The sequence below is a fragment of the Lacerta agilis genome, chromosome 2, assembly GCF_009819535.1.
Source record: "Lacerta agilis isolate rLacAgi1 chromosome 2, rLacAgi1.pri, whole genome shotgun sequence".
Taxonomy (NCBI): domain Eukaryota; kingdom Metazoa; phylum Chordata; class Lepidosauria; order Squamata; family Lacertidae; genus Lacerta; species Lacerta agilis.
Window position 1 is genome coordinate 46,896,374 of NC_046313.1, and position 288,358 is coordinate 47,184,731.

Here is a 288,358-nt window from a genome sequence, read left to right on the forward strand (position 1 = left end):
TGTATCCAAAAGACACTGAGCTGCTTAAATTTTATTTGTACAAAACATGGATGTCTCAAACGCAATACTATCTTCAGTTTGCAAACTTTAAAATGATGCAATTAAAATGTTTTGCTATATTTTGTCTTATTATGAACCATCAACATATGTAGGTGAATTAGAAACAATAACATTGCCTCCCCAGAAACAGAACCAGTTCTGCCATCCCATGGTACCCCAGATGGCAGCAGCGGCAACAACAACACATCCGACTCTGAAAAGACCCAGCTGATGGCTGCTCAGTTTGAAAAGGCCCTTTTCGGCTAGGAAGATTTTACTTACCATTTTATTGTGTGGAGGTGGAAGGAGAAGAGCACAAAATAAAAGGGCCAGTAGTTTAAACCAATTGGCTGTTTAGCCAGCCAATGCAGTTACACACGTGATAACAAAACCAACCTTGCCTAATAATTATAATGAGCTTGAGTAATGATACCCCTGGGAAGTGTTTCTCAGAAATCATGTGGGAGTTTAAAAACAATGCCAAAATACCTTAGGCAAGCTTGCCTACTAATGCCATGCCAGATACTTGACTCCAGCTTTCTTGTTCCCACATGCTGATCTTAATCATGCAATGTTATAACTGAATCTGCTTGGTTTGAGAAATATCCACAACTGCAGCATTAAGGTCATTGTGTGTTAAATCAAAATAGGAATGACGTCACCGATGCTGGCCAGATAATTACACCAGATCTACAGTACTAGAAGAACATAAGAAGAGCCTGCTGGATCAGGCCAATGGCCCATCTAGTCCAGCCTCCTGTTCTCACAGTGGCCAGCCAGATGCCTGTGAGAAACGCACAACCAGGACCTGGGCACGAGAGAATCTTCCCCTCCTGCAGTTTCTAGCAAGTGGTATTCAGGAGCATTACTCCCTCCAGTCGTGAAGGGAGAGCATCGCCATGATTGCCAGTAGCCATTGATGGGCTTATTCTCCATGAATTTGTCCAATCCTCTTAAAGCCATCCATGTTGGTGGCCACCTCTGCCTGCCATGGGAGTGAGTTTGCGTGAAGAAGCAATTGTCTTTTATCTCTCCCGAATCTTCAAAATAGCTGCCACATGCAGCTCCTATATTGAGTCTCTTCTGGTACGACCATCCATCAAGTATGTCACACATCAAAATGGTGGCAAATCAAGGATTTAGAATTAGTCCAAAGGAGACAAATATGAGAAGGAAGGTGGGGTGGGGAGTTAAGTCTCTTAGGGTACAACTTCAATGGGAAAAGGCATCCTGAAAGATTGGCAAGGGTGCATAATTTAGCAGGATGAGGGTTATAGTGAAGACAGTTGACACTCTCTGTGGAGGAACTGAGAAAGGCAAGACACACAGGTTTCAACAATTCTGCTTGCCACATTCAAGTATGTTGAGCAACCAACCTTCCTCCCATTTTGAAGGTGCCGAGGGAGAGATCGCTCAGGCAGTTGTGCAGCAACCCCTGCTTCGTTTCCTGCTCCATAGTTGGGAGGAGGGCTGGAGGTTCTTTGGCATCTGTGTGACCTAGGTGCCTGGAGAGCCTTGGCCCAGGGCTGTCTTAAGCTTATCTAGCATTGTGGTGCAAGGATTCCTCCGGCGCCCCCACCCCCACCCCCACATTTCCCTCTGGGTGGGCAGCACCTGGATGGCGGGACGGAGGCTCCAGGCACGGCACGGCGCTGCCGGCAAAGCTGGAGGATGGCTCCTCCGGCAGGGAAGAGGCTCCGGGAGCAGCATGGCATGGCGGAGGCGGATGAGGGCGGTGAGCTGATGCCGGGAGGTGCCGCATTCAGCCTTCGCCTCCTCCATGGCACCCTCCAGAACGTGGCGCCGTGGTTCCCCATGCCACTAGCTTCTATGGCTAAGACGCCCCTGCCTTAGCCATACTGGAAGCATTCTTCACTTGCCTTTCCTACTCCTGAATAGGAAAGGTAGGGATGAGAGAGTAGGACACCATTGTTTTAAGGCACTCGTTTCCAGTGGGTGGGGGTGGTAGCTGGTGACTGTAGCCTTTGGCTTGGCCAACAAGGCCAGCCAAAAATTGTAGACCCCTGAAAACACATTTCTCCATTCATATTGTGGCAGATTTACTCAGTTTTGTTCTATGCAGCATCCGTCAGAATAAGCTTTCTTCTTTTAAAAGCTTTGACAGATGAATGATCCTCCACACAAGAAGAACTGTATTTGTTATATGGAGTCACAGTCACCTGTCCAAATGATGATTGACTGAAACTGTGTGTTCAACATGATGCAACATGAACTGAATTTTTTTTCCATCTCTGAAAAAGAACTCAGAGCTCCCTTTCTGTAAACAGCTAATTTTGCAGAATCACTTGAGGCTACAGAGCCTTTGGTTATGACAGGTTTTGGTGCTGTAATTAATATGACAAAATGATTTGAAAACAAAATCCCTGCACTACATAAATGTAATTTGAGAATTGCATTAAAAATCATGTATTAAAAACAACCAAGTATTTCTAAATGCTCTGGGAGGAATACTGTTATTGCCAATTATAGAATTGGAAAAGCCATTAATTTAAAATCTCAGTCTCATAGTCTGGATGCAGAAATTTGGTTTAATTAAGAAAGATGCTTGTATCTTCAGCTCTCACACACTGGTGGTGCCCAGTTTGTAACTACAAATGCCAAAAGCATTTTAATTCATGTTACCACTGAATACTCATAAAGCAAGTTTGGCTCCCTAAAGTATGTATGAAATATTACTGAAATCTCTCTTTATAGTTGTCCAAATATATTTTAAGAGGCTGCTCCGGGAAACATTATTTAATGAACTTTTGTGTGCCAACTTAATCCCTAAATTCAATTTTAATTAAAACAGTCTAGGATTAAAGATAGCAGGCATTATCCCTTGACACTTGAATTAATCAGAATCAGAGGAACCATTCCTCAAAAGCTTGTATTCACTCCAAATTCATAGTGTTTTGCAGCTATCCAGCTATGTCTGTAGATTGGTGCAGTAAACTTTTCTCTGAGCTGTACCATTCCATCCAGTCAGTGTGGGTGCACAGGATTCAATCCTCCATACCAAAAATAAATAAATAAATAAATAAAAATCAAATAATATGTACACCTGCAAAACTAGATGTTAGGGGAAAGGGTTCTAGTCTACTCTTCTCCCTCACATGTAGTGTTTTTTTGTGTGACTATATATAAAGGAACATTCAGTCATGTGAGTCCCTGACTGCAGCTTGAAATGGTAGGGCCAACGGACAGGTTCACCTGTGTAAAGTGATGCATGTAGAGGCAAAATAATCTTAATTTCACATATACGTACATGGGATCTGAGCTGACAGGGACCGACCAGGAATGAGATATTGTGGTTGTGGTAGATAGTTTGATGAATACGCTGATTCATTGTGCAGCAGCTGTGAACAAGGCAAATTCCATGCTAGAGAACATTAGGATAGGAACTGAAAGCAAAGCTGCTGATATCATAATGCCATTATAACAAATCTATTGTGCAACGACCACAGTTGGAATACTGTGTACAGTTCTGGTTGTCTCGCTATGATAAGGATATTGTAGTGTAAAACATAAACAATAAAGAATGTTCTTTAAAAAAAGTTTAAAGAATGGCAGAGGGTGATATCTAAATATATCTGGCAGGGCAAACAACCAAGGGTAAAACATAAGCTGTTGGTTGACATAAAGGAAAGAGGGGGGTTTGGCCTGCCGGACCTGAAGTTATACTTTGAGTCGTCCTGTTTAATATGGGTGAAGGAGTGGATGACATTGGAAGACAAAGAAATATTGGATATTGAGGGATTCAATAACAGATTCGGGTGGCACTCGTATTTGTGGCATGATAAAGCAAAAGTCCATAAAGAATTCCTAACGCACGTGTTCCGGAAACCATTATACGAAGTGTGGCAGAGAAATAAAGCATTACTAGAAAGGAAAACGCCAAGATGGCTGTCGCCCACGGAAATATTAACGGTAAAAAAAATTAATATAGGAGGGAATTGGATAACGTACGATGATCTCTTAGTAGAGTCTGAGAAAGGCTGGAAAATTAGACCATACGAACAGATAGCCAACAAATTGACAGGTTGGATACAATATTACCAGGTTTACAATTTATTTAATGAAGACAAAAAGAAAAATAATTTCGATATAAAAAAATCTAAATTTCAAATTGATATATTGGAGGGAAAGAAAAAACTATTATCAAAGATGTATAATTTTTTATTGGAGTGGTTTACAAAAGATGAAGAAGTAAAGGAGGTTATGATTAAGTGGGCGATTGACTTGGGATATAATATACAATTAGAAAGGTGGGAAAGGTTATGGAATCACCACATAAAATTCATGGCCTGTATAAATCTGAAAGAAAATTTAATGAAAATGATGTACCGTTGGTACCTAACACCGGTCAAAATAGCTAAAATGTATAAGAAAGGTAGCAAAAAATGTTGGAAATGCGAGCAGAAAGATGGAGACTTCTACCATATGTGGTGGCTGTGTGACAAAGTTAAAGTGTTTTGGGAAGTAATATATAATGAGATAAAGAGAATTTTGCAGTATACATTCCCTAAAAAACCAGAGGCGTTCCTACTCGGCCTGGTTGGTGAAGAGATCAGAGGGAAAGATCAGAGATTTTTTCTGTACGCCACCACAGCGGCCAGAATCTTACTGGCTCAGAACTGGAAGTTGAAAAATATACCAACGGTAGAAGGTTGGAGAATTAAATTAATGGAATATTCGGAATTAGCGAGGTTGACTGCAAGAATTAGAGACCAAAGAGATCAACGGGTTCAGGACGATTGGAGCAAATTTTTGAAATATTTAGAAGATCATAATTATGTAAATCACTAACAGGGGTGATAGAACACTTGCAACCGAGGAAAAAAATATATAACCAAAGATGGAGGTATTATAATAGAGAAAATGGAATGTGAGATACAAGGGAAAGCGGATGAATGATGTAAATTAAGAAAACTAAAGTAGAGACGGAGGGAAGTCAAAACTCGGCGGAGTTTTTGCAATACTGTAAAAATTGTATGTGGCAAATGTGTGTTTAGTTTTGTTGATTTTTGAAAATAAAAATATATTTCAAAAAAAAAAAAAAGATAAGGATATTGTAGTGTAGGAGAAGTTTCAATAAAGGGCAGCCAAAGTGATCAAAATAATTTGTTGCTCCCTCTGACCTTTTTGTTGTTGTTTAAGGCTAAAGATCTCCAGAATAGGAGAAACAAAGCTCCAAAAACAAAGAAGTTATTCAGGAGTTGCCTGTGGTTCCTGTTTCTACTGCAGGTGGAAGCCAGAGGTGAACAGAAATATTAACTGACCTGCTTTTTCGTTTTCCTTTACTGTTTTTCATCTTGGTGTGGTTCTTAGGTCTCAGTGTCACAACTGCAGCAGCAGAAGCCCTGGGCAAGAATCCAGTATATGTCCTCAAAAGATGATAAGGAAAGTGCAAGCCAAGCAAGGAACTGATAGTGAGGTTTATGGCACAGGTAGTGCTTAGCTCAGGGTACAGGTCAGCTTAGATCTCTGGACCCTGTAAACCTCTTGGCATACATGTAGTTTGTGGAAATAGGAAATAGGAGCTTTCCAACTGGCTACATGCATAAGGGAACTCATGCATATGAAGGGATGAGATGAAATGCTTAAAATACTAGTTCTTCTTGAAGGATGTTTATTCACCGCAGAAACATAGGCTCCTTCCTCCACTTCACTGACCACGAGGTTCTGCTGATTTAAGTATTACATTTCTCCAGCAACATTTCCCCTCCCCCTTCCTCCCTTTAAGGATTTAAGACTTGTTAGGATTTGTTCACTGGGGCTTTTATTCACAGATTGTTCACCATGTACATACTTTCAGCAGTTGTTTTCATTGGGGCACTTTTGCAATCACAGTCTAACCAGCCCTCTAAATTGAAATGGCCATCTCATTAAATTTTAATGGAACTTAAAAAAAACCCAACCCTGACAGACAAGGACCATCAACCATATGCTTATTTGGGGTTCTTCAGAGGACACCAAACCGTTCTGTCTCCAAGAACCCTGAAACTCCCAGCACAGTAACTTGCTGTGGACACAGAAGTTCCTAAGATCTTCCAGAGTTTCCACTTCCAGAAGGTGCCCCCTTTTACCATACTTGCAGGAGAGTGGCAGATCTGCATATTCAGTGATTTGGGAGGGGTTCTGTTGATGGGAATGGGAAGCCAATGCAGAAAAAAACACATAAGAAGTCAACAGAGCATATTTTAAACTGCAGAGAGCTAAATGTGAATCCAGCAGACCAGCAATACACATCTTCTCCTCCTTCAAAGGACTTAATGCTATGCTAATCACCACCCAAGCTTTATTTCCATCACCAGAGATTGGCTTAATTATGCAGGAGTTATGTTTGCAAGGCAATGGATTCCATTTGATTTGCTCCAAGCGAACAATAAAAGCAAAAAGAATCACCCAGCACTTTCAGCTTTTCATGCTGTCAAACAAATTAACACAACTATACTCAATACAAACAATCGCTTACCAAGAGGGCTGCAAAACAGAATCTAAGGGCAGTTGTACAGCACATGATAACAGAGTTTGGAGCCCTTCAAAGAAAATGTTTTGACAGGATGGCACAAAGGATTTTGATTGGCTGCTTATATGTTTTGTTCAACGTTTTGTAGTTCCATTATTATTACACACATCAAAATACAGGGAATGGGAAACAAAAGTAGTCCAGGCATTTTCCAAGTCACTCACAAAAACTATCAAACAGATCCCCCCCCTTCAAACACTAAAGCCAGCAGGTAGAGAGTGCCCACTCTACCTAAATGAGCACCTATAGAGTGCTTTTTCTGAACTGAGACATCATCAAATCCCACTAGGTTTCTTTTGCAACTCAGACTCAGTTCCACCAGACAGCTCCAAAGCATTCCTCCTGTTATGTATCTTCCTGTTTCTATAGCCAGTGAACCTGGGTGGGATCTTTTTTCTTATTAGTTTCATCATTTCTGAACGTCTGCACCTTTAGAAGAGGAAGAAAGGCTGCTGTCATCATCATCGTAATCATCATCATTTCTAGCTGCTCATTATCAAACACTTAAAAAAAACACCAAGCCCAGAACTTTCCATATTTTCCCTTCTTTCTTCTAAGCCAAATCTTCAGCTCATAACGACAGGCATCAGTAACCTGCTACTACCAGGGTGGGCAGAAGGCAGTTGGTGGACCACTGGCTAATTTCTGATCAGAAGCAGATTGACTTTTATGGTAGTGAGAGAAAGAAAGTTTGGAGTCCTAACTTGGACAAACCTTTGAAAGGGCTTTGGATAGTGCTCTAAACAAGATTAACAACTGCACCAGATCTAGCTACACTCCAGCTGGAAGTAATTCACAAAGATCACTTTAGGAGACACAAAAGGAGACAAAGCTGTGATTCCAAGTATCTGTGGGCCAGACAGTACCAGCATAAGCCATAAGGTTGCAGCTTACGATTTTGAAAATGTTGTTCCTTGAGATTTTTAACACTAAAAAGTTGTCAAAACATTGAAATAGTGGGAACCTTGACAGACAATTCAGTGGTCAGTTGTTCATAGTTCATGGTTTATTCTGTTTTGCTTACCTGGATTTTCTCCAGATATATCCCTAGTCAGTGGTGGTGGCGGTGATGGGAAGACTTTGCAAATCACATCTGATTGAAACAAAATGAGCAGCTAGTTGAACGTGCTTATCATTAGCAGAGGACAATGAACGTCATAAACCCATCCATGTACAGCTATTCACACCTAGCCTGATCAAATACACTTCTCATTTAATTCAATGGGATGTACTGCCAAGTAAGTGTTACATTTATTCTATCACTATAAATGTTCCATAATATTAGAATATTAGGAGTGTATCTGCCTTGTTTGGTGTAACTCTAAAAGTAACTGTGCACGAAGTTTGGTATAAGAGCCACGAGCACATTTCAAAGCTGCAGTATGTCGTGGAATTTTTGGAAGATACAGAAAAAGCAGGCATATTTGCTTCAATATGAATAGCAGCAAATGCTTTTATAAAATTGTAGGTAGGTCTACAGTTTACTACTAGTTTTGAAACAATTGCATCCCCCCCCCCATTTAATAAGTTTCCTACCTGCTCTATCATCACACAGGATTCATGGTCTGAACTACATTTTAGAAGGTGTTGGCAGCATAATTTTGGAGGAGGTGAGGTGACATAGACTGGCATCTTGAAAATTAGTAGTGATGTTTCAAACACCTACCATCAAGAGAGAACTCAGCAGCTGGGATTGTCCTTGTGAGAAACGAGAATAATGGGTATCAATTGAAAGAAAAACATGGAAGAGCAGAAGATTAAAAGTCACACAAATATGGGAAAACTTCCTAGAAATCATAACATTACACCTGCAATCCTTTTTGCACTTACTGTACCTGAGAGTAAGTCCCATTGAATTAAATGAGATTTACTTCTGAGTAGAATGCATAGGTTTTCATTGCACTTTGATTATAGCTTTTTTACCATATTGTTGCATGTATCTTGTGAAAAGGGCATTCTGCTGAGTTAATTCAGATTTTGGAAAGGCTTCAAGAATTGCTTTAAAGGGACAACATAACCTGCACACATGCAAAATGCAATTTTCATACCCGTACAACACACATTAGTCACCTCTTTGCTAAGCAAAGTATTGCTCCAGTCTAGACATATGTCCCATTGAATTCAACAGGGCTGCTTCCCAAGTGAATGTAGGATTGTAATTTTTAATGACAGTAATATCAAGTCTATGAATGAGCAATCACAACTCAGGTGCTGCAGAGCAACTTTTCATATTGCAGCATTGACTTAAAACACAATGCCTTTCAACAGAGGTGGTTCGCACAAAGCCATTCTCATTCTTGGTTGTTGCACCCTCTGCCTGAGCCCAGTGTCCATGTGGACAGAATCACATACATGATAAAGAAGCCTGCGCATGTATGTAGGCATGATACACACTGTGTACACAGATCATGCAAATCACACCTAAGCAGCATTTCTTCACTCCTTGTTCCTGGTGTAGATCTTCACTCACCCCCTCTTCCCTGACAGGGAAGGGGGCACCATTTTGCAGTTTGTCTCAGGTGCAACAATATCTTGGACATAGTGTCTATTGAATGCTAAGCTTATTTCAACACTAAATAGAGCTACATGAATTGCAGGAATTTGTTCTTTTTAAATATGTGGATTGCACTGTGTTTTGTGACCCTTCTCCATATGTTTTATCAGGAAATAATCAACTAGGTTCTTATTTTGTGAAGAAAGGTATGGGGAACCCATAGCATTCATCTGATGTATTACTTCCTATGCTGTTCATTTCCTAAATTGAAGCACAAATGAATGGAAAACCCAATGCTGGGTGTGAGGCACAGTTTGAAAGACAAAAAGGGATTTACCTGCTCCACTGTGTTTGGTTAATGATTTTACCTATGAAGAGTAAGAAAACAGGACAAGACAGCTGATTCATACAAAACCACTCTTGTAATCAGGAACTGTTTCTGCAAGACCCATTTCCAGGACAGATTTGGCATGATGAGGTTTTGGAAGCAAGCCGCCTCAAGAGATCCCACAGGTGTGATTCAGCATGTCATTTGCGAAATTACATTCAGAACAAGGTAAGGAATCATAACACCAAGAGATGGTGCAAGATCAAGGCAGGTAAGACTTGGGTGCTCTCCTTGTTTTAAAGCAGTGGTATCCAACATGGTGCCCTTGAGATGTTCTTGGGTTACAATTTCCACCATCCCTGGTCACTGGCAGTGTGGGATGGGTAGATGGGAGCTGTACTGGCATCAAGTTGCCTACCCCTGCTTTAAGAAATCCAGCAGCACACACAGTTAAGGGATGGATCAGTCTGTTTCTGATCCATGATTTTGCATGTGTCCATTCACAAGTCTGTTCTGAGCCATTTCTAAATTAATATGTGAATATGTTTTTAAAACTCTGCTCCAAAATTTGAATTTAAGTGCATATTTAAACCCAGTACATAATTATTAAATACATAGTTAAATAATTTAAATACATAATTAAATAGTATTTTATCACAAAATGAGTATTTTATCTCAGTGAATGTATTTGTTTATGTATCTTATCCTGAAACAGGTGTCCTAAATGCATTTTGGTGCATGTTTGAGCCAAGAACAGTATTGCAAAATCCAAAGAAGTGTGAAATCTGAAGCAGGCATTTGAGTGAAGCTGTTTGCTTTTGGAGAGTGTGCCATAAGGTCCTGGAGAAAAAGTGAGGTTGACTCCTTTGAGAAGATAATTCTCTAGCACTCACCTATGTCTTAATATTTCCAGTTTGTGCAGTTAATAATAGCTAGGTTTAGTCCCATAAAGGTGGTGGCAGGAGTGTCTAATAGTCTGTCCCTTAGGAGTTAAATAGCTCCACACCAGCCCAGGACCTGACCAACATACCAGCAGAAAGAACCTTCACATGCAGTCAGCTATGAGGAGGAATGAATTGTCTAATAGGGATTTTGCATCACCAAACATGTGGAAGGGATAAAATATCCAAAAACAAACGAGGTAAAGAAAATCTGTCCCATGAGTCCCGTAGTTGTTATACTGCTGTGACCGATCATCAAAATCTTTTTAGATAAATTGCAAAGGGTATTTAACCTATGGTAGATTATATTTTGTATCTTTGAGTAAACAGATGAAATTAGACTATGCCCTATAATCAAGTCAATGAAAAATGTGCAGCATGGAAATAGGGTAATTCAAGTTGCTATATATAGCAGATGTGTATATAGCAGGAGAATGTGCATACTGCTTGTGCACATATCTTAAAGTGCATAATCTCTAGCTATTACTCACATATCAGCATATTCACTGTAACTTACATAGCTTACTTAGCACTGCTGGGGGAGGTGTTCTTTAGTACGTTCACTTACCATGTACTACTTGCATCAGGGCGTCTAGGTTGGAGATATACATGGTTGTGTGACTTCTGACATCCTGAATGTCTGACTGATCCAGATGCACTGTCAGCACTTCCACACTGTCATTGCTGAAATTCTGTTTCTTAATCCTAGCATGTACAAGAGTTCATTCAACCAACCACGCAACCAAACAACCTACCAAACATCCACCCTGATTGTAATGTCTGCCACTTCTAAGGGTAAATACTAAGTTAACCTATGGATAGTGTACGGATAGAAGAGGTTGTGTATGTTGTTGCTTTTGAGTGAAATTCCAATGGTGCCCTTGCACTCACAGAAAGGGATTTGTTTCGGCAGAGTTGTCCACTAATGGAAGAAGAGGGGAGAATATTTTTGCTGATTTCCCCTGTCAGGGGCCCTCTAGTGCCAACCAGGATGGGGCAGAGATGACAGGATGTAGAGACTGGGAATAGAGAAAGCTCAAGCACTGAGTTGGATAAGGCTTTCCCCATTCCATCTTCTGAGAGTGAGGTGTGGGATAACTGGACTCATATGCCCAACATGCTTAAGTCCAATTAATGCATGAAGGGGTTAATACCACAGAGTAAGCTGTTGTGCCAGGCTTAGCTACTTAGCTATGTCAGTTCCCTTACCTTTGGAGGAAATAGGGAATCAAGCTTATCCCCCCCCCCCCCGGTCTACATGAGAAGCTCAGCGTGTGGAGGCTTGAACTGGTTACTCCAGCTCAACCGCATGGCTCTCACTAGCCACTTTTGAGTTCCTATACCAATAATCTAGGAACTAGACTATCATTAGCACAATTATCCAAAATGGTCCCGTTATTGCTACTGAGGAGGCAAAAACACATTCCTGAAGATAGGAAAGCTAATATTTTCAGAAGATGTAGGAGGAAGAGAAAAGACTCCATCATGCCAAGCTTCTCATTACCTGGCAATGAGTCCATTCAGTGGACCACCATATGAAACCACATACATGTGGAGAGCGGTATAGTCTGTGTGACAGGCAAACGAAGGGGAATGTGTGGTGTGCAACTTACCTCTCTTGGGCCAGCTGAAAATCCTACATAAAGACAAAAAGGGGAAAAAAGAAATTGTTTTTATTGCACGCCGAGAAAGGGGGGCATCCAGCAAATGAGACTTCGCTAACTTGAAGGGGAGAAAAAGCTGCTCACCTTGAGGAAGATGCAAGCATCTGTTTTCTCTGTTAGTGCTTGTAGCTCCCGAAGGCCCTGGGCAGCCATGTCCCTCTTGTCTGCCACTTGCTTCTTCAGAGCAGCCATGTCAGCCAGCTGCTTTTTCTCATTGGACTGGATGTCACCTAGGATCTGCTTCTCCTTCTGATCTACCTGAGACTTGATCTCTTGGAAGATTCTGGAGAGCTGATCTGTCAACATTTTTTTATTGTTCTAAGGAAAGAAAGATGGAAACTTTTTTTTTTTTACAGTTGAATTGTTGGACTTAGGGCATAAACCCGGGGTGTCTTGAGCAATACTTCCCTATCTAGGCTAAAAAGGATCATTAGCTCCATTGTCACAGTCCCTCCCCTGTTCATAAAACTCCCTTAGGAAACAACCATTAATTTAAAAGGTGTGGAGATAACATTTTTATAGTGAAAAATGACATATCGTTTCCGCAAAACAGGCCACCAAGCTATCAAGTTTATAGCTCTAAGCAACCTCCCAAGTACTGTATATTCTGGCGTATAAGACTACTTTTTAATCCGGGAAAATCTTCTCAAAAGTCGGGGGTCGTCTTATACGCCAGGTGGAGAAACTGCAGTCGAGTATATCTCAAACTCTATATTTTAACTGGAAAAGTTGGGGGTCGTCTTATACGCCCAGTCGTCTTATATGCCAGAAAATACGGTATGTTGCCAGTTGCTCTGAAAAGCACTGTGGGCATCAACCCCTCAGAAGATCACACCAAAGTATTCTTGCCTCAGTTATCCTGTGGCTACCACCACTGAGTAATGTGCAGTGCAAACTTTTGCATATATACTCAAGAGTAAGTCCCATGTAAGTGTGCATAGGACTGCAGCTTTAATGTCAACAGAACTTTTTAATTCCCAGATCCTAATACAACCTCCCCCAACCTGGAGTCATCAGCCTCAGCTAAGCCTATCTCTGCTGTCTGCTGCTGCTGCTGGGAGTTGTGGTTCAGTTGTAATGCTTCACCCACTGACACCTTTCACTGGATCCTTGCGCCTTGGCTGGGATCTCTTGCCTGTTCCCTGGCTTGACTTTGGCTTCCTCACCATTGGGCGCTCTTTTTCTCATGTCCTGCTGGTTTCCCAGCAACTGAAGCACATGCACCAAAGTAGTACCAGAGGCTCACATCTCACCAGTCTTCTGTTGTGGCAGAAAAGGTTGCCTGATATGCAGGGCTGTGCAGAGGCAGGGGTAGCCCTTGTCCTGGGCCTTGGAGAGCTAAGCTGGCCAGCCCCCCCCCCGTCAGGGCCCAGCCACTGGCAGAGGAAAAGAAGTGCGGGGGGAGCGCACCGCCCCTGGCAGCGCGATCCTGGTGAGGTGCCGTTGTGGCTGCCCCCCGCCCATGCTGGGCGCCATGCCCCCAGGACACACGCCACACCCCTGTGGGCAACGCACAACACACCCAGGATGTGTGTCACGTCCCTGTGGGTGGTGCGCCACGCCCCCAGCATGCACGCCACGCCACACCCCACCTGCTCTCCGTCTCCCCACCTCCCGGGCTAGAGCATGAAGCTCTGCCACTGGGCCCAGCTGCTATTCTGTTTGAGTTTTTAACTTTATTCTAACAAGACTCCCACCCTGGGCCTCAGACAAGCTCTATGTGGGTCTGTGATATGAAGTGCTGCCTTGGAAGCCCCCTAATGTCTGTTAGTGGTCACACACTCTTAACCAGGGAGAGACCATGTTTTCTGTTATTGTCCCTGGTAAACTACTGACTTTATTTTGTCCCTAACTTGGCTGTTAGGTAGATTTTAGGGATGCCTTAAACAAAAACTGAAAGTGCACATACACATGCACTAGAGTTGCCATTTTTTAAAAAACCCCAGTCCTTCCTCTGAGGTTAAGTATCTGAAGAGGATGTAGAAACACATGCCTGTCCAGACAGTAAATAGAGCGTGCACTATCTAAATCTGTGTCCATGTGTGATAGCTAGCTAGCTAGCTAGATAGATACACACACACACACACACACACACACACAGAGAGAGAGAGAGAGAGAGAGATACTGTAGATGTTCAGCTAATAAACCTTCCGGTGAAAAAAGTCACTGGCCAAAAGTGCTGCATAGTTAAAATGAAAAGATTGGGGTGCTGGATGGAGAAGCATATTGGAGACACATTCATTATTTTCCACCTGGGACCTGAGAGTGATGCATGTCATCATGAAGTTACAGCACAAACCTTTATCTGATCCTCACTTTCCTGAAGCTGTAAGAGTGTCTTTTTTGTGGCAGTTTTGTATTCCTGCATTGATTTCATAATCCGCGAGAGAATTGCCTGATTAAGAGAAAAACAGAAGCGAAATCACAGAACTTATTTGGTAGATTAATCAACTATAGCAGAGGTTCCAATACTGATCCTTGGGGGACTCTACGTTCTACTTCTTTCCATTTGGAGAACTGTCCATTTATTCCTATTCTTTGCATCTTGCAACTTAACCAATTCCTGATCCACAAGAGGACTTCTCCTCTTATTTCTTGACTGCTAAGCTTACTCAGGAGTCTTTTGTGAGATACTCCGTCAAACATTTTTAGAAAATCCAGGTATGCTATGTTAACCAGATCACCTCTGTCTATATGCTTGCTGACACCCTCCTGGGTTTGTGAGACAGGATTTTCCCTTGCAGAAGCCATGCTGGCTCTGCTTCAGCAGGACTTCTTCTTTTATGTGCTTAGTTAGTTTATCTTTAACAATAGTTTTCACCAGCTTTCCAGAGACTGACGATAAGCTGACTGGCCTGTAATTTCCAGGACCCCACCCCCCATTCCTTTTTTTTTTTTAAAAAAATGGTGTTGCATTGGCTATTTCCCAGTCTTCTGGTATGGAGGCTGTTCCGAGGGACATATTTCTGTTCTGAAGACCAGCAATTTCACATGTGAGTTCCTCGAGAACCCTCAGGTGGATGCCATGCACCCTGGCAAGGATGCTTGTGGTTGCAGTTTGAGAATGGAATGCACATTGACTTGGAAAAAACCCCCCATTGAACTCCATTTGTATGTTTGGGCTTCCATGATGGTGAATTTCTGCTTTATTTGTCTTTTCAAATATGTTGGGTCTTCTTCCCAAGTAGCTAGACTCCTAATGATTTAAAGCACTATCAAGTATGCAATTAAGTACGCAGAAGTGTTCCAAGGCTCTTCTGTCCCCATATCCTGGTCAAAGTCCCACTAGCCTCAGCAGGACTTTTATTTTTTATGTAATTTTTTATGTAATTTATCTCCTGCCCTTCCTCCTGAAGGAGCCTAGGGCGGCAATCAACAAGCAAACAGCAAACTTGTTCTTCTAGAAGCAGGCTGCAGGTTGTTACAGAAGGCCATCAAATTAAAAGCAATGGCATTAGTTACCACTAACTTATTTGCAAAATTGTACTCTAATCTAGCAGCGGCTGTTGATAAGGTGTTCCCCAGGAAGGGCTGTTAACCTGCAGTGGAGTGTTTGTTAATCTTGGCTGGCATACTGCCATGCTCAGAGGGGGAGAAAAAGTCAATGATCAATGCCAGGAACTGTAACGCATTAACACATTGTCAAGCATGGAAATGAAGAGTGCTGAGGCTAAGCAAGGTCTATAGGCAGTCTCCACTGTTGGTTTGGTGTCACTTCTCAGTTCAATGGGATCTTCTGGGTGAAAAGCGCATGCTACAGTGAGCTACAGCCCTTCCCCTGACTACATATTTGTATAAATACATGCCTCACCATCAGAAAAAAACACCCCACAAGTATAATTTGCTACTCCTTAGTTATCAGGCTTTGAATGCTACTTAATGCTTGATATTTTTTGCTTCGTTTTCTCCCCCCAATACTAATTCTTTCAAAGTCTTGCAGGATCCCTTTCTTTACTTCCACATTCTGACACCCGTTTCTATTTAAAACACCTCTCTCTGTTACATTTAATTGGAGGACCTCTTTGGAACACTCCATGCCCGGTTGAAGCCCCTTACCATCTGCTTGTCGTACTCGTCCTTCAGGGCGACGACGCTGTGGCTGCTGTGGGAGCCAGTGGTGGAGCAGGCCTTGCAAACACACGCCAAGTCGTCTTGACAGAAGCATTCCAGCAGCATGGCATGTTCTGGGCATTTCTTCTCCTCCTGGGTCCCAGCGGTCCCAAGAGCCACCAAGGCATGGTCCTTCTGGGTGGCCTTTGAATTGTGTTTCCTCAGGTGGTCCCTGCACAGGGACGCCTCACAGGTCAGACACTTCTTCTCTGCTGAGTGAGGTATCCCTAGGCAGAAATCGCAGGGAATCATGATTCTCCTTTCTTTGAGCTTCCAAGGAGGCTTTTCAGTCTGAGGAGGCAGCGAGGAACTGGCAGCTCTCTATTGACAACCTGGCATGAACCTTGAACACAGGGTAGGAGGTGCTGGCCTTGGACTCCTGAACTGTGTTCAGTATGCCCTGTCCCCTCTTAGGAGTTCCTAAGAGAACTCCTGCAGCCCCAGCTCAGGGGCACAGGACGGTCATGTATGTTGTGTATCACCATGTTCCAGCAGGGGTTGTTTCAAATTCCATTGCTGTCTCTCTGCCATGGATCCAAAATCCATGCAGACTAGCTAAGCTCCAGTTCAATGAAAGGAAACCTGCAGGATTTTTATTTTTATGTGGGGTTTTTTTTTAAATATACACTATATGAGAGAGCAGAGGTTCCCAAACTGTGGTCTGTGGACCACCAATGGTCAGTGAGCTTCATTCAGGTAGTCCATAGTGTGTCTGTAAAAATACAATTAGAAATACATTTGAAAATCATACAGTGCTTGCAATAAGCTTCCTGAACTGGGGTGGGTGGGAAATAGAAAGGCAACCCATTCCCCGCCCCCTTTCTGATTCCTTCTCTTTAATAACTACTTGTTGGCACAGTAGATCCTTTCAGGCTTTACTTCCTCCCTGCTTCTCCCAATTCAACCTTGTTGAGAGTGTGAGCTAGCGGGTGCTAGTGTTCACTTCCTGGCTCCATCTTGTCCGCATGCAAAACCTACGCAGTACTTAGAATGGCTTTGTTTGCCACGGGTAGTAACCAGCAGCCTTAATGGGCTATTCCCTTCTGCACATCGCTGCAATACATTTGCCAGACTCCAAGCCCCTGAGGATTTGGAAGTGGAGCAGAGGTGTGCAGGGGCACCCTGCTGTGCAAGCAAGAGTCCTTATGCTGGCTTCTGCTAGCACACCAAAGTATTTTATTCTGGTCCTTAATGCCTAGAGAGCAGAGGGGTCTGAAATGAGGATTTTCGCACATGAACGGCATTTCTGAAAACATCTCTCACAATCTCAAATAAGGGCAGGGACCAGAACATAAAGAGAGTCCTGGTAAATAGAGACACTTGCAAGATACAATTATACCAATTGGCTCTTTCTTCCCATGCCCACACACCTCCAAAGTACTCTTTCGTCCTGTTAGCAGAATAATAAATGTTATGTATTGAAGTTCTCACCCTAGGCCACTAGGGGTGTGTGTATATAGTTCATTCTGCTGCAGTTTTCACTCAGGTCCGCATATGCAAAAGAGGGATTGTAAAGTGACGTTCAGGGATTGGTTAACTACAGAAAGTTGTTACTGTTGCTTTGTAGCTGAGTTCTATATAAGTAGGCTGCTGAGGCCTTCAGCTCACTTCTGTTCCAGCCTGAGAATAAACAAGAGCTGCTTGAAAATCACTGTGTCGTCTGCTGTGTCCTCCCACAACTTAACAATAAAAAACACCAAGTTCCAAGACTGAGTGGAGAAAGTGCTCCGAAGGTTGTGTGCATACAGTGACAATCCCATCCCCCTGGGGCTTTGTGGCATGACTGAAGCATAAGTGCAATGCTTGCACTATTGCAGTGGAATGAAACCTGACTCTGGGCTCACTTACCTTTGCTCTGCATTTCTGGACACAGTGTCAGAGCTTCTGCATGGGGCACTTAATCTGGATCTCTATTAGAAACCAAAGACTACAGCTGTTCCATAAGATGGCATCTTTCAGAAGACCCCTCTGTCTTCTATAGCTGTAAATAAGGCCTACGATAGGTGTGAGGGTCACCAGACTTCAGCCGATTCATAGAGAGGACACGGGTGCAATTTAGGAGCAGAAAGCCTCCCAAAAATGTACACACAATTCCACACAGAGTTGCAAGCAAGCAAGATGAGTTGGACTTCATAGTATATTTGTTATGATTTATTTATTTATAGGCAGATCACTTCACTATTTACAGTACATGAATGTAGAGATTCTACAGTCTTTGTGATGTAAACAAGTAACTCCACAGCAGGGGAGTTTCAAAAAGAAGCCAGTTCTGAAGTATTTACACAATTTAAAATAGAACTTTTATATACCTACCAGATAGATATAGAGAATACATTGAGCAATTTGGTTAAATCATCTACGAAACTATAGAATCTGACAATGTAAAAATACAAGAAAACGTTCTCTCATTTAGAAGGTAGACATTGAAATCACACTAGAAAGAAATATTTCTTTTAAAAAATGACAATAACAAAGGAAAGGCATAAGAATCTATGCCGATTAAGGTTAAAGTATATTACATAAATAAGGACACAACAGAACACAACTGGGGGGAAATTAAGTGAAATATAAAAATCTTCTACTTTTTTTTTTAAACAGCGAACTAAAAACTTGATTTTATTGATTACAAAAGGGGTCAATCCTGCTGCTTTTACTTACCAAGAAATAAGTTATCACTTAGTTAATACATGTAAAAGAGAAGCAGAATTGGCCCCTTCTAATTATTAGCAGTGTCCTCTTCAAAAAACAAAAAAAGTAAAATCTAGTTTTTATTATAAATAACATAGCAAATGTGCCCCTCTTTTAGGTGAAATTCTTACACCTTTCTTAAGAAATGCATCAATTTAGTCTCCTTCACTCTCTCTGGCTCACATACACTCATAAACACACGCTGCAAACAGTGGTATTAATTCACTCTTTTTCACTTTTCCACTAAATAATGCCACCTAAAGCACCAGTGGCTGCATTAAAACCAGACTCTCCAGGGGTTTGCCTTGCTATCCACATCAGACATAGTTTCCTCCATGAGGAAATGGGAAACGTTTTGACTTTTTTTGGGGGGGGGGAGGGAACTCCTTCAGTATAAATTGACCCTTCAAAAATTCAGTAGGCTAATCTAGTAGTACAGGTGCATTTTTATGCATATAAAGCTCTGTGAAAACTGGCTTACCCATTCTCTTCAATGTTGTGTAAAGCTTTGAATGACAGAATTCTGCCATAGTGAAGAATATGGAGCAACCTTATTTCTTTATCTTTTTTTGAGCTCCATTTGGATCACAGCCTAGGCAATGGATTGGGGAAACCTGTGGCCTTTTGGATGTTGTTGGGCTCCAACACCCATCAGCCCCAGCCAGCATGAACCACTGTCATGGATTATGGGAGCTGTACCCCAATAACATCTAACAACACAGGCTCCCCCATCAATGACATGTGCCGTGCATTCCAAGGACAGAGAACCTAAGTAAGGCTGATGCATTTCATTTAGTCTGCCTCACTGGCACAAAGTTTAGGGTGACAGCATGATACCATGATAAATTCACCCAAGCCAGATTGGATAGCTTGCTCCTTAACACCAGGGCATAGCCGAATTTTCACTGAGATTCTACACATAACCTTTCCCCACGACATGCACATTTTTCATGTGCAGGGAGTGTACGGAGATGCGTTCAATCATGTGAGCCCCCCTCCCTGCAGTCAGATGGCAAGCTCAGTTGCAGATTGTTAGTGACAACCTCAGTCATAGAGATCCCGTCCCTAAGCTGCATTACATGCAGCAATGCTTGTGTACTTGTTACGTTTTTGTAGCATCTATCCTACAAAAAATTAATTTGTCAGAGCATCATAGCTGCTCACCTCTAGTGCATTTCTGTTGTCCACTATTAATGGTAGACTTCCAGCTATAAAATGCAAAATGCATAAGCCCCCAGGTTACTTTGGGAGAGGGGGAGCACTGCCCCCTTAAGTGCAAGGAGGTACCTGCAATCATACGTACATGAAAATGTTATGGTTGGGCCAAAAGCCGTGCTAAAATGATGCATAGGAATCAGTGATGTGGGGGAAACGATGGAAGGGGAAATTGTCAAAAAGCACACAAATGAGAACGAGGCCTAAGCAAACCATTGTTTGCAGAACTTTGATGGGAAAGCAGAAGGCTTTGAATGCTCATATTGCTAAAGTGTGTCACAAATAGACTACCCTGCTGTAAGAACAAATTGAGGAAATGCTCAGCTACAGATTAAGGACTTGCTATTTTTCATCTGGCAAATGAAAATAAAAGTGTCCTCGCTCTCTGATTCCTCTAAGGCTTTTTGACATGGGCTGCTGAGAAAACTGGATGCTAATCATGGAATCACACGACCAAGCTGATGTGAAAGTTTCATGGAGGTAGCCAAGCTCAAGACAGTCACTCTGAGAGGGAAAGTGGGATGGACATTTCCATCGACTGACAATGAAAGTGACGTTTGGGAACCCAGTTCTTCCACATGCATCTTCTTTTTCTGATGCCTGCATTCGCTCCTTTGTCTGGTTGCTGAATTTAACAGCAACCATTTGCGTTTCACATAAAAGCATGGTTATTTAAAGGACCAAGGGCAAGGAAATGGCTTATGACTTATTCCTATCGTTAAGGTATTTTTCCTAATTAAGAAGCAGTTAGGAGGGACTCCTTTTTCACTCACACATACCCACACACATACCCCTACATATAATATAGAGATAGTTCTGTTTATTTAAAAAAATAAATGTCTCCCTCATGATTGCCTTTCTCAACACACCCTCTTATTCCGAAACACCCTGGAAAATTGAATTCTTTTAATTTATTTGGTTTCTCACCTGATCTTGCAAAGGCTTGGTTTGTTTCTGCTGCTAATCGTTGTTATGGCTAGGCCTACCCCTTGAGTACGGGGTCCTTGGCTGTATGCATATTATTAAGAGAAGGAATATGGGAGAAAGTTAGGCAGACTTTGCAGAAGTATACGGAAAGCACAGGAGCGCAAGCTCTTTCTAAACAGGGCAGAGGAAGTAACCATTAAGGTAATTAAGGTCCTTCTTTAGCTAATGGGGGCAGGGGACGCTCTGCTATTCTTCTTGGCCTCAACGTGCGGCCACCTTGGGAAGTCAAAATGAGCTGAACTGCACCAAGGATTAAATCTGCCCAGACATGTTGGCAGTGATGGCTATAGCAAGGTGTAAAGCTCATTTTAATTCTCCCAACTTAAATAAGGAATAAACTTCCTCTCCCCATTCTCAACTCCAACCTGTGCTCCAAACTCAGCAAGCGAGGGGCTTCAGGCTCAGCAAGTGAGCCTTGTGAGGGACTGCACCGTGGTTTCCGGACACTAATAGAACTAGCTCCTCACACACTAGTGGTGGGTGGTGGCGATACTCAACTGCTGGTGGCTTTGCTGGTTCCCTTGTGCACCACACTGACCCCCCACTACTGCCTCACCCCTCCCGGAAAGCAGCAAGCGACTCAGCTGGCGGGAGGTCAGGGGAGGACTGCCACCCTACCACTGTCCTCGCAGTATGAGCAAAACTGTATTCTATTCTGTGTTATAGGCCAGGACTGTGGAACCCACCAAGCCCATCACAGTATGCCAGCCATCTATGGAGGCCTGCAGGACACTTTGACCCCTGACCAAACCTCTGGCAGGCTGGTACTTTGGCAGGCCACAAGTTCTGTAGGTCTGTAAAAAAGGTATCCACCCAGCTGCTGTGATTCGTGGGGATGAAATAGGACCTCCACTATACCCAGGTGGTCCTTCCGATTCCTGTGCCATTCAGAACTGAGTTTTTGGGTTTGTTTGTTTTTACCACCAGCAGCTCAAACTACTTCTTGCAGTGCATGTGGAGCACAGCAGCTTGCTGCTCTACGAAATAGAGGACCCTCTTGGAATATACCCTGAATACAAGCTTGCTGCCTAAAATTCTCCCATCGCATATGGAGCAACTTTCCAAGCTTCTGATAGCCAAGGGTTTTTGCACTGTTTGCATCCCTGTGGCTGATACAAACATAGCTGTGCTTCCAATAGCTATTAAAATAAGCCACAGGTTACTAGTGTGCCACAACCAGCATTAGATGCCCGTGCTTTTCAAACCATGCCACTCAGGCTCTACATTCAACAGTGGTGGATTTACAGCTGCTGCTGCTGCTGTACCCAGCAGCAGTCAGAGGGGCTCGATGCCCCGCCACTACCTTTCCCCTATACATGTGTGCGTTTGTGCACATGTGTGCATATTGCATAAAGTCCTAGTGAAATTTCTCACAAAAAAATAAAATAAATATTTTTATAGGCTTCAGGCAACACAAAGACCACTTATTGCACCTCTCCCTATATCTAGGATTGAGAGGCCATGTGCGTTACAGGACCTTCTTCCCTCCTCAAAAGAGCATGCGTGTGCATGCTCTAACATCATTGGTAAGTCCAGCCTCTTAAAAGTAACTTGAGATAATAATAATAAAAAAACAGATTAAGTATAAACCCATGTTTGCAAGCGATCTGCACTGAAGGCAGCTCTTTCTGGAGAGCAGAAGGACTCTTCCTCCTCCTCTGCAGCTGCATTCAACACTTTCAGCATGCTCAGAAATTTGATGCATTTTCCATCTCTCTGACCAAAGCCAGCGGTGAACTTTGATCTACCCTTGTAACCAAGCCAGGAGATGGAAGAATTCCACTTAACGGTTGTAGGGGTGGTTACTTATTTTTCTTCTTCTTCTTCTGTTCGATTGTTCTCTGAAAACATCAGCACAGCACAGGACAGGACAGGACAGTCCTACCCACCCTAAATGTGTCGCTATGTACATTCTACAGTAAGCTCTATAGCAATCACATGTAAACATCATTGTGGTGAGGAAATACTAGGACAGAAAAAGGCAGAGCTACAATGAGGCACTTGTCAACAGCAGATGCTTTGTCTGGGACAGACTTTGCTCTGGCCTGATCATGGGAGGGTCTTGCGATCCATCAGTAAGTTCTCGAATGGAAGTGGTGCAAGCAACATTGAAGCAGCCAATATCGTGAGGATGATTTTTTTTTTTTTTTGGCCAACAACACGTGAAATCGTGACATCAGTTACTATATAAAATAAGTACTGTTGTTATTAAAGCTCCACATTAAAAGACGAAAACGATCACATAATTACTATGGGATAACACATGAGCTAATGCCTTGACCTCATTCATGGTGTTTCTGATGTGTGTGGTCTTTGGCAATTTGTTCCTTTTGATTCAGATTAAATACCTGCTGGCCGAATTAAGGTTGTTGCATTCTGTATACATGGGGTGGCAAAATGCCAGAGATCTTGATCCTTTGTGAAAAATAAACCAAAGACAGGGTGGCTGATGAAGGTATTAGCAAGGTTATTTGGTCCCCACTCGAAAATGCTATCTCTTGATGCATCTGCTGGTTTCTTGGTCTGCCTCTCATGTCCCTGGTATAGCACGAGAACAGCCATACTGCATGAGGCAATAGCACAGTATATTGTGGCGAGTCTGAGCTACGTTTGAGCGAAACAACTGCGTAATTTAGATAGCGACTCCTTCCCACTAGTTGGTCTTCTGAGCTAGAGGCTTCCACACTGCCTCTGTCCCAGCATCCCGGTTCGTATCAAAGAGCCCCTAAACTAGTTGCTTAACTCACTCTAAGACTTCCTTTGTAATGACTCCTCAAATTTCTGAATCTGAGAGAAGCCAGGGAAGAAATAAAGGAGGGCACAAGATCGCCGCCAAGAGGAAGTCAAAGGAAACATCAAATAGGCAGTGACATCCATGCCTTTCTTGACAGGGAGCGGGAGATAGAGAGAGGGGGGAAGTCGCTTCACAAGGCTTCATAGCAATGACTGAATGTTTTATGGCTTATTCCACTCATAAGGAGAGTAGTGTTCAAAATGGAGCAGGATAATCAGCTGATGAGCCATGTGCCAGCTGTAAGCACTGTGAACTCACCCGGCCCAAGGTGCGAGAATTCCTTTGAACTTTTTTTCCTTTGGGTGTTGCCCACCAGGCAGATTTTGCTTTGGTTAGATGACCAGATGGGTAAAAAACTATTCCTGAGGCTACTGGTGATGTCATGTATGGCCTTAAATGAATTGTTCCACGTTCCTCTACTTCAAACTCCCACATGGACCTTGCAAAACTGCAGCTGCTATCATTATATGGTAGATGTAATGCAAAGAAACCTCTGGGCATAATTGTTCTGGGACTGGCTCTCAAACTCTCTCAGTCTTGCTGTAGACTTGTGCTCCTGGGCTACTGGTCATGATGGCTATACGGAGCTTTCAAGTTTAAAGACAGAACGCCTCTTGAGTAATAGTTGCTAGAGAGCAAACAAAAGGACTACTGCCTTCATACATTGCTGGAGAGCATCAAAAGGAGAGGACTATAACCTTTGGGTCCTACTTCTTTTAGGAATCTAGTCGGCCATGGCACAAAACAGGATGCTTGACTAGATAGGCATTTGTTTTGATCCAGAGGAGCTTTTCTTTGTTCTGATCCAGGGGAGCTTTTCTTACATACCATTTCCCTGGCAGATGGGGCTTCACTACCTTGTGACCACTGCCAATCCATCACGGACAGAGGGAAAACATGCACTCTACCCTTGCACCCTTTTCCTCTTTCCCCTTCCTCAAAAATGCACCATCTGAGAACACCATTCCTATCCACCCAGAGCCAGCTCTGGACTGAGGAATCACAATGTGCCTTGTGCCATCAACAAACAGGGCAGTGGTGATCCCAGAATTCAGCCCAAACGAAACGGAACAAATGGCTTATATAGCAAGAGCACAAGCTCAGTCGGTCACCCCTTGGTTCACCATGGACAGGGCGGAAGCCAATTTCAACTGAGTGGCCAATTGGAGGGCACCCTTTGGGGAGGGCCACATCTGCTGACAGGCAAGTGCCTCATTACAGTGCATAGTTAAAAATCAAGGAAGCGGTACAATAAATCTGAATTACAGTACATCTGAGCCATAAATACATTATAAGTATATATTTCTTTCTTCTATTAAAAATTAGTTTACAATCCTGATTCTATTCACAATTAACAATTTCATCATCACACACTACAGACAAAAAAAAAAGTTATGGTGAACACAGCTGCAAATCCACGGCGGAAGTGGGGTAACGGGGGGGGGGGGCAGAGAAAGGGGCCAGACAAGAATGGGACAGGAGACTTTTGCAGGCTCGTCCTAACACAACCAGTCAGAAGCAAAGATACTAATGTGTGGCAGTGGAACATCAACACCATGGGGACTCACAGACAGAAGCAGCTTGTTCAATGTAAACATCGATTTAAAGGGACAGCAGTCTCTCTCTCTCTCTTGTTGTATACTTAATCATTTCTTTGAAAACGTAAACATATTGGAAGTGCCTTGACTGAGGTATTGAGGTATTCCTCAAAGGTTAAGGCTGTTACCGATGTAGGCTTTCCTGGGCCTCCTGCAGCAGGCTGTCGAAATCCATGGTCTCATATTTGCTTTTTATCAGAGCTGGGGAGGACTCTTCTGTGTTGGAATCTGGTGCCAGGAGAGAAGAAGTACACATGTTGGTCAAAGGAAAAAGCAAAACCGGTTAAGTACCCCCAAAAAGAGGCAGAGAAAAGCCATATTATGCATTCTCTCCCTCTTGTTTTTTTTTTTTAATATTAGCATTCCTCAGATATTTGGTGTGGAGGAATTACGTAATTACTACACAAGAGGAACTAGGGAGGAAGGAGAATTCCCATTGGCCCACATTTTTAAGTGGGTTAGTCAAATACACACCTCCTGGACTAATAATGTGGACTGTAGTTCAATTATCCTACAGGTTACAATTCTTGGCTCAGCAAAACACCAAAATACAAGTGAGGAATAGGAGATTAGATTCCTGATTTATTCCTGCTGATTGTGTTTTGCAATTCATTTTTGTGCTGCTGAAACTTTAGTTTTTGACATTGTTTATTTATTGTGTTCTTTTTTTTAAAAAAACACACAACATTATTATTATTTTAAAGTAAAATGCCATACAAGGTTCAGCTTCATAGCATATATTAAGATAAATAAGAAATACATTCACAAAATATATTTCAGTATATAATTGTGCTATTGTATTAACTACAGTCTTTCCTAATTCTAAAAATAACACATTGTATGATTGATTGCCTGATGAATGCACTCTACCATTCCATTAGTCAATGAATAAGATCCAGCTCTGTTAAGTTTCTGCCTACATTCTTTCATTCTTATATAGCTTGTAAGCTTACTTATTGCTGCAAATTCAATACATTTTTGCCTCCCATTCTGTTAGCTCAGTTGGAGCAGGAGCATAATTTCAGGGTCATGGGCAAAAGATTCCTGCATTACAGGGGGTTGGACTACATGACCCTCACAGTCCCTTCCCTTCTTTTACTAGGATTTGAATGTTTTTTCCAATATTTTGAGTAACATTTTACTGTGGCTATAATAATGCGAGACATCAGTTTTCCTAGCTGGTTTTTGTGTGTTTGTCAATACAAATAAGGTAGGTTCTAAATATTGCAGTACTTTTTATTTTCCCTATTATATTCTTAATCTGGGATCCGTTTGGGGTTGGTTTATTGGTTTGCCTTTTGATACAACCATAAAATACTTTTATTGTATTATATAGCTGCTGTATACTGCTTTGGAGGCCCTTCCAGTAAAATAAAAATGCCTATAAATTGGAATATAAACAACTACAACAAAATAGTGAGAAGCCAGAGAAAGTGAGCAAGCTGAAGCTCTACTGAATGTTTGTGTGTGGTTGATCCAATCAACTCTGTAATAACTCAAGGTACCCCCCCCCTAATAACTTAAACAAACCATCAATGGTAATAAATAGAAGTGAACCTGTTGGACCGTCAATGAACATTAAGTACAAATGGTAACAAACACAATGGGAGACAGCGCAGCAAAGAAATCATCACCACTGAAACAAGGGCTGGAGGGGGAAGTGGACCCCTTTGGAGTGACATGGGGGTGGCTTACCCAAGTCGGTGTATCTGGTCCAGAAGAAGTGCCCAAAGCCACCGTAGCTCAGCTGGAACAAGGGCTCATTTCTTTTCCTTAGTGAGGCACCGTTCTTCAAGGATAAGGCGGCATGTTCTGAACACCGATACGTGATGAAGCCATATTTATCTCCCCTGAGAAACAAAATGGAGAACTTAAGCATAGGCAACAATATATTGCCATTTATTTGTGTTACCTTTTTTAAAAAAAACCTCCAAAGGACACACAGTTTTCTCCTCAAAGAAGGTAGATGAAGCTGGAAGGTAGTGGTCATCCCAGTGAGCCTTCGTGGTTAGCCAGGGATTAGAAGCCAGGTGCTTTGCCCACTACACCACACCGGTCTCTCTGCCTACACTGGCCTCATTGAAATGCATGGACATGACTAAGTGAGGTCCATTAGTTTCAACAGATTTACTCCGAGTAAGACTTAGCTGAATGCCACCCTCTAGTTCTCCTTGCACGGCACACTTTGTAGGTCATTAGAACCTAACAACCCTCGAGTCCAAATATATTACACAAGCCTCCACATTTCTCTTTATTTAGGAGAAAGGGAGACTCATTATTTTATAATCAAGCAGATCCCTAGAACAAAAAGGATTTCAAAGGGCAACAGTCCCATGAAATAACACTGGAGAAAGCATTGTGTCTCTTTAAAATCCTGTAAAGCAGCATCTCTTCAGATCACCATTGTACCACAGCAGCAGACACTTCCCCAAAGAACAGACATCTCCAGAGTCCGCCCCCCCCCACAAAAAACACTCTCCAGCTTTCAAACCCCAAATAAGACCAAAGTCCTGCCTCTCATGTCATGCAGGATAGACAGGCTAGATTCCCAGTGCTCAGTGATCTCCAAAAGTTCCTGCTGGTTCTAGCAGCGAGGGAGGGGGAAGCATAGCTTTGACCCACCTTTTATTCCTGGTCAAAACGCAACACTCAACAATCTCTCCGAACACCTCAAAGCGCTTCTTCAGTTCAGTGGAGCTCATACTGCTGGCAAGGTTTCTGATGTACACTACACGGCCTTCTCCCTGTTCAGGGATGAGAATAATTGCTTAGGCCTGATACAACTCTTTCTTCTTCTTCCGACTGAACTCTTACTATCCCCCAACCTGCTTTAACAACAAGGCAGCATGATGTTGTGTAACAAATGCACAAATTCTATCTGCTGAAACGGCTCTTTGAGGAGTAGCTAACTGCTAGCGCTTCACGGCTAGCTTGCTTATCGTGCACCCTTTATCGTTTTATTTTATGTCTCCCTTTCAAAAGCTGCAGATTCCCCCCATTTCAGCTTCACTACAAAGTTGCCATGGAATCACAATTCCCACTGCTCTTTGTAAGTGCCTGTTGATGAATTTGGCACAAAGTTTCTCTTGGGTCAAGAACTGAATCTGTTGCCGGTTATGTTTACTTTATTTCTTTCTAATTCATCATCTTAAACTGGTGTTGGGCAAAGAGATACTGCAACATGTTCTGTGCCACTCCTACTTGGAGTGGCAGTCAAACCAAAATTGCTTTGTCCCTAAATTCAGATGAATTTTCAAAAGAGGGAGTCAACCGATCTGGTTGGAAACCGCACCATGCCCATTTGATTTATTACAGAAGCCCCCGCATAGCAAACAGGTCACTTACAATGGCTTTTTCTCTCCTCTTCTCCATCTGTCCCACAGTTCCATCTTGACACTGCTTGTCATTTTCGTATCTGTTTGGTAAACAAGAAGGCACATGAATTTAGTCCTGAATGGACTCTGGCTGGTCTGAGCACTAGAAATCACAAGGAAGTAGAGGCACACTAATTGCTTGCAGGGACAGGGTCATCCATTTTAAAAAGAAAACAAAGAATGCCGTGTCTACAGCAGCAGACTTTCAAAGACAAATGCCAGCATCCAGCATAAAAAGGAGAAACGGCAAGGCATCAAATACAGCAGGGAAAGGGTGGACAGGAATAAATTTGCAGAGCCTAATATGTTTCAAAATTCTTCTCCGTGCTTAGGTACAACCAATTCTGTTGCAAAAAGTCTTTAAATTTATTTCTGCCCACCTGGATGCTTCTCCCCTCTTTTCCCCCGTCCATCAAGATTGTTTCTCCTGCAAAGGGAAAGGCTTGAGACATTCACACAAGGGGCTGGCAATCTAGTGGAGCAAACTGCTAATGGAAGGGGGAAGGAGATTGCTCCCTTCAGACTCTTCTGCCACTGCCCAGGCTGTTCCCGAGGGTCCTCCAACTTTCCAAAACAGATATTCAGAGGAGAACTGGCAAAAATTGCTTCTGCTACTTCTGTAAGTGAGGGGTTCTGTGAGTGAAACTTCGCTCACAGGGATCTCTGGACCCACCCAACCCAGTCTCTTTCAGAGTAATCGTATTATCTATAAAGCAGCAAGGATGTGCATGGCACCTCCTGGAGAAACATAAGCAAAAAGACAGCACCTCTGCCAGAGGGCCACCTGTAAAGCAGTAGGTGCCTCTGTGAGGGAGCTGGTAAAGGCCAGCCAATGCAACCCACTACAATTTTGCTCACTACTGGTCTCCCTGAGCCCTTTCCCCAAAGACCCTGTGAACTCACGATTGTGCAGGGAAACCCACCTGCTTGCTGGAGACCTGGACCTGCAGCATGAAGACTCAGAATCAGACCTGCTTCGGGAACAATAGTGCAAACTGGCCCTGGAAAGAGGGTTCTTGTAGGGGCACATCTTGGATTCCAATGGACTTGTGCAGCACTCTTCCTCCTCCTCCTCTTCCTCCTCCTCTTCCTCCAGCGGGGAACCAATCTCACTGCAGCTGTCCTCAAAGACGGTGTCATATTCAGGCGTCTTGCAGAAGGCCGCCTCCCCGGCATCGAGGGCACTGTCCAAGAGGCCAAAGTGTTTTGTCAAGCTGGCCCTGATCTCCTGGTCCCTCAGCTGCTGGCTTTCCTCCTTCACTGGGGTCCCGTTGACGCCCTCCTGACTCGCGTGCTGGTAGTGCACGTCAGGGGCTCTCCGCTTGTGTTTGTTTTCCACGTGGCTCAGGGGCTCCCAGGATTTCAGCACCTTCCTCTGGAGCGAGGCCTCGGGCTTCAAGACCTGGCAATAGTCGTGGTCACCGAAAGAGCGTGAGAAAGGGCGCTTCAGCACCCCATGTGGCTCGGGGTGGGGCAGGTGGGGGGCGGACCGACTCAGGTGTGCATACAACTCTGTCCGCACTGGGTGCTTCTTCTGTTGCTTCCTGAAGGTTGCCCTGTCCCCTATCATTGGCTGTGGCTCAGAGTTGGTGACGATGGCAGTCTCCTTGGCTGGCCTCTGGTGAATGTCTGGCTTATACAGGTCCTCCTCTGAAGGCTTGTATGGTGGAGTAGTTGGTGGTGTGAGACCTTATCTCCCCCAAGGAAGCAAAGGGATAAAGCTCTTTCAGTACAGAAGTATGAAGTTAAAACAAACAAGAAAGCTGCCTTGACAAGGGGAGTTAGACCTGTTCCCTCATTCTACACCCCCACATCTGTCAATCCTTTAAACCAGAGTTTCCCAGTGTCTCCAGCTGTTGTTGGACCACAACTCCCATCAACCCTAGCTAGCAGTACCAGTGGTTCAGGATGATGGGAATTGTAGTCCAAAACCAGCTCGAGACCCATGTTTGGGAAACCCTGCTGCATAATTGATTCTGGGCCAGCTGCACTTCTGTTTACAGCTAGCCTCTTGTCTTGGGAAAATGGCAAGAGCAGTTCCCAAGGAGTTGGTGAGGAAACAGGCACTTATATTAGATAGCTGCCTTTTCAGATGAAATGGGTCCCTTTCCTTCAAGTCAATGGCTCTATGCAGCATTAACATCCTGAATTCACTAGCTGACCATGAGATCCTTGGCACTGGCCCACCTTCTCGTCACATCTTTTGCAGGATGTGGCAGACTCTTAAAGTGAATTCCACCCTTACCTGCGGTGCCACACAGCTCTACAGTCAGAACTTGCTCGAAATTGCGCTTTCCAAATGTTGGTTCTCTAAAGAGGAGGAGAAAAGTAGAGTGTAGAGGTCATGGAAGAGATAAGGGGCAGGTTAAAGATGGAGACATCACAATTCACATACTAAACCAGAAATAAGGAAGCTGTAAAGATAAAGTGACTCTGGCACAGGATGGCCAAACCTTCAAGCGTCAGTTGCCATGTCAACAGGTTTCTAAATGGCCATGCAACTGGTAAGGACCAGAGAGCAGGGAATAGTTCCAGGTAACTATGCAGTGAAAGTTTTGCAAACTAGAAGGAAACTGCTCTCCAAGACCAAGACCACCCTTTTAGGCTACTACAGTGCCACAAATGACCAGCATATGCTAGTAAAAAATGTATATAGGCTAATACCATTTGTGGACTTATTTGCACACAATTATGTTACATTTTTATGCATGCATTAGGGCAGCAAAGTTCTGAGACAGCCATGTGCCAGTCTCCTGACCCCTGAGGCTATCCTCCTCCACTAACAATATGTATTTTTGGTATTTCACTTACGTTGTTGCCAAGGGCAGCGACAAACACCTTGGTGCTTCTGAAAGAAAAACAAACAGGAAAAAGCAGAATGACTCAGTGAGCCACATCCGTGCCTTTGAACTGGACTAGGTTGCTCATGAGAAAGCAGATTAAGACTAAACAAAGCAAGATTGGATCTTCTAAATCTGACATCTTTTTTTTAACACTTAAAAGGCGGCAGGGAGAGAATTGGACCAGGGTTGCAGGGCTGGGAGAGCAGGGATTAGTCCTACCTGCCTGTACATTTTCTCTGATTTAAATCTGCCCTTCCCACAAGCTGTTATTGGGAAAAAGACACAGGCCTGTAATGCCTGCCTTTAACCCCTGCCCTCAATAATCAATAGCAGCTGTTGGGAGGAAGAAGAAGAAGAGTTTGGATTTGATATCCCGCTTTTCACTACCCGAAGGAGTCTCAAAGCGGCTAACATTCTCCTTTCCCTTCCTCCCCCACAACAAACACTCTGTGAGGTGAGTGGGGCTGAGAGATTTCAGAGAAGTGTGACTAGCCCAAGGTCACCCAGCAGCTGCATGCGGAGGAGTGGAGACATGAACCTGGTTCACCAGATTACGAGTCTACCGCTCTTAACCACTACACCACACTGGCTCCCAGTGGAGGAGGAAAGAGTTAAATTAGCGAATTGCCACAGGGAACACGACTAACCATCCCCCCCCCCCCCCGCGCCCAATACTGAAGCTCTGATCCAATTCAGGACTCTCTACTGTTTGTTTTAAGATGTGAAAGGAGAGACACTGAGAGTCTGATTCTGGGTTTCCCACACCATGCCTGACTTGCTCCTTAGTCACCTGGGTTGTAAGAAGCTGGAAGCTCAGAGTTCTAGTGTCCTCTGCAGCTCTGACAGTATGAGTCCCTCCACAGAGTGTGTGTAACTTCTAAAGATACTCCCACCAAACTTTGCCAGTACTGAATTCCTCCTTTGCCACAACACAGCCACAACACGCCCTCTCCTTGCTCAATGAGGTTTTACAGGATATGTTCCCTGTGTTTGACTCAAAGCACAGGCCTTCCCCTACAGGAAAGGACAGAGCTCAACCAAAGAGCATGTGCCTTGCTTCCAGAAGGAACCAACCCACATTATCTCCAAGTAGGCCTGGGAAAGACCCGGAGAGCCACTGCCAGACACTGTGGACAACCCTGAGCTGCATGGACCATTGGTCTGGCTCAGTATAAGGTAGCTTCCTATGTCCCTTCCCAAGTTCCCCATACGTTCAGACTCTTACTTAGGGTACCTGTCGGATGAAAAAGGGCGCAGCACTGGCTCTCGCTTATCTCACAGGCTTCGCTCTCCCCGGAGCTCTCTGGTGAGGGGGTTTGCAGCTCCATCGGGAGACTCCGATACCTGTCCTCCGCCTCTCCTGCACCGCTCACTTCGACCTCTGCTGCTGGTGCTTCCCTGTCAAAGTTCTGCAGAGCGGAGGAGCACAGGGACAGTTCTGGGGAGGCCGCTTTGTTTTGAGGGGGTGTGGCTGGATCAGGGGGAGAATCGTCAAGGAACGAAAGCCAGAGACTGAGCTCGGGGTTGAGTCTTTTGGAGCGCCGCACGGCATAAATAAAGCTCTCCTGCTTGCGGCCTGCCTTCCCAAAGGCCAGCTGGGCCCGCTTTGCACAGTCCTCCTCCTCCTCCGCAGGGCTGCTGGTCTCTTCCTTCACCTCAGGCTCCGCTTTGGGGCCCTGCCTGGGCTCTGTTTTCACTTCTGGTGGCATTCTGCCTGCGGACTTGCACGCCTCCGTGGATCCCCCAGCAGCCTCGGGCGGCGGAGCTCCCGGAGCCTTGGGTGGCTGCAACCTGGTCAAGGAGGCATATGCAGGCTTGGCCAACCGGTATGGCTTGCTCACATCACACGGGAGGTCCCTGGCAAGCAGCTCCTTCAGGATGGAGAAACTGGCTGCGGGAGCTCTGGGCTGCTTGCCGCCCGCTGAGAGGTGCCAAGAGCTGGGCGGGCAACTGTCCTTGCTGCAGAGCGGAGGCCGCTGCAGGGGGCAATCCGGCTTGGCCCTTTTGGAGGGGCTGTGGAAATGCTGGTGTCTCACATCGGCAAGATCTGTGGGGGGCAGCTTTCTGGGGGGAAGGCAGTAAGTGTGCATGTAGCGGATGAGCTCCACAGTAGCGTGCAGCTCCTTCTCTCCAGCGCCTTCCTCGGAGGAAGAAGGAGGAGTCACTGCCATGTTGCCACAGGGCAGCAACTCTTCACCGGAGTCGCTGTCCTCTCCATGGTGGGCGCAATATCTCTGGAGCTCCGTGCCGCCACTGTGGCACTCGTCCAGTGGCCAGTTGTCCTTTGTGTGCGGGCAGTGGGCAGTGATGGAGGTGAGGTGCTTATGAAGCTCAGTACAGCTCCGGCTCTGAGCCTGCAGAAAACTTGGCTTTCGGTCTCGGACACTGTCCACCTTCAAGAGCAGAGGGAAAAGGAAGTTAGGCTAACCAAGAATGAGTTTCTTACCAGCCACACCATATACAGAGTCCTCATCACTTTCCATGTTTGGTGGTTACAGTAATGTTTCTTTAGAAACATTTAGACCCCAGAAGATTTTATGGAAATCAATAATCTACTGTTTATGAAGAACTATTCAGCCTCTTCTGTGGTTACCCTGGTAATTTATCAGTTACATTTCATTGATGCCTATAGGATCTGTCTGATTTAATTATATAAAGCAACTACTTGTACCCTTTGTGTAACTTATTTGTTCTCATCTACTTTCAGAGAACTTGCAGAATCTGGCTTTTTCGTGTCAGATTCTAAGGTAGTAAATGAAGGGCCTTGCATTCAAGCCACTAGATTGTCTTCTTCTTCTTCTTCTTCTTCTTCTTCTTCTTCTTCTTCTTCTTCTTCTTCTTCTTCTTCTTCTTCTTCCTCAGCAGCCAGTTGGTTTTTTTTTTTTTTTTTGGTATCAAGCACCAATGCTACTTTCCAGTAAAGGTTCCTGCTTAATGCAAGCCTCACTCTGCCCTGTGTTTCAATTCCCGTTAAGCTGACTGAGCAAATACTGTGGGCATTTATCAGACGGTGCCTTTGACACCACTAATAATGAGGGGGGCATTCCTTACCACCATGGCGAAGGAGGCCCTTGCCCTGCCTGAATCAGAGAAGAAAATGGATGAAGAAAATTTATCTACCTATGCATGTATCTCTGCTATCTCTCAGCACAAAGCCTATGGCATATGTACACAAGCTAAGTAATGGGAGGACATGCCCGTTCTTTAAGAATCATACATAATAGTCATCTGTGCACAACTTGAAGAGAAACAGTAAAAGCTGGGTGGAAGTTTAAATTGATTCCATCGATATCTTCCTATGTTTGTGTATGTGTAAATATAACAGAAGAATATGAGGGATATAACCTGTTGAGATGCAGAGCCTTGTTCCTTAGTGAATGCCCTGAGTAGGAGAAATCAAATGAAGATTTGGGGAAGCTGCTGGAAGCTAATGCAGGGTTTAAAGAACTGGGCAGGAGAGATGAGAAAGGAGAGGGTGTATGTACACTTCCAACAGCTCCTTTCAAGAACTGCACAGAGCAGGAGAGATCAAAGGGATTCTTCACACCCCTTGAATCAAATTTCTTTCTAGCTGCTATATGTGGCAAATAGTATTGATTTGCCTCCCCTTCCTTCCAGTTGGCATGGAAGGGTCACTGTCTCTCTCTCTCTTCCCCCCCTCCCCACTTCGCCCTGCCTTTCCCATGCAATCTAAATCCACTTGCCTAATGCACAATTTCCATCACCCAAGTGGAAAATCTTTAATGGCATCTTGTGTGGATTTCGGGGATTAGTTTAAATGACTGGACTGGTTCTGCAACTTTACGTGTAGCTCTTTGCCCAGCTAAAGTCAATTCAATCAGCTGCTGGGAAGCTCCATTCTAATTTGGGGTCAAGGATGAGAGTGAGAGAGAGAAGAGGGGAAAGATCATCGCGGCAAAATCCGAAGACGAAGGGAATCTGGGGGAAATAAAGAGGCTCTTTGTACACAACACTCCAAAGGGCACACAGATGAAAGCCTTCTTGTTTTGAGAAGGCTCACTCTGATATCACTGCCAGTGTCCTGTTTTTCTTCTCTCATCTCTCCTTTAACCCAGGTATGGCCAGCTTCTGTATTCATGGCTCTTTATTCCTGCTATGCAACCCAAATTCCTCAAGGGTAGACAAACTTTACAGTACAGGTACAGGGGATTCTACGTGTCAGTACTGGTCTTACAGTTTACAGAGCGCATCTGCCTGGACACCGTGGCTAGGGCACTACTAGAGGGGCCCAATGCGAGAGAACAAGGCTCCTGCAACATGACAAGCTACACTGGCTGAGATTCCCTCTCCAACACCACCATTAAAGGCCACAGGAGCCCAGACTTCTTTTGCACCTGGCTGCCCTAGCTGCTTTATTCAAATCCCCACAGAGAGATATAAATAACAAAAAGTAAAAACACAATTAAAAAAATCCCTTGCCTCTTGATAAATTTAGAAAGAAAAATAAAATCTCTATGAGTGAGACTAGGGCAAGCTTTTTTTAAACCACCCCTTGATTAACATTTGGTATGTTCACAAGGGACTGCATAAAAATGCATGGTGGCCTGTCAATGGATGACCTTCAGCTAAATAATAAAGATTTGAAGATCCAGGGTGCCACTCCAATTCTAAAAGTCAAAAGTAAAAACCAGATTTAAGTCAACATGGCCAAGATGCATTGTTTTTACTTAAAGTAGTAAGCAAAAGTCTTGCTTAGCTAGGCCAGGGTCCCATCATGCACCGTAAGCAGGGCTACTCCAATGGCTCACTTGGATGCTCCTGAGTCACCTGCTGGCCCTCTGGTGCCACTGCCCCAACAGCTGCCATTACCGGTAGTTCAAACTGCTCTGGTGACACACATAGGGCACGGCCATCTCAGCCCAAGTTCCACATGCATTCAATGTGAAATTAATACCACCCTCACTTTGGGCAGCATGTCATGAACTTTCAAGCCCCAGCTTCTGAATGCATCTCAATTAAGTGATCGATGGAGGCTCTGCTGTGCTTGAAGCACTGTGGCCAAGCATGCACAAGAGGCCTGCTTGGCTGCACAAAAGGCCTGCTTGTCTACCTCACTGCTCACCTCCTGGCACACAACCAACCCCTGGGCTTATTCAGGAAAGGTTGTGAGCTGATTAAGGCTGCAGTCCTATACACACTCATCTGGAAGTAAATCCGACTTTCTGAGTAGACATCACCATTATTACACTGATAAGAGTGGACATGGGAACTATTTTTGCCTGCTACAACCTTTTTTGTTGGTGAAAACGTTGTCACCGCTTTCTGGTTTTATTGGTGAAGTTAAGCCGTTACTGCAAGCAACCTCAAGTGTTTTAAGGAGAGGCTAGACAGAAGTTATTTAACAAGTAAATAAAAATTTACAAAACACTTCTAACAATACTGATGGGAGTGTCCCAGTGCTTACTAGGCCCTCCTGACCGTACTTCTTCTGTTTAAAATGGGAGGTGAGCTGTAATGAAAAACTTGGATTTCATCTTGGGTAAATATAGTGCGGTGTGCTATCTTAGGGCAAAGGTTAGGGTTGCTAAGGCAAACAATACCTTTGTACAGGGTCGCTGGGGTCTGGATTTGGGAGTTCCTTGACGCCATGTGCTCCCCTCTCTCTGAACCTCATAGCTTGGAGGCACATTGGACGGAGAAAGGAGCAACTTCTTCAGCTGGAAAGGGAAGCAGTGAAAGAAAGAGTCGGAATTCCTACATAAATGAACAGCCACGTCTGCTTAAATTATCCCAGGTCAACCCTCCTGCTCTCCTCCAATTCACGGGCTAAGCAGTTGGAGTGGAGATCCAGCCTGAAAGCCACAATGCCAAGAAAGCAACTTTGATTTACATGAGCCAGAGATACAGGGCTGTCCTCTCCGCTCCCCCCCCCCCACAACATGAGTTTTGGCAGCCACATATATTCGAAGAGTCACATGAATCAGGGTCATGGGGAGGCTCCAACACACGCTGAGACTGAAAGCCAACAGGGGCTTGGCAAAGAACATTTCCGAATTTATTGCCTCCTGAGTTGGGTCTGGCTTGCAGTTCCAACTAGTATTGGATACTTACCAAGACCCAGTTCCATGGAGGCTCACTGCCTTGTTGTTAAAGCTCATCAAGGCGATGGCAAAAATTCATTCATAGCTATGTGCAGCGAAAAAGCCTGCATGCGTGATCATCACACAGGAGGATCTGCCTGCTGGTTTTGTGCCATTTTCTACATGGAGGTGCTGTTTGTGTAGGAATTATATAGCATATGAAGAATTCCTGAAAGAGCCGCACAAAAAACAAATCATTTTTGCAAAAAAAAACAACCCTCAAACTTTTATCTGGAGAGCTCTTTGGCTGCAGGTATCAAAAGTTACTGCGCAGGAGAGGGACAATGGCTTATCAACAATACACATCACATGTTATACAAAACATTTCACAAGTCTTCTCTGGGTACTCCTCCTTAACGTCTCTGGAGTATCTTCCAGGGAAACCAAGGTGTGTGCCACTTACTACCAGCAGTGGTTGGCAGTGTGGCACAGGCAATGCCTAATGTCACTGCTGCTTCCCACGAGGGAGGGAGGTGGAGGCACAGAGAGCTGAGTCTGGTGTGGGTGCAGTGGCGGGAGCAAATCTGATGTTCCAGCCACCATGCCTACACTATGCTGAGCAATCCCTGCTCTGCCCCACCCCTCTCCATCTTAGTAAGTGTCACTGAAGCTCAGTGTCAGGAAGTCAGTTGTGCGGTGCTGCTCTGCCAACTGGTGCTACCTCTGTCACGTCTTCTAAGGAGGACCAGACCTGTCTTGGCACTGAATAATCAAATCAAGTCTGATTGTGCAAAATGAATATTCTGTTGCCATAATTAAACAGTGGGACACCATGTGTGGAGTAAGTGTCCCTCGATGGCAGAAAACCCCTAGGTACAGAGGAAGACAGTGTGTGTGTGTGTCAAAATTATCCTACCAAACCTTAAAAATTGGCAGGTCTGGGATTCTGCAAGCATGCTGCCTTCATGGTGCTTTAAGAATACTGTATTGGCAGCAGAGATTCAGGCACCTGCACCCCAGGCTCCTTAAGGCGAAAAGTTGGAGGGGGAGGGAGATAGCTCTTTGCAGTTTGAAGAATCATGGGTGTCGTTGTTGAACTGGCTTCTGGAAAGTGAGGTTAATTCCCACCCACCCTTTAAACCCTAACTTGTGATACATTTTTACGGACATCCAATTTGTGTCAAGGAAGCAAGTGCATCAGCGCCTGAAAATCAATCAGTGGGATGTAACATTCCAACATGGCCTTTGATTGATTGATTGATTGATTGATTGATTCATCAGCTCTCCAAGTCTTTTGAAGATGCACGTTCTGTTCAAATGCCAAGTATTTACAAGGTTCTTTTTTAATAATAATAATAATAATAATAATAATAATAATAATAATAATAATAATAATAAAGAACTTTGGGACGGGTGCTATTTTAATCCCATCAAGGAAGTTGTTGGCAAAACAGCAGACTGAAAAATTATCTTGGGGTATCTGGTATCATGACCCAAATGTTCCTGATTACATGGTTAGAATATTTCAGGGTTTTTTTTTTTAAAAGGGAGGGAGGCGAGGTTTCACATTCCACACTCTCACACAGAAGGCAACATGGGATCTGTTAACATTAATGCCAGATTTGACTCTTGTGGGAATGTGGCAGCCAGGGGAAATCTTCAAAGGCAGTCTGGAATTTCCAAAAAAAAACCACACCTCTTTAACAATTAAGCGTACGATGGAGATTCAACCAGTCAGTTCCCACGGTCAAATGCCTGCTTTCTCCATCAGAATATTAAGTGAAAATTTCTGCTGTCTGTGTGATATAATATATATATCTAATATATAAAAATGAAAAGTTTATTTCCTTCTCCCCTGCAACGTATACATCCTATATATACACATATGGATTTGTGTGATATATATATATATCTATATCTATAAATATATAAATATTATACACCCACACACATGCACACTTTTGTGTGAAGTGAAAATGCCATACATTTCACCACTAGATGCCGCCAGATCACTTTTAGAAATCATGACATTCATTAATGACAGATAAGGGAGGGGGGAGGGGGAATAGGGAATGATAGGCAGGAGCCTGTGGGAACATACAGAGTCCTCTAAAACCAACACTCTTGCATGATGATTTAGAGCATGGCCAAGGAACAGAAGGGTTGGAGGATCGAAGGCTCTGTAGCCTCCAGCTCTGGGCATGTGCTAAGTGAAAACAGGTTCTGAAAATGTGACGTTCTCCGTGAAGACGCCATCCACAGTGCCCTCTTCCCCTTCCACCACTCCTTGCAAGTTTGCTAAGAAGGGATCTCTGGCAGAAGCCACAGAGAACTCAGAATAGCTAGCACTTCAAGCTTCGCCAAGCCCCCAAGTTCCAGGAGTCACAGAAAGGGTGTTGTGCATTCTTCACTTCTGCGTATGCTCAAGGGAGCAGAGATCAGCGCAGGGGCTGGAATATGGTTCTAGGCACAGAATTTGGCTTTCCAGAGAGCCTCAGTCTTCAGTGTAAAGGCAAGCTGTTCAGGTCCTTGAAAGCATGTGGGCAATACCAGATGAAATCTCAAAAGTGTATCTGTATTTGTATTGTTGTATTTGTATTTGTGTATTTTTGTTTCTTTTAAAATGAATAAAAATATTTTGAAAAAAGAAATCTCAAAAGTGTGGGAAGTAACTAAACTTCTGGTTGTTGGCTGGGGAGGGGTGGTAGTAGTCCTAGTTCCTAAAACTAGCCAAAGCAGAATAAAATTATGCCAAACGAGAGGAAAAATACGCAGTCTGCTTGGTCACAGACTCCAGATTTTCAGTTATTTATTTGGAAAACCTGGGCTAAGCTTTCAATTTGCTATACATGCGGAGATTTCTTTTCCATAAATTTATTCAGTATTGGTGCACAATACTGTTTCTTGTTTTTTAAAGCAAATAAATACTAATTTATTTTATCTGCTCATTTTCTCGTGTTCTTCCATTATGGAACACAGGGATGCCCAGCCATGGAGTGCTGCCTTTGTGTGTGTGTGTCTCCCCCAGGCACTGACCAAACTCAGGCCTGCCTAAGCTTCAGCAAGGTGGTGTAGATACATTCAGCCCTGACCATAAGGGGATAGAGCACATCAGCAACACTAGCCAACCTCATAGCAGGGAGGGAGCTTTTCTCACGCCTCTGATCATGCAAGGGGTCGGCACTTGGAGACTTGGCGGCACAGAGAGTGGAGGGTGGGAGTGGGCGAGGAGGAGCAGGGAGGGGGGGAATGTTGGGAAATGAGATATATCAAAAGAAAGAAAGAAACAGCAGACAATGAGGCACCGCTGGAGTGGGGCTTGTTTAAAGATGATTGCAGCTCTGGAATGCATCTGATGCCATTCACACGCCTGACTCGCACTCGATTCCCCCTCCCCGCAACGGTCACACTCTTTCCCCCATGAGGATGGCAATGGAGCAAACCGGAGTGAGAGCAATGGTGCAGCACATGTATACGTATACAATAACAGGTATATGCTTTTTTGTATTGTTATAATTGTAAGCCTATAATGAAAAAATTCAGACCTTTGCTTCCTATCATACCCATGCAGCCGGCTTATCAGAGGCGCATCCAAATCCACCTTAAACAGTAGGAAGTGGGTTCTTACTAGAGACAGCTCATCAACCTCTGGGGCCAGAGGAGGCCCCCTCGGGATAGGGGCGGCAGGTTTGGGAGAGGGGGTGAGTGACGTGCAGCCGCTGTTGGGCATGTCCCCCTCGTCCATAGGTCTGAAGGCGGCCAGGCCCATGTCGTCTCCCTGGATGTCATCCAGTGTCTCGGTGAGAGCCGCCAGCAGCGCTTCATTCTCGCTGTCAATAATCTGGTGGGAGGAGTCAGAAGAGAGAGAGAGAGAGAGAGAGAGAGAGAGAGAGAGAGAGAGAGAGGATGTTATCCAATCAAAATGCCTCCTACAGGAGAACAACTCAAATGACATCACATTAAAGGGATGTGCGCAGCACAGGAAACACCATGCAGATGAAACCACTGAGGCTGAATATATCGCTATACAGTGGTACCCTGGTTTAAGAACAGCCCTGTTTATGTAATAACACGATCCAACCACAGGCAGTTACTGTAAAATCCTGATTTCAATGAAAGAATTATATGCACGTGCTCAAAACTCTGCCCCTTCAACCAGTGGGGCTTTAAAATTGCTTAACTTCAGCTGGGTTGTCCCCACTGTCTTACTGGGTTTTACTGGTATGTTTACAATCAGCCTGAAGCACACAGGTTTATCACAGAAGCAGCTTCCCACATGATTTGCCTGCCCGGTGACAATCACGCTGCAAAGGTTGTACTAGAAACTGGCCTTACTTTGGCTCAGGCTCCATACCAATGAATGATGGAATTAGAGAATTTGAGTGTCCAATGAAGAAAGAAGAACTCAATAGAGGGTGGAGCATGAGCTGACAGAGCCTATGGGGAAAACTCTCATACATCCCGCATCTGTGAGAAGCTTGGGGTCACAGTCAACTAACTTGTTGCGCTAGTGGAAGCCAGTGCAGGGATTACCCCTAGTGCAATGGGACTTCCCCTCTTTCTTCCCCCTGTGCCCTCCCCAGATGTGCTCCACAGGGTCAGGGAAACAGCCAGAACAGAATGTGGGGAGAAGGAGAGGGGAGGCTGCTCTGTCGGAAAAGCAGAAATGCTTCCGCTGATGAAAGGCTCCCCTTAGCAATATGATGAATACAACCCTTGGTGTGATTACAATCTTAGAACTGGAAGTTAGCAGATGATAATGGAACCTAACCCTCTGTTTTAAAAGGTGTTTCTCCATGCACTTTGCCACACCCCACCACATTTTGAAAGTTAATCCTTGAGGTCTAGAATTGACTCTATGCTGCAATGAGGTAGAACCAGCAAAGTGCCTGTACAGTTGAAGGCACGGTTTAGCAAATCACCTCTGGCGACTCAAGCAGAGGTGCTGCAGTGGACATCACTGGTAACCGCTAGTAAAACCACTAGGAAAATCGGCTGAGGGTGCCTAATCATTTCAGGATGCTACCCATTTGGAACATGCCAGTACACAGGGCCATGTAATCTTGCACCCCACTTTTTATTAAAAATTCCTTCCAGTACTCAAATCAAGCAGTTCCCTAAACTGCACACTTGCAGATATCTGAGTATGATGAACACTGGAATCATTCCTGGAAATCCAAAGAGTAGATAAAAAAGAACGCTGTTGAGGTCAGATTACAGCTAAATGGTTCAGGGGAGGGTGAGCCAGTGGATTTTAACAACCAGATGTTTTGAATAACAAAGGTTTTGCTGCTATTCCTAATTTCCCAAGCTGAATTTGCCATGCAGCTATTTTACAGTTCTTTGATTCTGACCTGTCACAGCCAATATGTTTAAACTTTGCAAAAATCAGGTCTGAGGCTGCAGGACTCCAGATGTTAACTGAAAGACAGTCATGCAGCATTTTGCTCTTGACAATTTCAATGTTATGATTTACTTTAGCATTCCTTCCAGCATAATGGAGCATTGTATCACTTCTCTGTACCTGAGGTTATCAAGAGTTGCTGAAAAGAAAGAAAGAAGGGACTTGCTTCAAAAACAAAGTTCTTTCTTCCTTTCCTTCCTTTCTAGAACAACAGCTTGATAAAGACAATGCATGCTATGAGTCTGAAAGTGTCAGGACTTGGCAAGGTCCAAGTTCCAGTATACAGGATCCTGGGACCTGCAGGAGCTGCCTGTCACTCCAAAGCAGGTGCAGAGCCCAAATCAGAAAGGTGTCTATTTCCACAGCAGAAAACAGGAGAGGGAGAAGGGCAATCATAAGGGCCTGAAGGAAGAGAGAAATTTTGGAGGCTGGGGTGGGAGAAAGCTCCCTCCTTCCAACTCCCCCCCCCCAAAAAAAAATTTTTTTTTTAACAGCACTTAGAGAGTGTCCTCATGCTAGAAACGGGTTACTCAAAACATAGGTGCCAGCTCTAAAGCTAGGGCTTGGTGGACAGGGATTGACCCTTGGAGTCAGCTGGTGCTGCAGTTTAGAGGGTACCTTTGAAGCACAAAGTGCTCACTCTGCCAGGCTCGCAGTGAAAACTGTGCATTGGTGGCGCAGGAGGTAAGGTGCCAAAGCCTGGCTGTTGAATTTCATTAGACTTACTGACATCTTATTGAGAACCTTGCCCTGGTGCCTTATTGGCTAAGGGTGCAATGCAAACCCCCTTTGTCGCGAGCTGTGTACTTGTGTGCGGATTGGATGGAGGTGCTCCTTTGTCCAGCCCTGCCAGCTTTCACCTGTGGAGGGACACCAGAGAGCCGCCTGTTTTACCTGCCAAAGATGTGGGAGGGTGCAGGTGCTGCCAGCAGGATCCCTACACACTCCAGTGTCAACCAAGGCCCCCAAAGGAGGCATTCCAGAACAGGGGGGGTGCTGAGCCAGAGCCAGCTGCCATCACCTAGGAATGCCCGTCTACCTTGATTAGAAGCAGGCATGGGGAACCTCCATTGGAGGCAATTCAGGCTTTACTGGGGTAACATGGCGCAGTCTCCCACACTCCTTTGTTGCCTCTTGTGCTGGTATTGCTTCTTTCCTGACTCTCTTCCCCCCCCCCCACATCTCCATTCTCATGACAGAGTTCTGCATCAGGCTCTCGGACACAAAAAGATGTGCCTAACTTTGAAGAAACGAAGAATCCCCACTGACAGTGTGTATGTGCTTATTTGGATTTGACTACAGCCACCATTAACCCCAAATATCCATCTCAGCACCACGAGAAACTATGGCGGAAGCAGCAGCACTCAGAAGGAAGGGCAGCAAAGGGGGCTGTGTTCCCCCGACAAATTTATTTTCCTTCCAGCATTGGTGGGATACTTCTGCAGGCAGGAGGACATCAGCAGGGTACGTTTCATCAGGCTCCGCTCATTCCTAAACGACCTGCCTTTTACTTTTCAGCTCTGTTTATCTTTTCCTCAGGAAGTTCAGTGGAAAATATGCATCCCGCAATGACGGCCTGTCAGTCACTCTCGACCTTTTGCAAGAACAGCGTAAAGCTGGCATGTGAAGGTGTCACTGTGGGGAAGGAATTCTTTAAAAGTTCCATCATGAGTGGATAATTCCACTACAAAATGCGAGCTGGCAGGCAGTTGCAACCTGGAATCCAAAATCAACCTTATGGTAAATACAAAAGGAAAAGAAAAGAAAAGAAGAAAGAACACCTTCTCTTCATATACAGCAAACAATCTGTTCCCCCTGAAGCAGCAGGTATTTAAGGGAGGAGAGGCAACAGAAGAATGGGGTTTTTTCCCTGCCAAATTCCTGATACTACATCAGGCCAGGTATAAACTTATACCCCACACTGTTCTCTCCCCACTCCTCCTGCCTCCTTGATTTCCTTTCTCAATTACTCTGGCGAGGCACTTCAAAGAGCCTCTTCAGACATCCTCCATCCCTCCAACCCGGCCAAAGATCATCACGGAAACTGAGTGTATAAAATGATGAACTATTCTTTTATTACAGGAACTAAACGGCAATAATATTAGCTTTTTGCATAATCCTGGTTCCTGCTGAGTCAGTCAGTGGGGACTCTGTGGGGCCAGCCGACAGAGCCTGGAGCAGCCAGGCCAGTCTGCATGGCAGGATGTAGAAATGGAGCCAAGCTCCTTTGTTGCTTAGCCTTCGGAGGAAGCAAAGGATACCTGGAAGGCTATGCTGGGGTTAAGAAGGGAGCAGGGGTGGCGGGTGAAGGCACCAACATATGAACTAGCTCTGGCATTCGACATAAAAGGCAAGAGCAGGCATATCGTGTGCATGTGAACACAATGGGAAGGGCTCTAGCTCAGTGGTAGAGCATCTGTCTTGTAAGCAGAAAGTTGCAACTTCAATCCCTGACATCTCCAGGTAAGGCTGGGAAAGACTCCCTGTCCGAAATGTTGAAGAAGTGCTACCTACCAGTCAGTGTAGGCAATACTGAACTAGGTAGGGCAATGGTCTGATCCGCCACAAGGCAGCTTCCTGCCTTCCTAAATTAACAGGGGGAGAACTGAAGCTAAGAACGACTCACAACATATCCTGATCATGGAAACACCACCATGAATACCTTGTGCCCTGTTGGGAGACGGTGTGTATTTTGTGGAAAGCCAAGAGCAAGGAGGGGGAGGTGGCATGGGGTGCACCAAGGGAGCTGTGTCACCCGCAGGTAATCTGTGCGGCTTTAATCTTCCTCGCGGGCTCACGGCTCCATCCACCTGCACCGCGTCTCAGCTCGCTGATTGGTATAATGGGACCACGTATATTTAGAGAGCACGAGCAACACACTGAGAGGGAGCCTCAGCTAAAAATATCCATGTGCACAGAGAGATGCAGAGGTGACGCCGAAGCGGGAGAGTCAGATAAAAGGGAAGCTTTCTGTGCGCTGGAAAATTAACATTCCTGGGCCACGTCACTTTGTGTGCGGCTTCCTATGAGCTTCCCCCTCCCATCGCCGCCACCCCCCCCATCCTTGCTTGCTGCCTCCCTCCCACCCACTGCTGAACAATCCGTCAGGTTTGGAAATCAGGCTGGATGGCACAAGGCACCATCCTGTAATTTCCTTTTAATAATAGATCACAGGAAGATGGGCTCGGCAGCCTTCTCCTGCTCTTCTGCCTCCTCATTAGCTTTACTACACTTGCTCCATTTAGAAACCAAGCGCAAATTAATGGAGCACTAATCATCTGCAGAAGAGATATTAATAGTGTGGACCCCCCTCCCCACCCACAGCCACCTTTCCTCAGGCTGTTCCAGAAAAGGGGGGGAGACGAGCCTCCTCTGTGTGGAGGAATTAACAGGTGAGTGCTGGCAGGGTACGGAACATCCTGGGCCTGTTTTGCATCTGCCATAAGGGGCAAAGCACCAGGTAGGCAGGGGCAGGCAAAGGAGATTATTGGTGTGCGTGTGATTGTCTGCAAGCATTACTGATGTAGTGTAGCTTCTTCACTTTGAGATAGTTGCTATATTAGTTTTGTACTGTCTGTGGCAGACCACATGTTTCCTATGCAGAAGGACACAGTCCCACGTTCAATTTTCAGTATCTCTAGTTAGAGACTCTTAGTGCTGAGGCTGAAAAAGAGCATCGGCTGTTAGTCAGGGGAGATAATATTCAGCCATTGATAGGATGGAGGGCCAAACTTGATGAAGCCTTCAGTGTGTGGTTGCCATTTTACATATCTTTCATTTTAAGAATAAAAAAATGAAAAAGAAGGAAAAAGCTACAGGAGCCCCCAATCCCAATTAGAACTGAAAAGCACGAGGGTGTTAACTTTTGCAATTTTTCTCCATTCCTCCCCCCCCCCCAGCTATTATCAGCGCTGGATTTAGGGTGGCTCCCCCGCACAGGGCGCCGTGCCAAGGGGGTGCAAAATAACAATAACAACAAAAACCCTATTTATTATATAGGGAGGGGCCCCCAAATCACTCCTTGGGGCAAATCACAGTTTGGGATGAATTATTTTATCAGCAAAACTGTGCTGGGGTGGGAGAAGGATTAATTCCCCTCCACTGTACCAGAGTCCTGATCTAGGCTAAGGCTCCCACCACAGGTGCTATTTTTTATTTTTAAAAAGTTGAAAGATGTGCAATTGTGACCACACATTTACTTTGTGGTCCTACACATTTCTACTCTGTCTGAATTAAATTCTGTGTAATTCAATGGAGCTTACTCTCAGGTAAGTGGATATAAGAGTCCAGCCCTAACGTATTATCTAATTTGGCCTTCAGCATAAGGTGGCTTCATATGTTCCTGGCTGTACTTTGCGCAGGAAGCCAAAGGAAGAAAACCCTGAAGGCGCCGCAAATCCCAAATGTAGCCCAAAACAACTGCTCTTGCAGGAAGCAGGCCATGTAATAGTACTTTAGATCCGAACTGTTCAGACATGCATCCCCAGGTGTTGCTGGGCTACAACCCCCCATTATCCCCAGCTCGTTTATCCAATGGTCACAAATGATGGGAGATGTGGTCCAAGAATATTTGGGGACCTAAGGATGAAGAAGGCCACCTTAGAATAACAAGAGATCACCCTTTACCTTTCCTTGGACAAATGAAGGCCAGATTTCTATGTGTTCTTCCTTCACAGAATCATGAAGAAAACAAACTGATGTTGTGGCGGGGATTGGCTAGTGAGTCACTGCTACTTATTGGGAGGGGCACAGTGGTGGTGAGCTGCAAAAACACCAGTGGAGTTCAATCCGGAACTCCTCCCAGTGTATTTGCATGGTATCGTCCTTCCAGCTGCCTTGTCCCTCCCTCTCCAAGTAAGCAGTAGCGACTCACCTGCCAAGAGGTCAGGTAAGGGCCTCCATCCCACCACACTGTCTGCTGCTGACTAGAAATGTTTTGTCAGAAGACCTGCAAACAGAAAACTACATTCTTCCCTCCTACCTATGGATCATTCAAGTACAATCAACGTGTGCTACATTGATTCCTTCACTGTTCTCCTTCTCATGAAGAATAATGGCCATAGCATACACTTATTTCCTCTAGAAATGTGTTTTCTTCTCTGCAGTGGGCTCCCAGAACCAACATATTGCCAACGACAGTATTATAGGGTTTTTTTTTGGGTGGTGGTGGGGAGATACACGCAAAATTGTGAAGTTGTGACCCAGAGTAAATTTCCCACAGTGGCGCAGGGAATCCCGTGGCGAAGTGTACCTGAAAAAGCTCGGAGTCATCTGTACTGTACTGGCTGGACTCTGTTTCAGAGTGATCGCAACACCACTGCAGCTCATTGAAGCAACTGGCTGAGTCAAAGTCACCGGCATCCAACTGGGACAAATCAATCTCTGGGAAATCAGAGTAGAGGTGTTCCTCACCAGACACTTCATACTGTGGATGTAAAAGAGAAAAAGGATGGTGAGCTTTTTCTGGCTTGCCGATCCTCGGGGGAAAACAAATGAGGTCAAATATCATCACACATGCCTTCACAAGGTGTAGATCGGATCACTGGTGTCTTTAAGGGGTGTCCAAATGTTACACAATAAAAACCCACACTAATGTGGAGCTAAGAAACCAAAGTCCAAACCTTCCTAAAACAAAGAGGACTTAAAACCACTTGAAGGCAGGCTGCCACCTATAGAAAGCCTTCAAGCTCCAAAACGGCAACAGTTCCACATTTGTTTATTTACTGAGGTATTTTTAGCCTGTTCTTCAAAAGAATTCCTTTTACAACAAAACAAAATTTTATAAAATAACCACATTGAAACTTTAAAAAAGCAAATTAAAGATGGCAGATATAGTTCTAAATGACTCCCAGCGGCTCTTATTCTGACCTGACCTGGTATTACTGATGAAAGGGGATACAGAAACGTTTTAAATAAATACATAAAATGACTGGGAAAATACAACTGAGAGCAGTGTGTAGTAAGAGTTGTGCCTCTAAAGCAAGCATGTACTGAAGGACATGAATGCTGTAAAATGAGGCATTTCCTGCCCCTCCTCCAATGTATTAAAACTAAAAACCCCGAGATTATTTTTCTTTTCCACATTATTACCTGCTGGTGAATTATAATTATGTCTTACTGACTTGTCTGCAAGATTTTCAGAATTTAGTTCTATTCATCTCATTCCCCTTCTTAAATTAGAAGTGACAACTTGTACCTGATTGTGATTATTATTACTTTTGCTGACTTTGAATATGTGCATCAATGCCATTCAAAAGAAACTGAAGGATAAAGCAAAACAGAGCACTTTCTCCACACTCAACATCTAGTATTTCCATTTGGGAATGATGCTGCAACCTTGGCCAGCTTTCGCAAGAAATGCTTGGGTTTTGTATTTCTAGTATCAACATGATAATATCCCATTATGCAGACTCTAAGATTAACATTTCTGTGCTCTTGGAAATATCACTCCCACTACTTTCTAGTGTGCGAGAGGCCAAGCCCCCTGGAGGACAGCCCAGATGCTTTGTTTCCCCATGGCAAAAAAAGGAGGAGGAGGTTACTGGTGGGTGACTGACAATATGCATCTTTCAAGTCTGTCTCCGTTCAAAGGAACAGGAAAACACCCACCCACCTACCAGCAGATCACTCAGATTAAATGGCTGCATTTCGAGGGACAATCTTTCAAAATGAATAATGCCCGTAATTACAAAGATGTGCTTGTGGTGGGGTTGTGTTTTTTTTTTTTTTTTTGGTTTTGTTTTTCAAGTTCAGAGGAAACAGACATTTTCAACTTTTCTTGGGACAGTTCCCTTGCTCATGGATTATCACCATGATCCGTTGCTAGCCTTCCACGTCCATCTCAAGGTGGTGTACAAATTATAATAAAAACAGCTAAGGAGAGTTATAAAAATAGCAGAAGACCAGTTCAACCACTGGTGATCTCCTCAGGCAAGACAGACAGACAGTCAGACACAGACACACACAAATGCCCCTGTACACCACCAGAGCAGCTGCATGGATTCTTAAGGGACACATAAGCTACTCCAGCCTTTAGTGACGTAATGCGGACATCCAGGGCTTATACTAGTGCCCTGATAGCCAGCAATTAGGAAGGTAAGGAAGAGGCTTATAGGGTACACCAGACAGTCACGAGTCAGGTAAGGCTCTGCAACAGAGGCCTGTGTGCATCTGAAGGTGGCACTTTTGGCCTGCTGGGCATCCTGGGTCCTGACCACCCCTGACCTCCCCTTTCTTTCCCAGGCCTTCCAGCCCCAGCTCCATTCATCAGCTAAACTTAGCTCCGCCACACTCTTGGCAGTGGCAAGCAGGCCTTGGAGCTTCAATATTTCCTCATACCCGTGGCAATCTCTCCTTATAGAAACAAGTTTCTCCAGACACCAATTCAATAACGGCTCTAACAATCCATTGTATTCTTCCCCGGCTCCTCAAGCCCAGCCAAAACGAGAGTATAATAGAGCAGAATCAATGGCTGGCGCATGTAAGGCAATCTAAGCTCTAAGAACTGAGCTAAAAATACCCAGTCAATCACACAGAGCAGCTGAGACCCAGCCCCATTTCCACCACATTCTCAAGGCATACGCAATTGCATTAAACTCCCAACACGGTCGACGAAAGCGAGTGACCGAGAAGGACACAGTAATGCTGCATTGCACCATTACTGCTAAGCCTACCAAAGGTCACAGATATGCTGGGGGATGCGGCTTCCGAAGGTCCACGATGCACAAAGGCGGGGGAGGGGAAGGACTGTGATACAGAAGACAAGGCCTGTTCAGACTAGGGATAGATGAGGGAGAAAGTAGGCTCTGTCTGGGCAGAGAGGTGAATCTCCTTACTTTGCACTTCCCCAAAGCAGTACACAGACAGAAGCACAGTTATCCTCGAAAATCTGCACTCTCCGAATTTTCCAGTGCAGTTCTGCAGCCAAGTAACATGTACAAAAATGTATATGTTAGCAGAACTAACATGGGTGGTGATGGCAGGTGGGGGGGGGAATCCATTGTGTTAGGAAAATTCCTTTGCAAAAAAGCTGTCTCTTAGGCAAAGCCGCTTACAAAAATGTGTCTGCTAGGAGAAATTTGCACAGAAATGCTGGTGAATCTTCATGAAACCTTTTTAAAAATCACCATCATCACAAACTGATGTACAAATGTGGGGAACAAAACACAGGATTGGAAAAATGAGAAACCTGAAATTGACATATGAGCCCATCCCTAGCTCAAGCAAAGGTTTCTGCAAAATTGTGCCATCGGGCACTACTGACATCTATACCATGCTCAGTGCAGGGAAAAAACTCTATCTGATGTGTAAGAATTTTGCCAACGTTATGACTTCATGGTTACTTCCAATTTGTTTCAGTGTCATGTGACTTTATTGCCCGTACCTGAATGCTGCTCTTCCTCAAAGACATTCAGGACAGCATACATGGCACTATCATCTCTTGCAATCTTCAAGTCAACCTTGTGAGGAATGTTAAAACTGAGTAACACTCTCATGGCTGAGCGGAGATTTGAATCCAGAGTTCATCAGTTCACCAACTTGACTCCATTAGCTAAAGATACCCATTGGACAGACTTGAACACCAAGATTTCCCGCTTCTCCACATATGCTTTTTATCTAGCAAAGTACAGCACTGATTGGGAAATTTTTGATCCCAACTTTGCTGGAATCAGTACGATTGCAGTGTTCACTGAATTCAGCGAGTAGGGTCAGCACTCAGTCCTGCCTTTCTGAGACAACAAACCCATTCCAGGCAAGCCACCACGGAGCTGGTGGATGATAAAAGCCTTTGTCCTCGTAATGACCAAGACTAGCATTCAAAACAACCACCAGATAAATGAAAATTCATGAAGCCCTTTTATGTGAAGACCTGCTGATCTTTGGGAGCTTCCTAACAATGGGGAGAGCAAATATATTTGTTTTGCATTTAGCTCTCAACTCACAAGATCAACTGAGCATTTGAGAAGCCGTAATGAGAGAATAACATCCAAGGCACTGCTTTGAAGTTTTCCAAATAGTCTCTCTAGGACTTAACAATCAATTTTCACAAGAAGTTACAGAAACGAAAGAGACAGCATCTCTCCCTCTCCACCCCCTTCGTTCTGTCTTTATTAACTGGATAATCTCAGATTATAGGGCTTGTTTCCCGCAGGAATGGTACTTTATGTCTTCTCTGCGTTTTCCAATTTAATTTAGGACATAGTCTCCACTAACAGTAGATGGTGGGTTCTCCCGCACCTTCTGTATGAACACCAGGTGAAAGAAAGGGCAAATGGACCTCAGGTTACAAAGCAGAGGCTGTAGGAAAGGGTCAGTCTTGGGGCAAGGAAGAGGCCTGGAGACTGGCAGAAAGAGACAATCGCGTGATGCGCATTCTGGGGGCATGGCGTGTTGCTTGTGGGGGCGTGGCACCGGGCGCACGCGGCGCATGTCTGGGGGGGCTGCCACAATGGCACCCTAACGGAATAGTGGTGCCAGGGGCGGTCCGCTCCCTCTGCATTCCCATTCCTCCACCAGTGGGTGTGTGGGGAAGCCGGTGGAGCCAGAGACTTTTTCTAATCTGCTGCCTTTTCACACACTTCCCTTACTGCAATGTGCATGCAATGCACATTTTAGCACTATTATTGTCTGAAGGAAGTGCAGTTTAGAGTCTGTGCAGCCCTTTTAAATTATTGCCTTTAACCCATCTTGGATTGAGATGGAATTGTATCATATTGTTTCAATTTACAGTCTTAACACAATGTGCTCGGGATGAAACTCTCATATAAACCCCAGGGGATTTGCAGGGGATGCATGCTGATAGATCTGTATCTTGTAGCTTTATTCCGAACCTTTTGTTGCTCTCCCTTGCTCCATTTGTCCACAATCCCCTAGTACAAATTGGGTTACCCACCTATTTCCTATTGGGCACCTCTCACCCAAGAACAATACCATCACCGTGGCCGCATTTTGGCAATGAGAAACTGTTCAGTAATTTGTCTGGCTTAATGGTTAATCCAGCCCCCAGTTAGATTCTGATTTCCATCAATATATCTGATTGTACAGGCCCCCAGCAAATGTATGTTTTCATCAAATGCTGTGTTTTTCCTCAAATCTTTCTCAGGGAGTAGAGGTAGACATATTTATTTTTAGAAAAACTTTTAATATGCATTTGCAATTCATACACGAACTTCTGCAAAACACTCAGATTCCTCAGTTGTCTTTGATATGTCACTAGGGAAGAGATCCCAGCTCTGCAATCACAAGGTGCAGCTGACGCTAGCACTTGGGATGTCTTTTGATAATCTCTACAGACGTGACACCTCCCCACTGCCAACAGAATTGGGTATAAATAAACTCCTGCAATCCAATGCCTCTTTGGGCTGCCTACATGGCATGCTGAGTTCAGCAGCAAGATTCAGATGGTGCCCTGGCAGTACCATGTTGTTCAAGTCCAACTCAAGGGTCACCTGGGAGACAAGCAATAGGGCAGCATACTCCTCAGTGCATGTATGAATCCATCCCAAATCTTCCAAACAACCGTCTGACTGATTTACTCTGGATGACAGATTAATGTTTCGGTTATGAGTGGATAAGTGACATAAATCATCACAAGAAATAGCCACCTAAATCTGTTAATATCACAATAGGTCTCTTGAGAACCAGAACCCACTTTATTCATGTCCTGTGATACACAACCCACTTTCCTATATTGTTGTTGTTCCTACTGCTACTACTGTATACATCTGTTCGCCTCCTTCTGTTTTTCTCTTCTATTTGCCATTTTCTCTCAACTTCTCTGTCCTTCCCTCTTCCCTCTTAATATAATTTGAACATCGGGGGGGGGGAAATAAAATTAAATGGTGTTGGCACCACTGATGGGACCACTTGAGGTAAAGGCAAGGCCTACTTGAGAGTCCTCATCCCCAGTGGGCTGAACTACAACTCCCATCATCCTTGACCATTGACCATGCTAGTTGGGGATGATAACAGCTGAATGCTAGCAATGCCTTGAAGTCCTCAGTTTCTGCATCCCTGGCCTAGACCTTCAGAGTTAAATAAAGGGATTCTCTCCTAGCTAATAGTGAGTGCCATTCAGCTGGGGCAGCATAGCCAAGAACTGGACTGGTTAGTTCTGTCAATGAAGTATGTTTCAGTCACTGGAAGGATATCTAAATACCAGTTTCCTTCCTCCATTGCTTTGGAAACAAGAAGAAATACACATCTTTGGCTGCATGCCTTGGAAGAAGAAGAACTGAAGCACTTAACAGAAGGTGGAACATCTGATGATATTTCCGAGTCTTCTTTCCACCCCCAGTGGTGGGCAGGTGGATGGTACAGGGCTCTTCTTTGATAGGCCCAGCACTTACGAGTGGGTAATGGATCTTGGCTGTTGGAGTGTTCTCCCTTTTCTGCATTTCCTTTTTGTGCTTGTGAAAGAAGTGAACTTTGTTCTAATTTTACCCAGGAGATTGTAAGGGAAGCAGCCATTGGACCTTGGAAGGCAGCCAGCAAAATGGCTGGGAATTCTGAACCATCTTTCATTCCAGACACCTCATTCAAGTGCGGTGGAGCAGAGCAAAACATATAAACTAGCCCAGGAGCTCTGTGGAATAAGCCCATTCCCCACCCGCTTTTAATCTACCAGGGGAGCCTAACTGGTCCAACCGTGAGCCCTCACATTACTTTGATTTAGAAATAGGATTAATATTATTAATTGCTCACCCTTTACTCTAATGTCCCAATTAAAACAAAATGTTTAAAAACAATTCAAAACAACTTAGAATCACAAAAATAAGGTAGGCCCTAAGAAAATACATTTCAGGAAACCCAGAAAATGGGGAAGCACCATGAGTAAGTAGCAGAGTGATCACTTTCCCAGATTTGATTCCCCTTATCTCCATTTAAAAGGATCTCAAGTAGATGTGCTAGAAAAACCTCTGAATCTTTGGAGAGTTCCTGCCAGTAACAGTAAACAATTCTGGTCTAGATGGACCAATGATCTAACTTATGTCGGGAGCTTCATGTTTTCATCCTCACAGGGACAGCAAATGGAAAAGTGTCCCCCGCCAGGCTGCCCTGGAACTCTGCCAAGAAGATGGGCTCTGAGCTTCTAAGAGAGGAGTGGGATTTCATGTACTATTATGGGGCTACATGGCGCTCCCGAAAGATTTTGTTTTGAAAGCAGAAAGGTTGGATTTGCCCTTGTCAGATGCATGATGGAAGCATTTTGGGTCTCAAACTGTGATTTGTTAATTAGGTCACACAGACACCTAGATTTGCAGAACAGTCAGGCAATCCATCTTGGAGGCGCCTATTTCCACATCGCCCCCGAGTCTTCTTTTAAAAATGTGAATTTCCTGTAAATGTACAAACCGGCAAAGAGACATTGCAATCCTTGATTAAAACAAAACCAAAAGAGAGCAGCCAACAGATAGATTTGTGTGTGGTGTAAATCCACAACAGACAGACAGACAATGACTGGCTGGATGCAGCACTGAAACCACTATTTTATTCTATTATTATTTTTAAAGTATTGACACGAGTTCCCTGTCATGGGAAATCCATAATCTAAACAGAAAGTGCAGAATGAACCGTCAGGCTGTCGGGAAGGCCTCCTTCTTGGGAGCGTTTTCTTTTTTGATGTCTTCATTACAAACTGATGGGTGACACCTTATTAACAGATGTAGGATGGCAATTATGAGCCCTGGGATAAGATCTGAAAAACAGGAGCTTGCCCAACACGATGAGGCTTGCATGTGTGACATAAAGAGCTGTGATGATATTTGCTCTAAATTGGTCACTCACAACTCGCACAGAGTTACCTTCAAAGGATAACTAACACACTGTGCTAAGGCGCTGGCATCCAGGCCTCCACAATGATAGACGGACGGCTTGATAATTGCAGAAGCGGAATTTTAGCCTGTCCTCCTCTCTCATCAGCTTGGGAGAGAAGACCAAATTCTGAGCCAGCATGCAGCATTCAAGCACATGGGTGAAAGACATACAGTCATCTGGCACCAGCAATAGAACTGTCTCCTTGAACTCTACTCTGGTTTGGTTAAGAGTCTTAAGAACAGTTAGATGATTGCCATACATCCTAGACAACTGGTCTAAGAGACACAAGTCCGCGGGCTCAGATGATATTGAATGTCTTGATATTTAGGCAGCTGTTGAAGACATTATTTATTTATTTATTTATTTATTTATTTAAGAAGAAGACTTTCCCTGAAGGGTGACCCAGTCATTTTATGGAAGATGAAGTATACAAATTTGTAAATCGATTGGTTGCTTTTAATTTATCAAATTTATAAACCTTTGTATTTTGTCTTATTTTACACCGCTTCAGTATCTTTTGGTTGTGAAACAAGTTATATACCTGCAAATAAAATAAAACTATAATGCATCTGTTGCTGGGCTGTATTGTTAATGGGGTTCAAGTATTTGAATGCTTGCCATATACAGTATATATATATCCCATAGCATACAAAAACAGGATAGGAAGAGTCTATCCTACTTTTTGTTCTGCTCTCTTGCAGGCTTGCTTTGTTTCTGAAAGGAGGCCTTTCTTTGCTTGTAGGAAAGCAATGGATTGCCCTAAGGATATCATTCCATCTGCAACAGAATTTTTGCTTGCCAGATTGAACAGGTGGGCAGGAAGTACCACAGCGCTAGCGAGACTTTTTGCACTGGCTTCTACTAGAACAACAACTTTGTTGAATCCACTCTATTATCCTCTGGCCCTTTCTGAACATGCATCTCAGGAACGCATTCACTGGGGAAATGGAAACGAGAAGCTGGTAAGTGTTATTACCATTATTTATTTAATCTGATGTGCCGCACGAAGAGCATTTCTAGGTGGCCTACAGTTAAGTTTTAAAACATACAGAATGGTTAAAAGCAGACATCAACACGGAATGAATCAATACACAAAACATAAAACTCACTAAAAACTTATCAGCATTTGCTTTCTTTTCTGAACTAAGTTTGCGTTGGCGCATTTGACTGTATGGCCATTCCAGACCTTTTACTCAAGATCCAGCTCTACTACTCAAGATCCTATGACAGGAGTCGGCAAGGTTTACCTCGCCTGGGCCGGTTCACTCAAGTAGAGATCCCTCCGTGGGTCAGATCGCACGCGCAGCTGTGATTTTCGGCATCTGCACAGACATGATTTCCGGAGTCTGTGTCTGCACAGACACGATTTCTGGCACTGTAGAAGCGAATCCCCACGCCGCACTGGTTTAGTGCAACACGCAGGGACTCGCCAAGCAGGCAACTTGGTTCGGGGGCAGCTTGTGGGCTGGTGAAACGACCCCCATGGGCCGCTTGTGGCCCATGGGCCTTAGGTTGCCTACCCCTGTCCTAGGACAATCTACGTCCTTTCCTCCTTCTTTAAAGCGGACCTTATTCAGCCAGAAGGCTGGTGCTGCCAAAAGGTCCAGAGGCTGAATGGAGTCAGACTGAAGAAGCTAAATCATTGCAGCCTTCTCTGCAATGACACCCCTGAGCCACATGCTGAGATGACAGACCCCAAGTGGGATGTTTGCAGTTTCCTTCTCCATAAACTTCAACGTGAGGCACAGCCTGAGTTGGCAAGTCTGCTGAGGGGGGAAGCAGAAGGTAGCTAAAGTGCCATTTCACAAAACCTGCGAGCAGTGCCTGCCGAAATCTAAAGGAGCCAGAGGAGTAGTGCTTGCTGAATGGGTGTGTTTTTCTACCGTAGTAGTAACTAGCTTTCTCTTTTGATGGGCTTCTATAATGTGTTTTCCCTTCCTGGCTTGCGTTGGATGGGGCAGGGAGAGGAAGACTGAAGTGACATAAGCCCCACATCTCATTTCTCACAGATCTACTAGGGCAAAGTGTATCAGTAAAATGGTCCTGGTGAATATCCAAGGAGAAAACCAGGCACACTTCTATGAACGCCAATGAACTGACATCTAAGGTTAAAAGAAAGTTGAAACAGCAGGCTTTGGGAAATAACCCTGAAGGAGAAGCATTGCTAGACAGTGTTGACAGGGCTGGACTGGATGGGCCACTGGCCTGACCCCATATGCTGTGGTTTCTTATAGGAACTTCTTTCTCACTCTCACACTGCTGTGTTGGAGATGGAGGAGAGAATTTTTATCAGGATTGCAGCTGGGATGTGCAGCTGGGGTTAAATGTCCCCAGCGAGTGCAGCCCAGTATATGGGATCTGCCCTGCATGCAGAAGGCCCAGGTCCAACCTCTGGTGTCTTCAGGGGCAGGTGGACAAGATGAGCCAATGGTCAGACTCAGCATAAGGCAGTTTTCTATGTTCCTACCTGTGTGATAGGATCCCAATGAAAACCTGCACCCCCTCATGTGTGCCCAAACACAACCATGGCTATAGTGGTTCAGTCAGTGGAGCATGAGACTCTTAATCTCAGGGTCATGGGTTCAAGCCCCACGTTTGGTAAAAAAAATTCTTCATTGCAGGGGCTTGGACCAGTCGACCCTTGTGGTCCCTTCCAGTTCTACAATTCTGTGATTCTGTTATTCTAACTATGCTATTAAAGGAACATCCCTTTTGGTCCTGAAAAGCCAATGGGCTAGGAGCTCTGTTGGCTGAGGATGAAGCTTCACTGCCCTGTATTCGACATTGCCACAATTGATGACAAGCAAAACTTGGGTGGGAGAGGTGCGAATTGTCCAGAAAAGTTACAATTGCAGATTAACTTAGTAAAAATATGAGACATTATGAAATTATTTTGTTTGCACAATGTATCCAAGTCAGATAGTTTTTCTTCATGCAGTATTTGGGTTGTCTGAGCACGGAACTGGGTTGCTGTTGTTTTTAGCTCAGAGTCCTGAATACATTAAAATGGGTACAAATTACACTTGCAAAAATTTCTTATTTTTTATGTAAACACACACACACTTAAGTATGAAGGATGATTCCCATCGGTATAAGTTGGGTTTGCTTTTCAAACAATGCAGACAAACCACACTAAATGGTACTGAATGCATACCTGATGGTCCTTATCACAGGATAGGTGGATCGCCAGAAACACAAAATGCAAGCAGGTGACCTGTGTGGATCTGAAAAAGAAGGCTGTGCTGATGGAGGTGGGGTGGGGTGGGGAGGAGTAAGCTCAGTTTGCAGTTGTGCAAAAAATGGCCCTTAGTTATTAAAGCATCTTAAAAGGATGACTAACTTTCCCCCCTTCCCCCTCCCCCTTTTTTTAGCAGTGCAGCAGAAAATACAGCATAAGACATCACATGCTGGTTTGCGAAGCGGTAAGCTTCTACCTAACAGCTGCTGCAGCAACAGCTAAAAATGCCGCCGGATGGACAGGCTGCAGCGGCTTCTCAATAACCTAATCCCGTTTTAAGCCTGGAAGGCCAGATTTATGTTGTCATTTGCATAAACGCCGGCGGGACGCTTTGCAAGGGCCTTGTCATTCAAGCGCCTTCTTCCCTTGCTCTCTGTTTGCGAAGGTGGAGTCACGACAGTTCCACTTGGGAGTCTAATGGGGCCATGGCCCCAGAAGGAGCATCTGCAACAAAACGACCAGCTAGGCTCCTCACAAAAGAAGCTGTGGCTTCTGCCAGTGACTCATTCAGTTTGATTCAGAGCCTCCCACTCATGAGTAAGTCCCTACGCATGGCATTAAGAGATAAATATAACTTCAGCACCAGCATCCAAATTAGCGCGTAGCATTTAGGTAGATGGGTCGCAAAGCAGCACAAGGTGAGATAATTTACAAACAGGCTTCAGAGAGGAAGATAGCAGCATTTGTAATGCGGTGAAGAACTTCAGACATTGGTGACCGGAGGCAACCGGACAGGCAAATGAAAGTGTCCACAAATCTTTCGAAAGATAGGGGGAAATTGTTTGGTTCCCTGATTCTGCCTCTACTCCCACCCACCCTTTAAAAATGAAAGAAAATCCACATGCAAGGAGATTTTGTGAGAGCCGTCTGGACTTATCACGGAAATCCGTAATTACATACTGCAGGCAATGTGGATTATGGACAAGCTGGGAGGAGAGAGAGATTTTTTATTACCATGAACTGTTGACCTCTCAGACGGGACATTCTCTTTGGAGACTGCATCAGTGCAATTAGGGATATTTCAACCACTTGAGGGACACATTATTTACATCCAGTGGAGATAACCAGTGGGATTATAGGGTGCCCAGACGTGTAGCCAAGAGTTCCCTTTTGAACCAGAATGGCTTGTTAGAGCTAACGTTATTACAAAAGAGAATAAAAAAACTGGAACTCATTTAATGTTATTGCCCAGCTATACAAAAGTGGAAGGAAGCTGGTGGAAAGGAAGTTAACGAATGGACTGCACCTGAAATTGTGAATGCACCCTTTTATTGTGTCTGCCATATATTCAAAAGAGCACAGTCAATAAATGAAGCATAAGTCAACAATCCAAGTTAATATATTATATAATGTGGCAGAGTGGAGCAGCTCCTGTCCAAGGTAATAGCCACCTACCCTTTTAGGATACTCCATTACTCCATCCCAGGGGAAGCCAATGTGGAGCCATTGCAATGCTATTGGTCTACAACTCCCATCAGCCTGATCACTGACCATGCTGGCTATGGCTGGTGGAATCCAACATTATCTGGAGGGGACCACACTGGTTATCTCGGCTCCATTCTACACCCCTCCCTGTTTTCTATGCCCCACCCAACAAGCACATTATATTCTGTGCCAATGACCATGCTCAGTCCTCATTGGCTTATTTGGTTGGGGGGAGGTCGCCTTAAGGTGTGTCCCCCATTCTTTTTCTACTTCTTGGAACCTTGGGGTTTCCCCTAACATGCAGAAAGCTCTATCATTGTTCCCCTTTAATTTACAATTTTCTTGGCACTGAACCAGATTAAATGCAACTGGACAAGCCTGAGGGAAGGTAGAAGCAAGAAAGCCCAGGCCAGAGACCACATAACCAAGAAGTGGGTTATGTGGTGGCAAGAAGTAGGGGCAGCCCCACCTTTCCAGGGGCTACTTACTTCTTTAAAAAAAAAACACACCCAAACAACCCCCACTGGTGTCAGTGAAGTTAACTCTTAATTCAAAGAAACCAGCAGCTCTTCCTTGTAGGTTTTGCCCCTATGAGGCAGTTATGAGGACTGAAGGTCCCTGTCTTCCCACAACTGCCTAAGTCCCCTCCTCTCTAGGGTTTTTTCCCTAGCAGAGACTGTGTCTGCATGCAACCAATCTCTCTGCTGCTCTTTTCATTTCTCTGCATCTTCTGGGAGACGGGGGGTGGGGAGCTGGTTGCAGCAGGAGGGGGAGACTCCCTAGTTTCTTCAGCAGCCTGCCTCGCTGTCTTCTGGACCCCTTCCTCTCCAGCCTCTGACTCAGGACTGCTGTCATGCCCCCTCTTTTCCCTCCGATCACTCATCAACATCCTACCACTGCCAGCAGCTCCTGAAGCCAGCCCAAGAATATTTTGTACCTTTTTGTGTTAATATTGTAAACTATAAACCACCTTGGGTCCCGTGGCAAAAAGGCAGCATTTAAGAAAGAAAGAAAGAAAGAAAGAAAGAAAGAAAGAAAGAAAGAAAGAAAGTGTTCTGAGATCCATTTCCCATTAAGCAGTAAGAACATAAAAAGTAGTGTTGTGGTTTTTTTCTGGATTGGAGCAAAGTTCCATCTATTCCTGCATCATCTTCAACAGTAGCCAACCAAATACCTCTGGAACATCACAAACAGGGTATAATGGTTAGAACCATCCCATGTTGATTGGGTCCAAGTACTGGTAGTCAAGTATCCTTCCTTACAACATGGAATTTCCATTTAACTATCTGTACTATGAATTTGTCTTAAATATCCAACCAAATGAGTGGCAATTGCCACACTTTGCAATTTAATATACGGAACCATGTCCTTATTTGGGTATTGATCAAGCTAGCAGTTATATGGCCTGACCCTGATCTGGTACTGTGTGAGAAAACAAGATTTCCTTCTTCAAACCCTTCCCTCCAAAATTGTGTTCTTTTTAATTTTATATGTGCAGTATGCTGAACGTGAGTGTGCGTGTGTGTTGCGTTTTTGTGAGGTACTGAGGTGAGAGATCACCCCGCCTGCATTCTGAAGTGGCATGGTCCGTGGCAGGCTGTATCACATGCCTTTGGCTGAATAGGTAACATTTGTCGCAGTGGAGTAATTAACATGATCATTCCCGGTCAAACATTAACTCTCAATGCAGCACAGGGCTCAAGAGCCTCTACTTACAACACAGCAAAGAGGACTGAAGGAATCTGGCTTGCTCTGGTTTTGGTGCTTTAAGGCAGCCCAAGCTGAAGAGCTAATAGGCTTTTATGTATGTTTGCACCTATGTCCTAAGAGCCTTAACGAGGAAAGGAGCTGGTTGCTGGGAATGCAGCTGCTTGCTGGGAAGTAGCATCCCTGTGCTATCTATATGGGCATCGGCCTTCCTCCTTGATAAGATTTTCCACCTCTGAGAACAAACCTCTATGCATAAAAGCTACCTGATATCAAGAGAAAGGCTGCACTCTTAAGATGCAGTTCAGGGAGGTGGGGGTTCGAAGGGAGGGCAAATCCCTCCTTTTTTTTTTTTAAATGGTTTGTTTCCTGCATTCTTGGTAGCAGCCCTCCAGGATTGGTAATATCCTGCATTCCAGGCCATAGCTACTTTTCACTACCTTCAGGCCCAATACACAAAATCCAATGGAGTCTGCTGGGGTTCCAGGGAAAGATAGGGACTTCCTGCTTTCTGAGCACTGGTTTTATTTTACCTGGGTCATTCCCCCCCTCCAACAGAGGAAGCCTCAATGGCGCCCCTCTGTAGGCTTCACCTGAGGCAAAAAACCTGGCTAGTCCCCCTCGTACCTACGGCTCTGGTGTATGTTTCCCTTTCTTCTGCAGTTCTTCCCAGGTAACCATCCTTACTTGGCCTAGGTTGATGGAAATCAGAAAAACAAAAACAAAAAGTGGAAGCTTTCCTTTGGTACTGAGGCTGGATCGCACCAGCAAATGGGATGCAAGCCCCATGAAGGGATTGTATAAACAAACACAGTGAAAGAAAGAGAGAGAGAGAGAGAGAGAGAGAGAGAGAGAGAGAGAGAGAAAGAAAGAAAGAAAGAAAGAAAGAAAGAAAGGCATCTGGCAGTCAGCATGAAGGCCGGTGCTGCCAGGAGATATGCCAACCCCTGCGATGGCATTTGACAAAATGTCATTTTAAATGGGTAAGTGTAGTGCTGACTCGTGTCTTTTGTCAGGCTGCTCCTCTTGACAGTGTGATATTTATAGCTGAGGCCTCGGAAGAGATGACTGGTACTCCCAGGGAGTTACGAACGGGGAGGCGGACCAGCTTGCACTGGCAAACATAAATATTTGACATGGTGGAAGGAGAGAAGAGGAATGATGTCCCGCTGGGCTAAGGAAAGGAAAGGGTTCTCAGGGTGCCAAGCTGAGCCCCCCTGCATGGGACCTCCCCACTGTTTGTCCTTGCAGAATGCAGACATTCCACCTAGAGTCTGTGCCAAGAAGCCCTCCATAAAGGGTGGGGGGTAAGGAATTAAAAAAAACAACAACAGGTAGGTTGTTGCAGTCAGAGAGCTCTCATTAAGTCCTCCACTGAGCTTAGGCTTTTGGCCACAGAAATTATCAATAACGAAGCTAGTACTCAGGAAGTACACAGGGGGCCAAAAGTGATGTGACCTCTCCCCTGACCTTTCTACAGACAAGGCTTCTGTCTCCCTCCCCATATTGTAGCATACTACTACTGGTAGTAATCTTATACATAGTACATTTAATTTTCAAAGAGCTTACAATCTTTTATTCACTTGACCTCATAACAATCCTATGCAGTAGGTCACGATGTGTCCCATTTCACAGATAGGAAACTGATGCGACAGCTGACCCATGGCCATGCAGTGGTATAAAACCATGTCCCATCAGTGCAATGGGACTTTCCCCCCTCTCCTCCACTTGCACTCACCATACACCTTCCACAAATCTGCTCCAGAGGTTTGGGGAACCCATGGAAGAGATTCAGGAAGTGCATGGAGAGTAGGAGAATGTTCTGTTGCTCAGGCAGATGTTCCTGGGCTTACAGAATGTTCATGGAGTGCTGTGTTGCATGCAACCCTATACCTGCCTATACATCTATCACAAAGCCATTAGAATTGAGAGGCGATTAAGATAATTGCATAACTATTGAGTCACTGCTTATCATGATTCACTCTAGAAGCAGACCATCACTATGTTTGGCCTTTCATAAAATGGAACATAATAATAGTGTTTTGTGCTTTTAAAAATGCCTCTCTCTAAGAAGACCAACCAAGGTAGCCAGCAATTATATCCAGAGTGTGGGAATAAGCCTTGACTTAATGATGGGAAACTTAAGACACTGTGTCCCATGGCAGGGCCTTCCTGGGACTGCAACATGCAAGTGGGATTTGTGTGAATGGAAGCCAGACTAGACCGCTGGTTCAGCCCTGACAAATGTACATGGTGCTCTTGAATTCTCCTAGGTGAAAATCCTCACTCAGCCAAGAAGGTCGCTGGATGACTTTGAGCCAATCAACCATCTCTCAGCCTAACCTATCACACAAGGTTGAGGTGAGGATAAAATGGAGAGAAGGGAGAACAATGTAAGCAACTTTGAGCTCCTTGGAGGAAATGCAATGTATAAATGTAATAATAATATAAATTAGGTACAAGAAATAAGAAAAGCTAAAAGAATTAGCTGGGCACTTTAAGGACTTGCCAAGGCATGTTTAAGGCAGGAGGGGGTGGGGGGAGCTCCCGTATGTCATACATTTCCCATACATTAGGTAAAGGAACCCCTGACCATTAGGTCCAGTCGTAGACGACTCTGGGGTTGCGACGCTCATCTTGCTTTACTGGCCGAGGGAGCTGGTGTACAGCTTCCAGGTCATGTGGCCAGCATGACTAAGCCGCTTCTAGCGAACCAGAGCAGCACACAACGAAACGCCATTTACCTTCCTGCTGGAGCGGTACCTATTTATCTACTTGCACTTTGACGTGCTTTCGAACTGCTAGGTTGGCAGGAGCTGGGACCAAACAACGGGAGCTCACCCCGTCACAGGGATTCGAACCGCCGACCTTCTGATCTGCAAGCCCTAGGCTCAGTGGTTTAGACCACAGCTCCACCCACGTCCCATACATTCCATACATTACCTGGAAAGAAAAAGGAATGGCATTAGATATGGCTGCTGCTAGTGATGTGCAGAGTAAACAGAATTAAGCAAGAGTGTTTTAGACAGGCATGTGGAGGATTAGGAAGGAAGCATATTTGTCGAAGATTAATTATCTGCAGCCCCCGCACTGGCCAAGGCTTCTTAGCATTTTTCACAGCCATATTGTTCACATATCCAAACTATCTGTGGTTTAAGCCAATGCATGCAGAAACTACTCGCAATAAAATCCTTCTTTCTGACTTCTTTGCTATAAGGCCAGAGACATATGAAAAATGATGTATATGAATAAGTCAGCACTCTTCATCTTAAATGACTGAACATTCCTAACCCATTGAAGATAATTTTGCATAAAATGCAGCCTAAGGAGTGAAGCACACCATTCATCTAATAATAATCATATTCCAATATAGTTTTAGGGAAACTGCTAAAGAAACCTTTTCACAAGACAGCAGGAGAAACGTGAAGCAGAAGACAACCAATACCAGGCTAACACAGTTTTTGTCACTGTGGAAATATATATTTGGGTACAGGATCAAACAAGTATGCAGTAATAATTACAACACTATTTGAAGTTTTGCGGGAGTTCTTTTTACATGTGATTGTTGGTGCTTGCTGCTGAAACTCTGGACAGGGAAGAAGGCAAATGGAACAAACTAAGCAAAAACTTGGTTGACACCAGTCAAGTTCACAAAAAGTTACTAGCCTGAAAAATATTTACTAGCTTGCTGGGGGCTGGCAGAGGAGGAAAGGAAAGTGCTGTCTTTCTTGCAGCACCTTGTGGCATTTGTATCCCGGGTGCAGAAGATGGGGCTTCCCTTCTCTGGCAGCCCACTTGGGTTATTCAGCAGGCATAGGGGGAAGGTTTTGTCAATCACTGACCAGCCTGTTCACTTGCCTGTGCACAATTCCTTGACACCTATGGTTACCAAGTGAGTGCTTAAATGCAAGGATAACTGAGAACTTACACAGGCCAAACCTGCAACTATCTTGTCACCAGTTATTACCTGCAAACAATCCCGGGTCTTTTATGGAAACAACCCATGGGTAAAAGAAGGCAATAAAGCACATTGCCCTAGTGCAGGGTATCACAAATTTTGGTCTCTAGCTGCTTTTGGAATACAATTCCCATCATCCCACTGGTCCTGCTAGCTAGGGGTGATGGGAGTTGTAGTCCAAAAACAGCAAGAGACTCAAGTTTGGGAAACCCTGTTGTAGTGTATGCACAGTACATATTTTTTATAAGCATTTTACTGGGGGGCATAATTTTGATTGCAGCATTTGTGCTTTATTGGTGCAAAATTTGGAGTTCTGTGACACAGAAGCTGGATCGTGGTCCTGGCTTAAATGCAATCATGTTTCTGGCCATGAGAGTCATCCATCCAACAATGTGAACAACTACAGAGTCTAAGAAGGTGCTATAAGCATTATAATCAATGAGGTTTCACAAGAGTTTGGTCTGAATCAGGGGTGGAGAACCAGACACTGTTGAACTAGGACTCCCAGCATCCATGACCACTGGCCATGCTGGCTGGGGCTGTTGGGAGTTGGAGCCCAACAACACCTGGAAGTTCACAGACTCCCCACACTCATCTCAGTCAAGCAATGCTTTTTGTGTGTTCTACACATGGGAACTGACAAAATATGCTTGCCACACAACTCCACTGGTAGAACACATGAGCAAGTACACGCAAAAGTGTATCAAGCCGCTTTTCAGGCATGGTGCTACCACAGCGAGGATAAGATCCTTTCCCACACAAATGCATGGAATATTACTGTGATGACATGTTGTTATGCAATGTTGAACTACCCATATGACCTGCAGCTGGGCTTGTGCTCCTGCAGAAGGCAGCAACTAATAGCAAGCTCCATATCCTACCATTGCAGCTTCATTGTGCAGAGAGTCTATGGAGGGAAAACAAGCAAGCAAATGGAAAGCAAGAGGATGTTTTAAGATCACACAGCTGAGATCCCAGAGGCGCCTCTAAGCCCTAGCAATATTTTCTAATAAACTTGGTGTTATCTCCTGCCACACAGGAACAAAGACTAGGATAAATGAATAGCAATAAGACGAAGTATGTGTTGGGCATGGCACAAAAATGTGAGTGGGAAATAGGATCCAGGTGTAACGAACTCTCCCAGGCTGCCCCTCTTTGGAAATAGCAGCTGAGTGGGCAGACGGGGAAATCACTGGGTAATATCTAAGGCAGATTAAAAATAATAATAACGATCCAATTTTTAAAAGTTTCCTGCACTTTATAACCTGCCCTTCCCCAAATGAACCCTCTTTGAAACACAATCTGAGTTCACTACACAGTATGCAGTCAGAGGCCTAACTAAAAGTAACAATGGTTTACTAAAACAATTAGAAAAAAATAAACATAACTAACCCATGGGTCTCTAGAAAACATAGTAAGATAAAGGCCACGTTTCCACATCAATAAATAACCAAAGAGGAAATTGCTAGATTTTAGTCCTGTGCCAACACCACTAACACATTGCGACATAGCAAGAAGTGATCAGCCTAAAGATAAGCACACCTGTCACCTGAGAGGTGAAACCTACTGACATGTCAGTGTACTGGTCACCCACAGAAGAACAAAAGTCATGGGGAGAAAACGGGTGTCTGAAAATGGCTTAACTGCTCTAAGGCACAGAGAAGGCAGCTCTCACATTTCACAAGGACATTTCTCCTCTGGTTTCCCAGCCCCTCCCTCCTCTCCCCTCTTTCCCTCCCTCTTTTCCTTGCACCTGCATGAATGATGGATGGCTCTGTCCCCATTTGCAGGTCTAGCCAACACGCTGGGGAAGCTGCAGGGAGGGCTCCAACTGGAGCACTTGCAGCAGACTAGAAAGAAATAAAAGCAAGGAAGCTTGCGGAGAGATTTTAGATTAAGCAGGTGATGAATCAAATAAGCAAAAGAACTAAGCAACCTACGCCTGCTCTCCACACACACACACCCCTCTCCACAACCACAACTCCCAAGCTGTGAGAAAGGAACTGGCTCTCTCAGAAGCTGAGAATATGGGTGGGGAGGGATGGAGAAAAGATGCTTCCTCAATTGTCAGGATGACTTCTAGCTCATTTGTTGGTCACAAAACTCCTTGGGCTGGCAAATCTGCCATGTCAAATGGAACAAGTGTTTGGGCAAATATTTGTTTAAAATGTTATTCCACTGATTATTCTCATGGTGCATGGCAAGACAACAGATCTGAGCTTTCAGAGATACTATAAGGCATGCTTCAAGGATATATAGCTAACCTGCACAAGGGGAAGAAAGGGAACCTCTTTGCTTTTTTTGCCCACACTCCTTGTTGCATTACTTTCTTGGGGATTCTTGGGGAAACACTTTCCCCTATGCTATGACCTGGGGTGGCCTCTGGTCTTTCCTCTCTTCAGATCTAGGCATCTTTTTAAAAAGATAGCACACACTTCTGTTTTTCAGAAGCCTGTTGAGAGAATGCACACTTCCCTGCAAAACTGGCATGCCTGCTATTCTTACCCTGAACTGCATGCAAGCTTCTGCGTAATTTGTATGGCTGTGATTTGTTTTTCTTATGAAATAAATTAAAAGTTTTAAAAAATTACATGCAACTTGAGAAATGGCAGGAGCATTTATCAGAAAGCCAGTAAGGAAATGCACTAAAACAAAAAAAAGCATAGTTAGCACCGGGGGGAAAACACCAGTAGTCCAGTTCTGCTGATTTCATGCTGTCTCTGACACCACCTATTATATGGTACGTCTGCCCATAGCATAGGTTTCCCCAGCCTGGTGTTTTAGACACCAACTCCCATCAGCCCTAGGTAGGATGGCCAAGACAAGGATGATGGGAGTCCAAAACATCTGGAGTCCCCTGGGACTCCCTTCTGGAAACTGTAGCTTTGTGAAGAAAATAGGGGACTCCTAACAACTCTAAGAACCCTTAACAAACGACAGTTCCCAGGATTCTTCAGGGAAAGCTATGACTCTTAAAGTGGCATTCTTAAAGTGGGTGCAGTCAGGACAAGTATCTGTGGGAATGTTGCTATGGATCTAGCCAGATATCTTCAGCTTTTCAAGACCTATAAGCAGACTCACCTTTAGTACAAACATATGCTGGGGGACCCACTTCTACTTCTTTTTATTTTTTTACCATACACTTGTCTGGTAGTGCTGTTGCTGAAACCCATTTTAGGTCAGGCTGCAGGTACCTGGTAGTGAGTCCCAATCCACTAGCTGAAATCCAGTGATCATTCTAGGCCTTCTCAGGTGCATTTGCTTTTCAGATCTCAGCAAAACCATGTGAAATGTTTGTGATTTGTAGGAACATCTTGAACATATAGGGTGAAAAGTCAGGAAATAAAGCTAGCAGCAAGGTCAGGCTCCCAAGCATGCACTGAGCTCAAGGGCCTTTGCTCAACGTCCAGATTATTTTTATCCTGCCGTGTGATCTCTTCCCAGTCCCCTGAAATCCCATTCCAAAGAAAGGCTGGGAAAACTGTGTCTGAAAGCCCAACAATTGCATATCCTGTCTAGTTTTCTCACTCCAAGGAGGGGAAACACATTCTAAAAACAGCATGTATGATGCTTGGGCTTTCCATCTTTAGACTAGAGAGTTGGGAGACAGAATTGTATGTGGCTGTGATTTCACATGGAGTGTCTACATAGCCTTGGGAAATATGTGCTCAAGTATCATGGTGCATATCTATTTTAGCTTATTCCCAAATTCTGGGTTGAATTTAGAGGTGGGAGATTTATTCATAAAGATATTTCCATTGCTTTCAAATAAGCAGCAGGACTGTCTTCTGTGCCCTCCAGATCAAATGAAATCTAGCCTACTCCCATTTACAAAGTTTGCCAACCACTGGCTAATGCAAATTTTCACTATCCGTAATACTAAAAAACAAATCAGGAATAAAGGACGTAACAGGAGTCAGGATTGGCGAACACGGCAGGACAACCAAAAGATACAGAGGCCCAGCAGATCTCAAGAGGACCTTGTTGTTTGAGCAAAGCTTAGCTGCAGGAGGAAGCCCTCTTATAGTCCTTCCTACCCAAGGGGATTTCACAGCTTGTCTGTGTGGGCAGGGTCAGTTCAGAGCCAGAAGGTAGTAAACTGCTTATGCAGAGACTGCAACTTGCAATTCAGCAGCTCACTCCATGGACACCTGCAAACAAACCCAAAGGCTTTCATTTCTAACCCCAGCAGCTTTTGACAAATGCAATTATAGAATCAGACTTTGCACTGTGGTTCAGTTATTTGCCCAGCATTTGGTGAGGTAAACACGTAAAGCAAGAAAGATGTCTCCTGCAGATGCATGCCAGGGAGTCACAGAAAATGGTAGGTATTGGGTGAGTGTGAATGCAATGCAAGTTCCCAAGTGCTTAAGTGCGCAGGTATTCACTTAACAAACAGTAAGCATGGTTCAAACATAGGTGTACCTTTGGCAAAATGGAAGTGTGAAGAACCTCAGTACTAACTCAAGGTCTAGCAAGGTGACAGAAAAGTTCAAGCTCAGGTTAAGAAGGCACAAGAAAGCTATTAGTATCCTGTGTCCTCCTTGAGCATTAAGCATGACCTTGGCAAGGAATCAAAGCCCTGTTGCACCTGGTGCAATTAGTGTACTGTATCTGGGAGTGCCAGATGATCTTTGCAGTCAAGAGAAAAACTACTACTGAGACCAAGGCCCAGTGAATGGAGACAAAGGTCTTGACATATTTACAGAAGATCACAATCCTCTTGAAGGCCCCAAGATCAGGCCAGCAAGCATGGGCCTCAGATGATGGGAGTTGCAGTTCAGCAACATCTGAAGGGCCAAAGGTGTATCACACCTGACTTAAAGGAATCTCACAAATGGCAAGAAATCCAAACAGACTTAAAACCATCCTGCCAGCCTGAGAACAGACTTCGTCTCTGCCACTGCAGTTACCTCTCCCTCAACAAAAAAAGGGACCCATTCTATTACATGGATGGAAGGAGGTAGAAAATTAAAGGTGAAGAGGGTAACAGTGGCTGTTTTTTCTGTCTCAATTCTTCTAATGGGTCAAAAGCTGCTTTTGTATTATAAAAGTGGTCAACACCAGTTTCTTATCAGATCAACAGGCTACAGTTCACTGCTCTGCCAAGCCCAATGCAACCCTTCCATTGAGTTGCTGGTCTGTCCCTAACTTGTCATTAACCAGGATCCCCCAAGGGCCAATTCAAATGTTCAGCTATTAAGGATGTACAGCCCACTCACTTGAATGTACTACCTCAGCTTCTACATGGGGAGTCATAAAAATGACTACCCCGTGTCAAATTGGTCCAGAAGCATCCATTAATGGCAGGCAACTTGGAGATGAGCAGCACAGAAATACTTCAACTAGCAGACAAGAGTAAACACTGAAATTCCTCAAGTGATGAGCAGCATTAAGAATGAAACCAGGTTGTGGCAACTGCCCCCCCCTTAGAGCCTGCAGGAGTTGGCTATGGGGACTGGCAGGTACCCTCCTAATGTTCAGATCCGCTCTCACTTCTGAACCTGCTCAAGTCTCACCGTGCCTTCTGCAGTTCTGAGAAAAATACCACGAAAGAAAGAGCAGTCAGTTTCTCAGCACAAATATGTAAGCCTTAAAAGGCAGGTATTGTTTTAAGACAAGCAACAAGACATGGCCAGGTTCCCAACATCAGAATTGCCCCTGTGCTCAAGAATTGGAGGGACCTGAAATTTATGGTTCTGAAATGAAAGTTTGCACTTCGGGAGAAAGCCGTAACTAGATAGCCACAGAATACAGAGTCCTTCCAGGTTGGTGGGTTTGTTTTTTTCCCAGGTGCGTGCTGCAACATGTCATTGACGCAACAACAGTGTGTTAGTGTTGGCTTTTTACTGGACCTTCCACACACCATTCAGCTTTATTTCTCGTTCTGTGAGGCTTCCCCCATGTTACTGCATTACTGCTGTGTGGGAGGCCCCTCTTGCAACAAAAGGAGGACAAATAAAAAATGCCCCAGAATGTATGTGGTATAAAAAGTTACAGGATTTCTGCAGGAAGTTACAAGACATCCACCAATTGGTAATAAAGCAGGTGCAGAACTCGCTGAAAGTGGGATCGCATATAACCACCATGACACTATCGAAGCCACAATAGAAAAGATGTCTGGTGGGGTCCCATGCAGTATATTGTATTATCGTAATCTAAGCACTGTGTGTGAGAGGCAAAAGCTCTGGATATATTTTGTTGTCTCTTTGGCAACCCTACAGTTTTTTTCCACTCTGCCCTACTCTATGGGGCACACCTTCCACCAGCTGTATTATGTCTCTCCCCCCTTCTCCGCAGTTCACAGTTGTGTGAGGATCTCATGGTTCTGGGCCCCCAGTGCTGGCAGCAAACGGTGATGACAGCTGTCACATTCAAACCCCCTGTAGCCTCCTGCTTTTCAGTAAGCATTCTCAGCATCATACACTCAGCTCAGATAATTCATCCAGAATAAAAATAATTTCCCAATGATACGATTATAATCACTAACAAACCGTCCCTTAAATGTTAATAGGTTAATATAGTCAGCTATTTTTGTCCACACTGATTTTTCTCATCCTTTTAATACATGGAGGTTTTTTTGGGGGGGGGGGTCTTTTTCCTCTTCCAACCCCTTGTTACGCTTTTGATCAAGGGTGCGTTTTTTACAATCACAAATGAATTTTAGGTTGGCCCTTCCAACCTTTCAGCCTAACAGATGAATGGAAAAAGTCCACTCATAAAGAGCTCCAATAATTAGCTATGATAATTTAACAATGCTTTGAGCGAACTAATATTATCTCTAGAGCGCTCATTAAAAAAAAAAAAAACTAAAAAATAACCACCACTCTGCAACTGCAACTCTGCAAAACTGTCATATGGAAAGGAGCCATTCCAGGGGTTTTTTTTTTTGTTTATAAATATTTCATCCACTCCCGGGGCCATTGTGACACTTTCCTAACCCCTATTGTCCTGCAGTTTGTTTGCACCTTATGCGCTTTCTACATTGCCATCAAAGGAGGGCTCCCATGTTTCTTCTTTACAGTACTTCCATCTATTAACACATCATTGCAACATATCTTATTAGGGCCCACCCCTTCCCAGTGGAAAATTTCTGAAGATGTTGTGGCATGACCAGACACATCCCCCATCATGGCAACAATTATCCCTGCTCAAATACAATCCCTGTTATTATAAGATTTTTGGGAAAACATAGCCAAGGGCATGCATAGGGTAGAGACACTCTTTCCTGAAGGCCAACATTTTTGCAGTTTTTCTCTCAGCATTGCTGGAGAGTATAAAGTGGAGTCAGCACAAAATGAATGGCTGCAGCACACATATTTTCCATTCTGTCCTATATGGGTTCCTCTAATACTCTTCCCTCACTACAGTATCTGAGTTACCAACAAGGCACCAGTGTATTGACATCTGGCAGGCTCAAAGATATAGTCACCCTGAGCTTAAAAGCTAACAGCAGATGAGAAAAACTTCTATTATTCATGGCATCTGATTAACTCATTGGTATTAATGGCCCACACACAATGCAAAGTTATTACATTTGTTTAGGTCACAGGGATCCGGAGTACAAATTTGTTGTGAAGACACAGAGGAAATGGACTATCTAATTCTAGGGACTCCAGAAATACTGCCCTCAGTGTGTTAATGTCCAGAGGAGAATGAATGAATGAATGAATGAATGAATGAATGAATGAAGATGGGAAGGGAAGAGCAATAGAATCTGTCTGGATTTAAGCAAATATTCCACACACACCCTCCAAGATTCAGACATTTGTCTGCACTGCCCAAATATTACCCTTTTTCATCTGTTTGCCTATTTGACAATTCCTGTTCTTTTATTTGCCCTTTATTTCATGGTACTTCTATGAGAAGACACTTCAGACTGAAGGTTAATAATCCACAACACCGGAAAAAGTATGAACAGAGTGTGAATTAGGTGCAGGACTGCACGGCCATATATCATGTTCTCAAGGGTTGAAACCATGCGTATATCAGCCAGAGGTCTAGAATCTTCACGTCACCTATACGTGCAACTACACTGAAGAAATGAAAAGCTACAATAAGGGGAAGACATACTTTCCAGACTCTGAATTAAAGTTCTGTACTACAGATTTTCCTCTTCCTCAATCACCAACCACAGAAGCCTATTGGACTGGAGTACATATAGCTGTCCAGGATGGCCAATGGTAATAAATGACAGGTCGTGTGGTCCAGCAACAATATCTCAATGGCCACAGGTTCCTCTTGTTGGGGGGAAATTTTGGGCAGCAGATAAAGACAGTGGAAGAATGGGCTGAGAAGCAGGATGGCTCTCTCACCAAGATCCATTCAAACTCTCCCCTTTCAGTGGCAAGCATTATTCTCCCAACCATCAGCTAAAAATCTACCTATGCGACCAAGGAGGAAATCCATTCAAAGGTGAAGTGTTATTACTTGTGATGTCTCATTTGCATTCCATGGATGTATCAACACTTGGTACCCGCACTGGTGCTGCCAATGGTAAGGCCATCTGGCTGTGGCTTTTGATGTGAGGTTGCCCACATGTGTGAGAGCACCACAGCCAATCTCATTGCAAGCCTTGCTAAGAAGAGAGTGCCCCCCCCGTCTTTCTCAATGCAGAGCCATTAAATCCAGAATTGCAATTGATTTAAAGAGTTGTGTTATGCAAGTCTCTAGCCACTCTGAGAAAATATTTAATTGGAGCAAAGCTTTTGCAGGAATATGGGCCAAACTATCACGTCTTGATATAATTTACTTTCAAAATATCAGCAAATATGGAAATCACATTCTTTGAGTTATTTTTAATATCAAAAGATGAATCTTTAGAAAAAGAGTGCAGGGCACAACTAGCCTGCTAGATCAGGACGTACCCGACTCAGACCTGGGCTTAGCATACAAGTGTGAGTTGCGTGCTATTTTTTTTTTAAGCAATAATTTAGAAAGGGCAATTATTCATCCGATTATGAAAGGTAACAATTATCATATTACCAGAGATCATGTTATTCCCCCTTGAGTGCACTACAATAGTTCAGGATAACAAATGGCAAGAAGGTGCCTAGAACTGAGTAATAAATAATACTTTTGAATATTTTTCAGAAGGTTGACCAGGTATGTGTATGTACATATCAACACATGTACCCACTCACCCTGTAGCTCAAATCTGTCCTCAAGCACTACCATCCACTCAGGAGGAGATGACTATATCATATGTCCTATCACCAGCCTGGCCTAGCCAAGCCATACCTATTTTATTGCTAGAGTTGCCCAGGACCCCACATTCACCTCACTGTCTCCTTGCAAGCGACTTGCCTTGAGAAATTTCATTTCCAGAAACCTCATTTTCTGGGTCATGAGGAGGACGTGAGGGAGATATCATCTCCAGGACCCTGTGAGCCTGGAGCGTAGATTCAAAATGACAAGCAGCCAGTGCCTGACTACTGGGCACAATAGATCTATTAATTAGGAAGCATTTTGTATTGTGTTTGCCAAGGTACAAATGAAGGGAAACTGTTTGCAGAAAGCATAACCCCCAACCTACAAACCCTTTCTTCAGGGAAATCTAGAATTCTGCAGGAGTCAGATAGTGCTGTTCTCCAGGCCATCCAGAACCAAAATTTTCTTGGTACATAGATAGATAGGTGAAGGTATGACATTCCCCCATCATCTTGCCTTCTTATCCTTGTTACTAGAAAAAATAATACTTATATTAATTTAGGTTTGTTTGACCAGTCCCTCCACTCCCATTCAAATCTACAGATCTCCTGGCACCAGTGCCTGATATGCTGCTTGCCATAGAGGAAAAGTGATGTTGGAAACCCTGTACTTGGGGGAAGACTGGGGCGTGACCCTTTGCCTAGAAAGGGAAAAGCATATGATCACTTGTATCCAAAAGTTCTGAAAGAACTTAAATCTGAATTCACTCTCTCTCTCTCTCTCTCTCTCTCTCTCTCTCTTTTCTGGTCAAAAGAAGTCTGCAGCCAGAGGATGAAACCCAAGGTGCAGCTTCATCTCTGGAGGAGGCTATTTGCTAAAATGGGCTTACATGCCTGGTACAGCACACAATAGCGTTTCAAGGTAGCTGCGTAATATGCCCCCTTCATAAACTTTGAATGGCTCCAGCTCTCCGGCAGCAGGGAAAGCGGCTTGCAAACATCATGTGAGCGGCAGCTCTGGTTACCCAGGGCCCAACTGTGCCGCATCTCTACCTTGCTTTTATCTGACCCATCTCCCTGTTTGGGAGCAGACCATCATCCACTCCTTTGATACTGTTGCTTTCGGTGGCTAGGAGCTGCTGAACTCTGAATGCAGCTGGTGCCCTTAAGCGGACTCCAACGCCTCCAATGTCACCTTGGCAAGAAATGCTGCAGCTCAAACTCTGGAAGGGGGGCAGGAGCAGGAAGCAGGAAACAGATAAAGGCAGCACTGTGACTTTGCTTAAGGAAAGGAGAAAGAGTCACGGAGAATGGGAATCAGGGATCGCCATTGCAAAATACCTCTGCTCCATCTGCGCCCACTGGCCTGCCAAATAAGGCTATGCAAAATAAAAATAAGTCAGTACAGGAGCCTGGACAGACGGTGCCTGTTGCACCCCTACATTGCTACCCACCTGCAGACTTAATGCCCTACGCCCTTTGCAGCTAACACCATTGCAGACACCACCCCCCCACCAATGACAGAGAATGCAAAGCAAACTACATTTCTTTCAGCAAAGAGCAGATAAACTAACCTTGGCACCCTAGGCTGGCATCTGGTTCCATAGTTCTGCAATCCTGCTTTTCCAAATGACCCAGCAGATGCAGAACGTTACCTATAAATATATGCTAAATTGGCTCATGAATATATATAAGCAAACAGAGATGGTTGCAACTAGGTATATTAGTCTCTGCTACTCATGACAGGTACAGCCACTCCCGGCACACTGCCGCTACTTGGTACTGAATGGATCTCCTAGAGACGCCTTTTGATTGTCATTGTGCTAGTTTTTCCGGTTACCCCAAATCACCTCCGAGCCAGCACAGAACTCTGGGGCACAGAGGAGAGGTTCTTTGCTGTGGCAATTTCCTGTGGGCAGGAGCTGGATCATTGATACTTTCCTTTCCTTGGTAATACAAAGAGAACAAGGCACACAGGAGTGCCTGGTAACTGTCCCCGTCAGCAGCTTTCTCAGACCTTGAAGTGTCCTCAGAAGCTACCGTATTGATGATGCGAGGCAGGTGCCGCCAAGGGTGGTTGGAGGAAAAACCGGCTTCGTACACACAGACAGCTGATATCGACTCACTTTCCTTACACTGCTGCTAGCAACGCAAGCCAGGAGCGGCAAAGTCATGTGCAATGGAAACCGAGAGAACAGAAAGGTGGGAGGGAAGAACGCCTTTTAATACCAAAAGAAAAAGAACAGCACCTATGCCAGTATAAAACTAGCTACTTCCAAGTATCTCTTGCTTTCTGCAGAACCAAGGGAACTAGAGGAGTGGTAAAAATCGGCCAAAACAAATGTGATATGGGAAGATTTGTGATTAGATCTTCCGACTTTTTCAAGGCAGCTGAGAGGGGAGGGGTGTGTGCTAATTTGATTTGGGAAGTGGCGCCAGTGGATGGGATGTTTAACCCTTTCGAACTGGCACCATTTCCCTGTATTGAACCTTCCCCTCTGCCCTGAGTCACCATTAGCTGAACAGGGAGCAAAATGCAGTTACCTTTAAGGTGCTTGCATTTCTCTCTCTCCATGAGGTGGGTGTCTGGTTGACAATAAGAGTAGGGGGGTTGGAAGGGTTAAAACACATCCTCCAGCAGCAGCACTTCCCAGATTAAATTAGCAGACACCCCCCTCCCTCACTTGCCCTCACAGATGTTTTCAAGAAAAGGAGAAATATCAGGAGATCTGATGACAGATCTCAGACACCACGTCTGTTACTCTGCACTGCCTTCATCTCTAAGGAACCGAATTCTCATCTGGGCTGAATCCACAAGAGAAAATAATTGCCAGTGAGCAAATCAGAGAATTCGGCAAGGGGCTTCCAATCTGATTTACACATTGTGCTATGTATGGTCTGTGCTCATGCATGAGGACACAGAGCAGGTTCACAACTGCTGCCACCCCATCAACTCTATACCAGCTTTTCCCACAGCAATCATGATTGACATATCGACTGCAAAATGGGAATATTGATCTCCCCATCACACTTTACATCTTTACTATACCAGTGTAAGAAGGAACCAGTTCTTCCTAAGCAATGTGTGTGTGTGTGTGTGTGTGTGTGTGTGTTTGCTGAAGGGGGGTGTTTTTATTTTTGTTCAGGAGTGGTTGTGGCGATTGGCCTATCAATATATATCTTAGGATAAAAGAAGGCAGGGATGTGTCACATTCTCTAACCAAATGTGAACCACAGTCTTCTCTAGAGATCGTAAAAATCCAGCAAACGGCATTGATCTTCTCAACACAACATGATAAACAGAACAGGGCAGTAGAACATCTGTCCACACTCTTATTTAGGCTGGATTTAAGGCTGGCAAAATGATGCGATGGCGCGGAACAAACCAGCAGTAAGTCGCCACAGGAACTTTTGTAGCATGTTATATCATGGCTCTGAATCATAAGTCATCAGACCCTCTAATGGAATATATCACATACCACAAGGAATGAACAGGAACTTTGTGGAATGCAGGGTGTGTGCAGTGGACTTCCTACCCATGACTCGTTTTGCTCTCCTCTCCTCACCCTCCCAATACACAAACTACTTTATTAAGTGGATTGCACTATGATTGCTTTTCAGTTCTTACAGGCGCTGTTCTACCCTAGTCAAGTGCTGTTAGAGAAATCTGGCACTCTGTTACTAACCCTAGCTGACCATCCCTGCTGCATCAGGAAAAATGCTAATGGGCCACCATTTTTTGGCATTCTGAGTTAGGTACAAATGGAGAGTGGCTCTGAGCCATCTTGGCTGTGATGTTGTTTTGTGAAGTTACTGAAAGTCAGAAGCCCAGCTGAACTAGAACTTCCACTTTCAGTAAATCCAAGGAATGGGGATAATCCATGTTTAGCAATTTTTAAAAACAACAAAAAAAAGTTACAGAAATTCACTAGTTCAGAGATCTCAGCCCAGTTTGGGGTGTTTGATAAGCAAGTCAGATGTTTCACACTGTTCCTCTCAAGGATGGTGCAGTGAGGGTCATAGCTGGTCAGTGGGCAGACTCATGCAATAAAGCAGGATGCCCCCAATCCCCAGCAAAAGTAATGCAGAAAATGGAGATGTCCCAGGAATACATGTATTTACTACAAATGTTACTACAAATTTCCTTGCAACTACACAAAAGCTTTGCCAAACCAAATGAGCTGACAGCCAAACTCCTTGGATTTCTTGGAGCTGACTCTCCTCTGACCTTCCTTTGCTGAATGCCAAACTCCCAGTGTGTTTGTTGTGGCCTATGCTGGATCTTCTCTAAAAGCTTCCTCCAGCAGTGGCGCCAAGGAAGACAAGAAAAGGAAGCAGTGAAAATCATCAGTATTGTGTGGCAAAATCCACTGGTTGTGCTGCAACACTCCTTTGGTTTGTGCATCTAAATACAGCATCTGAACTTATTACCATGCCTGCTGCTGGGCTTGGTTCTAGATGAGCCAGGATGCTTCTGATAAGAATCCCCATGTTCCCAGCAATAATGCAGAAATGAATATGCAACGATAGATGCAAGCGGCTGGCAAGGACACCTCAGACAATAGCCACAAAAGGGGAAAGGAGAAGGAGTTTGCAACCCACAAAAAATCTTTCTTCCATCAAGCCTTTAAATATGCATGGGCTACGCTGTACACAAGCCAGGAGGAAAAATCTGAATGGGTCCCCCACTAGGTACCATCATATCCATCTGCAGGCAGGGAATAAGCTGCAGGAGGGGATAAAAGGTGATGTCCTCTCTCTTTTTAAAGTGGAATATAAATAGGATTTAAAAAACAACAACACCCTTTTATAGTGAGTCTTTCTAAAAATTGCTCAGTTTGCATTGTCTAAATTTAATACAAACAGGTTGTGGTCCAAAAAGAATGAATAGAAGAGTACTTTGCATGGTGAAAAACCTGTATCTGATCATATTTTAAATTTGCAATCCTAAACAAAGTTATTAGAGACCATTTTCCATTGAACTCCCCTCCCCACAATAAACATGCAGAGGATTTCACTGCACACATTAGAAAGGTTAAGTGTGGATGAGCCCATAGATGAGCTGTAGCACTATAATGGAAGTCATTGCTGCCATATCTATTAATAGCTCCTATTAATGTAGCCTGGTTCTCTAAATTGCAGCTTCTGGAAAGGACTTTTGCACAGTGGTGGCGCTTATGGCACCTGTATCCTAGAACCCAATAGCCCAGGTCTTGACTCCTTGCTGGGGTCTAACAAGAGCATTACAAATGCCCAACTGGAACTACAAGAAGTTGCCATGCAGTATCACCTGAAAATACTAGGGCCTATGCTAGGCTCCAAAGAAGGGTCACATGCTTGTGGGAGAGAGAACCACATACATGTTGTTTTGCTCATGGCATTTCCCACTGCTAAAGAGGCAAGACACTCTTCAGTTGAGAATGATCGCTCCCCACATCAAATGGGGGGGTGGCGTTTGCGTGGTCGCACGCATCCCCTTGAGCTCCTGGGTGACACCTGGTGGTTCGGACTGGCTACACCTTCCCCCAGAAGGAATACCTGGGGTCTCCACCTACCCCAGCTAAGTGCCTAATCCCACCTGGGGGAGGCGTTGCCTGGGGATTGGCCAGGTAAGGGGAGGGACTACCTAGCCCACACAATAGAAGGTAGCTTACCAGGAAGCAGCAATTGGGCTCCCGAGCTTCTCCCACCCTCCACTCCCTCAATTAATGCTTATTTTTGCAGGTTAATCTCTTCTCCACAGGTACACAGGCGCTGCTATGTCAAGGCCGCTGTTGAAGGGCCAGAAAGGAATTTCCCTGCATTGGCAGGTTTTGCCTTTCCCGTAGCAATTCGTCAAAACTTTGGTAGTTTCAGGCCTTGGGCGGAATCCTTTAGTCATCTTCCTAAATGGGGGGGGGTGACTCCATGCCCCCAGTGCGCCGGCGATACCAGGGTTCGTTGTTAAAGCGGTATTGGGGGGAGGCATTGACCATACGCCGAGAGGTTGTCATTGCTCTCCCCCACCAGTGGTGGCAAACGGGGGGGGGGGCTATCTGCTTGAACATATGTTCTCCAGAGCTAGCCCAAACCCTGTACATTCTGGATAACCCTGAAGTTTCCCAGATCCCCGGCCCAATGCCTGAGCCAAGGTCTCCCTACATCTGAATCTTAATAAAGTTGTGGCCAATTTTAATCCCATAGCACGTTGTCTTGTGTCATTATTCCGCTTGGGGGTCGCCTGGGGGTTGGGGGACTCCGCCTGTCCATGCAAACAGCTTGTCTGTAGTGGGAAATACTACAAGGAATCCAGCAAGGAAAATTCACATCTTTAGATCTTGGTGTGTACTTGCAAGATTGTGTTAGCAAGCTGTACAGATCCTAGCTTACTGAGTACACAACATATAAGTGTCTGAGCAAAACAAGCACCTTACAGCACAAAACCCAACACGGGGGCCATTTCAAAGGCTTGTTAGCTGGTCCTCAAGAAGATTTTCAAGCACAATGAGAAAAAATTAGTTTCCATCTCTCGTTGACAATAGCTTCAATCAACACATCCCAAGAAATGCAGAATTTAACTGGAGTGTTTGTGCTTTTAAACACAAACACACACACATAAAGCCAATGGGCAACAATGCTTGTCATAACAATTGCTAGCGAATCTGAACTGCAGCAGTAGCATGAGAAATCTTCTTATTCCCCAATTATATACATTTTCTTTTCTTTTCTTTTAAAAAAGTCAAACATTAGTCACAGCTGAAGAGAAAAAACACCACCAGATTGTTCTGCCTGCAACAACACCCTCAATACGCGCCTTGGCATCCTTTAAGTAATAGAGACATGAGACGAACAGGATGCCAAATTTCCATCGACTGCAGGAGCTCCTGGGCAACAAAGGATAGAGGTGCAGGCATGATTTTGTAAAGCCAGTGAGACAAAACCTTAGTAACTAGGTTTCAAGTATGCATGTTAAAAGACTTATCTGGAGGTAGGATCTTTACAACTTGCTTTGGGCATTCCCACCATGACTCCAATCAGCAGGGTAACCTGACACAGAATCTAGCTGCCAGAGTGTATTTAAGACAATGGTTGCAGACCACTTGAAAATTGATGGAGGTCTTGGACGACCACTTGATATTATTTCTGCCTGTTGTAGCAATTGTAGTGTGCAGTGCCAGGTGCTACGCGATTTTTAATTGTATTTTTATTGATTACTGATTCTTATATACCGTATTTTATTGTATTACACTTTGAGTCCCATATGATTTGAATTACAATTGTAATTCAACATGAATATTTAATATGTGATGGATGTGCCATCTCCCGTCTTCAACCACAAATCCATGGGTGCACCAAGGACCACCTGAATGAGGCTCGCAGACCACTGATGGCCCGTGAACCACAGTTCGGGAACCCCTGATCCAAGATACAATGGTGTTTAAAGAAGATGAGTGCTTATAAAAGCCACGCCTGTCGGATATCCACAAGAAATGAAGGTTGAGCAGAGCCTGGTTGTGGCCTGAGACAAGTAGGCTATGAACTAGACTAGCTTGACTTGCACCTTGAGCAGCTGTTGCTGACTTCACCACCTCCACCTGCCCTTGCCCACACTCCAGGGACACCAAACTTACCTGGGGCAAAGAAGAAGGAGCCAGTACAGAAGGCAGCAGGTGCTGCAGCTTCTCAGCTCTAGGAGCCTTTTTGGACTGAAGAATAGGATAATTTTAAAAAAAATAAAATAAGTAAGCAAATATTTCACTATTCAAAACTACAAGAAAGCAGTAATTACAGACAGTTCCACACCCCCAGCAAGAATAGAAACTTACATTAAGGAGTGATTAAGGAAGCTAATAGGGGAAGTTAATAGGCCATCCTTCATTAATCCCACTGCCCTGCTCAACAGAAAGCAATAAAAGGGTAGAACCAGTATGTAGGAAAGTTTTAATTAAAGGTGCAGGAGTTCTGAAAAGCCTCAATAGGACTTTGCCTGTTCACACTGGACAGGCCAGCACTGCAACTGTCTTTGTAAAAAAAAATTAATGCCACAGATCAGGTCTGAAAAAACAGGAGGAGGCGTAGTCCAACACAGAAAACATTGGAATACAACTGCTTTCCAAAGAAGTTGTCTTGATTCTCCATAAATGTGAATGAACAAATTTCAGACCAAAGGGAAATAGCCTGGCCTCATCTGAAATAAAACCATTCCACTTAATTTTTGCTCATAAGAAATGCAAGTTGCGTCCAATGGGACTTGCTCCCAGGTTAACTGCACACAGGATTGAAGTTTAAATGATCCTGGTGAAGTCCTGGCCCCAGTCTCTAATCTAGTTTCTCACTCTGCATCATTTTTTTTTATTGCTGTCTCTCCTTGAAGTCCATTACCAAGGCCTCCATGGTGGATGGCAAAAAGACAACCCACTAGCGATTGCTAACAAGATGACCCTCCATATACAACCCATTGTAAACATTACCTTAGAGTTGAGAGAGTAGTCATGTGAATTGGCTCTAAGAGAGAAAAGATAGGACTTTTGTACTCCTTTGGGGGGAAATACAGTTTGCCTTTCACACTGAGCTCAACAATTAGATCCTGATAGCATGACAGTGATACCAGACACAACATTCAGGAGCATTTATAAAATAATTACAGTATTCCCCTTCCTTAAACAAAAATAATATGAGAGTATACAGGGAAGGAGTTTGAGTATACAGGGAAGGAGTTTGACAGAGGATGAGATGGGATGAGAGTATACAGGGAAGGAGTTTGACAGAGGATGAGATGGTTGGACAGTGTTCTCGAAGCTACTAACATGAGTTTGGCCAAACAGCGGGAGGCAGTGGAGGATAGGCGTGCCTGCCGTGCTCTGGTCCATGGGGTCACGAAGAGTCGGACATGACTGAACGACTGAACAACAACAATACAGGGAAGGCAATTCTGTGTAACCTGAGCAACTTCCCCACCCACAGCTTTATCTGGATTTTTCACTTTCTTCTAGAGTTCTGCTACTTTGATAGGTTTCAGAAGCCACAAGCTCCAACAGTGAGTCAAGTCTGTATGGTAAACACTCCTCTATAGCAATGGTCTCTTGACTTCCTAGTTTCAGCAGCCTCTTTCCCACGTTAGCTTGTCTGCAGGCTTTCATGATTGCCTCCTGTTAAGAGTGAGAACACACCCAATTGTTTCCTGTAGCTGAGCATTACAAGGGAAGATTTGGAATTGTGGGCAGGCTGCTTGTGTAGACAAAGCTTGCCTGTCTTTCTGGAACGTTTCCCTGGAAGAACAGCGAAGGAGAGCCCTAGCTCAGTGGTACAGAACACCTGAAACCCTGGAGAGTCAGCATAGACAATACTGTACTGAGTTAGATGGACCAGTGGTTTGAATAGGTATCAGGAAGCTTCATTTGTTCCTTAGCCCTTCTGGGGGGAAAACCCTGACTTAGGGGTAGTGATTTCTGTGCCAACCACCCACATACATGCCCTCAGAACAGAAAAGGAGTTCTTGTCCATGCCCTTGTTTGCAAAGTTCTTTTGCAGGATATATTATTCTATGAATAGTGGCAATGGCCATCTGTAGACTAACGTAGACCCCAAGCTCTTTCACCGCAGCACCCGGACTCCCAGCTGGAGTTGTTCTTACATCCAAGGCTAACAGAGAAGGAATTCTCAGCCCTTGGTTAGATTATGCAACGTTGTTGAAGCAAATGACACCAATAGGGCTACTTAACCCACCAAGAGCGCATAAATGCTACAAGACACCATGTCAGATTGATGTAGCGTCTACAACACAGGAGATTTCATTCAGCTGAAGTTAGTTAGCTGTTTTAAATTTGAATATCCCAGCCCCACAGCCATATGCTCTCAGGGCAGCTAGCACTCAGATAAAAGCGATTAACATAGCAGAAGTTTTTTTATTAAAAAAAAATTTAATTAGCAGAAGCAGTTAAAAACAAACAAACCACACATGCAAATCTTGCAGCAGTATAACACCCAATTTAGCTAATGTTTCGAAAGAACCTGGATAATTAAAAAGGCAGCATTAAAAAGACACATAAAAGTACAGTAGGTGCCAGCTAAGTCCATGATGTGGTGCCACAGGCAGGAAGACCCTCTCCCTTAGTTGACACACACCTAACTTCAGAAGGCGAGGGCAATTAGAGAAAAGCCTCTGATGCTTATCTTCACAGGCAGGCATGTACATGTGGGAAAAGGCAGTCTTTTAGGTAACCGGCTCCCAAACCAGTGGAGCTCTAAAGGTAAGTACCAGCACCTTGAATTGTACAGAACTGTTCCAAAACTGGCAGGACACGTTCCCTTGGGCCAGTCCCAGTTAACAGCCTAGAGACGTTTCCTTTGTGTCCGTTCGAAATTTCAGAGCCATCTTGTTAGCAGGAAAAGATCAGAATAAAAGAGGGTGAGGCCCCCTTAGAGAAGCCTCATCTGTGGCCTGCGAATAATTTTCAGCATTATTTTGGCGAGGCAATATATATGATCAAAAAGCATTGAATGCAGATAATTGTGCTAATTGCATGCACAGAGCACTCGGCTCGCTCTGAGCTACTTGCTCGCAGCCGGTGTCACTGAAGCCACTTCAGCCAGCAATCTCTATGATGAATGAGAAGCGAGCATGATTTCATTGTCTGGTTGAGAGAGGGAGGGAGAAGCGTGCTGTGCTTCCTAGCACCAGAGGCTCTTCCTCAAGTGCACGAGGAACACCCCAGCACAGAGTGCCCTATGCTAGTGTTGGGGGGGGGGCGGTAAGAGGGAGGAAGGGAAGAGATGCTTAACATGGAAGTAGGAAACAGCACCAAGCAACAGCACACGCATGAGCTTGCATCAAGGTGGCCATCCACTACAGTGAATTAATTAGATTAAGCAAAAACAGGCTACAATATATTTATCCCACAGAGCCCAAAGCTCTTCAACATCTTTCCAGAAAGACCCTCAAAGGGCCTCCTCTGGTCAGCAGGGGTTAAGAGTGGATGTTGTTCATTAGGCTGCTGCATAGAAATATTCTCAAGTCAGCCCTAATTGTGTTCTCCCACCAACTGAGCATACTTTGGGCTCTCTCCTGCTTTAGCTTAGCAGGAGGCACATTCCACAATACACGCTGTACCAAACCCCTGAAAGGAGGGAGCCTATTGCAAAATGGTTTGTGTTTTTTTAAGGCTCATATTAGTTGCACAAACAGTCTAAAATGGTAGAGAATCTATCAATTAACCTAGAAGAAGGTTTCGCTGCTACTATCAGAGTTCTAGAAAAATGCAGTTGATAGAATCTAAGCCTGTGATCAAACCAATGTTCTTTCTAGTCCAGAGTTCTTCAGAACCCAGACTGCATCTCTTCCAAGGCATGAATCAAGCAGCCAACCAGTCTTTTCAGGCAGGCAGGCAGGCAGAGAGCACAGTCCCAAGAATAAAGCATGGTTAAGCTTAAATGGGTGAACATTTGTTTTGAAAAGGAAGGAGAAAAAAGCGCAGCAAACAAGAAAAGAATAAAAATTGAGCAGTCGGGGCTTATCTACAACTTACCTTTTTGCCCTGCACTTTCTAGGCATAGGTATGCACTATAAAGCTCCATGTCTCAGTGTTTTTTTTTGGGGGGGGGGCTTGTCCCACTTCTTTATCCAGGAAGACCTGCTATTTAACACTGAATAGGAACAAACTGAAATTTGGTTTTTCGATGGATTGCTGTTTGCTCCGATTCAGCAGTAAAGAGCAGGTTTTTGCAGGGAAAGTGTTGTGGCAAAAAAGAAACAAAGCACTTGAACCAAAGTGCTTTAAAGCACAGGCCTGTGTCTAAAAACACAGCACGAAAGGAAGTTTGGATCAGCCCTCAGTGCAATTCTCAAACTGAGCCTTCTCCTTTAATTCTAATCACATGTCTTTTGCACCTGGTTGTTTGGTAGATCTTGAGGTTCTAGTAAAACAAAAATGAGGCAGATCCCAAAAACCTGCCCCCCACCCCCAGTTAGAATACCAATACCAATAACAGCTCAAATTGCATCCTCTTGCACAAGAACAAATTATTAGGTGTGACTTTTGAAATGTTAATGAGCTAGCTCAGTCATTGTCAATGCTCCCAGCGAGTCTGGAAGTTGAACAATGGGAGACAGATCCATCCTTCCTGACCCCAGTAGGAAGCCTGCATTTACTGAGGTTTCCCTCAACCCCTTTAAACATAGAGAAACAACTAAAGAAATGCCCGAGAAAATATTAAATATAATGTGCAAGTTTTTTGCACACTTCAACATAAGCAGCAGGGCACAATTTTTATCAACAGTTTTCCCCTGGGAGATTCCTTCCACATACCGGGTGGCTCACCTAGAGATTTGCATTTGGAAAGCACAATACTATGCTGGAATTTTTAAGAAGCATGTGCATACATACCGTATGCTATATCATAAGATTCACCACCATCAGATATTTAAAACCTAACAGCTTGCAGAACTATAACAAATGTTGCTCAAAGGCATTATTTGGGTTCTAAGAAAATCCCTGGAAAAAAAATTCAGGGGGTGTATCTTTCACATGCTATGGGAAGGGCCAAATAAAGGGACAACTTCCTGTCTATGTGCACTTGTGCAACACCATCATTGCAGCAATGAATACTGCTAGGAACTAGCTCCCTGAAGCAACAAATGGGAAAGTCCCAAGCCAGAAACTGGCTTGCAGTTTGCTCCATGTCCTCACATGCAACAAACACGTTGGGCGAAAGGGTGTGGGAGATTGATGTATTAAGGCAGCAAAATGAGATGTTCTTTGAGCTTACAACATGCAAATAGTTGTAACTGGGAAATTGCTGGTCCTATTCTGGCTACCTGCACAGATCTGTTACTGTCCCTTGGTCCCAAAATCAGCCTTCTCACTAGGTGGAACCTATGGCTGTTAGGCTACACCTCCCATCCTCCCTGACTAGTGGCCGTGCTGTCTCGGGCTGATGGGAGTTGGGAGTCCAGCAACATCTAGAGGACCACAGGTTCCCCACTACCAGCTTAAGCTCTTGCCAATGCACTGCTACATTGATATCCATGGCTCCCGATTTATTTGTTCTCTCTAGTCCCTGGTCTGCCACTGCATCAACACTGCTATTGTAACCTAACCCACCACCACACTGCAAGCTACCACAGAACCAATTTCATCAGATGCATGAAGTGGTCAACAATGTGGGTAGGATACCTTAATTACACCTAGACAACAGATAAAAGAAGGGGGGAAATTGTGTAAGCTGTTCCAGAAGGGCAGCTATGAAAATGTCTTGCAACAAGACAACAGAATCCTGCAGCATCTTTAAAGGCCAATGAATTTATTCTGACATCAGCTTTTGTGCTTTAGAGCCCACTCCAAGTTTGGCAGAAGCTAGAATCCAACTAGCACCTGGCCTGCAGAGCAGAAAAGGTTCGCCATCCCTGGACTAGAGAAAATACTGTTATGTGGCATCACCCATTCAGGTGAGGACATCATGCATCTGATGAAGTGGGTGCTGACACACATACACAAGTTTAAGCCACAATAAAGTCCCTAGTTCTTGAGGTGCCACACGTGAATCTTTGTTGTGTTTGCAGAAACAAAACAAACCTCTGAGTTTCATCTATTCTACAGTCCCTCCTATAAACCAAAGCAATCTACTCGGCATGTAAGAAAAGGCTTTTCAGTGCTCTGAGAATTGCTCCAGCAATTGGGTGTGTAATAGTGGAGATAAAGAATGCTATTGTCCTCACCCACTGCATAGACCCGAGCATCAACACTTTCTTCTCAACTGAAGCTGGAAATACAGAGTAGTTACCTTAAACCTGCTATGTTCTGACCGTGATTTAATGGGAGCGGCCCTTTCACAGTAGATTTTGTAATCAGCAAATATCTTCCCCGTGGAGGCCAGGTCTTTGGAACCTGGGTTGTTAGCTCTGGTCTATGCCCACGAATCTCTCATGAAGCTGTGCCAGCTCTTGAGGCCCTTTGCCTCAAAGGTACGGATTAAGTAGTATAGTGAGTTTCACAACCACCACAGGGCTCTGCTGTTTTTGTAAGCTCAAGGGAAACTACCTAGTTTATAAATCAAGGAAGACTGCAAGAATGGACCACCAGTGTTGAACAATGCCAGCATTATGGAATACCAAGACAAATCTGCTTAACAACAATAGTCCTAAAATGGAGGTTATGGGCTGGGTAAGCTCTTAGTTCAGCAGGATGGAGTAGCAGGGGGTACGATAGTTCTCTGAAGGTTTTGTGTAATAGTAGGCTAAGGCCTGAGTCTTGAACCCTTCAAAACAGAGTTCTTCTCACTTAAGAATCAGAAGCTGAATTTAGAAGCCCTCAGAAAATCTAGACCCTCTGAGAGTGATGTAGTGCCCAACTAACTTGTTTGCCACTGCAAAGACTTATGCTCACACATTAAAACTTCCCCCCTTCTCCTTGCCCCGCACACATCTCGTGCCCTCCCCAAATCTGCTCCAGAGAGTTGGGGAAGTCCCCAGAACAGATTTAGGGGACATGCACAGGGGGAGCAGATTGGTGGGATTTCCACTGCACAAGTTGAAATCCTTGCACTGACGGAATGAGTTCGTTGCATACTGCCCCATGTTCTTAAGTGTTTTGCTTCAAAAACAATAGCTACGTAAATCACACAACAGTTCTGATGACAAAAAAGCTGGTAGAAGCCTCCAACTGTGGATTTCTTGGGATAGTTGGTCTGGAAATAGTTTTAATACTTGAGGCATGTATTCATGGTCAGCTAACATGCATTAGTGATCATTCTAATATCTTTCAGTTGGTATATGATACTTATAATCTTGGTGTGGAATTCAACATCATGCTCTTCCAATCATTCCACTTGCACAAACATTTCAGTTTCCCAGAAGAAACAACCCCCCCTCTCCTCACTCCATGTGCTGCTCTAGGGGTTCTCCCAACACCCTCCTGAGTCAATTTGGGGGGCCTGGATGGGGGTGGAAGACATGTTGCACAAGCGGAAATCCTTACAAAGGGTTTCTATTTATGGGACTTGGTTAGGTGAATTACATCCCATCCCTGGTTACTGAGGAGTTGTAAAAAATGGTGGATTTTCCACTGGGGGTTCTAATCTGCATGAGTGATTATGATCTTAAGTCCTGGGGTGCTAGTTTTTCTGATTAAATAGTAGGGGATATAAAAAGGTGATTTGGTATATGTTGTACTGGGAAAACTGAACCAGAACTCAAAATACAAAAGTGAAGGACCCTTCTCTCCCCAGCTACAGACTTTGGTCACTGGCACATGTTTAATTTGTCCAACTGGCCATTTGGAACCAGTAAAAGGTATTTGACAAGCTCCTGTGAACAGTAAGAAGCATAGACAGGAATGTCAACTCAGGACAAAAAAACTCCTCCTGTGTAATTCATTCCATCTCTGAAATAGTCTAACTTAGTGGCACCTCCAAGCGAGATGTGTAATGTTATGGCAGACTTGGGGGGGGGGGGTTGCGGGGAGAGAGAAGGGAAAGGTGTAAGAGATAATTGCTCATCTCTAAGAGATATGCACATCAACCCAGCCAAGGTGTTAAGCACACAACTTCAGATTTCCTTGCTGGATCAAGAACTTCACAAACAGAATGAACCCAGATACACATCTGCATTGCAATGCTTATAAAATGTAAGAAATCCATTATGGGTTTCCCGTCAGCCAAATTAATTATTTCCCAGGAATGGTACAAGAAAAAGGGATTTTCAGAGTGTTGTGAGAAGTTTCCTCTTATTATATATCAGGCAATAAACCAACCCTAGGCACACAGGGGTCTCCACTAAGTTTCTTGGGCTCCATTTGCCATCCACCACTGCCAAAGAGAGCAGAGTCTTTTGCACCAAATTCATATGTACAGCAGTTTGCATCTTCCTCCAAAGCAACTTCACAACCCTGATCAAAACTTGGCTGACCTCTTCTTTCCCCTCTGGAGTACTGGGTTAAAACAGGCTAAAACAGGGAACACTGCTGAGAATCAGCAGCTGCCTCTGCACATTTCAGCTGCAAAACTCTGGGTGGGAAGAGACTCTGCTGAATGTTTAGAGCAAACACCTCTTTGCTCTTGGCATGGAATCCCATTGAGACAGGGCCAAGGAGGATGGGAACTCCAGGCAAACTGCCTCATATTGCCAACACTTCCAGCACATTGGTTCAGTTTAGGACACCTGCTACACCACAGGCCAGAGGGAGCCTGCATTCTAATTGGCTGGTTGTGCATAGCGTTGCTATTATCCCATGGTGACATCTTTGCTCTGAATGCTCTCACCTCGTGACTTCTGACGCCAGTCAACTGGTGTGCCAGAGATACACATAGACAACTCCTCTTCCTCTGACCTCATGGAACAAATGAAAAGGAGAACTGAGAGCAGGGAAGAAGAAGCAAGAATGAAGTAAAGGACAACCTACTGGTGGGCATGCAAAGAAATACCTGAAAGCACAAAACTACCTGGCCATATTTTTCCCAGTGATCTGCTGAGAGAGACTTAAGAGCTTAACTCTCCCACTGAACTCAGTAGGACTTAAAAGCCACTTTATGGTGGCTGGATCACTCCCGTAATTGTGCAGTTCATTCAGCTTTTGATCACTATCAACAATTCTGGAAATCATCAAACAGGTCCAGGTTACTGTTTATTTTTTTTTAATGTATCAAATGAATGAGCAGTGAAACCATCAGCAAAATCTGCTTTCTTGGGCATATGGGTGGATTTCCTCATTACAATATGTGACAGAAAAGCACAGGTGTGTTTGTGTGTGTGTGTGTGTGTGTGTGAGAGAGAGAGAGAGAGAGAGAGAGAGAGTATTATACTTCTACTTTCTGCCACAAAGCTCACTGCACTTTACTGGGTAGAGATGCACAAGCTCCACAGATTCCCACAAGAGAGAAGCTGCAGCACCAATCATAGCTGTCAACTTTCCCTTTTTTTGCAGGAAATTCCTTTATTCCAGTGCTGTTTCCCACTGCAAAAAAGGGAAGGTTGACAGCTATGGCGCCAATCAGTCAGGTATCTGTCATACAGCATAATGTGTGAAAAAAAAGTTTAACATTCAACACGGATTAAAAAAGAAAGGAGAAAAGTTAAAGTAATCACAGTGCAAAACAGGAAACCTAGATTTCCTAGTGGAAAGGTGCTTATGGTAAAGAACTGCTTCAGAGATGACGCAAAGACAACACAGGCCCCTGGGGAGCTTGAGCTTCCTAATTATTTGTTTTGATTTTACATCACATATCTGCAAGAGATTATTTCTTCTACTAATTCATTGTAGTAATAATTACAGGCCTCGGTCTGCATGCATCAAAATAAATAAGTGAGTTGCTCATGGACTACATCCATCCACAGCTTCTAGCTATGTTTTTTTTGGGGGGGGGGAATCCTTTGCCTTTAACACCTGCATGACAAGTGCAAATTCAGCATGCAAAGCTGCACAGAAATACAGTAAGGGGGGGGGAGAATCTTCACCTGTTGATTGTCTGGCTTCTGCAAACACACTTCACTTACCAACTACATAGCCTTAAGAAGGGTGATGATGAAATTCAGTTTTTCCTCTATCAGCACCAATAAGTGAGGTGCCTGGGAACTTTAAAATAACATGTGACTACTACTATACTGCTGACCCATCCCTTCAGTAAATATGGCTCTATCAACAGTCCTCATCTCCAAAGGAATACCTGCTTTTATAACACTCCTGAATTCTTGAGGCATTTTACACCCAGGAAGCAGTAACAGAGCATAACCCTGAAAAGAAAGCTCACTTGCCCAATATGCATGTCACTGCAAACCACAGTTAATGGTTTACCATAGGGGTGGGGAACCTCAGCCTGGGGGCTAAATGAAGCTCTCCAGGCTTCTCTATCTAGCCCTTCCAACTCTCTCCAGCCCATCCCCACCCCCAGTGTTTCTTTCTGGCTGGAATGTGTCCTTGAACTATGGCAATGCCTCCTGCTTTTCTAGACAGAGAACAGGGGGGTGGGGGTGTAGAAATTAGTATACTGTAAAAGGTAAAATTTACACTCATTGCTCTGCCTGCTTTTGCTCTGGCCCCACTGACCACTGGCACACAGCCCCCAGAAGATTACCCAGAAGGATATGTGGCCCTTTGGCTAAAAGCATGAATGCAGAGATCACTCATTTCATTCCTCTCCTAGTGAGAGGAGCAAATCATGACCCTTGGCTTACTGCTACATCTGGACAGGAGATCAGGTAGATTTCACTCAAACTATAATGAGGAAGCCAAGAACAAACCAAGCTTATCTGGAGTGAAGCAAACAGCAATACCTAGGTTGGATGTAGTGTCAAGTCAGGAATCGTGGTTTGTAGCTCCTGCTCTTGCTGAAGGAGCAGTGAAGCTCTCTCACCTTCTTAATTTTCCGGGTCATTGCCATATGCCAAGAAGGGGAGAGGAAAGGTAGCGGGAGCTTGGCATGGAAGGCACAACATGGATGTGGCATCAAGTTGGCTCCACTGCAGTGCCACAACACACCGAGTTCCTACTGCCTCTCTGTCTCGGTAAGTGGTAGTGACCTGGCACGTTCAGAAGGTGGAAGAACAGCCAACTCCACCTGCACAGCCCCACTGGTTGCTAATGGCTCATGGTAAACCATTAACTCTGGTTTGTTGCGATGTGCAAATTCAGTCAGTGTGCCTGAATTCACCACAAGGCACCCCTGAACTCCGCACCGGCTTTCACTCTGGGGTTTTCATAGAAGCATAGAATCATGCTTCTAGGGAAGGAATCCTAAGGATCATGTAGTCCAGGGGTCCCCAAAGTAAGGCCCGGGGGCCAAACGCAGCCCAATCGCCTTCTAAATCCAGCCCGCGGACGTTCCAGGAATCAGCGTGTTTTTACATGAGTAGAATGTGTCCTTTTATTTAAAATGCATCTCTGGGTTATTTGTGGGGCTTGCCTGGTGTTTTTACATGAGTAGAATGTGTGCTTTTATTTAAAATGCATCTCTGGGTTATTTGTGGGGCATAGGAATTCATTCATATATTTTTTTCAAAATATAGTCTGGCGCCCCACAAGGTCTGAGGGACAGTGGACCGGCCCCCTGCTGAAAAAGTTTGCTGACCCCTGATGTAGTCCAACCCCCTGCAATGCAGGAATATGCAGCTTTCCCATACCGGGATAGAACCTGCAACCTTGGCAGTATCAGCACCCACACTCTTAACCAGCAGAGTTCGCTTGTTCCCTTTCTTTGCAATGCAATGAAGTGGGTGGTATTATTTAAAAGACTGATCTTCAGAATATTAATCACTTAGCACACTTTAATCAACCATTTGCTTTAGTGAAAGGAGTGGAAAGGCACAGAAACGAAAGAATTATTTCCACACTTCTATTACTATTTTTTAAATCTGCAGATGGGTGAATGCTAATCACCTTTGGTTATCATCAGTCATATTAGGTACCTTGGTATGCATGTGGCAAAATGGGTAATTCTGTACAGGAAATAAAGCCAAGGGAGTTAAGGAGAGGAAAACAGAGGAATACTAATCCAGAATAAAAGATACTCATGAAATCAGCACAAGACTGAATATAGAGGGTGGGGAGGGCATCCCTGTAGCTGGACACATGGCCAGCACTTGTTACAAACCCTGAGCACCAGAGGGGGAATACAGGGTTATACATTGGGATTGGGGAGGGGACCTTTTACCTCTCACAGTTGGTAGCAGACCACTGAGCTTTGAAAGCATCATATATGCCAGCCAACATTGGCAGAGAGACAATAAGCTAAAATAAGTGCTGGCAAGAGCAGTCCCTGGATCTTCAGCAACTCAGGATTCTGAAAGCACAGGGAAGGAGAGGAGGGCAGAGGAACAACCTTTTGGCTCTCATGAATGACAATGAAAATATGTGGTGCTGCCAGCACCACCTCAGCTGCCCAATCTCCATAGGGAAGGATTTCATTGTGATGTGTGCAGGATCTTGCTCCTGACTGCAACAAATACTCCAGAGGCCGTCCCTTTTCCAAGCAGTAGCGGCAGCAGCAGCAGCAGCAACACACAATATTCACCCGACTCTGAAGGCTGGTTTAGAAGAAGGCTCCCAAGTATAAATAATACTTTGCAGAGCTGGCAAATTCAGACTACAGTGGAAACCGGGCTGTAATCAGCAGAACAGCTGTGGATCCTTCACATCTCGTCTGGCACCTTCCCTCCTTCCTCACAGCAAAGAAACAGCCACGCATGCTCCAAAAACTCTCCCACGGTTGCAAATAAACATCCTGGGACACTCAGGGATCCAGATGTCTTGAGGGGGAAGGCGGCAGTGCAGGGCCTGGGGAGAGCAAGCGGAGCAGGTGGGAAGCGTGTGTTTGTTTACTTGTATGCAAAAGCACCACGCTCCCACTGAGATTCTGCAGTTATAGCCATCCTGTGACCTGATCCACACTAATGACTGACCTCTGCAGAGTCACTAATTTGATGCTAATTATTCTATGGGTAAACAGGCAGAGATTCCAAGTATGGCGCAGGGGGTTTGGGCACACGTTCTCCCGTCCTGAAAACGCCCAAGAACTCAACAAATGTGCATCCAAAACCATTTCTCCCACATATTTGTGTTCACACTGGAGGGTGCAGTATGGGGTGTGGTGGAATTTGGGCCTCACCAAGAGGGGTCTCAGTTCTGCCCGAAACGGAGCCTGACCTTCTTTTATTTCAGATGTTGACATTTCAAGGCTGAAATATGAAGACAAGCTATTTTCCTCCTCAGCTGAAATGAAACCCCCTTAGAGACCCCGTTATACAGAACTGCTTGAGCTCAAACTGACCCCTTTGCAGTGACTCAAGCAGCCTTTTACCCTGGAGTTCATGCTGGTTTCACACCACTAGTTTGTTTCAGGCATAGGTCAACTCAGGGGGAGGAGGTGCTTTGGAAAGGTTCTCTCTAGGCTACAGACTCCCTGCTGGGCAATACACTCCTGCACTGCTTGGGGCTCATAGCATGGCTCCATTAGGCAGCAACATGTCTACTTCCATGCCACTTGTAACCTGTTATCCAGGCTGGATAATCATCATCATCATTTATTTTTTAAATCTCTTTCTTTCTTTCTTTAGAAAAGCAACAAAATATTTTTTTATTGGAGGGGGGGGTTGTCCAACAACATGACATCATCTATTTTAAAACACAATGGCCTGAGTCTGAATGAGATACAGTCTTAACATGTTGAAGCCCACACTTGCAAGTTTCTCAAAAATTAAACATGACTATCAAACAGAATGAGTTAAAGGCCCAGATTACATCTCTCGTCTTCTGAGGCATTATGAAAGATACAATAATGTTGAAATCCTAAACACCCTGATGCAGGGAGTAAGTTCCGATGCAATTTGCTTCTGAATAGTAATGCAAAGAATTGCACAATAAGATTTGCATTGTGTTTATTGTTTGCGAGCTGGCCTCAGAGGTGCCAGGATCTGAATGCCATCCTATCACCAGGATCATGGGAACCAGTTTGGCACAATGGTTCAAATCCCCACCCAGCCATGGACTTATGCAGTAGGTGATCTTGGGTCAGTCTGCCTAACCTGCCTCACAGAGTTGTTGTGAGGATTATGCTGCCTTGGTCTCCTGAAGGGAAAGGTAGGATATAAATGCAACAGATAAAAAAGAAATCATTAAGCCTAGATCACTTTACCTTATATGCCTAGCTTAAGCCCTCCAATTACCTGAGTTATGCAATGTGCTCAAGTTCTCAAATGATGCATGAATATTTATGACTCTATTAACCAAACAGCACAGACATCTACTTTCCATCTTATGGAGAAACTTCTTTTCTTTTTTCTCGGCCAATCCCTGGCACCTCCAGTTAAAAGGACTGGGCAGCAGATGTGAAGGGTCATTGCCACTCAGAGCAGGCCAGGTTCAGGAACCATCCCTCCAAATGTCGTGGGCCTCCAGCTGCCATCAGCCCCAGCCAGTGTGTCAAATGGGATGATGGCAGCTGTAGTCCAGCAACATCTGCAAGGCCACATGCTCCCCACCCTTTCCTAGATGAGGAACTTGCCTGACTTGGTATAAGGCAGCTTCCTATGTTCCTAAGGGAAGAAGAAATATGTGTGTTGGGGAAACGTGACTGGAGTACATGGAGCAATCAAGCAGTCTCTGAAGCCGAACCCTTCTGCCTGAACATTTCCTCAAAGCTATGGTTGCATCTGCACTCTCTGCCCAAACACAGCAAGATGAGAAAAGGAAAAGTTTGGAGGCATGATATCTTATTATTGACATAGAAAACCCAGTACTGATTCTACTGTCCAGGCTGTGCTGATTCTAGGATGCCAGCAACACAACTGGTGATTGTGGATTGCAGTGCAGACCTTGAAGCTTGGAGGCACAATGGATGTGCAAGGGAATGGTAGCACAACATGAGCCACATAGGTTGGTCACGTATCTCTGTCCAGATGAGATTATATGGTGTTGTACTTTTGCTCTCTCATAACAATGGCCTTTCCAAACATAAGAAGCACCCCTGGCCCTCCTTATTCTCAGGAAAAGGGGGGCCATAACTCAGTGGTAGAAGCCATACATTCTTTTCTTGGCATCTCCAGGTACCTATGTCTGGGGTGCTGAAAAGTGACTGCCAGTCAGTCTAGAGTAAATAATAATGTGATTATTGTGAGCCGCTTTGAGCTCAACAATTGCTGGAAAAGTGGTACACAAAACTTCGTATCAAATCAAGTATCAAATAATACAGACTCAATATAAGGCAGCTTACTATATTCTTAGATTTCTTAACCAGCTGCTTGATTCTCCAGTAACTGCTGGATTGTGCATAAAATTCTAAATACAGATTTGCCAAAGAAGAATACCTCAGCCCCTATTCCTAGTCTATGTTGATATCACATGGACCGTTGGGTCATTTCCCCAGTTTGTGACCCTATAAAAAGACGATCTCCTGGCCCAGTCTCAGTTGTCCCAGTGCAAATTAGTTAATGGCTGTGAGCGGGGATTTGCTACTGTAAAAACACTTCCACTTTGTGAAGCTGAGACACCAGTGAAGCAGCCAGTTGGCATTCATCTTCAAGCGCTGGCAAAGGCAAGCTTATATCAATAAAAAAGGAATCCTCTCTCTTCCTTGCTGGTCTCCATCCATACCCCAAGAGACCTGAAGAACTACACTATTGATAAACATTTGTCAGGGGCCATTTCCTCTCCTACTTGATTTTATTTCTGTTTGAACTGGATGGGATAGCCTTAGATTCAGGCTCTGGAAAGAAGGAATGGGTGCCAGGGCACAGAGCAGTCAGGACAACCAAAGAAGGAAAGGAGCAGGACAGAGGAGATTATTGGGCTTCCTAAGGCAAGCAGCCCATACTGTAAAAGGAAAGGGAAACGGCTGAGCTCTGGCTGTGTTAAAATGGCTGTGAATCTGCAAGCAGGGAGTGAGAGACAGAAAGAGAGAGAGGAGGGCAAACATTTTGGACAGGACCTGGGACAAACAAAGGGGCCATTTGTAAGAATAAACAAATAGTTACTATGAACACCTCTCATCCCAACCACTCTTTAAAGAGAACCTGTCCATTCTAATTTACCTACAAAACAAGGAACGGTCCCAGACAACATTCAAAATCTCTGCATCATTCAACACTTGGAGCAGTCTCCAAGGAATCATCACTGCCCACCTGACAGATTCAGACTGGGAGCAGGGCCCAGAGCCATGCATGAAAAAGAGGAAACTGAGTATTTGTGCCACAGGATGCAAATGGGGTAGAACTGAGGATACTTGATCCACCCAGTGCTCCAAAAGGAGAGAGTTGGCAGGCTGAGGAAAGGGAGGCAAAAGCCAACTATTCTTGCAAAATCAGTGCATACACTCAAATCAGCGCCACACTGACTTGACTTCAGATGTATATGGGATAAACAAAAGCATAATCCAGGCTGCTTTTTCATTCACCGTTTGCAAATTCTCAGCAACTCTTATGAGTGCCAAGATGTCAGTCATGGGAGGAACAGGAACCAGTACAAGGAACATAGTCTCCTTGTATGCAAATCTTTCACCTTTGGTCTGCTTTTACCTGCCTTTCAAATTCTGCAATGGCTTTTGAGTTCCTGCTTGATTCTACAGAACTAAGAGCAGCAGGTTCGAGGTGAAAGTTCGGGAGTTTTGCATTGTTATGCACAGTGGTAATATTTTACTAGGTTGTAACACGGCAGCAACTGGCCTCACGTGATTAGCTTGTTCAGTGCCTGTCTGACCTTGTCCCTGCCCGCCCTCACTCATTCATATATACACACCCAAACTTCCAAATATTTCCAGTGAAAAGGAAATGGGAAAGGAGAGGAAACTGGTAGAACTACTTTTTACTAAGTCATAGCTCCAGAGAGACTTCATTTTGTTCACTACCTGCTCTGTCTGCCCTGCCACCATCAAGCAGAAGATAAATCTCCTACGGTTACGCTGGAAAAGATATCTACAATACAACAAATGAGTGAGTTGCAAAAGCTCAAATTAAAATCTCAGCAATTCCACCTGCTCCTTGTATATTAAAGATCTGTGATATACATGACAAGGTACTATTCAAATTGCCAGTTTTTCCATAGAATACTTCCTGTGCCTTTTAGCAGCTGTATGACAGGCAAGAGTTACACAGGTGAAGGTTTTCTCACTGTTGTGCAGAAACTACCAGCTGGATTTCTGCATGACATGCAACTGGTCAGGAAAAAACATAGCAATCTAGCACCAAACAAGAACAATCCCTCAGATCCATTCAACTTTTTTATTAGCCAGAGAAGGTGGCATCCCATCCAACATATAATTAGGTAGAGCCATGCTTCATTTAACATGAAGCCCATAATCTCTAGCTCATTCTAATATCCTGTCTTCCACTATGCTACAGCTGGCCAATGGTCAGGCAAATCAACATCAGAGATAACAAGGATTCTAGATTTGATGTCAAATCCAAGATCAGTTAGAGCTATGGGCTAAAATGGGGTGTGTGGAACAAACAATAAACACCATCTTAACCAACAGATGTAAAGGAAGCTATACAATAATTGTCTTCCACTGCTACCAATGGAAGGGTTGGGTATAAAGAGTTTAAATGCCACTGTGTAGACCTGGCTGAAAGGTGTGAAAATATTACCATCTTAACTAGTGGAAATGTTGCTGGAAAAATTATGAGATCTCAGGGCAAGTTTAAACGACAGAAAGAATGGAGGAGCATATGTCAGGAATGATTGATATCCAACAGGTCCTGTCACAATGCAATAGGGATGAGACATGTTGCCTGTACCTGTGCAAGCTGACTCAAAATTAAGTCCCACTAAGTTGAATGAGACTGCTTCCTGAGTAAGTACAGACAGGATTGCAGCATGACCATGCAGTCTTTACCCACCAATAACAACATAAGCTTTCCACAGATTTAAATAGGGTTATGATTACTGTGCTGGTGAGCTGATGGGCTATTTAGTTCTGTACATCCATCATTTCCAGCAGAAGCATATTTCAACCTGGTATGATGGCCAGATGCCATCAGGCAAAGCCTTGCTCCTGTGCCCACATCCAGAAATGTTTGGCTGCTGAAATTTCCAGCACCTCCTAGACCATGGATGTGTGACCCTCCAGTTTTGTTGAACTTCAGTGGCCATCATGCATGGAATTTGGCCAGGGTGGCTAGGGGTGATGGGAGTTGGGAGTCCAGCAACATCTGGAAGGCACCACTTTGGTCACCCCTGTTCTAAGGGGAATATCTTCCTTCAAACACAACTCCAAAACTGAACCACGCTCATCAAAAGGGAATAGCAACGGGTACTTAAGAAGGGCAAACTTGTCTTCAGACCATTAGCTCTGTTTTCATGCAGCATGTTCATCACTAAACCTCACACTAGGATTGTACGTAGGGGTTACACCAACAATCATGTTTTATTCCATAGACCTGTGAGAATCACCCACGCCCTTCCCTCCCTGTTGCATTGCTGAATAATAGGAGAATGAGAAAGAAAGCAGGTGGCACCAATTACAATGTCAGATTGAAGATGGAATTGGAACCGATTCCCAAAACTGTCCATTAAATCATGCTGCTCTTACTGGCAACGTCCAAGAACGTTACTACACACAGAAACGGAGAAATGTGCATACACGCTGCTGCATGCAAATCTGTGGGCACATGTCTTTCTACAGGAAAAATGTTCTTTAGCACACCCTTAAATTCAAACATATACACTTTTGCATAAATACAAATACTTCCACATACATATTTTGCAGGTAGCTTTGCTAAAATGATGCGTGGTATGCCTGATGTTTTAACAGTGTAAAGGTGGCATGCTTACATTCTCAGCTTGCAGGTATCATATTACAATGTTTCCGAGTGGCAGATCTCATGCTCACATATAACATGCACTTTCTTTCCTAAGGAAATTATTCATTTACACCTTTAGTTATACTTTTCCTCTCGTCCTTTTTCTATAAAGCATGGTGGCTTTTCTCATATTACTGTAACAAAGGCATTTGCAATGCTGTAAAGTATCACGTATTTGCCGGGATTCCCCGGTTTTTAAACGCGTTTCCCGCTGCAATCCCGGGTTAATCAAAAACCCGTATATTCCCGTATATTCCCTTCCTTCCCTGTCTCCCCCGTTCTTTGCCTGCTGTCACTAAGAGCCAGACTATCTGCAGACAGGCAGCAGAGGAGGGGAAAGGAGGAGGAGGAGGACTTGTAAGCGCCGAGGGGAGGGACTCGCAGCCTCGCTCCGTCCTGCTTCTTTCTTTGCGCGCAGGCTCCACACGCTCCATGGGACTCGGCTGAGGTGGGAGCGGTGCTGCCAGTGCCGGTATTTTCTTCTTCTTCCTCCTCCTCCTGGGGGTGCTGGGGGAGCAGTTCTCCTCAGCTGCCTCTCGCTTGCTCGCTCTCCTCAGGAGCTTCGCCTCAGCCTCCTGCGCTGGGCGGGAGGGGTGGGCGTCGGAGGAGAGAGAGAGAGAGAGGCAGGCGAGGGGACTGTCGCCGGCTCCGCCTCTTCCTCGGCGGCTTTCGGGCAGCCGGAACCGCATGCGGCTGCGGCAGCAGCTGCTGTTGCTGCGGCAGGAAGCGAGCCCGGAGTGGAGGGATGTGGGGCTTGGGACGAGGCAGGATCTTCGGCGTCTTCTCCGCTCCGGTCCTGGTGGCCATGGTCTGCTGCGCCCAGAGTGGAGCCTCGGCATATTTTCCCATTGGCTCCACCCACTTTTGCTTCTGCTCCGCCCACCACTGCCACGTGACTATCATAGGTGTGGCTGCTGATCCCTTATTTTGAAATCCGAAAGTTGACAGCTATGCATTTGTGTGCTTCAAAATTGGGAAATTCTTCCTCTGGAACATCTAGTGGCATCGTGACCAGACAGAACTCCTATACTTTCAGCATTGCAATCCTTACATGGGAAGAAATCTCACTGAAATTGGTAGAACTCACTTCTGGCTAAATGTGTTTAGGACTGTGCTGTGTGTGGAAAACACAGCTTTGTCAGATGCTGCTTGTCAGGTGCGAGGGGGGGGGAGCATTTTTCTCTCTGGTGCTGAATTCCATTGGGAGGTAATCCTTCAGGGCCACGTGTCAGAGATGGGCAGGATACCACCACCCCTCTCTTTCTCTCTGCTACCTATGTTTCCACCCATCTGCCCCACTTTGCCAGTCCCATGAAATTAGGCCAAGGGCTGCAGCCTGCCCACTCCTGTTGGGCACAGTGAGTCTCAGGATTAATCAACACTTGGTGGAGAAAAAGAGAAGCAGAAGGGCTGCACCTCAATAGCAGAGCATCTGCTTTGCCTGCAAGAAGTTTCTGGTTCAATCCTTAGCGCCTCCAGGTACAGCTGGGAGGGCCCCTTGTCTCAAATCCTGGAGATCTGCTGCAAGCCACTGTAGGTAGTGTTGAGCTAGATGCACCAATGGCCTGACTTGGAATAAGGCAGAGGCCAGTGGAGGTGAGTAGGATGAAAGTAGGAAGGTAAACAGAAGAAGATGAAAAAGGGATGCCCTTTGATACTTCCTGAAGCTGGGAAAGAGAAGGGAAAGGGGCCCTGTAGAATATACGTCTTCAGGCATCCCAGGAAAACTAGTCTTCTTATAAAGTGAGTTGAAGAAAGTACCCCAGTTAGTGGAATTACAAGTAGTTGAGAAGCTGTGAGTTGGCACGTTGTGTGCCTATTCCTCTTCCAAAAGCAGAGAGCAGTCACCACCAGAAGCTCAGGTTTTGTGTGCTTGAGCTGAGGACTGTAACACTGATGTAACCTTGCTATGAACATGTTGCAGTGCCATTCCACACTTTTAAAGTTTAGACGCTAAATCAAAGACTGTTATACATACAGACAACCAAACAAGCCTGCCAAGTGATTAAAGAGGAATTTACCAGGCTTCATTCAGGGGGTGGATGTGTACTAAAACTGTTGTCTAAACAGGCTCCTGGAGCTGCCTTGGCAATCCCCAAATGAGCACAAACCAGAATGTGGAAGAATTGTCTTCATATGTACCGCAAAGAGGTAAAAAGACACAGTGACGCACCAAGTATACTCAGTTTATTGCAAATCTTACCATTCCAAAGAATTCTTAGGAATGAGAAGTGTTTGCACTGCATGCTTGCAGAAAAAGAAGAGTTTTATAAACATGAGACTGCACTGTCTCTTTAATTACAGTTGAAAACAATAAAGAAAGTACACAATAATGCAGAAGGCACCAGAATCTACTGCTTTCCTTCTTTAAGAAAAAATTGTCACAGCAAGCTAAAAATTAACCAGGGTGGAGGGAGGTTAGATCATGATTTGGAGAAAAAAACCCACTTGAGATTCTCCACCTTGATCCCAGAATTGGGTTGCTCCTTCGACTGAACCTGTAGATGCCCTCAAGTCAAAAGGTCCACCGTTTTGCTTTCAGGTGTCCTGAAATAAAAGGACTTGCAGAGTGAGGGAAGTCCAAGTCTTGCAAAGACACTAACACAAAGCTCCAAAATTCATATCCTATCTCAGTTATGCAGATCCATCTTCCTACCAGTTCAGGGTAGGAACTCTTGGCACTGAGTTTTTAAAATGCCAACCTGTTTTCCTCAGAGATGTTCAGAGGAAAATAATAATAAAAGTCTCTGGTGCAGTCTGGTAAAGATGGCACCCCTAGGAGGGAAAGAAGGATAAAACAAAGTCACGTGATTAATTGCTTTCAGGAAAGCCACCATGGAAAACGCAATTTTGCTTCCACTTTGATAAAGAGGTCTTTAAAAGCATTTGCTTCCCACGCTTAATCAGAGAAGTTGGCAAGCCACTGAAGTGAACATTGTCTGGCAAAGTGTGTCCTCCATAAAAGAGGGCACGTGTTGCGGTGCAACCTGGCCACCTGACCCAGTGTTGGGGGGGGGGGGTAATCTGGAATCAGCCACAACCCCTGATAGGTTGGTCCCGTGTTGCTGGGGTGCAATCTGACCAATGGGGTGTCACGAAAGAGTAGCAAGGGACCTATTTAAGACCATGCAAGGCTACTTAGCTTCCTCTTTGGGCCTTTCTCATCGGAACACCTGCCCACCTCTCCCTATATTTAGGGCTTGCGCTTGACCTTGCTATGCCATCGTGTGTCGTCTGCTGTTGGGGCAGGGGCACGGCAGGAATTTTCCCCACTTGGCTGATTGGCTGGTGCCATTTGGGTTTCGCCTGCCGCATAGCAAATAGTCACAACTTGTAAGTTGCGGATAGGCTCTGGTTCAGGTGACAGGCGTGGCACGTGACGTGGCCATGCCTATGCAAATGCAAGATATTCCGGTAAAGGAATCTAGGGACTCATTGGTTTGGCGTTCCCCGAATGGGGTCCTGCCTGCGCCCGAGTCCAGAGGACATCAGGGCGGCTGACTGGTACTCCTCCCAGCAGCTGTCCCTGGTGTTCATCCTTGGCTGTCCTACAAACGTGGCTCTGGGACAGGTCTGCCTGCAACGGGGCAGGGAACTAGTGCAACCAGAACCACTCATTTGATTGTAATCAATAAAGTTGTGGCCTAAATTCTGCCAAAAACCAAACCAAATATCTGACTCTTGTGTCAATTTATTTGGGTAAAGGTAAAAGGTATAAACACGCAAGTAGGATGGAAGGCAAGAAAGATCTCACTTCTGCAAATTGCAGAGACTTTAGGGGAGTTGCTTGAGATTTACTCCCCGCCATAACTACAAAACTGGGCACTCTGAGGATAAAAATGAGGGGCAGTGTTTAAATAGCTACACTACCTGTCTGCATCTTATGAAAGGGTATTGAAATTCCCAGTACAAGAGCAGCAGACACTGTGGCAAAGAAAACAAGCATTATGCAGGCTGCCCTATGCGACAGAGGGCAACTTGATGCATCACCACATCTGAACTGCGTATTTCCTACATTTACTCCACGAAGCAGTAGAGTGTAGCAGCTTTCAATCTGATTCCTACTGTAATTGTCCCCAGAGGAATGGTATGCTTTCTTGGGCTTCCTTGTATAGGCGGCAATGTCTTCAGCGAAGAAGATGAAATGCTGCTAAACTGTCACTGAATTGTAGTGTATTTTCCCTGCCACTTTGTCACGAGGTAAAGTTGACACCTCAAAGCACTGACAAGGTTGGGAGCAAAAAGCCAACTATGAGCCCTAGCATTGGAGCCAACAGAACTTTCTTTTTCTTTCTTTCTTTCTTTTTGGTGTAAAGGCATTTCCCAACTTATAAACATCTACTCCTCCTGTCTCAAAACAAAACCCAGATCAGCTTCTCACAGAAATGAACAGGGGTCTTATTATTTTTAGATTACTAGCGCGTCTTGCATGGGAGCTGCACCACGAGACTGCAGCCATACTGGTTACCATGACAACATCATCACTTCTTCACAAGACGACGACAGAGGATTGTCAAGGAAAGTAAGCAAAAGGAGTAGGGATTGGGAAAGGAAGGTGACTGGGAGTCACCTGAGTCTACACTGAGTTATCTACATACCAATCTATTTCAGATCAAACTGCCTGCACTGGAAACAGTTCAGATTTTTTTTTTAAGTCCTCACAGAGGAGGAACTTGAAGCTCAGCTGGGCTGTGAGAGGCCCATCCCTGCTAGTTTTACTGTCAGGCCTCAGATTCTACCTGCAGATATGCCATCCTCAGTATTCAGCTGGGCTAAATTAAGAGCCAAGGGCCTGAGAGGACTGTTGGGGGAGCCTCTCCCCTACCTTCCCTGTGGCTACATAGGTCCTTTGTGCCCTGAGGGAAAGCAGAAACAGCACAGCACAGCGAACCATCAGTCAGTGTATAACAGGCAAAGTGTTTTAATGCAGCTACTGAGCTAAGTCTCAGCAGAGATCAGCTCCAGCTGGTATATACACAGTAAAAAGTGGTTCTTATAGCCCATAAAGGTAAAGGGACCCCTGACCATTAGGTCCAGTCGTGTCTGACTCTGGGGTTGCGGCGCTCATCTCGCTCTATAGGCCGAGGGAGCCGGCGTTTGTCCGCAGACAGCTTCCGGGTCATGTGGCCAGCATGACAAAGCCGCTTCTGGCAAACCAGAGCAGTGCACGGAAACGCCGTTTACCTTCCTGCCGAAGCGGTCCCTATTTATCTACTTGCACTTTGATGTGCTTTCGAACTGCTAGGTGGGCAGGAGCTAGGACCAGGCGGCATGGCCAATAGTCAGAGATGTGGAGAGACGTTGTCCAACAACATCTGGAGGACCATCGGTTCTTCACCCCTGCTCTAAAGATACAGAATCCTCAGGTATTACTTCAGGACAGCAAACGCTTTTCCTTTCCAAAAGAAATTAAACCACCTGCTGTGTTTCATACAGGACCGAGGGCTTTGTTTGTTTTGCTTGTATTTTTCATGCAGTCCTTTCCCCCACAAACCAGAGACCAGCTCTGCCCTCAGGAAAATGGCCACCACAGCTGCACCTTAATTCACCGCCATGAACATCATGGAACCAGCCGGATGAGTGATGCTGAGCCATTTGCTCTTCTACATGCTCTTTCCATTTGTGTTTTCTCTGGCAGATGAACAAGCACCTCGGGACAAGGAAGACCACGTATTTTTTTACAGCCTGTAAATCACCCAGATGGTTTTTTGGCACCATACAGATAATGATGATATGCCAGTCCTAATGTCCACCTGCCTATCTGGAGTCTTAGAGAGGATAACAGAATCCTCAACAGGAGGGTTTAAATCAGGAATTGTTGTGTGTTGTGTGTGTATTTTTACTGGCAGACAAAACAGGAAAATCAAACAACAGAATTAGCCCTGATGAAAGCCAACCTGGAGGCAACCAAGGAGAAGGGCCCATGAGACCGGATGGGAAGAGGGAAGGCCCCATCAATAGAATCACAAACCCATATCAAACAGACATTTACACACATACTTGCTGAAGGACAGGAACCAAGCTGCACTGCTTTCTCACAAGGCAGAACTTTAGAAAGTGGCACAGTCCCTCACCAACACATAATCTGATGCACCCAGCTAAGCCATGATTTCACTTGGGCTTTCTCTCCAAGCCCATGCTCTTTATAATCCTCTGAAGAGCACAACTGGAACAAAATGATTCAACGTATTTCTGTATGGTCATAAGAGGTACATGCCAGATCCCTGAACGATGAACTTCAATTGGTTCTTCTGCTGATTGGTTTCCTTCTCTAGTATGTGTGGTAACCTGCAGCCCTGCTTGTCCTGACCAGCTCTCAGTCTTGCAATTAGCCCCACTGACCTCTGAAATCCTCAGCCTCTCTAAGCAGCCATGCATTAAATCCCGGATCCAAGAGTGGAAATAGACTTCGTAAAAGGCTTATGGCCCTATTTATTGCATTGTACGCATGATGGGTTCTGATGGCATGGAATAATGCTGCAGAGGCTTACTTTCTCGGCCTCCATGACCAGACAGACCAGGTGGCTATAAGACAAAGGTGGTACATTCCGAGCATTTATCTGTCACAGTCAACACTAGGTGCTATAGGGAGAAAGAAAAAGATAGGAAAGCAGGATCTAAGACTTCATGATTCCCAGAGTTTAGTTTGTTTTTTCAAAACTCTGGGATCTTGATGCCAGGACTGAAGTCTGTCTAGACATACCACTCTCTTGCCTGGTAATCTTTCTAATTACTCATTGGGGAGGGGAATACACTCTGTACCTGCCCAGGTACTTCCATCTATTTACCCTTCATGTTGCAAGTTTGGTTCCTGGCATTAAAAACAAATGCCATGGCTGAGTCTGGGACAAATTAGAACCTGTAACTTCATGGTGTGTTTTTTTTTAAAAATGGAATACTTTAGATTGTTCACATGTGTTCACAAGAAAAAGGGGACAAAACCTCATTCATGGGTGGATAGTGTGCTTGTACCACAGCAATTTTATTTCAAGCTCTGGAATCATAACTTGTGGCAGTCTGTTCCTCAGTGCAGGACCACTGGGGGTAAGGAGAAGAGCCTGGGGAAAAGCTAATACAAGTGTCATTCACAAAAAAAGCAAGTATGCAAACAAGCAAAAGAAAGAAAGAAGTACAACCTGCCTTCCCATAGGTTAACTCTCCAGATAGTTCTGAGCATTCATTGGCTTGGAATATGTACATATTTACATGAAATCAGCTGCATACTTTTCAAACACATCAATGTAGTTCTATAGTACTGGTATGTGATTCTGCTGGGTATGAATACATAAAAGCAGAACTTCATACATCTGATGTAGCAATACTTTATGGGGGGGAGAAAGGAGGAGGTTGTGGTTGTGTGTGTGAGAGAGAGAGAGTGAGAGAGAGAGAGAGAATGCTCCACAAGGGGCCAACAGAACACGCAGAATCAAAACTCTGAGCATATTTTCCTTTATTAACAGACTGATGCCTTTAAAAGGCAACAACGGGAAAACCACAGAGCTAAACAGTCAAGTAACCAAGGGATCCTCTGCATCCCTGTGGAAAATATAGAGCAAACCTTATCCTGTGCACGTTCCAGTCAGCCAGAGACCAAATCACAAGACTGATCAGCTCGCACTTCAAGCAGCTTGGCTGAATAACAGAGTCTAAATCAGGAAAGCTTCAGCCAGAGTATCTGAACCACAAAGGAGGGTATCTCTCTCTCTAACACACATGCACACACACACACACACACAGAGAGAGAGAGAGAGAGAGAGAGAGAGAGATTCTCTCCAGAGAAAATTGCTAGTTAGAAGGTTCTGGACAAAAACTGAGAGCACACGGGGCAAGTCAGAGTGAGTTTCATAAGGCTGTCTTATCATAAAGATCTGGTGCCTACTTCAACTACTGCAGGAATAAATTGCACAGGAACACTCCTTAAGGCCAAATCTGCCACACAATAAAATAAAGTCATACAGCATGTCGTCATCATCATCATCACAACAGATTACAAAAATGAGAAAAACGCCACATGCATCATGAACGTTGAACAACAGGTATTTTGCAAATAATTTTTTTAAAAAATGCTGCCAGCTCCAAGGGAACAAAGGGAACAAACTTAATCACAGGAGGGGACACTTCTCCCTCCCTCCCTCCTCATCTGCTTTACTACCTTATATGTAGATCAGGAGGGAGGCAGGGGGGCAGAAGAGCAGAAGGGTAAAACACTGGGTACTGCACAGGTAGGTTCCTGTTTCCCTCCTGCAAACATATATTCCACTCAATGATCTGTATCACAATCAATGTGCTCACTAAGGAAGGAATGGGGGTGGGAACGACTACATTTTTCCAGCAACAAATATGGCACTTCTGAATACTGGGTAAATGCCATTTCGTCAAGCAGAAATGCTATCTGAGAGAAAGACTACAGCTGAAACCACACAAGTGTTTTAATGATTATCACTCAGGAATCTTTCCCCATTTCATGAGTTATGCACTTCCTACTTCAAGTGTCAGAATACCTGCTACAGCTACTGATGGATGGAGAACATACCTGCCTAATCTGGATGTGGGCTTATACTGCCCTGATGCAGACTTTTGAGTGTGTACATATTTGCATGAAACGAGCTGCATGCTTTGCAAACACATCAATGTAGTTCAATAGTACTGGTATGTGATGCTGCTGGGTACAAATAACACGAGAGTCAGTGTCACAACCAACCAGCAGAGGAACTCTCCGTTCATTCACAGGTATGCCTTCCCTGGCATTTCGAGGGCCTTTTTCGGTTGCTGCTACCACTAAACCATTCAGCCAAGCAGCTGAAGGACTTAACGGCCACAAGCAGCCTTGGGAAGCCATCCCTAACTAATGGAAATAGCACCCATTGGTTTGCCTTTCTATTGCAGGCTCTTAAAGGGCAAACTGCAGATTTCCCTCCCTCCCCTCTATTAAATGAGCTGAATGTATTCTTAATGTACTTGGTGTACCAAATATCAGGGCAGTGAAGGGCACTCGCCTTGCCTTGTTTTCCTCCCATCCCCAAATGTCACACCTGCTGTGTACCCTGGAATTCATCATTCTGAGGTGTCACCACCATTCTTCCCTTTGCAACCCTGGCTGAATACAGAACCTGCTCACAAGAAGGCAGGATGCTTTTAATCACACGGCAGAGCTGTGCAATGTGTATTATTTAACATGATTATTACATGCAGATTTTCTGGGAGGGTGGGGGCTGCGCAGAACTGCAGTTCACCTTTCTAACAGTTACACAATAATACACATGTTAAATAATGTGTATTATTTAACATGATTAATACATGCAGATTTTCTGGGAGGGTGGGGGCTGCGCAGAACTGCAGTTCACCTTTCTAACAGTTTATTTCATTGTCATATTCATTTTCAGTCCTATCTCTGAATGCTAATCAGTGTTGGGTAAAAAGAATAAAGAGAACAATTCCAGGTAAATCAAGGCCAGGCATTCTAAAAGTGAAGGTGGATCATAGTGCACTCTGGTAAACCAAAGTGCCTGAGACACTTGGATGACAAAAGGAGATATGCCAACAAAATCCTGCAAAGGTGTGTGTGTGTGTGTGTGTGTGTGTGTGTGTGTGTGTATATATATATATATATATATATATATATATATATATATATAATAATCTGGGCCTTTAAGGGCCAAAAAACAAAATGAGCACCGTTCAAATTAGGTGTGGTATAATATAAAAGCCAGATGGCAACTTTGCTTATAAGGGCTGATTGAAGAAGAGTTTTGGATTGAAAGCCAAAACAACTGAAAGATGTGTCCTAGAGAAATCCAGACCATAAAAAGAAAAGAAAAAAGATGGTTTGAAGGGACTATTGCAAAGACTATGAAGGGAGAAGGCTGGTTATACTTGATTCAGGGGTCACCTAACAGACTTCCAAGTGAGAGGATGCAAATATCACTGACATCAACCCATATACTGAGAACCTGTGCTGCAAATATAGGGTAACTACATGCTACCTAGATAAATTAATAATATTGCAGTCAGCTTGCCCTTTGGTGGCACACCAAGTTAATAATGGAGGTGGAAATCTAATCCAGTTCTCCTCCAAGTCTAATGGTCTTGAATCCAGTTCCTCAGTTTGGTGAGCAGTCTCTCTCTCTCCCCCCCTCTCTCTGTGTGGGTGGGTGGGTGGGTGGGTGTGGGTCCAACAAATAGCCAATATACTGCAATGTAACACTGATGGAGAAGATAAGCTGTGAGCTGCAACAGCTGAATCCAGGTACAAATGCCAAAATCAGATTGAGAGTTAGTGACTGTGTACCTGAAGCTGCAGCTAGCTTACTGGACAGCCTATGCCGTGTGCCCCTGCCTCTTGCTGTGTGAGTAAGCAGATCCTCTCAGGCACACACACCAATTTGTGGTAATGCAGAGCCCTCTGGCAACACTAAATTCAAACACGATATCACTAGTGAAATAAATATATCCATTGCAGCTATTGGGAAGAGAGACGCCAACATCTCTAAAACCTTGTCCCGGAAGCAGGAGCAATGAACAGATGAAAATGCTTTCAGTTCAAGTCTCCAAACATACCTGAACGAGGAATGGACTGAAGGGGAAGGGGAAGAGTAGTGAATAATTTATTGTAATACATACAGACAGAGGAGAAAGCTAAACCACAAGGAATCGGTCGGAATGTTTGATAAGTTTCCTTTTAGACCTTTCCAGGTGATACTCAAATTGCTTCAGGGCATTCCTATTCTTCTACAAGCATGGAAACAGTTTTCCTTATAAATGAAACAGTCTTACCCTCTGTTCTAATGCACTGATGGTGGTGGTGATAGTGGAGCTGTTCTTTCAACCACCCATAATAATTTAAACCATGGCTGCCACTAGGAAAGACTCCACTGCAAACAAACCATTCATAACGCATAAACAACAGAATCCACTTCTCCAATATTTGGTGATTGCCACCTACTTAAGATGGCTTTTTAAAGGGGGATTAGAAATTCATAGAGGGTGAGGTTGCTAATGGGGACTAGTCATGATGGAACGGAGGCACCATATCTCTGAATACCCAAATTATTGGGGAGCTACATGGAGAGAAGGCTTTGGCACTCATGCCTTGCTTGTGGGCTTTTCAAAGGTTGACCACTATGGGAAGCAGGATGCTGGACTAGATAGGCTTTTGGTCTTATCCAGCAGGGCTTTTTTTAACATCCTTATAGATGAGCAGTTGGCTAGCTTTCAATGTGCATACCTGCCCCACCACCATTCCATCATATGCCCCAACAATAAATGAAATATAAATGCAACACATAATGAAATCAATCTACAGCTAAGGTTTGCAAAAGGGGTGGGGTGCAGGTGAATCAACACTAATGTCTCCTGCATGTTATCACTAACTTAGATAAGTGGTGCCACTTCCTAGCATTTATACCACAAGAACTGCTAGCGTAGAAGAAATCCAATCAACCCACAGCAACCATCTTCTACCTTGGTGGTTGCTGATTTATTCAGATTCCAAACTGGGACAAAGTCCATCCAAGCTAGCTTGGATGTTAGCCAAACAACCCTCATTTACACTGTTGTTTCACAAGCTTCTTCTTTGCTAAACCCACTTCAGAAATGGATTCTCCAGCTAGCGATCATCCTATCTCTAAGCCACACTTTGGGAGGGGAAAGGGGAGTGAAGTTGAAAAATGAGTGGTTTTCTCGAAGTTCCAGACACACCTGTATGTTAGCTTTCTGAAACCTGACAGTCTTGCATTGATCTGGACATGGCATTAATGTTCTTGCAGCCCCGAGATAGAACTCTTCAGGCGTTGCTTTTTTGAGCACCAATATTGATACCTGTACCAGGCATTACATCATTCACCTGACTGGCCAGATTGTTTACTGCTGACTGCAAGTAAGAGACAGCTTAGAATAGGGGTAGGCTGACTTCATGACTGTTAGATCTATTTTGTTTTTCGTAGAACCAGAGTCACATGCAAAAGACATATAATTAGAAATAAAGAAGAGGGTCCTCTAAGAACATTCAAGAGTCCAGGAATCGGTTTTCAGTGCCAGAACTGACTAGGCACACAGCCCTTCCACATACATGTCCCCACCCTCACCCCACAGTTAGTTTTCATTTCAGTAAGGGAAAGTCATTTTGCAGTTGCTACTATGTTGAAAACTCTTGTCGTTCTACTGCAAGTCTTCCAGCGATCTAACTTCTGCCCACCTCTGACCTGCAAACACTCAGAAACTTACCGGTATCTATAAGAAAATACAAAGTTCACTTTCTGATTCTGACACCCAATCTCACCCTGCTTGTATAGATGGTACAGCAGTTGAATGTGTGTTGGCACCAACTCTGCTGAGGAGAAAAGGAATCTCCACCACTGGAGCTTTTTAAAACAAATAAGCTAAGGCACAACTGTCAATCAGCTTTGTGTTTCTTAAAATATCTAGTATGGCCCTATGGCTGGGGCAGTGGCAGCAGGGGGGGGAGACAGGACAGAAGTATGCATTCATTGATGAATTTCAGTCTCCATTAATCATTTACATTTACGGACTTGAGATGCTTCAGAGCTTATCACTGTGCCCAGGATATCATTTAGAGTCAAAAGCTAGGAGTGGCTTCACCAACCACTCCATCAGACAAGAAACCCTGCAGTCCATTCTTTGGGATTTGAATCTGTTGTCTGAAGCCATAGTTGGCAGAGTCTGTGGTGGCTCATTTTCTGTCAAGTGCAGGCAGTTGGGAACACCCTGCAACATTACCCCTGGGGTCTCTGTTACTTCACAGAGCAATTCCCATGTGCTGAGTTTGACAGGAAAGCTGCAAATGATTTCCACACAAAATAACCTACCGATCATCTCCACCTCCTTGCAATAACTGTGGTCAGTCAAGAATGACAGTGCTGTGGGAAAGCCTTTAAGGACCAGGATAGTTAATCGGGCACTTTGTTATGTGACTATTAATATTTTGATTTTTTTTTCCTTGTGTAAATGCTGCTGGTGGTGTACTGAGATTGGCAGCAGAGGATTAAGCTGTGCATAAAGGAAAGGCGACACATTCCAACCAGTTCATGGAAAGACTTTCCACAGTTCTCCTAGGGCATAATCCACCAGACAGTTCTCCTGCACAAGCCCCAGTGAAATGAATAGGAGCCATGAAAGGGCACTGTAAGTGACTTTTGCCTAGGGAGGTGACTTCAGGCTTCCTATAGAAGGGATCATTTGCCCTTGGCAAGTCAGCTAATCAAGACCACAATGATTAACCAAAAGGAATCTGCCCTCATGCCTAGAGTACATTCACCTAGTAAGTTTCCAGCATGGCTGGAGGTTCTATTTTCCTTTCCCTTTCACTGTGAAATGCTTGAATTCCAGGAGAATCAACAGCTGCCACCCAAAAAAGGTAAAATTTGAAATTTAGCCTAGTTGCAGCTGAAATCTCTCTTGATCAGCAGAAAGGGACCCAACTGAAAGCCTATTCATGGAACTATTTTATTCTCCCATGGAATTTCTGGCGTTAACTACATTTAACACCACATTTAAAAGGATAATCAAGAACATATGAAGCTGTCATATGTTGTTAGTCCCAGTGATCCATCCAGTCCAGTATTATCTACTGTTTGATGCAACCAGTTGGTCTCTGTCTGTCTCTCAGAAGGGAGTTTTATCCTCTGTGGTAGCTTGCAGCAGCTCTTTTCCTTATATCCTGCTATGTTACTACATGTCTAACTGTTGCTCCATTGTTTATGGCTTTCACGCCATTCTAGTTGGGCTGGATTAGAAGTTAAGGCAACCTCACCTGGATGCTTATATGATGCACATGGAGGCAATCCACTTGCTGAAATGAGGCACTGCTAGATACCATAGGACAAGGGAAGAATGACCCTTCACCTTCTCCACCCACACTGCTCTGATAAGATTTTGGTGCTAATTTTGAGACATGATGCATACCTATAATTTTTTTCCTATATATTTTAAAGTGTGTATCTACTTTTTAAATACAACTATAAGCCACTTACATTCAAAATGGTATTAGTTCTCAGGTATTAGTTCTAAGTCCTCTTGCTGGAGCAATAGTGGTATGTGGCAGAAGCAGGTTCCAAGGGTAGAATTGTGGAGGCGCAGGGGTGCTCTATCTTGTTGTTGTTGTTGTTGTTGTTGTTGTTGTTGTTATGTTGGGGGTCCAGGTATTTTTAAGCATTTACTTGAGTTATGTTCTCTATATTTAGCCTTCTACTTATGCCTGGTTAACAGGGGAAAATATTTAGAAAATTCACTTCCAGTTTATTTGGATTACACACACACACACACACACACAGCAGGTTACAAGAACATCTCAGGTTGTTTTTATGGGGTTTTTTTGGGGTCATGTGTTTGTTTGGCTTTCCTCTTGGCCTGGGCACTGAAAACTTGGCCTGGGCACTGAAAAGAAACAATTTGATGAAATGCATTGGATGCCTCATTTTATCTGTGGGGGCCCACTTGAATTAATTAGAATGTTTGCTTGTTGAGTGAGGGAAGGATAATGATGTGATGCAATTGTATCATCATATTTTATTGAACAGATAACTTCCTCTGCTTATGTATTTATTTATCCTATTAAAAAACCCAAATAAAAATATATTTTAAAAGGAGAAGACAAGAAATGAATTCTCACACACCATCGTTACTCCAGTGCAAAGGGATTCACTAGGCAGAAGGGGAGCTGTTATTCAAAAAGTTACAATCCTTTCTTAATCACACAGAGACAATAATGGCAACCAGGCATTTCCTGGAGGCTCCATACATATCAGCAAAATATTTGAAGGTGCCCTTCAGGGCTTTACAGCCCAATCCCTTCTGGCTTGTTTACTCAGAAGGAAGCACCATGAGTTTGGTAGTGCCCTCCCTGGCAAGTATTTTTTGATCAACAATAACACTCTCTCTCATATACTTGCATATAGCACCAAAGACTTCAAAAGGGTACCTGATAAGAAACTCCTTTGACTGTTGGCAAGTAAAAAGAGTGCCCTTGGTGGCAGAAACACAAGGCCACCTTGAGAGCCTGCCTAGCTTGAACTTGAGCATACAGTGGTGCCTTGGTTCTCAAACACCTTGGTTCCCAAACACCAAAAACCCGGAAGTATGTGTTCCGGTTTTTGAACATTTTTCGGAAGCTGAATGTCCGATGCGGCTGTCGGCTATAGTTTCCGGGGCCTCTGCACCAATCAGAAGCTGCACCTTGGTTTTCGAACATTTCGGAAGTCAGACAGACTTCTGGAACGGATAAAGTTTGGTGCTTTTGTTTCTGCTACGTATTTCTTTTGCGCTTTTGAGGCTTTTTCAGTTAATTTGTTTTTATGACTGTGTGGAACCCAGTTAAGCTACTGATTGATTGATTGATTGATTGTGTGGCTGCGGAAATGGATAAAAACCTCCCATCCAAACAATGACTATCATCAGTGCAAGTAAGAAAAAAAATTAATTTAAATTATCATCATCTACAATACTGTCTTATTTATTTTATAGTACAGTACATTGATTATTGCTTTTGTTTTATGGCTCAATGGCCTTGTTAGATAGTAAAATTCATGTTAAATTGCTATTTTAGGGGTTGTTTTTAAAAGTTTGGAAAGGGGTGAATCCGTTTTGCCTTACTTTCTATGGGGAAGCACGCCTTGGTTTTGGAACGGACTTCCGGAACGGATTAAGTTTGAGAACCAGGGTACCACTGTATTTACCTGAATTAAATACAATTTTACTCCATGCAACATAATCCACTCCAGTGTAATTCTTTCATTTTGCTATTAATGGCAGTTTCCCAATGGATCCTCAGTCCTACATAACTGCAATTCTGAACTCTTGTACTCTATTCCAACTGTGTTTACTCAGACATAGGTCCAACTGATTTCAATGGGATTTGCTTTTTAGTGTACAGGCATAGGAATGAAGCTTTACAACAAAGAAAGGTGAAGTGGCAGTAGCAGTATAACATTTCTCTCACACACACAATCTGAAAGAGGATCTGAGCTGTCTAACCTAGGGGGTTTACTTGCAAGAAAGTCTCCTTTCCCAGGCTGCTCATTGGCTGAACTGCAGGCAGCACATTCATAATTTTCAGAGGCAACATGGTGGGCTGGGGGAGGGTAGGGAGGAAATGGAAAAATATCTTAATTAAAAGAAAATGGCCCTCCACTCATGTTACTGCCAAGGCTGCAGGCTCATATTTTACGTTAAGCCATCTTTTATTGCTCCCCTGAGCCCAAAATAAAAACACATAGCACTGTCCAGTCTCAACAGGAATGTAGGAGAGCTATCATTTCAACCTTGTCGATGCTTTACCTCCTCCCAATATAATACACAGGAAGCTGACAAATCCTCCTACTACACACCACCTCTTACTTCATGCATCTCTTAACAATGGTTTGGTACAGCAGTTTTGAGAGCATGCTCAGCTCCTTCAGCTTCCCAACCCAGTACATGGAAAGCAGTAGACTTTCACTAAAATAGAGGAGAGGGTGAAGATCTGCAACTGGCTTTGGAGCTGGGGTACCTACTCTGTGACCTTCCAGATGTTGCAGAGCGACAACACCCATCATCACTGGTCATGATGGCTGGAGAGAGTTGACAGTCCAATAGCATCCAAAGGTCAAATAGATCTGCAGGCCCTACTTTAGAGAAATACAAGCATTCCTATCTTAAATTTACAGAGCATTCATAAAATGTAGTCTGGGATTCTGCCAAATATATCATGATTCTGGACCACGGTAACAAGGCCTTTGCACAACATAGCCTCCGACTCCTCTTGCTTCTTACATCCTCCATCATCTACAGCATGTGAAAGAAACTGGTCTATGTTTGGAAATACACTAAATCATGAAATAAAGGGACCTGTGAATGGGTAGACAGCTGTGCAACACATGAATAAACACACCCGGGCCCTATTCTCGTGGCAATATGAAGGTGAATTGAAAGAAACTTTAGACCTTGAGTAAGGCAATGCTCATGATCAATTTTATCCACTCCTGGGCCAAATATTCAAGGCCCCTTTCATCTCTGATGAGTGGGTACTCTGACATATGTAGTCCACATGTATGAGTTCATGAGATGACTGAAAATCAACTACCTGTACAAAAAATATTAAGATGGAATTGGCTCAATACAATCTTGGAAGTGGTGTGTTTTGACAATGGAAAATACTGTACTCAGAATCACCTGCTTATATAGCTGCAGAAAAACTAATGGATCCTCCTCAGTGTTAGCAGCACTAGACTATACCTCCAACAGTCCCTTTGACCAGGTGTCACATGTTCCGTAGAGAACCCAGTTTGCCAAGAATAAGGGAAAAGCCATTCACTGCCATGAATGTCTGCCACAAACAGCAGTGCCATGAGCCAACTCTGGAACTGGCTGGCTGGCTGGCTGACATTTTGAGTGGCTTAGAATGCTTCTCCACACACCCACAACTGCCAGAAAAACCACCCTATTCTGCCAGGCAAACACAAGGAATTTAAGTGTTATAGAAGAGTTGCCACTGTGTGGATTGAAGCCACAAAACCAAAAACATGCAGGTGGATTTTCCCCACTCCAGAGCTGTTGTCTGTGGCCAGCTACCTTATGTGAATGTGCCTTGTGCTTTGCTTTTCCCCTATGCAGTCCCATGTATTGGTTTCTAAGTCAATGTGTCTGTGACTCCCTAGAGAACAGTTGCCAGTTGATAGACACTAATGCAGGCAGTCAAGTACAACTGTGTGCATCACTGTCCAGATTTCAAGAAGTTACATACGATGTGCTTCTGGATCTATGAATCTATGAAACTGTCAGTCACTGTAGTTGCATACTCCAGACTATAAATATGTCATTTGTGTCAATCAGCTCTTAGCCAAAAGCTATCTGGACTGTGTGCCATATTTGGCGCTTTTCTCTTAGCAGAAAGGTCTAGGAGCAAAAACTCCATGAAAACTACCCAGTATTATTCCTCTGGGGGAATCATGGTTCAGAAAGGTCTGGAATGGCTGTGTCTATGGTGAAAAACTACTCCTGGCTGCTGCCTACACTGTGAATAAGCCGGGAGTCCGGTCTACACAGCTGTCTGGCACTAAATTCACACCTCTTAGAGTGGGATCTACACTGGAAAAGCAATTTAGATCAAGTATCACTTACAATATAATGCCACAAAAAAGACATTATTTCCAGAGCTTATGTATCCTAACCTCTTGCCTTCCCATATCAACATGATTTCTGCCATGCACTCAAAGCCCCCACACATACAATTGGAAACAAATCCCTTTGATTGCACAAGAATACACTTCTATGTAAATCTGTGTAGAATTGTTTCCTTAGGCCACTCAAAAAGCTCACGTGGTTCATTATACCATTCCAGAATGCAGGTGAGGGTGGAAAGTTCCCCACTTTGTCCAAAGTTAGTTTGTCAGGGAGAAGGCTATGAGAAAAAATTGACACACCAGCTGCTCTTTTTTTTTTGCAGGCAGAGCATTTTTGGAATGAGGGATATTCAAATATGCGACCCATTGCCTGCAATCTAAAGTGGTACAGTCTAGAAAGGACTCTAAATGCACAATTCTTCTGACTATATAATTCATCTCTCTGTTTCAATCCACTGCTGACACTTGCCAAAGCAAATAAAGCAGTGCTAATAAAAATGATTATCATTTCCATGTGAAATAAACATGCAAACAAAAACAAACAAACAAGGCTAGTATCATCACCCACAAATGACCAGGGTCATGTATGTTGGTCACAAATGTTGGTGTGAACAAGTCTGTGCAGCGTTTGAGCACCCCTAAGGTGGTGGTGTGATGGCTTCACCAAATGCCCATTCAAGACTGTAAAACCTGAATCAGGTAAGTGAGAACTATCCTGTCACTCCTCTTCTCTCCAGTATGCCACTGAGGGTCACAAGACAGTGGAAGTGCAGCAGGGCAAAATATAGAGTTCACCTCTTCAAACAAAGTGTGCTGACCAGGTACTCAAAGGACACTTGCATGTTGTTCTACCAAGAAACATCTCCCATGCACTGTCAAGGAAAACAATACCCATGCTTTTGCCCTATTTAACGGGTAGAGAAACGAGCATTCAAAGCAATAGCTCCTCTTGTCAGCCAAAAAGATCATTATGCAGATCTATGAAATAGATGGAAGTATGCATGTGTCTGAAAGAAGACAAACCATTTTGTTTTGGTCAATAACAGTTTACATCTCCAACCATTAATTAATTGAGCTGTTAACAAGATGCTGAGAATATCAAGAGGAAATATTGCCCCGGGAAGCTTGAAGCCAGCAGCCTGTGTTATCATGATGGTTATTTTTCCTTCAACAAATGAAAAACAGAAAAGTCGAACTGCTTTCTTGCTCTTCTACAGAGGTAGAAAAGTATATGCTAGTAATTCCTGATACCTTCCAACGCCTGGTGAATTAACAACAATGGCCACAAACTTGAAATGAGTAGCTCAGAATGCATCATGCTGCCTTGCACATAAATCATACATTTCATACTGCTGCACAATAACTCCATTTTGATGAAAAATCAGACTGCAGAAGAAAAGGCCTTTAATCTCTATCTGTTGCAATGCAGTCATTTTGTGAAACATCCTTTCCCTCAATACATAACAGCTATCAATGTGAATATAAAACCAAGGCAAATCAGGTTAACATTTCATTGCACCTTTTCCTCAAGATGCCTTTAGTTGTGCTTGGACCGGGCTCTGGTTCACCTGTACTATGAAATTCATAGCATCATGACACAAATTTCTGCAATGCTGCTGCAAAGAGAGGAAGGGGGAAGGGGGTTCTTCATAATATATGATGACAAGAGCTGAAATCCTTCAGGGTCTCTGAAAGAAATGGATAATATTCATTATCCCATAGCCTCCTGACATTTTAGCCTCTTAAGAATAATCTGATCCTGTGCTGGAACATAGGGGGCTTTGCAGAATCAGCTTTCAGATTTCATTGAGAACTCAGCAGCCCAGCTGTAAGAAGAGGCTAGTACTGTAGAGTAGTAATGGGGAGAGACGTCAGAGGCAAGCCTAGGAACCACCTCCCGCTTATAGTTACAAAAGAATCATGTGACAGAAGCGAAGGCTGGAGCCTTCACTGCTGTTTCATCAGAGGTTAAGGTAGAAGTACAAAGCACACTTACAACTTTCTCCTTTTCAAGGCAATCACATGCCACTCTGATTTACTCCAGACTTTAACCCTCGCACGCATGCAGAGGAGAAAGAGTAATCCAAAGATTAATGCACTTCCAACCAATACAGTGGGACCAACAGCAGCAAGCAAAGATCAGCCCATCACAAGTATTATGAATGTAATCAGTTTCTATATCATATATTAGCAACAATTCTGTATGGATAGCTGCTCACACAACAGAGTTGGCGAATGTATTTCTGGAAATTTTCACTCGTGTGTCTATTCATGCCCAATACACAAGAGCATGCCTCCCTCCAATTACATTTGCAAATATTTTTTATGAGGCGAGATGTCTCACTTCTCCTGACCCCCCAAAAGTAGGCAATACTTTAGGTTCTGCTTTTTCAATATGGAGAGATGTATGGAAAGGCAACCAGAGTATTTGATACACTCCCCATAACACTTTTATCCCAAAGGTTTCTTCCCCACTCCTCTCAAAAGCAAACAAGTGTTTTATTGATCCAGCAGAGTTTCCTAATCCGTCCCCCCCCCCCAACACCCCATAAATAATTTTTTGCACGGTGGTGGAGCAGACAGACCCTGCTTACAGAATATTCTGCCCTTAGTTCTTTAAACAAGCTGTCAGCATCTCCTGCTTTATTCTCTGAAAAGTTCCCCTTGCCAACATGTCCCATGACAAACCGGTAAGCTCTAGCACTGGCTCTGCAACGGAGGTGCTCGGACTACACGAGTCTGGGCTGGAGCAGGTCCAGCCTAGTTCTGTCTGGCACATAAACACACGACGCTAGGGACAAATCAGGATGATCGAGAGCAGGGCACCGCTGCTTGTTTGGAGCCCAAACACGGCAGACTTCGCTCTGTTCTTCTATAAGCAAGTAAATGAATAAACTCAAGGAAGCGAAGGGAGTGGGGGAGGAATGTGCCATGTCCCAAATCAAAGCCGTTTAGTAATCTCTGTTTATGAGGAGAGAGCAAAACAAAAAACGGGAAGGCAACGGGAGGTAGTGGAATCGTAACCATGGAAAACTCTTTGCGATTGCAACAGGCTCCTGGCTTGAGAGATGCATGATGGTCTCGCAGCATATCGGCTCCACAGTCCCTCACTCACTCCTCCCCATGGAAAAGAATGCAGCCGGCTGCCTTTCCAGCAGGCACCCGCTCGTGATCAGCCGACGGCTGCCAAGAAACCCTTAATCTGATTTTAACATGTAGCCCAGTCCAGAGACAGAGATCTGCAAAGTTGCTTATTTGTAGCAACTCAGACCTCCCCCCCCCACTCCACTCCAGCGCGCGCGCGCGAGCTTCTTTTCTCACCCCCTCTCCAAAACTGCAGGTATATAGCGAACAACCCGCATGACTCACGCGCACAACCAAGAAATTAGAGCTCCCACCAGCAAATCTCTAGGACGAGTGTGTGTGTGGGGGGGGGGGAATCCAGCACCCATTTATTCTAGCTGCCCCACAGTCAAGCTGAACTGCTGCCAGTCCTGCCTTCATACATTGTAGAAAAGGGAGGAAAGCAACAGCCGCGCTTCCAGAGAACATGCCCGGAGGAAGAGGGGTGTGTGAATTAAATACACACTGGAAAGAATAACGGCTCTCTTTACTGTCCCGTCCATTGCACCCCAACCTCTCTCATCCTAACAACATCCAGGAGGGGAAAAAATAACCCCGAAGAGAGAACTGTAGGCAGATTCTTTATTTTTATTTTGCGGAGAGGGGAGGGAGGCTCTGCAGCTCCAACCGGGAGACGCTGCAAAAGCAAGGCAGCTTGCTTGTTATCTGGGGCAGCGGCAGAGCAGCGTGACCCAATAGTCCACGTGCGAGTGGTGCTGAAGTGTTCGGGCTACTCGAGTTTCTTCTGTCCATTCCTCAGCAATAAGCGGGGCGGGTTGGGGGTGGGCTACCCGCAACTGAAGCTTCGCCGTAGGAACACACTACGTCTTCCTTCCGCCGGATCCCCTGTAAGTGCTGCATGGAGAGGAAGCAGCACACGCCGGCCTCCAGGGCAATCGGCTGCTTTTGCTACTCAGCCGGGGCTGTGCTCCGTCTGCACAAGCCTGCAAGCTCCCCCCCCCCCCCCGCTCCTCCATTCTGTCTGGTGTCTGGAGGAATCCTGGCTCATAGAGCCGCACAGATCCAGCCTCCGCGCGCTGGAATCTGTCAGAACAGCCGTGCATCTAGCTATCTTCCATTTTCCGCTGTCGGGGCATGAAGAGGAACAAGGAAGGGATCCGCTACAGAGAAATCAAAAGTCCTTACACACACGCACTTCCCGCTTTCTGAAATATGCAAGGTGCCTCGTAGATCTAAGTAGATTATAATACTGCTTCTCCAGCCCGCCTCCCCATTCCTGTGCACGGCTGTTCTGTGGGGTCTTATGCCCCAGGCTTCCAAGTTGGGTCCGAGCGAGCGAGCGAGCGCGCACACACACACCGGTTCCTTCCCGGAGCCCTAAATTCTATGCAGAGTGGATGCGGCGTCCTTGGGAGCCCCAAACCCAAGTGCATGTCAGAACGGAAATCCTTGCGTTCCGAGCTCCCCGGTACATGACGGGTCTGGGTCCCGCGCCACCCATATTTCGTGGTGCATGACAGATTCGGGATCCATACCCCCCACCCCCGCGGTTCCTTGACATGTAACAGATCTGAGTCCCATTTACACGGCATTCCCGGGGAGGGGGGGGGAGACATGCCGGTGCACGGTGGCTCTGGGGTCCCTGCACGCCGAGACCCCAGTCTCCCTCCGCTCCTGTCCTGACTCAGCGCCCCCCGGTCCCCCGTCCCAGCCGTGCACGGGAGCCCCCGCTGCTCCTGTTCGGAGATTGCTTGCGAGAACCAGACGTGCCGGCCGGCCGTGAGTGCGCCTGGAGAAGGCTGGGCTGCAGCGCCCGGAGCCCGTACCTGGCTGTCGGTGAGATAGTTGAAGACGAAGGAGGAGAGCTCTTCGTCCAGAAGCGCGCTGCAGTCCGGCCCCGGCTCCGCCATCTTCCAGCTCCTCCGGCAACGGCACGAAACAGCATGCGGCAATAGCCACCACGAGCAGCAGTCAGGAGCCAGCCGAGCCGGGCGGCGGGGCGGGGCCTGGAGCCCGCCGGTTGGGACTGGGAGGAGCCCCGGCAGCGGGAGGCTCGGCTGGGTTGGGCTTCGGCGGAGGCGCGGCGCAGGAAGAGGAGGGGAGCGGCCGCCGCCGCTGCTTTCGCGGGCTTCGTTCTAGGAGAGACGCCGAGGAGGAGGAAGGGTTCGCGCGGCCCGCGCTTTCCGGGCCCAGAGACGCGCGTGCAAGTGAAGCGCTGCGTTGAGCTCGCTTAAAAGGCTTGCTTCCCTCCGTCACCTGTATTGAGCATTAAGCAGTGAAGGCTCTTCTTTTTACATTTTGGTCGGTGGCGCGGGGAGGGGGGGACTTCATTTCTATATCATATCCTTCTTCCCTCAGCCCTCACTTCTAAAACGCGACGTGGGGGGGGGGGGGCTTAAGCCACGAATCATGCATGCTACCTGATCCGGAGCTTGTGGTGGTTACCTGTTGCTGAGAGCGGGGAGGGGGGATTCTGCGCATGCTCACCACCACCACCGCCGCCACCAAAGAAAACTCGCTCCCGCTTCTTACTGCTTCGTGTATTCCAGAGCACAGCTGTACTTGGCGGAGAGAAACTCGAGGAGGAGAACAACCCTCCCCCCACCCTTTTACCTCGTTCCCCCTTCAGGCTTATTCAGTGTGCGGCCTTTAAAGTGCTGCCCCCTTTCAAGGACTTCCTTTAGCATCCCACCTCCCCTTGGACTTGACACAGAAATAAGGGGGCAGAAATAATGCTATGCTGTATAACCATGTTAATGGCGTTTCGGCAATTTGAGGTTCTTTTTCCTCAACATTTCCTTCACTTCGGCTGAACAGGTCTGCTCAGCATGCACATTCAAATGTTTCCTTTTGCTTGGTTCTTGCAACCCCTTGCCAGCCCCCACCACCACCACCACCACCACCACAGATGAGGTAGTAATCCCCACCTACGCACCAGAGATGTGGGAGCTAAACCAGCCAATCTACTCTTCCAAGTGGGGTTTGCATCCCGCCGGCTCACTTGGCCAGGAACAAGCATCTGTTACTCTGGGTAACTCAAAAGCAATCAGGTGTGATATTAGCCGGCGGCTTGCTGTGCAGCATGAACAGAAGATCTCCATGTTCATGTGGAAATGGAACATTTGGGTAGACCTGCTGGGCACATTGTTCACGAAGTTGATGTGAAAGCTAAATCTGCAGGTAATGCTGCCTTGCAGACTCTCCCATTACCTCAGCACAATGCCTTCTGCCCACCCACCCCACTTCCTGGCCCGCTAACTCCTTTTGAAAGGCTTGCCGAGCTGACACATTGTGGTCCTTAGGTGTGGAATTTGCACAGCAGCTGTCATTCGCTCCTCTCAATCAATACATTAGACAAGAACATGAAAAGGGAACACAATGGTCAAAGAGAGAGAGAAATCATACATGCTGCTTTGGGCCAGCCAGCAGCCACTCCACTGAACGGTGCAAAACATGTAATTTGGATGCCCTGGACCAGGGATAGACAGGTTTCAAGCTTGTCTGATTTGTTTTGTTTTGTTCTAGAACTCCAGGATCTACCAGCCAGAGCCAGGTGCAAAAGACAGAGATTTAGAATTAAAAACAAACACCCGAGTGCCTCTAAATCTTACAAATTTGTTTACAGAACCAAAACTGAACCGAGGCAACATGATAGAAGTGGCATGGGGAAAGTAGATAGAGAAAAGAAATCTGTCTCATAACATTAGAACTCATGGGCATCCAATGAAATTGAAAGTTGGAAGATTCAGGACAGGCAAAAGCACATACAGGCAACAACCATTTTACACTTGTTCAGCAGGTATGCACCGCTGCAACCCAGGGATGAGGTGGGCTTACACCCGCTCCACCGATATGCGGGGGTTTCCTGTAGTTGAACTTTAGAATTCACTCCGACTAGAGGGCAGTGGTGGGTGGCCACCAAGTTGGGTGATTTTAAAAGAGGATTAGACAACTTCATGGAGGTTAGCAGTGGCTCCCAACCCTAATGGCCGTGTTCCATCTCTGCTGTTGGAAGCAGTATGCTTCTGAATACAGCTGCTGGAAACCGCAGGTGGCAAGAGTGCTCTTGAGCTTGGGGCCGCTTACGGGTTTTCCATGGGTGTCTGGTTGGCCACTGTGAGAACAGGATGCTGGACTAGGTGGGCCACTTGCCTGATCCATCTGACTCCTTTGCGCTCACAGTCCTTTCATCCAAGTCCATTCATATTTGTCGCCTAATTAAGGAGGAAAGGTTTTCTTCTTGCTCTTGGACAACTAAGAGTTGGAAACTCTTACTGATGTACAGCAAATCATTCAGAGATCTAACAGGAGACCTGCATCTACCTTCTCCCCGGCCTTGTTCTATATGGCATTTCAGTAGCCTCAGAACTTAGCTATACTACTCAATGCTATTTCATTATTTATTTCTTATATTTTTCCTTCCCTTCTCCCCATAGGAGCTGAGCGCAGCCAACAACAAAGTAGTAAAACAACACCATTAAAAACAAAATAATACTAAAAACAATTTAAAATATTTTTTAAAATAGTTGCATACCCTTGGAGCTAATACTTTTAAGATCACTAAGAACAGTGTCAGGCACAAAATGCTTGGGTGAACAGGAGTGTTTTAAAATTCTGCAGTAATGCTAACCATGAGGGAGGCAGGTGCATCTGACCAGGGACGGCATTCCACAAACGGGGAACCACCACTGAGAAGGCTCTGTCATGGGTCCTCATCACCATCCAGGCAGCTATGAGAACTAGCATAGGATAGCAGCTGATTCAGATCTCTCTTTGACCAAGACCTCTCTAGGACTGCAATGCTACACTCACTTAACTAAAAATGTGTGCATACTGAATTTATTTTATTCTTTAAAATAACGATTAACACATTTTTTTCTTTCTTTCTGCACCCATGGACATTCTTTCCCTCTTTTTGTGCTTTTCTATTTTTTCTGTCTGCGTATACTTCTAGTATTTGCTGGGCATACTAGCACCAAATAGTAACATATCCAACCTTGTCAGGGCAGAGCCACAATTTTGAACTTTTGCCTAACGTTGCTCTTCACCACTAAAGCCCTATGCTGCTTGTGTTTGCTGCTAAGGAGCGTGCTTCTTACTATGGTAGTTCTGGAAAACTTTCCAAGACATCTCTCTAATTCCAGTGACTCCGCTCATTGTACAGAGCAGTAAATAATGGGTAGGGCAATAAATGCTGACAGAGTTAGTCCTCATTTCTGAAAAGGCCAGATTTTACAGCACCTTGGGCTAAATTGGCAGTGAGCCAGAAGTCCAAAGCTTGCTCCTTGTTGACATATAAATGCACATAGTCATTAGACTTTATTTTACAGTATACTGGGTTGTGTTGACAACTGCAGGAGACATGGTTGCTGGATATTCTGTACACCTGAGCAGAATATGTACTGAGCTAAATTGAATAATGACAACAGGACTGTTCAAGATGCCCTGAATACAGAACCGGAGAAATCGAGAGATACATAGCTGCCCCGGCACCTTACCTCTCCTTTCTCCTGTCAAAAAACTCAAGAAGGGCGTTTACTCTTGCCAGAAGCGCGGCATTGCCCACGCCAGTGCTGGAGGGGCTCTATAAAAAAAATCCCATATGCCCAAAGACTCTGCGTATGCCCACTAGGGGAAATAGGAAGCCCTGAACACTTGTTCTTCAGATGCCCTCTATATGAAGAAGCTCGAAGGGAGATCATGGACCCCATACTGGTGAGGTTTGCAAGCCTCCCAGAAAAGCAGTTATACAACCTGCTCTTGTTAGGTAAAGACCCAATGATTACCAGGGCGGTTGCCAGATTTTGTGTCCAAATTTGCAGATATAGACCTTCTTCTCAGCCCATCTAAGTTTCTCCTCAATGGAATCTCGAGCGAGCCGGGCTCAGCTTGCTGCAGCCACTATTTTAAATCTTTAACATTGTAATGCAATTAATAATTTTCTTTTAAATCTTGTTCAAAGAGTTTTATACATGTAACATCCCTGGAAAATGTTTCGTCAAAGGGATCCGCTGTATTTATTTTTATTTTTACTTTACCTCCTTTTTAAGAGCTGGTCTTTGACCGTAATAAAGAATGAATTTGAATAATGCAAAAAAATAAATAAAAATCTTTCTCTTTACATGGAGCTTTGTTTTACTGACTGGTTGCTCTTTGTAGTGCAGGGTATACTTTCATGTTTTATTGCACATAGATTAAATGTTTCTTCTGAAAAAATTAACAATCAGACTGAAATCCTCTTTATGTCGTACCTGTTTGCTTATCCAAAGCAATTAAAAGGGAAAGGGCAGCTTTTGACAATGCAGGCAGCTGAATAATTTAATTAGTCAATATATAATTGCTCTGAGTAGAAGCACATGCAAGCTAGATCCCCCTACAAGCCCATCAAACTGTCTATATGATACTGACCTGCATAAAAGGATTATGCTGCTGAGAGATACGTAATTACTTGCATTGTGCTTAGGGTTTCTTCATGGGGTGTGTATTGAAGTTGCTTATTGTCTAAGTCTAGTAACAATAGAATTGTGTCGTTTATCTGCTCTGTCCTTGACCGCTTTAGGGCAGTCTCCAGTTGTTGTTTTTAGAATCTTTATAGACCACATTTTAAAAACTCAGTCAAGCAATAGTTTTAGGATCAACCAAAATGTCACAAAATAGTAAGCAAGTTTTAAAAATTCTCCAGAACTCGTCATCAGGTTGGAGATTAAAACAATCCAGCCTGATGAGGAGTTCTGCAGAACCTGAAAGCTTGCTCACTATTTTGTGGCTTACTTTGCTTGGCCCTAAAAAGAAACACTTAACAATGGGTTCTTGACTTCTTTTTCTAATAGAGTAACATGGCTTTCTTTACTTTTTGTGTTTTCTAAAATACTACGGCCATAACCTGTTCATTATATTTCATTTTAAAAAATGATCTACTGTTATGATCATAGGATTTTAAGGGAACTTCTTCTAGTCCAGTCCTCTGTTCTAAAGTAAACACATATATACCACATGTAAACATTCTGGTCTACAAATTAACCCAGGGTGTAATGCACTGCAGAGAGACCTATTATTTTTAATGGCTTAGTAAAACAATCCAGAGTGAGGCGTTCAACATGCTACAAGAGAAGACAATTAACCCACCTAGATGCCTGGATAATCTGATCCAAAGGAAAATTCCTATGGTGGTGAGAGGCAGCCGAAAGAAAAACCCATTCACTGCAGTCCTATACAGATGTGGAATTAAGCCCTGCTGACACCGAGACTTACTTCTGAGTAGACTGATACATTATTGTAAATTACCAAATAACTGACCATTTAATGAAAGATGGCCGTGCCAAATATCTGCATCTCTGATCATGCAAAGTGCAGGGGAGAATCCTTTTAAATAGACCCTAGCTGAAGAACCAAATTATATGCTTTTCAAGGCTCAGGTTAATTTTTCTGGATGTGATCTTTGTCCAAACTTTTGAAAAGCAAAGTGGGTATGCATAAACTTTCTGTCTCCATGGGGCATGGGGAGAAGGCTGATCTGGGTCACAGGAGAGAAATGACCAGAGTGGGTGGTGCACACGGTATTCACTCAAAAATTAAAATGCCCCCACGTGCACAAGAAGATCAACTTCTGCAATAAATGGTATTGGATCAGCATGATACCTTAAGGCATGGGTAGGCAAACTAAGGCCCCAGGGGCCAGATCCGGCCCAATCGCCTTCTAAATCCTGCCTGCAGACGGTCCGGGAATCAGCGTGTTTTTACATGAGTAGAATGTGTCCTTTTATTTAAAATGCATCTCTGGGTTATTTGTGGGGCATAGGAATTTGTTCATTTTTTTTGTCAAAATATAGTCTGGGCCCCCCACAAGGTCTGAGGGACAGTGGACCGGCCACCTGCTGAAAAAGGTTGCTGACCCCTGCTTAAGGCCTGCCTGCTCCCATAAGTACCTAACTGTATTGTAAGATTGTCCACAGAATCCATTTCTCACTACGGTGACCTGAGGTAAGGCCATTTTGGCAGTAACCCTAAGCTTGTAAACTCCTTTTCATAGGAGAGCTCCGCTACTTTCTCGCTGGTTTTTAAATTGTTAGTTAATGTCAAAACCCAAACAAACAGTTTCACTGAATCAAACAATTAGAGAGTTCAAGAGATAGTTTTAGGTTGTTCTAACGCTTCTTCCATAATGCAGTTTGCGATTGTTGCCGCAGGTGGTAGGTACACCTAGGGTTGTGGGAGAAAATTGATTCACTTTGCAATTCAATGTGAACCTACCTAATTCACACTTTCTGAAATGACACATAAACTGGAAACACAGCCATCCCAATACATTCACACTTATTTGAATTTTTCAGTGAAGTTATGCATCCAAGTAATGTGTACAAAAATGCATATGCTAGGGTAGAGTGTGCATATAAATGCATATATTAATTGAAATAATGCACAGAAACACATTATATTATGAAAACTGCTTTGCAAAAGTACGGTATGTCAATGAGGCAAAATTGCATACAAAAAGTGTATATTAGGAGAAATTGGCATTAGCAGGCTGGTTGATTTTTTGTGAGGACTTTTTAAAAATTGCCAACTGATGTAGAAGCGTGGAGAACTTAATTTGAGATTGAAAAAAAGAGAAATTGAGAAAGCAAACTAGAACATCCTCCACCCCCTACTTACACCCCTGATAGTCTGTTTTTCTTAGATCCAGAGGACGCTATCCTATTACTAGTGTTCAAGCAAGATTCAACTGCCAATCTTCATTTGTATATGGAACAGGGAAGGCTACTTTGTCCTTTGCCTAAGGCAACAAAATTTCTTGGGCCAGCCTTGTCTTCAGCAAATCATACTTCAGCTTTGGATGTGTTTTTTTGCTGTTCATATTTGTTGTACTAAACATCTTTTCATGATTGCTTTAATTTGTATTCTTAGAATTAAATTGTATAACCTTTAGGGCCAAAAGGAAAAGTTAAAATATTACAATAAATATTTTTTGGTCACCATACTGAACCACTATCCCACTATCGACAAAGCCCATACGCTGCCAAATTTCTCTAGACCTCAAATGCAGCAATATGACAAAACAAGCCCTTTCACTAATAATATGGAATGGTTTGATTTTTCTCTTTCTATTTTTGTTCTAGCCAAAAACAAGGAGGAAGGGAGAAGCCTTTATGAGCCACATTACTATTGTGGTAATACTGTCTGCTCTGTGGGCCAAACACAAAAGGCTCAGGAGTTGTAAATGGCTCATAAAACTGAAGTTCACTGTGGCCACATATATAAGCAGTGGGGGGGGGGGGAGCTGAGAAAAATGCTCCCAAAGGACTGTACCCAGCTACTGAGCTTCTCTCTGCTGTTATTTTTACCCTGAACTAAAAATGTGCAAGGTGCTTTAAAGGAAATGTAATCATTGGCCAAAAAAACAAAACAAAAAAACATAATGTTCTTCAACAGCAGAAGGACGGGATTGTTTTCCAAAACAGTTGTAATCTAGAAAAGAGCAATAGTATTTCACAGCCAGATAGTGCTCTGGAGGCCATACTCAACCATCACTATACTTCATTCAGGTACCACGAGTGTGAAATATATTGTACATTAAAGGAGGAAAAGCCAGTGCTTAGAGAAAAGGTTGTCAGGTTATACGCTGAAAAGCATCCATATATCTTTTAAATCTCATGATGCAGCAAGAGTCAAGGCTAGGTTTTCCCACATGCTTCCCCCATGAAGGGGGACGACGACATGTGTTTAATGCACATGTCCCCCCCCCTTCAGACATTGGAAGAGTGATCAGGGCTGGAAACTTGGGAAAGAGATTTTTCCTTTCCCCATGCACAGTGCTCCCATTGAAAACCTGCCCCCTGCCCCACCTAAGTTATTTTCCATTTTCTTTTTGAATCATCTTGTTACTATTGCTAACTGGCCTTTCTAGGGAAATTAATTTGAATTTATCCATCTTAAACTCCCTGAACTGGGTAAGTGAGGACAGAGATTTCAGTTAGGAGACAGGAGAATGATACAGTACGTAGTTATTTCATGTATAATTGCACAATTACCTTTTTAATTGGTTCCTTGCCACAACTCATTGAAATGTGAGCAGCAAGAAGCACCTGATTATTATCAACCCTTTGTTTCACAGCTTTATGTAACTTGCAAAAATGGTCAGACTGAAGATGCTTTGGGGTTTGTTTGTTTTTTAAAAAATCTTTTAAATTAAATTACATTTCAGGCTAAGGATTGTGCAAAACTCAGAGAATTAAGGTGGTGCGCTTGGTGTGTGGCTATGGGAGGAATTCAGTCTTGCACTATTACGATCATTCCATCAACACAATTTCATCTCCCTCTCCCACTGGGGTTTTTCCTGAACCTCCCAAGCATATTTGAGAAGGTGCAGAGGGAGGGAGGGCAGTTGCTCTCAGGACTTATTGGACTGGCTCATTGGATTCTCACAGGACTCATTGCACCCACCAGTGCAACTATGTAGTTGAATGCAACCCTATATGCATAAGGTACAGAAGTGCCAGTAAAATAAGGAAGGTATTCTAAGAGTTTTATCTTCTGTCTTGGTGAAAGGGCCAGCCTATGTCCTGGCAACCGAATGATATGAATACAGATCACTGATAATCACCCAGTGATCTTTGAGGTGTGTGGACACTATGCCGCAGTACTGAGAAGTCTGCAGGACATTCTGACTTAGGTGTCAACTGGTATTTGTGCTTTATCGAAAATGTTCAAAGCATCTTGCTTGGCCATAATTTTATATGGTTGTGAGTCATGGATTACAACCAGAGCAATTTCCAAGAGATTAAATGGCTTTACAGCCAGCTGCTGTGATGTGATCTAGGTCCAGGGAGACTGTGTATAAAGTTACCAATTTTAAGTGTAACAGGAAAAGTCTGCCAGTGTCCTTTCAAAATAGCACAGTTCAGAGACCAACTAGTGTCACTAGGCCACTGGTCAGGAGCATTCGCAAAGTTTATCTCTACCCTTCGCCTACCAACTGCTGAGTGTGTGACACAGAAAAGAGAGCCAATGGAAAGCAGCTGAGCAGGAGACACCCCAAATGCTGTGTAAACTCAACAGCTCTGGTTTCAGATTTCAGATGCCTCTGGTACTTGTAAAGTAGATGTTGTAACAACAGAGATGACATGTGGTGAAAGGCAGAAATGTTTAGGTGCCTATCCAAAATTACAACATCCTCTCTTGCCCTTATCCATACTTGTCCAAACTTTTATATATTATCATTATTGCTGAAATTACTAGTTACAAAATCCGTTCGCCCCCCAACACACTTTGTTGTCTGAATACCAGTTTCTCTAAAAAATTGCTTTCCCTTACCAACATAGTGTTTTCACGTATGCATATTTGCAGCTGAGTTTCTGATACTGGGGAGTGCCTACTATTGACCAGGGACATTTAAGTAGATGCCATTGTCTTGTTCTTTATTCTGTTCTGTGTATCGTTAAGTGTCAGGAGCCAGAGTCAGGAGTAGGCCAGCAATAACAACACCAGTGTCAGTGAAGTTAACTCTTTATTCAGAGAAACCAAAACAGTGCAGGCCTAATGATCCCAGCAACTCTTCCCAGTAGGTCTTGCCCCAGTGAGGCAGTTGCAAGGACAGAAGATCCCAGCCTTTCTACTGCTCTCTACTGCTCTCCCCAGTTCCTTCCTCAGCAGGTTAAGGCTCCATCGCCTTGTATCTCATTGCTCTGTCCTTTTCATTTCTCTGTGTGTTGGAAGACAGGGGGAAGGGGAGCTGTTCACAGCAGGAGAGGGAGACTTTCTGGATTCTGTCCCCTCCCCTCGCTCTTCTCCAGCCTCCTTGGCTACCTCTGAGCCTGGACTGCTCGCTGCCTCATCCTCTTCCTGCTCACTAACCCCTGTTGCCTCTTCAGCTTCTGACTCCTCCTGGCCTGCTCCCTCTTCTTCCTCTGACCATGCATCGTCCCACCACCAATCCCCTGGATCTGAACCTTTTCCCCTTGGAGGTTCCCCAGCTGGTACCTCCCGTCACTCCTTTGCATGCAGCTAGTCTGTGACATCAAGTGGCAAATCGCTGATTCATTAGATGTTAGGAATCTGTCAAAATTTGGGGCATATGTTCCACATATTCTGGCAGAATATCAGTTGATTTCAGAAGGGATTTCTCTAGCCCCCATTCTTCTCCAGCTACCCATGGGCAGAATGGTGAGTGGCATGGAGATGTGCATATTCAAATTAGTGGATGAGTGTTGCATATACTCTGGGTCTACTGGATTGCTCTATGTGGGGCAGATTTGCTCACTGGCAAAAATTGTCTCAACCTGTTTGCACTTTAGGCATCTATCTGCAGCGCCCATGTTTCCTGCATGTGGCACACTCATGAGACACTGCCTTATACAGGTCTGACTTTTTGTCTGCCTTCTTTGATTAGCACTACAAGCTCTTAGATAGATGTCTTCTATATCACCTGAGGGCCCCAGTCCTGCCACTCACCACCTGGCCCAGGGCAAGGCCTGATGGGCTCTATAAAGGGCTGTTGCCGCTGCTGCTGCTGGGCAGAGAGGGCTCCGTTTTGTTTTGTTTTTGTTTAAATTGCTGCTATTTTTTACCTATGTCATTTTAAACTGTGATATTAATGCTGTACTCTTAGTTTTAGATTTAGATTTTATGTGGAAATTGTTTTCCATTTGGTTGTGTATTTATTGATGTGGTTTATTTATTGTTTATGACTTTTGTAATTATGTAAATCTTGTCATGCTGTAAACCGCCTTGAGCATTGTTTTTTTAACTGTGGAAAGGCAGCATACAAATAAAAATGAAATGAAATTATTATTATTTGACTGATATGCCACAGACTGAACATCGGAGCTTCTGTTAAGAACATGAAAGCATGTTCTGTACTACTTAGTTATGGTGCTCTGTAGGTTCATCAGTGGTAGATAGAATGTTCTGCATCACAAGATGGGGCTGGACTAAAGGGCCCTTTTCTCCATTCTATATAAACTGCATTAGAATTGGAAACTTAAACTTTGCAGAATACTTTTATTTCAGGTAATGCCACAATGTGATTTACAGAGGGAAACTAACACAGGGAAGGAGGCCATAGCTCAGTGGTACTGATAAAGCATCTGTTTTACATGCAAAAAACCCCACGTTCAGTTCCCAGCATCTCCAGGCAGGGCTGGGAGACTTCTTGTCTGAAATCATGGAAAGCTGTTGCCAGTCGGTATAGATCTTTCCCTACCTTTTGGTTTTTGGACTTTGACTTTTCAGGCAATCATGAATTTTGAACATTCAGTGTCAACACATATAAGCAAGAGTTCGTTTTATTGCATTTAGATGTAGTTTTTTTCCTGATTGCTGATGAACTGTTTCCAGTAGCTGATAGGCAGCAGCTATAGCTGTGCTAGTAAATTGTATAAAATATACAATGGGTTCTTGAAGTATACATTCCCAGCCACAGGCCAGATCAATAATGCATATTTAATCTGGAGTTTTGGTATTTGTAGTAGATCCAAATGAAGGAAATGGTACAAGGGGCAAGTAATGACAACGCAGGGTGGCTAAGCTCACTGCTATCTCCTTTTAACTTGCAAGGCCTCAGTGCTGATATCAGGGGAATCAGACACTGTCTGGTTCTTTTCCATGATTTGTTTCGCTCTGTGCATTGTCCCAGGGCCAAAGAGGCCATAAAAGTATTTAGCTCCTTGCTATGTATTTCTTTAAATCTGAGATGAAATCAGGAGGCTTATGTTACCTCTAATTAGGGGGAGACTCGTGGCTTCATTGCGGGAGTTTGCTGTGTCCTTGTCTGACTCTGAGGCACTGACCCTTCTTTTTCATTCCTATTTCTATATCTCACCTAATCCCACTCTAAAGTGATTTGTTCCTTTGAAGGAGATCTAGGTAGATAGAGCTAGAAAGCTATTTACTTTTTAAGTGACCAGACATAGCTGCATCCCATAATACCTTACCACACATTTCATTCAGTCTCTCACCCTCCAAATGAACTCTGCTTACTCTGCTGCACTGTACCACTGCAGGCTATTACACTCAGCTTACGTTGTCTGTCATATTGTATTGATGTCACTGTGTTGTACTGCTAAATGTGCTGCCTTGCTGTATTTGATCCTGCTGCTTGTCCTCTTTCCTCCCGGCACTGGTCCTTGGCTTCTCATGCAATCAGTTTACTTCACCCACCATCTGAGCTTAGTGGCTAATATAATATAATGCACTTTTGGCATTGTCTGTGTGCATGCTATCTTTTACAGATTTCTTGCTCCTACGTACTTTGAATTTGTCTCCATCACAGAGTTGGCAGCTCCCATTCTCTTTTTCTTGAGAGTAGTGCCGGGTACAATATATGATTCAAGCGGGGACATTTTTTGGCGGAAACAGAAATGTGATTATCAATATGGTGCTCCCAGGGCTATCTACATGAACTGTAGTTTCCTAGGAGCCAAATCCAGCCAACCAGTAACTGGACCAAACAAATCATATGAACTTAGGAAGCTGCATTTATACTGAGTCAAGCTATTGGTTCTTTGGTAGAAGGCCATAGTTCAGTGGCAAAGCATCTGCTTTGCATGCAGAAGATCCCTGGTGTTCAATTCCCAGATAGGACTGGGAATGCTCCCTGCCTGAAACCCTATAGAGCCACTGCCAGTCCGTGTAGGCAATACAGAACTACCTGGACCAATAGTCTGACTTGGTATTCCTATCTAGTCCTGGTCTTGTCCCCTGCCTAAGAACAATTCTCCAAGGTGTTTCTCAGCTTTGCTATCTGAGACTTTATTTTGAGATGCCAGATATTGAGCTTGGAACCTTACATATGCAACACATTTTTTAAAAAAATTGCTGTACTGTGGCGTGCCCCGGGGAACCTATCTGCTACAATTCTCAGCCAGCTAGGACTTGAAAATGAAGTTTGCAGTATTTGTCCAAACCACATTCTGTGAATGGGACTAAACTAATCATTCCTGGGGCAAAATGCAGAGATTACTTGAACCAGATTGGAAATATGTCTTATAAGGGAATTTCCCCAAGAAAAAAAAATCCCCCCAAAAGTAACTCCATGGCCTCTATCACCAACAGACTGGTCAAATCAGAAGGTCACATAGCAATCTTTAGGCCAGGGATCCAGTATTGGCTGGGGTCCACATTCTCATTTCATTTTGCTTTGTAGTTTTCTGTAGCTCTTTTTCTCATCCATCTGTCTTTCTGATTCGTATCCTCTTCCGATATGCTTTTCTTGGGCTTTCTATAATTGGATGTGAAATGGTTGTGTGGCATTTAAGGGAGGATACTGAGGCAAACTGATGAGCTTGGGGGAGATTCAAAGGCAGCGATTTTTGGATTTTTTCCCCCTAATGTAACTAAACGTGATTTGAGTTTGAAGAGGGTATTACTGGGTTCCCTGTGAAGTAAAATCAATGTTGGTAGAGGGCAACTTCAACGGGTTGAGTGAATTCAAGACAGAATGTACAGTATTTAAAGGCCTGTTGTGACTGATGCAGGGCAAAGAGAAGTTGTACCTGAGACATCCACTGAGTTTTCAGTGCCCCATTTTCTGTGTTCATTGCATGCAAGGCTTAAGTTCCTCTTGAAAAAAGTGTGTAGTAAATGGAAGATTATGAGAGGAGTGCCTTGTCTTTAATGATATGCATTATTGGCATTATTTACAACCATGTAGTAGTGTGTGATTGTTTTTCAACAAAATCCATTTTAATTAACTCTGTACTCATGACCTGGACATATGCAGTGCTGCTGTTAAAATAAAATGGTGGCAGCAAAGTAAAGGGGCAGTGGCAGCTGTCCATGAGTGCCACTAGGGCAACAAGCTATTCTGCTACATTTGCACTTAAGAACATAAGAAGAGCCCGCTGGATCAAGCCCATCACCCATCTAGTCCAGCATCCCTTGCTCACAATGTCCAGCCATATGCCTGTGGGAAACCCATAAGCAGATTGAAGCACAAGAACACTATCTCTTCCTTATGGTTTCCAGCTCCAGAGATAAAAACTCAAATTGGAATTTACCACCTCACCTCTCTGTACATTGCTACTCATATTAGGGAGTTTTGCTATTATTTTCCTAATGTAAATATTGTCTACTCTTTTGAAATGATCACATGTAGCACTAAAACCATTCACAGAATGCCAAAGTCAACAGGACTCCGTATCGCTTAGTGCCATTATGTTCAAAACCTCCTTAGATCAGACTTCAAAACTTTATTATTCCATGCCGGGATGTTGGTTTCATGATTCATATATAAATTGTTCAGCACCAAGATCCCTGTTGAGCGCTCTGCAAACATTAACTAACAAGAGTAATGCAAATATAATTCCTCTCCTTTTCTGCATGCTTAGCTTTGCATTCTCAGTGCAGGTGTCCACAGCAGGGAATGGGTCATGCATATATCTATTTAGAGAATATACCAAGTATATATAAACAGTGTTCTATCATGCTCAAATAACAGCTCTCTGGGTCACGCTGAGAAATTCTGAGGTGTTTCTTCTCCCCCACCCCATTTCAACAGAGCAAGTGTGGTATTTGCTGATGTGGACTATCACTTGGGGATACAGGATGAAATCACGAAAGGATTAGAAATGAGCTTGTTTTTCGCATTTTTCTGAATGGGCTTTTGTCAGCCATGTTCCAACCATGTCTGTGTTGCAGTGCATTAAGTGGTGGAGATACTAGTGAAGATCCTGACAATGATTGTCTGAGCTGCCACAGGATGGGAGGACTGTTGTGATCCAGTGGAGGTGTGAGGCAGGCAGAAGGACCAATGAAAAGAAGGGTAAAAAGGAGAAGCCAAGGAAACTGGGACTTAAAAGTATGGGCTGGAGAAGACAAAAGGCTATGGGTGATGAGTGATGTGGAGTAGTCCAGAGAAATGACATGAACAGGGTAGAAGGCCTGAAGGAGGAGAGGAGAGTAGGAAAACTGGGAGAGACAGCAGAGAGAACGAGCATGCCCTGAAGCTGCAAAGCTGAAATAACCAAACAAATATTTGGCTGTTGGCCTCTAGTTATAAGAATAATCAGAGGGCTTCTTTGTAACCATGTTGTATTACAGCTATATCAGATTGCTTCCAATCCCATCTCTGTGTGCACTGACATCCGTGAGGGATGCCTTGATGCTCTCGTCTTTGATGTTATTTCTATCCACATGCATTAAGATTCCAAGGTGCACCCCATATGCAAACAGACTGCCCTGAGGCTATAACATTACTCTGTAAAGTCTGCTTTCTTCACAAGGGCCTTTTGTTTGTTTGTTTTGTAATCCTGAAGTGCATAGGAGTATTTTCCCTCTGAAGAATGATGGCTTTATTATATATGTTAGTGGAGCATGAGGAATAGGATGGCTTAGTATTTAAGGAGCTCACGTAGGTTCAGTAGTCCACATCCCTACCTCAAAGTAACATCTCCTGGATTAGGACTATGAATGACTATTGGTTCTTTTGTCATGAATCAGATGCTGTACTGAATACAAATAGCAGAGGATGGCTGGATCCATCACAGCTCAGCTTTTGGGGATCAGCCGGTGGGGCAAGTGTACAAGACTAGATGGAGCTTTGACCAGATCCAACAATATTTTAAAAATGTTTTTATCGAAATCTCTTCTGTCACATCCACCTAATTTCAGTACATCCAAAGATGCTGCAGAAGAATCACATTGACATGGTGTTTCAGCCTATGGTGGTCTTGTACAGAGGTGCCAACTTGAATAAAGTATTGGGGGGGGGCATTTGAATGGCAATGCCCATCAACTTTGGCTCAGCCCCCTCAAATATTTTGTAGGGGAAGCAAAGGGGCTTCAGCCCCTAGGAGTTGGCTCCTATGGTCTTCTTCTAAAAATGATCTTCCAAAATCCCAATTGTGTGCTGCATCACCAAACCAGGAACATGAAAAACAGGAATTAACTATCATGTGGACACAGTCTGAGCCATGAGTTCATTTTCTGCTGCAGAGAGACGGGAACAATAAATGATTTAACCATAATATAAATGCTTAAGCACTGTACTTGTGAATTAGATGATAAAGACCTTTTAGTTTGAAGTGGCTGCCCTCTTTTAGGCCAGATGATGCAACCATCCTGGAAACTTATCAAGAGTTTGTTATCTGCAGGTAAATTTGAATATTATACATGTCTAAATCTAATGTAATGAATAATGAATGAATCTAATGATTAATTCAGTATGCTTGTTTTGTGTGCTTTTTAGTACATTTATATCCCACCTTTCCTCCAAGGAACTCCAGGTGGCAGACACTGTTTTTCCCTATCCTGTTTTATCCTCACAACAGCCCTATAATGTAGGTTAGACTGAGAGCTCTTAACTCACCAAAGGTTACCCAGTGAGCTGTGTGGTTGAGTGGTCAAGCACAACCTGGTCTCCAACAACCTAGTCCCATGTTCTAACCACTTCAACCATATGTATAATGAGAATAAGTTGATCCTAATAAAAAGTATTACTAATTCTCCGACTTCTAGATATTCATATGCAATTAACATAATAGGCATAAAAACAGCATGGGTGTGTTTAGTCATATGACACATATTTTGAAATATAATTAGCAAATTTCGCCTTAAGGTGAATTTTCTCTTAAACACAAATTATTTCACTTTACTGGGATGATCAAGAAAGCCTTGTTGGTTACAAAGTCAGACACACAATTATGTGACAGTCAAATGCTGTTTTGTGGATGGGCTTAAATACCTGCTTAGTCATAACCTCTGTGGCTATATCTTACTGGGCAAGCAGCACTCCCTTCATCCATCAGCTTTCCACCTGTAAAGTGTGCATGTCAATAACCTGGATTGTTGCATGTAAATAACCTGGATTGTTGTGGTTACCGGTATTTCAATCCAGCTGGGGGGCCCATGTGGAAAAGGAGGTTTCTGTAGATGATGCAAATTCACACCTAGATGTGCATCTGTGTTGCCCCACTGAACTAACTAGATGCATCTGGGGTTTTGTGCATCCCTTTTGCTAGCGTTACTACTAGTTAGACAGAACTTGAACTAGATTTCTTTTAAAAGTGTTATAGAAATAATAGCAGTACCCATGATGTCAAGAACATAGTGAGGTAAAGAGCTGCTGGACCAGGCTCAAGGTGGTCCTATTAGCATATAAAAACCCTAACAGCTTGGGACCAGTTTACTTGCCCTATGTATGCCCACTCGAGCGCTTCAATCTGCAAAACTGGCACTATTACAAGTGCCACATAATGCTCATTCCACAATCGTAAGAAATCAGTATTTTAGTGTGGCAGTACCCACACTTTGGAACTGCTTGCCTAATGACACCAGGCAGATGCCTTCTCTGTATTCCTTTTGGCACCTGCTTAAAACATTTTTGTTGAGGCATGCCTATACAGATTATAGAAACGTGGTTTTTTCTTTTTTCTTTTCTTTTAGCTAGTGTTGATTTTTTATAAATATTTTAATACTTGTTTTCAACTTTTTGTAAATAATTTTAATGTCTTATTCTACAATGTTGTAAACTGCTTTGAGGTTGTTGTTTTTACAATCAGGCAATACCAGGTATATAAATTTTGTTGAATAAAATAAAAACACACAATGAGAAATTGATATTGTTTTGGTGTCAACCTCCCTCCTGCTGAGATCACTATTTTGCTTTTAGCCTCTCTGTTTATCTGTGTTTTTTATGGGATATGAATACATTAGAGCAGGCCCTTGATCCCTTCTCAGTATACTCAGCTTGTCAGATGAGCAAGAAAAATAAGCTGAGCAGCAGTGGATGGAGTTAAAATGCCAAACTAGAGTTTAATCAGAAAGCTTGAAGTTGCAATAGTTGACATTGCCACAGCTTGACACCCTCTCTTTTCCTCATTCAAATCAAGCCATGGATTGTAGACATCTTGTATAATGCCATTGTATTAAACTGCAGGAGCTTGATGTAAAATGAAGTCTATAGCTCTCCAGGTAGGGGAGAGGTAGTTTGGATTCTTACCATAGTGATATTACTAAGAGGTGTGCGCGCTGACAATCACATAAGCATTTCCTACCACCATCTATTGGGATTTACTGGCAAATAACCAGATTAACACTTTTACATTAATGCAAATAGCCAGTTCCACTTTGGCATGTGATTTCCCGTCCTCTGGGTGACCAGCAAAAGGTGGCCTATCCAGCAGCTCCATCTACGAGGCCTTCTGCAATCTGTCGTGTGCTCACAAGAATTCCATCCCATTTATTTAAATGAATACACCATGCTTGGATAATTGCTTTCCAGCTCAAAGTGCTTCTTAGCAACAGCAATCACTGCAGTTTCTAGGCACCAGCTGCAGGAATGTCATTTGAATACCATGTCTCGCCATAAGGAGCAATGACAAAGGCTAGTTTGGACACACAGGTTTATGACATTGGTCTTCCATCCTCCCCCTTCTGTCACATGAAGCATTGTACTTTATAACACAACTCTGGGTACAAGATTAGCCCCAAGTGATTCACTCTTGGAGCCCTTTATAAATGATTACATGATCTGAATGTTCAGTCATGGATGCACTTGTACACCCAACAGATCCCATGTGATCATGCTAGCATGCAGAGTTCCCTGCTGCCATTTTTTGGGGAGATTAATATAACCACTTGGTTGCTGTCTACATGAACACAGCTGTGGACAACAGTGATATCACAGTGCTGGCACTCACCACAAAATAGTTCCTAGCATCTCATGAAAGCTCAAAAAAATAATAATTCTAATAATTTTTGAGTACAGACTTGAATCCAAGGAACTCCTACCACCAGTAGAAGTTACTTCCATACATACAAAGGGGAGTATTTCTAATTCTTGCTGCTCCCCTACTTGCACCCCACCACCCCCACTGCATCCTCCTGTACAACACTGCCATTCCAAAGTACACAACACCCTTTTACCTAGAAGTGGCTTTTCTGGAGGTAGAACAAGTTGGCACAGTGGCAGCAGGAAAATCCACTTACGGAACTCTGTGTTCTCTGGACTCAGAATAAATATCCACAAATTTATACACATATTTATTAATAAATAATATTACTATAATAACTGAGTTGTGAGCAGTTGTTTAAGTGTTCAAACAATTTGTCATGCATTGCATCCAATCCAACAATGTGGTTGCGTGAGCAGATGTTCTGCTTGTGCCATGGAACTTCCCCTCAATCTTCTCCCACGTGTCCCCTAATCTGTCTGGAAGTTTGGTGGGAATCCCCAACACAGATTAGGAGGGGGTGAGGAGTATATGGGAGAATGGAGGGGAGTTCTCTTGTGAAAGCAGATGTTCTGCTCATGCGGTGACTTTATTGGGTACAAAATATTATCATTGCAACAACCCTGCTAGGTAAATAAGTATTACAGTATTATTCCCATATTGCAGAGATGGACTCTGTCTCCATCTCAGAGATAGTAGTTGAAATGAGATTTGAACTGAATACTTCCCTACACATACCATATACTCTTAGCTACTATGCTGCACCATCATCATAATTAGCATGTCCTGAGTTTTGTTTTGTTCCCCCCCCCCTGAGGGAGGGCACAGTTGTAAAGGACAAGTCACTTCAGGGATACAGTATTTGTACTGCCAGATTGTATCTTGTGAGATGATTTTCGGAAGACCATGTAACAATGGATGGTTGCAAACTTGTGTTCTCACCCGAGTTGGTTTCAAGCAGTTCTGAGCAGAAGTTTAAGCCTCATTCCATGCCATCTGTCCAATGCAAGCAGTATTAAGACTGTGCTGCAGGTTTTGAAAAATATGTGGTGTTTCAACACAAGTGTATGTTCCAGTGGTATATTGCCTTGTATGGACAGACCCTGCCCCCCCCCCCCAAAAAACCTCCTACAGCTAACTCATGCAGAGTGGAATTGATGTGACTTGGATACAAAAGATAGTAGAAGCTGCCTCCTAAATAAAGCCACTCCTCTCCTGGTAAATGGTTTTTCTGGATTGATTTTTCTTCCTTTTGATATGTGAACTCAGCAGACAACAGAGCCTAGAGTCATCAAGGCCTTCCTCTGCTGTGTGCTGCTCCCCACCTGCTGCACATTCTTCACTTAGCACAACCCAAGTATGGATTTTTGGGCCAAAAGGGGGGGGGGAATAATTCTGGACTCCTAACAAGTCTATGATGTATTATGTATCTTGCAATATACGGTAGTACTGACTGTTCCAGATCTTTCCCATTTTTTTTAATAATTCCCTTTTCTCCACCATGCTTCAAACACAAAACCTGTTGTGTGTGTGTGTGTGTGTTGCATATACACAAGCATGTGTATATCCACATGCACATACATTACCAATCATTCACTGGGCTTTCTACTCGCTCTACAAATAATCCTGGCCTAAACCACACCACCATGAGGTTCATTTCCACTGAACCTCCCTGGCATTCCAGTACCAGTACAGGAATGGCACATGGGGGCCAGCAGGGGGCACATTGCTGAATCTCATAACTCTCTGCCTCTCTGTGCCTTTTCCTTACAGGTGCTGCCTGCTCTCTCGCCCTCTCCAAGTGGGCAAACTGGCAAGAGCAAAGGTAAGGATCCTCCACTTGATTTATCCTCAGCCAGGCAGTCTGGCAGTCTGGCTCTGGTTCGTTAAATCAGATTGGGCAAGCAAATGGGAGTGGTGACAGTGGCAAGGAGGGGGTTCCATAGAGGACGCGCCCATGGCCTGCCCCTACACGCAAATCAAGCTAACACTGACACACAAAGCTACAGAAACTTTGAGTTGATTCCATGTTCTCAATCTAATAGAAAATGGCTGAAAATGTGAAACCTAGCAAGATTTCAAAATTCAAAGGCCATGCGTTTGCTTCATAATTCTCTTCCACCTCCAAAAACTAAAGTTGTAGTTGCAATTCAAATGCATAAGGTGGGGCGGGGCAGGGGCAGGTTGAATAGCCTCTTGACTGGATATTTGTTGTCACCAGTGTCTGTGAGTTTTCTGGTTGGTTAATTGTATATGTGTGAGGCTACAAAACCCATTGATCACATGTGATTGTCTGCAGTTCATTAACTGGCAAGCTGCCCCAGCGTTGTACAGAGAGAACAAATGAACCTTTCCATCTAACTTGTTTCCCTCTGTTAAGCCTCAGTAAGAGATAGGCTCTGAGCTAAGGAGCCTGTGGCCCTCCGGTTGTCCTTGGACTCCATGCCCATCAGCCCCAGCACAGTCATGGATGATGGGAGTTGTAGTCCAGCATTTCTTGGAGAGCCACAGATCCCCTATTCCTGTTGTGGGCTCCAGGAGCTGGCTGGCAGCCAAGTGGGCCAGAAGTAAGTATGTAGGAGCCAGCCAGGAGTTAAGTTAAAGAGCTACAAGCAAGGACTACATCAGCCAGTCAGGTGTGTAGTAGTTTAAACCAGACAACAGTTAAAAGCATCCTTACACCAGAGACAAGTGGATAGCTCAGTTGGTTAGAGCGTGGTGCTGGTAATGCCAAGGTTGCAGGTTCTGTCCCCATATAGGATAGCTACATATTCCTGCATTGCAAGGAGTTGGAGTAGATGATCCTCAAGCACCCTTCCAGCTCTACAATTCTATGGTGCAAAGTTGTAGAGACATAGAAGAGAAACTCTGGTGCCAAGGCTTTCTATAACGCCAAGTCAGTGGACTGAAGAATTGGCCATGGAGTCAGCTGACTGAATTCTTTGTCAGGTTGGCACTGCAGTCTAGATAGTGCCCTTGAACCTCAGAGCTCACTCTACTAGACTTTCAGTGGATACAGTGCTGTGGTGGTAAAAAATGAAAGGCACAGGAGCTTCACTAGTGGGGGCCAGGGGGGCCAACTTGAATAAAATATTGGGGGAGGGCAGGTAAGTCCCACCCCACATAATTGATCACATGATGTGGTGCACACATACTATTTGAATGGCAATGCCCATCAACTTTGAGGGATATTTTTAGGGGGGGGAGAAGGGACCCTGGCCCCTAGGAGTTGGCTCCATGGGGGTGTCTCATGGCTAGAATCTCTCAGGGCCGGTTTCTTCATTGCATTTAGTATATAAGGGCCCCTCACTCCTGTACATTGTGGGACATGGCAATGGCTGTGCTGGTGTTCTTTTTAAAAATCCTAATACTGTATATGTTCAAGGAATCAGAAACAGGAACCAGCTGTTTATTAGAGCTTGGAATTGTTTTAGCCTTTAGTCACATTTATACAATTATTAATATGGAATAAGTCAAATATAGAATATAAATAATCACCCTGAAGTTCCCATATCAGATAATTGTGGTTAAATGTTTTTTAAAAAGATATCAGATACCAAATCCAAAGTTACCGCTAAAATTTTTATATCATTATGAGTTCTGCTGCCTTGTTTACATTTGATTGCATTTGTTAGCTTCAAAGCAAATTAACTACAGAATAAAATACAAGCAGATAAAATCAATTAAAAGTAAATTTTAAAGCAGCATGCAATATAAAATTCTCATCCAGCAATACAATAAAAAGGATTAGTCCAACCACCACCCCACCAAAAGATGAGCACTAGAGTGGAGACTAGCTTAACTACCAAAGGCCTTGGTAAATAAAAATATATTAACCTGGCACTTAAGAACTGACACTGGTGATGCCAAGTGTGCTTCTCTGAAGAGAGCCTTCCATGGGCAAAGAAAAAGCCCATTATTGTGTAGATCCCCTTCATACCAGCCTCAACTGAGGCACATGGCCATAGGCTTCTGGTGAAGGTGCCATCACCACGTTTCTCTTTATCTAGGCCTTTTGCTGATTAACATTCTATGTCCTTTTAAATGTTTTTGTGAGGGACTGTGTGTTATTGGTTTGTTTTTATTTCTGTTTTTACTATGCATTTCCTGTTCTCATTTTGTACGTTTATGGTGTGAACTGCCCTGTGATCTTTGGATAAAGGGCGGTATGCAAATTTAATAAAGAAATAAAATAAGGACCACAGAGTCCAGGCTGCTGATCCTTGAGGTACTGGGGTCCTGAGTAACATAAGCCTTTATTGGTCAAACCCTGCACTTTGAACCTAGAAGCTAACGGAGAGTTTTAGCTGGAACTGACTGAAACTGAAGCATTATTGTGGGAACAAGCAGTTGCCCTGCAAATCTGAAGCAAGATTGGTATTCATGTTGCCTGGCTTTAGGAGTTTACTTAATTGCTTCCAATGGGTCATAAAGACTCCATAAGCCTCCAGTGCTCCCTCATCCATAGGAAAGGAAACTGGATCACAGCCCCTGTTTTCTTACCACTTGGGGAAAGTGGGGGCCACATTATGATGATACCTTGAATATTTTACAGATAACTAGCCTTTACAGCAGTGTATTATACCAATGATTTGGAGTGTCCTTTTCACACTGTAATGTCCAAGATTATTAATATTTCAGAGTTCTACACAAACACAGCTCCTATAGTGTTCACAGTTCAGCTTCCACCCCACTCTCTTCACCTCTCCGGTTCCTCTTTGTTGGTATCCCCAGATATCCTCCTTGTCTGATTTACTCCATCAAACTCCCCATTTCTTAGACATTTATAAATATTTTACTGTATAACACAACACTGTGTCAGAAGTTAGCTTCTAAGCAATCTCATTCTGCCATTCAACACAAAACAGCATGAGTGGGTGCTCACTGGCACTGTGGGTTAGGGTGGAATTGTTGTGGATGACTCATCCGAATGCAGTGTTTTGTTCCAGAAACAGCATCACTGCAGTATGTGGCCATGTCTATATAATAGCCCATGTTTTTCCTTGTTGATGCTGCACCAGGTTATCAAAATGTTAGATAATTCCACACCTAATTTGCATGGATAATTGCCAATGAATATGCACACAGACAAAAGTGTTTCTGTAAGCAGAAAGCCTGTAGTCTGTAAAAGTGGCTTGATACCGACACAGAAATGCTTAGAGATCACATAGAAATGGGGGGGGGGGCTTTTTTTCCACGCATGGAAGGATTCCATGCATTTGCTGTGTGGCCACAAATGTGAATCATGCAAAAATGTATGCTGTGTATACATGCAAGAAGCAAAAGCAAATTTTACAAACTGAGCTGTGACATTTAGAATCTACACAAGAATGACAAAACTTTTTATTTATCTTTATTTTGTGTTCAGCTTTGCAGAGGTGACAGTATAAAATGGATTAGGTACCTGATTAAGTGATTGGCATGGTATCTGATATCTGTTACAACCACTTCCTTAGGAAAATTCATGAATTCTTTGGTCATCCTTAAACGTAACATGAGCTAAGTTGTCTTTCTAATTTGCATGGTTTGTTGTTGTTTTTTAAATGAGGCTTAGTTCTTTTTCAGCTATTGTTTCTCTCCAAAGATTGGAAAATTGTAAGGCCCACTGTTCAGAGGTTTCAGAGGGCACATAGAATATATACATATGTCCAGGGCATAGTCCAACAACTTTTAAAGTGGTTTTAACAGAATATTTGAGCACTGACTTAAATCTCTTCCATGAGATCAATGGAACTTAAGCACGTTATACCGGTAACTTTGACTAGTTTGTGCACACAATGAATAATTTATTACTGAGCAGGTTTCATCTCACCACGTTGAAGACTGGCATGGCAATAAACTTTAAACTGGATATTTTACTTAGCAACAAAATGCATTTCTGGATACAAAGGAAGCAAACAAGAAAAGAGGGGAAGGAACTAAACAGACAGCTTAGGAAAGCCACCTAGCTTTCTTTTCCTAGGTACACTGACCCTTTAGTGGCTTTCCCCCCTCCAAATGCAGTGGTTGTTAATTAAAAGCTGTCGAAGTTCACTTTGACAGACCAAATGTTCCATCCACAAGGATTAAAACCTCAGACACACGAGATATACTCTATGGGGCAAGTTCAAGATATGGAATTGCTCTAACGAGAGAGCCTTGTTACTACTGTCACAACACTGGAAGACTTCATACAACAGTTAGTTTATTAGAAAGTTGTTGGGCACTTTGCAGATCCTTAGAGAAACAGTGTCTTTCTTCTAAGTAGACATGACTGCAATGTTAGGAGTGGCATGAGTGTGAAGCAACCCTAACCCCCCAAGAATCGCGTTTTGCATCACTTCCTGAAGGTCAGTAGAATGGGAAAAGATGGTTCCAGGCTGGCATAGAGTTTGAGATATATTAACCCTCCATAGAACACCCTGCATTTTTTTGCCCCATTAGCAAGAGTGTTCCATCCCAATTTAACTCCTGTAATACAGGATAAGGTTATTTTTTTAAAATTCAGCAGTTTCCAAGGGTAAAAGCATTTTAAAACAGCCTGGAAGCTAATGCTGAAATGTTGTTCCCTCTGAGTTGATGCCTTTCATGATCTGAGCTTCTGCAGTTGGTACCAGCTGTAGCTTCCAAATTGTCTACCTGGCTTTTAGAAGACATCTAAAAGCAACTCTGTATCAGGAAATTTTTTAATGTCTAATGTTTTACAATTTTTTTATGTGTTGTAAGCCACCCAAAGTGGCTGGGAAACCAGGCCAGGTACACGGGGTATAAATAAAATAATAATTATTATCATCATCATCATCCCCATCCCCATTACTACTACTACTATCTGTATGGGTAGTTCCAAATAGCTTGCATTTCAGTTTTATGGTTATAAGGAAATGAGCATCGCTGCATACTCTGTGTCTGAGACTGAAAGCCACTATCTCTGCATAAATAGAAATGGGCAGGGATTATCTTGAAACAAAAGCTACCTTCTAAAAGTCCAGATGTATCCTAAAGCCTAGAATCACTCCAATGCTTTTGTGAATAGGTTATTACAATACTTAATGAGATAACAAAGTAGTCTGTTGTCTGAACAGTGTACATTTTCAGAATATAATGGAATCCTATTGGTGCCCTTTGTCTCCTTGGGCAGATTGGCAAAAATTGACCTCCAGATCAAAGGCATGACCAGAATGGAATTGCTAATTTAGCACAAATGAAATGATGACTGGGTTATGGTGGGAAAGGGTTTAGATTACCCAATTCCTGGTGTTGACTAAAAATCAGGTAAGTGTATGCACAATGTATACACTATATTTGAAATGATACAAGGTGGAAGGTGTGGACACTTACAGTTGAAATGATGGTCATGAAGCCAATATGAAAGATGTTTTTGCAGTGAAACTTTAATCCTCAACCACATCCTGATTAACTCCTATCACTAGACTGAAAAGCAACAACAACTCTAAGATAGCTAGAAAAACTGATGGCCAGTACTCCACTCTGTTTCAAAATGAACTCCCCCCTGCCCCAAGAACTCAAACACAAGGTGGGCACATTGAAACTAATCCCATTATCAGCTCTTCCAGAAATGAGAGGGGTTTTATGGTTTTTTTTAACTGTGCATCTCTCAATCACATTCAGAGTATGTGCACCAGCTCTGGCATGTCCTTGGCAGTGATGATGTTGGCATTCATACTTTGTGTGTCATTGAGCAACACACAAACTAAGGAACATTTAAATGTTATTGCTTCTGTTTTTTAGAAGTTACTGCATAGGCCAGGACTTTCTGGTGGCCTTCCCATTTAAAGCATCCATTTGGTGTTCTTATAAATACAAAGCAATGCAAAGTTCCTTGTATACTGGAGTCCTTAGTGGAGGGTCTTTCTGCACTTACCTTTTATAGGGGCACAATTGCTGGCTTTTGGGGGGATTTGTTGGCATTCTTCCACATGTTGTTGCCTTGATTCATCTGCTGTTCCAGAACAATGTACTAAAACCAACAACACCTTTTTCCTTTACTGCAAAAAACCCTCAACATTTGTGAAAGATCTGTAATGCATTGTCAATATTTTCATTTGTGTGGAATGTGCTTTCTATGTGCAAGGGTTGGGGGTTGGTAGGTGTGGTTTGGGAGGCATCTGTTGTACTGTTGCACCTTGACCAATGCAAGCTGTCAATTTGGGCTGGGTGCTGTTTGCAGGAGAAAATGGCAGGCAGCAATGGGAGTTCTGGGGTAAGCCATAGCTCAGACAGACACTTGTAATCCTTCTTGTCTAACCTCTTCTAATCTCCTAGGCTCCTTCAATATTATATTTCTAGAATCCTAGGCATTATATCCCCCCTGCAAAGGGCTATCCCCATGTCCATGCCCATAACATTTACTGGCTCCAGGAACGAGAGTGTGTAAGGGCTACGACTACATGGAGCTTTTCTCAGTTTGGCTGTGCTCCCTACCATTAGCGTGGAAAGGAGAACCCTCCAGTCGCTGTCTCTAGTAACAGTGACAAAGGTGTGGACAGTTAGCTCCAAATTCACTCCTAAAAATGTTGGATCCAGCCAGGGGTGTGGAACTGTTTTCTGGCACCCAGGGTGGGGGGTGGGTGCTTGCGAGCAGGGGTGGGGTCAGGCGCAGAGGGTGCTCTGTTTTGGACTAGGACCTGAGAGAGATCAGGGTTCAAATCCCCACTCAGCCATGCAGCTCATTGATTGACCTTGGGACAATCTCCGTCTCTCAGCCTAACCTACCTCACATGATTGGTGTGAGTACAAAATTGGAGATGGAAAGGTACATACACCACCTTGAGAAGCTTGGAGGAAAGATGGGTTATAAATGTAAAAGTATAAATGTAAGTCCAAACCTCTCTTGGGGTGTGTGCAGAATTAGTTGCACAGTTTATCTAGGCCCTTGGCTTCATCACACAGGATCCTTGTCATTTCATTCTAGGTGTTATGTCAGGCAAGAGGAAACCTGAGATTTGAGCCATGCTTCAAGTTTGAACCGTGACTAATAACTTCTATTTAGAGCCGGAAGGTAACAAAGAGCAGATAGCTTCTGACAGTACATTTCCATACTCAACCTTTTCAAACCACGTGTAGCAAAAGGGCTATTAAATATTGACAAGATTACATTGTCATGTAAGAATGAGCATCATACTAGGTATGATATAAACATCTGCCATAATGTCCATCCAATAGCCACATTTGTACGATTGTCAATTTTTATGGTTTATGAAGCTGTGAAAGATGGTTATGGACATGCAGTCTTCCCTGACCCCTTCAATCCTTCTGTTGTATGGTTTGAGAACTCAGGTTTAATGCAAGTCAGGATTATTGCGCCAAAGTAAAACAGGAGATGGGGAGGAAAGGGGTGAGGGGAGAATATGCATCCACAGCACTTGTCCATGATAGGGATCATACAAATGCAGCAACTGAGTCCTATTGTCCCCCACCTGTGTCTTACCCCAAAGTCAGAATATTCTAACTGTGCATTAATCATGCAATTTTCTATGACTTATTTTTAACCTTCATGGAAGAGTTCCATTGTCTTGGAACACAAGAGGAGCTCCATTGGTTCAGACCAAAGGCCCATCTAGCCCAGCATCCTATTCTCAGAGTCACCAGTCTAATGCCTATGGGAAACCCACAAGCAGGACAACAAGCACAACTGCAGTCTGAATTATTTAGCAGCATTTTGAATTAGTAACATAGGATGACTATCACGGGAAACTCTTGAGGAAGATACCAGTGACTGTTGCAGAGTAATCGTAATGCTAAATAAGAACACCTTTCAAAACAAAACACCGGCAGAAGCATCAAGGCCAGTGCATGAATTTTGCCTCATATTACTTCACATGGCATTCGTGTGCAGTGGGTCATAATGCAGTTCCCCATGCAGACCTTCTGTGTTTTTGGTTTAGCTGCTTGTAAGCATCTTCAGACTCACATGGTGAGCAGCTGTTCTTGAATGGCTCCTACTAGTACATAATGGCAACCTGCTCATGGACCAATTCAAAAAAGCTTCTGTTTGGCAGCTGCTATAAATGCTTCGACTCTAAAACAGCCTTCATAGGCGGATCAGGCATGACACTTCAGCACTCACCCCCATTGCTCTGTACCTAATCACCACCACCCTATACAGAACTCCTGTCCTCTGGCGCATCAGTCATATACTGGTATCAAGGTAGTACAGCCTAGTGGCTTAGCAGCTCAGCTGCAAATCAGGTGGTTCCTGGTACAAATCTCAATTCTGTCAACTCACTAGTTGGCCTTTTCTCTGTGGAGCAAAGTCATTCTCTTTGAGTCTCAGTCTCCCCTTCTGCAGTATGGGATTGTTGTAAGAATTATGAGTATATCATGTGTATGAAGTGCTCAGACCATCTAAATGTGCCATACAAATGTTATTTCCAAATTAAGATGCATTTATATATATAATGATGCAGATTCTGTAATATAAAATGAGCAATGGTTTGGTTTTTGGTTTTTACTTGTAGTGTTTAGAATTCACTGCTGTAAGAGATGGATTTGGGTTTTTAAAAATATTTTTTTATCCAGCATTCTAGGGAATCTTACTCATTTGCCTGAGTGGTCAGTGTATTATTCTTCATTTCTGTGATTCATTACCGTGGCCCTGCTACAACAACAACAAAAACAGAAACTCAAACCTTGTGATTTCATAGCGTATCTTCCTTTTTCTAGCCCTACTCAGCTCTTCCATGGTTCTTAAAGTTGGTTCCTGGCTTGAAGTTTACAGGGCTTTTTGCTATTTTTAGGATATGGAATTAAAAGAGCGACTAAAGCTCTCATGCTGTCAATCTCCTGGGAGTCAAGGCAGGGTTGTTTACTACAGGATATTATTCTAGGGCTTTGTCCAGTCCACTTTTAGATGACACAGTTGATAAGGCTTCTGTTTCTTCTCTTGGGAGAACTAAGAACTCACTTCAGGCATCTTCAGAGGAACTTCTCTTATATCAGTCTAGGAAAATGGGCTTTGAGACTGTTTTGTTACAGCTGCTGAGTATCATTGCCTCTTCTTATATGTTACAAAGCCATCTTTTCTACCAGAATCTTCTAGGGAGGCTGCTTGGCACCGCAAGCTGTTCAGAGGAGATGATTCTGGGACAAAATAAGTGAGGCCCTCATCCTCTTTTGTGTGTGTGCTTTAATTCCGTTTCTATTTTAGGAGTTGCTCTTTACTACAGTAATCAGCCCAAAAGAGCTGTTGCCCCTCTGCTCTTGCATCAGCTCCACACGCCTGCTAGATCATAGCCTTGCATGTTCTGTGATTCCAGGAATTTTCACAATCTTTGGCAGCCTCTGGAGACATTCAATATTTTCACAGGATTAGGGTATATAGACAAGCACCTTTTGACTACACAATGCACTAGCAGTCAGCAGTTAAAGCACAGCAGGCACCAGACTTTGGGAAGCCTTTGGCATAGTGCCGATAATTAGCCCCCAACACATACACCCCAACTAGGGGAAGGACCCAGTTTTGATTATGGTGGCTGCAGTGGCAGCTGCCATGTACTTGCTCTGCCGCTGCCACTGCTGAAAACTGGGCCCCTGGATACATTTCAGCTATGGCAGGTGGCAGCACTTTTGAATAGGAACCCATGGTTGGCTCCCATCCATAGTGCCACCCACCATTATAAATTACCCAAAATGCAGTGCCCCAGCCCATATAGCTATCCGGAAATCGATGCATTTCATGGATCTATGGTCTGAGTCATTACAGTTTGGGTAAGTTAAAATGGCAGGCAGCCACCACAGATGGGAGCTCAGTTTGGCTCCCATTCAAAAGTAGCACTGCTATTTCCCACTCAAAAGCATCTGTGGGTGGCTGGGGTTGTGATGTGATCAGGCTGGTGAGGGGCCCTTCCAAACTCCTGGGGTCCTTAACCAGGGCCCAACCTGGCCAACTGCTGGCACCAGGGAGAAATAAAAGTACTAGATTAGGGATGTTCCTCAAACATCCCCAAAGCAAAAGTATTTATTGCAAATGAAATAAGCAACCTCTCAATCTGGCTTACCCACTAGCTGCCAGAATGATACACAGAGTATAAACCCAACACTACTTCTATTTTACAGCAGAAAATAAGCAGTATGATAAATCTGAAAGTAAGCAGATTTGATTGATGTTAAAAACTGATATTTTAAAAACAAATCTTAAAATTAGTCTTGAAATTTAAAATCCACCATAAGGTGGTAGATACTGGAGAGCAGTGGCCACTCCTGCCTAGTTGCAGTTACTCCTGCCTGTTCCCATCTTCCTGAGTTGAGTCCCTGGCAGTGGCAATGCTTGCTTGCTGCTGGACTAGATGAGCTGGTGGTCTTTCCTAGTTGTCTCCTCCCAGTTCATCACAGGCAGTGCTGTTGGGAAAAGCCCTTGACTGACTGAATGAGCAAGCAGAGAGGCAGCTAGAACAGGCCATGCCCTCCTGCAGGCATCACAACCGTGTTTCTGTTCCCATGACATGTGCTGCCCCTGCTGCACTGCAGCAGTTGTCTGAGCAAGCAGGTTCCAGGCTGAGTGGTGAGTGAGCAGGGAATGTGGTATTGGAGGACAGAGCTGTGTGACAGCCACCATGTGGCTGGTGTTTGCCCCCGAAGCAGACTTGCACCATTAAGTTAGGCTTCTGCCCACAGGCACAATGGAGGCTGCTGTCCTGTTACTTGGAACGGGTAAAGTTTTGGTTTCCCTTTTGAGCCTCATTTCCCCAATATTAAGTTCAATTCTCCCATAGTTCCACTTTTGTTTGTGATTTTATTTCAATGAACAAGAATTCATCAGCATTTTAGTGTGAATGTCTCCTAAACTACACATTTTTTCTATGCAGTGTTGCTAGTATACTCATTTCTGCAAAGCACTTTCCTCTTATATGATACAATTGGTATATATATTTTTCACTAATGCATGCATTTGTATACACACTTTACTCCAGTATATTCATTTTTGTACATATTAGTTGGCAGGAGAACTGCATTGCAAAATTCAAAGAACTGCAAATTTCAAAGGATGGCTGATTTCAGTTCCCATATTTTTTTCAGAAACTGGTGAATTTGGTAGGTTTGCCTTTGAATGTGAACTGAGACAGACTTATCCCCTATCCCTACCTATCCCCATTGTGGAAGTAAGATTCAGCTGGTTGGCGTCATCTTGTCTTTTGCCTCAGGCCACAAAATGTCTTGGGCCAGCCCTGATTATTCCAAAGGAAGCAAAACAACCTCCATGCTCACTTACTAGTGCCAGCCAAGAACAACGAGTAGCTGTAACTTTCCCAGACTGCATCTGTACTGGAATGGTTTTTAAGATGGTTTTATTGTTTGTGTATTTGCTACCCTTGACTTCTTTGGGAGAAAGGGCAGGATATAAATCTAATAATGAGTAATAAAAAAAATCATAGAATTATTTACTACTACTACTACTACTACTAATCTTTTTCTCTGTGCTCCTGTTAACCTCAGCTCTAAAGTAGAGGAGGCATCAATAAGATAACCTTCTGATGACCTCAGTGGGTGGGAAGGCTCATGGGGAAGAGGCTGTTTCCTCAGTAATACCAGGCTGAGTGTCTAAAGAACCAACAACACCTTGAACCATGCCCAGAAGCAAAACAGCAACCAGTCCAAATGGATGTGAGAAGTGGTGTTATGTGCCCTCTCAGCACCTGTCAAATGATGAACCGCTGCTTTCTGTGCCAGATGAAGTTGTTGAATCTACTCTCTTCCAAACTGGTCTGCTCTGCATTATTTCATTTCTGTGCTGTTCACATTTTCTGCAGATATTACCAGTCCTGATTTTCACCTACTGTTTTGCCTATCTTTCATGAAGGCTGTGAAACTACCTTATTCCCTTAAAGAAGCAGCAGAAAGCAAAAGCCAAGCCTGTAGCTACAGGTGGGATGGAAGGCCAGCCGGGGGCAGGTGGGGTGTTTGTGGAGGTGAAGAGTAGCAATTGCCATCCATATAAGATTCTTTAAGTGAGGAATGACTAACTTGTGACACAATAAGTGAAACATGGCCATGTAATTTAGCCTGCCAGGTACTTGATATAAAACCCCTGTTTTGAACTCCCAAACTAGCAGTCAAAAAAGGAATGTGGAGTCTTCAGTGGGCCAATTTCCACAGCTGCGCTTGGCTTGGTGGTTGTGCAGATTTGCATTAGATGTTTTGCTGAAGCTCCCAGGACGATGCTGTGCTTCAATGCAGCAGTTCACAGGGTCCAGAAAAGGGGATCACCAGGGCTCAGCACCAGCAGCTGTCCTTGGCAGGACTGTACATTCTTCTTGCATGGCACGGATGTGCCACTCTCCCCTTGCATTGCTCTGGCAAGGGAGGGAGGGAGTGCAGGCAGCCTCCTTGCCTACATCCCTGGGCAAAGTCAAGTGAAGCCTTTTTGTTCCATAGCACCTCCATAGCATATCCATAACTGAAAGTGTGGGAACAGATAAGAGTTTCCTGGAGCCAGACAGCATGGCCTGTTTTCTTATTTGTATGACTGCACATCAGATGCAATGGTGCAAAAAACTCCATGTATGCAACATGCTGGACCATAAGAACAAAGAGTTGTGTCCAGTGCTGCTGTTTTGTTTGCGAAGTTGACTCATCCATACTTCCCTTTGTCCCATGATTTCTTCCATTTAGTGTGTGACATCTAGGCATGGATCCAATAGGTTTTTCTTTCGTCCTGCCATTTCCCCCCAGGAAAGCCTAGAAGTTACCAATCAAATAGAAGTATTGATGAGCCATTCATCTCCTGCAGCAGGACTTTCATTTCCTCTCCCCTGCAGCCCCCTATGCACCCTGAGCATCTACTTCAGAGGGTTGGGGAACCCTCTGGAGTATATTTTTGGGGTGTACAGAAAGAGGAGAGGAGAGGTCCACCTGTGCTGCATTGGATACAGCCCAAAGTCCCAGATGGCAGCAGTATTATCATTTAGTAGCAGCAGCAAAGTACATGAACTTCTGAACATTGTTACAGTCAGACTTCTTAGCTGATGGTGCTAAGGAACAATAACTGGGAAAGAAATGAGGGTGCTATGGTTATGAATTTGTGATTGAATTAATTGGTTCTCCTTTCTGGAGTTTGCTGCACAAAAGAACTGCTCTGGAAATCAACAGGTGCTGGATTGTTTAGCAAAAGCTCAGAATGTATTCAACATTAATTTGTGGCCGGACATGAGCAAATGATCAAGGACTAGGGGTGTTTCTAAATGGAGGCTTAATGTCACATGCCGGTTGTTCAGATATCACAAATGGTTCATTGGCAACAGCTGTTTGGTGTGTTTTTTTTAAATTAACAGATTTCTTGTTGAGAGGGTAAACCCAGTTTAAATGCGACGGAGCGGGGCAGGAGACTGAAAGCCATTTTTATGCAAGAGAGCCAGTGTGGTGTAGTGGTTAAGAGTGGTAGACTCGTAATCTGGTGAACCGGGTTTGCATCTCCACTCCTCCACACACCTCTTTGAAGTCTCTCAGCCCCACTCACCCCACAGAGTGTTTGTTGTGCGGGAGGAAGGGAAAGGAGAATGTTAGCCGCTTTCAGACTCCTTCGGGTGGTGATAAAGCGGGATATCAAATCCAAATCCAAACTCTTCTGTGTAGACTGCAAAAATCTTGCATTCATAAGCATAATTTATTTTTAATTTTAATAACTTATGTGCCTCTTAATGTAACAAAATCTCCAAGTGGTGCTGACAACACAATAAACACCCACCCAGAAGCACCCTGGAAGCATTTTGAATTGGGAGCATTTCGGATTAGGATCTCCACATTGAATGCAGCTGTAACAAGAAACAGCAGTAACTTGAGAACTATTATCTGTCTTCCAGTCTCTAGCCTTTATTCACTCCCCCATCCCCAAATATCAAATTATCTCTAAATTAAATTGTAAGGCAAAGCTGTGCATGCATCCACATCTAGCTAGCTTGTAAATCTATAGTCTGATTCAGGTTATTTGCTTGTACTTCTTTGATGCCAAATTCATGCTGGGCTTTAGAAAGATTTAGCATTGGCTTGGATCCAAACATCCTACTACATAAGTAAAAGGCACTTCTTGCTCATGCATATGTGACTGTGTATTAGCAATTCCTTCCCTCCCCCAATGTTCACAAGAGCATCGATACCCTGCCCTTCCATTGTAAAAAGCAATGCTGTTTGTTGCTTGCAACTTATTAAAAAACAAAATAAAAACCCAAAGGCACCTGAATGTTTCAATGCACATTAAGTGTCCATTGGTTTGTAAATTTCATATATATATATAACTGATCAGATGGTCATCCAAAAGAGTTGTAATAGAGACATGACAAACAAGTGAGTTTCAGTAATAAATTTGAGTGGGAAAATAGTAATTCAGTTTTGAGCAGCATCAAGAGCAGAATTCACTTCCAGCTTTTCCACCCACAGGCTTTTCAATTACTTTTCTCTCTCACAGACATGCACAGAATCTTCTGCTACATCTCCACATGAATTTCTTACGCTTCCTTCACAGCTTGTTGGCATTACTGTTGAAGATTCTTGTTGACAACCAGCTTGACCCTCCCTATAGGACTTGGGTATTCGTGTTCAGAGGGTTCCCTGACTTTCTAGAGCCAGTTTGCAGATTTGAGAGGGCAACAGATGGAGGAAAACTAGGAAACAAGCAATTCCTTCTGTGCAAGTGGAAGTGGGTGGAACAGAGGGGAGCTTGGGGGGGGGGTTGCTTGCACAGCAGGAACATTGGACCCAAGCCACTGTCTTGATGATGCTCACAACAAAAGAAAACCATGTAAGAGAAGCATCTTTCAAGAATATACAATGTTCTCCTAAAGTGGGAACCCAAATATAACAGCTCTAGATTGGTGTCAGATCACTGGCATATGAAGGTGAAGTGAAAATGTGAAAGTAACCCATCTATTTTCACCTCCCAGAGCCAAATTGCTTAAAACAGTAGGAGAGGCACAGAATTGTCAGGGCTTTAATGACAGGCCATTCTGGACTGCTTCAGCCATTGCCAGTTTCCTACATGGAATTTTCCTTCCATACAGGAAAAGGCTAATCCCAGTTCACCCATGATACTCAGTGGGTGACCTTGGGCCAACCACAACTTCTTAGCCTAACCTACTTCACAGGGCTGAAAATAAGATGGGATAACCCAATGTATGGCATCCTAAGCTTCTTGGGAAAAGAACGTGATGCAAAGATAATAGGAATGGGAGTAATTAAAAAAAGGGGAGGGGGGATATTGCAGAAAACTGATGCATACCAATTGGATATATCTGTTTTGCTACATGAAACATCCTGTAGAGCCATGACACTAGTTGCAGCTCTCCTATGCTTCTACATATAGTGGAATTGATGCATTATCTTGTGTGGCAGTCTACTTGTAGACCCAGACTTTTTTATAGGTGGAAATAATAAAAAAAAGCCTTAAAAGAGGATTAGACAAATTCGTAGAGAATAAGGATATCAGTGGCTACTAGAAGGCCATTCTCTGCTTCCACAGTCAGATGCAGTAATGCTTCTGAATGTCAGTTGCTAGAAAACCCAGGAGAGGAGAGTGCTCGGATCCAAATACTGGAAGTTGCAGGAGAGGGCTCTTATGCTCTTGTCCTGCTTGCAGGTTTCCCACAGGCACCTGGTTGGCCACTGACAGATCAGGAGGCTGGACTAGATGAGCCATTGGCCTGATCCAGCAGGCTCTTCATATGTTCTTATGAAATGCTTCTCCTTTTGAACAATTCATCATTTCCAAAACAGACCCAAGCAACTGCTGGGGATATAAATCCCTGCACAACCTAGAGAGCAGAACTTTATTTTCTTTCCTGATTAATACCCAGATTGGTTTTATGTACAGCTGTTGCTTTAAAAAGAAATCAAACATTTCATGTTGTTGATGGTCTGAATAAATCCATATCCAATGAGCAGTAAATAAATTATGAAGCAGAATTAGCTTCCCAAAGATCTTTGGTGTAAATAAAGTGAGATGGTTTAATCAAACAATGATCTAAGATTTTAATACTCTAGGTTTCCACCACCAGCAGATGTAACAACAACAAAATATTTCCCCCCCTAAAACATCAGTTCACCAGAGAGTCCAGCTATTCAGACAGCTGTTATGAGAGCATAAACAGTACATTTGTAAAATTCAGCAACTTTATGTGCAATCAAAATTGTATAAATGACTAGTTAATTAGGCAGCAAGGCACAATAAAAGAGCATTTATTATGGTGTGTTCCCTTGAATTTTTATGTAAAATAAAAACGTTAGAACAACCTTGCTGAATGAGACCAGAGGTCCACCTTGTCCAGCCTCCTGTTTTCTCAGTGGCCAACCAGATGCCTATGAGAAGCCTGCAAGCAGGACCTGAGTCCAGCAGCACACTCCCCAAATGTTGTTACTTTTCCTCCTAGGGGAGTTGCTCCAGTCGCTGGATTGTTTTGGGTGCCTTTTTCAGCAGCTTTTTAAACTCTACAATATTGTTTTTGAGGTGCACCAACTCCAGAAGGTATTTTCACAACTGACATTGAGAACCTATTTTATTCTTCTACATGCCACTTATGAATACTTTATTATGGATGTGGTATAGAAAAGCACTCATTTTTAAAACAAACATATATTCTAGTCAATGTAGGGTTTTATTTCTTGGGACAACTTGGATCCTCTTTGCAGAAAAATAATACAGCACCTATCCGGGCAGGCAGCAGCATGTGGGCTGCCCCATCCGTGCTACTTTATGGGTGGGGTAGCCTCACGAGCTGCCGCTTGCTTGACGGTTCGCTCAGTCGCCGCAGGAGCAGTGGTGCCAACTCGGATGCACTGCACATGCCCGGAACTTCCAGGCATGCGCAGTGCATCCTGCCCAGCGCTGCTGCTCCTGTGGTGACCGGGGGAGCCGCCAGGTGAGCTCATGGGGCTGCCCAGCCGTCCGTGGAGCAGCACGAACGGGGTGCCGGGCGGCGGGGAGGGGCTGGGGAGTGTCACCCCCCTCCCCTGGAACCCGGGGCGAAACGCCCCCTACACCCCACCCTTCCTACACCACTGCCAAAGGACATAATCCCTATTCTCTCACATTATACACACCCCATTTTCACATGCATTAAAATGAGACTACCTTAAAGTGACTGAACTTAATAAAATTCACCTTTGCACATCCTCTTCAGAAGTATCCTCTGGTGTTTGGCTCTGCACTTTAATTCCATGCCATTTCAGATACTGTGTTTGAGCCTGTGCACACGTACATGACCACAGGGAGAAAGGTCAGTGGATTAATGGGGTCATCGTGCATGACATTCCGTCTCTGAGTTTATGGCTGCTGGGGAAAGTGTACAGCTCATTTTGCACTGATCTTTCTCCATGTGATTATAGTACATGGCCTATACAGTGGAATCTTGGTTGTTGAATGTAATCCATTCAGGAAGACTGTTTGACTTCTGAAACATTCAACAATGGAGAAAATGGAGAAATGCACCTTGGAAGCTGTTCGACTTCCGAGGCGCGTTCTAAAATGGAAGCATTCACTTCCGGGTTGTCAGTGTTCGAAAGCCAAAACATTTGACTTCCAAAGCATTCGACAACCGAGGTTCCACTGTCAACTTTAAAAAATAGAGGGGGGCAATTGAGTTCCTACAACATTTACTCTTCCTAGTCTTGGTACAATCTGTTGTACTGTCAGACGAAAGCTACCTTAAAGGAAAATGTTTTTCCTAATAGCACATCTTACACACTGAGACTCATATTATTTGTATAACATTACCCCACTATGGGTCTATATCTGTGGAACAGCTAAAGGGGAGAGAGCTAATGAGCTGGCATCAGTCAGAACTTCCAGCTGAATCATCTAACTTGCCCCGAAAATCGTTCACATCTTGCTGGGGCCTGAGAAATAATTTCCCATGAAGAACCAATCTTAGCTTGCGAGAGCCCCAGCTCCAAATGACTTCTGTTAAGTAATGCAGTGCAGCCACTGACTGAGGGCTTATCCAAACAATCAGTTCAAAACATGCTCTCAACAACAGCTGTGTAGGCTTTGCAGGATAGCCCTGCAAGCCATAATTCAGAGTCAAGGGGGCAGTATCCAGCCCTATGTTTAGCAGATGTGGAGTCAGCTTGCTACAGTGGTGATAGCTATGCTATTTCACAGATACACACACACTACAGTACCGGTAGATATTTGGCAGTTGATGAAAGGGAGAAAACTTACCTCCCAAAGTGGGAACTAGAAGGCAGGATCTTATCCCAGCCAGGAAATCCTGCCTTGAGAGTAGTATGCTTCTGCATAAATAAAAATACATAGAATAATACAGATGAGGATGATGAACCTGACAAGGGACTTGGTTTTCACTTTGCTGTGAAATTGGTCAGTTTTAGCTCCTGTGCAAGTCTGGTGTCATGGGGAAGTTTGGGATTTGGAAGTTGCCTTATTTGTTATCAATGACATCATGGTGCTCTCCAAAAGGTGTCCATGACACTGGAGCAACCATTCCACATTGCAGTGATCCCACTTTCTAGGAGAGAATTGCATTGTCCCAGTAACAAAATATTTTGTTGTTTGCAGCATGCAGAGGGTGGTGGAATTGGGATGGGGAAGGAATCATTGAAAGGCATTGAAAAAAGACATCAGAATGCCATACAACAAATGAGTGAAAGTTGTGCATTTGTTTCACTTTAATTATGTATTTGTAAAGGTCCTGAGTGGCTAAGCCTTACTGGTTCTTGGTAAATCAAGTACAGAATAAACTGCCCAGACAAGGAGTACTGCAATTGCTGTGGTTCTCTTGCACTGACTCAAGAGACTGGAATTGAACTTACATTATTGGGCCAAGTGAATGTCTTAATTCTGGGGCCCTCCAGATTGCTAGACTGTTGTTGTTTTGCATATGTATTCTGCAACATGCCATTGATGCAATCGTAGTGTATGAGTGGTGGATTTATACTGGAGTATCCACAAATCATTCCACTTTATTTAGTTGTTCTGTGATGCTTCACTGATGTTATTGCACCATTGCTGTCTGGAAGGGTATAGCACAACAAAAGCAGAACCACACAAAAACAGAAATCAGAACTTTTGTGGTATGAAAAGTTACATTATTTCAGCAGGAAGCTATGGGGCAAAGCAAATCAGTATGTCTGTCCTGAAACTTTTGCAGATGCAACACTGTTGAAAGAAGGATCACGTATAACCACCCCAATGCCATCAGAAGCACAAATCATCATAAAAAGGATGCAGGGAGAGGCCCTCAGCTTCCACTGGATGGGTCGTTCAGCTCACTGGGTGGTATCTCATGGTGTCAATCCACTTCTGGGAAGAATCCATCATCAGAATTGAAAGCAGAATTGAAATAGTTGGCGATACCTCCTGCTTCCTCCAGTCAATTTCGGATCTGTTCCATTGGGTCTCCCAGTCCTGTGAAACTGATTTAGGAAATGTAATTGTGGCTTCAGTGGACAGGCAAAATTGCCAAAAATTGCTTTCCTTCCTCTGCTCTGCTAAGGGATCCTTTTCTTTCAGCACATGGACACCACTGTCTTCTCTCAGGTGTCCAGCCTGTCCCGGTCTACAAATACTCTTTCTGAGCTTGCTTTAAGCTCTTTGGTGCCACTAATGCTTCTCCCTTACACCGCAAAATTTATAATATTAGTGTGAGTTTGGAGGACATATCAGCCCCTGCTGCAGCAGCTGACCTGGCACTAAAGCATCCGTGGAGAAATGCAGGCTGGCTGCTATGGGCTGTGCTGTTACTTCTCTGAGAAGCTGGTACAGAATGAGTGCTTGGGGCCGGATCCTGATCTTTAGTTTGCTGGCACAAATTAGCAGCCAGCCACCTTCCATTGCCAGGGGGTAGTGCATGCAGAATCAAGCCTCTCTGCCTGATGGATTCAGATAAACAAGAAAAGAGAACACTCAAGTAGTTATCTGTCTGTGCTTTTCCATAAGGACTTTGAAAATACAAAGGCTCTTTCAAGTAGGCCAGCAAAAGCAAGCAGGAGAGACAGCAGCAGCAGGAGAGAGAGAGAGTGGACAGTGTTTTCCAAGTGGAAACAGACAGCTGCTGTGAAGAGCCGATGGGTGAGACGCCCTCTGAAATCTTATTACGGTGGCGACTGAGATCGAAAATGAGCTTGCTGGCCTCAATTTAATTCCCATTTGTTACCATGTTAAAAAAAAATGAAACCACTGCACAGATTGTCACCATTCAGTCACAGAAGACCAGGACTGTGGAAACAGGTTATAGGACATACGGATGAAGAAATATATTGACCAAGGCATCGTAATAAATGAAAAGATACAGAAATACAAGTGCATGCTGAGTTAGATTGGGGAAGCTGGGCAGGAGGAGGATGGCGAATGGTGCAGTGGAGGATCATTTTTGTCAGGTGGAGAAAGAACAACCAATATGTTGTTGTTTGGCTTTTCATATAATGCCTCACTGGTTCATTTTTCAAACTGCATATCACAAATAAAACCGAGCAGTATACAAAACAACAACAACAAAAAAGAAATATTAAGGGTTGAAGTCCAGGAAAGCAAGGGCAAACATAGAGGATGGAACTCAGCATTGTGATCTTCCAATCCTTCAGTCTGTGCAAGCAAGGCACTGTTGTGGGATTCTCCTGACTCCACCCCCCAGCCAGTTTTGGGGGACACAGGAAGCGTGGGGAGAAGAGCTGGGGGAATCTGCATTGTGCAAGCAGAAGTCCTTGTGGAGGGTTTCCGTTGATGGAACTGGTTAGGTGAATCCCTTCCATAAGTAACTACTGTCACCACTTCATGAATTACTGAAGGGAGGGCATGCTGGGGCATGGATGCTATCACCAAAAAGGGCTGCACAAAGTGCAGAATTGACAGTCCAGTGGTTGTGGAATGGCCACCAGGGTCTCCATGGAAGATCTGATAAGATCTGCTTGGTCTGTGCTGCAGTTAGTGATTTGTTATGAGGTATCCTGGTCCCAAATTGTTTATGGTTCTTTATCTTTAAACAAAGTCTCTGACTGGTTCTCTGACGATCCTTCAAACTGAGGACTGTCATATGCAATGTAGGACACCTATCCTAGCATGTCTAAGTAAGAATTGTTTAAGGCAGAGGGGCCTGAGATTTGGTTTTGACACAGGGTGATAATTTTTCACATGTTCTCTCTGACAGATAATGGTGTTATTTCTGATTTGATGTTCTTGTCCCTTGCTGATTCAGGCATGAAAGGAGAGTGCAGATAAGAGCAAAAGGTCCTTGCCAGAGGGTTCCTGGTGTCTTTTCAACATCAGTGTCCTGGAGCCCTTCCAGATGATTTTGGCGATGCTGTCAGATGTGAGAGCAGGAATTTTGATTCCCCACTAATTATGTTTAGAATATTTAGGGCAGGGGTGATGAATAGGATCAGGGACTGGCATGAGCCACCTTGACACTTGGGTGTGGCCACCCACCTATCAATCACTTGATGTTGCCATGCCGTCAGGAGAGCTGCGTGTGGATCCTGCTTGTCAGCTTCTCTTAGCTATCTGGCTGACCACTCTGAGAACAGGATGCTGGACTAGGTGGGCTACAGGCCTGATCCAGCAGGCTCTTCTTATGTTCTTATGACCCAACTTCAAAGCAAAGAGTCAGGAGCATGTTCTAAGTGCACTCCCAATTTTTTCACCTCTTCCTTTTCACTCCAGGATCAAGATGGCCAGCTTACAAGCACTGGCAGGGGTGCCAACTTGAATAAAATATGGGGGGGGGGTGTCCAGGTAAGCCGTGTCCCACATAATCAGTCACATGACACTGTACATGAACACTCAGTGGCGTAGCATGGGTTGCTGGCTCCTGGGGTGGGCAAGCCACTGACACCGCCACAGTTCCATGTGCACCAGCATTCCATGTGCACCAGCATTCCATGTTGCAGAGGCAGCAGGAACAGAAGCAGCAGTATGTGCAGAAGCTGGACAGCAGGGAGTGGAAGCTGGGGAAAGGGCAAAAGAACTGCTAGCTTCCCACCAGCTCCACCCCCACGCTCTGCGCTACAGCAACCTGACAACAAATACAAATATTAGCTTCTCTGCACAGCCCTGACACGACAAGTTCATTGGCTGTGCTCCCAAGATAGCACTTTTTATGAGATGGATATTCAAAAAATCTTCTGAGAAATGCTGCAATAAATGCCCATGGGTACATAGCAAATATTTCAGGAAGAGGCAAACGGCATCTACTTCCGTCTTTAAAGAACACATTGTGCCATTTGTACTTTTTTTTTTAAGTACTGGCTTTGCTTTTCAAACCTCTCACTATAATGCTATTGATCCAATAGAGGGATACTCCATGCCACCCTGTGATGGGCTTGTGGGCATCCTTGTACCATCCTGTACTCTCTTATTCCAGTATCACTCAGTCTTTCTCACCAGACTTTGGTTACACTCTTTGGAGCCCGGCTTATTAGGTCTCATTGCTTGGGCTTTGAGGTTCTCCACCTGGGGAGATAGGGTGGGCAGGTCAGTTCATCTGGATGGAAAGTTGTGGTTTGTTTGTTTTGTTTGTTTGTTCGCCATCGCAACCTCTCATCTGAGGGAATTCTTCATCATCATCTGTTTCTCTGCTGAGTCCTGGTTTTGTTGTGAGATTATTGGGGGGGGGGTGATCAGTTTTTTTAAAAAAGCAGCAATTAATCAGGGAATAATGACAGTGTGAGTTTATCAATCATGGAGCTATTTAGAATTTGATGGCTGTATGTTGCCATCACAAGGAACAAATAGACAGTGAAGGTATGAATAGTTTGGATTGCAGCACAAGAGTTGGGGTGGGCTTCCTATATCAGCCAGGCAATAACAAGTATGCATCCTTCCTACCGGTAGCTGCTGGTGAAGAGTAGCAGCATTTTAACAGAGGACTTCTTTGTCCCTTACTTCTCTGTCATTCAATTCATCCATCAAATATGAAGCTTCTTGTGGTAAGCACTGAGTCAGATGCATGGGGCCCCAAACAGCTGCAGGATGATAGGCTCACACAAGACATTGCTAAAAACAGATGAATTTTCACAAGAACTGGAAAATGTTAACTTATGGGGCAAAATAAAGCTCTTGCCTAGCTTTTTTTTTTTAGTTTGGAATTTATATTTACAGTTATATTTTTATTTTCTCAAGAAAACACACTGTCACTTGCAGAAATGTTAGATTTGTGCTGCTGTGCATGTTTCCTTCGCTTCTTGCTAAAAAGATCAAGAAGTGGAGCCAGAAGTAGAGGAAGACCCAGATCTGAACCTTCACCTGTCCATCTAACATCTCCACAGCTGGGAAATACTCCTGGCTGGGAAAACCTGAAGATCTGGATTATGGGTGCTGTTCAGTAGTACTGAGTTAGAAGAACCATTGGTTGGACTCCATATGAAATGGCTCCTCATGATCTATGATGGAAATCTTCAGCATTTTCAGAGCTAACTGGACCCATGAATTTAAAGGACATAGCTTCTCCCAAAGAATCCTGGGAACTGTAGATTGTTAAGGGCACTGGGAGTTGTAGCTCTGTGGGAGGGGAAACTGCAGTTCCCATGATCCTTTGGGGAGAAGCCATGCATTTAAATCTATGGTGTGTGACCTTAATGGTAAGTGCTGTTTTACAGTGGAGCAGATTGTGCAAGGAGGTGGCACACTCCTCTTTTCTGGAGGTGTTGAAAATGAGATTTGGTTGTCCTCTGTCAATGATGCTTTAATTGCATCCTGCATTGAACTAGGGGTTGGTCTACATGACCTCCACAGTTCCTCTCTGTAATTCTGTAGATAATTTCTTTGGAGGCTCTGTGGATCCAGTGGCATCACTCACATTAGAAATTCACGGGGGGGGGGGGGAGCCAAGCACTTAGTCATGTGTCTGGTCCAGTCACCAAAATCTGATGTCCTATGTACCATCAACATGATGCAGTAAATGGGGCACAACTCTTCCCTGACTGCTTGGTTTTGCTTTTGTCAAATTCCATGGGGATCTGAGCCAAGCAATTTGCAGTCGAAGGGTTACTGTTTCAGTCATTAAAAATAAATATTAAATGACCTAGTTTTTTTTTTATTCTCTTAAAGTCCCAGGAAAGTGAAACAGTAAGTGGAATCGACAAATAGATTTTGGATGCTTTGATGGAGTGGCAGGATTTTTAAAAAGCAAAGAAACTGAAAGCAGGAAGTAAGGCAGAGGCTTCGTCTGCATTGTTACAATGCACTTCTCCTTTTGCACAATTCAAACAAGAGCTCAGTCTGCTTACAGTGTAAACAAGGCAGGAGAACCATGCCCTTTGTAAGACCCTGTGAGCCTTATTCATACGGTTTGGTAAAGTTTATACCCTGACCTATGCAGAGTGTAGAAACCAGACTCTCACTACCACCAGGAGGAAGTTACAAAAATCGCTTCCACGGAAAAACGTCTTTTCCTGAGGAGTTCTGGAGAAGTGCATGGGGAGATTTGTTGGCAATTGTTCAAATTGTGCTAACAAGGAGTCAGCGTTCCTGGGACAATATCCGAATGCATAGGAGTTGAGATAGCCCTGCCACAGGGAAAATGACACTGCTGACACAGTGAGGGTCATGGCAATGTATTCTATAGCCTTTCTTCTTCTTCAAGCAGATGTGCTCCCTAGTGCTGGAGGAGGGGAGCACACATATTCTGTGTTAAACTGCTTAGAGGTCTTCTGTTGAGTAAGTGGTATATAAATCTTGTTGAATAAAACAAAGGATTGTGTTGTTGTCGGGGTTTTTTTTGTTTGTTTTTGTTTTAAAAAGAACATTAACTAAATGGCAAGGTGTTGCTCCTGGGAAAGGTATCTTTCCTGGTATTGATCCATATTTTGTTTTTAATTAATTTTGGCATAATGCAAGTCCAGGCCCACCTACCAAGCTGACTAATTTATTAAGACATTCATTGACAGCTTGAATCAATCAGCGACAGGAAATGGGCTGTCCCATTGGTTTGGAAAGAGAAGGGCATTTCCAAATGTTGACACAGTCTTCCTCATTTTTACAAACCTTAGAAGTCCCATAGCTGATTCACAGATTCCCAAGTTCCTGATTTACATGTTTCGCTGCATGATTGCAATTTCATCCCAAGCACAAATTCATGTGACTGCCATTTGCCACCAAACACCAGCCTAGTTGCCTAAAGCTTTATCATGGTGTTCTTCTCCCTCCCTCCCTCTCTCCCTCTCTCTGCATCTGGCTAAAAGAGGAAAGCAATGAGTAATGTGTCTGCTAGGAACAAAAGTTCCCAGGAAAAGTGAAGCATGCAGATGTTGCATTGCCTGAAGGTGCAAAAAGCAATTTACTTAGCATCCATAGTGCTCAAAACTGGTTCTTCAAGTCCAGATGCAAAGAATGCAAATGAGAGAGAGAGAGAGAGAGAGAGAGAGAGAGGAGGAGGAGGAGAGGAGAGGAGAGGAGAGGAGAGGAGAGAAGAGAATTGGGGCAATGTTGCTGAAGGAGGGTTACAGACCCACATCATTGCTGCTTTTGTTGCTGTCATTGCAAAACTGGTTTGTTTGGTTCATGTAAAACCAGTGGTCTGTGCTTAGCCACATAGTAAAGTAAAGCTGCATCACACACTATAGTTCCTGATAAGACAGGGACAAGGAACCTGGCACCCTCTAGCTGGGGCTGGACTACAACTCCCGCCGTCCTTTACCATAGACCACAGTGACTGGGGCTGATGGAAGCTGGGGTTCAACAACATCTGGAGGGCTTCAGGTACCCCACTCCAGCTGTAGGGAGATGACCTTGGATGGTTCAGATTCTTGGTTTTGTAGGACCCTGCTCTTTTGCTGAGTTTACACTGTTCTGTTCCATTTGGAACAGTTTTGTGTTTTTGAAATTGTAATGATTTTATCTGTTTTTATAATTGCATTTTCTACTGCTGTAGCTTGCCTTGGGACCTTGTGGTGAAGGATGAGTAAGGTATCTTATCAGTAAATAAATAGTCCCATGTTCTGCCTCCAGTGTCAGAAGGATTCTGAATGCCAGTTGCTGGGAACTGCAAGTGGGGAGAGCAATACTCAGGTCCTGCTTGCAAATTTCTCACAGGCATCTGGTTGGCCCCAGTGAGAATAGGATATGCTAGACTAGATGACCCACTGGCCTGATCCAGGAGGGATCTTCTTGTGTTCTGTCTTATTGTGATAAAATAGACCCTTCTCTGATGACTGTGTACATGAGCTTTTATGTTGCCCTCCCACTACATGCAGAACAGGGGGAATGTACAGGCTAAATACCATGTTTATAGTGGGAAGCATCTCTTAGATGCATGCTTAGAGTTCTGAAGGGGACTTAACAGCTAAATAGAACCTCCATGTTGCAAGGCACAATGACCTTGAATGTCAGGTGCTAAGGACAAACTAAAGGGTTGTTCCCTTCATGTCCTATATGTGGTCACCTCACCGGCATATAACTGGCCATTGTTAAAATCATAAGGCAGGAAAAGATGTAACTTTGTTCTGATCCAGCAAGGCACTCCTTACGTTCTCATGTAGCAAAAGAAGAAAAGCAGCTGCAATTTTCTTAAGTCTTCCAATGCAGCCCATAGCAGACATGAGGCAAGCTCAAGAGCAGAGCCCATCATGCCTCCCTACTGCAAGGAATATAGCTCATTCCATTGAGATTGTTTGCAAGCATATTACTTGTCATCATAAAGCACAAAGTTAGACCAGAGCTCACCATTTTGTTAGGCAATGGGTTGCAGAATTTTCTACTGGCTAGCATAGATAACGGTTTGTAGTTCAGAGATGCTACTGTGGTTCTTGTGGGGTCATCAGTAAGAGGCAACCACATGGCAATCTATTTTTTCAAGCACTAAATGGTTTTGAATAAAATGCTGGTGCTTTTTGAAAGCAGGCAAAAAAAAATGCTGTCCTGTAAAATCCATAGTGTCTGACACGTCCCCCCTGCCACTGCCACTGCCAATTCCTTTTAAGAGCCATGACATAATGGAACAGCTATAGTGAAAGGGTGAGTCTGGTCATCTTTCTCCTCCTCTTGCACAGTCCTCTCAGATATTCTAAGAGTTGGCAAGTCTCCATCGTAACTCCACCCTTTGCATCGGCATATACCTCAAACAGCAGGGCGGTTTGGAAAGGTCACTGTGGACCTATGGGACTGAGCACCCTCCCCCCCCCAGTCACTGACCTCAGTTTAGTTGCACAGTGGACCTATGGAGCTGAGGCAACACATACAGCCAGAATAATATCTGGGGAAAGGGTGCTGTGTCCCATGCCCAGCAACACAAAGCTGAACATCAAGGCATGTAAACCTTGAAGATCAAATATATTATTTTCTTTTAATGGTTCGTGGATATGCTGACTTAGTCCCCACCTCATAATCATTTCCCTTGTGGGCGAACTTCCTGACCTTTTCCTATTGTTTTTCCGTAATTCAACTGGAGCTGTAGCAATCACTCATCTTACTTTTGAACTGAGGGTGTGTGTGTGTTGGGTTGACTAATGTCTGCCTCCGCTGTGCTGCCCTTCAGCTCCACCCCCGGCTCTCCTGTGGGTATATGACAGTCCAAGCCCCAGTCGCCGTTTTAAGCCGTGCAAGGATTGCTAAAAGGCAGTACAAATAAGACTTTCACCTTTTCAATAATCTACTCCCCTTGTTTTGGAACTATTTCCACATGGTTGTCACTGTTGTTCCCACTGCAATCCTACACCTGTTTATGGCTGGGGTGACAGATGTCATCATCCAGCAACATCTGGAGGACCACAGGTTTCCCACCCCTGGTGCAAGACCTGCTGAACTTCGTGGAGTAAACATTCCACAAGATATGCTGTACATAAGGACAGCTTCTCAAACGTAATATGTACTTTACACTGAGGGATAAACTTCCCCATGTGCATCATCTTGAATTATTTTTTTCTATTGGGGTGGGGGAGGTAAATACATCAACTGCCCACTGTCCTGCAGTCACCCATGTGCACCATCCAGAGGAGAGCATACGCACAAGTGGGAAGTAATGGTAAGGGAGATGGTTATGCCTTGGAGCAGAAACATTCTTAATGCATTTACTCTGACTAGGAAAAACTCTGTCTAGGAGAAAGGTGAGAAACGTGAGCTGAGCAGCACAGGAACTTCGGGTTGGATTACATGATCTGTCAGAAGAATTGGATGTCCAGGGATTGGATTTCGTTTCATTGCCAACTGCAGGCTTTTCAGAGACACAGCCGACAATTCAGTTCCAGGGATGGGAAAGAAATTCACTTAGGTTCACATTTTAATGTGGCCCTGCCTAATTTGAATTTCCCCATAACAATTCAGGAACCAAAACTCAGCTCTCCTGCGAAATTTGCACTTCTCTGAATTTTATCATGCTATTCTCCAGCCCCCCCCCCCAAAAGAAAAGCGTACAAAAAGCATATATTAGAATAAAATGTGCATATCAGTGCATATATGTGAAAACAATAGACCAAAATGCATTATATTAGGGGAAATTACATAAAAATGTATATTTAGGACAACATTGTATATGCAAATGTGTATTAGGAGAAATTCATACTAAAATACTGATGAATTTTTGTGAGGGCTTTTGTTTAAAATTGCAAAACGGATGCAGAAATGTCCAGAACTGAACTTAAGACTGGACAAACAAGCCACCAAGAAAATCTGATATTGACAAATTCATCCATGACTATTCATTTCGTAGGGTTGCCATATGTCCTCTTTTTCCAGGACATGCCCTCTTTTTCATGGGTAGAGTCATCATAGTGATCCATAGTTAAAAATAGAAATCGAAAAATGTGTACTCATTTTTGTTCTTCAAAATTTGGCAACTCTAGTTGTGCTGAGAAAAAGCACATGGTACAACTTTCCCCTCTTGGGACTGGTACCATGTCAGAATACAGGTGAGGGATCACACGATTCAATACTCACTCAAGTTATTTTTTTTTAAAAAAAACGACAACCAAAAGTTTATGCCATACAAAACAAGCAAATTAGTAAGAACAGTTTCTTAGACTTCTTACTGAGATGCCTAAGGTTTTGTTTGCACTTCATGGGAAGCCCAACTATGGCTTACCAGGGCTGCAGGTATGTGCCGGCTCTCAGAGAGGAGTTCTTCTCTGCCTTGTTCCTCTTCACTTATGCTAGCACAATGCAGCATGGCAGCTAAGTCAAGATTTGGCTTAGTGTGTCATCCAAGCCCAGGGTCATACTTAAGGTCTCTTCTCCTGAATGATGATCTGTAATCATAGGTCAAACACATAGTGGTTAAGGAGGAGTGACCACATGAATTTGTGCATCCAGTTGTAACATTTGTTACAGTTGTTCTCCCACAGACAGCAAAGCTTATGTCTGGAACTGTGTGCAACAGCTGGTTGGAATAAGTCACATGACTGAAAGCTTCTCCATACCTTCCCCCACCCCCCAAGAACCCCTTTGACCTGCACATGGAAAACTCTCGTATCAAGGAGAAGTGCTCTAGGTTAATTTTCCCCCTGGACTGTTCATTACTGTGTGCAGGAATTTTTACATTTAACCAGGATTCTCCCCATCTGTACTGAGAAAAAGAAGCTCATGCCCAAGCAAGGACTTGAACCGAGGTCTTATCAGTTTAAACCCAACGCTCTAACTACAGCATGTTCCATGTAACTGTAATTAACAGGGCAGTGGGAAAGGAGGAAAGAGGGTGGTGATACATAATATTTCCCCTGCCCACCATTTCTTCAGTACAAATGACATAGCTTTCCTGCTGTTTGAACCAGACGGGAGCAGAGAAATGACGGGAGGAAAGGATTAAGCACCCCTGCCCTTTCCCATTTCTCAGTTTAAAATTCCCCACCCCGCCAGCTTCTTTTCTTTTAAAATGTTCCATACCTTTATACAAACAACATGTAGTTAATCCCTACACCAAAGAATATACAATTTCCCCGGAGGATGGTGTTGCTTGGCCCATTCGATCAGATGCAAATGGAAGCTTCCTGTCTTATGTGTCTTCCTGGAGACAGCTTGATCAGGAGGTAGGACTTGCCAGCAGCTTCTGCCTAGGCAAGTGTGTTCAATTATGCAGCACTAACAGCTTTGTCGTTCCAGCCTGCCCAAAATCCTGGTGGACTCAACCGTCCTCCTCTTTTTATGTTATTATTAACTGTTTATTGGTTTATAATATGATACACAGTCTCTGTGGTGCCTTGATGCATAATGGAGAGTGGGTGGTGGAAGAGGGAGATCTTCCTTTTTGATCATTTGTTCAAACAAAGCAGTACTTAATGGTGGACTTTAAGCCTATAACTAGATCAAATGTTTACTGTTACAAAGAGCTGGAAAAACACAAAACCACTCCCTGAGAGCAAAGGGTAGCATCATATATACCAGGGGTAGGCAACCTAAGGCCTGGGGGCCAGATGCAGCCCAATTGCCTTCTCAATCAATCCGAACTTTCTGTCTCCATGGGGCATGGGGAGAAGGCTGCTCTGGGTCACAGGAGAGAAGTGACCAGAGTGGGTGGGGCACACTGTATTCACTCAAAAATTCAAATGCCCCCACGTGCACAAGAAGATCAACAGCTTCTGCAATAAATGGTATTGGCTCAGCATGATACCTTATAAGGCATGGGTAGGCAAACTAAGGCCCCGGGGGCCAGATCCGACCCAATCGCCTTCTAAATCCTGCTTGCAGATGGTCTGGGAATCAGAGTGTTTTTACATGAGTAGAATGTGTGCTTTTATTTAAAATGCATCTTTGGTTATTTGTGGGGCATAGGAATTTGTTCATTCCCCCCCCCCAAATATAGTGCGGCCCACCACATGGTCTGAGGGACGGTGGAACGGCCCACGGCTGAAAAAGGTTGCTGACCCCTGATATATACTAAAAGCAACCTCAGTGTTCCAAGCTACGCTCCTTACATAGTCAGAATGGCCCCAAGGCTTCTCAGGACAAGTATTTGAGAGGGAACCATGGAAAGCCCAAATAGCAGGCCAGTGAACACTGAGCCTGCTCAGTGGTGACAGAATGCTTACTGACTGCCAGGGTGGGAGTGGGGAAAACAGATGCTAAGGGGAACTGAATGGAGCATCCTGAACAGGAAGATTCCACATCGCGGCTGCAATTCTATCCTAGCATTTCTTCTGTGGTGGTGTGGCCTCTGCCACCTGTGCAGGTACTAGGGTCAATGCCATCCTTAATGCAGAAATATTGGAGGAGCCCACATAGGATGAAAAACTTTGGCACCATATGAGCTCAGAAGACAGGGCACAGACAAGTCATTTCTATGGCAGCTGGAAAAAGATCACTGAAATTACGCTACATCCACGGAGGGGATGCAGAATGCATGAGGTCAGCAGTTCCCACCTGGTGAACTGCGACTCCCTGGGGAGCCATGGGTGGGGGAAGCCGTGGGCAGCACTGGCCTCCATCATTCCCCCCCCTTGCTCCTCTTAACAGATAGATCCAGCCCTTCAAGTCCTCTGAAAGGGGTAACTAAACCTCCCATGATATCCCCGCCGCTTGGCTACATTGCATTCTGCAGTGAGCATTTTTCTTCCCTGCCTCCTTTCCTTTCCTCCCCATCCTTTTCCTCCTGATTGGCTGTGGCGCACTTGGCTGTAGTAACAATCAAACAAACAAATCCCTAAAATGAACCAGACTTCGTGTGGAACTGGCACATGTTCATTGATCGTCCTTGCCTGCAAGGCTTCTGGGGGACTGAGACTTGTGAGGCTTGATTGTGGGGGGAGGGGGCTGAGCAGAGAGGAAGAAGGTAGGAGGAGCCTTTTCCTGCTGCCTGATTCCTGCCCACCCCCAACCTCTATCTCTTTCTACCTGCTGGAAAAAGAAGGAGGCTCTTTTGTTCAGATTGGGAGATTATAAAAGATAATGTGGGTGGGTTGAAGGGGGAAATTGAGAGGAAAGAAGAGTGAGGGTTGCAAGTAAAAAGAGGGGGGAAGGGGCGCCTAGTATTTTTTTGTGAGGAGTGAGCGGTGGGTTTTTTTTGTAAACTGTAAAATAGATAAATGAGGAGCTAGTGGGGGGACCTGTTGGGGTTGGGGGCTTCCTTAAGTGGAGCAAGTGGAGATGGAGGATTGGGAGGGGGGAGAAGTGGTTTAATTGTTCTTCCTTCTGGCCTTAGATTGGTTTCTGCCTCCCCCAATCCAAATAAATACTAATTTACCTCCCCTTTCCCCTCTTCTATACCCTCACCCGCCTAGTCACCTGTATTTCCCTAAGGATGAGGAGTTGACCACCTAGTGGGGGGAAGAGCTCTAAAGTGTTTCAAGGGGCACTTCGTTTGTATTTTCTTTTTGTTAGTATTTTTTCAGATTATTGATTATCTTTCAGATTTGTTGTTGTTGTTGTTAGTTTTAATTTTCCCCAAACTTACAAAAACTGCTAAATGACAAAACAACACAATTTCTACCAGGTATCCCACAAGGGAGTCACAGAAAGAATGTAGTTGGTCAAGGGAGCCGTGGACTCAAAAAGTTTTAAAACCACTGCATTCGGTTGTCTACATGAATGTAGAGCCTATTGGATGGAGACAATTGTAACAAAGCCCATAGTCCTTATATTAACAAGCCAGGTCCTGCAGCTCAAGCTGCTTAAAAAGCTAGCCCACTTGCTGGGCAACTGGGATTTTTGTCCCAAGTACCTGCTTGGTACTTTTTGCTGCCTGCTGCAAGGTTGTCCTTGAATGATCCCTAGATCTGATCTTTGCCTTACATAGGGATTGCAAGGCCAGTAGAGAAAAGAAAACAGGCCTGGCGGCCTTCATGCATAAAGTTACTCTTGGCTGCCAAGGAACATTGTTTTCACGTTCAAAGAAATGTTGCTGCAATCTGGTCTGTTGTGGGGGTTTTTGCCACTTTGAAACGTCACAGGAACTTAGAGTGACCAAACTGAGGTTGGCTTCAGATCCACAATTCAAAGTTCAAGTCTACAAGTTGAACTGAATTAAAAGCAAATGCCAAACGTGGGACTTGTTTCATTGGATTGAAAATGAGTCTGGTTATACTTTTCCTGTTTTCAACAATTTGCCTTGGGGTTCATAATCCCAAGATCTGATTGCATCACAGGAGCAACATCATGGGAGGAGCCGCCCCACCTCTGGCCTCTGGAAGCCTTGCAAGTTGCTGCAGGAGAGGGGCTGTGAGCAACACCATGGGAGGAGTGAAACTGTCAAGCTCCCTTGTTATCTTTGCTATCGCCAAGAGGTGTCATGTTATTCATGTACTCGTGTTATATCTATAGTACTGAAACATTATTGTTTTTGTATGTTGTTTTATTTGCTATTACTACATTGTTGTTTTATGTTATTATGAAATGGTTCTTGCAGTGATTGATTTTGAGCATGATTCTTTTAGTGGAAAGGCAGCATATAAATGACACGGCAATGAAGGTGATGGTTGCCCACCTAAGGAGCTCAGCCGGTCCAGTGGATAAAATGGCAGGAAGCCAAGAGAAGAGGAGACTGCTTCCTCTCTAGCTCTCTCTTTGTGTGATTTGGGGTGAGCCATATGCTCTCACTCTGGGCCCCTCCTTCCCTGCCAATACTTAAAGCTGCCTGACCATTTGCCATGCTGGCTGGGGCTAGTGGGAGATGGAGTCCAGCTACATTTGGAGGGGGCATGGATTCCTACCCACAGTTTATGGTTTTCCTGTCCCACTGGCTCCAGTTAATGTCCCTCACAAAATGCTAAGTCTCATTATACCACCCCATGTCTGGAACCAGGTATAACATTCATGAACCTTCCCAAAGCTCTTATTTGGTCAAAATGTGAAACCACCACCACAACACTGTTAGAGGCAGGGTTTATCACTTCCCTGGCAGTCACCTAAGAATGAAAGGTAAAAGGCACTCACTGCTGCTTTGTTCTTCATTCCCTTAGTCCAGAGGTGTAGAACTTGTGCTCTACCTCCAGATGTTGTTGGACTCTTGCTCCTGTCATTCCTGATCATTAGCCACCCTGGCCGGGGTTGATAGGAGTATAGTGTAAATTCCTAAATGGATCAATTAGATTGCTGCCAGAATGAAATAGCCTGTGTTTGTTTCAGTTTTTTGGTAGCTAGCCCCTCAGTAAGAAGCCACCAGTAGGTTTACCTCCACCTCACTGCCACCACTGCTGCACTCACCATTCATTTGTGTCTACCTCTAGTTCCAGTCTCCATCAGAGGTTGAGGGCAAGGCATCCAGAGGTTACTTATGTTTCTCCTTGCTCCTCTCTTTGCTTGTTCACTAAGATAAAGCAGAATAAGCGCCTCCTCTGTTGGCCACGTGGTTTCTGACCCTATTTGAAGAGGGAGACAAATTGAACCACTGGGAATTAATCCCTATTATAAGTGAAGAGTCCTTAATGAAAGAGGCATATGCAGCCTGTATGCACTCAGTCTGACTATTGAGGGTTTGGAGAAGCCAATTTAAAGAATGTCAGGGTTGTTGTTTTTTAATTGGCTTAGCATAATATTAGAATAGTGTCTCCTCTTGTAGCATAACTAGTCAACCATGAAATCAATATCCTTCATGGACACATTATATGGAAATGTGCTACTTAAAGAAAGGTTCTGTGAGATGATTGCTGCATGATATATTATTCCAACCAGTGTGCTCGTGAATAAGGGCCTAGCTAGACATCACAGGGGATGTGATGTGACATCATCAAGTTCAAGTTTCCTCTACCCCTTCAAGCAGCAGTCAATGAACTGCAGTGGACGTAGAACCTCTGAAAGCAAGGGCCTCACATCAATCATTTATTTTACTAAAGGTTATTGGCCCAATGTATGGGAGTGATGCGGGTTTGTTGAAGCCACACAGCAGCCACTTACAGGCAAGTTGATCAACCTTCCATTGAGTTTCAGTGATTTCGTATATTGACCATATACAATGTATGGCTTTATGAATTTACCCACTTCCTTTCCTGTTCCATTGAAATCACTAGCAGGTTCTTTCCAGCTAAAACTGATAAAGCTGGTAGAAGAGACAAAGCTAGAAACAAAATGGAAGACCTGATGTAATGCAGAAAAGACTTTTCCTGCTACCTACACTGTGAGATGAGGCTACAAGGTGACTATCCTCAGTCTAGAATAGCCTTCCAACTTGGTGCTCTCCAGGGGAAGGGCCATATCTCAGTGGTAGAGCATCAGCTTTGCATGCAGGAAGTTCCAGGTTCAAGCCCCGGCTTCTCCAGGTATTGAAGAGACCTCTGTCTGAAAATCCTGGAGTGCCACTGCCAGTCAGTGTAGACAATACTGCGCTAGATGGACCAATGGCCCAGCTTAGTAGAAGACAGTTTCTTATTCTCCTGGATGTTTTGAACTACAACTCTCATCAACCCCAATCAGCATGTCCAATGGCCTGGCTGCTGGGAGATAGTCTGGGGAAGGCTGGCCTAGAGAACTTGTACCAGTGTGATGTAGTGGTTAAGAGCAGCGGACTCGTAATCTGGTGAACCGGGTTGGTGTCCCCGCTCCTCCACATGCAGCTGCTGGGTGACCCTGGGCTAGTCACACTTCTCTAAAGTCTCTCGGCCTCACTCACCTCACAGAGTGTTTGTTGTGGGGGAGGAAGGGAAAGGAGATTGTGAGCCACTTTGAGACTCCTTAGGGTAGTGGTAAAGCAGGATATCAAATCCAAATCCAAACTCTTCTACTCAGCACAGTTCACCCTCAGCTATAGAGACAACAGTGAGAAATGCAAAGCCACGCTCATGAGCAAAAAGCCACATGGATGACGTTCTGCTACAGATTGTTAAACAGCTGTGTGTATGGGACGGACATGCTCCTAGTGCCTGCCTAGTGCTATCAGAACAAGCAAAGAAGGCACAATCAGGCCAAGTATACCTGCGTAGAAGTGAATGATCCACTGGGCTAGAGACGCTTTAGCCTTGCCGGCCTCCTGGCAGCGGTTTTAAAGCAGCCCAGGAAGCACAAGTGATTGACCTGTTCGTCTGGCAGTCCCTGACAGTAGAAAGGATGTTGGAAGCAGCTGGCTCACCACAGGGGAGGAGATGGGGAGCAACTCTAATGACAGCATGTCTCTGAGAAGGTAGCAGAGCATGAAACCAATTTCACACTTTATTAGCCAATTCAGGTGCCAATTGCTCAAATCCTGAAACAATAATATCCTCTCCGCACCCCATGTATTTCCTCATTCTGGCCAGCCTCTTAAGGATACTTATTCACTTTCCCTTTTCACAGCATCTTCTTCCTTGCAAGTTCATACAGATGGTACTGAACTTTGAATGGGGGAGCTGACACATGGCCTTGTGGCTCATGCTCAGGAACCAGTGACCCATCCTAGCACAGAGATCTCAAAAAAAGGGTTTCAAAAGTCAAGAGAGCAAAAGAACAAGAAATTTGCAGTGACTTAAATATATTCCAACCAACCCAAAGCACTCAAGGAAGCTGCGAAGCAGAGCCAGTGATAGGTGTGGCTTGGAGGGGAGGACGATGGTCAAGGGAGAGTCCCATTGGCGGACCACATTTTGCCCCTGGGCCTGAGGTCTCCCACTCCCTACTTTAAAGCAAATATTCATAGGATTGCAATCTGAGGGTCATTGCATGAAAGCAATTATTCCTTCCAACCTGAGAAGGTGAATGAAGTCACAAGTACTTCACCTTGTACAAGGTGTGCTCTGATGAGTTCTAACAATGTGCTCTCCATCCTTGAATTTTCCTGAGACGTTTATTTAGGACCTGAATCAAAGAGGCATAAGAAGACAATCATTATATCGGCCTTTTCCCTTCCCTAGACGATTCTGCAAGCTGAACCTTCTTCAAATCCAACCGCTGTACAAATAGTAGCAGACGGATCAATGAAATGAAGAGAAGCCCATTTGCTCAGCACAATGATATTTAATTTTTGAAGTCACGTCTGTTTACATATGCTAACAGAAGAATTTGTGTTCCCTGTGGCTTCTCAAAGAGGACAACAATTTCACAGCTAACATTCAGTGATGGAGACAGTGTAGGATAGAATTTTTTCTTCATCCTTCTTCATATATCTTGAATATTCTGCACTGAAAGCAAGAGACAGGAAGGACTTTTGTGTAGGGGCGTCCTGTTTTGTTTACCCAGTTATAGGCACCAGGGAAGTAGACAAGGAAACTAGGACAGCAAGGAAGGTGAGATGAAAGATACTGAGAAAGAAGATGAAGGAAGTATAGGGAAGGAAGGAGGGAAGGAGATTGCCTGACCTCAGTGGACAGAACAGAGAAAGGGAAGAGAGCAGAACAGAGAAAGAAGAGAAGAAAGGAGAGAAGAAATGGAGGGCCTGGGGCTGTTAGGCCCAGTGGCAAGCCAGGAAGACAGCAAGGAGAAGGAAGGTAGTCAGGACAAAGGAAAACTGTATATTAAGACAGAGGGATCCTGTGATGAAGTGGGGACCAAACTGTGAGTAAGGGCCCCATTGGGTCGGGGGGGGGGTCACTAATGATATGAGACCACATGGAGTTCTGAGGATCCTTGGGATCTGGGGCAGGGCAGCCTTGACATTTTCAATGAAGACTAGTTAAGAAATATGTTAAATGAATAAACAAATAAAACACAACAGCCTGCACTGAAATCCTAAGTATTTATGTACCGGTATGTAATATGAAACCCACACCTATCCATTCTCAAAGAGAATCAGTTCCTCTCACATACACATACCTGTCTCTAAAAGGGTCTTTAAGGACATAACTAGATAAGCTTGTGGCAGATAAATGCAGCTGTAAGAGGGATCAGGGCCATAGCACAGGGGGAGTGAAGTTAACCTTTCTCTCTTGCCTTGTTTTTCAAATCCCAATCACTCACCTGGAGCTGTTAATATCCCATGGGACAAAACATATGATTATCTTTAAGGCAGTTGCCACAGTTGCAGAAACTTGATTCAGAAGCTGAATGATACAAATCATAGGTGGCTGATGTCTACATTCTCAAAAGGCCAAAGAGCTTCCTACCTCTTAGAAGTAGCACTGGCTTCTGCTGATTGAAATGGCCATGACTACTCAAAGCAAATCATAGAATTGGAAGGGATCCCAAGGCTCATCTAGTCCACTCCCTTGCAATATGGGAATCTTAGCTAAAGCATCCATGACAGATGGCCACCCAATCTCTGTTTAAAAACCTCCAAGGAAGGAGAGTCCACCACCACCCAAGGGAGTCTGTTCCACTGCTGAACAGCTCTTACTGTCATAAAGTTTTTCTGAATGTTTAATCGGAATCTCCTTTCTTGTAACTTGAAACCATTGGTTTGAGTCCTACCCTCCAGAGAAGGAGAAAACAAGCATTCTCCCTCTTCCATGTGATAACCCTTAATATCTTTGAAGATAGCTATCATATCTCCTCTCAGTCTCTTCTTTTCCAGGCTAAACATACCCAGCTCCTCCAACTGTTCCTCATAACGCATGGTTTCCAGACCCTTGATCATCTTGGTTGCCCTCCTCTACACGTGTTCCATGTTCCTTGATCTGGAAACTATACTTCTGTTGCTGAAGCCTAGAATAGAATTAGCTTTTCTTTTTTTTTCTTTTTTTGCTGCTGCATCACACTTTTGACTCTTAAGCTTGTGGTCCACCAAAACCTCTAGATCCTTTTCACATGTACTGCTAGTAAGCCAGGTGTCCCCCACCCTCTATTTGTGTATCTGGCTCTTCCTGCCTAAGTGCAGAACCTTACATTTGTCCTTATTGAAATTCATTTTGTTAGCTTGTGCCCAGTTCTCCAACATGTTAAGGTCATTTTGAATTGTGATTCTGTCTTCTGTAGCATTAGCTATCCCTCCCAGTTTGGTGCCATTGCAAATTTGATGAGCATCCCCTCAATTCCTTCATCCAAGTCATTTATAAAGACGTTGAACAACAAGCAGCTATAAATCCACCTAGCAGTTACTTCGTTCAACCACAAATCTAAAGTGTTCCAAAGGGGGAAAGGAAGGGGCAAGACAGGAATGCTATCCATTGTTATCTGCAGACCTTTGATGCTATTTTGTTACAAGAGACATGGTTCAGGGATGCACAGGATTGCTCTGTGAAACTGAATGCCCATTCACCATTTCATAGAGGTAGACCTAAGGCTGGGTTGGCCTCCATGCTGTAGCCTTGAGCCTGCCAAATTGTGGATCCATAGCAGTAGTGATGTTGCTTAGATTTAGATCATCTCAATGTTTAGTGATCTGTTCTTATTTCTCCCTGGAATGATTAAGGGTGAAGCAAAGAAGTAGTATGTGGGAGAAACACCAACTTGCCCATATTCTTGTGATGTGAGAATTGGACCAAGTACTCAATAAATGTCAACAGCATGTGTTCTGTGGACTGATTGACAGTTCTGCTGGCCTATGGAGCAGCCTCTATTTTTTCATTCATTAGAAACCTTAAAGTGACGGTCCTTTCTGCTCTCTTTCCCTTTGATCTTCTTTCCTTTCAGGAGGCTTATCCCGGCGGTTCTTGTGGCTTTACCTTACTTCTTCTATGCAGGCTGCATTTACAGAAAGCTGTTTCTGCACTTTTAATGCTGTGTGTAATTTGAGGAACGTTCCTAGTTCTGCCGTGATTGTACATCCAGCACTACTTGAGTGTCCCCCGCAGTGCTTTTCTGCTCGCGAGCTCGTGTAGATGGTCCCCCAGTAGGGACCAATTAGTCCTATCCACACAGACAGAAATTCATCGCTCGCACATCTCTTTGCCTATAATTGCATGACCCTGGAGGGAAAAGCCACCTGTGGGGGGGGGAGCAATAGCTATCTAGACGTCAATGCAGTTGGGGGGGAGAGCAAGGGGGGAGGAAGACTAATCGCTTCTGCAAAGAACTGAAGCATATGAAGAGCACAGAGTGAGAGAGTCGGGACAGATATAGAGCCAACGTGAATATAGAGCCTGGCCTTAGCACACCGTCAGCATGAAATAACTATCACTGTAGTTAAAATTCGGCATTAAAGGGTACTTGAGAATTCATCTGTAGGAAGTTAACTCCCAAATGGGATCCAGTGATAAATTGGCTGCTGCATATAAAATGACTGGAAAGGGGCTGGGTGGGTGTGGGGAGCACATTTGGAGTCATTCTTTTTTAAGGGGAAATAGACTTCCAGAACGTTATCAGCCAAATGTCCCGATTTGAAACAATGTGCCGTGAAGCTCAAGTGGCTCATCAATATGCATTTGATCAAATTCCACCTAAGGGCCACAGTGAGGTGTGCTTACACCCATTGAAGTCATGGGCTTAGGTGCACTTAACTCTGTGTTTTGTTTTAGGATGTAAAGCTGCAACCCTGCACAAGGTTACCCAGCATTACCCATTGAATTTGGTTGGGACTTTTGATTACCGGTATGCCTCTCCAGGATTGACTTGGAAATGTAGCTTCTTGGTGGAATTTCTCTAAGTTCCACTATCTTGCATGGCATAGTGGATCTCAGTGTGCCATACTGGTAGGAAACTTGAGATGTGTCTGTTGTCGTAGGCTGTCCGTCTTAATGTGAGTTTTGCCTGCAAAAGTGTCTGTGACTTTGGTACATACGCCAAAGATTACCCATAAATACACATCTGTCAAACCTCAGAGAAGTGCTGCCTGGCAGGAGCAGTCACGCCCACCCAGCCTGGACAGTGTTACCTGCTCTGCTCTTGGATTTGATCTGCAGGTGGGGGGGGCAGAGTTTTCCGGGAGGACAGGTGGAGTTTGCCTTAAATAAGAACAATAACTTTAAGAACTGGTGGTGCCTGAGCTTGCTTTGTCCCTCTCCACCCCCCTTTCCTTGTGCCTTTTACATTGTATGCCTGAGGGCTGGGACAATCATGCTGTTATGTTTTGTAAACCGTTTTCTGCCTGAAGGGTAATACGTATGCTTTAAACAAACACATCCAACATTTCCTTTCTCCGTGGAACTGAGAGCAGCATAGATGGGGTGTTCCCCATCTGATCCATACAACAACCCTGTGAGGTAGTGGAAACCACTAACTAAGAGCTAATGATTGACTCAAGCTCACCTAGAAAGCTTCAAGGCTGAGCAAGGACAAGTCCCCCTGGCACAATGGAATAAAGAGTGAGTGCGAAGGAGAAGTGGAGCAAGAGAGGGAGGTGGACTGGTGGGTGGAGTCAGAGTGAGTGACAGGTGGGGAATGTCAGCTGAGAAGGCAAGCTACAGGAATCCATTGAAAAGGACCGGGTGCAAAGGCTGGCAGTGGTGAAGATAGCTAGTGGAAACGGGAATCAGATATGCTGGGCCAGTTTATTAAGTGGAAACATTGCTTCTCTAGTCTTTCTTGAATGAGTGCACGTCCTGGATGTCATGTTCCTTGAGTAAAGACAATAGATGGTTCAACTACTTGATGGATTCAGGTCGGGATGCATTTCTGAATAAATCTCACCCCACATTGTTGCTTTTATCCTACTGCTTTGTCGCTCAGCAGATAGGGCAGCAGTTTGCCTTGGACCAGTTTCTGGTGAATCTGGATGCAGCAGGCAGGCAAGCAGTTGCTTTGGTGTTGCCTGTGACCTGTAGGGGCCAGGGCCTTGAATGGGACCCCAAGGGTGATGGCCCTGGATGGAAGGGTGCCACATGGAGGGAATTTGGAGCACTTGGTTCAAGTACTGGTAACACCAGCCTTCCAAGTTTTTTTATGCGCTATTCCCCAGGAAGGTGAAAATGGAATAAATACCTTCCTATGCTGATGCTCAAGTGTCAAAGTGTGCTTCAGTGCTGTGCAGTGATTTAAACCCAGCTGTCACCCCATCTAAAACCTTTACCCTAAATCCATGCTGGAGCATAGGAACCTAGAAAGCTGCCATATACTTAGTAATTCCCATCAGTCCCTCTAGCTGGGTGTTGTCTGCAATGACTCACAGTGGCTCTCCTGGGTTTTAGGCAGGGTTCTGTCCCAGCCCTATCTGGAGATGTCAGTGTTTGAACCCAGGACTTTCTGCAGGAAAGACAGATGCTCTGCCACTGGGCTATGGCTCTCCCCTACAACACCCACCCATAATCCTTAGCCACAGGCCATGCTGGCTGGTGCTGATGGGACTTACTGTTCAGCCACATATTGAGGGCACCATGTTGGCTACCCCTGTCCTAAACACTCTACTATGCTGGCTCTTTTCCTTGCTGCTTCGAACCTCATTTATGACAAGGGGAATTAGATGTGCAGCAGGGATATATGTCCAACCACAGACAGAGAGAGGAGGAAAAGGGAACCTTTGGTTTACAAATCAGTCGGCAGTGCTGAGTTAATGTGTTGCCTGGCTGAGGGCCAGTACATCAGCATTTGTAGTCTGTGCTCAGAACGCGGTGCTTCCCTTGCATCCTAATACCATCTTTACTGCAGCTATGCTGCTGGCCCACAAGCACGCTTGGTCTGCTGCTGAGCCTAGCTTGCCGGGCTTGAAGGGCTGCCTACCAGATCCTGGTTTGGCAGCATCAGCCTCTTCACCTTCTGCCTTGCTTCTTTCACTGATTCTCCCTGTGGCGGTTGGTTGGGGGGGGGGCGGATTGAGAGTCTCAGTAGCCACAGTGAAAGTGGGGAGAAGAAAAGGAGTGAAAATATTGTTGGAAGAACTAATAAGGAAAGAAAAGAGTGGGTAGGAGACGAGAGAGACCTTGTGGTGAACTAATGTGCCCCATACAATCCTCTCTTTGTTGAAGAACTAACATGGGGTATTTTACCACTAGTCTTTGGTATAAGTGCTTGTTTGGAACATAATGGGAATGATTACCCGGTACCTTAATTATCAGTTACATGTATGCTGGGCGCACACACACTTTGGGTCATGTTTGGAATCATGGGGGGGGGGGGGAATCAGTGAACTGTTCTGCTCTGTAAAGTATAGATGGAGCAAGCAGCAATGTCCATTTTTTTGGCTCTCTGAATTTTGCTCCATCCATAGGCTTTAAACGCTTCTTCCAAAAGCCCGAATTCCATCCTTCTTCTACTTACGACTGCAAAATAGGAATTTACACATGCAAGCTGGCTGCTTTTTCTCCTCCACATGATTCCTCCCAACTACCTTGCAAAAGGAGAATCAGCACAAACTAGGCTGTACATGGAGACAAGCAGCAAATGGCTAGTGGTCAGTTCCTCGGTTATGGCAACAGTTTTCTCAGTCACAACAATCATGGGAATTGTTGCTGGCCTCTGCTGGCTGAATCTTTGTACAGCCTAGTTCATATTTCTCCATGCAGTCCCATACCAAGAATAGCAGGGAGAGATACCGGTAGTGGAAGAAATGACTGCAAAATCGGGATAGCTTGGATGTGTAAAACAGCTCTCACAAATCAAGCACAATTCTTTTATTTCATCTCACTTCAAAGCAACATGGCCACCCCAATTTGGAAGGGAAAATTCAAAAGTGGAAGTAAACTTCTGCACACAGATCTCCTTGCTGGATTGAGATCAGTGCATGCCACAGGATGGTTTACACACAGTTCACCAGTCTGGATGCCAGGAGATTCTTTGTTGCTTTTCCTGTAGCTGACTACTGGAGCATGTGCACATGGTGAGGGCAAACGGGATGCAGATGTGCACCTATATCGCTTGCGCATTAACGGCATACAATCCCTTTCAAGACTACGGTGTCTGGATGGGGATGTACCTATATGGCAGTGTGCAACTGAGGAGGATTTCAGATTACCTTTTATTGAGCATCAATCCAGATTAGGAAATGCTGTTATTTAATAAGTGTTCATTCTGATTTGTTCATGGGGAGGTTAGATGATGTTGCATCAAAGCAAGTGTTATCCCCCCCCCAACTTTCCAGTGCATTTCCCTACCACTTTCCTTATCACAAAAGTCCAGTCTTCAGGGGAAGCAGGTTCATTGTGCAAGACTTCCAAATCAAGTAATTGTGAACCTGAATTTGCCAGGATGTATTTGAATCCCACATTAAAATAGCAATTGTCTGTGATCCCCCTAAGGCCATTGTCCTGGGTTACTTATTACCTACACATTGCACATACACCTTCATTTTAATGGGGATCAATAGTTTTCATTGGAAGCAGTTCACACGATCGGCTGTGAGTAATTGAGGTATGTGTCATCTAATAATATATAGGTATGGATTGGACCCAAGGTGAAATTTTGTTACAATATGTTGATAAAAACTATTTTTTGGTTACATTTCTGAACTTTCAATATATCTCAAAATACAGGAACAGTTTGTATTGGAACATGTGCTTCCTGTCCCGTCCCGTCCCCCACTATTGCCCATCTCACACCATTCCCTGCCCCCCTCAGCACATGATCCCAGGCAATCAGGGAGCATCAATAATGTGTACATGCTTCCTGCTTCCTTGCATATAGCAAACCCTATTGTTCAACTTCACTCTGAGCAGCCCAGGCTAAGGAGGCCCCTTACCTTCTCCTCACTGTTGCTTGCCAGAATTGCGTGGCTGCCTCTGCTCACTGGAGTTGTCTTCATTGCTTTTCCTGTTCCTGCCTTGCTGAGATCACACCTCACCCTCAGAGGGATGTTGTATGGGGAAGTAGTGGGAAGATTTTTTTTAAATGATGCCAATACATTGACATGTTTATTGCATAATTATACGCATTGGGAAAATAAAATGCACAGGTAATGCACACACAAAAATACAAGGACTAAAGGCAATGATTGGATCTGAAACAGAATAGTATGCCATCGGTTTAGGTCCTGGAATGCACTAATCAACATTGCTACAATAAACTAATTAGTCTCTAAGGTGCCAAAGTACTTTTTGTCTTCTTGATGCTACAGGCTTAACACTAACTCTTTACAACAAATCTGTTGTTTTCCCTTGGCTTCACTCCCTCTTGCGCTGGCTTACTGAACTACAAGATTGGGGCAGCAGGTTCCCGGAGAAGTAATTGGAGTGTTGCATCCGTATTGATAGAACATGGAGTGCAAAGAAACTCTTCCCTATAGCTGCTGCCATTGCCCACAGCTGCATTCCGAGCACTGTCAGCATCAAAGTGCTGGTGACACTTTCTGAATAAGGAAGGCCAGGGCAGCCTTATTCAAGAATGGAAGTGAGCTGCTGCCTTGCTTCTGCAAGCGCAGCCTCATACCAAAACCCAAGGAGATCAGCTAAGGCCTTTGTGAGGGCAGCCATGAAGAAACATTACATGGAGATGAAAAAAGGATGCAAAGAGATGATGGACAGGGAAACCCAACATGACTCCCTCCATCTCCAGTTTTAAAAATGAGTCTAATCATAACTTAGCTGCATATATAGATACTGCCATGTCTAGGGGGAGTAGACAACTGAGTAGACAGACAGTGGTACTTTCCCTTGCTATTTGCTCAATCACTTGGCGACTATGAGTAGGTAGGAAAGTAAGCACCAGGGAGAAGAGGAGCAGCAACAAAAGGTGCTGGTCAGTGGGATACTCCTTGCCAAGGCATGGCCTGCAACAGTTGTCCAATTATGTCAACTGTCCATACTGGTCCTGAATGTTGGGTTTAGCCTGTGTGCCCTTCAGTACATTAAGAGTCCTTCCAGATGGGAGCTTCATATTCTAAGTGGGTCATTCAGATACTGCAAACTGGTCATTGCAGTTAAAAATAGAGAGAGAAAATCTGGATTTTAAGAAAGAGGCGCTGGCATGGCATTTTGCTTTGCTTTGACTGATGGATGCCAGTGGCCAAAAAAAGGTGGGCACGCATGAGGAGCACCCTTCCCACAATAAACACCTGTGTAGACCCTAAGAAACACACTGTATTTGTATTGTGAACAATAATGCATGGACAACATCTGCAAAGGCAACAATATGCTAGGAAACTGATGTGTGTTCGTTTTTGCTCGTAGCCTCCACATGACTTGGGGTGACCTCATGGTCCATCAAATCCAACATGTCAGAAATTTACTAGGCCTATACTAGCCTTCTTTGATGGGTATGCAGTTAGCACTGGCAATTCAGCCTTATTGCTCCACTTGCATCATTCTCCCTCTTTGACCAGGTTCTATCTACACAGTCAGATGCCATGTCACACCCAGGTGGTTGCTTATGTCCCTTTCACCCATGATGAGCTTGCAGGCTTCTTCTTTGTGAGGCCTTATAAGCCATCCTTTAATTAGTACAAAATCAGGATAAATTTTCTGCTTGTGCCCTTGAGTGAGGCAGCAAACCTAAGCCGACAAGTAGACAGTTTGGCTTCTTGCAGCTTAGTAGTATCTTTGGAGAGCTTCTGGGCTGCTAAAAGTCTACATTGCTGGAGGGAGACAGAAAGGAGTGTTGATCTACCCTTGCCCCGACCTTGCTCTGAAGCCGGGTGGGGGGCAGCAACAGATGCTGCTAAGTGTGAAGAAGTAAGAGATTCTTAACCTTGTCCTGATGGCTGTGAGCTGAACGAACCAGCTGGGCCAGGCTCCATCCCAGTCTCCAGTGCTGTTTGCACCACCCCCTGCCCTCAAAATTACAAACACAACACGTTCCAGTAGAGCCCGCCAGAGCATTCCTGACGGAAGGGTATGCCCTTGCCAAGCTATTTAAAGGCATGCATGCTGCCCTTTATTCTTCCAACTGCCTGGACTGGAAAAGACCCGAGTCCTGTGACCAGCTCAGAGAAGGCAGGAGGAGGTGGCCACGCAGAGAGGGACCTGAAAGGACTCCCTTTCCATTTTCCTCCTGCTGCTTCCCCAGCATACCGTCCCTGTTGAGGAAACTGCAAGAAATGTATGCCCTATGTGGTCACCATATTCTTGACCAAGGGGATCTACAAGATGATCATCAGTGCAGCATGATGACACAGAAATGTTTGTACTATATACCTAGTGGTGCCAGTATCCTAGGAAGCACTCTGCTAACAGTTTTCCAAATTATGGTCAATGGTGCTGAAAGCTCCTCTCTCCCGTGATGATTTTTAAGGGTTGCTGGCTTGCAACCTGGACACGTTTGCTTTATTTCTTATGGCTTGCCCTTCACCAAATGGTCCCAGGATGGGTTACACACACACACACACACACACACACACACCCAAAATTAAGACAATTAAGATAAGGGCAAAATGTACAAAAGAGCAGCACAGAACAGCAATATATCAAGGTTGGAAAAAAAACCCGCTTAACCAAAGGCCTGCATAAAGAGGTGCATCTTGGCCAATTATCAGAAAGCGTTCAGTGATGGTGCAAGATGCACCTCGAAAGGGAGGCCATTCCACAGGAAAGGAACTCTCATGGCCACCTTCTCTCAAGGCACAGCAGGTGGTGACACTATGCACAGACCCTTCCCTGCTGACCTTAACTCAGGCAGGTCTGTGGCAGGAGGAGCTTTCAGACATTTGTGGCTGAGCCGTTTTATATGGCTACTTACTATAGTGCATTTGATATTCTTGGGCTGTAATTCTACTCCATTAAACTCAAAAGGAGCCTTTGCATTACCTTCAATAGGAACAGAAATGTAACTTGTATTTATTTTCCATCTTCTTAATATTCCTGTCAGGTAGGAATCATTTTTTATAAATAACACCCTATACATTTTAATAATAAGGTATAGAATGAGCCAACTTCATTTGAAACCCTGTATGATATACACAAGTGGGTGACAGAGTGGAAGAGACAGCTGTTTGTGTGTGTGTGTCTATGGGACACGATCACAGATTCCCCAAAATGACAAATGGGCACGGTGACTTTAACCCTACACTTGTTATGCAGCCCCTGCCCTGAGACAAACATGAGATTTGAGTCTCACTTACATTTTGGCAGCCCTTGTCCCATTTGTCAGAAGCCTGAAAGGTGCACATACCTATGCAAGGGTCAAAGTATCTGCTTGACTTTGGGAGCTGTAGATTGATCCACAGAACTGGCCGATAATGCTAGATATACCTTGAGTGTCTGCTCACCCTAAAGGTAAATGTGATAGTCCTGAACTGGATCTTATTGCAGCATAAAGCATCCTAGCCTGACATCTTGCATCTGGGAAGGGAGTTATGACGTTACTTATGGTGGAGTGTTCTGAACAACAGATTTCCTCTCCTGTCTCTGTCCCTCCGTCCCTTCCTTCCTTCCTTCCATGGCCCAGGGTCACTCTACATATGACTTTGTACTGCACCCTGTTCTGCTGTAGTGATTCAGGGGCAACTAAAGAGGCATGTACACTCCATGCTGATGCCACATCTATTATCAGAAACACCCACCTGTGACTTTACAGATGCAGCAACCTCCCTTTCTGCTTCTTCCCCACCCTGCTCTCTCTCACCACTTACACTAGTAGTGGCTACTAGATTTCCCTCAAAGCCCCCAGCTCTCCCTTTCAATGAATTTGCATCAGCTTTGTTGCAAGAGGCATTGGTACTACCTACGGCTTGCAGGTAGATGAAGCACAATATTCTGTTCCCATTTAGATACTCTGCAGCTGAAAACCTGCCCTTAAGCTACACTAAGAGGTGGTTCACTAGAAGCAAGTATAAGACCCTCTCAAGAAGTAATAAAACCCTACCTATGGGGAAATGGATAACAAGCAGAAAATTTTGCCCTCTATAAATCAGCACCCAAAGCGTAAGGCGAGCAGTTCTAGGACTGTCTGGCACGTTTTCACTTGACAAATGAGGTAGCTGAGCCATCTGGCGGTGAAACTCTGAACTTGCTGGTACACGGAGCATGAAGACCAAGCAGGCATGATTACTGGAAGGAACAGTTTTGTAAGCATGTAAGCAACACAAGTAATATGATTTCACGATTTGAAAACAAAACTCAAAGCCATCTTTGAGTAGAGGAGCAACTCTTTACTTCTCACAATTAATGCAGTGCAAAACAGCCATTGTAAATATAAAGTGCCTTAAACATAACTGCAGGAGGGAAATAGCCCATACAAACAGGAACTGGAGCAGGCTCATCGTCCGTGGTTACTTGTGCCAAATTAAATTAGGAACTTTATTTAGGTGCATACACAGATTGCAGAATGCTGCCACATGTAAGATTCAGACATTTCGTGCTCAATTCATATGACTGGGATAGCCCAAGATATTGCCATTAGTGTTGTGATGAGGACCTTATTTCTTCTGCCAAGGTTCACATGAACACAGAGTAGCAACTGGAGTTTTAAAAAAACCAAGAGAAGCTTTGGGGAGGAAGACCCACGCTTGGCTGCCATCCCACCAACCTCTCACAAAGTGGAGCGACTTCTGCCCATGCACTGGGATGCGCAGTGCGAACCCACGGGAGAAGCTCTTCTATTAAGGGTGAGTTACAACATAATGTTTTCCACTTCCTTTGTCCTCCAGCTCACATAAAATGCTGTACATCAAAGAGCAATCCCATGCATTTTTCAAGAGCTACACCTGAAGAGCCCCTGCTAAATTTTTAAACAGCATAAGCTGCATTATCAGCCACACACAGGAGCATTAGTACATCTAAATGTTTCACATAGTCTTGATCGCTCAGGTCAGTGAAGACATTGGTTTTCAATGCTGGTGCCAAAAACGTTCTGAGATGGTTGTGAGGACATGAGTGTGGGAAGGATGAGCATATTCTTTTGACTGGCAGCATGGAAAGTACATCTATATTTAGGCATACCTGTAGGCCACGGTGATCTCACAGGTATGGGTTCCCTCGCTCCACGTTCTCCTGCCTATGTTGAAGACACACCTCAGTATCTTAGCCTTTGATACCTGAGATAAATATTTTAAAGACTTGCCCTCTTCTTCTGACTGTATATTGCTTTAACTGATTTTAATCTTGAGAATAATTCAGCACTGCACCAAAGCGATCATTCCATCAGGACAAGCATTTTGCCTTGCCAGATAGAACAACTGCTCCCCTCTTCTCCCCTTGCACAATGTTCTGGTGGATTCTCACAGATCCCCCCAGGACAATTTGGGGGGGCACATGGGCATGAGGGGAGAGGAGTGGGAGAAAAGCCCCATTGCACAAGCAGAAGTCCTTGCACAGGACTTCCACTTTACAGGGCTTGTTAGCTGAATCCCACCCCTTGTATTTCTATATTATAACACACCCTGAGACCTTATGGAGAAGGCCAAGTAAGAAATCAGCAGCAGCAGCAGCACCACCACCAAAACCAAAGAATGGATGATGATATTCTTATTATTCTTATTTTATTCTTTTCTGTGCTAGTGGTAAAAAAGCACAGTAGAATAATAACTTTCAGAAGAGGGTCTCCAGGTGGGGTGGCACTACTATGTCATCTTTTCAACAGGTGAGTGGGTCACTGTTGTTTACTGGGAGGGCTAAGGTGGTGGGGAGGTTAGCACTGTTAGAATGCACCTGTGGAGCCAATCCAGCATTCCTGCCTGTGTGTTTGCACCACACTGACCTCCCTACCAGTTCTCTCTCTGCCTCAGTAAGAAACAGACCCACCTGCCCAGGAAGCTAGTCTGGCAGCTCTGCCCCATCCAGCAATCTGCACCTGCTCCTTGCATTATATTGATCATAAGTCTGGAGAAGGACCTCAGTGCATGTTTCTTTTTGCCTTCACTTTTCTTTCTGAAGGAAAGCAAACTAAAAAGAATTAAAGGTCTCATATTCATAATGTTTTGTGCGAACCAGACCTTAGGGTCTGGCATCTTACTTCCACCACAACCCCAGTAATACTTTGCATTCTCTCCTAGAGGTAGACAACTACTCCACACCCAAAGATAAAAGTTATCCAGAGCATGCATGCTTTCTCGCCTGTGACTTTGTTATCTGACTTTGCTCCAGATATTTCACCTTGCCTATCAGAGGATGGCTACATATTAAATACATTATGATTCTCCCTCCGGCAAACATATATTGCAGCACCTTTGCCTAGTTTATTAAAGCTGATTTTTTTTTTATCAGAATCAGGACTGGGCTTAGCATCTTCGGAGGTGGCAGACCATGCACATCAGTGGAAAACACTGAGCCAGTTTCTTTGGCTGTTTCCCCACTAACATTGTGTCAAAAGGAGAACATCACTGCAACGAAAGCAAAAAAAGGTGCTCAATTGCCCTGTGACACATGATCTCTTTGTTTAGGTGGCCTGCTGATGCCAATTGAGATGGTTATCCTGGAATCAATATATCAGTCTGTTGTCCCTGTAATTTACTTAACACATTTGAACATCCCTTTATCAAGTAAAGCCAGTGGTGCAGTGATCTTGAGCCTAAAGCTACATCTGTATGAGGACATTCCCTCAAAGTACTTGTAGAAGAATCTTATCAGTAGTGTTAGGTCAAGAAAACACAATTTCAAAAAATCAGGCCACTGTGAGCAGCCGCACACCCATATCCAATCACATCTTTTCAATATGTGCAGGACATGAATCCCTCCTTGGCACTCATGCCAATCCACAGAACTGCTGGTCCCTTTTCCTGCCTCTTTGTTCATGGCATGATATGAAAAGCCCCATGGAGGAAACGGAAAGGGCAGGTATGTGACAGCGTAGCTAACTTCTAAAATTGAACACTTCCTTGTGGCTATGTCTGTGGCGCTGGATATGGCCAAGCAGGTGATCCCCATCCAGGTGGTTCTGGGATAGGCACCGTCACCAAGTAGCTGGAAGGCACATAGCCCTTCTGGCCATTCACCTCCACCAGGCTCCACTCTGTGCATCCTTTCTTGTCATGAGGTTCCAACACAGTCACTGGCTCACCTGCATGCAAGCTGACCTCATGACTGCTCCTGGCTGCAAATGGATAACCAGCAACTACCTGAGGAAAGCAAAGAGATTGAATGATAACACTGCATACATATGCCACACAAAGGAGAAGGGCTGCCCAAAGGGCTGCCCAACCACAGAGGTAAACTAGGCTTCCCCTCTGGGGTGCATGTCTCAGCTGTGAGAATATAATGGAGAGGTAGTCAGGCATATTGAAGTTTATGGCACAGCAGTAGCTAGGTCAGCCTTCCTTGGCCTGGTGCTTTCTGGATGTTGTTGGGCAGCAGCGCTGACTTGGGCCCCACACAAGGAGGTCAGGTTCACCACTGGTTGCTCTGCCTCAGGCAGCTAAATGCTTTGGCCACAAGCACATGTAGCTGGGTTATTCCAAGGCTATGCTGACAAAGTTTCTGTCACACCAGCCGAGATCATCTTTTAAACATAATACCCATATTATATTGGGATGGTTGCACAAGTTTGCTTATCTGAAATACAGATCTACCCAACAGTACCACAAAATGCCTTCCATCTGCCACTGCCCAGCCATGTACACATGTACATATCCCACAATATGCTGAGAATAAATGAATTAAAAGAAGATTCATTGCTGAAATTTTCTACTCACGTGTAAAGCCTGTGTCCTGAAATGAAGTGCTGGGCTGGGAGCTTGGGGCAAGTTGTAAGGGTGATGCATCTGTTCACCACCACCACCTGGGACTGACACCTGCATTCTGGGTTTTTGGTTTTGGACTAGATGATATGGCTGGAGTTTCCCAGGTGATACATAACCTCTTGGTCCTGTAGGGCACATAAAACCATTATGGTCAAGCTGAGCAGCAGGGTCCTCTCATCGGGTACAGCGGTTTTCTTTTTGTTAATTTGGATTGATGGGTAGACTAGAAATACAGTGAAGAGAATGAAAGAGTTTGGCATTATTGGAAAGATTTGTAATGGGCAGGGAGGGAAAGGGCAGGCAGAAAGGCACTGCTCTTGTGTGTGAGAGAGAAAGGGTGTGTGGTTTGTACTAGTGGAAGGAAAGAAGAACAGAGTGGTGGGGAGAAATAAGAAACAAGTTCAGGATGAGGGGTATAATGACCTCGGGAACAAATTATATAAAGCAAGTCGAAGATAGAGAACGGTGGAACTTGGAACAAGATGTGAGAAGGGGAGGATTTGGAAGCAATGGGGGGGGAATAAGTGGAGGAAGGAATTTAATTTGGAAAGTACAAAGAAAGTTTAATAGAGTGGTAGGAAAACTAGTGCAGGAAGAGGAAGGAGGAAGGGGTGGAGAGAGGAGCAGTATTTAGAAAAGGACACAAAGCAAAAAGGGAAATGAGGGTTTGGGAAGAAATGAAAAGGTGTAGATATTATCTGACCTCAATGAGGTTCTCTGTTCTCAATGAGGCCCAAACAAAGAGCAGGCAGTTTGCAGGCCCCAGCCACCACCCATCCTCTCCGTCCCCCTGAGCTTAATGGGCTTGCAACTAGCGGCTGGCCTGCCACCTTTCAGCTAGTCATCCTTTTGCATTGCTGTTCTGGTCCAGGCAATTGCAGCAGGGTGGCTGCTGAAACAGGGTTGGGCATGTACTTGCTGCTTTTACTTTTTCTGCAGTAATGTGTGCACTAGACAATACAATACACACAGAGCCTTCTGGGAGCATCAAACATCCTTCAGTCTAGCTACCCCACATGTGCCTGAGGACTTTCCCCCCTCCAGTGACTCAATGGGTCACTGGACTCCCTTACTTTATATGAGCTGCACCCCTGTGCCTGGGAATCCCATGACCATGAACAGCAGTGTAGCGGTCCATTTAGAAGTGCAGGAGTTCATCATGACAGATGCAACAGTCACACCCTAAGGCAGGGAGATCTGTGTCATAAGTACTGACCTGGCAAGGCTCTTGGTAGCAAATAAAAGGTTTGGGTGTGTAGTTGCAACCCTTACCGTACCTCCACTATCCACCAGCCATCGGTTAGTGTTGCCCTTGGTGTCCCTGTCATGCAAGAGAGCCACAATCTGCCCCCTCTGCAACACCAAGTCCATGTTTTTGCTGCTGGTGGTGTTGCTTGTCACTTGATACAGCTTTTCTGGGCCATGTTTGCTCATGAGCGAATGGACTTTCTTCTCCTCTGCAGGGCTAAGAGGCTGCTGAAAAGACAGAGGGAGAAGTGAGTCAGAAACATCTTCCTGCAGTTGACTGTGCGACCACGTTAGTGCACTGGAGAATGAGTCATCACAAGTAGGGTGCAGCCACATCTGAACTAAAATATCTTAGAGGAAGATGAAACAAATCCTGCAAATTAAACCAATTCTTTACATTTTACTGCATTGAACAGTGGATTTGTGCAGATAACCTAGCAGGATATATGCTTCCAATGGGGTAGATTTATTTTTTTTTTTTAAAAAAAAAATAAGAGTTAAAATTGCAGCCGAGAAGCACTGAGGAAGCAGGCATCTTGTGGGTTAAAGATGAGATATACTGTTGCAGAATTTAGCTGTGAATAAAAACTCTGAGGGGAAACGGGGAAGGAAATTATTTGCATTTGCTTCTGTACTCACAGCTGCACTCCTTCCACAGAGATCCTCTGGGCTGGGGGTGGCTGTGGAATGCTAGTGCTAAGGCCTTTATAGACATTTATTTTAAGAAAAATAAATGCACAGTACTGTAGTTAATCACAGAATGCAAGGGATACAAACACCTTGCCTGAGAGACAGCCCACAATGCATTTGAGTGTGCAAGAGTGAGAAACTATAATGTTCAATTAGACAGTTTGCTTCCCTTTAAAGATATTCTGGAACCTGCTGCTTGGTGCTGGCTGCCTGATCCTGTCCAAGAGTTGGTCCTGTTTTGTTTTTGTTTTGGTATTTTGCCTTGAGATTATTGTTGTTCCCAAGTACAGAAACTCCAATATTTTATTAGCGGGGGGGGGGGGGGGAGGATCCAGTTACTGCCTGAAACTAGGACATATATTGTGAAGAATAGGATTATGCAAGTGTCATGGGGACCTCATGGATAGCAGCAACACCACCACTGGTATGAGTGACTTCCCCCCTCTATGCCCATGCCACATATTAATGTATCAATCAGCCATCGTGTGTCTGGGGGTTGTGGGAGAGGCGGGGGTAGAAAGGTTGCAGGAATACCCTCTAACCTTCATCAGTGTCATACCTCTGCAACAGAGCTTGGCATAACAGTCTCAAATTTCTTGCAGTAGGAGCAGAGCTGAGCTTCAGCCTGGCTTAAAGTGTCCTTCACCATCTTCCCAAAATCAGGTGCAGGGAGGTGTCTGTGTGGTAGCTGTAAAGAAGAACCTTATAATTAATTGGAGCTTTCTTTGGGAGGGTGGGTTGTGGAAAGCAGAGAAAAAGTATTTTTAAAAATATTTTTTAAAAATAAGATAATAACAGAAGATAATGATGAGATTCGTAGTGGATTTTATGTACAAATATCAATTTTGCTAGAGGTTTCTGAAAGCAAGCAAAGATCCATCCTGTTTGCAAGGTAAGTCCATTTTGTTGTGTGCGGCATATGTCTCCGCCAGTGCTTACTTTGCATCTTCCTTGCTCCTTCTCCTTGTTTACAGTCACTGGAAGAGGGACAGAGATGAATTGCATCCTTTTGTGTGTGGAAGGAATGAGGTTGTAAGAAGGAAGTACTGGTAATCTCCTATAGCCATTGGGACTGCAGGGCAAGTCCTGCTCTCTGTAGCCAATTTATAAAATGATGTATGGTGTAGAGATTTTATATATATATAAAAATATAAAATTTCTCCCTGTCCCAGAAGAATCCAAGAGTGCTATATAACTCAGTGAAGAAAGCACCTCTTCACACAATGCATCATTAATGTATGATACTCTCCTGCCCCCAGAAATGGTAAAGACTCCTGATTTAAATGGCTTTAAAAGAGGATTAGTCAGATTTCTAGAAATTAGGGCTATCCATGGCTATTTCTTGCAAAGGCTACACAGAACCTCCATGTTCAGAAGCAATATACCTCTGAATGCCAGTTGCTTGGGTACGAATTAGGGAAGGGCTATTGCCTTCACAACCTGCTTGTAGGGTTTCCTTGTGAGCAATAAATGAGTTTCAGTGCGATCTAAAAGAGCTATTCTTCTATATTTTGATTTATTAAGGTAGTAAGTTTTTCTCGTGCATCCAGAAGGGCTTTCTCAATGGTGGGGCCCATGTTATGAAAAAACCTCTCCCAAGCAAGCATCCACACTACATGTATTCAGCTGTCTGCAAAAGCACCATATACTGTATTTCACAAGTTGGTTTTAGCAGTTTTGTGAGTTTAACATGTGAAGGAAGGGCACAAACTACAGTTAGTTTTATTGCTGGTTTACATTATAGTGCATTGCCTCAAGCACACAGTGGCAAGACAAGGCAGTCATATTTGGAGTAATTCAACCTCGCTCTAAGCTGATAATTCCTTTGGGGCAAGGCTTTTGGCTTGCCAAATGGAAGGATCCCTCCTCTCTTGCCCACCTCATGCTGTTCCAGGTGTTCTCCCAACCTGCCCTGGGCTACGTTTGCGGGGCAGAGAGACAGAGTAGACCCATTGATATTAAGGGGCATGACTAAGTTAGAAACAATTAACTAAAATATGTGCAACTGTTGCTTGTGGAGCAGCCAGTGGAGCAGCTTACCAGATCTGGGTGAAAGACAGAAGCAGGAAGCACAGATACTGGCATAGCAGGAAAGGATGTTGAAAGGGCTGGTGGTGTGTGAATGGATCATATAAGGATATGAAACTCTGAGTCTTTGCAAACGTTGTGTGTTGCAAACGTGCCTCCCACATGGATCACGTTCGCAACCCGAGCATCCACTGTAGATGCTAGCGAAATGCTCATTGTTATCAGAAGCAGGGAGGAAGGAAGAGAGAGGGCAGTGGTCACCTGCTAGCCATAGTTAAACCTATTTCCTCTCTCTATTGAACTGTTTGAGGAGAGGGGAAGTGGCTTTTAGTCTTTCCCCAACAGCTTCGCTGGTAACGTAGCAAATGTCACAGTCCAAACCTGGAGTCCATTTCTTCGTCACCCTTGCATATGACCAAGAGGCAGAGCCCATGGACCATCTTTAATTGAAATTATAGTTCCACTAAGCACCCTTTTCCACCCCATCCGCCATTGCATGTATGTCCCTAAGCCTGGGAGGCAATACAGCTACCTGTTGTCTCTTGGCACAAATACCATACCCAACATCCTCATTCTCCCTTCCAAATTTTTTACCTGGGCAACCTCCTGTTCTGCCTCTTGGAGAACTTGCTTGGCCAGATCCCTCAAAAGGGCCACAAAGGTACGCAGAATATGCTCCAGCCACTGCAGGGCCACCTGGTTGAACACTGGGAGCTCAGACACAAGCAGCGAATTCATGGCGAGATAGGTATTCATGGCAGCCTCCTCTTCATATGTCACACTGCCTGTCTCGTTCCTCTTCTCCTCGCATTCCTCATAGTCCAGCTGCTTGTCCAAGCGCTTCTTGATCAGTTTTTGAGGCCCTTTCAGAGTCTCTGACAAGTTGACCAGCGGAAGGTACACCAGGTGCTCCAGTCTTCTCCTCTGCAAAGCAAGGAAAATCAAACACACCTCTGAAATCTTGGCCTCCCTTGACTCAGCAGATGAGAGACATCTGGGATTGGGGCCCTTTGGGGTTCCACTAGGGAAGTGCTGAGGAATTCTTGCTCCAAAAGGTCAAGGAACATGCTCTGGGTCCCACCACCAGACTCCACTTTCTCACTTGTTATGCAACACGAACAGTCCAAGCCCAAAGGAACGCAGTTCCTAACAAAGATTTGCGGCATCATTTTACAACAATGAGCAACATGGGTCAGAATACAGTCAAAGGCTATATACACAGCCGGGTCTCCCCCCCCCCATTCGAATTGAAGTTGGGGGGGGGGAATGCAGTATTTCATAAGGAGCAACAGGGTAGATATAGAAGAGAGATGGGTTTGTGGTGAATGCTGTGTGCACACTGCTTCCTAAACTAACAGTGGGAGTGCACTGGATTTAGAGTAAGCGGGAGTGTGCAAACAGCCAAACTTTCAGTGTTTGTAGAATCAAGGCAGATGTTGTAGAGCAGTAGAACATGTGTTCTGGATGATTCAGAGATAGGCAGCCATCAAATACAGGGGCGTAGCAAGGGGGTCGTAGGGGGCATACCGCCCCATGTTCCATAATGGAGGGGGTGACAAATTATCAAGGAACAATTACTGCCCTACTAGGGCGGTTCATTAAAAAAAAAACTCTTTTTTTAAAAAAAAATCCTGCTCCAAAGGTCTTATCTTACTATACTAGGGATTATATAGCTATAGATGAAATTTCATGCATATTCTTTAATATCTTGACCCTCCTCCACCAAAATCGCTGTTTACTTGGCTGTTTTCCTATGTCGTGAAGGCTGAAATTTCAGTTCAGTGGAGCACTTACTGTTCCCAACCCTAACCCTGTGGAAAGCCATCTAATTAGACTTTAATTTGATTTTGAGATGTTTTTAGGAGGTAATTTAATTATTGTTTGATTTTATACCAATGTTATGTATCTGATGTTAGCCACCCTGGGCCTGACTTCGGCCAGGGAGGGCAGGATATAAATAAAAGTTTTTTAATATTAGTTGTTGTTATTATTCCTTTGTAAGAAACTTTGAAATAACGTAAAACCATCTTTGCAGGGGGGGGGGAATCAATGGGGGTGACAAGAAATTTTCCGCACCGGGTACCACCTGACCTTCCTATGCCTCTGTGGGGGTGACAGAATTTTTTTTGCCCCTGGGTACCGATTTACCTTGCTACGCCCCTGATCAAATCTGCTACCTGGAAATGGAAAAGCTCTGAAGCAGCCAGGGTGGAGGAAGGCAGATCTGCTACATTCTTCCTCCCCACACCAGAACCAGACTGTAACTAGAAAAAACCCAAGACGTTACTTACAAACTCAGCAAAGACAGTGCTGTGGAGTTTTCCTGCAAGCTGGCAATATTGTTGGATAGTTCCTCCTTCTGTTCCTAGTTCATTCTCATGTGGTTTATAGCTGAGGAATGCCTAAGAGACAAAGAAAAGAGCCTGATTACATGAAGAAGTGATTAAGATATGTTTTTGCTGCTAGGCAGTGTCGCCAATACTGAACTAGATGGACCGGTATTCTGACCTGGTAGAAAGCAGCTCCCTACGTTCCCAGAGTAGGGAATTAATTTTCAATTAATTGACCCATCTGTATCCTGGTTTTCTGAAACAGTGGGTAGCTAACAATGCTATGAGAGAGGAACCTTGAGTTATGACATTGATGCAGTAAAGGAAGATCTGTGATGAAACTTTCTTCAAAATGCACTGGGTGGTCTTTCATCTTCAAGTCCAAACATTCTTCTCCTTTCTGTTCTGGTTACATAACCTGCTTAGAGTATCAGTGAAATATGTGACTGAATGGGGCCATTAGTACCAACAAATCTATTTTTAGATGGTGCTCTGAAGTCTCATAACTTATTACTGTGAGGCTGATTGTATACCAGTAAAAACTTCCACAATCTATTGCAGAGTCCCAAAACCATAGAATTTGCAAAGCAGCAAATTCTGATCACAGATCACCACTTTGTGTAACTAATAGCAAAGTCAACGTATTTTTAATTTTTCTGATTTCAGCCAGCTTCTACTTCAGAAACATAACCTGCTCAAAGAATGAGTGAAGCACCCTATTGTGTGGAGCCATTCACACCAGTTCTCAGTGGCAAAAGGGTTTCAGTAGGCAACTGGACCCTGCTATCCCAGTGGATCCAAACTGAAAAATGAATGGCCTAGCTGCACTTTAAGCTGGCAATGTGTACACAGCCATTGTGCTCCAAAGTACCCCTATGGGATAGATCTGGTGTGGGTGTGGGGATGTATCCTAAGGAAAACAGAGTCTTGTGAAAGAAAGTGTCAGAATCAGTGATGAGAATAAAGAAAGTGGAAGGATTTTCTGGTCACTCTGGGCTCATCCACACTTCCTCTTGTCCTGCAACTTTCCCCTGGGGAAAACTGCTCTTTAGTGCTCAATCAGAGCAAATGGCAATTTGGGTTTTCTATGGATTGCTATTTGCTCCCAATTAGAGCTAAAGAGCGGGTTCTCCCTGGGAAAGGAGTGGGGCAAGGGGGAAAGTGTTTGGAATCATGCTTTCTAGGCATGGGACAAGTGGAAGTGTGTTTAAACCCTCTGTCTAACCTCTTTCAAGAAGTGCATTCTGAAATCCGTAATGTTGAGACTGTGCTTGAGGATGAAGTCTGGGTTCTTTGTTGGTGGCCAAGGACTGATACTTGCAGATGTATGAGGAAGATAAAAGCAGAGCAATTTAAAAGCTGTTGTCAACCTGCCAAGCAATGCATTTGGAGGTCAGGTCGTTTCCGCCCTTGGTTCATATAATCCCAGAAGTTTATTCACACCTCCAACAGGATCTCCCCCAGGGCATGAAGCCTGAGTATGTTCGACATGCTGAATCTCAAGAGCAGGGGATTGCAGCATGTGCCAAGCACTGTTAGCTTTGAGGACACTCTTTCTGATTCATTTTCTTGCTAGCAAAACACCAGAGCAGACTGGGCATAAAGCAATAATACCACAATGAAAGGTTAAATGGTGACACAGCCCATCTCTCAGGTGCAGCGGAAGAAAGATTGACGTGTTTCCTAAGGTTTGGTTCCCTATCTGCTTTCAAAATCTATAGTGGTGGAAATTATCTCAATTCCTGCAGGAAGATTACAGCTTCCCTCCCAGAAGAGCATTTATTCTTACTTACTCCTTTCCTTTCAATTACCTGTTAATATACCGGAGAAATTGTGGGTGAACATCCCATCCACAGATATGAACCTGAAATGCACAGATGGCAAGGAAGACCCCAAAGGTGTAGCCAGGTGTTTGTGTCAGACTCGCATCTGAAAACGTTCTACAATGTAAAGATGTGCATCTGCAGCCATTTCAAGAGCATAAAAATATTCCTGCTAGATCCCTCATGCAGACTCATTCCCCAAATTGAATTGGGATTAGTGCTGTTTCTCTGTGGCTTGCGGAAATCAGAATTAATGGGCCCAGGCACTTACATGCAAACTAAAAGTTTTAACTCTGATACAAATGGGCAGACCTCAGTCATGATTCTCCAAGTACTTTCTGACCAGCTACTGAAACTTTGTAAGAGACAATGACGGGTTGTCAAGGGTACTCTAAGAAATCCCTGCTGAGTACTGTGTGTACTTATCCCATGAGCTAGCTTCAACATGAGATAAATGAATATTAATACCTCCGTGTTGCTCAGGAAAGAGGCCACATTCTCCTTCAGATCGGCTACAGCTGATGACAAGTCTTGGAACTTTTCTTCCAGTGTGTCAAACTCCTTGTCCTTTGTCTAAAGACCAGAGAGAGGAAATTATAGTATAGCCCCAATGGACAGCAAAGGGTTAGCCTTAAGTTACAGAATGCTAGGAGAGAAGATGAGACACTAAATGTGTTGGCATGGTAGCAACAATACATAGTGGTGCCTGTGCATGTGCATCATTGCTTTACATTTATATTGCAAATAATGGGCTGAATCTAATACTGCTGTTCTGTTCATGTGACAGACTTCTACTTGTTCAATGGAACTTCCTTCTCCTCTCCTCTGCAGCCCCACCCCCAAAATCTGCTCAAGGGGGCTGGGGGTGCCATGGAGCAGATTTCAGGGGTGCACAAGGACAGGAGAGGAAGTTCTGTTGCACCTCTCATGCAGTGTTGAACAAAATACTAATGAATTATTATTATTTACACAAAACAAGCACCTGTCGCCTTTGGAGTCTTCCAGGAAATTAAACATCATTCCTGATATATGCACACCTTAGATCAGCAGGAAACTAAATACCTAATACAAGACTTGCTATGTGAATTCTTCTTCTGTACCTCTGAAGTGCCCTGGTGCCTGATAACATTTTCCTGTTGTATACCTGCTGCATAAACAGCAGTTAAGATATTGAAAGGAATGGTTTAATTTTATTTTCGAATTATAGTAATAAAAAATTAAGATTAAAAATTAAGAACTATGGAGACACAGCTCAGTGGCAGAGCATCTGCTTTGCATGCAGAAGGTCTCTGGTTTAGTCCCTGGCATCTCCAGGCAGGCCTAGGAGAGACCCTTGTCTGAAATACTGGAGAGCTGCTGACACTCAATGAAGACAATACTGACTTAACCCAACCAGTGGTCTGACTCGGTATACAGTAGCTTCTTATGTTCCTACGACTACTAGGACATGGAGGAGATTAACTTTAAAACTATAGAAATTAAAATTGAAATAAAAAGGACAAGAGGATTTCTTGCAATTCCTGGATCCCACCCCCCACCCCCCAGGATTCTTTCAGTTCATTCTCACACTTCAGAAACCACATAAACCAGGTTGCAATACCCTGACACTGCTAATTTTTCTGCTGATGGAAAGAACCATGACTTCATTTCAGATTGCCAGCCCAGCTTCCCATTGTGGTTAATAACTGATCAGCTGCTCTTAAGCAGGGTCAAAGGGCTTCAGCTTCTGTAAAACAGGAACCATCTTGAGCTTGATACCTCGGCAGGAGTGCAATGAGGACAGGAAAACGCTCTGCGTGCTCACCACACTGCACAAATTACTGGTGTTGCCGTTAACTATGAAAGAAACACTCCTGGCCAGGTCACCAGTGGGCGCTGTTATGTGATCTCCTGAATGTTGATGTCATGATCCCAAAACGATCGCATGAACTTAGAGAGGCTAAAATGTGATATCTTATTGCTATCTATGAAGCAGCCTGAAGACACCAAGTCAGTGAGTTCAGTCTGATGAAATAGAAACTATGGGTGGCGTAGAAGAACGCTTTTCCAACAGCCAGTCTCGGTTTGTGTGTGTGTCCTGAACTCACCCTCCCTTGCCACTCTAGGAGGCTGCCAGCCCACCATTTCACTGAGATAGTGGAGACGAGACAAGCACAGAGCACTCACCTTAGGCACAATCCCAGCCTCCTGCATAAAGAGGCGGCTCAGTCGCGTGGTCTTCTTGGCAATGGAGTGGGGGTTGAGGCGAGCCAGGCGTTCCCGCAGAGTCAGGTACCCAGGCTTGTTATATTTATTTGCTATTTTCATGTCAACATGGGTTAGAAGGTAGGAAAACAGGGAAGGAGCGCATTACACAAGGTAGAAATGAATGTCCCTGGGCATTTGGTGATGCAGAACACCATCCCAATACAAAAAGAAGACTATAGTTTCTGAGACATGGCTTTGGTGGTGGCGAAGCACCTTGTTCTGTTTTGAAGTATCAGCTATCTTTCAATTAAAACTGGCCCTGAGATTGCCATGAAGGATTTGCTGGGTTGGCCTCTTCCTTCCTTCCTTCCTTCCTTCCTTCCTTCCTTCCTTCCTTCCTTCCTTCCTTCCTTCCTTCCTTCCTTTTTATTTGCTTCTCTGTTACAGTTCTTCATTAGTTCATCATTAGTACAACAACTGTTGCATTCAAAAGGGAATGGTAAGAAAAAAAATTCTTGGGTTGTCCACTTTCAAGGAAGCAGCATATTAATTAAGTATTGGGATTATCACACACCTCTCGTCTCTTTCCTGTTACCCTTCCCTGTTACCTTTCACTCTGCTTTGTTTAACCATCTAGCCTGGTGAAGAGTTCCAGAGGACTCAAAACCCTGCATGCTGTTTTGTGAAATTTTGGTTGGCCTAAAAAAGGAACTGCCCTACTGTGGCTTTTTTAAATGAGAGAAAATGGCTGCCTTTGTTTTATTTTAGCTCGTACTGCGTCCATCTTCTGAGACCACAGTTAAGGGGACCCTCTGCCCTCAGAGAGTGTAGATCTTTTCTTGCCCCCGTTGCTTCAGTGCTAACTTTGCCGCTGAGTGCTCCCAGCTCGACAGGGGATACTCAGCCCAACTCCTCAGGTGCAACTGGGCAACAGCTCCAAAGCAAAATGGAAGGATGCTTTCCTCATGTGTTTGCATGATTGTGTTTGTGTGTGCGTGGGCATCCATAACACTGAGCAAGAAGTTAGCAATCAAGAGATCATTTTGCCTGTTGTGTGTCTTTATCTTATGCTGGTCTACTGTAATTGAGAGAATGAGTGCATGTACCCTCTACTTCTGCAGTTGCCCATTGCCTATCTACCATGTTTCTCCTAAAATAAGACATAGCCACAAAATAAGCCATAGCAGGATTTCTATGCATTTGCGAAATATAAGCCATTCCCCGAAAATAAGCCATACTCCAAAAATAAGCCATAGTGACGCAGCACCTCCCATTAAAACAGCCTTGAGAGGCGTGGCTATGCAGCGTACCGATGTGACGCGGTTAAAATAAGACATCCCCTGAAAATAAGCCATACTGTGTTTTGTTGAGGGGAAAAGATATATAAGACGGTGTCTTATTTTAGGAGAAACACGGTAGCATGTTTTATTTATGTGTGGAGGTGCTTTTACTTATGGAGTGTCTATGACCGTAATAATGATTTGGATTTGGATGGTTCAGATCCAGATCCAATTGTGAGTATATGGGTCCTGATTCTTAGCCTATTAATTTTCTTAGGGCTGGTTTAGCAAACTACTCTCAGTGCAGAGGTGGAACTGATGTTGGAGTTACTGAATGATATTCAACTAAGTTTGACACCAGCACATCCACTGTACTCTTTTTGGTGCCTGCTAAAAACATTTTTGTTTAGGCAAGCCTACCAAGATATATAGAATGCTTGCATGTATTTTAATCTGTGTTTAGCTTATTGTTGATTTTAATTATTATTTGAATGTTTCAGGTGTCTGTTTTAAACTGTTTTTACTGATAAATTTGTTTCACTCTTTCTGAAAACTGCTGTGAGGATTATTTTTTTCTACACTCAAACTGTCTATAAATTATATGAAATAATTAAAGAAAACAAGTTACAGGTAGGTAGCCGTGTTGGTCTGCCATAGTCAAAACAAAATAAAAATAAAAAATTCCTTCCAGTAGCACCTTAGAGACCAACTAAGTTTGTTCTTGGTATGAGCTTTCGTGTGCATGCACACTTCTTCAGATACGCACACAAAAGCTCATACCAAGAACAAACTTAGTTGGTCTCTAAGGTGCTACTGGAAGGAATTTTTTTATTTTTCATTTTGTTTTAAATAAAACAAGTAAGTTTGCTGTGTTCATTAATTTCAGTGGGCTTACTCTGAATAAAACATAGCTCAATACAACCATTTTTTTTAAAAAAATAAAAATTCTTTTCTACGCTGTCTACATTTTTTTTTGTCATTATTGAGACACAGCCATCCTTGGGGTAACCCACTCAATGTAGACCTCAGGGTCCCACAAGAAGGCATCAAACGTATGCCCAGAGTGGCTTCAGGAGAATAAACAAGCCCAAGTGACTGAAACCACCCACACAGTACAGGGCTCCTGGAGTAGAGCAGATGGTGCCCAGAGAGCATCCATTTCCCTCACCTACTTCCTTGCGTCTTTTGTACTCATTGATATTGGCATTGACGTCTGTCATAGCAGCAGCTGCAGCTTGGAGAGCTCCATAGGCACTGTCACTGACTGGGGTATTTTCCAATATCTTCTGCAGCAGCAGTGGGTATTTTGTGACCCGTTGCACTGGCATCACCAGGAAGAAGCTCAGGTCTGAAGCCCCAATGTGAGGCCTGTCCAAGAGATGCAGAATGACAGCAAAGTTTAAGCAGGCTTCAGAACTTACTAGCCTAGTGATTCCCTAGGTTTCTCTAGTAATATAAACAGGCAGGAGCTCATGGGCATAGCCAGGGGGGCAAGGAAATAAATAAAAATACCTAACTAAAAAAATGTAGACAGAATCAGAATATTTGAAATTGAAATGTTTGCTGAGGTCACTTGGACGATGCTGTGGCGCATTCTAGTGACACAGGTGACAACCTGACTGAGTGATAGGCCTCCCTGAGTTCCATGAATTGACCAAGCACGTCACAGGTAGCTTGGTCCCCCCCCCCCCGTGTTAACATAAAACCTGGCTACACCCATGCAGGAATTGTACCCTACTAGTTTGATTTTGTTTGTTTGTTGAAACCTGTAAGAAAACTGGAACCATTGCCTGGTGCCTAGTTATTCTGTCATGGTGCATGGTGATTGTATCATTGCCATGTTAACTGGTTACACCATGCAGCAGGGCCTGGAGACTTCTTTTGCTGCTCTTACATGACATTATGAATGAGGCCATCCGTGACCAGCGCGAGGCTTCATCTTCCAGCATCTTGTTTCAACAGTGCCCAACCAGATACTTTTAGGAAGACCACAAGCAGGGCACAAAAGCAAGAGCCATCCCCTGTTGTTGCTCCCCAACCACTGGTATTCAGCAGCATACTGCCTCTGAATATGGGGATAGCATAGCTGCCCATAGCAATATCAATTGATAGACATATTCTCCATGATGAATTTGTATAATCCTCCTTTAAACCACCTAAGCTGGTGGTCATAACACCTTATGGCAGTGAATTCCATAAATCAGTTAATTGTTATGTGAAGAATTGCAGGGGGGGGGGGCAAGAGGCCATTAGTAGGGGAAAGTGGGGCACGTTGAGCCATGGGGCACATTGATCCTTTCCATTTTAAAACCGTACTTTAGCTTTTATACAAAGTTTGTGGCAACACAAAAACAACAGCAGTGATACTACATACTGTCATTGTGTTTGGGTTTGGGTTTTCAAAGAAGTTTTTAAAAAAAATCCAAATTTGTTAAATTAGGTAAGCTTTAGTAAAAAATTGTATATGTATTGTGTACCATGTAGCTCTAAAAGTTGTAAAGGTAGCTGAAATATATTTTCATTTATGTGATCATAGTTAACATAGCTGCAGTATGTACTAAAATATTTGTCATGGCTGCCAGCCTGTTTTGCATAAAATAGATGTATGTCTGAAATGGTGATGTGGGGCACATTGATCCAATTGGGAATGGGGTACATTGAGCCTGGAAAGGCTGTGTCAAAAATTATGAAAGAAAAGTTGAATGCGAACCAGCTGCTTGAAAGTGACTCGTCTGATTTTGAAACCTTTTCTAAAGATGAAGTAGAGGAAAAAGAAAATATAGAATTCAACAAGACTGATGTGAAAGAGGGAAACTTTGTTATTGTGAAGATTTTAGGAAAAACCACAATTTCCCATTATGTTGCTGAAGTTACCGGAACTGATGAATATGGGCACTTCATTGTAAAATTTCTAAAACTTGTTCTGTCCAAAGTGAATGACCAGCCCAAGTTCACTCCCTCTTCTGAACCAGAAGCTTTGATTCCTTTTGAGGATATTGTAAAATTGTTGCCTAAACCACTCTGCTTCGGAGGAACTGCTCGTGCTTCTAAGCTGGTAACATTTCCATGTTCACTTAATGAGTACAAGTTGAAGTGGTGCTAACTCTTAAGAACTTAGAGATATTTTTGAAACTCTTTTGGAAGTTTATACTGTGTAGTAAAAATGCCTTATTTGCTCTTAAATTGGAATGGCTCAATGTGCCCCAAATGAAGGATCAATATGCCCCACTACTGGGGCACATTGATCCATTATTTTGAAAAAATTAAATGTGATTTTTTGTCATTTTATTCCATCAAATGTGAAACATTAACCCTTTGATTTTGTTTGGAATAGTATCTAATAAATATTAAATGCAAAAGTTTTCTGTTATGTGCATTATTTTGAGGTGTGTAGAGCTTAAAGTAAAAAATGGCTCAACGTGCCCCACTTTCCCCTACTTGGCAATGAAGGCTACAGTAGGGGCTTGAACACTGAATGCTGCCACATATGCATGGCACATCATGGATGCTGGGAACTATAAGAAATTAATGGAACAACAGTGGGAAGGTGTAACATAGACCATATTTGCACTCTGCTCTTGCCCATTATTCTCTATTCATTCTCTTACTGATACACACACACACACACGATTCAGAGCTAGAAACTAGCTGGGGTTAACTAATGTACGCTTTGTTCCATTGACCTGCGTAGACCTTGGCAGATTTCCACTCTCTGGTTTGGGAGCTTGTCCTTGCTCATTTGCAAAAGAGAACTGTCGCCTCTCACAGTCGTGCTCAGTCACTCAGATAACAGTCTCAGCCAGCTGAAGTGATGGACTGACCCGAAGGACACAGATGCTGCCAGCTACTGACTGATGTCCTTGCCTCATTACACACAGTGTCATGTTTGTTTAGCTAACGAACTCACCCTGGGATTGATTCTTCTCCAACAGATGGAAGGAAGAAGTATTCTCTGGCCTGGGAATAGCTGCCTGCAGAGCAGCAGGGCCTCTGAGTGGGCACTGCATCACAACATGGCCATGATCTTTTTAGTCATATCCAGAAACACACTGCTGAATAGGTTGAAAAAGTTCCTGGTTTGGTTCTTCATTGCCATTGGTGGACCTTCGGATTAACCACCAACAATGACACAGGCAACAGAAGCAAGAAGACTGTGAGGAGTAACTATACATTGTGGAGGGCAAGTAAACCAAAAATAATGTGGTGCCCTCTGGATGTTGTTGGACTACAACTCCCATCAGCCCCAGCCAGGATAGCTAACAATGAGGGATGATGGGAGTTGTAGTTCACAACATCTGGAGAGCATCACATTGGCACTCCCTTAAGTAGACAACCATTCACAAGCCTACTTCTATTTCACATTTGAAGTCTGGGCCACATGTTTCTGACCATCAAGGGAGCTACTTACACTGTGGCAGTCAGGGTATCCACAATCTCTTTCTGCAGCCTTGGCTCGTTCCTGTAAATCTCCAGCAGTAGAAGAGCTTGATCATAGTCACCACAATAAATTTTATAGGCGTTCTCCATCTCCTCTTTCAGCTCTTGGAATAAGGTGCCTACCATAGCAAAGGTACAATATTGATGTGACCAATCACATCTCCAAGAGAGGTGCCTAAGAAAACCCTCAGAACCACCAAGTAGCAGCAGCAATAATTGTCCTCTAAACAATTAATCCTTGATCCTTACCTATGGAATTTAAGAGCCCCCCCTTCTCCTTTTAATGAAAAACTAAAAGCCTGTATCCAGAGTTGGCAAGTTAGTTCGAATTAAAATGTAAGATCAATAAGTCCAGTGTCTAAATTACCACACTGACTCGCTGCCTTCAACCTCCTTTGCTCTGGGCTCCCTACCTTCTCTACCACCTGGGTCCTCTTCCTAGTCTTCAACTTGTCACTGTGGGAAGTTTTAATCCCTGCCAAACTGACAACTTTCTCTTCCCTCATGGAAGTTGTTCTACAAACTATTAGATGGCAGAACTCCATCAGCATCACTTTCCCAGTAAGGAATCCTTGACAGGATATGCTGCTAAAAAAGGAAAGGGGCAATGTTATACAGTGGTTCCGCTCCTTCCTCCTGGGCCGTGTCCAGAAAGTGGTGGGGGGGGATGAGTGTTCAGACCCCCGGGCTCTCACTTGTGGGGTGCCTCAGGGTTCCGTCCTCTCCCCCATCTTTTTAACATCTATTTGAAGCCGCTGGGAGAGATCATCAGGGGGTTTGGGCTGGGTGTTCATCAGTATGCGGATGAAACCTAGCTCTACCTCTCTTTCAAATCAGAACCAGTGAAGGCGATGAAGGTACTGTGTGAGTGCCTGGAGGCAGTTGGAGGATGGATGGTGGCTAACAGATTGAGGTTGAATCCTGACAAGCCAGAAGTACTGTTTTGGGACAGGGGGTGAGCAGGTGTGGGGGACTCCCTGGTCCTGAATGGGTTAACTGTGCCCCTGAAAGACCAGATGCACAGCCTGGGAGTCATTTTGGACTCACAGCTGTCCATGGAGGTGCAGGTCAATTCTGTGTCCAGGGCAGCTGTCTACCAGCTCCATCTGGTACGCAGGCTGAAACCCTACCTGCCCATAGACTGTCTGGCCAGAGTGGTGCATGCTCTAGTTATCTCCTGCTTGGATTACTGCAAACGCCCTCCCATCAGATGTCAAGGAAATAAACAACTATCTGACTTTTAGAAGACATCTGAAGGCAGCCCTGTTTAGGGAAGTTTTTAATGTTTGAAGTTTTTTTGTGTTTTTAGTGCTCTGTTGGCAGCCGCCCAGAGTGACTGGGGAAACCCGATGATGATGATGATGGATGAGCTAACATGAAAACATGTTGTGATGACCTAAAGAATTAGTACTGACCATACTGCCCTTTAGACATTTCCCCAAACATGCAGGAGTCGCTTGTCTGTGAGCAACTCCTGTGCAGCTGTGAGAATGTTTAGGACCCCACTACAAGGCTAGGTTTTGCCAATTCCATGAGAAAGGCGCAGTCCATCAGTCATTTAAACATGGTGGAACCATTTACAGGTAGGTAGCCGTGTTGGTCTGCCATGCCATAGTACCTTAGAGACCAACTAAGTTTGTTCTTGGTGTGAGCTTTCGTGTGCATGCACACTTCTTCAGATACACTGAAACTTTCACTCAGTTATGTGGGAATGCCTTACACACAAGCAGTTCCCATTCAGCTGGGGAAATGTATAAAGGGCATCTGTTTTCTCTTCACAAAAGAATGACCTAGAAGCCCAGGAAAACTGTATCTTAGAAAACAATGTATGGTTGACTCAGGTAGCAGTTGCCTGAGGACTCCTCTTTATGTTCAGCTACGGTAATTGGTTGCAACCTTGATTACCGTTATTTCCCTGCCCTCTTAGCACTTCTTTTTCTGTTCCAGCTGTGCAACCTATGCAGTGCAGTTATATAGTAGTTCCCCTTTCTCAATGGCTTGGTCCAATAGCATTACCAGTGAAACCATGCTATGACCTTTGTCTTGTCATATAAACACCTTCAGAGTAATTATTTTCTGCTTCTACAGATGGTAGGATCAATATTGAAAACACAGGAGGAATAAATGATAATAATAACAACAACAACAACAATAACAATCTTTATACCGCATCCATCTGGCTGGTCAGCATCACAGCAATTATTAATATAACACAAAGCATATCACTGATTTACAGTAATAACATCTGTCTCAGATGGCTGGTTGTTATATTCTCACTCACTGATACGATAGAGCTGCTCCTGCTCCTGGTTCATTGCAGCTTCAAGTCCTTTCAGGAAACGTCTGGAGATGTGCAGGACATCATCTATATTGGAGAAAAGTCCTTCCAGGTCAATCTCAGGTAGCTAAAAGGCATAATAAATTAGGAGAATGCATCAGTTCTTTCTCTGTGCATCCATGAGTGAGCACATGATTACTGTTTGAACAGTAATCCGAATGTTGCTTCTAAAGGTACATCTAGAATCAAACACCTATGCATTCTGGGACTGCAGAAACAGAGATCACATCCTTGCAGAATGGATGTACCAAAGATGGTGCTTAATTGTCACCATCTACCAGGAGAAAACTTGCTGACAACAGGACCCAGTGGCCACCTGTAGACAGACCTCTAAATATCCAGGCACTCTGCATTGCTGTAGAAGGGACTGGGGAACGGTATAGCACCAGCTTAAAAACTTTCTTGTCTTAAGTCTATAATGTACAGCATCTCCCCAAAGAGATAACACATACTGTTACCCAAAGCATCTCACACTGCAACCTACACACTAACTATCGTGGTAGCTTCTCAGACTACATTTACACCATATATTTAAAGTACTATGATACCACTTTAAACAGAACGCAGGAAGACGAGATAGGAGGAAATCAATATACAATGTGAAGGACAGTTGTCAATGAAAATAAGATTTTTTGTTTTTATTGTAAGTTTGTTTTTGTAGTTATGTTTTTATTGTAGGTTTGTTTGTTTTGTTCTTTTTTTATTGCTGTGTTTATGTTAGACTATGTGGTTGTTGTTTTTTGTTTTATAAAATTCAATAAATATATATTTTTTAAAAAATAAACAGACACGGCTTCCCCCAAACAATTCTGGGAGCTATAGTTTGTGAAAGGTGCTTCAAACTGTTAGGAAACCTTCCCTCACCCACCCAAGCTACAATTCACAGAGTTCCCTGTGAAGAGGGATTGGCTGTTAACCCAGTGTTAAATATTTAGCATGGCCTTAGCCTACCCCAAGTTCTGAATTTCACTACTAGGAACAAATGCTTAGGTTTCTAAAGTTTCTTAATGCGTCACTGTTTTCAGATTTTGAGATTGCCTGTTGTGGATTTTAAAAACATTTTGCTGCACGATTCACTCCCATGGAAATGTGTAGAGGAGGGCTAGCCAACCTGGTGCCCTCCAGCTGATGCTGGACTACAACTCCTATCATCCTGGCTATGATGGGAGTTGGTGTGCATCATCGTCTGGGGGGTCACCCCCTGGAGTGGAGGATCTGCCTCACCTGCTTTTTCTGGAGGTGATTACGGATATCTAAAATGCACAGCTGAAGGTTCTGTACATAACTGGTCTCTGTGTTGATGAGCTCCTCCACAGCCAGACGTTGGTTCTGCTCGGTTTTGTCCAGGCGTGTCACTGTTTCATATATGTGTTCAGCCTCTGGTGTCTCCTCAGCTGTCAGTTCATCTGTGCTGTCATTTGCCATATTGGGAGCTATAAAGAAAGAAAGAGACACAGAGGAAAAGGTGGGTGATGAGTGCACATAATCCACTTAATAATCTTCAGGCCCATTCAGTGGGAACATGCCGCTGGGTTTATTATTTTGCAAATGTCTTAAGGCAGAAGCTACTGCCTATGCTCTGCCATGAGGCTAGCTGCTCCGCCCACTGGCAGACAGCTTCTGTAGGGCAGCAATGCCATCACATTTCAGTTGTGAACCAGGAAGCTGCTTATTGTAATATTGCCCATGCCCTGAAAGTCACTAGGTGTCTTAATTTATTGAATGAGTAGATTTATATTCCACTTTCTGACTGCAGTCCTCAAATCACCTTGCAGCATTTATGAGTACACAACAGGTACCCTGAGCTGAGAATCACATAACGTTCCCCTAAGATGCCCCTGAAGTGGCTTGTGCTGCATTGCTCCAAATGACACATCTCCATCCTTGAGTCAAATTACAATATATATCTATATAATATACTTAAAATCAATAAAGAGCAAATTCTGATGTTGGCCTGGAATTGTGAGATAGCCTTTCAGAATATTTTGATGGTTGGGTTCTGCTGCCACCCACGTAAATCACTTAGCACTCACTAGAATGTGGAAAAGTGCTTCAGGACAGGACAGGAAGAGTGTGCAGCTTGCAAAGAAGTTTCTAAAACCCTAAAAAAAAAAAAGTTTACAAATTGGTGGATTCAGCATTGTATTCTCAATAAAAACAGATGCGCTATCTTGGAGAATATCATATTGTTGTAAAATTGGGAGATTTAGACAGGAGAGGGTTAATGGAGCCAGAGGTTTTGTGAGGGACTCCCTTACTATGCTATCCATATCCTGTTGCCCAACGTGGCAACCCAAACGCTCTCGCAGTGCTTAAGTGTCATCTTACCCATAAAGCACCCATGTTGTATGACTTTTACTAAGGACTTCTATACAACATTATATTTGCATTGTATGTTGTAAACTGCCCTATGGTCTTCTGACTAAGGGCCATATACAAATTCAATAAATAGTAGTAGTAGTAATAATAGTGTAAAGCAGTGAACTTCAGTTGGGAGGCCGGGACCCACTACTTGGGTCGTGGGCTGATCTAAGATGGGTTGCAAAAGCAGCACTGCCAACATATTAGGCTTTTATATGTGCTAGAAGCTGCCCAGAGTGGCTGGGGAGACCCAGCCAGATGGGTGGGGTATCATTATTATTACCATTATTAATAATAAGTCAGTGACAAAAGTTGCCAAGTACATCTTTTTTAAAGGAGATTTCTGGTTGATTGCACACAATGAGCTGGGACTTTCTTAAGACTGGAGATCACATGGAGGGCCAGGATTTTGCTGTCTCTTGGGAGATTTAAGCCAGGAGCAGCCTGCATGGTAGGACTTGTCAAGGTTAAGGAGTCCAGAGTCAAACCCAACTCCCTAACCAGTAGGCTGTCACCCTTCTAGGGAACCAAAGTATTTGCAAAGTAACCAATACAGCCAAATAGATCTGAAGCAACTGATTTAGACCAAGGCAAATTCCCAAATGATCACACAGAAGTATAGCATTATACAGAATAATACAGAACCCCATAAGATTCCAGTGATCTCCTTCCGAAAGAAACCAAACCTGGGTAAGCATTGCACTCCTAGAATTTCTCACTGCTTGAAAAAGGTGTAACAATATTTTCACTTGACAAAACATTCATTCTCTGTAAGCTGACAAAATTTCAGTATACCTTGAGAAAAGATCCTTGGATATCCTACTGAAAATTAGTAACGTGCACATTTTTGTGTGTGTAGCATCCTCACCCCTAAAATAAAACCAGAAGACTTAAGAACTGAATGGAAATGGTCCACATAAATAAACAGACCACAGAGAAGATTTCTGTACACCACAAGACCGTGTCTTTACACTACAGTATTATATTCTGAACAGCGTGCCAGTCTGTGCTATACATCCATAGTGCTGGGTTATTTTTATCTGATTGCTGCTGTTGATCTATTGTATTCACTGCAGGCTAGCTATTGCAAAAGACACTTTAAAATCTATTGAATCTAGCAGGGGGAACCACAGATGGCTCGTATGTAGAAGCTTCCTTTCACTTGAGTAATTCAACACTATTTATTAATGCAGCAGAAAGGCAGCAAATAGAAAGCTGGAACCCTGGTCATCATTGTTCTATCCTCCTGGATTCTGACCACAAAGGGGCTGCTTTACCTGAGAATAGATGCACTTGTCAGGCCTGGAACCTTTTGTTCTGTTTGTACCCCATTATGCTCACGAACATTTTGAACAGATGATATTGGAATAAAGAAGCAAAAGCCAAAATAGAGAGAAAGAGAAAGAGAAAGATGGACTGAGACTGCCCATTTCTAAAATAGGTTAATGTAGTTGAGAACCAGTCCAGGGTTCCTAGGCCTGGGACCAGAAGAAAGGCCTCTGGGGAGGCTCAAGTAATGAGATAATCCACTATCACAAAAATTGAGAATTCCCAATCTATACAGTGACTACAAAGGGGCTGGATCTAGACACATCAAAAATGTGTTTCAGGAAAACAGGTTGTAAACTTTGTTATGGGAAATCACGTTGGTGAAAGATGGGACTCCACAGCATCATCTGGTGTCACAGTGTTATAACACATATAAAACACTTTTTCTTTACTAAGGTAGCTGACTCCAGGGTCTCAGTTAAAAGTTCTGAAGGAGGTAAAAGTTCCAAAGGTGCAGTCCTGCTATACAGTATTTTAGTGGTGGGGACAATAGAACTACCTATCAACGGATTGATGCTGCCCTTCATCAAGGCTCATAAAGGGAACTCTGTACCTTTTAAAGTATTGAGACCCTGGTTATTAGGTATAAACTAGGTTTGCTACATTGACAGAGTTTGTGTACTTTTAACAGCTGTGCAACAGGGAAGTTCAGGAGGTAAAGCTGATGAGAAACTATACCTATTCAATCCCTGCCTGCCTTGAAGTTGTTACAGACACAGAAAACAGCTAGGAAAAAAATGGTTGCATTTTGTAGCACAGGTGGGAATCTTTGGCACTGCAGATCTAGCTGAACTACAACTCCCACCAGCCCCAGCAAGCATGGCCAGGAATGATGGGAGTTGAAGTTCAGCAATATCTGGAATGCCAGAGGTTCCCCACATTTGCTCCAGCATAATCCTCATCAGTGTAATAATACAATACAACATATGTGACTAACTAATACTATCAACTTTCAAAACAGGTTGGTGCCAGACTTGGTAGGCATATTCCAATTGTAGTCTAATGAAGGCAGATGGCAAAACACAGTCCCCTTTATTTTCCATGATCACCCTAGGCTTTCACCCTATTGTTTTTGGGGCTGTTTTTTTTTTAAGTCACTTGAATAATCCTTCCGTTTTGATGCCAGCCATTTTGCCTTATAGTTGATGCAGAGGTTTAGCTGTAGCTGGAAGGATTAATAGTGATGCATTTCTGGGGAATGCTGGCTTCGCTTTAAACCAGGCATAGGCAAACTTGGCCCTCCAGATGTTTTGGGACTACAACTCCCATCAGCCCTAGCTAACAGGACCAGTGGTCAGGAATGATGGGATTTGTAGTCCCAAAACATCTGGAGGGCCGAATTTGCCTATGCCTGCTTTAAATCATAGTTAAGCTCGAATGTGACTCAAAGGTGAATGTTCTCCGTGCTGCTGCATGGGGTGAAAATCACGACCACTTCACTCCTCCCCTACTCCTGCTGTGCTGTCTGAACCTAGGCTTGTGTCTTGTGTCTCTCTCTCAAAAAAAGCAAGAACATAACCTAGGTTTGTTCCACTCTTTGGGGGAGACAAACAATAAGCCCATCTTGGCAGCACAAGAGCAGCTGGAGCAGGGGAGGGGTGAACAAACACACGTTTCTGCTCCGTGTACCAGCATGCTGCACAGTCACCTTTAAACCATACCTAAGTTTGACTCTTTTTTTAAAGCAGTGTGCAAACACTGCCGCATATATATATGGAGCCCTCCAGCACATAGTGCGTTAGGAATTGTCAAATCTACAAGTCTGATATTGCTTAATTTGATTGCGCCTTTTGTCATTGTTGCTATGTGAGCAAATAAGATATGCAGTTGGGTCTGTGGAAGAGACTCATGTGTCCAAATATCTGAAAATATACCAGTAATATTTTTGCAACTAAGGATTTTAACCCCAGTATACAAGGGTTGCCCCTCCCTCAGTTCTACAAACTTTGCAGCAGACCTTCTGAAATACATTTCTGAGGGTAAAAGAGGTTGATTTTAAAATATGTGCCATTTGTTACAGAAAGAGTGGGGAACACTTGTTTATTGAAAGAAGCATGCCTCCTCCCTTTGTCTTATTTCTTTCCTGCTGGCAGAAAATTGAAGGAAATGAAACTGATAGCTTCTTCCCTGAACTCTCTATAAGGCTTGTTTCAAAGTGAAAGCAAGATTGGCACGGACAAAATGTTCCAACCAGAATCACAAGGCAAGACCCTTGAAAGAAGATCATCAAGAGAAACAACAGTTGAACCTGTGTCAGCTCTCATCACAGTATGGAAGAGTTTGTTTTCCCCTGGAACATCTATTGATTTTGAAGCAATCGTCAAATGCTGGGCCTGAGGAGGCCACATGATGTGTGAAGAAGAAGAAGAAGAAGAAGAAGAAGAAGAAGAAGAAGAATGAACAGAGGGCGGGGTAATCAAGCAGATCAAAGTATTCTGGGCTAAACAAAAAAATTACAGTGGAAATTTTGAACATGCTGCAGGAATTTTAACTATCTAGTTGTGGAATTAAGGACAAAATTAAGTTGAATTTGAGCTTGTTTACAGGTTGCATAAATGTCTGGTATAATTTTGATGATTGCCAAAGAGACCTTTGAAGAGGAGACTATGAGGTCTTCTTTTTTGTAGGAATCTGGAGTTGTACTCTTAAATTTTTTGTAAGAACTGCCTTTTCTTTTAATTAGGATTCATGGCAGTCTCTCCACAGAAGGTTCAAGAAGAGAACAGTAGGCCTGGGCCAAAATTTCTCATTTGATGTAAAGACAATAGGTACAGAAAGTGAAAAGATAATGATGGTTCTGGTAGACTCTGGGTCAGTGAAACAGGAGCTGTTGGGTCCAGAATCTGGACACAAAGAACTGCATCCTTGCTGCATCCAGCTGTGGCTTCTACTGTCACTGTAGCATTAAGAGTGATGCTGGGTCAGGCCAAAGGCCCAGATGGCTATGGAAAGCCCACAAGCAGGACCTGAGCACAACAGCAACTGGTATTCAGAGGCTTATTGCCTCTGACAGTGAAAACAGAACATTGTGACATGGCAACCCTATAGGGCGGGCAGCAAAAGGCAAAACAATGTTGGGAAGCTGAATTTCACTTACTGATCTGAACTCACTAGCCCATTCTTTGGCTGAAGGCTTCTACACTGTCTATAACTTTGACAGTACTGGAGGTGGATGAAAAGCTAGTCAATACGGAAGAACTCATGCTACCTTTCCTGCTGAACTGGTCTGTTATTTTGGGCAAATCACTGGCCCTACATATACCTGAGAGACAGCCTGCTTTATAGAACTCCCAAATTTCTCAATCAACATATGGCAAAAATGAGGGAGAAGGCCCAATGCAAACAAGTTACAGCACTGATTAATGACAGTAAGCTGAGTACTCTGTGTTGGGCCCAATAGCAGAACTTATCCGCATGTTCAGAAAAAGCATGTGGTGTGACTCTTTTGGGACGTGCCACTTTAGAGAATTCCATGACTGACTGCTCTCACCTGCCTGCAAAACTCTACTGTGTCTGGGTCTCTGAATGTAGCCTTTTCTCACACATACTATTTTTTCAGATGCGGCTGCAAAGTATGTAAACATGCCACCCCTCACCTTCACTCTGAAATGGTACAGTCCCAGCAGGGACTTTCTGAACATGTACAAACACCACACAGAAACCAGGCAGGCAGGAGCTTGCATCATTCATAGTCCCTTTCTGTACCTGCTGAAGGAGTCCTGCTGCCACCCAGTTTGGGTTGTTCGTTTTCCCAAGCAGGGCTTCTGTACTGTTAATAATTGGGAGGGGGAGATTAAAAACAGACGATGCTTCCAACAACTCAACCGCACCTGTAGAATCCCTGCTTGCCATGCTGTTGTTAAATGCTCAGGGATGCTGACAGAAAGCAAAAAAAAAAAGTGGCAAACATATTGGTTCTCTAAAAACTATGGAAAAAGCAGCTTTCCCCTTTACCGCCTCCTGTGACAGGCACCTGCTCTTCCCCGCAGAAGTCAGTGAATGTGCAGGATCTGGAATGTGGTTATGCAACCTTTCCCCTCATCCATACAGGGAGAGACAGCCCTCCCTGATTAATGGCTGCCCGGGATTTTGTGAGACGCACACAATTCCAAGGACTTGGCCCCTGCCCTTTCGGAGGACATCTCCTCCATCAGCAAAGCCCTTGCTGTCGAGCTCTCCTTGGCTTTTTTTGCCTCTTAATTCTTACCTGCTAATTAGCCGGGGACTTCTTGACTTGTTCAAGCTGCCACGCTGACGCCTCTGAGTTAATGATCAACCCACTGCGTTCCAGCTGCAGAAGCACAGGCTTGTTTGTGTGTATGTGTGCAGAGGACTGGCTGGCCCACTCAGCTGTGTGCAAGTAAGTGTCTGTGAGCCAGGCCGGGCTCCGTTCCCTCACTGCCATTCTCTCGCTGCTCTGTTTACTGCAGCCACACAGGCTGTGCGCGAGTCCAAGCGGGAGTCAGAGGAGTGTATTCGCTCACAGTGCTCCAAAATAAGAGAATGTGCATCCAAGGCAACCCCTGCCAGGGTGGCAGCAGGCCAGCTGTAGAGATTGCTAGATGGAAATGAATGGGCCCTGCGGCCTGGCAGGGGGGCCAGCTGCAGGAAAGAAGAAACACCTTCACGCACAGTAGGAAAATCCTGCAGGGGAACAGAGAGCCACAAACAGCAACTCAGCTGACTGAGCTTTGGCTGTAGGCCACCTCTCAGTCCAAGGCACTCCCCCAAAGCCTGTTTACGAACTGGCAAACCCTCAGCATGTTCCCGCAGTGGCACAATGTCCTGTGGGCAGCTTCATTTACTCTTATTAACAAGCACGGTCCGGAGGTTTATGACAGCCATGAGCAAACAGGCTTCGTTTTAAAAAGAAAAGATGCCCCGAAAAGTATATAAACTGCGGTCTGTACTCATGCCGCCATGCCTGACAGGTGGGGACATAAGCTCTCCCTAGAGGCTGATTTCTGAGCATTTGGTAATTACAGGTTTTTGCACCATAATAGCCCCAAATCAAAACATATTTGATTGGGAAGGCGCACAAATTGTACCAGCGGAGGAGGGAGGTTTAATGTTTAATTCATGTTTATTAAATTTCACATCTTTATAATCATGCCGGGGGCGGCACAGGCGATGACTCCAAAAAGCAGCAGCCAGCCAGCCAAGCTTCTCAGATTTGATGGCATGGCTTTCTTGTGGCCTAGCTGGCTCTCTCGGTGGTTTTGCGATAGTGTGTGTGGCTGTTCTGCTAGGTAGGTTTCCTCAAGGTGACCTGGGAAGGTTGAGAAGAAGGAATGGCATAACGGCATATCCCCCAGTTCTACCAGTCAGATCAGCAGAATCTGTTACAATTCACTGGCTTCAGCATGTTTGCCTTGCATCTTCTTCCCAAATTTGTCTTCCTGTTTGCTAACAAATCTAATGTCGACAACATTTAACAAAGTTTAGCTTGCATGTTTTTAAGGGGTGGGATTTGCTAGCCTGACACCATCCTTTACTGTATGGTAGCTGTTTTACTTTTTAGGCTGTTGGTTTTCAGCTGTGCTGTTACTTCTGCTTGCTTATTTTATTCTGATGAAATGCTTTAAGCAAAGGTTTCTACAGAAAGGCAATTTATAAGAACATGTTGATGTTTTAAAAGTTCTAGCACTAGATGCAGACTTGTACACTGGGATGATGCAAATGGAGGCCTGCAGATTAAAAATTAGATTTGCTGAGGAAATCCCAAAACAGGCCCAGAAGGAGACACTGGAGCACTGTCAACAGGACACACAAACAAACACAAACACACACACACACACACACACACACACACACAGCCAAGGGCTGAAAAGGGGACTGGGCAACCAGGAGGGCATACTTTAAAGCACAAATCGCCAACCGTTTCCCACCAGTAGGCACATTTAGAACTTTGAGAATGTTCAGTCGGTGCTAGCCATAAAATGTCTGCTCTGCGAGCATGGCATAATGACTTCCACATCTAAAAAAGCAGAAAGATTGGATCTATCCACATCTCCATTTGCCCCACTGCCCACCACAACCCCAGAAAACCCAATCATTAGTGCTGAATTGGAACAAATGGCACTCAGGTTTTCTGTGGATTGCTGTTTGTTCCGATTCAGCACGAAAGAGCAGGTTTTCCAGGGGAAAGCAGTGAGGGAAAGGCCAAACTGCTAAGACCCATGCCTAGAAAGCATGGAACAAGCAGAAAACTGCAGAAGTGTGGACGAGCCCATACAGGATTGCAAAATGCTTGTAGTTATGACCCTCATCAGCTGGGGTAGGTGGCTCCACAGCAGAGCATCCCAGGTTCAATCCCTGGCATCTCCAGATAGGGTTAGGTGGGAGACACCCTGCCTGAAATTCTGGAGGACCACTGCCAGTCATTGTATAGACACTACTCAGCCAATGGTCTGACTCAATATAAGGCAGCTTCCCATGTTCCATGCAGGAATAGTACAGCCATCTCCTCCCCATCCAAGGCATTGCCTCCTCCACTGGTGATTAGATTCCAAGTGTACCTGTTTTTAGCCAACAGATCCTTGAATGAATGCTCAGTAGACAAATCTAACTGAACATAGGAATAGATATAATGATTGGGTCATTTAACCTCTGGTATGATACTAGAATTGTTTGTCACATAAAAGAACCAAGAGAAGGGCAGGTCGGGTTACAAAGGTTGACAGTGCCCAGCAATTGAAGGAGGCTCTAGAGTTGGGTCAAAAAACCTCAGGATAGTCAGTACAGGTAAGTTAGGATAGCCAGGATATGAATGTAGGTTGCCCCACAGGGCTATTTTCTTATTGCATGTTCTTGGGCTCGAAAGAGACCTTGTTTACAGTATGCAGGCCGTATGCTGGGTAAGACTCTCATTTTAAACCTTCCAACTTACGAGGCTTGCACTATTTCCTCAGAAAGTCTAATCTATCACTGTCACTTTTTCCTCCAGGTCAGCTGAAGTTACTTTTTGCCTCTTTAATCACCACCCACCGCTATCTATCCTATTCAGCCATCCAGCAATTACACTAGGAACAGCCATATAATGTCATAATATTCACGGCTTTTGCTTGCCTTCCAATTTTACTTGCAAGCCTCCTTAGTCACAAGAATCTACATATTTCTTGGTCTTTGCCTTTTCCATTTATTAATACACAATGCAATCTAAAAACTCATATCTGCGGTCTTTTGACACTCCATTCTCATTATGAGGCCAGATCAATGTAGTCCTCTTTGTTGAGTTATTTATTGATCCTCCCTCGAATTCTCAGGCCTTCCATTTAATTTCATAGCTTGTGCCATCTGGTCACCTCACCCCTAATATGTTCCTCAACTAGCCCATCTCTGTGATCAATCTTTTTGTCCCATTTTCTCATCAACCTAGCATTACTGGGCTCAACACCAAATGAATATTTTCCCTTTATAGTTTTACTGAGATTGTTCCTGTTATTTCAAACGCTCTTGAGCTTTCCAAAAGCATTAACACATTATCTTATTATTTTTCTTTAAATTTATCTAGCACTGACATTCTTAATACCTCTCACTGATCTCCTTAGTCCTGCAGCACTATGCACAAAGCAATGGTTTTGTTTCAGACTATTTCCATATAAGCTTCAAGGGGAGCATGTAGTATTTCATGCACACCCAACTCAGCAAATGTTTAAAATGTGGTACTTAAAGAGGTTACAGGGATGAATCTTAGCAATTCTATCTGTTTGTCTCCATTAAATTGCTTCTACTCCTGTAAATCATGCTGTTCAGACTGTTATGGTGCACGTGATCTAATGGTAAAATAACCAACGATTTGAAAGAACATCAAGATCTTGAGATGCTTGGCTTGCAAAATGATTGCTCTGAAAACTATTGTTTAAAATGACCTCCCTCACATAGAGATGAGTACATGTGAAGTGTGATAGAAGAACAGTAACTAATCACAGCAGTGAGGTCATTAGCACACTGTACCCAGACAAGGTAAGCAGGGTCTTAACATCTCTTCGATGATATTCTATTTAATGTTCATTTGGTGTCATCATCCTAATGATGGAATACCATGCCACCACATGGGGCTTTGGTCACTTGCTGTACTCAATTTCCAATGCACTCAAATTTTATGAGACTGGAAATTCAATCTGTTATCAAGCCCATGTTCTGATTCAGGAATAAAACCAAAACCAAAGGTAAGCAGGAAGAAGGGGCAAAAATCAGTTGCCTATAACACACACACCAATGGTTAGGTCATTTTTGCCACAGATGTGGAGTTATTAAAGTGGTGCAGGATATAACACTTCCATTTCCCCTTTACTTTCAGACGGGTTTTAATACCACCTAGGAAGAATGGTGATACATATTGTGTATGTTCAAGTGAGTTGAAACAGAGATCCAATTCACCTGATACTTTGTGTCACAATTTCATTCAAGTCCATTTCCCCTATGTTGCACATACAATGCTAGACTACTTTACTTGCAAGAGAAAGCTTTTTGGATTTTTTGACATAAGCACTTGATAGTCAGAAGTGATTCTGAGCCCAGAACCCATTTCATTCATCATTTCTGATTTCTGATCCATGGAATTTGCAGAAATGTATCTGCTTATGAAACCAATAAGATAGATAACAAGGGCACACAGCTGCAGCTGAAATACCCTATGATTCCTTGTTCATTTAGATGGTGGTTGATATCAACCTCTAAATGCCAGGGATGCCGGGCCGGGGCTTCGGGAGTCTCTGCGGGCTGCAGAGAGTCCCGAAGCCGGGACCACAGCACAAAGAGGTGCCAGGCAGCGGCTTCAGGAGTCTCTCCAGCCCCGCAGAGACTCCCGAAGCTGCCACTCGGGCCCCCTCAGGGGAGCGCAAGTCGGGGCAGAGAGAGGGGCGGGTCAGCGAAGAGGGGTGTCACCCCTCCTTGCTGGCCCGCGCCTCTCTCCTTGCCCCGGCTCCGCAAGCCAGCCAGCAGCGCGAAAAGCCGCTGGAGGGCGGGGGCTATTTTCGGCGCTGCCGGGGCGGAGCCGCAGGGGCAGCCAGCGAGGCGAGGGGGGTGACACCCCGCCTCGCTGGTGGCCCCTGCGGCTCCACCCTGGCAGCACCAAAAATAGCCTTTTTTTAAATCTATATATCTTTATTGTTTAAAAACATAACAAAAAGAAAACATCATCAAACATTATCAAACATAATTACATACATACATTGCATATATACCTTCAAACATTACATACACACTCTTATTCACACATACCTTACATATCTTCTTACATCACTTAAAATCATTCATTCTCTAAACTTCCAATTATCCTCTTTGTATTACTTGTTCTATTATCATTAACATAACGTACAGTTATAATTCTCATTTATTACTCATATTTTCTTCTCATGATCTCCATTCATTTATTAAGATTCAATCTAGATCTGCTACTAGGATTCCGTTTAAACCACTTTCCAATAGATAATCTTTAAATATCCCCCATTCTCTCCAGACCTCCTGAGTCATCTGTCCTCTTAATTTACCCGTTGTTTTGGCTAACTGTAAGTATTCTAGCATTAAATTTTGCCAATCGGCTACAGTTGGTACGACCTTACTTTTCCAATTTTAAGCCACTAGCATTTTTGCCGCTGTAGTGCCATACATACATAATACTCTTTTTTCTTTTTTGATTTCTTCTGGCAGAATGCTTAAGAGGAACAGTTCTGGTCTTTTTTTAAATGTAATCTTTGTTAATTTTTTAATTTCTTCATAAATCTGGTTCCAATAATTATTTATTGCTGAACAGGTCCACCACATATGCTTATATGACCCAATTTCTTTTTCACACCTCCAGCACCAAAAATAGCCTTAAAAAAAAAAAAGCCCGGGGGCGGGGCCACCGCCCAAAGTGTCACCCCTAGCAGGGCGGTGCCCGGGACGCCCCTGCCCTTGGGTCCCTTGCAACTCTACAATTTTCTTGTTCTTATTTTAATAAGCAAACTCTACCATTCATTATTGGGGGGAAAGGGCAGCTTACTTTTTCCTGTTACAGTGCCCCATCCAAACCAAAATACCGGTAGTTTGAGAAGCAAAGTTTTCCTTTAACTTTCAGCCCCAACAAATGTTCTCCACCTACTATTTAGCTAAAGCTTTCAATTTTGGCAACTAACCTGTGGCTCTCCAGATGTGGCTGGACTGCAACTCGCATTATTCCTCACCATGCTGACTGGAGCTGACAACATCTGGGGGCTCCCCGCTTTCAAATGCTGTCCTATGCACACTTGTGAGTAAGCACCTCAGAACTCAGTGGGACTTACACCTGAGGAAGCTGGCTTATGGCCTCGGCTGCAGAATGGTTAATCTATTGACTTAGCCATAACAAGCTTTCACACCTGCCTCTGAATTTTGAATGCGTGCAGAACCCTAATTGAGAAATATACATAACTGTTCTGTTTCAATGAATATTACTTAATGCACAATAAAGGTTCTATACACAGAGTCACTGTTATAGCTAACAATTATCACTCATTCCATAGATTAAAAAATTACTGAAAGACAAGGGGGAAATCTGTGTCATGTGGTACTGCCTCTCTAACCACCTTAATTGTGCGGGTCACAGCAGAAACAGTATGGGGGGGGGAGAGAAGTCAATGAATATCAGCATAGGGGACCTGAGGTGAGCAGAACATATTAAATGTCAGCCTTTTAGTTCCAAAAGGTGTATTTATGCGCTGGGAGCCTGTAATAGGCTTGGCTGTTCTGATGTCTGCCCATTTAATATAGGATAAAGGTCTCTTTGGTGATCAGGCCTGCACTCAGCAAAACATTATCTTTCAGAATTTTATGCAACCTTCCCTCTAATTTCACCACCACCCACACAATTCGATCTAGTCCTAATGCATCCTCTGTCCTACATCTCTCCTCCCATTTGAACTTTATAAAAGAATGGAAAATCTTCACTGAAAACCTAATTGTTCTCTCCTGGGGCAGAAATGGTTGCTATTAACCTTCATCTCTTGATCCTTTGAAGGGTCTCAATTGAGCAGTTTAAATGCAGCTAATCAGGGTGATAGGAAACCATCTCTTAATGGTTGCCAGTAACTGCAATGGGTTGTTGCTTCCTGAACAGAGCACTGCCTCTCTTTTTTCCCATTAGCTTCCTCTCCCAATCCAGTCCCTTCCATTTATTTTACTCCCTGCAGTTTCCCCAAGGTTATCCTTAATCAGTCTCACATCTAGAAGGATGGTGGAGGAGGACATAGAAAACAATCCTGGCCTCTCACCATGTTGGCTAACGCAGCCAAAAATAGCAAACAATGTCAATACTGTATGAACATAAGATAATGCAGCAACGCTGAGAGTCACTCCCACAGCATCCCTGGCAACTGCGCCATTACCTACCAATCACAACACTGCACACTGCCCCCAAATTACCCATGCAGGAATGCATGATGACATCATGGAAACATTACCGCTAAACCTTAATGCATGGTGATCATGCTCCCTTGAAGAGCCCACAGCACCTTGTCTATCAGATCCTTCCATGGCTCAGTGTGTAGCAATACAGCAACTGATGCTTACTGCCACAAGTTCCAGAGGCTTGAACCTCCACCCCTCCCACAGTCAGGGTTGCAATATTCCCAAAAGTGAAAATCCGGGCAAAGTTGCTGACCAGCTTTTCTCCTTAAGCCAGATCCAGAGCGGGAGGGTGGGGCGGAGAGGAAGGAAGTGCCATTCAAGTGAGAATAATAAACAAGCTTATTCCATAGACCAATAGGCAGATCTGTATGTAAAATCCACAGCTGGTCTCTCCACTCCAGTCAAGGGCCTTTTATCCCTTTGCTTTGCAGGCCCGACCTATGCATTTGAATGCTCACAAGTCTATGGTTACAGGGAGTGATGTTGCTCCATGTCTCTTAATATGTAAAATCTGAGATAATCTGTTCTTGGTGTTTTATTCTGACTGACTCCTGAGTCAAATGAGTTGTGTAGATAAGGCATAGGATTGTATTGTCAGCAGAAATAGTAACTGGCGTTTAAAGTTCTTTTTCGAATTCCTTTTTTTAATAGAAAAAGAAAACGAGATGGCACAGGCATAGATGAGGGGCATTAAATACTGCTTACTGTCTGTGATGGTATAAACACCACGCACAAGCAGTCTGCAACATCAGTGTAACATTTGTCACAGTAGATGCACTTGCTGGGGTGAAAAATGCTGTTTCTTAAGCAAAGCAGTTTCAGTGCTGGGAAACCCTGATTTCCCCCACAACTCAGGTGCTAGTTGGGGGAAAGACATTTTTATATGCGCTGTAACAAGTGCACATTCATTGCACTGCAAAATGATTATCACCTGGAAAGGTCCATGGAGCCTTGCATTATTAGGCAGTAAGACAGCCTGTCCAGTTAAATTAGAACCAGTCTGAGTTTAATGATGAGCAAAAAGCCTGGGAATTATAGGCAGAGCTTGATGATTAATACCTGGAAGCATAAATCTTTTCCCCACTTCCCTTTTCATTTGAAAGTTTTGCTTCTCTCTCATTATTTAAAGCAAGAATTCTGTTCTTTAGCAACTTCCGCTGAGCTCTCAGCATCCTCTTAATCAAGTCCTTTAAAAGATGCTAAACAATGAAAGTATTACTTTGCTATTTTTCTTCCCCTTCTTACTGCCAACTGTGCATTGCAAAGGATGCAGGTGCTTCTATTGTTAAACGCCTTCCTTCTTTTAATTCATGCTTTCATATTACGACATCAGTTTAAGCCACAGACAAAGCCCTAAAAGATTCCTAGACTGGACAGTTAAGATACAGTGGTAAAAAGATGCAGAGGCTTTCATCTTCACAACCCTGGTTCCAATCTAAACCTGGTTGGATAGAGGACATTGCTTTTTAAAGTATCCTTCATTCTTCATGAAATGGAGAATTGGATATACAAGCATTAAGTTCTGGGGCCCCACACACATAAGTGAAATTGCGTAAAGTGGGGAGCAACCTCTAAATACCCTCTCTGCCACAGCCTCTTCAATCCATGCCCAAAACACTGTATTCATAAACATTCACAACCCGAATTAAAGCTCGGGGCCAGCTAGACGCTGGAGGACAAGTGGGAAAATGGCTGCTGTTGCTGTGCTACCCGCGTGCCAGCTGTTATGTGGGGAGGCTGAGCAGCCTAAACAAAGTCCTGCTGCGCCTCTTGTCTCTTTGTGGCTTGCTCTGCCCTCACTGATGTCGGGGAGGGTCTTCTCATGAAGAGGACTTAATTCATCTGAGGGCTCTCCTCTGGATCCCCTCACCATTTGAATTTAGGTGTGTGTTGACTACAGATGGGGCCTTTTCAGTTGTGGTACCCTGTGTATGGCATGCCCTCCCTAGGGAGGCTCACCTGGTAACAACTTTAGTAGTAGTAGTAGTAGTAGTAGTAGTAATAGTAGTAGTAGTAAATGGAAAAAATGAGGCTCTGCGGTAGGGCATGTAGTATATTGGTAGATTTCTCTCTCTGTCTGTGTGTGGTTATCCAAACAGCTTATACCTGTATTTTGACAGAAGAAATAATATTCTATTGAGAATGAGCTTTCCCCTCTTTCTCTCAACTTCATAAAGTTTTGCAAAAAAAAGAAAAGAAAAATAAATTCCTTCTGCCAAACTTGAGAGTTTGCATTCTTTGACAGTAATAACAGGTATCCTTTGCACATCCAAAACAACAACTCCACTGCTCCTTTTTGTTCATGAAAACACTCTAAACTGTAAAACAGCTAGAGCTGGGCATGTGGAAAATGATGACTCAAATATTCCATCAATTAACCCTAGGTGTAGCAACACGCTTTAACCACTAAACCAAAGTGCAGTATCATATAAATATGATGAACAGATTTCAACACAGCAGTATTCCACGCATGCAACATTTCCTTGTTGCATATGATGATCTTTTTGTATTTAAAAGCCAGGATAATAATGCTAAGTACAAAGTTGGATATTGTCAGCTAAAATGTGTAAACATGATTCCTGTCTCTTTAATAAAATTCCTTACTTTTTGATTTGGGGCTTTACACAGTCCCCACCATGCCATCTCACTTCCTGTCCCACTAGTGTGTTGATTTGTGCCCCAAAGACACTTTCTTCCTTTCAACACTTTCCACGGCTTTCTGTGGTGAATGCACAAAGGAAAAAGCATAATGGGGTTTCTATGCTACCCACTCACTACTCAACAACCACGCCTGTTGAATCACTTGCTTCCAGCCACTGCTAGAAAGAATGGTGCTTAATTGCAAATGGCACAATATCATTCACATTGCTCAACATATATAACAACATCAGGAAAGCAGAGAACAATTTTTGAAGCTATCCAAGAAAGATTATAGGATGTAAATACTCAGATTATCTAGAAGATTGCTGGTGCTTTCTGGTAGGGTGGAATAAAGATACCACAGGATGTGAACTATTTCAATACTTTTATGGAGATCTTCAAAAGAATGGCACACGCTATTCTATATGTGAGGCACGGATTGGTGTATACCCTGTAAGTACTTTGGATGTGTTGGGTAAAGCAAATTTACTGTAAAGAAAGGAACAAATCCAACCCGCTTGGCTTATTTGCAGGACACTTGTTTGCAAGTAAATAAGGAAATGTAGCACCGTACATAGATCATTCAATGATATCTGCCAAAAGTTGCTGCTGTCTCCAAACTGACAAGCGTTCACCCTTGTACTTTGATCTCTACAACAGCACTCCTTACATTTTGCGTGACAGTTGAGGTATGTTTGCACTCTGCATCAGCAAACAATTGCATGATACTGTATATAGCTGAAGCTCAGCAAATTGCTTGTGCAGCCCATGCCTTATCCCAAGTCCTGCCCCTGATTACTGTTCCACCTCCATGTTTCTTTGTGCAAAAGTTGGTACTTCTTTAAAGAAGTACTAACTTTCTAACAACATTCATCTCCCTTGGTCAGGACAGACATTTGCACATATCTGGCATCTCACATTCTTCCTCCACTTGTAATAGCTTTACCACTTTAAAAAATAATAATTATGTATTAGATTTATACTCTGTTCTGACTCCAGAGTGCTCACAGTAGGAGCAGTATGGTTTCCAAGTGATCACCCCTGTAGGCAGTAGCATAGTGAGAAAATCCTAAAGTGCAGGCATCCTTCCTGACAACCTCCATAGTCATGCCTCTTCTAAAAACAAAAAAAATGAACTTTTGACCAAAGCAGACAGTATGGCTTCAGTACCAAGGCAACCTTTCACTCACCACTCTATCCTCCCTATACCACTTACATCCAACTCCAAGACTTACCGTATGTTGTACTCAAAAGCTTGCTCACTACTTTTGGATAGTCATAATAAAGGGGTTTTTGGAATTTTTCAGAACAAAAGCAGCAGTGTAATACTTAGCCATGCACACTCACGAAAGCTCCTCCTCCTCCTCTGGTCAGCTTGTCTGGTGAGCTTCTTCCTGAGAAAATCTTATATTGCACACAAAAGAATTGGAATAAAGAACTAGAGATCTCATTTTCAACCACACAGTGGGAAACTGTTTTAACTGATATAACAAGGGTGTATTTGGACCTTAAATTGAGGCTCATACAACAAAAAATACTATTTAGAATATACTGGACCCCATTACAGTTGTTTAAAAAAGGGCCATCTAAGGTATCTAACTGCTGGATATGTAATCGGGATAATGCTTCTCTAAAACACGTTTTTTTCATTGTTCTATATTGAAAGATTGTTGGCAGAAGGTAACTGAAACTATTAACAGAACTGTACGGAACAACCTTACATTTACAGAGCAAAATATCCTCTTGAATTATATACCTTGAACATGGAACCTTACAAAAGGACAATACAAATGGGCTCTTCATGCCCTTACCACAGGAAAAAGACCAATACTGGTGAATCGGAAAAATATAAACGTGGCTCCCTTCTACGATTGGATGGAAGACTTATAAAAACTCGCAACATACGAACAACTAACATATAAACGCAGACTTGCCATGGACAAATTCAGTGATATTTGGAATCCATTCTTACAAATACTGTAATAGGTTAAGATCTGGTGAAGTACAATAGCAACTTTGTAAAATAATTAAACAAACAAACCAAAATTTCCCATGTTCAAACCCTGGTGTCCCTAGATAGGGCTGGGGAAAACCCCTGCCTTAAACCACAGTCTCCACCAGTTAGTTTAGGAAGTACTGTGACTGATGTACCAACGGTCTGTCTTGATAGGAGGCAGCTTCCGATGTTGTTTATTTGATATGCAAGAAATCAGCAAATAGCACTCTTGGAAACTTCACCATCATCCCCGCTGTGAAATGCTTTGTCCCTGCCTGCCACTGCACCCAGACAGCTGAGTTTCAGTGGCAGAAGAACGGCACCCCGTGCCGTCAGACCATTCCCTAGGCCAGTGCCAATTTAATGCTTACCTTGCACATGAAGCATTCTCACTCATTTGCTGCAAAGATTCAGGTAATTATTTTATACATTAAAATTAGATAGTCCCTGAAAGTAATGCTTCTCTTGGAAATATACCACATTTTCCCATTGTTCAACTGGCAACATCTTGTGTCTTGTCACCTCCCCAGCTGATGTGTTTGGATAGTGACTGCTGTATGGTATGTGGCTGAGCCAGTTCATTGCCTATTTCTTTTGCAGTGACATTGGCAGAAATAGGTGGCATAACTACCCAGCTGTGCTCATTAACGTTGAAAGGTTTTTGTTTTTTGTTTTTTCAAGTGATGGTTGAACATCTTTAGTCTTTGGAGCCTAAATGCTCTCTCACCATGCCGCCTAAGACGGTGAATGCTCATGTAACCTATTAAAAATGAAACAAGTTGGGAGCACCAGGAAGGCTAGGCTCCCCCCTTCAGCAGCATTTTGCTTTAATGCCACCTCCAGCCAACCTATTTACTGAGCTTCATCCTGATTTACTTGCACAAAGGTAACATGGAGTGGTGGTTAGATTATAGCCAACCTTTATTGAGCATCCGTTCCAATTTGCTTAAAGCGTGGTGATATTACAATGAACATCCATCCTGCACTTGTCCTCATTCACATGTGCAGTGGGGTGTTTACATGTCTTATTTGCCATCAGTTCATCCCACACTTTTCAATGTATTTCCTCTCCACTTTCCAAACGGCAAAAAACAAACAAAACCCAGCTCTTTTGAAAAGTGGATTTGTTGTGCTAGGGAGACAGAGCACTTTAATTCACTTTAAATGTGCAAACCTAGTTCCAGTATGCACTTGAATCCCTCCTGCAAAAGTTTGATAGTCTGGAGGCACCCCTCTTCTTTGGTCTTGTTTCAGGGTGTGCAAATGGGAAGTGTTCCGGCAGCTCCACACGCCCGACTCTGGGGGGTGGGGGGTGGGGAGCATCTACTCATCCTTTGCTTGAAGCATACATTCTTCCACCACAACAAGGCTGCCTCCCTTGCCTCAACTGTTATGGGCCCAAGTCCTTTTTAAAGTGCATTCATGAGGCAATCCTGTTTTTACATACTACTTGCATGTTCAAATGTTTTAGGGAAGTCACACTGCTTCATTTCCAGCCAGTACATATCCCATAACTTCCTGTTGAAGTCCTGTACTACAAAAGTTTTGGCTTATTTTCGTCCCAGTTTTGTTGTACAATAGCCGCTTCACACAGCAACAGTGTGATAACATCACAAAAGTATCACAGAACAATCTGAAGCAGAACAAACCCACCAATAATGGTGTCAAAAACATTTTGCAGAATACAGAACATGGCCTTATGTCTGGATGATACACCACTGGTGTTGAATCAACCGTAGAGGACTATTCTGCAAAAGGTAAAATGTGGTTGGGGCAAACTTCAATGATCATCTATATAGGTTTTAAGAAATGCAATGAACTAATAGAACATCTCTGTCTTCAACTCGGATCCTGACACACATTATTTCACCCCTACCTCTAATTTGTGTAGCTGTCAATATTTCTATCACTACATGTCACAAATTTGGGTCAATTCCAGATAACCTGCTTATTGAGCATTCATTCTGATTTGTTTGCAGGGAAATTAGATGACGCCATCCCACACTTTTGAGTGCATCTTCCCATCACTTTCCTTATTTCAAAAACTCCCATCTTTAGGGGAAAACGGGTTTGTTGTGCAAAAGCTCCCAGTCAGACTTTACTACACAGCCTCAGTTTGCTGGTATGTGACTGAATCCCACCCCAAAAAAAGCATCAGTCTGGAAGTGCCTTTGGAGCATTTTATTTACAGCCAAAGCTTTGAAAACACAAATACAGGCAGATGCTTACCTTAGTTGTGCTCTTCTTTTCTGTTATCTTCACTGTTTAACCATCCATGTTTTGCTCCACGTTTGCTAAGAGGTCAGTCTCCAGGAGTCGCTCTCAATTTGCAGTATCTGATCTCTGTTTTTCCTGATTGGCTGAAAAGTCTGGAATGGAAGGCTTGCAAAGAAGGCATTATGAAGGAGAGAGAGAGAATCTTGCTGAGCCTGTTTGAGCACAAGCTCTGCTGGAAACATTCCCTCACCTGTGCTGATGCAATTTAAAGATGTTTACGTGTGTCCTAAGAGGCTGTGTCCCTGCCGTCCATACAAATTATTGGTTCTTGCTGAGAAGGTGCACCTTAAACCAAATGTTTCACTTGGGTTAGAATGCTATACACACTTGCTTGGAGGTAAGTCCCACTGAACTCAAGAACTTGATTTTGAGAAGGCATGCATAGGATTGCACCACACATCTACATATGACAGCATCAAGCAACTAAGAAATGTGTAAAAAAAACTGATAAATAGGTATCGCTCCGGCGGGAAGGTAAACGGCGTTTCCGTGTGCTGCTCTGGTTCGCCATAAAGCGACTTAGTCATGCTGGCCACATGACCCGGAAGCTGTATGCCGGCTCCCTCGGCCAATAAAGCAAGATGAGCGCCGCAATCCCAGAGTCGTCTGCGACTGGACCTAATGGTCAGGGGTCCCTTTACCTTTACCTTTACCAGCAAACAAGAAAACAACAACAATTGTTAGAACATGAGACTCTGAATGTCAGGGTTGTGGGTTTCAACCCCACCTTGGGCAAAAGATTCCTGCACTGCAGGGGGTTGGACTAGATGATCCTCGTGGTCCCTTCCAACTCTATGATTCTATGATTCAGTTGTACATGCTTCTACTGAATTATAGTAAGGCGTGGAAACTAGTTAGTCATACCAATTCCGTTTTCTTCCTGTACACATCTCCAATGAGCCAGCACTTTCATGTTCCGCATTTGGAACATTTCTTCTCATTTTGTAAGTAGCTGAATTTCCAATGCAGCAATGCACATATTTCACAGCGTCAATTAACCCATTTTGCTCTCAAACTCACTGGGAGCAGTTACACGACAAGGAGGATGTTTTCTCTGAGGCTTGTATCAACACTGCTCCTTTTATTCAGCCAAGACCAAAGGGTGACACCTTACTCATTTGAGAAATGTGAGGTGCATGAAATCTCGGGGAACAAAACAAAAGTTCTGTGCTACAACAGGAACCTGGAAAATGTCCCAACCCACCTACCTGGCAAAGTTGATGCTTTGGACTTGTCTGAGAATAAAATTAGAAGTCTGGGGAGGACTGACTTCAGAAACTTGAGTCACCTTCAAGTTCTGAACATATCTCAGAACAAAATAGAACACATCGAAGGAGGTGCTTTCATGCACACAAGCTACCTGGAGCTCTTGAACCTCACTGCAAACCGTCTGACTCTTCTCTCCAGCTCCATGTTTGATGGGCTTACAAATCTCACGGTCTTGATGCTTGGCAACAATCAAATACTCAAGATTGAACCTTACGCCTTTGCCCATTTGGAGAAATTAAAGGTAATTGATTTATCTTCAAACAGATTGTATACCATGAATGCTATGCATGCTGTGTTTAAAGTGGAATCCTTGAAGGAACTGCACATCAAAGACAATGGTCTGCAGAATTTCTCAACCGAACAGATCATTAGTGTACCTGAGCAGCTTCGTGAATTGGATGTATCTCATAACCCAATTTCTCTCATTGATGTTACAACTTCAGTTTTACAAAGCCTTTCTTCACTTGATTTATCCTTCTCTATCCCTAACATCTCCATTATATGGTTGATACAAGACCCTTGCTTCTTAAAAGGCTTAAAGACATTATTTTTAGGAGGTATAGCTATGAAACCATCAGCTATCTCAGAGGTGATCCAAATGATGAACTGCACCTGGCTAGAGGCTATCCACCTAAACCAGTTACACCTGAATGAGTCAGATGGACTTATAGAGCAGGTATGTCTAAAGCATGGAACTGTTGAGACTCTTAACTTACAGCACAATTCGTTCACAAGTGTTAATGAAGGAGCCTTTGAAAACTGCACACATTTAAGGCATCTGAATATGGCATTTAACAAGCTGAAAGTGCTGCCAATGACACTGTTTCAGTCCTTGCATTCTTTGAAAATTCTTTCTTTGGCAAACAACAAGTTCACTATGGTGCCAAATGCTACCTCTAACATAGCATCATTAGAATGCCTGGATCTTAGTTTTAACAAGATCTATAGAATTCTTCCAGATGACTTTGCCCATCTAAATAATTTGAAGAGTCTCTATGCCACTGGAAACCGTATCTCTCGTGTCCATTCAAATATCTTCAGTGACCTGCACAGCTTGCAAGAACTGAATCTTGAAATAAATATTTTAACAGAAATCAATGAACCTTTCCCAGGAAGCTTAAAGAATCTGGAAACCCTGATACTAAGGCAAAATAAACTGGATTCGATAACAAAAGACGTTTTTAAGAATCTTACTTCTCTGCTGGTTCTTAACCTGGCAGACAATCAGATTGCTGCTATAGAACCTGGTGCCTTTATAGGTTTGCGTAACCTGCAGAGCCTTGTTCTTGGTAGCAACAAGATCACCAAAGACACGTTCCAGGAAGGGCTATTTCAAGGTTTAAGCTCTTTAGTAGACCTAGACCTTTTTAACAATTATATCAGTTACAAGTCCTCCAAAATGCTTGCCAATCCTCCCTTTAAACTGCTGAAGTCCTTAAACAAATTTAATATAAACAGCCAACGTCATAACGGACTTGAAAATTTTCCAGTTAACTTCTTACAAGGACTGGAGTCCATTGTGCAAATCCATGCAGGCAACTTGGCAATATCTTTTTTGGATCCCAAGACTTTTCAATACACCCCTACGCTTGAAGAGCTTGATTTGAGTGATAATTCTCTTAACAATGTTAGCAATATGCTCTTCTGGCCTGTACCAAACCTGAGGGAACTGCACCTCAATAAAAACGGACTAAATTCACTCAACATTGTTTCCCATGGCAACCTTTCCAAGTTAACTCTTTTCAGAGGAGCTGGAAACCAAATAGACGTTATCACAAAAGAACAAATAAGAGCTTTGCCTGCCCTTCTTTTTCTAGATCTCAGGCAAAATACATTTGCCTGTTCCTGTAGCAATGAAATGTTCCTCAACTGGTCACTAAAGGATCCTAAAACACAGGTACTCCATTTCTACCAGTACACCTGTGCTTCCCCTTCAGCACAAAAGGGGCAGAAATTGTGGACCTTTGAGACGTCTTCCTGCATCATTGACTATGGGTTTATCCTGTATATCACAAACACATCTGCAGCAATTTTACTGATGCTCGTCTGCTTCATTTATCAGTGGAGGTTGCATATGATCTACAGTTACTACCTACTACTTGCGTACTTCATTGACAAGAGGGAAAAAAGGAAGGAGCGAGTCATGGGTTATGCTTACGACGCTTTCCTTTCTTACAACACACACAATGAAGAGTGGGTGATAAACGACCTCCTGCCAGTGCTAGAAAACCAGTATCATTGGAAGCTCTGTCTTCATCACCGAGACTTTGAGCCAGGACGGTCCATCCTGGAAAATATTGTAAACAACATCTACGCGAGCAGGAAAACCATTTGTATCATAAGTCGCCACTACCTGGAAAGTGAGTGGTGCTCCAAGGAGATCCAGGTGGCCAGCTTTCGCCTTTTTGATGAACACAAGGATGTCCTGATTCTCATTTTTCTGGAGGACATTCCCAGCGAATACTTATCACCCTACCACAGAATGAGAAAACTTATTAGGAAAAAGACATATCTCAAATGGCCCCAGGATGAGAAGAAGGTTGCATTGTTTTGGCAAAAGCTCAATATGGCTATGAAGACAGGTGAAGGAAAAGAAGAGGATCACCCCATTTTGCCTAGATTTGCTCCGGATGAAGTGCCTTAAAGGAAGTATTCGGGGGGGGGGGGGGAAATGCCTTCTATGTATATTATGCCTCATGCGACATAACACTTTCTACAGTGGCATTACAAACAGATCACAACAATAGCCACTGGCACTGATAGCCACCATTCTGTCCCCATCAGGTATGTTTCACAGGGCCAGTTGCGATGAAACCTTTTTTTTTCATGGAATAATAAATGTGGAAAAAATATAGTTGGAGAGCATAACATTCAGTGGGGGGGGGGAATGGTTTGAGCAGGATACTAGATTCCTGCAAATCCAAACTTGCAATCTGATCCTATGCATACTTACTAAGAAGCAATTGCCACTACTGTATATTCAATGGTCTTACTCCCATGTAGTTTGGAGGACTTACTTCTGAGTAAACCTCCACATCTCTGGGTGGGCAGGCGAGGAAAGGACATGTGTAGCAATAGTCTGGCGACTGTAGGTGGTGGGTAAATAATATTGAAACAATGACACTCCTAAACTGCCATTGTACCATATGTTCCTAGACCATATTTTGCTCTAAATGGAGACCCACCCACAGATACTCACGAAAGATTGAAAGTAGAATAAAATGGGGACTTGAGTTACAAAAGAATCACATTGCCAGCCAGCATGACAATGCCAAAATAAAATTAACAAAATCCTTTCTGTTCCTGTACGGCATTATGATATACAGAAGGGCATATACTTCAGCTTTTTATAAACCTTTTACTAAAGTTATATCTTCCAAAATATTTGGCTGCATGCACCTTTATTTACCAAAGTCTGCTGTTGTTGTTCTTGTTGTTCTCTTCTGTTGAGAGATGAACGTGCCGTGCAATTAATTCTCAAGCATACTGCCATGTTCTCCTTCCCCCCTCTTGTCATCTCAGATAAGTGCCATCCCCCCCCCCCCGCTATGGCTAGAGTGCTGCCTGCTTTAAGTATAACTGCATGGGATCCATCATGAAGCGCTCTAGAGTAGAAGCAATCCTGAAAAAAGGAACACCTAGATGTAATTGTGATACAAAAGATGCAAGTGGGGGTAGAAAGGTAAAACATCTCAAGGGCAAATGGTTAGGCGACCAAACCTATGCTCTGGGGTCTTCCAAAACAAGGGGGGGTGGCAATATTGATTGGGAAAAGAAACTTTGGCTGAGAGTCATAAAAGCTACCTATTTGGACCTAACAATAATTCCTAATCAGCAGGGATGAGAGAGGGGTAAAAATCTCATGCTGCTTTCTGCTTATTTGGGGTAGATATATTGCATATAATCTGTTGTTTCTGGAGGCAGAAAATAGGTCTAGTTGAACCATATGCACTACAGAGCACTTATTCCAAGGTGCTTTGGGGATAAATTCAAGCTGATTGCACACTTCTATGGAATTCCCCTCGCACCATAGGAACCAACTCCTAGGGGCCAAGGTCCCTTCAGCCCCCCATAAAATATTTGAGGGGGCCACCCCCCAAAGTTGATGGGCATTGCCATTCAAATGGTGTGGGTGTGGCCCATCATGTGACTGATTATGCGGGGTGGGGCTTACCTCTCCCCCCCCCCACCATATTTTGTTCAAGTTGGCACTCCTGCTTCCCACATAGGTGAATCTGGCACAGTCATTATATAGTTTGGAAACTATCTATGCTGAAGATGCACTGCTTTACCTTGGCCTCTGACACTTGAGATATGTGTTTTCAGCACCTACCCTATTCCTTTATCTGTAATTTGTTTCAACTCTTTTTAATATTGAATTTTAAATTGTTGCAACCCACCCTGGGACCTGCTGGGGGAAGGGCAGGTAATAAATAACAACTCCTGCTGCTGAATGATTTTGCTTTTTCATATTAACTTTTACCACTTTCATTTCTGTGTAATGCTTTATGTTTATATTGTGTTGCATTTTAAAAGTTTCGAGCCTCTTTGTCTGTTTCCTTAAAGACGTGACTCCCATACTGTGGAACACACCAAAATGGGAATCTCTGGCACAACGTGCACTACAACTGACAGGCGTGAGGGAATCCTAGAAATCACCAAAGGGCAGGACATTCAAACACAGTTTTAGATTCTCTCTGTTTTTCATTTTTTCCAATCTTAAAGCCGACTGCCACATTTCCACAACAGTATGAGATTATTATTTTTACGTTCTCATGAAAATTTGTCAGCATTCTAGTGCGCATTTCTCCTAATGGTCACATTTTTGGATGCGATATTGCCTAGTATTCACATTTTTTGCAAGCCATTTCCCTAAACGTAACGTTATTTCCACTAATATATGGAACTTGTGCAAACATTTGCCTTTTTGTACACATTAGTCGACTGCAGGACTGCACTGAAAAATATGGAGATCTGCAGATTTAGAAGTCCATCATTTACTATTTAGCTATCTCTGAATTCTGTCCCTACATTTCGCTGTGTACCATTTGACTTCTAACAGCATAAACCCTCCTCTTCATCTGCAGCCAAAAGCCCAACAGGCAGCTCTAAAGTAGCCTCATAAACAAGCTCCTGTCTCCTGTAGTAATGCACCAGCCAAGGTCACAGGAAAGCCACAGATCTACCGGTACTTCAGAATTGAAGCTATTAGCAGGGGCTGTGCCCTTGTATAAAGGGCAGAGTGCTGACATAATGGCATGGCAAGGGGGAGGGGGCAATGGAGAGGTTGTTTGCGGACGCTAGCACAGAATGGGTGTCCTGAAAGCAATATCCTGCAAAGTCTGTGAATCCAGTCACCCAGAGCTAATTTTATAGAGAACTACCCAGCTGCAAGCAGCATGGGAAACACAAGGTCCCACATGCAAAGGCATGTGCATGGTGTTGTTTTTTAAGGTTCCTGCAGTGGCACTGAGAATTATCTCACCCTATTATGCCAGCTCAAAAATGTGAAACTTAGAAATCCGAGCAGAGATGCTGTACAATTTGGTGGCCATAGCAAGGCAGCAGCTGGGAGGCTCTTGGTGCTGGGCTAAGCAGAGACAGTGTTTTTTTTGGGGGGGGGGGTACGCAGGGGTACGCATACCCCTAAACAGTTTGTGAATCTAACCAGAGAAGAAACTAAAAAAATAAAATAAAAAAAAGTTTCTTCTCTAGCATGTTGAAATGTCAGTTCCGTTGCTACCCCCAATGGCGGCATTTCCTGTCACGGTGTTCCCTGAGTCTCAGATGGAATGAGAGTACCCCTAAACATTTTTTTAAAGGAAAAAAGCACTGAGCAGACGTAATGTACAGTATGCAACCTAGGACACAAGAGCATTGGTTCAGGTAGACTACCTGGTTTTGCTGCAAGAGGAGCGATGTGCTCCAGTGTGTGTGATGGGAAATGCACATCCTTCACAGGAAAGAAAACGCAAGCATACATCCAAAGGAAGTGTTCTAACTTTGGCACAGGCAACAAAGTTGCTTTGGTTCACCCCATTTTTGATGTATTGCTGCATTTTAAAGGGTTTTATGAACACCAACCCAGTACAGCAGAAAGGCACTCGTCCTAAAAAATACTGGGTTGTAGTGAATGCTGTGTGAGCAGGGTTCTGCTCATGCAACAGGATTCCCCCTTCCTCTCCTTTCCTTGCAAGTCCCCAAAAGCTGTTCCAGAGGGTAGGTTCTTGGGGGGGCACACACTGCAGTGAAGAAGAGGGGAAGTTCTGCTGTGCAAGTGAAAGTCTCTTGTGCAAGCAGAACAGCAGCGCTGGATGCCAAATCTTCTTCTTTTTCCTTAAGAAGAAGAAGTGAAATCAACTATTTAAAAATGCTAAAAACTGTACAGACATGAAGAAAGCACACAGACACCACTTTTTCTTTAGTTACATTTGAGCTGCTTTAAGGGAGAATGACAAATACAATTTGAGATTCCTGCGTTGCAGGGGGTTGGACTAGATGACCCTAGGGTCCCCTTCCAACTCTACCATTCTATGATTCCATGACTTCTGTGGCTTTTGACCCAACTCTAAGGGTTTAGCAGTGATTTGAATCTGTAATTGCAAACATAGTGATAAATACCTTAAGCAGCACCATGGGCTAGAGAGGAAATAAAGAGCCAGCCCAAACCTGAAAGTCCCTTCTTTTGTTGGTGCTAAAGAGTCAGAATTACAGTGGTACCTCGGGTTACATACACTTCAGGTTAAGAACTCTGCTAACGCAGAAATAACGCTTCAGGTTAAAAACTTTGCTTCAGGTTAAGAACAGAAATTGTGCTCTGGCGGCGCAGCAGCAGGAGGAGGCCCCATTAGCTAAAGTGGTGCTTCAGGTTAAGAACAGTTTCAGGTTAAGAACGGACCTCCGGAACGAATTAAGTATGTAACCAGAGGTATTGTGTGTTTCTCCTGAGTTTTTCTGCTGCCAGTGCTGCACTATAAAGATGGTAGGCCACTTGCTCTGTTAGGCTCATTGCAGACTTCCGAGTGATACAGCACAGGTTTGGACATATTTGGCTGTATAGACAGAACGATCAAAGCATGAAAAAGCCCAGTCAATGGGCAGAAATAATTGAATTGCAGCTGGGAGTGTATTGGGGCTCCCAAGGAAGCAAGAAAGATGTTTTACTGGGTGACCCATATATCACTTTCCTGATTTCCCCCCCCCCAAACAAACACCTAGGAGGACAGATTCTGGGCTACTATTTTGGGATACACAGATCCCCCCCCCCAACATATTCCCACGGAGGTGACAGTGTTCCATTAAGGTTCTTTGGAAATCTCCTTGGGGGCTCTGTATGGGAAAGTTCCAGGAGTCAGCAGGTCAACTGGAGCAATATCTGACCACTCTCCTCCAAGTCAGAAGCCAATCGTGACTTGAAGGTAGGTCCATTGGTCACATCTGTGGACCATACATAGGACACTGGTGCCCAAAGGGAGCCATGGAAAGGCTCCAAGGGCAGGAATTCCAGGCTCATCCCTCCAGTTCGTGTTTTCTGTGGCTCCTTTCCTTTTTCTTTGTGTGGGTCGGGGGTGGGGGGTGGGGGGAGCAAGGTCCTGGCTGTATATTGCTCATTAAGGAGGGCCCCAAAATTAAGAGACAGGAGAAATTACCACTCAACTCATTCTGCTGCTGGTGGAGCAAATCATCGGAGCCCTGTGTTTGCTGCAATGGCAGACTGGATGCAACAATGCACACACACACAAAGAGATCCACTGTGAGACAGGTAGGAAGTAATAGCCAATTATTGTGAATGGTAACTTCTCTTTTGTTGCTTACCTCTCAAGGTATAGCATCCCAATGGCATTCTGCAAATAGGAATATGCTCATGTACCTGCTCACTGATAAGCAATTCAGGAAGTATAATCCTACCCTCCAACATTTCTCTGATGAAAATAGGGATGTCCTATTTCATCATCATCATCATCATCATCAATCACCATCACCATCATTATGTTTATACCCTGCCCATCTGACTGGGTTGCCCCAGCCACCCTGAGTGGCTTCCAAAATATGTAAAAACATAATAAATATTAAACATTTAAAAAACCCTTTTATATACAGGAGCTGCCTTCAGATATCTTCTAAAGGTTGTATAGCTACTTCTCTCCTTGGATCAGAGGTCACATAACTCCCTCCAACATTTCTTCAGCAAAAATAGGGGCATCCTAATGAAAAGTGGGACATTCCAGGATCAAATCAGAAACAGGGATGGCTTCTGTAAATCCGAGACTTTTGCAGGAAAATAGGGACACTTGGAGGGTCTCAGCATAATTTATATCCACATTTCCACAGCAAGTCAGAATCATGGCCACATCATCTTAGTGCTATTTCAAATGTTTGCATGAGTGTGCAGAGGTGTACTGGGAATACGAGTATGCATGAAGGAGGAAACCTTTTAAGGAAGCTAGTTCCCGAGAAGTGTTTCAATATGGTAAATATAAGGTTATGCGTGGATAATACTGCTTTACAGTCACACAGGTGACTGTGATCCATGTGTGAACAAGAATGTGGTTCAAGGACTCCCCCACACGTGTTGTGCTCACTCAATCCATAGCAACATTCTTATTTTATTAAGCTGTAGACATTGTCAATGCAAGCCTTTCACTTACATAGGACATCCTCCACACCCAGTCAATGGGATAAGATGCTGGAATATGCTTTTTTTTAAAAAATATTTTTATTAAAGATTTTCTTGATTTACAGAGGTAAGGCAATGTCTCTCTTGTATTCTTCCATATAACATTTTTACAAATCGGTTGTTGTTGAGACATTAGGGAGAAAAGGGGGAGAGAGGTGGGTGGGATGGAGAGATGGGTGGGGTAGGGTGACGATGTTTCTGTTTTACTTAATATGTGTAGGGTTTGGTGTCAGCGTTGTCTGTGTAGGTTCTCTGTTGTTCGTTTGTGCTCCTTTGGTGGTGAGAGAGGTCGGGGTTGGTGCGGGACGTGATTGTTCTTTTGTGGTTGGCTGTGGTGTTCTTTGGTCTCCTGTGTGAGTGGGGTGGGTGAGTGTTTTTTGGTCAGGTTAGCCATATTGATTTGTATGCTGTTGGTAGATTTTTGTCATTATCTTGTTGGGCTGTGTGTGTGATCCGTAGCAACATTCTGTGGGATCTTTGTCCTCTGGGCTGATGGGGGGGGGGGAGCACACATGCAAATGCTTAACTATTCTGCCAACCTGATTTTGAATTCATTCTCAGATTCACTTCACTAATATTGCAACATTCACTCCAAAAATGTTGAGATGAAGTGGTTTCTTTATAGTCCCGGTCCCCGGATAAGGATTTAAGATACTTGGGGTAAGTAGGGTTGGTTTCATGGCAATTATATCCCTTTGCTTATCTGTGTATCAACAGAAATCATTCAAACAATAATGCAGGTATCCATTAGGTGGCAGCATTATACAACATTGTAAATCTGGAGCAAGACCGTTTGCTTCTTGCTTTTTAATACCCATATATGGTCTACTTGCAGGCACCTAGGTGGAGACCTGTTTTTCCTGATTCTCCAAGTAGGCATGACTCAAGCTTCCAAACGGCTCAAATCTCATAAAAAAGCACCCATAAAAGCTAGAAGTGCTTTGTGTGCTTCTCAGCCATAAACCATTTGCACATCGCAATCCAAAGAAGAACAAGAGGGCATTATGACAAAAGAGCACCTCACTTAGCAACAAAACTATCATGGGAGATGATGTACCAGAGATATCACAGCCATCGCTGAAAAGCCATTTTTGGTGGCTCTTAAAACTCTATTCTTGTGCCAGCTTTCTTTTGGGAGATCAGGGACAGTTAGCACACATGCGAAGCAGGGGGAAGTACAAATAAATGAAAAATATCAAGTCCCCCTCAGCAACGAGCAATTCTCTGGAGGGTAGAAACTGCTGGAGGATGAGAGCAAAAGCGAGGACAAATAAAAAGAAAAGACAACTAAGATAGTTGGGCTGGAAAATCCTTACCAGCATCACAGCGCAGTGCTAAATTAGAACAGCTGATTTGATAACTCCCAGCAGGAATGCCTCTGCAGAAGTTAACGCTGCGTGCATATTGCCAATGCAATCCAGAGAGGCTGGTTGCTGATCAAGGACGTGAAGATACATCAAAGTACATTGGTCTAGACTTGCCAAAGAAATATAAAGTGGTTCTGTATTAAGGAAATTGAGGGGTGGGGGGGGGGAACTCCACCATTCCACTCCACATTCAGCCCATTATGTCTCCGAGGAGAGAATTAAGCAGTCTCAAAATAGCAGGCAATCTGAGGTGCCAAATATAACTCAATGTATTTTTTAAAAGGTGAAGTTGGGCACTTAACATTAATCTCTCTAACAAAGCAATCCTATAACACGTCGACTTGGGAGTAAGTCCCACAGTGTTCTTACTCCAACGAAAGGGTGGCTAGGGTCGTGGCCTGAGCCTCCTTGATGTACCTGACAAGGTACAAAGAGGAAGGAAGCCTAAATTACTAAGTGGGAAGCATATACAGTACGGGTCTTTAAAAAGAAGTACAGGTGCATGAACAGAGGTTCTATATTTTTATTATTTACTATATTTATTAGTTACTTTTTCCTGCCAGTGCAACTCAGTACAACCTACAAAACACCAAAAAACATTAAAATCAAGGGGTGGAAATTCATACATTAAAAACATCAAGCCCCCATTAAACAGACTAAGATTATTAGACACAACAAGAATATTAAAACGTGGAGCAGCCATCCATAGAAGAGCCTTTACTTTTTAAATAAAGTCATGCGGGAACCATGGATGTAGCCAACAGGGGAGGGGGCAGGGAGCAGCTGCCCCCCCATCAAATAAAACAATAGAAATAACTATTTGACCAATCACGTCGGTTCTGCCCCCCCCAACAAAGTCCTGCTCCCCCCCCCCCCAACAAAGTCCTGCTCCCCCCTAACAAAAATCCTGGCTACGCCCATGGCAGGAACTAACAATAACCTTGCAAGAGTATGACAGAACAGGCCTACAAGCATGCATGGATATGCACTGTATAAAAATTCAGAGTTACAGCAACATTTAGGGTTACAGCAAATTACAAGTTATTCCAGTTGGAGCTGCTAGCAAAGAATTGGGCTGCTGCCAAAGCAGTAAAAGACATAGCAATATGAAGGGATATAGCAGTACTTCAGTTTTCTCCAGGCTTTAAATCAAACTTGGAAAAGGAGCATTTCCTGTCTCAGCTTGGAGACCCTGTATCACACACACCTGGTGGTGTCCTGTACACATACGTAATATTATGTATTGTATACATAATAATCTCACCTATGTATTTGCAAACATGAATGGTTCTTTTTTTAAAGTAAAAAAGCTGGCTTCTCAGGTCATAGGTAGACTTAAAAATATTTTCATCATACAGCAGATATAACTGAAGCCAAATTTTTAAGAGTAGCCATAGACTTTGGCTAACCAGGCTTTTCATGCAAACTGGTTACTAATTAAGTGAGATGCATGGGAGGCAGAAACAATCATGGGTTTGGGGAAGCAATCGTGTTATGCAGAGCCAAAATTTTCCTCTACCACTTTGCTCTTGTTTCTATTTTGGTGCTAAAGTGCCAAAAAAAAAGAAAGAAAAGAAAAGAAAAAGAAAAATGAAGAACTTCCATGCAAGCACGACCTACTTCCTGCTGTGTGTTCCAGTTCAGCTGGATTTGCTGCAGTGCCTTAAATAAAGACCTGAGAACACCTGACACTGTAGAATTTCGGAAGCTATGGATATGAACCTGGTAAATGCTTAGATTGGAAATCACGGGCAGCCCTGAGTAAGCTGTTTTGAAATATCCTAGGAGGAACAGAAGTATAGGCTGTGATTAAAAGAGATACCCAGGCTCTGCACGAGAGCTTTTTGGCTACTGCTTTTTAGCACTGCCCCTGTGCTTACCACCCTGGCATAAGCTTTCCCTGCATTTCGGGAAATCCTTTGGAGTACAATTCTGTCAGGTATTTTCCTCTAGAGGGGGGGGGGGGAAATAAGCAGATCCTTTGACTAGGATATGGAAGAACTTTGTGGGTGTTGACAGGATGCCATAGGAGCCAACTCCTAGGGACCATGGTGGCTTTGGCCCCCACAATAAAATATTTGAGGGGGCTGCCCCCCCAGTTGATGGACATTGCCATTCAAATGGTGTGTGTGTGCAGTGTCATCTGATCTATTATGCAGGGCGGGGCTTACCTGGTCCTCCACAATATTTTATTCAAGTTGGCATCCCTGCAGGATGTGGATGATGTCAGAAGCACGATGAAGTTACTGTAAGGTTGTCTCGTGTAAATAAAAGCCTTGCTTCGTGCCACTAGCACACAAGAGGTTAGCTATATGCACAAAGGTGGCTGATCTGAACTACCCATATGTCTTCGAGGAATCCATCTTGCAGTTTTCTTGTGAGAATAAAGACAGCAACGTTGTAAAGGATGGGGAGAAATAAAATGAAAACGGAATAAAATGGAAGTGGCTTTGAAAAACTAGTTAGCTCAGCGATGAAGCTGAAGTCTTTACTATCTGCTCATGAAACCAAACTGCACTTACCTGTACTTAAGCAAACTATTGCTTCCAATCCAGAGGTTAGTAGCGCCCAAGTTATGATGAGATCAGTAGGCCACCCTGTCACGAATATGAATCACTATGAATCACTCGTTTCAACTGGATTTATACTTGCTGAGGTAATAAAGCCATGTCTGGGCAGTGTTCCAGTACTTCAGGCTGCAGTTGAGCTGATATGATGGAATCCTCCACAGTAAAAAAAATAACAAGATAAATAAATCCCTACATATAGAAAACTAGTATGTCAGGGAGGAGGCTAGGTTGGAAACCTGCTCCCAGACATCTAGTATTTTATAGAAAGGGGAAATTTTGTATGGAGGAGCATTTCGGTCACCTGAGTCCCCAACTGCAGCCTGAAGTGCTGCAGACACAGGTTTGCTAAGTAAGAGTTTTGTATGAATTAATCTATTGGCAAGCGGTCATTTAAGGCTATGTTACGGTTTGAAGGTGAGGTAAGGGACTGCTAAATCCGCCCCCCTGACTGTTATGCTCAAAATCTCTCCACATACAAGCAATACTGGCAGTGATATCTTTTCTAGAGCTTAGTCAAACATGTTGGTGAACTCTTTTCCAACCATTCTTTGGGATGGGGACAAAAGGAAATCCTGCAGCCCCCCCCCAAAGGGCTTGCTCATATTGTCATTTAATGTGGCTAGTAACCATCCTGTACCTCTATTAATACTCTGTTGTCCACCTGACGTTCTCCTACATGCACTGCCTCCCACACCTTCCCTTCCCTCAATCTGGATTTTTTCCTACCAACTGAGCAGCTCAGAGTGCCCAGGTAGAGATCAGGGGCTGAGTAATAACTGAAAGGAGGGGGCGTCAGAAGAGGTAAGTTCTCAAAAAGTGAATAACCCCGACTCATACAAAAGTGAAAGGTTTCTAGAACCTTTAAATGCATGCTGTCAATCTGCCCTTGTGATCTGAGCCTCCAGACCCAAGTACTTAGGATATCCCCCAGAAGCTCTGACAGGCAGCCAGAGGGGAGTGGAATGGGACGCCTCTCCTGTCTCTCGCCTCTCTCTCCCCCCCCCCCAGCTCTGTGGTGGGAGGGGAGGAAGGAGGGATGTTTACAAACAAACGAAACACGAAACACGCATGCAGATTCATTCATGCATGCTCACTTGATCAAGGAAAAAGGGGTGGTGGGTGCAGAGATGGGCTAGAGGCGGGAAAATAGGAAAAGAATGAAATAAACACACCTAAAAGTATGGACAGGGAGGAAAGTTTGATTCAAGTATTAAGAAGGTGCAAAGCGATCAGGTTTGGACTACAATGGACCAATTTAGATAAGAAAAATGTGGATTTTTAGACAATTTATGTGATGGTGTGGATGAGTCCTAAACTGGAGGAAAGACATTACCTTAGTGACTTACCTTAGTTAACCTTACAGAGTTTTCCATTATTTTCCTTGGTGTTTTTTTTTAAAAAAACTTTATAAATGGCCTGCCCAGCTCACAGCAGTGCACACTGCAGTTTCCTGTTGCCGCACTAACTGAAATGCCATGGGAATGACGCCACATTGCATCGCTGCCAAGCCATTCTGGGAAGTGGGGCCAGTGGGAAGTGGCAGTAGGCATTCAGCAGCCTCCACCCAGCTGTACTTCCTGGAATGCCAAGGGAGTAATGCAATTTGAACACAAGAAAGTGTTGGCTGGATCAGACCAAATACCCATCTAGTCCAGCATCCTGTTCTTACAGTAGCCAAACAGATGCTCACAAAGCAGGACCTGAGTGGAATTGATCTTTTTCACAGCTGCTACACACTGGATCAACATCTTTGAGCTATCCATTACACACACACCCAATTCCTTGTTCTTGGTCAATCACCATCAGTTCAGGCCTCATTAGCTTACATGTGAAATCAGGAAGATGATAGATAGATAGATAGATAGATAGATAGATAGATAGATAATTTGTGCCAATCTGCATCACTGCACCTGCTTATGCTGAATTGCATTCACCATTGTACTGCTTGATCTCTTTTTGCTTAACCACCCTAAACAATTTGGTATCATTGACCTCACTGCTCACAACTACCGTAACTCTAGATCATTTATGAACAAGTTAAAAAGCACAGGTCTCAATACGTCTCCTTTGGGGACTCTACTTTCTATACCCCTCCACTGTGAGAACTGTCCATTTATTCTTGCTTCCTGTTACTTAACCAGTTACTGGTCCATAATAGGACCTCTTCTCTTATTCCGCAACAGCTACACATACTCAGGAGTTTTTGGTAAGGGACTCTTATCAAAAGCTTTTTGAACAAGTATGCAATGTCAGCTGGGTCACCTTTATCTATATACTTGTTGACACTCTCAAAGAACTGTACAAAGTTAGAGAGATAGTGAGAGACTCTTGCAAAAGTCATACTGGTTCTGCTTCAGAATGACATATTATTCTATGTGCTTGTTGTTTTTCTCTTTAATAGCAGTTTTACCAGAACAGATGTTAAGTGAACTGGCATGTAATAGTTAAGATTCCCCCAGGATTCCTTTTTTTAAATTGGTGTTACCTTGGCCATTTTTCAGTCCCAGGTACAGAGCATGATCTTAGGTTACATATTTTTGTTAGAATATCAGCAATTTCACATTTGAGTTATTTTAGAGCTCTCAGGTGGATGCCATCTGGCGATTTGTCAGCTTTTAATTTGTCAATAAGACCTAGAAATGTGTCTCTTGTCACTGCAACTTGCCTCATTTCCGAAGACTCCATTCTCTGTAACATTTGTTCAGGAACAGATATTTGCCATACATCTTCAGTCGCAAAGACAGATGCAAATGTACTAGAAAGTGATGGATATAACAATTGCTTGATGTAATGTTGTACAGTCTCCACACAAACAAGTCAGAATGAATGCTTATTAATATCATATAAGCTTTGCACAAACACTGTAAACAAATCAGTATGAATGCGCAATAAACAGGCGTTTGGAAGTAGCATGTGTTAGGACTTCCTTTGCAGCTGTCCATTTAGATAGATACTTGCTAACACTATAGTCACTGTTTCCAATCAGTTCAACAACTGGATAGGTCAGTTGGTAGAACATGAGACTCTTAATCTCAGGGTCGCGGGTTTGAGCCTCACGTTGGGCAAAAAGATTCCTGCATTGCAGGGGGTTGGACTAGATAACCCTCATGATCCTTTCCAGCTCTATAATTCTGAGATTCTACTTACATCTTCCACAAGGTCCTGGGCATTACTTAATACTAAGTCTATGGCTGCCATCCCTCTAGCCAGTTCCATGACCAACTGTACTATGGCATTGTCACACTGCATCATTCCAAAGGCATTGCATAAAGTACAGAGAGCCCTGTGACACTATTAAAAAGCAAGAAACGTGGAAAACATTTGGACTCCTCATGAAATTAACAAAAATAAAGGCAGCTCTTCCCTCAAAAACAAAATGGGGGGAACTACTTCTGTCCCAAGAAATGAGTAGGAAGGTGGTCCATATTTTCAGCAGGGATGTTTTTGGGAAACTGGGAGGTAAGGATTTTGGCCTAGACTTAATCCTTTCACCTACAGATGGGAAAGCAATCCAACAGGAAAAGGTTACATAGACTCTTCTCTCTATCGCTCCTCTGATTATATTTGCATCCCACTGCAGCTTTTTCATAAAGAAAAAACCTAGCTCCGGAAACTTGCTAAATACAGCTTATGTGTTATACATAGCTCTCAAGATCAAATTAAGACATTTAGTTTGGCTTCAAGTACTAGGCCTACCATTCGTTTCAAGATTTTGCTTGTTAGCATATTCATGCAAAATACTGTATGCACTTATTGTTTACTGTGCATTGTACCAGTCATCTATTGCTTGATTAGGCAGATGTTTCCTGTGTTCTCATGCTTATGAGAGAGAAAAAGTAGAAGTGCAAGCAGACAGAACTTTGAAAGCCTTTTTGCTTACTCAAGAGCCACATCAAATGAGAGAAAACGAGATGTTAGTTACTTAAGGTAAGAAGGAAGCTATGTGATTATGCCCAGATATGGTTCAGTTTCACTGAGCTAACTACTAAGGACAAATGCCAACATATATTGAAAATAAAAGGAACCAATATCTGTATAGTAATACCCATGAGTATTGTGCTTAAGACAGCCATGCACAAAAGAGAAGCACTGGCCGACTTGAGGTAAACCTGAGGCATGCACAACAATTCTGAAATATGTAAATATTTCTATGTATCTCCAAGCCAGCCCATAATAACTCAATGATATGGAATGCTGAGAAGTGGAGAGCTGAAATATCTGGCAGCCAGGTTGTTGTTGTTGTTTAGTCGTTTAGTTGTGTCCGACTTTTCGTGACACCAGGCACTCCTGTCTTCCACTGCCTCCCACAGTTTGGTCAGACTCATGTTGGTAGCTTCGATAACACTGTCCAACCATCTCGTCCTCTGTCGTCCCCTTCTCCTTGTGCCCTCCATCTTTCCCAACATCAGGGTCTTTTCCAGGGAGTCTTCTCTTCTCATGAAGTGGCCAAAGTATTGGAGCCTCAGCTTCAGAATCTGTCCTTCCAGTGAGCACTCAGGGCTGATTTCCTTCAGAATGGATAGGTTTGATCTTCTTGCAGTCCATGGGACTCTCAAGAGTCCTCCAGCACCTTAATTCAAAAGCATCAATTCTTCACCGATCAGCCTTCTTTATGGTCCAGCTCTCACTTCCATACATCACTACTGGGAAAACCATAGCTTTAACTATTTGGACCTTTGTTGGCAAGGTGATGTCTCTGCTTTTAAAGATGCTGTCTAGGTTTGTCATTGCTTTTCTCCCAAGAAGCAGCCAGGTAGGAGGGGGGATTAGAATGGAGTGGCTGGAACAGGACAGACAGACATGCATATGTATAGTAGAATGAACCATTGTCTGGACAGTTCATTTCTTGGTTCACACTGAGAAGGATTTTTAAACTATTCACAGGAATGGAAGTGAGAAATCAAATATTTTAATATAGCTGGGACTGGGCCTCAGTGTGTCCACTCCACCCCATCCCTCAAAAGAGCACCCCAAAATAGAAACAGATATGAATTCCTGCTCTTTCTAACAGTTCTTATTTAGGATGAACCTGTTTGGCCCTGACACCAAAATCTTTTCAGCACCAAGTTCAGGTTTTTCTTTTCTTCCAACTATCAAAATACAGTTTGATCGAGCTGAGTGAAGGGTTTATGCTAGTGCCACTCTTGGTTGCTGATAAATTTCTCACCCCCTCTGTGGAGCCTGGAGTTTTATATATTGATTTTCCATTATGGTATACATTTTAAACAATTCTGCGTGTTTTTAACTTGATTGTAGGTCACCTAGACCAGGGGTCCCCAAACTAAGGCCTGGGGGCCAGATGCGGCCCAATCGCCTTCTAAATGTGGTCTGCGGACGGTCTGGGAATCAGCGTGTTTTTACATGAGTAGAATGTGTCCTTTTATTTAAAATGCATCTCTGGGTTATTTGTGGGGAATAGGAATTCGTTCATATTTTTTTTCAAAATATAGTTCGGCCCCCTACAAGGTCTGAGGGACAGTGAACGGCCCCCTGCTGAAAATGTTTGCTGACCCCTGACCTAGACCCTAGAACAAGGGTGGGGAACTGCTTCCAGCTGGGGGACATAATTCTACTCTTCAGAAACCATGCAGCCCATTTTGAAAAGTGCACCTGTCACTCATCTGATGTCACAATGACAACAGGTGAAACATTTTCTCAGGTGGTGACATGTTTTCCTTTGCCCATGCGGTTTGAAATCCAACTCTGCAGGCAAAGGCTCTGAGGGTTGCAGATGCTGATGATTGCCAGCGCCTGCCGAACACCGATTCTTTTGCCAAACTGGTTTGAATGCCCAGGGGTTGGAAGGTACCACTAACTTCAAACTTTGCTTTAAGCTGTGAGTCACATCTTTATATGCCCTCCCCCCCCATGTCATATGTGGCATAGATGGACATGGACTAAGGATAACGTTCTTGGGGCCCAAATTAGGACTCCTTGTGTGCCATAGATAGATGTCCCACCATCGGAGTGGAGACCGCTGTGTCTCAGAAAGCCAATGCAATAAATACATAATTTGTGCCACGCTTTTCTTCCCTGGAACTCAGATAGGTGTAGATGCCCTCCACCTGCATTTTACCCTCACAATTTGGCCATTTCCCTCCTGCTTTTCTATAGGTTTTCTGGATTGTATTCCTGTATGCCCATTCACTTGGGCATCTCACATAATCAGACGTGAGGATCCTATGGAAAGTGTGGTGTAGTGGTTAAGAGTGTAGGACCAGGACCTGGGAGACCAGGGTTTAAATCCCAACCCGGCCATGAAGCTCAGACTAACCTACCCCGCAGGGTTGTTGTGGGGGATTAAATGTGGAGGCGGGAGAGCCACATATGCCACCCCGAATTCCATGCAGAATGAACGCGATAAAACGCAAACGATTAAGCCCTGCACACCTGGCACATTCCAGTTATAAGGGCTTGAACCGGTTGCTTCAGGCACTTCGAGAAGAAGCCTCCCTTGGACTATATGCTATATTGAAGTTTTCTTACTTTCTTGTCTCTCCCCCCCTCCCCTCCCCTCCCCAGAACAGCGTAATTCAAAGTGTTGCCTACGGTACTTAACGGGCGGGTCTAATCTCTCTCTCTCTCTCTCACTCACTCACACACGCACAACACACCGCCTTTCTGCGCATGCGCCAAACCAGCCGATCCCTTCCAAGCCGTTAAGATCACGCACACTTCCTGCTTGTCCTCCCTCCGGGAAACGCATGCGCAGGAAGGCGCCTCTCCTCCCCTGTTTCCCAGAGTGCTCTGCGCGGTGAAGAAGCGTCGGTCGCGGGCTGGAGGCATTTTGTGTCCTGGATATCAGCAGCGAAAGAGAGAGAGAAAGAGAGCGAGAGCGAGCGAGAGGCAGACAAGATGGCGGCGGCGGCCGAATGAAGCGCCAGGCGGCGGCGGCGGCAGCCGGCGGATCCGCTCGAACTTCTCCCTCCCTTCCAAGCCCTCAGGGCTACCTTTCCTGAGAGGGCAGAGAGAGCGCTGACAGCCGCGGAAGCGTGTGGAGGGGGACGTCCGCTTCCTACAAAGGGGCCTGGTTGCGAACGGAGCCTCGGGGACCGGAGTCCTCCCTCCCTTCCCCCATCCTCCATACTTCCCCCGTCCTCTTCTTCTTCCTCCCACCGACAGACCCCTCGAAATCCTGGCTTTTTCGTAGCAGGAGCTGCTTGAGGAGAAACTCGGCAGTCGGGCGCTCGACGTGTGAACAAGCCTCCCTCCTCCCCCCCTCCCCGCTCGCGCTCTCCCTCGGTCGCCATGGCGAGCAGCAGCGGCTCCAAGGCCGAGTTCATCGTCGGGGGCAAATACAAGCTGGTGCGGAAGATCGGCTCGGGCTCCTTCGGGGACATATACTTGGCCATCAATATCACCAACGGGGAGGTAAGGGCCGGCGGGCGCCCGGGCCTCTCTCTCCCTCTCTCTCTCCCCGCCGCGTCAGAGAAGAGGGGTCGCTTCTCGCTCCTTCGCCCCCCCCCCCCCGATAGAACATCAACTCGGGGGGAAAGCGCCGGGGAGCGAGTGGAAGCTCCCCGGACACTTGCCACAAAGCCTGGCCGCCCCCAGTTCGCCCTTATGTCGAGGGCCGTTTCTGACTTCTCCTTCGCCTTCTCTCCGCTTTGGTCGTTCATAGATATTAGCGTCGGACTTTTTCCTCCTCGTGTTTTATTTGGGAACTTATTTCTTAGGTTCTTTTTGGGGGGGGGGGTGAGAAGGACACGATCGTGACAAATCATAATAAGCACCTTCACGGTGTAGGGTTTTGATTTGTATTTTTGTACTGTAGTAGGGTTTCTATCCTGTCTTGGCAGTGATGAGTCTGCAATGCTTGGTTCAGTTTTGAAAATACCCCCCTTTAATTGTTAGCTTAGTAGTGTTTGTAGTACATAAAACTCAAGGCTGCCTGGTAATAGATCGATAAAGAGACCATTTGTATTGTTGGTGGGGGGTCCTTATGTGATCTATAGAGAAACTCCACCAAAGGTCATTTTTTGCACTCAGAATTACCTTGTTCAAGAGGCAATGAAGGCACCTTCATCTAAGTGTTTAAACACTTTCTGGGAATAATGGATTAGCGTTAGTAACCCTAGGATGGATATTTACAGAAGTCGGCACTGTGTGGAATACGTTTGCGGAGCTTGTCACTTACCAGGATATTCCTGTGGAAGGCTTTCCCATGCCCTCAAATATGCTGTAGTGGAGAAATGCAGTCCTCTTGCTCCAATAGGATCTCTGACCCATATTCCCTCTTCACTGCAGGAAGTAGCTGTGAAGTTGGAGTCTCAGAAGGCCAGACATCCCCAGCTGCTATATGAAAGCAAACTATACAAGATTCTGCAAGGGGGAGTTGGCATCCCTCACATACGGTAAGAATTATAGCTCTTGGGAGATAAAGTTGTCATTATCTCTTTTCCCCAAAGGATGAGTGTATTTTGTTTTTCACTGGTAGAGGAAGTGCTACATATATGTTGCCTGAAATAAGCCTTATTATGAGTGGTAGCAAGCTGCATCTAGAAAAAGATCTTGAAGGATCCTTCCCTGCCAACTGCTTGTTTCCCTTCCCCATCTCTGCACCAACAAAATTATCTAGTGCTGTACTTGAGAATATGGCAGTAGTTGAAACAGGAGTACTGGTTACTCTGATGATTGGAATAGAACAGTGGAAATGGCTGCTCCCTTTTGTGTTTTTGTTCCAACATGTCTTCCTCCACTGCTCAGAAAATGGCGGATGTCAGTACTTAAACATTCCCAAGAAGTGGAATATATTTCTTTAATTCCCCACCTCGCTTCCATTCCCTTCTACCATCAGTATTGTATCTTGAAAGATTGGGGCTTCTGAGGACTGGGGAGGGAAGGAAGAGTGCAGAAAGTGGAAGCCCCTTACAGTTGCTGACGACATATGCGTCACTGAGCTCTCTTAATTACGCACTGCTGTTTAAATCACCTTCCTTCCTTTTATTCTCCTTTGAAAATAGAATTTCATTGTGAGATCTACTTGAGAGGTTCCCAGTCTTGTAATGGAGGAAACTAGTAGCTAGCAGCAGAGTAAATAAAGTAAGCGGCTCAGTCTGTTTTTCTATTGTGAAACTCATAAAAAGCACTTAAAAAAACTTTGTACAAAGGAAAAGATTCTGAGTCAAGACTCTAAGCAGCTCTTTGCTAGTGCTCTAAAACATCAGGCAGTACTGTTAAATACCTTGTATATCTGAAAAAATAATCTGATTGGGTTTTGCTTATGAATATTGTTAGTAATAAGTTTGGCAAGTGGAGAGACTACAGTAAATGGATTCAATTTAGGATGGTTATTCTATTTACCTTTTTTGAAATGGCTGGACATTATGAACTCTTACATTTCACTTCTGTATGTTGTAAAGTGACTTCTGGCATTTGTACCTCATAATCAAAGTGAACCATGTGTAAGCAGAAAATATACTTAGTTAAGGTACTTCTTGTAGATATTCCAATTCAATTCTCTAAGTAGCTAAAAACTGGGTTGCAATTGTAAACCAGAAAGAAATGTTGATGCCTTAGTCATAAGAGGCTTCTGCTGCTGGAAGTTTGTGAACTACATAAACTACAAGGCCATGTTGTAACCTACATAAGTCCTTTACTGAATGGATACAGAATTATTCAATGACATACTTGTATGAAGCAACTGCCCCCCCCCCAGATTTAATTACATTGTGCAACTGTAGGAATAAAGCTGCATTTATTACGTAATAGATTTGGCTGTTCTGCATTCTGTTGATGGAGTTTTCACTTTTAAGATTCTATTAAGGCCTGTGCTTGGATGCAGAGCATAACATTATTTAAATTTTTGCTGCTAAGGTTGAAAATTGGATCATCTTGCTTTGAAAGCCAGTATTTTGTTATGAAGAACTGTAGATGTCATTTAAAAACCACTGGATTGTATGAATTTACATGTTGGTTAGTGAAGCTTTTTTTTTAGTTTAATTGTTTAAATTTTATTTTTTGCTTTATTAAACCTGGCAGTTGTTTTTAAATAACAAAACATTAAGGGAAGTATATTTTTAGGAAATGCAGAATACATTTTAGCCACCTAATTCCATAAATGTATATAATGAAGTAATTGGTGACTTTTTTCAGTAAATGAAATTGATTTGGTTGAGTGATAATAAATTATTAGAATATGGAATGTTTGCCGAGGCAACTGTGTTCTTCCATCTCAGAAGCAATCATTGAAGTTTTTGTTGTCTTCTTTCTATGCATGTTGGTTTTGTTGTCTTCTTTGTATGCATGTTGCTAATGACACAGGTTGGTTGTGTTTTCACATCATTGTAAGCCATAAACTATGGCTGCCTGTGCATAAGCCAATTGTGCCTGATTTTCTCAATTGTGCTTGTGTTGGGTGGAAGCAAACTATGATCCCCTGCCTAGTGTTACATCTGAATCACGGATTGTGTTTCATTGGCACCAAGCAAACTGCAGTGATAGGTCAAGGAATGTTATTGGTTTACTGTGATATTTGTTGGATTACCATCAGTGTTAGAAACTCAGATATGGCTAGGCACCCAATGGCTCCTTAAACCAGGGTAACGGTTGCCAAAACAGAATACCTAGTTGCAGTTTGGGGGCTAGATGCCTCAAAAGTCGTATTTTTCAATACAGCTATTTGGTTCCTGAAATTCATTAGAATAGTGCAGATAAAATATAACATAATTCTGCTGGATGTATTGCTAGTGTGTGAAATCAGTCAAGATCCAAGGATCCCCAGGCATGCACTCCCAGTTGGTGGAGATGTCAGGTGTCATCCTGGTGCCCAGGCATCTTCACTTGGCTGCAAATGGCCGATAACCAGGTGCAAAATGAACCTGGCAAATTTCAAACATTGATTACCATGGCATGCACTTGTGATCATTGCATGATTCAGGGCTTGCTAATCTGTGGCTCTCCAGGTGTTGCTGGACATCATCCCTGACCATTGGCTATGGTTTGTAATGGAAGTTGGAGCCTGACAACAAATGAAAGGGAACAGGTTATCCACCCCATGTGTAGCTAATGGCTGAAGATGGTTCAAACTATGGTTAAAGGAAGACTGTAATTTTGCATGTTGTCTGAATTGACAAAAGCATTTCAGTTAGTTGGCAGACCAGCAGGCCAAATGGCTAGTGCTAGTGGATGTGGTGTGATGTCTAAATTGACAGTTACTGTTGCTCTGCCTCCAGAGGCTGCTGCACTGTGAATATGAAGTTAAAACTATAGCTGTATGATTCTGAGAGATTAGAAAATGAAATCAGACTGGATGGTGAAGGTTAATGGGTATGTGTAGCCTGTAAAAGAGACAATTAAGAGGCAATATGGTATCTTTTCAAATACTTCCAAGGGCTGTCACATGATTGGAATGAGCCTGTTTGCTGTTGCTTCAGATAGTAGGACCTGAACCAAAGGGTTTGAATTACATGGAAGGCAATTTCAGCTAAACATTAGGAATAACTGCATGTGCAATTAGATGTTCAGATCATGGTTTGAGTTCTGCACCTGTGGTTAGCACAGTTTGACAGTGGAACAGGCTGCCCTGGAAAGTGGTGGGCTCTCCTTCCACAGGCTGTACTACATGGAATGCTATAGTGTTCATCAGCTAGGGTTGAACCAGATGGCCTTAGAGGTCCATTCCACGTCTTTAAAAAACATTGAAGTATATCACCTGGATGAATGAATTTCTGATTTATTTATTTTTACCTCCATTGATTTGGTTGGCATTATGGCTCTGCTTTGTAATTTCTGATTTATTTTATTATCTATCCAAAACACTTTTACTCCATTCTATAGCCAAAAGTTCCCAGAGTGACTTAGAAGATCAGTAATAAGACAGCTCAGTTCCTCACATGTAAAATACATTGAAGCACAAGAAAGCATGTGCACCTTTAGATTATTCTTGCATAGAGAAATAAAACAGCAAAGAGTTTGTGTTGGAGAAACTGAACAGGTTTTCCAGTATGTTTCTTGTTATATTATTTTTGCAAATAATTAACTGGTTTGATGAATGATAGCTTGGATTAAAATTTAATTGCTCTTTGTTCCCAGTGAAATAACTATGACTTAAGTCGTAACTAACTTTTCATGCAGTTTTCAGTAGGACCCTAATGCAACTAACTTAGACTGGTTTCAACCCAATATAACACAACACAATTTGAGAAATACCAATACAGTGGTACCTCTGGAACTTATTTCGTTCCGCAGGTCCGTTCTTAATACTCAGCCGTGACTAATCCCTAAAACGAGGTAAAGGTATAATAAAGATATAACCCAAACTTGACTGAACACAACTCCAAAAAATGGGGTGAGGGTCCCTAAACAACTAAGGGGAATTTAGACAAATATATATATATACTACTCAAATGAAAACCCTCATAACTGAAACCCTAACGAGATGCCGGCTCTTCCTCATTTCACTGGATAAGAAGTCAGTTTCCTCAGAGGGAAATCAGAAAGTTACTAAGATTAAACCAAAAGAATAATGAGCAGTAGGGGGAGAATCCTCCCAAACTATTTCATGCTATTTAAACTCAGGCTAGCTAACCTAAATAATTCTGATAATAAAACTCATTGTTTTGAAGACGAAGCCGCACGGGCTCCTATGACCAGATGCTACAAGAACATGATTGAGACTGCATCTCATTAGGGTTTCAGTTATGAGGGTTTTCATTTGAGTAGTATATATATATATATTTGTCTAAATTCCCCTTAGTTGTTTAGGGGCCCTCACCCCATTTTTTGGAGTTGTGTTTAGTCAAGTTTGGGTTATATCTTCATTATACCGTTACCTCGTTTTAGGGATTAGTCACGGCTGAGTATTTTATACTTTTTTCCTTGGTTATTACACCCCGTGATTGTCTTTCTGTTTTTTCGCTATGCCGCCACCGGCACGCAATTTCTGTTCTCATCCTGAGGTAAAGTTCTTAACCCGAGGTACTACTTCCGGGTTAGCGGAGTCTGTAACCCGAAGTGTTTGTAACCCAAGGTACCACCGTACTTGATATCTGAAAGATGGCCTCCTGTCCAAAATTAATAGTCTTTATCAGTGACCGTATTGTATGTGCCACCACAAAGGGAGGCTAGGCTCATGGGTACCCAGGACAGGGCCTTTTCTGTACCAGCACCCAATTGTGAAACTTGCCTTCCTTGGAGGTCAGGTTGGCACCATCTTTTCCTAACTTTAGGCAAACCCTAAATACTGTTTTGCTTTGTCTGGCTTTTGATGGATTTTAAATTCAACTCTGTGGTGTTAAGTTTTATTTAGTTTTAACTGATGTCTTTATACTGTTTTTACAAATCATGGCTATTTGTGGGCAGAAAAGGTATTCATGAATACTTAAAAAAATTTAAAAGTCTAAATCATAGTGGAGTAAAATCTTGTCAAACAAGAGACTTGTCCTTGCAACCCCTCTCATGTGTTTATGTAACATAAGAGAGCGCCTGTAGAGAACTAATATCAACATGAAATCATGTTAGTTTGATTATAGACACTAAACTTTGCTATTAGAAACATTTGACTCTCCTAAAAGCAAACTGTGCTGGTTAATATCGATAGGATTTTAGCAAAAACTGGGCCCATGATAACCAAGAGGGGAGGTATCAGTATCATCAGGGAAACCACAGGGTTTGCAGATGTACAAACAATCCTTAAGGAATACCAGAGGGACAATACACACACATACCAACAGTGCAGTGACGGCTAAGCATGCTCACTAGTCACATGAGCATCTTTGGGAGGCAATTGGAGGGGAATATAGTGGAAGAGGGTATATCTGGCTGTAACCCTGAACAGGAACTCTCTATATAGCAACATTTCTTTTGCTGGTCCCCCTTGTTCTGTCCTTAGGAGCAGCAGGGTAGTTTCTTGCTACACAGAGACTTGTTACAGGCCATGGTCAAAAAGGCTGCACAACATGCTTTGTATGTATGAAAGGATTTCTGAAATGACCCCATCCCATCCCTTTCTGATAAGTTGCTTTGGAAACTCGAGGAACTGACTTCCGCATAACATAAGGATTTGCATTTTAGGGATTTTGTGTGTGTGTTTAAGCTGACCTTTGAATCTTGGGCCCTGTTCTATGGTTATCGTCTTTGCTACCACTTCATCATAAGAAACAAAACTACAGAACTATTTCAAACTGACCAGAGTGAAGACATTAAATGAACCATTTTGAAAATGTGGAGTCATGGCATCTAACTTTTGATTGGTTTGGGTTAAGATGCATTTTCATTACAAAAACTTTCTGTGTGCCTTTGTTTATGGCAGTTGAATGAAGGCTATCAAATACTGTATTTCCTCTTAAAATAGGCTTGTAAAAAACAACAACAATGGTGGGATTGGTTCTAAATCTCATATGTCCATATAATTTTGGGAAATTGTCATAAGGACAACTTGAGTGAAATGTTTCAAATTCATTGACCATGAACTAGTTCTTAAACATTTTAAGTGTCGGTGGCAATTTTTTAGGTGGCTTGAGAACTAGGTGCCATTGTTAGAAACTCATATATAAGCTAGGTGCCAAGTGGCACCTTAAATCTAGGTTACTGTCATCACAACAGAATGCCTTTTCATCAGGGGGTTGGACTAGATGACCCTGGGTGGCACTGTGGTGTAAACCACTGAGTCTCTTGGGCTTGCCGATCATAAGGTCGGTGGTTCAAATCCGTGTAATGGGGTGAGCTCCGCTTCTTTGTCTCAGCTCCTGCCAACCTAGCAGTTCAAAAGCATACCAGTGCGAGTAGATAAATAGGAACCGCTGCAGCGGGAAGATAAGCAGCGTTTCCATGTGCTCTGGCACTCGTCATGGTGTTCCGTGCTCCAGAAGCGGTTTAGTCATGCTGGCCACATGACCTGGAAAAGTTTTCCATGGACAAATGCCGGCTCCCTCGGCCTGAAAGCGGAGATGAGCGCTGCACCTCATAGTCGAATTCAATTGGACTTAACTGTCCAGGGGTCCTTTACCTTGCCTTTACTAGATGAACCTTAGGGTCCCTTCCAGTACTACAATTCTATGATCTCAACTACATTGCTTGACTGTAGCTTGTTCTTACAACAATTTAGCTAGGAGCTAAATGGCACATTAAATGTTGATTATGGGCACAACAATGGAATGTCTAGGCGTGCTATTTAATAACAAGAATACAAAGCTGAAAATGAATGAACTGCAGCTAAAATGTTATGTTCATTTTTCACATGGTCTAGTCTTTCCCCTGCCCACCCCCAATATTTTAAGAGGGACTCTTCTCCAGAGAGAGTAGCTGGAAGTGGGGAGGCAGAAAAAGGTCCTTCTTTCCCTCCACTATGCAGTTTTAATCTGAAATCTTAGATGCAGTACTGTGCCCAGAGCACAGAAAATGCTCGCGCTAATGAAATTCCCTGTTGCAAAATGCACCTAGAACAATGGGAATTTTGAACACTGCATTTTTGCTATTCCAGATTCACCTTAGCAGAGAAGCATGCTCACAAATTAATCATGTTTAACTTCCTCGAGTTACCCATTTTTAAAAGAAGACTATTTTGTTAAACATATGATGAGCCAGTGTGATGTATTGGTTAAGAGCAGTGGACTTGTAATCTGGTGAACTGGATTTGATTCCCCGCTCCTCTACATGCAGCTGCTGGGTGACCTTGGGCTAGTCACACTTCTCTGAAGTCTCTCAGCCTCACGGAGTGTTTGTTGTCAGGGAGGAAGGGAAAGGAGATTGTTAACCGCTTTGAGACTCCTTAGAGTAGTGATAAAGCGGGATATCAAATCCAAACTCTTCTTCTTCACTATCATGAATCAGGAGTAGATACATGGGTTAAAGGTAAAGGGACCCCTGACCATTAGGTCCAGTCGCGGACGACTCTGGGGTTGTGGTGCTCATCTCGCTTTATTGACCGAGGGAGCTGACGTACAGCTTCATATGGCCAGCATGACAAAGCCACTTCTGGAGAACCAGAGCAGCGCACGGAAACGCTGTTTACCTTCCCACCAGAGCAGTACCTATTTATCTACTTGCATGTTGACATGCTTTTGAACTGCTAGGTTGGCAGGAGCTGGGACCGAACAACGGGAGCTCACCCCGTCGCGGGGATTCGAACCACCGACCTTCAGATCGGCAAGCACTAGGCTCAGTGGTTTAATTCACAGCGCCACCCGCGTCCCATACATAGGGTTACATAGGTACGGTAATATAGGTTACACTGTATAGGTCTTTGATCCAGGTGCTGATCAGACCTAAGCCTGTTTTCTTTGGCAAAGCATTAACCTAGCTTCTGAAGGTTTCACCAAGTGTTCACACTATGCCCTCTCTTTTCCCCCACTTAGACTTGTATCCAAAGTAGTGCTAAGTCAGTCATTCCATTAGTGGAAGGATTTCTGTTTGCACAGTGGAACATTTCCCCTCTCATTCCCCATCTAAATTTGTTCTGGAGTTTTCTCCAGGGTGTGTGTGCGGGAGGGGGAAGTTCTGTTGTGTAAGGCTAAATCCTTTGTTAACAGTGCTCAGTGGGTTGGAGGGAGAAAGGGTTGGAAATGCATTGCCTTTTACCACTCCTTCCTTCCAAGTTAAACTATGGGCTAAAGAGCCACAATTAATATTTTATTAATATTAATATTAATTAATATTTCTCTGAATTTCAGTCAGTTCTCCATTTGATGGAATGCATAGGGAAGTTTCATGTGAGCTAGTCTGTAGATGCATTGAGCCAGTAGCCTGCTCTGGTTTATTACTGTGTTTTTTCCAACAGTGACAATGGCTGATATCTTATTGTGCATGTATTCTGACCAACAACTGCCCCTTGCTAGATAGCTAGTTGCAAGGCAGAATTTAGTAAAATGAGGTATGGCTTTACTAGCTTGCATTGCTGAAATATGTGGTTTAATTGTGCAACTACCTTCAAAGGATTGTTGTCACACCTTAGAGTTTGGGTGCGTTTTGTGTTTGACTTCTGACTTTACCTGACTAGCCTTTGTGTTATGTTAAAAAGTATTAAAAAGTGTTTGGAATAGTACTTGAACACAAGTAAACATCACATTTTCTTCTGCTTTCAATATTATATATATATTTTAAGTCAGTACAGTCATACCTTGTGTTGCGTTAGGTTCATGTTGTGTCTTTTCGGCTTGTGAATGCGGCAAACCCGAAAGTGTATACTTTGCACATGCACAGAAGCGCTCTATTGCACACGTGCACAGAAACGGCGCTCTAGTTACGGACTTTTCGGGGTGCAAATGGCACCCCATAATGGATTGAGTCCGTAACTAGAGGTACCACTGTATCTGGATAATCACAATAGTTGTAAAAAAATCAGTGTTAATTTATGGTCTCAGTTGGATGCATTTTACTTTGACTAGTCCTTTCAGTGTTTTATTTAGGTAAACATGAGGTACATGTAATTGATGCCTTTTAAATATAAACCCATGGTGAAATCACTATTGTCAGTCACACTTTCTGCCTGTCTGATAGTTGCTAGAAATGCATTTAAGATGTGAGTATTGTGTAAGTTAAAACTTTCCCTGCATATTCTTACCCTTATCCCATATACTCAAATATTGTGATATGTACAGTGGCAAATCTATCTTCTCAGTAACACATGCCACAAATGTAAATGTTTAAGATGTTTTAAAAATTGCCTTGAATCCTGAGTTGATCTTCCATGCCCACTGACTTCATTTAGTCCACACTGGGCTGCTCTGGGACAGCCCACCCCATTTTAGTTTTTTGTTTGTGGAAAGATGGACTCATGCCCAATCCTAGAACTGATTTATCAATTGATGTCTACAGACAGCTCTCAATTCCATCTCTTGAGACACTTAAATAGTTTATTCTTGTTAACGTGGAAGTGACCTACCCAGAGAATGTGATGGTCTGTCTAACCTTTGTATACTTTAGTGTCCCTACCTCTCACCTTTCTTTTCAGTCACTCTATTTTCCTCTCCCACCCAGTTGTCTGTTCTCCCCTCCCCCAATTCTGTCTCAACATCTTGCGCCATAGTGGTCTTAAGCAGTTGTGGGAGGGGGAGTTCCCCCCTTAAGGTTTTTTTCCTGAAGAGTTTCTGAGCATCTTTAAATTTTAGACCAGTATCTATCTGTAGTATCTGAAGAAGTGTGCATGCACACGAAAGCTCATACCAAGAACAAACTTAGTTGGTCTCTAAGGTGCTACTGGACATTTTTATTATGTAATACGTTAATACTTAATGCAATTTTGCATGATACTGAGTGTAGGAAGTTTTGAATCATTGCTAGAAGTAATTATAAGTAATACCTGTATGAATCCCAAAGGTAAACCCCCCCTTTGCTTCTCTAGATACATGAGCATCTAAGGAGCATCTAGGGTTGAGTGTCTGCATTCCCACAAGACAAAGAGCTTCTTGCTTCCTCAAGCACCAGCGGCTTGTGAAGGCTAGCTTAAAAGTCAGTTGACTGGCTGTATCTTGCCAGTTTTCAAACATACAGCCTTCACATATGTATTTTCCTCCAACTGACCTTAGTATATGTCGTCTTCTGCTGGTGCCAATAATTTTATTATGCCCATCTTGATTTGTTGCTCTTTTTGTCTGTAGAGGGCAAGTTGAGATAGTGATTTCAGAAATGTTGACCTTGCTTTTATTTTTTACCCATCCATAAAATCTACGTTGGTGTACCTCCCTGCGTTCAGACACTATTTTACTCTTTCATAGAATTCCGCATTGCATTTCAGATTGGTATTGTATTGTGGTCTTTGCTGTGGTGTGTTCCCAACTGTGTGCAATTTACGCTCTCCAAGTAGTTACGACTCCTCAGTTAAAAAAAGAGAAATGATTGAAACTATTCTGTACACAAATTTTTAGACTATCAATTGTTCGTTCCCGTTTCTAAGTGACCCTACAGTGTGACCTCTCTGTTTATACCAAATGTTGCTGTCATGGTAGTTTCTCAATTCTTGAGAGTGTTGGGAAAAGATAAAATGCATGAAGATTGTTGCATATGCATCTAGGGCGCTTCCTGAAAGTGATTTCACTGTGCATATGTTGTTGCTTTCTGCAGCAGTTGAAAGGATCAGTGTTTTGATTTGGTTAAACTGAAACCACTAGATGCAATCTAACTACATTGCCATGATAATTCTAGATTTTATAGGGTCCTTAAGGAGAGATGCTCGCAGTGGGTCCTCCTTACTCCTGTTGTTGCTGCCCATTCACTTGCTTCTCTGGACTTAGTCAGCACCATTTTCCAGAGTGGTGTGTGGGAGAGGGAGGCCAAGGTGTGCAGAGCTACTGCTCCTTCTCATGGTCCTGTATTTGCTGGGTTTAACCTTTAAAATCAGTTTAAAAGGTAAAGGTAAAGGGACCCCTGACCATAAGGTCCTGTCGTGTCCAACTGGGGTTGCGGCGCTCATATCGCGTTACTGGCCAAGGGAGCCGACATACAGCTTCCGGGTCATGTGGCCAGCATGACAAAGCCGTTTCTGGTGAACCAGAGCAGCGCACGGAAATGCCGTTTACCTTCCCACTGGCACGGTTACCTATTTATCTACTTGCACTTTGATGTGCTTTTGAATTGCTAGGTGGGCAGGAGCTGGGACCGAGCAACAGGAGCTCTCCCCGTTGTGGGGACTCGAACCGCCGACCTTCTGATCAGCAAGCCCTAGGCTCTGTGGTTTAACCCACAGCGCCACTCGTGTCCCTAAAATCAGTTTAGGGGTCCCTTATCTAAAGGACTGCCTTCACCTAAATGATCATTCTCGTTTAAGATCAACTATGGAGACCTCTGTGAGTGCCCAGACATTAAAATGGTCGGCACAAGGGATAAAGCTTCCTTGATTGTTGCCCTGCAGTTAACAGAGCTGCCTATGAATGGGAAAGGGAGCTTTCAGTACAGGCCTTCAAGCATATCTTGAGGATTTATTTCATCCAGTCTGGCTTTTTAAACAATGTTTTTAATGCCACTGAGACCTGATACTTAAGAATCTGTATTCTTTTACATATATCCTAGTTCACCTTGAGTTATTTGCAGCTTTATGGAGTCTATATTCCCAAAGCCAGCATATAAATCCTTATGGTCTAGCTTCTGCTGTGCCAGTTAGAAGGAGGAACAGGGCCAGGAGGCTCCAGGGATTGGCCGATTACCCAGCAATGCTGACCCTTGACTGCATTATGTGGCATCGTGTGTGCTTTGTAAACCATAACCAACTGTCAGATTTTACAAGTGTATGGAAAAAATACATCTACAAAAGTGGGATTCATTAAATATTAAGAAAACAATATTCGTCCATTGTTATTTTATTCAAAGTATTTTCAGAAACTAAACTATGAACATTATGTTTGGTTACATTCAATCAATCCATTTCTGCTTCTTTATAGGTGGTATGGTCAAGAGAAAGATTATAATGTTCTAGTCATGGATCTTCTTGGACCCAGCCTTGAGGATCTCTTCAACTTTTGTTCTCGAAGGTTCACAATGAAAACAGTACTTATGTTAGCAGACCAGGTATGTAAATCTGCAAACATTACACAATGGATATTACAGTGCCTTCAAGTGCTGTTCGCTTCATTCTTTCAAGTAGGTCAGACTGTATGACTTGTTATTACATGTACAGTACAGGTACTCGAATGAATATAGAAACAAAAATGGAATAGTGATAGTCGCAGACTATTTAATGTATATAACACAATATTAGAATTATAGAAACTGTTTAATGGAGCCATGCAAGCAACTATATTGAGAGAGTTTTGCCTCATATCTTTACTTGCAATCTTCATATTAATTGCTTAAGACTGAAGTTATGCATGCATCTTTGGCTAGGAAGATCATCCAAAATAGTGCAGTAGTTCACATTTCTCAGGCCAAGAGCTTATTGTAGCCATATTTCTCAGTTAATTGATGGTAAACAGAAGCTGAATGAAACTGGAAATTGTAAAGCCAACATTCACAGAAGGCTTCAGTAAGATTCATTAGAATCAACAGATCTGCAGCATGGGCATATAATGCAGAGATTTGCAAAGGCATAGATTCTTACATTTAGAGTAAAATGACTATTGGATAGCAGTTTATTTCTAGAATAGCTTGAACTGAGTAATCTGGAGTGCTAGTGAGCACAAGCCAATTTAATACCAGAACTTACACAAGAAACACTCAAGTACTCCAGAGTTGACATTTTAACAGTGTCATTTGTTCAATAACTGCTTGGTAGATCACCAGTAGTTTGCAGCATACAATGGGAGAAGTAGTTTGGCTCCATAGTAGCTTCATCCCTGCTGAACAGAGCAAGTGAAGTATTCCACTGCTAAAGTTAAGTGTTCTTATGGATTACTCCTATTCAGGAAATAAGGACATACTGGGTTTAGTAGACAGGTGCTCAGTTGTATGGATACATGCTTTACAAGTATTACTGTGCTTCTAAATCTGTTCTTTTAGTATACATTTAAATTGCACCATTAAATAAAATGTCTACAGTATTTTTCTTCCAAGTCAGTAGCATGAATGCCATCAATGCATGACAAAGCCTTTTAAACCTTTTTAGACTGTTAGGAAGAAACTCAATATCCAATCTCTGTAGAGTAGATGAGTCAGCAGGGGTTTTTGTTTGTTTGTTGTTTTACACTTGCTAAAATTCAAAAGCATTACTAAACTAATCATCAGTAGTCTTACTGTCTGGTTTGATTTGGATGTTGTAGGTCAGTATAACTAACCATCCCTCTCGAAGCCCATGGGCCTGCTCTTGTTACCCAAGCAGTTTTTTTTCTGAACCCTCCCAACAATTATGGCAGCAGAAAAAGAAAACTGGGATAGGTGGAAAAGTTTAAGCCCCACTGTGCATCCCAGTACCTTGATGGCAGTGCATTTTACATTTTCCCCAGTCATTTGATGAACAGGAAGAGGCAATAACCCCCCCCCCAATCTCATCTGATTTGCATGGATTAGCAGAGGACAAACTATGTGTGGTGTGTGTTTGTGTGCACGAGAGAGAGAGAGAGAGTGTGTGTCTTGGCCACCAACATGCAGTCTTTGGGCTCATAAAGATTAGCAGCAATGTAGGTAATTGCCAAAACATGCTTAGATTCATGCCTAAGATATTGTTGCTTGAAAACCTTTGTAATCTTGGTCATTTTTCTTTTGTTCACAGATGATCAGTAGAATTGAATATGTGCATACAAAGAATTTTATACACAGAGACATTAAACCAGATAACTTCCTAATGGGTATCGGGCGTCACTGTAATAAGGTTAGTCTAATTCTTCTTTGCATGAAAGAATGGAGGATGCTGAAATGGCAGTTCATGGAAATGCTGTGCAGCTTGAATTAATTGCTTGTCATTGCTAAACATGTCAGTTATTTGCTGACATCTGTCAATTATTTGGCAATAGATAGGAATTTCAATCATAGTGCCAAATGCAGAAGTGAGCTATTGCCCCAACCTTTCGCCAAATTTTAATTATGGAATTGAAGGATACAAATCAATATGTTGTCTAATGGACTCATAATTGAGTATGCAAGTTCACTCTGTTCAGTGATAACTGTTGATTATTCAGAACCCATGAGTTGCAATAGCACCGCTTACCATAAACTGCGATTTCTTTTTCTCAACTGCATTTAGGCCAGCATGGTGAAGCCTTTACTACCAGCTACCTAGATATTAAAATTGGCTGTAACCAATCTATAGAGAAACCATTGACTTCTAATAGTAACATAAGCCTGTTGACTTAACTGCTTCCTTTGCTTTCACAAGCCTGTGAAAGTTCAAAGTGCAGTTAGTGTAGATATAGAATAACAGTCACAGACTTAAAGTATTGTAACTTTTATTTTTAACTAGAAGGGGATGATTTATTAATTTAGCTGGAGGTGCATGTTTTTGTTGGATTTTTTTCTTGACTAGACTGTGGGATTAAAATTCATTAAACTACATTGAGCTTGGACAGACAGGCAGCATTGGCAGTGCATTAAGCATGCTGTTGGATAGAAATTCTTAAGTGCAGGACAAATGTATGTAATTGATTATTTTATTGGGAGCAAGATACCCACCTGGTTCTTCATAGGCCTTCAGTGTTGACTCTTCAGATACTACTAGCTATAAAATGTTACCTTTGTTTGCCTGTATGGATGCCAACTTGGGACCATTACTTTAGAACAAAAAAACAAAACAACCACCATCATTGTTGAATTCTGTTTTAAAGGAGTTACAGTACATCAGTTAGGAACTTTGGGGAGGTGGGGTAAGAAAAAACTGCAGCACTCAAATTTTTTTAAGGTAAAATGCCTTCCTGTAATCCTATTTCTTTAAAATTTCATTTATCTCTAATTTCACGCTTAACATTCTGTTTCCCTAATGCAATCCAATTCTTTAACTTTCTGGCAAGAACTGGAAATATAGCAAGAACAATTGAATCAGTTAATGCAATTTTTCTTCTTTTGAGTCCCTTTCTCCACACTCTTTGACAGTTGTAGTGGGCTGGCATTGTAGCTCCTTGTTTTTCTTTGAAGTGAAAGAATAGCCTGGAAAATGCTGTTGTGCTTTTATTAGGTGAGTTTGTTAGGATCATATTGGAAGATGTAAACCGCATCCTGTTTCTCATTCCCAGGGAGGCACTTGGAGTCTGTACCAAATACTTAAATGGACAGCAGATGCCTACTATTTAACATTTCAAATAATGCTGGACATAGGAGTCTAAATCCCTTGGTTTAATCTAAGCAGAATTTAAATAAAATTTTGCTTTAGGTCTGTGTAAATAGCAGTGCTCTCTCTCTCTCTCTCTTTTGAAATTTGGTTTTAGATATAGTATGCAGTTTTCTTCCTGTAGCAAAAATGGAGGTAAACATTTTGTGTCTTTCATGAATTCTTTCAAAACACACCAGTTGCAGTAGGATAGCTTGTTATGGTAATCTTGTTCCAGTAGATTTTTTTCATTATAAATGAATTTAAAATGTAGTGATTGAAATTGGAATGCTGCATTTCTCAAATTTGTTCTTAATTACATATTTAGGCGTGATTTCACTTCTAGCATAAGATCATCTCTGAGCTGTGCTAGAATAAGCCCTGCATGCTTATGATAGTGAACTTAAGGTGACTAAATGCCTTCTACCTCTTCCTTACTGAAGATTTACTTCCTACATGTCATTTGGGGGAAGGGCAGTTTTTGGAGTCAAAGGATACTTTTGTACATGATATCCAAATTTCCTTCTTATATAAGCCAAATGTTGCCATTGCTATCCCTTATTCAAGGCAGTGTCATTTTGAAGTGGCTCAAAATTTAACTTGCCACATCTTCTAAATTTTTCCTTATAACATTATCTCTTCTGGAAAACTATAGTGCTTGGTGGAAGAAGGATGGCATTTGGCTACCCTATTCTTTCTCTAACGCCTCGGTGTTGCCTGTCTGCGCCAGCCATTGTTGCAATGTAAGCAATACTGTTTGATGCACTGCCACCCTCTATTGTTTGTTCAGTGTTTAGAATCTCCAGTGGGGAAGAGGAAAAGAAGCATGACTGTTAGTACTTCTCAGGACCCATCTTTCTCAGGATTAAACCAGGTCTGAAACTGTCTCCTATTCCAACCTCAATCCCAAACTCATATGCTTTTTTGTTTTGTTTCGGAAAACATGTAGACTTGCAAAAAGCACCTTTTGTTGGCATATTATTCAGACATACTTGGCAAACATGTAACATTACTAAGACGTTTTCCTTGTGACGCTTGTTTAAACTATAAGGTTCTTATGCTGTCTGTTAAAATGTGAACAAAGTTAAGTATCGCTTAACTACTCTAATGTTCTTGTTCTTGAGAAATAGCCCTGTGTTGTAAAATGCAGCAGCAAGGAGGATGTGCTGTGAGGGAATCGCATATGCCTGCTAAATGTATATGGTCTGTATCTGGATGTAGGAGGCCTCTTATCCCGTTCATTGACAGCATGATGTTTGTTTGAACAAAATGAATTTCAGGTCTGGAAATGTTCAAGACAAACTATACTTCTTCCTTGTATATTAGTAGCTCTGATGGTTTATTCAAATGTAGAATAAGTGACAAGGATCAGGTACATTTAAACAGAATTACAGTATTTGATCATAGATCACTGGTAGTTTTGTATTTTTTTAAAGTTTTGCTATATCCCAGCAAATGGGCACAAGGTGTCTTAAGCAGCTTTTTCATTTGCTAATTAAGGCTGAACCTTATTCCACTTCTTTAGAGACCTAAGTTTTGAAAATGCAGTAAGTAAAATGGATAGTATTTCTTTTGATGATACGTCTTCTGGGCTAGCATTAACATCTACTTCAAGTGGATGCTATTTAGTTTCTAAAGCTGCACTGTAAGCCCTGGGTGTTGTGCAATTTAAGAGTTTTAACTTCTTAACTTGCTCTAAAATTACTTCAGTTGTTGAAAAGGGAAGGGGAAGTTGGGCCTTAAGTATGGTGCTACTCATGAATATTACTACTTATGACTAGTGATGCTTTTGTGTCAGGATGCTGGTGCTGGACAGGAAAATTTAGCTCTGGTGGCAACTTTTCTTAGATAGATGATGTGGGTCCCTGGTCTGGACTGGGACAAGAGAAGTAGACAAAGTTGATTCTAATTAGGAGCCCCCGGGGCCTGCTATTTCCTCTACAAAATATAAAACAATAAAAACCTACACTATTAATTCAATAACTAATTGCCATTGCAAATTTAGCCCATAGTACTCCACTTGCAACTGAAGCAGCTTGGCTTCCACAGCCTTATTCCTTGCCTGGTAACATCCCTTTTCAAGACCCTCCTCAGCAGAGAGGCAAACTTTGCAAACTTGAGCTTTAGAAGGTTTATTGTCATGGAAGAGGGTGTGTGGAAAACAAGTCTTTGCCACTTGTCATACTCTTTCAGAAATGGTTGGGAGGGGATGTTTTCATCTCCAGAATTGGGTGCTTCACATTATCCAAATTGCTAATGTATATTGCTTCAAAACACTCTGTTAGTGAAAATTATCAGAAATGAAGGAGTGTATTGCAGATGATAAATATGCAGGGTCTAGTACAGGCATAGTCAAACTGGGCCCTCCAGCTGTTTTGGGCCTACAACTCCCATCATCCCTGACCACTGGTCCTGTTAGCTAGTGATGATGGGAGTTGTAGTCCCAAAATATCTGGAGGGCCGAGTTTGACTGCCTGGTCTAGTCTTCCAGTCTGCCACATACTAGTGCACTAGCCTCACTGAAGATTGAGGTTCCCATGAGAGTAATTTTAAGTGAGTTCTCCCCTAAAAACTCACATGGAAATGAAGACCACCTGTTTTGTGCTAGTATGGAAAGAGGCATTTTGGAAAAGCCCCAAACTGCTGGTCTGAAATGGCATCTTCATTTAGATCAAGACCATTTTTTTCCCATTGCATTTATCAGTAAAACTGTTGTCAGGAAGAAGTTTTAGTAATAAGATTTTGATCGTTTATATCAGGCACCCCAAACTCGGTCCTCCAGCTGTTTTTGGACTACAGTTCCCATCATCCCTGACCACTGGTCCTGTTAGCTAGGGATGATGGGAGTTGTAGTCCTAAAACAACTGGAGGGCCGTGTTTGGAGATGCCTGATTTACATCATAGATGCGACTCTGAAGACCCTATCTTGGTACCTGTACATGACAACATTTGAACAAGTTTTAGTGAAGCAGTCTGTCATTTATGCTAGTAGAGAGGAGGGCATTCAGAGTAGTATTTGATATCTGTGGAAATTGCAAGTTGTGACAATTACTCATTTGGGTCAGTAGTTCATTTAATATGTAGTTGCTTCCAGTTACTCATTTGTGATGGATGATTAGAGAACTTTTGTCTGCATCCACTCATAGCTTGAAACAATTCTTAATTCTTTTTAATTGCTGCTGTCCTTATTCTTGGTTCTGTACTCCTCAATTGAACTGTGATAAGTGTAGAAACCAAGGAAAATAAATTACAAATTATATCCGTAAAGGGATTGGCAACCTGAAAAAGACAACTGCTTTGAAATAGTTTTTTGGGGGGAGGTTTTAAGCACAATCTTGCATATTAGAACTTAGTTTTCTATCAGGTGTTCTCTTCTGGAAAGTTTTAAGCAGACTTATTTCTCCCCTTTAAACTGCTGCTTACTTGGTATAGAAGCCTGACTTAAAAACTTAGTATAATTTAAATAATTTGCACACTTTGAAAGTTAAGTATGGTTAAACATATATTGATGCAGCTGTATAGGTCTTTTCTAACTTGTTCTCCATAGAGCCAAAGCTGATTAATAATAATAATAATAATAATAATAATAATAATAATAATATTTCTCTGCCTCCCTTTATCTGAAGATTTCAGGGTGGTTTACAATATAAAAACACAAAAAATAAATGCCATAGTAAAAACACACACACACACCCCGTTTAAAAGGCTATAGATTGCTTTAAAAAGGGAGCGGGTGGTGCTGTGATTAAAACCACTAAGCCTCTTGGTCTTCTTGGTAGGAAGGCTAGCGGTTTGAATCGGTGCAATGGGGTGAGCTCCCATTGCTTTGTCCCAGCTTCTGCCAACCTAGCAGTTCGAAAGCACACCAGTGCAAGTAGATAAATAGGTACCACTGCGACAGGAAGTTAAATGGTGTTTCCGTGCGCTCTGGCTTCTGTCACGGTGTTCCGTTGCGCCAGAAGTGGTTTAGTCATGCTGGCCACATGGCCCAGAAAGTTGTTTGTGGACAAACTCACTCAGCCTTAAGCAAGATGAGCGCCGCACCCATAGTCACCTTTGGCTGGACTTAACCGTCCAGGGGTCCTTTACCTTTACGTTTACCTTTTAGATTGTTTAATTGGCCTAAGGCCTAGGAGAACAGGAATGTTTTTGCCTGGTGCCCTAAATATTGAGCCTCCCTGGGGAAATCATTCTACAAGTGGGGATACACCCCAGAAAAGGCCTGTAGATAAAGGGCCTTTCCCACATACTAGTCGAGATGTCTGTGATGAGATGAATTGAAGTTCAGGAATTGCACCTTGCTTTGGTATAGAAAAGTTGGTAAGAGGTTTATCCTGTGGTAGTCAAATGTTGAAATCTACCATGGATGTATTTAACTACCGTATTTCACCACATAATGGCCACATTTTTATCCCGATTTTTCTTTTAAAAAGGGGAGGGTGCAACTATTACACAGTGGCGACCTTTGCGAGGTGAAATAATTGTAAGAAGCAACAACACACTATGGACTCCGGTTCCCTTAAGAGGGCAATGGTGCAATACAAAGCAAACGGCATGGACATTGTCCTTTCCATTTGAGATCTTGCCTTCTCCCTGTGCGAAGTTCTGTCAAAAGAGGCAGCATCAGTGGTCGAGTAGAGTTATTTCTTCCCGGGTTTCTCATTCCCTTTCAATGCTATTCGCTTGTGCAGAGGCGGAGGAAGGAGTCACGGATGGGCGGTGGAGGTGGTTGCTCGTCTGCTGCTTCCTCTTCTTGGCTGGGGTGGCCCCGGGGCTCAAGCTCAAGTCGGTGGCAGTAACAGCAGCAGCTCGGGCCTGGCTTTGCCTCACCTCCTTCAGCTGGCAAGCCAACGAGGGCCAGACTCCCACCCTCACCCCCTCAGGAGCCCGCTGTGCCGACCATCGGCTCGCATCAGAATTATACCCTGCTACTATTATGCGGTGAATACTTTTGGAACTAATTTTAAGGTACCCCAAAGGGTGGTGCAACTATTATGCAGTGGCGACCATTACGCGGTGAAATATGGTAGTGGTTTTTTAAAAATCCCACTCTTCAGCAAAAAAGGTACTCAGAGCAGCTTATAAATGACTTTAAAAAGAACATAGTTTCTGCCCTCAAGCTGACAGCCTAAAAAGACAAAACAAAAGGAAAGAGTCGAAGAAACAAACAAACTTAGGTTCAAGTTGTAAGTTACAATTTTTAGTGACTGATTGGGAAAATAATAACAAAAACATCAGGGATGCAAATGGAAAAAAATTGAGTAGATTAGCTGTCAGCTAATAAGTAAATGGCAGAAAAGCAAATTTATTTGAGAAACTAAAGCCAGAACACAATTGAATGAAATTGTGCCTCTTTTTCCTAGTTCATAATTTTTTTTACCTAATATCCAAGTTTGAGACCAATGACTCAATCATATACCGGTCTACTCAGAAGTAAGCACCATTCAGTTCAATGGGGCCTGCTGCTAGGTAAAGTATGTGTAGAATCTACAGCCTAATTCTCACTCTGTATAGTATGAAGTTTTTCCTTAGCCGATTTAGGAATATGAGTGTTCTTTGTTTGGATTGGTTATGATACATACGACAGTGCTCCTCTTAGGCTTAACTTAACTAAACTTGATTTTGTTAGATCCAATGTTTCTAACAAATGCATTTTAAAGACGGGTATAGTTTCCAAGCACCGGCTGGAATCCATTAAATCCATTTCTTTCTTTTTTAAAAGTTATTCCTTATTGACTTTGGGTTGGCCAAAAAGTACCGGGACAACAGAACAAGGCAACATATACCATATAGAGAAGACAAAAATCTCACTGGCACAGCCAGATACGCCAGCATCAATGCACATCTCGGCATTGAACAGAGGTAAGGTCCAAGCAGTTTCTTTAATGATGCTAGAAGTTGTAAATATTTGGGATCTTTAATGGAGACAACCTAAATGAATTTTAATTTCTAGCTAAAGAAATTAGCTAAGAAATGAAGGTTCTCAACAGTTTAGTATCTTCTTGTTAAAATTATTCCCTTATAACAATTTCAGTAAACTTGGATCTGTCAAAGCCTGTTTTACAAATAAAACAATCCATTTCTTTCCATCTGGATGACACACTGTAAAATTCCCCAAACCCAGATTCTGTTCAGTAGTCTTGGTAAAGTATTATACTGCTGGTGTTTGGGTTTCTATGTATGACAATTGTTTTGAATGGGGAGAGCTTTCTCTTAGTATGTTTAAAACTATTTTGGTTGTTTAAATTTTAGTTGCCTAGTTCTTGCTTCTAGAAAGATGGCTGAATAATATCATCTAAGAAAATTTCCATGACTCATTGAAAATGCTAAACACTGCTTAGAGCACATTCCTATCTTGTGGTACTATTCTGCTTCTACTGTAGACTTCTAGGTCCTCATTCCTAAATTCAAATGTAGAATCTCATTGAACCCGAACAACTAAATTTGTATTGCAGACTCTTGTGTTTGTGTTTTAGTTGGTGAAAAATGGAATCTGTTATGCTGTTTATGATGTTCTGTACTATATACATAGTTGTAAACCTTGTATGGGCAAATCTGTTCCAAAAAAGGTAAATTTTGAAGTTGTACTGGCTGCATAAGTTCAAAATTCTTCTACAAAGAAGTTTGTTTTAACCTGTTTTATAACTTACATTATGTATTGGTATGTTGGCAGTTTTATTGACCACCAGCTTGCTTTCAAACCATGCTAGTGCTTTTATACCTTTTAAGTATAAAGTTTTTTTTAAAAAAAACCTGCCTCTCCCTCCACAGTCGTCGTGATGATATGGAGTCACTAGGATATGTATTGATGTACTTTAACAGAACCAGCCTGCCGTGGCAAGGATTAAAGGTATATCATGAAATTTTACTTGAGTTTTATATTCTCCCCCCAATGCATCCCTCCCACCAGTGTAGTAGAGAACACTACTACACATAGTACTGTATACTTGGCTAAATTGTTAAAAAGTCCTCATATCTCCATGGTGTCAAATGTTTTCTCCTTATATCTTGAATAAAACATACACAGTATGCTTAATGGGTAAAAATACCAAATGCAGCCACCACAATAACCATATGATGTAGGCATTAGACTGCAATAAATGGCATTCAGCTGCATTCAAAACTTAATACCAGATTGACCTTCATTTCCTTTGCAATGTATTTCATATAAAGTTCATATAACTTGGAGATTTCATATAAAGCCTTGGCCATCAAGGTTCTGTCCATCTGATATTTGCAGCTGTGCTTGTGTCACATATATTTATCCATGTGTTCCACAGGCTGCAACAAAGAAACAGAAATATGAAAAGATTAGTGAAAAGAAGATGTCTACTCCTGTTGAAGTTTTGTGTAAGGTGAGAGAAATGCTGTTGTTAAGAATGTAAAGTGCTTTGGCAAGGAGCTATCTTTTCATTAGTAAAGCAGCCAAGAACTCTTAAGACACAGTATAAATTATTTTCTTTGTGTTCCTGCTCTTAAAAAACAAAACTTGCAATACTCCAGAACTGATGTCTTGCATTTAAGACCTGCGAGAATCTTTTCTGTAAGTCACTGTTTGACTAATTCTGTTTGCAGGGTTTTCCTGCAGAATTTGCAATGTATCTGAACTACTGTCGTGGCTTGCGCTTTGAAGAGGCTCCTGACTACATGTATCTGAGGCAGTTATTCCGTATCCTTTTCAGGTGAGTGGGGCTGAGGGTACCACAAAACCTTTGAGCATAATAGTAATAAACTAGCAAGTGCTTAGAACTAGAAAAATGGCTCTGCTGACTTTTTATCTGCTTCAGCAGAAACCTGTGTTCTTGTGAATTACAGTAGCCCTCACCAGGATAGCCTTAATCTCTTCATCTGGTTGAGGATTAGCCTATCACCAGCAGCACTTAAAACAAATATAACATGCGTTACCTCCAAACACTCACCCAGATCAGAGTCAGTTTTTGTTTGTTTTTTATATTGAGTAAATGCAGGAATTATCTATAAAAGATCAAATCTAGTATTTCAGCAGAAGAAACTACCTTTATTCCAATGACCACTTCAGTTAACTTGATTTGTTAAGAGTGGAAAGCCAAGCAACATTTGAAGATATATGGCTGCAATAACACTTCATGATGTCACATTTCCCAGGGCAATGGGGTTGTAAGCAAAATTTGCCCCAAATTTATAAGCTGGTTGGATGAACGTAGGCCTTGTGTTTTAGAAATAATATGGACATATTGGGAAGGGGATTGGTCCTTGTATACTAAAATGGTTTTGTATTTGAAATTTCATGTTACTACCCAAGGTTCAAGCTGGTTTGTATGTGTAAATTGTACATTAATTACAGTGTAAGCTGTCCTTACTGTTTATAAATGTTGAATTGCTCAAAATGGAGTACACCTTTAATGCAGACTATTATAATAGAAAATGACCAAGATCCCAAGTGTCACATGTGATGGTCTGCACACTCACCCAATTTTTTTTCTAGTACTCCATAAAGCTTCGGGTGGTTGCCTCAGAGCATGGATAGGTAGCCAGATGGAGGAAGGGAACTGGGTGCAGAGATCAATTATTTCATCCCGCACTAGCACGTGAGGTGCTTTACATTTCATGTATGGGGCTCTTTGGATCTTGGCCAATACTTTGTAACTGTAAATGACTGCTAAGTGGCTTTCAAGCTTGCTGCGAACAGATTTTTAATTATTAATCCACCACACTACTCAATCTTCAAGTATTTTACAAAGCATTATTAATTTTATGCTTCAGTAAAAATTTGTCTGCTATATAACGGCAATGTAGGTATTGCATTGCAGTGAATATTCTGCTTTCTTTTTCTTTTTCTGCTCACTAGGACTCTGAATCACCAATATGACTACACATTTGACTGGACAATGTTAAAGCAGAAAGCAGCACAGCAGGCAGCCTCTTCCAGTGGGCAGGGGCAACAAGCCCAAACCCCCACAGGCAAGCAAACTGACAAATCCAAGAGTAACATGAAAGGTTAGTAGCCAAGAACCAAGTGACGTTACAGTCCAAAAATAATAAACACTAATTTGGATGTCGGTGAAGCTAAGTGTTAGATCAAGGAGGCCATTAAAAACATACATTTGGCTATTTAGTATTAAAGAAAACGGACGTCCTTGGAAAATTTGACTACTAACTTTAAACCAAGTGTCCTTGTTTTTCATATCATTTCTTTGGGGATGTTGGGTCATTTTAACCACTGCATCTTCTGCTCCCGCATTAACCCCTCTTCAAAACTGGCTTGGTGTTGGGAACATGACAAACAGTATGATCCAAAATCCTAGACCTAACACTTTTTAAGAGGAAAGCCTTCTGTTTACTTTTTCTATTGGGTCAGCATTTAGAAGCTTTGGTATGGGTACCTTTATTCTTGCATCCAAAATGAAGATGGAAAACTAGGCATGATCTCACTTGGAGTTCTGCCTAAAGCACTTGTGTGATGGATTTTTATTCCTTGGCATAGATAGTGTTAATTTTCCATCTTCAATTACAAATACAGGCTTGGATTATCCTGTGGGGTGAACTAATAAGGGGACTCTTAATTTAAATTGAATTTTAACTGTCCATTACGTTAAGCTTTTGCTTTTGTTGAAATGTGGATTCAAATGAAAACTGAATTAGTTTTCAACACTGACACCTCTTAAACTGGTTTTCTATGAAGACCAAACCATGGGAGAAATTCTGCCCTAAGCTTAATAAATAAAGCCCAGTACTGTATATCCTGGGCTTTTGTGGCTATAGCTGAGCCATGTCCTCTTATCAGGTTGGCTTGTTACCCACAAAGGAGCTCACTCTGCTCCTTCCCAGAATGGGGGTTCCAAGATCTCTCAGGGTGATGCACAGGATGGAACCCATTTTACAGCAGGAAAGTGGGGCAGTAAGATACCTAGGAGCTGAACCTGCTGCCAACCTGTGGTGGGAATGGATAGGGTTGTACCTGTCATAGGGGACCATCATGCCAGTCCTTGAATGAAGAGTCTGAAAAACAATCCTAGTGGGGGGAGTGGAATACACCTATTCCAGACAAGAAAGAATGAGGTGGAGCTCACAATGTGCTGAAGGAAATAGTAGAAAATCTCTCAAATTGTATTGTGCGCTTAACACATTTGAAGCGTAGCCATTCACTACTTGTCTTCTGAATAAGGTGTTAAAGGGGGAAGGGGGACAATGAAGGTCTATGAGTTAGTGAAGACTTCACTCTTCTTGAGAAGCAGAGTCTCCAAAAATGCCAGAAACGGGGGTGTCTGAAGAGAAGAGAAGCCTTCATTGAAGCAATTTGGGACAAGACTGTGATGATTGTACCTACCTGTACTTAACGTGGAATAAAGTGAACTTACCTGCTGAAATTGGTTTGCATCCTGGTATCCGTGGGGCAGACATGGTCAAAAGATAATAGAGTGGAACAAAGAGGTCTGGGCCAAAGGGGCTACAAGTCTTCATAGATTTTAGCATCCAATTCTTGGCTCTAGCAGACAAACAACCCATGTTTTGCCATATCATCCACTGAGTTCACTTGAGTTGCCTTGTAAGTCCTATTTTGTAGTCTCAAGTCCTTGAATACTGCAATTTGCTCAATTCACAAATGGTAAACATTGTTACTCTTACCAGCTGAACTTGAATTACTATTTTTCATAAAATGGAAAAAATAATCTGTCCAGTAATAAGCCAATGCTTCTGAAAAGTCCGCTTAATCTTAAAGTAGATAATCTTGATCAGTGCCTTTACATGAGGAAAGGGAGACAGACAGCAGAAAGCACTAATTTCGCATTTCTCCACCAAGTACAAATAATTCTGTAGGGCCAGAGGAATGTGAGTTGAACAAAACTTGAGATTGCTGGCTATTTTGTTATTCTGAGTTGGGGCAGAGGAGTGGATGCAACACAGAGAAGAAGCTCAAGGCAGGTAGGGAAAGGACAGCTTTGTTTGCTCTTCTTAGCATATAGGGTTGGTCACAATTAGCTGTTACATGTCTTTCTGGCAAATAGAAGGCTCTTATTGGAAAATAAATTCTTCCATTGTTAAACAAAATAAGCAAGGGGGTGTATTAAATGGAAACTGGGACAAAGAAGCAAGGCCTGGTTTTCAGAATGAAATGTTATAAGAAATGCTTCTCAAGAAGAAATGACTTCAAATGATGTGGACCTATGTGAACACTCTGGATCAACTGGTTAGTAAACATTTTTGCACTTTTCTTATTTATTGTACCCACATATTGCTGTGCTGATATAAGCAGAGCATATTGGGGTAGATTATTTTGGAGTTTCAATGTACAATTAATTACTGAATTTATGGGAATATGTTAATTGCACTCTTGCTGCTGCTGTAGGACTTCTGATATTATTGATTGTTCGGCATAAGCAAATATTCTGGTTGAAGATTGTGCAACACTTGTTATGCCATAGTGAAAAAAACCACTATTTAATTTGCTTTTGGGAGGGCTGGCACATTGTTAAATATGAGCTTATATTTGGCTTTTTCCTTGTAAATATTTTGAAGTGACATCCACAGCAGACCAAACATTGTTGTCCTAAAGGATGGTCACATCCCTTATTCATAGCAAACATTCCTTGTTTAAAGCACAACAGCTCCGCAGAATGTACCGGTAATAGTTTCCCATAAACCCAATTCCTATGTGCTTTAAGCATATCCCAGCTCTATGGACGTGTGTGTGTGTGTGTGTCTTTGTTAAAGAATGGGTCTGGCAAATTTTACAATTAAAGCAAGTGTACTGAATTACAGAAGTTGACTTTTCATTGTTTTTGTTTCAGGGTCCATATAAGAGGTTATAACTGTCCGTTTGCAACATCTACAGCTTCATAGTCATCTGCTGGTGCCACCAAAACCAGCAGTGCTGCAACTTAAATACATATTGGACAATAAACTGCATGCTTCAAACAAGATATCTTCATCCAATTGGAACCATGGATGATTTCATAATAGTAGTTGATGAAAAATGCTCTGTTTGTTAGTGCAACTAACCCTTTTGTGGGTGATCAGAATAAAATCTTTATTGGCACAGGTCAGTAATTATGACCAGGCTTTTATTTCATAAGTCAAAATAGCCATTGCTGAAAAGTTACTGAGTGTGAGTAGTATGCAAAAAAAAAAACAAGATTGGAAACTTGCTAGCTTGTCTTACTGGGTGGAGCAACATAATGATTCAGCAAAAAGCTCTTTAGCTGAAAGCAGATGTTGGATTTATTTTTCAGAATATCTGATGTTAGGAACTCAACTTGGGAGAGGTAGGGGTGAAAACTTAGAGTTTGCAGCAGCCAGAAGCAATGCTGCAAATGTACATTGCATAAAATCTGCATGATGGAGGAAACATGAAATGCCACAGGTTTTATTTAATGGATCTTTTAGGCTACTGGAAATAAGCCACACTGAATACAGGTAGGGCTTCTGAGCAAATATGCATAGGTTCAGACTGTTGATGAAAGAGAAGAGTATCTCTGAGATGAAGAAAACACTGAATTTCAAACTACTTCTACAGCCAACTTGCTTTGACTTTAATGAAGAGAGCAGGTGGATTTAAACTAATTCTTCCCCAAGATACAGCTGACGTCAGATGACTGTTCTGACCTGTTGCACAGTTTGTTTATGAACTGGCCTATTCTAATGAGCATTTTGAAGAAAACAATTACCACACAGATGGAATTAGCAACTTTTCATCATTTTCTGAAGGAAAAAAGGTAGACTGCTTGGAATCTTGAAGTCTAATTCATCACTTGTGTTACACAAAGATTACCGATGCTGTCAAAAATTTGAAAAGAAGACCACGATCTTGAAGAAAAATGTGCCAACAGAATTCAGTTGCAATATAAATCAAACATTAAATTAACTTAATCTTCCTTGCCTATATTTTAACCCTGAATGCAGGTTAGATGCCTGACTGAATAAGACATTGTGACATAAGCTTTCTTCAGTAAACTCACCTGTAACCTCAGCGCTAGATGTTGGCTATTCAAGGTATACATATCTGTTCCCTAACTTTTTTAAAGAAGGCCACTCACTCCAGTGAACTGGTGAA

At 43.5% G+C, this 288,358-nt stretch overlaps 5 protein-coding genes across 21 annotated transcripts in view; 2 read left to right on the forward strand and 3 right to left on the reverse strand.

Annotated features, from left to right (window-relative positions):
- Nucleotides 1-7,402: 7,402 nt before the first annotated feature.
- Nucleotides 7,403-16,491, reverse strand: LOC117041283 (tripartite motif-containing protein 29-like). Of its 2 annotated transcripts, XM_033139890.1 has the most exons (8): nucleotides 16,055-16,491; nucleotides 14,298-14,393; nucleotides 12,083-12,316; nucleotides 11,948-11,970; nucleotides 10,903-11,039; nucleotides 9,403-9,433; nucleotides 8,238-8,269; nucleotides 7,403-7,664 (listed from the first exon to the last, which is right to left on the reverse strand). In XM_033139890.1, the coding sequence occupies exons 1-8, from the start codon at nucleotides 16,358-16,360 to the stop codon at nucleotides 7,564-7,566; spliced, it is 960 nt and encodes a 319-aa protein (XP_032995781.1). In that variant the 5' UTR covers nucleotides 16,361-16,491; the 3' UTR covers nucleotides 7,403-7,563. The 2 variants fall into 2 exon arrangements, with proteins under 2 accessions (XP_032995781.1, XP_032995782.1); XM_033139891.1 differs by lacking the exon at nucleotides 9,403-9,433 and having other exon boundaries at nucleotides 7,594-7,664; nucleotides 16,055-16,488.
- Nucleotides 16,492-23,555: 7,064 nt separating this feature from the next.
- Nucleotides 23,556-124,899, reverse strand: PPARGC1B (PPARG coactivator 1 beta). 2 transcript variants are annotated; one of them, XM_033139892.1, is made up of 12 exons: nucleotides 124,626-124,895; nucleotides 48,304-48,477; nucleotides 41,277-41,489; nucleotides 37,169-37,285; nucleotides 32,833-34,000; nucleotides 31,576-31,612; nucleotides 31,010-31,074; nucleotides 29,688-30,453; nucleotides 28,736-28,805; nucleotides 28,013-28,134; nucleotides 27,086-27,240; nucleotides 23,556-25,618 (listed from the first exon to the last, which is right to left on the reverse strand). In XM_033139892.1, the coding sequence occupies exons 1-12, from the start codon at nucleotides 124,707-124,709 to the stop codon at nucleotides 25,515-25,517; spliced, it is 3,075 nt and encodes a 1,024-aa protein (XP_032995783.1). In that variant the 5' UTR covers nucleotides 124,710-124,895; the 3' UTR covers nucleotides 23,556-25,514. The 2 variants fall into 2 exon arrangements, with proteins under 2 accessions (XP_032995783.1, XP_032995784.1); XM_033139893.1 differs by lacking the exons at nucleotides 23,556-25,618; nucleotides 27,086-27,240 and adding an exon at nucleotides 27,618-27,748 and having other exon boundaries at nucleotides 27,988-28,134; nucleotides 124,626-124,899.
- Nucleotides 124,900-193,963: 69,064 nt separating this feature from the next.
- On the reverse strand, nucleotides 193,964-238,086 carry ARHGEF37 (Rho guanine nucleotide exchange factor 37). Of its 8 annotated transcripts, none has more exons than XM_033139899.1 (13): nucleotides 237,796-238,086; nucleotides 217,095-217,303; nucleotides 215,814-215,937; nucleotides 213,504-213,651; nucleotides 210,264-210,463; nucleotides 207,795-207,925; nucleotides 206,097-206,201; nucleotides 203,767-203,877; nucleotides 202,070-202,399; nucleotides 200,007-200,135; nucleotides 198,787-198,985; nucleotides 197,462-197,634; nucleotides 193,964-196,888 (listed from the first exon to the last, which is right to left on the reverse strand). In XM_033139899.1, exons 2-13 carry the CDS (start codon nucleotides 217,293-217,295, stop codon nucleotides 196,655-196,657), a joined length of 2,085 nt encoding a protein of 694 aa, XP_032995790.1. In that variant the 5' UTR covers nucleotides 217,296-217,303; nucleotides 237,796-238,086; the 3' UTR covers nucleotides 193,964-196,654. The 8 variants fall into 8 exon arrangements, with proteins under 8 accessions (XP_032995790.1, XP_032995789.1, XP_032995791.1 ...); XM_033139898.1 differs by lacking the exon at nucleotides 237,796-238,086 and adding an exon at nucleotides 235,938-235,968; XM_033139900.1 differs by lacking the exon at nucleotides 237,796-238,086 and adding an exon at nucleotides 223,768-223,814.
- Nucleotides 238,087-238,601: 515 nt separating this feature from the next.
- On the forward strand, nucleotides 238,602-241,761 carry LOC117041286 (toll-like receptor 13). Its single transcript, XM_033139903.1, has one exon. It carries the CDS (start codon nucleotides 238,889-238,891, stop codon nucleotides 241,754-241,756), a length of 2,868 nt encoding a protein of 955 aa, XP_032995794.1. The 5' UTR covers nucleotides 238,602-238,888; the 3' UTR covers nucleotides 241,757-241,761.
- Nucleotides 241,762-258,413: 16,652 nt separating this feature from the next.
- Nucleotides 258,414-288,358, forward strand: part of CSNK1A1 (casein kinase 1 alpha 1) — a 39,083-nt gene continuing 9,138 nt past the window's right edge. Inside the window, exons 1-11 of one of the 8 annotated variants that reach the window (XM_033139909.1) lie at nucleotides 258,414-259,097; nucleotides 259,974-260,080; nucleotides 272,039-272,165; nucleotides 273,802-273,900; nucleotides 276,119-276,202; nucleotides 281,051-281,190; nucleotides 282,100-282,178; nucleotides 282,609-282,683; nucleotides 282,904-283,010; nucleotides 284,156-284,268; nucleotides 287,097-287,351. In XM_033139909.1, the coding sequence (XP_032995800.1) occupies nucleotides 258,975-259,097; nucleotides 259,974-260,080; nucleotides 272,039-272,165; nucleotides 273,802-273,900; nucleotides 276,119-276,202; nucleotides 281,051-281,190; nucleotides 282,100-282,178; nucleotides 282,609-282,683; nucleotides 282,904-283,010; nucleotides 284,156-284,268; nucleotides 287,097-287,107 (1,065 nt within the window). In that variant the 5' untranslated portion in view covers nucleotides 258,414-258,974 and the 3' untranslated portion in view covers nucleotides 287,108-287,351. Of the gene's footprint in view, nucleotides 259,098-259,973; nucleotides 260,081-272,038; nucleotides 272,166-273,801; nucleotides 273,901-276,118; nucleotides 276,203-281,050; nucleotides 281,191-282,099; nucleotides 282,179-282,608; nucleotides 282,684-282,903; nucleotides 283,011-284,155; nucleotides 284,310-287,096; nucleotides 287,352-288,358 lie in introns of those variants that run through there. The other 7 variants (XM_033139904.1, XM_033139911.1, XM_033139907.1 and 4 more) reach the window with 7 other exon arrangements.

Excerpts from the sequence above, each read along its gene's own strand:
- LOC117041283 (XM_033139890.1), bottom strand. The coding sequence starts at position 16,360 with ATGATTCCCTGCGATTTCTGCCTAGGGATACCTCACTCAGCAGAGAAG. Across the intron at positions 12,317-14,297 it reads AAAGTGAGGATCAGATAAAG|AACAATAAAAAAATGTTGAC; the intron begins GTTTGTGCTGTA and ends TTCTTTCCTTAG. Across the intron at positions 7,665-8,237 it reads TGCTGAGTTCTCTCTTGATG|ATGTGATTTGCAAAGTCTTC; the intron begins GTAGGTGTTTGA and ends TGTTTCAATCAG.
- PPARGC1B (XM_033139892.1), bottom strand. The coding sequence starts at position 124,709 with ATGGCGGAGCCGGGGCCGGACTGCAGCGCGCTTCTGGACGAAGAGCTC. Across the intron at positions 34,001-37,168 it reads CCCAGCGACCCTGTACAAAG|GTGGACAGTGTCCGAGACCG; the intron begins GTATTGTTTGCC and ends CTGCTCTTGAAG. Across the intron at positions 31,075-31,575 it reads TCGCTGCCCTTGGCAACAAC|AGAACCAACATTTGGAAAGC; the intron begins GTAAGTGAAATA and ends CCTCCTCTTTAG.
- ARHGEF37 (XM_033139894.1), bottom strand. The coding sequence starts at position 221,908 with ATGTGGCCTCCTCAGGCCCAGCATTTGACGATTGCTTCAAAATCAATA. Across the intron at positions 202,400-203,766 it reads GCACTGTCTTTGCTGAGTTT|AGGAGAAGACTGGAGCACCT; the intron begins GTAAGTAACGTC and ends CTTGCTTTGCAG. Across the intron at positions 197,635-198,786 it reads ATGGCTGGTGGATAGTGGAG|GACCAAGAGGTTATGTATCA; the intron begins GTACGGTAAGGG and ends TGTGCCCTACAG.
- LOC117041286 (XM_033139903.1), top strand. The coding sequence starts at position 238,889 with ATGTTTTCTCTGAGGCTTGTATCAACACTGCTCCTTTTATTCAGCCAA.